At 38.4% G+C, this 260,666-nt stretch overlaps 5 protein-coding genes and 3 non-coding genes across 16 annotated transcripts in view; 5 read left to right on the forward strand and 3 right to left on the reverse strand.

Annotated features, from left to right (window-relative positions):
* The first annotated feature begins 80,908 nt into the window (after positions 1-80,908).
* Positions 80,909-210,511, forward strand: CCDC88A (coiled-coil domain containing 88A). 7 transcript variants are annotated; one of them, XM_056122545.1, is made up of 34 exons: positions 80,909-80,997; positions 81,094-81,194; positions 114,573-114,681; positions 117,685-117,754; positions 118,860-118,918; positions 127,081-127,164; positions 129,807-129,947; positions 135,995-136,167; positions 148,914-148,995; positions 152,512-152,670; positions 154,458-154,604; positions 155,435-155,579; positions 158,876-159,060; positions 164,644-164,781; positions 166,635-167,705; positions 168,434-168,561; positions 170,955-171,093; positions 175,191-175,355; positions 178,338-178,499; positions 180,035-180,312; positions 180,490-180,633; positions 183,414-183,600; positions 187,440-187,585; positions 192,428-192,520; positions 192,619-192,833; positions 196,176-196,259; positions 197,226-197,429; positions 198,198-198,269; positions 199,935-200,015; positions 202,943-203,211; positions 203,566-204,019; positions 209,296-209,394; positions 209,913-210,459; positions 210,500-210,511. In XM_056122545.1, the coding sequence occupies exons 1-32, from the start codon at positions 80,935-80,937 to the stop codon at positions 209,358-209,360; spliced, it is 5,613 nt and encodes a 1,870-aa protein (XP_055978520.1). In that variant the 5' UTR covers positions 80,909-80,934; the 3' UTR covers positions 209,361-209,394; positions 209,913-210,459; positions 210,500-210,511. The 7 variants fall into 7 exon arrangements, with proteins under 7 accessions (XP_055978520.1, XP_055978521.1, XP_055978522.1 ...); XM_056122546.1 differs by having other exon boundaries at positions 202,946-203,211; XM_056122547.1 differs by lacking the exon at positions 199,935-200,015.
* Positions 132,519-132,654, forward strand: LOC130038348 (small nucleolar RNA SNORA2/SNORA34 family). Its single transcript, XR_008794667.1, has one exon. It is a non-coding gene; the product is annotated as a small nucleolar RNA SNORA2/SNORA34 family (small nucleolar RNA).
* On the forward strand, positions 139,245-139,377 carry LOC130038273 (small nucleolar RNA SNORA66). The gene has a single exon (XR_008794651.1). It is a non-coding gene; the product is annotated as a small nucleolar RNA SNORA66 (small nucleolar RNA).
* On the reverse strand, positions 179,622-179,683 carry LOC130038232 (U7 small nuclear RNA). Its single transcript, XR_008794620.1, has one exon. It is a non-coding gene; the product is annotated as a U7 small nuclear RNA (small nuclear RNA).
* A 4,283-nt stretch (positions 210,512-214,794) lies between the features above and the next one.
* LOC130032475 (prolyl-tRNA synthetase associated domain-containing protein 1) lies at positions 214,795-218,166 on the reverse strand. Its single transcript, XM_056124035.1, has 2 exons — positions 218,059-218,166; positions 214,795-216,328 (listed from the first exon to the last, which is right to left on the reverse strand). Exons 1-2 carry the CDS (start codon positions 218,140-218,142, stop codon positions 215,894-215,896), a joined length of 519 nt encoding a protein of 172 aa, XP_055980010.1. The 5' UTR covers positions 218,143-218,166; the 3' UTR covers positions 214,795-215,893.
* An 880-nt stretch (positions 218,167-219,046) lies between these two features.
* MTIF2 (mitochondrial translational initiation factor 2) lies at positions 219,047-239,758 on the forward strand. Of its 2 annotated transcripts, none has more exons than XM_056124008.1 (15): positions 219,047-219,134; positions 219,469-219,625; positions 221,044-221,266; positions 221,865-221,976; positions 224,365-224,536; positions 225,916-226,076; positions 227,232-227,408; positions 228,209-228,348; positions 230,615-230,739; positions 233,618-233,822; positions 234,228-234,480; positions 235,027-235,167; positions 236,778-236,942; positions 238,778-238,918; positions 239,441-239,758. In XM_056124008.1, the coding sequence occupies exons 3-15, from the start codon at positions 221,051-221,053 to the stop codon at positions 239,611-239,613; spliced, it is 2,181 nt and encodes a 726-aa protein (XP_055979983.1). In that variant the 5' UTR covers positions 219,047-219,134; positions 219,469-219,625; positions 221,044-221,050; the 3' UTR covers positions 239,614-239,758. The 2 variants fall into 2 exon arrangements, with proteins under 2 accessions (XP_055979983.1, XP_055979975.1); XM_056124000.1 differs by having other exon boundaries at positions 219,080-219,134; positions 219,456-219,625.
* A 696-nt stretch (positions 239,759-240,454) lies between these two features.
* RPS27A (ribosomal protein S27a) lies at positions 240,455-243,012 on the reverse strand. Its single transcript, XM_056124046.1, has 6 exons — positions 242,945-243,012; positions 242,770-242,834; positions 242,421-242,475; positions 241,989-242,074; positions 241,026-241,157; positions 240,455-240,692 (listed from the first exon to the last, which is right to left on the reverse strand). Exons 2-6 carry the CDS (start codon positions 242,815-242,817, stop codon positions 240,543-240,545), a joined length of 471 nt encoding a protein of 156 aa, XP_055980021.1. The 5' UTR covers positions 242,818-242,834; positions 242,945-243,012; the 3' UTR covers positions 240,455-240,542.
* A 3,589-nt stretch (positions 243,013-246,601) lies between these two features.
* CLHC1 (clathrin heavy chain linker domain containing 1) overlaps positions 246,602-260,666 on the forward strand; it is a 48,621-nt gene continuing 34,556 nt past the window's right edge. Inside the window, exons 1-3 of one of the 2 annotated variants that reach the window (XM_056124025.1) lie at positions 246,602-246,678; positions 254,523-254,765; positions 257,274-257,461. In XM_056124025.1, the coding sequence (XP_055980000.1) occupies positions 254,589-254,765; positions 257,274-257,461 (365 nt within the window). In that variant the 5' untranslated portion in view covers positions 246,602-246,678; positions 254,523-254,588. Of the gene's footprint in view, positions 246,679-254,522; positions 254,766-257,273; positions 257,462-260,666 lie in introns of those variants that run through there. The other variant, XM_056124019.1, reaches the window with a different exon arrangement.

Genomic DNA, 260,666 nt, shown 5'->3' on the forward strand with positions numbered 1-260,666 from the left:
AGGGTAGCTTACAGCTTTCCCTGGGTCCATTCTTATCCTTTACTGGAACCCTCCTTTTGGGGGTGTTAAAAAGTAAGGGCAATCGAAGTTTAAGTCAGGTAAATCTGATGGATGCCCAGGAGTAAATATTATGCAGAGTCAATTAACTTCCATGTTACAAAACATAGCATGAATTACCACCAACATGACATTGCTAAACCATGCAAATGACATACAGAAAAGAGAAAAGCAATATAGGATTGTTAGTGCTTGGTGGAATTGGGTTGCCTCAGGAGCACTGTTGTGAGAGTAACTCTAAATCTTAAGCTCCCTGCAGAAAGAGGAAGGACAACCCAACGTTATGCAACAATATGTGGTGCTGGGATGGAACTGAGGTCAGTCTCAGGCAAGGCAGGGTGCCACCTCACCAGCCTGTGCTGTCTCTCCAGCCTGACATAAGTTTTAAAGAAAATTTAAAAATGAATAATAGATCTGTAACCTGAGCAAGGATCAGACAGAATAGTTTATTGGGCTCCAGTCAGTCATGTGGATTGAAGGGCAGGGAAGCAGTTGCTGAAGGCAACTTAATCCAGGAATCTGTTTAAGGCACCACCTTAAGTCTTTCTCAGATCCAACTAAAGGTTTTACAGCTGGGTCATGACAGAGTTTTTTCCATGACCGTGCTCTTAATTTATTTTACTTCTTATGACGCTTAGCTTGACCCTTGTCCCTTGGCCTCACCTTTAAACTATGTATATAATGACATTTGGGGTGCCCCAGAGGGGTGTGGATGAGAGCTTTCCCTGCCCCAAGGGACCCAGCTCCCGGCAGCCGATCTCCACTACCCAACTGTCACCATGCTCCAGGCCGCTTTCCACACGCTCGGGTCAAGCCTCACATGAGTGAACATATTCCTAGACACATCATAAGACACTCCCTACCCATTTTCCATAATTATCACATCATATTTTATGGGGTTCAGATTTTTTTTTTCATTTCATTTCATCATCCTGTTAATCGTCGATTGCCTCGAGCAGGCCCCAGTAACGACTCTTTCATCCTAGCCCTGAGATTATATTCACGGCTCTTTAGGAGAATGAGACCCATCATTGTTACTGGTATTTGGCATATTTGGTACGCCACGGGGAGTTTGCCAGACTCTGCCCTGTGGGCAAGCTACATTCGATAGCCTGCAAGTATGTCCAAAGTAGGAATGAGATAATAAGATGTCATAAAAAAAAAGTTCTGATAAGATGTCGCGCGGCCGCAAATGCGGCCGCGCGGTTCTGGGATCTGGATTTTATAGTCTCTGAGTCTTGGCCGCTGATGGGATTACACGGCGCCAGGGGCCAGGTGGTGGGTGTGACCCCCGCCTGCTGGAATTTGGAGGATCTGGATGGAAGATGCTCGACTCCAATCCGAGTAGGCTTGGAGGTCTCGGCCCCGGAACCCGCGTGGCTTTGTCCCTCTGCCAGTACCTTCATGTGTGCGGAGAGTAGTCTCAGCATGGTGGTGGCTGGTCCTGGAGGTCTTCGGCTGCCAGCGCCCCAGTCGGGGCGGGGAGGAAAGCTCAACCCGCTCCCCTCCAAGGGGTCCCGGCGAGGGACACCCAGGCGCGGGGGCAAAAGACTGCACTGTTCTCGTCCGGAGTTCAGATAGTAGGCAACAAATCATAGGGGGAAATACATATGCCTCTCAGAGAGCCTGGCAAGCTACTCGTGGCATATTCGACATGCCAAAATAACAATAATGAATCTCATTCCCCTGACCCTGAAAGAGCCTTCAATACTGTTGGGAAAGACGAGTAAGGAGAGGCTGCTAAAATCTCAGGGCTTGGACATATGGAGACGTTATTGGCCCCCGCTCGAGTAAATCGATGAACAACGGGATGACAGTGATACAGTGATACAGTGTTTGTTTTTTGGTTTGTGTGTGTGTGGTTTTCTTTTTTGGGGGGGTCACACCTGATGATGCTCAGAGGTTTCTCCTGGCTCTGCACTCAGGAGTTACTCCTGACAGTGCTCAGGGGACCATATGGATGCTGGGAATCGAGCCCGGGTGGCTGCATGCAAGGCAAACGCCCTACCTGCTGTGCTATCGCTCCAGCCCATGCTATTGTTTTGTATATCTGGTGTTGCAGCAAAATGTGTGATCTTGTCTCCAGACCCACTGTGGCAAGGTGTGTACAACTATCACAACTAAACTATTAGCACCTCACTAGGGGTATAACCCCTGATGATGAGTAGGTGTGTGAAACACCATAGTGACCCAAACGAGCATTACAACAAGAAAGAATATCTTTGAGCACTGTAGTTAAAGGAGTGTGACTCCTAGTGAATACCTGTGCAAGCATTGCAACTTGAAGTGCAACCTTTGGTAAGCACCACAATCTAGTATGTGTGTAATGTCTGGTCACTGAACAAAGAAGAAAAGGATAAGAAGGCAAGGGAAAAATGTAAAAGTGAGAATAAATATCAAGAATTTAAAAAGAGATCCGGAGGAGTTTAAATATGTATTTTGAATTATTTTAGATGAGGGCTAGACAGATTAAGGGATTAAGGTGATGTCTGGCATGTGGCTGACCCTGGTCTGATCCCCAGCTCCACATATGGTCCTCTGAGCTCTACCTAAGAGTGATCCCTGAGCACAAAACCAGGAGTAACCCTGAGTACTGCTAGGTGTGTCCCCCAAATTATATTTGATAGAATTAAACTAGTTTTTATAGCTATTAGTAGCAAAAGGGTTTTAAGATATGTCCTGGAGGAAAAGGGTGTCTGTCTCTTCTGCTATTCTGCCCCCCCGCCCCCCGGGCAGCACAGTGGCTGCTGCCTCAGAGCTTATTGGACAACCAGGTATGAGCCTGTGGTGATGGGGCAAATGCAGCCTCATGGGATGGGGGGCGGAACCAGCATGCCCTTCTTGCCCTGCTGAGACCATGAGTTGCCCTCCATGAGCGGCTCTCTGGCATGGTTTTGGACCCAGAAGTACACAAACCAATCTCGGAACTATTCAGCTTTTGGCAGAAATTCCTTCAGACTTAATTAGTAAAATATCAGAAATCCAAAATCAAGAGGCTGGTACCACGGCCGCGCAACATCGTATGGTCTTCATAACCAGCAATAGAAAACAAATTATTTCATGATGCCTTTTCAGCAGATTTGATTGTTGGGGGAAAATTTCAAATAATAATGGTGCATCTTTTGTCAAAATAATGAATGTAATCAAAGTAGAGAGAGAGAGTTAAGTGGAAATAATCAGTCTCACAGGCACGGAGAGGGTTGGCATGGGGGTATATTGGGTTCTTTGTGGTGAAAAATATGCACTGGTGAAGGGAGTGGGTGTTTGATCATTGTATGACTGAGACTTAAACCTGAAAGCTTTGTAACTGTTCTCACAGTGATTCAATAAATAAATTAATAATAATAATAATCACTGTCACTGTCCTCCCATTGTTCATCAATTTGCCCTAGCGGGCCCAGTAATGTCTCCATTGTGACAATTGTTACTGTGTTTAGCATATCAAATATGTCACGGGTAGCTTGCCAGGCTTTGCTGTGCAGGCGAGATACTCTCGGTAGCTTGTAGGGCTCTCCAAGAGGGGCTGAGGAATCAAACTCGGGTTGGCCATGTTGGCAGCTTGCAAGGCAAATGCCCTACCCGCTGTGCTATCACTCCAGCCCAATAACAATAATAATAATAATAATAATAATAATAATGATAAAAGATATGCCCTATATTAGCTATCTTAAGTTATGAAACAAAAACAACCCCCAAGTATCAGTGACTTACAGCAACCAACATTTATTGGTCCTTCAAGGTACATGTTGGTGATAATCCTGCTCTGGGCTTTTTACTCCAGGGTTTAGACTGAAGGAGTAAACTGTGCAGACACAACAGCTTATGACCAAGGTTTACAACTTGTAAACCTTTTGCTCCGATGTGGGCTGCATCACTTCTGCATTCCATAGGCCAAAACAAGCTGTATGGCAGTGATAAATGAAACAAAAAAAAAAATGAAAAAGCTTTTCATCCTCAGGGCAGCAAATAATAGGGAATAATAACCGCCCCAATGTTATCCACATAATGCTGCTAGCAAAAAGGCATTTATTCATACACACATCAATGCAAAATTCTACTTGTTATCAGATTACATCTGAGATTTACCATTATAGCATTAATATTACCATTTGTAGGGCTGGAGCGATAGCACAGCGGGTAGGGCGTTTGCCTTACACGCGGCCAATATGGCTGACCCGAGTTCGATTCCTCCGCCCCTCTCGGAGAGCCCAGCAAGCTACCAAGAGTATTCGATATGCCAGACACAGTAACAACAAAGTCTCCAATGGAGACGTTACTGGGCCCGCTCGAGCAAATCGACGATCAACGGGAGGGCCTTTACCTTACCTTACCTTATTTGTAAATGTAGCTTTATGACAAAATTCTGTTATCTTCCTTAATGTTGTCTGCTGTGAAACCAGTTGTGCTGATCTCGTTTTTATAGGTCACAGCAGGCTCTTAGCAACTAAGCTTTGTAATAACATTAAGAAAACACTATTTTTCTAGCTTAGTCTACACCCAACATCAGTGCAAGACCCCATCTCTTCCCTGAAATTCACCAGGTGCTGTATGTACTTCTGCAAAGACTTCTGTATTGCCCAGGAGCCTTATTCTTCATTTTTATCCAGTCTGGCTCCCCAGTCAGTCAATTGAGAGGAGAGTATGTTCCCTGACACCTCCAGAACCTACAGACTTCTATTTAGCACATCCTACACCTTTGGAGACTCCAGGGATTTCACTCTTTTCTAAATCACTAGAGCTAAAATAGAGCATAATCTTAAAAGGTTCCTAGTTGCCAGGGCACTAGTAGATAAAGAATAAATGATTATTCAAAATTACTCTGACAATCAAACTTTGTATTTGAATAAGCTTGTATTTCTATTTCCATCTCTCTAATACCCCTCCAGATCTCCACAATCTTCTATTCCCCTGCCCCCAGCAAGGCTCCCCAGTTTTTTAAGTTGATAATCCTCCTATGACCAATCTCACCCTGAATCTCTGAAAACTGTGATACCTGTGATACACTAAAACACCAAGCTTGTTGTGCCTGTATAATTATGCATTTTAGATCTTTATTTATTAAAAGTTCTTATTAAAAAAACACTTTGTTAGACTAATCACACTCATGTAAATAAAATAATCACAATGACTGGACCATTCTTCTATTTCTTAGCAAAGCAGTCCCTCTACTCCCGTGTGCTTGAAATATCCTATGTGTTTCTGCTATAGTTTCTTAGCAAAGCAGTCCCTCTACTCCCGTGTGCTTGAAATATCCTTTGTGTTTCTGCTATAGTTCTTTGGGTTCTTGGTTTTAGTTTTTGTTTTGATGTTTGTGCTGCACTAAGCAGTGATCAGGGATTACTCCTGGCTGTGCACTTAGGAATTATTCCTGGCAGTGCTCAGGGGACCTTATGGGATGCTGGGGATCGAACCCAGTCAGCATGTACAAGGAAATGTCCTACCACTATACTGTCACTCCACACCCCTCCCAGTTGCTAATTCTTAATTTATTGATAAATCATGCTGTGGATAACTACATTTCAGTCAATAATAGTATATAGGACAATATATATACTATCATTTATATTTTATACAATCTCAAAATTCCTATTTCCTAGTAAAGTTGAATTCTATTCCACATTTTAGAATTTTTCCGTGCCCATATGCATCATATATCACAGGAGATTTGATCAGGTTTCTTGGAAGCATCACTTTCCCTTAGGCTTAATTTATTACTTGTGGTTTTGTTCCACTAGGTCTCTAAGCATACAAATTCCATTGCCAATGTTTCTTTCACACAACCTAGCAACACAGTTCTCAGAACTACTTCTATCATCATTTCTTAATTTTTAAATTTTATTTTCATAAGGTTGTTCACTTTGATTACATTCAATATGTCAACATCAATCCCACCACCGTTACACCTTCCCACCACCATTTTTTTTTTAAATTTTCACCATCATTCTAGCCTGCCTGCCAAAGGTAAATGCTAGATAATTTATTTTCTATTGCTTATTATGAATATCATAAGAGGTTGCATGACCACAAAAGCAACCATGTGCTCCTGGAAGTCTAAAATTGTAAATTATTAGGGTCTGGAGACATCTCTGTAGGGAGCTAATCGATTTTGAGATTCATTTGTGAGTTTCTGGATCAAGGCTGTTAATGTGCTTAAGAGGCACCTGGAAGCAGTTTGTGGACATGACAACCAGGACCCCTGAATGGGCAGGATACAGGAAGTGACAGCCTGACCCACCACCACCGTGTGTCCAGGAGTCTTCAGTCCCTGGTCCCATATACATGGGTTTTTTCTTCTGGAAGCTTGTGGCCACCAGGGTTCATTTGGAGTGGGCAGAGAGAGGACACCTCCTCCATCTGAGGTGCCCTGATGAAATTGGCTCAGCATGGGGTGAAAAATCTCTGTCAAGCTTCTGTGTTCTGGGATTCACTGCTGAGTCTCTGGATCAAGGCCAGTGATGTGCTTAAATATCGACTGGAGGCAGTTCATGGGCATGACAGCCAGAACCCTGGGGACAGGTGGGGGTGTGTGTGTCTATTTCTATCATTAAGCAAAATCTTACTGTGTTAGATAAGACCCTTTCCCCTCTTGATTCAACTCTGCTTAATCTTCCTCATGTTGTTGTGCCTATACCTTTATTTTCACATTATAAATGTACCTCACAGGTACAGATTGACCTGCTGGCGGCACCATGCCCCCTGTTTTGTTTTGTTTTGTTTGGGCATTTTGGGTCACACCTAGCAATGCTCAGATGTTACTCCTGGATCATCACTCATGAATACTCCTGTCAGTGCTCTGTGGAATATATGGGATATAGGAATTGAATTTGTGTGGGTCACAGATGGGACGTCAAAATATTGCATGGACGCCCACCTACAAGATGGTCAGACTTCTTCGTCAAGACCCTGAATGATTGGTTTGAGGCTCTGCATGTTCCTAGAACGAACAGATGCCATTGGGCTACGCTAGCATGCAACAGGGATGAATGGAGACGTTACTGGCACCCGCTTGAGTAAATCTATGAATAACGGGGGATGAACTGATCAAGTGATCAAATGTTGGCATTCATATTCTTTCTAGTGATCGTAAGTTTTCTAGTGATTGTATGTTTTGTTCATAGGATGCTTCTAGATGTCGAAATTGCTAACAATATTGGACATACTATAATTACAGTGGCAGTGAGGAAAGGGGGTCGGGTAATTAAAATCTGTTAGTTCTTTATATTGTGTTATTTGTCGTGGTGAAAACTCACACTTGTGTGATGGGGCAATCAGAGGGCAGGGGGAATGGATGAACCTGGAGAATATGGGGGTGGTCTTCTCGGTTCCCAGTCTCTACCTCCCACCCTTTCTTGGTTCTTCCAGCCTTTCTTTGGCTTTTGCCATATTGATATTTTTTTCCCTCTGGACTTTGCCACCTTGAGGTTTTTCTTAGCTTTTCCTACTTTCCCTCTACCCCCTCATCTTAAAACTGTCATATGCACTACTTTTGTATTTTTTTACTACTTCTGCAACTTACAGTGCTGAAGGACTAGTGAGGGTTCAGCTGTCTTGTAGAGTGAACATGGAAGTGACTATAAAATAAAAAGACACTAAAGGCCTCTGATATTTAGAGTGCTATGCTTACACTCAGACCACAAGGATCACAAGAAGCAGCCATTTCTCTGTCACATATATTTGGTGTCCAGTAGCTCTCTCATTGCATTTTGGTGTAAATGAGGAGAAACAATATCTTAAATATTGTTGATAAGCAAATTAAGTATGAGTATTTAATTTTTCCCTTTTAATGGTGCTCTTTAAGTCATGCAAAAGTAGGATTAAGATTTTACTTGGTTATAAAATACTTGACTATTGTATGTTTAAATCCCTTTTCACTTAAGCTAAAATTTTGGTCCCAATGACAAATAATTATGTTATTACTCTTTAACCCCTAAAAATTTTATTTTCAAAAATGTAAAACTAGGACTATTGGAGATGTGCTTCTGTGGAAGGACCCGGGTTTGATCCCCAACATACAACAAAATTATTGATGAAAGAAGTTTTGATAGATTAATAATATTTAACTTGCTCCTGATACCTCTGAATGAAGACCAGTTTGGTCACAAAAATGAGGAAACTATATAAAAATTTAAAGAATAGTGCAATAAATGTCTGTAGGCCTTTTATCCAGATTCACAAATGATATTTTATAAAATTGTCACATTTGTTTTATTTTGCTTTTGTTTCTGCTGAATCATTTAAAAGCACATTGTAGACAACATGACAATTCACTATTCATTTGCTTCTCCTAGAATAGGGACATTTTGTTACAAAAACCACAATCCCATTATCAGATTGTTTAAAAAGAAATAGGCTCCAGGTGAAATCATTTTTGCCAAGCTTCTCAGAGACTTAAAACCTAACCTGATTGCAGTTTTAGTCATTCCTAAAGTAGAATTTTAAATCAATCAATTTGGAATTTCCTGGTTAGTATGGTGAAGTAATTTGAATAATAAGCCTCCCTTCCCCTAAGAGGATGGCTTTAACTGAATTTTTTTTTTAGTTAATGACCTTGTCATTCTTTTTCTGAGTATAAAAACCTTTCATTTTGTATAACTCATGATGGTGATTTTCTTCTTGCTAAATGCTTCCTGATTCTTAAATTAAAAAAATTTTTTTATGATGTGGATACATATTCAGAGGTGCTCAGATATCACTCGTGACAGGGCTCAGGAGACCTAATGTGGTGTCAGAGATTCAAACCCAAGTCAGCCTTACTTCCCCTAGAAGTAAAATCTAGTGAAATTTAGGTGCAGATTGATGGCTGGCTTGTTAAAGCTGTAGTGTCCATGCAGGACAAGAGCTCACATAGACTTTACCAGCCTCTACTTCTCTGGCATACTTCACTGTAAATAAATAATAATACTCTAGAAAGCTTGTATACTAAGAGGTTATTGCAAAACACCCACCAGTAAGTCTATGAATGATAACACTAAAAGCTCATATACAGCACCAAATAAAGGGTGTTGGGAGGATCCTCCCAGAATGGGAGATGCATGCTGAAAGTAGACTATAGACTGAACATGATTGCCACTCAATGCCTCTTTTGCAAACCACAGTACCCAAAAGGAGAGAGAGAACAAAAGGGAATGCCCTGCCACAGAGGCAGGGTGGGATAGGGGGAATGGGGGGGGCATGGGAGGGATACTGGCATTAGTGGTGATGGAAAATGGGCACTGGTGGAGGGATGGGTTCATTGTTTAATTGATCCTTGTACAATTGAAACCCAAGCACAAAAATTTGTAAGTCTACAACTGTACCTCATGGTGTTTCACTAATAAAAATTAAAAAAAAGAAAAGAAAAGCTCATATACTAAGAGGTTATTGCAAAATAATGACTTAGAGAATTACTTTTAAAAACCACATTGTAACTGATTCAAGCAAGTATTTTCAGTGAATTCTAAAATCAGTGAAAGAATGATGGTTAGAGATAGGACAGTCACCTTGGCTTACAAACCATTAATTACAAAAAGAGGATGCATTTTTGCACTGGAGAAATTTAGCCAACATAATTTAAATCAAATGATCTGTAGCATTATCAACAATGACACAAACTGGCATTTATGGGTCTTTTGATTTGACACAATGGGAAATGACCCTTCTATGATTTTCTTTTGAAGAATGTTTAACTTGAATCCAATTATCATGAAGCAATTAGATAAATCTAGGACGTGTGCCATTCTATTAAGAAATTGCCTGGATTTTTAAAAAAGCCAAGGTCGTGAATGATTAAAAACAATGATCAAAGGACAATAAAGTAGGAGACTAAACCTTGACTGAGTTCTGATTAGAACAAAAAGCTGGGACAGGAGAGATATTGAAAGGGTTAAGATACTTGCCTTGCATAGAGCAGATTCCAGTTCAATCCATGGCATCACATATGATACCCAAGCTCTTCCAGGAGTGATCCCTGAGCACAGAGCCAGTAGTAAGTCCTGAGTGCCACCAGATGTGACCCAATATCATCTTATCTCCACCAAAAATAGACAAAAACTGCTGTAAAGTTAGGTGGGGGATAACTGGGGCAATATTAATATGGGTTATAGCATAAATATAGAATTTTTATTAAACTTTTTGGGTTTGCGAAAAGACAAAGTCTAACTGACTCTACTCAAGAATTCAGGAATCGGGGCTAAAGCGTTAGCACAGCGGGTAGGATATTTGCCTTGCACGCGGCCAAGCCGGGTTCGATTCCCAGCATCCCATATGGTTCCCCGAGCACTGCCAGGAGTAATTCCTAAGTGCAGAGCCAGGAGTAACCCCTGAAAATTGCCGGGTGTGACCCAAAAAACAAACAAACAAAAAAAAGAATTCAGGAATCAAGAACCTGAGTGAGAATGATACGGTGTTGTCTAAAGTCAGTCCTTGCAGTGGTGCACTGGATTTCATCCCTCCGCATACTCAAGACCTTCTGTATCTCTCCTGAATCAGCAATGTTTTCTCCCTCCTGAAACATTCCCATTAGTACAAGACATACTGCAATATCTCTTCTCTAGGGGGGCCGGGGGTGGAAATCAAACATGAACTCCTAATTCCCTGCTTGTCAGTTCTATACCTAAAACTTTCCTACAGAATTCTCTCTACTTACTGTTTCCATTTCATCTCCTATTTTAATCAGGTTTTTATCTCCATCATTCCATGAAACTATTTTAGTAAAGGTCTCCAGTGACATCCATGTATATCATATCCAAATATCAACATTCTGTCCTCAGCTTATATATTACTCTTTTTGAAGCACTTGACACTGGCCATTTCTATCTTAAAACACTCTATTATAATCTCTATTTCAATGTCACTTTAATCAGAGAGGAATTTTCTGTTAAATTAAATTAAAATTGAATTAGTTTCTTTTAATTCTCACTAACTGTCCTCTTCTACCATATTGGTCGCAGCTCAACATATTTTATATTTCTGTTTATTGACTATCTCTTAGTTCAATCCAAATTTGAACAAAACAACTGTAAAATGCTATCTTTTGAGTCAATTGGGGGCATTTGAGTATAGACCTGCTACTAAATGTTTTAAAGAATCATGCTATTTTTTAGTCTTGGTATTTATGCAAGGGGAGTGAAGGAAGTTCATCTCAATTAAAAATGAAAAATTAAGCTATGTTAAATAGACAAGTGTAATTGTCTGATTCAGGTTGTTAGGCATTCGAATGAATCAATGTTTATGGCCAAGTTTGTGTTGACAAGGACACCAGCACCACCGATGCCTCTTTTGTTGCATGTTCCGAGGAACACTTCTCCAGTGTCGAAAACAGCATGATGTGATTGATGCCTTCTCATCTCATTCAGACCAGTGATGTCGTACTTGATCTTTTGTGCTTGCACCATCAAATCCTTGATGAATGCATCCGATGCCAGCACACATGCATTGAAAGTAATTTTTGTCCTTCGTTTTGGCATCCTAGTTTGGCCCTGAGATTTTATCAGCCTCTCCTTCCTTATCTTTCTTAACGTTGCCGTATCGGTGGCTCTTTCAGGGTCAGGGGAATGAGACCCATTGTATTTACTGGTTTTGGCATATCGAATACACCACGGATAGTTTGCCAGGCTCTGCCATGCGGGCGGGACACTCTGGGTAGCTTGCCAGGCTCTACGAGAGAGATAGAGGCTTTTAGGGTGGCCTCTAATTGTCCTTGCAGGTGTTCCCATGGTTCAAACCATATTTGAACCCCATCAAATATGGTCTGGTAATCTTGCATTAAGCATTTTATGAAGTGTCGTGAGGCTGCTTTGCGGCCCCGTGGTTCAGAAAGCATCTTGGAGCATGCTGGCGGCTGGGTAGTGGAGGTAGTGGAGGTAGTAGAGGTCTGCCGGGCTGCTGGGAGCAGACAGAGGATCTCTGTTCTTGGATCCGTTGAGCCTGGAGACCAAGGTCACAGAGTTCTGCTTCCCTGATTCTGTGGTGCTTCACTCATGAGTGAGTCTCAGCCCAAGTGTCTGGAAAGAATCCTGGAGCATGGTAGTGGCTGGCTCACTGCCAGCAGTTTCTATCTTTGTTGTCTACCACCAACATCCAATTATGATGAAGGAGAAATTGAGAAGTTCTACATGGAGCTGGAGAAGTTCTATCAAGAAGACTACACCTTCTACAAGATCACTGTCGGTGATTTTAATGCCAAGTTAGGACCGAGAAGATCAGCTGAAGAACTCCACATTGGGACCCATGGCCTAGAATGGAACGAACAGGGTGAGAGACTGTCTGAGTTCATCATGTCGACCAAGACCATCCGTGGTAACTCACAATTCCAGAAGGCTGAATCTAAACGTTGGACATGAGAGTCTCCTGGAGGACGGTTCCACAAAGAAGGTGACCACATCATATTCGATCGATGGTCTTGCCTGACCGATGTCGCTATTGTCCTAAAATTCCAAATGGGATCTGACCACCATCTCCTTCATTCAAAATTCTATTTCACAGAGTGGGGATAAGGGGCTGCAAAGTTTAAGAAGAGAACTCCCAGAATGACCACCAACTGGGAGCTCTTTGGCACTATTGTGGCAACATGGGAAAATGCCATCATTGACAACATTGACGAAGAATATGATTGACTGGTTCAGCACCTCCATGATTGTGCGAGGAACACTGAGAGAGCGATAGCCACAAAAAGACACCTGTCTTTGAAAACTCTTGAGCTCATTCGCCAATGTGGCTTGGTGCAAGCCTCAGGCAACTGCAAGCAAACGTCCAAGCTTGCAAAGCAGTGCAGAGAAGTGATAAAGGAAGACCTCAAAGAGAGAAGAGCAGCAGTGCTGGCAGATGCAGCAGAAGCTGGGAAAAGCATTCGCAATGCCGGCCTGTCCTTTGCCAACTACAAGACCAAGATGACTGCCCTCCAATGTCCTGATGGATCTATCACATCTTCCAGAAGGGCAATGGAGAAGATTATCCATGACTTCTAGTAGAATCTCCTCAATAGCTATGTCTACCTGCCCATGTACCAAATTTCTCAGGATGGATATGTCGTTCCCAATGTTCTCCCTTCCGAAATCCAACATGCCATTTCATCAATAAAGAAGTGAATGACCTGGCACCTGAGTTGCACAGGAGAAAGAGAGCGGCTTAGAACGCCTTCAAGAGCATCGAAGAAATAGCTAAGAGGACGAAGAACCTCCGACTCTGGGCACATCTCTTCGATTCCACTGTTCTTCCTGCATTAACATACGCCTCAGAGACCTGGACCCTATGAAAACAGGATGAGAATGCTATTTGTGTCTCCCAAAGAGGAATCAAAAGAGCTATTCTTGGAGTATCACACTCCACTCAAATGAGAGAAAGAATCCAGAGTTCCAACCTCCGTCGACAATCAAGAATCAGGGATGCTGTCTCGTTTGCCAAGATGTCGAAAATCAGATGGGCTGAACACTTAATGAGATTTGGAGACAACACTGGACTAGAGCCATTACTGACTGGATTCCACGGGATGTCAAAAGATCGCGTGGCTGCCCATCTATTAGATGGTCAGACTTCTTCATCAAGACCCTGAACGATCGGTTTGAGGCTCTTCGTGTTCCTAGAATGAGCAGACACCATTGGGTTGAACATGTTAAGTTCAAAATGTGTGTAGATGTCCAAGCAGAGATGCTCAGTAAGCTTTTGATGAAACTACATGAAGTTTAGGGATGTGAACAAGGCTGAAGACACACTTTAGAGTCATCAGAGTAGATGATATTTAAAGCTATGAGACTGGATGGAAACATTTAAGGAATGATAATAAGATTTTTTTTTGCTTTTTTTTGGGGGGGGTCACACCCGGATATTGCACAGGGGTTGCTCCTGGCTCTGCACGCAGGAATTACTCCTGACGGTGCTCAGAGACCATATGGGATGCTGGGAATCAAACCTGGGTCGGCCACGTGCAAGGCAAACGCCCTACCCACTGTGCTATCACTTCAGCCACCATAAAATATTTTTTTTATTTTTAAAAGAGGTGTAAGTCCTAAAAGTTCAAAATTCCAAAGCCAGAGATGAGGAGAAATCCTCAGAGCAGTGTAAAATGACTGGCCAGTTAGGTAAAAGAATGTGTCAGTCTGAGAGCCAAGTAAAAATGTGCCCACCCCCGCCAGATCCTAAAAATGGTAGTTTATTGCAACTATTCAACAGTGAACATAACACAATAATCAATTTCAGTACATTAAAAAATATGCATGGGGCCAAAGAGTTTGTGCAAGGGCAAAGGTGCTTATCTTGCATGAGTATTGAAGAATCCCTGGCACCATCTCATTCCCCAGTACTGCTGAGAATTGGTCTGAGCACAGTGTCAGAAACAGGCCCTGAGCACTAATAGGTATGGCCCAACCTCCCTTCAAAATTTTTTTTTCAACTTCAAAAAATTTTAATGGGTATTGGTGGAATACATGCTCTTTGTATAAAGCCCTGATTTAATCTCTAACATCTCAAACCCCTCAAAAAATTGTGTGTGTATATATATATGTATATATGTATGTATATATATATACATATATATACATATATATATATATAAAGCAACTGAAAATTGTTGACAAAAAATGCTAGCTCCTTTATAGTGAAGCAATATTCTTTTAGGGCCAGAGAGATAGTACAGCAGATAAGGCACTTGCTTTGCACACAGCATACCCAGGTTTGATACCCAATACCCCAAGCCTGTCAGGAGTGAGTGATCCCTGAGCACAGAGCCAGGAATAAATCCTGAACACCCCTACTGTGGCCCCAAAACCAATATATATGTGTCTATAATATTTATATATATAATATTCCTTTAGAAATTTTCTGAATTAAATATCCATTATTATGCAATATGAGTTGAATGATATCTGTGTCACAAATAATATCAGGCCCTAATTCTGTTTTGCATTATTGTAGCAAAAATGATTGGCTCCAGCAAGTGCTAGCTTCTTCAGGCTAGCACTCATATCTTCTTGCTCCTGGGAATATCAAGTGCTATTGGCTCAGAGCCACATCCTCTACTTGGGAATTTCTTGGCTGCAAGGAACTGCCTTCTTAAAGTAATACTCTTTATAAGGAGGTGGCTTGTATCAAATCATCAATTGAAGCTTTAATACTAAGTATGGCCCCTTTGTCTCAATTTGGGACAGTTCTAAAGGGTCCTCCTGGCCCAGAACTTCCCACTGGATCTCTGAGACCTCTCTTGTCTTTCTCACTTCTTCAGGGATATTTTCAATAAACTGCATGTAACTCTCCAGCATATATGAGGAATATACATGTGAAGAAGCCGTCCTTAAACACTGTTCTGTGAGAGGTGACACTATGCCCTAATGTTACTGTGCCATTTACTCTGTGTGTGTATATGATTGTAAACATATTATATCTATCTTTCCTGAAAAGTAAAGTCATTTGTTCTATAGAATTTTCTATAAATTGCATTTGACTGATGTATGCCTGTGTGCATTCTTATTGTTATACTTTCTGTAAACTGGCAGTACTAGAGACATAATTAGATTCACCTCTACCCATTTTAACCTGATTTTCTGAAACCATTCTTCATTTTTGAAAAGTTTAATTTTTGTTTTTGTTTTTGAAGCACTGTGATTTACAATACTGTCAATGATATGTTCCAACATCTCCCTACCCTTGATACCTTGATAAGCTCAATTCTGCAAACAAGTTTTCTGAGTTTTTTTTCAAGTCATTCTCTTTTTCTGCCTTGTGAAGTTAAAATATTGATTATCTGATGCTAAAATATTGATTATCAGTATCAGTGTATTGTCTCTTCACTCTCCCAAATACATATAAGGTTGAAAATACATGATTACAGAATGTATTTACCTAGATTTACAGCTTCAAACACTAAATAACCTTTCTTCCAAAGCAGACTCTCATTATTTCATTCTCATCTAGAAAGGGAAGTAAAGACACCGTTCCTGGATTATTTGCATGTAAAATTCCATGTTGTTACTAATTTTAAAAGCTATTCTGGCTTTCTTCTGTCAAATGGTTTGATTGTGAATCACATTCTTTCACCGACAGCTGGTGTATTCTAAGTCAATTAATCAACATGCATTTATCAAGCACCTGCTGTGTGATCAACGTCATTCTTGGAAAATTCATGCTGATTAAATTCTCTGTAAAACAATTAGGAAGCTGTATCTTGTTTCTGCTTCTTTCTCCCCCCAATCATACAAATATATTCAAAAATGAAATAGATGCTCTTTTTGTATCAATTTACTGTTTTGGATCATCTATTCCCTGCACCATTCTGTTAAGAGTTGATAACACCCTGGACAATTACAATTTTCCTAAGGTAGTCAAGGCAGTTATGCATAGATAGATATATCTATCAGAAGAGGACATAATAATATTATGCATAATTATATTCTCTTATGTATCATCTTAAAGAAATTTGTTAAGATTTTTGTTCATTTATTTTAGTAATGACACTACAAGTAACAGAAACCAGTTTGAATGGGCTCAAAGTAAAATAGATAGCTCATTGGAAATACATTACTCTTTCTCATGGAATCCAAAGAACTGAACCACCAACTAGGATTCTGGAAGGGAAGAAGGCAAGGAAGCTCTGGGGAACCTGACAACAGCTGCTCATAAACCTTTCCTTTGGAATTCTGCCATTAACTTGCTCAGAGCCAAATATCTCTGGTCTCTGTTTATCTCAGTAGAAAATTCGAATTCCTGGAAGGGAGAATCTGATTGGCTCAGCTTTTCACTGTTGCTCTGAATAAGTATAGCCCGGAAAGGGGGTTTCAAGCACTGTATCTCCATTGTCCAAGACAGAGACCACCAGCCACATGTCCCTATGAAGTATTTGGAATATGACTAGCACAATGAAAGAATGAAATGTTTAATTTGTACTACCTGTATTTTATTTTGTATTTCCCTCCCACTGCTCTGCTGTTGTTGTCATGATGATGAGGTGCACACATGGTTGGTTGCAATGCTCAAACTCTCAGCTGAGGTGCTTCTCAGAGGGCATATTCTTTAGCTGAATGATCTCTGTAATGGGAGGATCACACTACTAGCTGTGGTACTCACCAGTGGCCCCAATATTTAGTGCTGGTACTCACACAACTATTGTGCTGGGGATCACAGACAGTCTAGATGCTGGGTATAAACAGCAGATATGCTCTAGGGTGCTCTCGGACGTACGCTGGCACAACAGGGGTAAAATCCCTTACCACATTAATGCAAGGTCAATATTTCAGCCACTGAGCCCAGTCTTCAGATATAAAGTTTGATACCGATGCAATGTGAAATATTTTTCTAGGGGCCCAGGGAATTTGGCTCAGTGCTTTACATTACCTGAATTTGCAAGCATAAAGTTGTGAGTTCAATCTTTAGTGCTACCTAGACTTCAAATACAGTCGTGGCTGCTCAACTACTTGATGGCTTGGTGTTTGGCCAGGGGGGTTACTGCTGTGGTCCAGAGATGCTCAGGAAGCTGCCAAAGTCCCACCTGGAGGTAATGACATGGGAGAGGAGATATGCAGTGCTAGAGGCCAAATTTCAGGGCAACCACAAGCTGGGTGTATGCTTTGCCATTTTCAATTTCCACCCCCCACCCCATCCACTACACCAGCCCCAAGTTCAAAGAGCTGAATGTTTGTGACCCTGTTTTTTCCTGTGGATCTTTTCCTAGTGGTTTTATCAAAAATCATCGACTATTGGTATCTGAAAGATGGTTCAATGTATTAAAGCATTGATCTGGCAAGCTCAGGACTTCAAGTTCAGATCCTGGTGCTAACAGCCCTGCTATTGGAAGTACCTAATGAGAAAGGATCAAGAAGATTGCTTAGTGGTTTAGGAAGAGCCTAGCACAAAGGTCCTTCATTAGGGAACAAAAATGACCAGATTATTTCCTCACTCTGTCTTAGAAAGAAAAAAATTAAATAAATTATTTAAAAATTAATGAGGGGCTAAGGCTGTGGTTCAAGTGGTGAAGCATATGACTTGTATGTGTGAAGCCCTGGTTTCTATCACCAGCACTACCAACACTATAACAGAAAATAAAATTAAAAGTTCTTTCAAAAAGATAAATACAGAGCTATTTATCTCCTAAATTATTTTGGATCCTGAAAATTTTCTATGCCTTCACATGATTAAAATGTTTGTACAATTGAATTAATTGTAGAGCAAAGTTATTTGCTCAGGAAAACTATTTTATCCATGATAGAAGTCTATAATGGGTAAGAATATTTTCAAAATGTATTTAAATGCAAAGCTTTTAAAAACTAACAGAAACACTGAAACACACACCCACACAAACACAAAGTGTGTGTTTAAAGACTATCAAGCATAAGACATAAATGCAGATATCAAAGTTTCTAAAACTTGCTATGCATATGTATAAATTATCTATAATAAGAAGTATATATATAATAACTTCTAATTATACATAGTTGCCATTTTTATACTTTTAACTATATGTTATTTATCTGTGACTATTTCAGTTTGCAAGGACTGCTTTCATAAAGCATCACAGTCTGAATCACTTCAGCAGAAATTAACTTTTCTCAATTTTAGTGGTTTAAAGTTTAAAGTCAAGGTGTCAGCAGATTTGGTTTCATCTGAAGGCTTACCACTTGACTTGTTGGAAGCTGTCTTTTGAGATATTCCCGCTTTACAGGCCCATCACTGGTGTCTCTATGCCCATCGCTCTTTTTATGAGGACACTAATCTGCAATGATGACCTCATTTTAACCCAATTGCCTCTTTGAAGGTCCCATCTCCAAGCAGACACATTCTGAGGGCTTCAATAAAGGAGTGGGTGGATAAGCACATAATCCACCCCAGAATACTGTCACTTACCTCTGAAGACTAAAAGTTAAATAAGATTATGCCTAAAAGAAGTGACAGTGTGATAAGTGCTGTCATAGATGTATGTAAAATTGGTCTTTTATCATGGGAGAACAGAGGCAAGAGTGCAGAGCTTCCTTCCTAGTGAGCCTGGAAGCAACAAGGCTTGATAGAGAAGGTTACATTTGAAGTAGTAATAGAGACAATTAGATAATGTATGCTTTGTGCCAGTACCCATGGCTTGTGTGCCTAATGTATAAAGACAACAGTTAACTATTTAATATATAAGCAAGTGATTAGGAACTAATACATTAGATAAATATTCAGTTTTTCTCCTTTTTTAAACAAATACGTTATTTTACCCACTGTTCTTAAAAACAAATTGCTTTATAACTGCATACTGTCTAAATTTTTCTTCTTTAGAGGCACATTTGTCAGAGTTCAAGGGCTATCCCTGATGACTGCTCAGAGGTCAGAGTGTTGCTTAGGGGACCACACAGAGCTGTGGATTGAACCCAGTCCTGCATGCTAACCATGCACACTAACCCTTTGAATCATCTCTCTTATTTTCTTTTTTTGTTTATAGGTGAATGCTTGACAAGATATTTTGTTGTTTACTATGGGCTTTGGGTTGGACTGATAGCACAACGGTAGGGCGTTTGCCTTATGCGCAGCCAACCTGGCCGAGTCAGGTTCGATTCCTCTGCCCCTCTCGGAGAGCCCGGCAAGCTACCGAAAGTATCTCGCCTGCACGGCAAAGCCTGGCAAGCTACTCATGACTATTCGATATACCAAACACAGTAACAAGAAGTCTCAAAATGGAGATGTTACTGGGCCTGCTCAAGCAAATCGATGAACAACAGGAAGACAGTTTGTTTTGTTGTTTGACTATGGGCTTTGGGGGGGGGGGGGCACACCTGTGGTATTTAGGAGCTGTGGGCTTAATGTTTGGGGGACCAAAAAGTGCTGGGGATCATAACCTTTGAGTGAACTCTCTAGTTCTCTTGTAAATTTTCTTTTTGTATTTACTTCTTCGGGTTTAAAAAAATTAGCTAGATTTTGAATTTTCCTGGCACAGATTAAAAGAGAAATCCTCCTTTTCATAGGAATTTTACATGTAATCTTGTGATTTATGATAGCATCTGGGGATAATTTTTAATTGTGTCAAGAACAGAGATGGTATGAATATATATTTAGCAAAGATGCACATTTCTCCTGTATAAGTCCTTTAGATGACTTCAGAGTAGAAATATTGTTATTTATTTTATTATACTTATAATATTTTTCTCTTAAGATGATCTTTCTGTTTTGTTTTATTTTGTTTTGTTTTGAGGCCACACCTGGCTATGCTCAGGGATCACTCCTGTGGTATTCCGGGAACCATATGTGATGCCAGGGATTGAACTCAGGTTGGTTGCTATATGCAAAACTAGCTCCTGATTGCTGTACTATATCTCCGGCCCATTTTCTTGAGATGAAAGCTGTGTCAGTTTTTTAAAAATCACATTAAATAGCCTCTTTAGAGAAAATATTTTAAAATTTAAAATTGAAAAGTAACCTATATTTTTCTTCAAATTACTCCAGATATTATTTCTAAACTTTTTTTTTCCTAGAGAGAAATTACAGGTTTTGTTGGCAAGTGTCCTTTTCCCTGGAGAATCTGGTTTAACAAGTATCCATTTCTGTGGTCTTTTGTGGTTTTTGTGGTTTAAACTGTGATGATTGGATTCGTCCTATAATGAATTGATAGGTTAGATTCCTATTACCTTTATAGCATGTCAACAGAACAAAATCCTCTCTACTAATTAAGTACTGTTTTCTACTATATGGTAGAATCTGAATTTTCTTATGCTAACCTTAATTTTTATTACAGTAAAAACTATGTCCTATAAGAACAGTATACATACATGAAGCTCTGTATGTATAGCTTCTATATATACAGCATTGTAAATGCGTTCAGCTATGGAACTATACATAGCTAAAATGTGCCAACGAAATAGCTGCTCTTCCCTGAGACACTTATAATCACAGAACGAGTGGCATCTTGAAAATTTGTGATGCTTTCACTAATGAATAGTTTATCTTAAATATTAAAATGTTATATTCTTCATAACTGCTCTAATTTAACTGGAAACAATTTGAAAAACTATTTATTTTAACATTTAGCAGATTAATTGCAACATGCTATTCTGGATTGGATCCTAGAATTGAAAAAAAAGAACTTTAATGGGAAACTAGTGAAACAATGTCACTTTCCTAATTTTGACAAATGTACCTTAGTAGGTAAAATGTTAACTTTAGGGAATATTGAATTAAAGAATATGCAGGAGCTCTTTTATTTGTTGTTTTGTTTTTCTTTGTTTTTAGGCCACAACAAGCAGTACTCAGGGCTTACTCCTAGCTTTGTGCTCAGAGATCATTCCTGGCAGGGCTTGGGGACTATATTGGGTGTCAAGGATTAAACAGGGTCAGCTGCATGCAAGGCAAGTGCTAATATTTGCTGTACTGTCTTCCGAGCTCAAAAAATCTTTGTACTATCTTATAAATTTTCTATAAATCTTAAAATTACTTCAAAACAAAAAAGTTATGTTTTTCAAATAAAAAATTTGGCAAGATGTTAAATTTATAGTTTTCTATATATTGCCATGGTAAAGGAGGTCAGTACAAGTATAAAGGTAGTATTAGATTAGGAATTATATGGAGGGGACTAGACAACTGAAATGCAAACCCAAGCAAGGGGAAAAACTAAAAGAAAAATCTGTGTGAAAAAGTATAGATATTAAAAAAAACTATTTTTTTTTCTGCCAAGTGGTCCTCAGGGGTCAATATTCTGGCCAGTGGTTTGATGCCAGAGCCTGAGAATGTGGTGCTGCTGGTCCCTGCATTGCTGCAGACCACTGGAGCCACCGTGGTGGTCCTCACAGGCCTCCAGGATCACACCCACCACCAAGGCCATCTCCCTGTTATGTGGTGGGGATCAAACCCCAGTCACTGTATATCTAGCCCTATAATATATGTAATATTATGTCTAACCACTACGAAATCTCTGGCCCCTAGCATGAAACTTTTGACCAGAGTTCAAGTTCTCTAGACTGGGAACATAGGTATCTACTAATACCACGAATACCTAAAGCAATTTTTGGGAAAAAGACGTGGGGAGGCATTACACTCCTCAACGTCAAACACGACTACAAAGCCATAATAATTAAAGTAGCATGGTACTGGAACAAAGGCAGGTCTGCAGACCAATGGAAAAGGGTGGAATATCCTTACACACAACCCCAAATGTATAAACATCTAATCTTTGATAAGAGAGCAAGAAATGTGAAGTGGAGTAAGGAAAGCCTCTTCAACAAATGGTGCTGGCATAACTGGACAACCACATGCAAAAAAATGGGCTTAGACCTCAACCTAACACCATGCACAAAACAAGATCAAAATGGATTAAAGATTTCAACATCAGACCAAAATCCATAAGGTACATTGAAGACAAGGTCGGCAAAACCCTCCACAATATTGAGGCGAATGGTATCTTCCAAGATGACAATCCACTGACCAACCAAGTGGAAACAGAGATAAACAAATGGAACTATCTTAAATTAAGAAGCTTCTGCACCTCAAAAGATACAGTGACCAGAACATAAAGACAATCTACAGAATGGGAAAGGATAGGCACCCAATACCCATCTGATAAGGGGTTGATATCAAGGATATACAAAGCACTGGTTGAACTCCACAAGAAGAAAACATCCAACCCCATCAAAAATGGGGTGATGAAATGAACAGAAACTTTCTCAAAGAAGAAATCTGAATGGCTAAAAGGCACATGAGAAAATGCTCTACATCACTAATCATTAGGGAGTTGCAGATCAAAACAACAATGAGATATCATCTCACACCACAGAGATTGGTCACATCCAAAAGAGCAAAAGCAACCAGTGTTGGTGCAGATGTGGCAAGAAAGGCACTCTCCTTCACTGCTGGTGGGAATGCCAACTGGCTCAGCCCTTTTGGAACACAGTATGAACGATTCTCAAAAAATTAGAAATTGAGCTCCCATTTGACTCAGCTATCCCACTCCTGGGAATATATCCCATTGAGGCAAAAAAGTATAGTCGAAATGACATCTGCACTAGTGTGTTCATTGCTGCACTGTTCACAATAGCCAAAATCTGGAAAAAACCTGAGTACCCGAACAGATGACTGGTTAAAGAAACTTTGGTACATCTACACAATGGAGTATTATGCAGCTGTTAGAAAAGATGAAGTCATGAAATTTACATACAAGTGACACTTCATGGAAAGTATCATGCTAAGTGAAATGAGTCAGAAAGAGAGGACACATAGAAAGATTGCATTCATCTGGGGAATATAAAGTAACAAAATAGGAGACTAGCATCCAAAAATAGTCTATATAAGTACCAAGAGGTTCACTCCATGGCTTGGAGGCCAGCCGCACATGCTAGGGGAAAAGGCAGTTCAGATAGAGAAGAGAACACCAAGTGAAGGGTGGTGGGAGGATCCGCCCAGGATGGGAGATGTGTGCTGAAAGTAGACTATAGGCCGAACATGATTGCCACTCAATGCCTCTTTTGCAAACCTCAGTACCCAAAAGGAGAGAGAGAACAAAAGGGAATGCCCTGCCACAGAGGCCAGTGGGATGGGGGGAGGAGATGGGGGGGGGGGGGATGGATATCGGATCATTGGTAATGGAGAATGGGCACTGGTGGAGGGATAGGTTCTTAATCACTTTACAACTGAAACCGAAGCACAAAAACTTGTAAGTTTACAACTGTACCTCATGGTGTTTCACTAATAAAAATTTAAAAAAGAAATAAAAAGGAAAAGTGTGAGTGTGCAGTAAGATTTCTAGTATTTTGTGCCTATTCTATGAAACTTCTAACTATAAAATTGGCAAAAATCCAGCTGAGATCAGAAGGGAACTGTATTGCTAGGGAAAAAAAAGCAATTTAGCAATAAATCTGTGGTTGTTCAAAGCCTAAGGCAATATCCAGATTCAGTAATCAGGTCACGAGGTCAGAAGCTAAAGTTATACCTTTGTGCAACATATTAATAGGGAGATTTAGTTTTCACATGTGCAGACCTAGCAGCTAGATTGGCTCATCAGACAATCAACTTTACCGCTAGGATAATAAAATATTTAGATGAAATTTGCATTGCATGATCAGAGGAAGTCCTATTTCAACATGACCAAGAGAAAAACATGGCCCAATATATTTAGCTTTTGAAACAACATGGTTGCTGGACAAGATTTTGGATTATCCTGTTGAGAATGAACTGTACGCAAAGGTGGTTGATTAAGTCCAGCATGAGACATATTTGGAATTGTGTGATAAGAAATACAAGAGTATGGATGATCATAGTGAACTGTGAGAGCATATGTACTGCCCAACATCTTTATGAATTTGAAAGATAACTACCATGTTATCTCTTCTAGTTCTAGATCCTCTCTTCTTGAATAGATATGTACATATGTTACAAGCCCACCAGATCTTACTGCTGTAGTCACCAGACACTGAATGAATCTGGAATTGGGAGTTCAACCCAAGCAGGGACTAAAAGAATTCTCTGAAGTTGTTAAGAGATGATGCAGACAAATGACTGTTTCCACTGAGATTTCTAAACCAAATGCAAGACTAGAGCTATGGGCAACTCGCATCTTTGGCAGTCTAGGAAATGGAGGCAAATAAGGTCATTACATAGAAGAAGCTGAGCTAAGATGTCAGGGAGAGTGGGAAAAAGAGAGACCTGGACATATCATTTCTACCCCAAATGATATGTCAAGGTCTTTGGTCATACCCCAAATGAAGTCAAATCCTTTCAGGAACTTCTCTTTCTCTCCTTAATCATACTTCTTTGGGGATTAAATTAATTTGTGTTTCTGTCCATTTTAACTAAAAACCCTTTACATATTTTTCTAAAATAAAATAATACATGCTTGCCATAAAGAAATTTGTAAAATATAGGTAACTTTTATTTTATTATTATTATTATCATTATTATTGCTTTTTGGGTCACACCCAGCAATGCTCAGGGGTTACTCCTGGCTCTGCACTCAGGAAGTACTCCTGGTGGTGCTCAGGGGACCATATGGGATGCTGGGATTTGAACCCAGGTCGGCCGCATGCAAGGCAAATGCCCTAACCACTGTGCTATTGCTCCACCCCCCTAGGTAACTTTTAAAAGGAAAAATGTGATTAATGGGTGGAGAGCAGGAGCAAGCACTGAGAATTGTGGCAACTCCCCTAAAAAATGTTGAAAGTTCTGAAAAAATAATACTGGGGACCTGATAAAAAGAAAAAGTCCACTCTCAGGGTGTTCACTATATAGGTATATAATCCTATTTTTAGCAGTTCTACAGGTGAGGTTGACATAAAGACAATTTCATTTCATTTCCTCCCCAGACCTCTAGCATAATCTCCAAGTTTGCTTAAAATACTATTTCTTGGGCTCAATTTCACACCTATCAGGTCATAAATCCTTAAAGGTAGGGCCCAGGAGGGCTGGAGCAATAGCACAGCGGGTAGGTGTTTGCCTTGCACTCGGCCAACCCAGGTTCAATTCCCAGCATCCCATATAGTTCCCAGAGCACCACCAGGGGTAATTCCTGAGTGCAGAGCCAGGAGTAACCCCTGTGCAACGCTGGGTGTGACCCAAAAAGAAAAAAAAGTTAGGGCCCAGAAATGTGTGTTTTGCCAGCTTATTAACCAAATACAATGAAGAATCATTGTTCTAATTATTAATGTGAGATGCAGAGTTGAGAACATTTAAGCTCTACCATGGAAAGTTAAGGGACATGGTATCTGAAGCTTTCCCCAGTCAACGACACAAATAGACCTACCAGTCAGGGAGACCAGCATGTGGAAAGACTGAGCAAAAATAGAGAACATGGTAAATGACAGCACAACTTAAGTGATCTATAGTATTGGTTTCATCAGGGAAATAAGATAAAGAAGAAAAGTTGAAAAAAGTGCCTCATAAAAAAGAATAGATATTTGTCATTATTTAGTGACCTAGTTATTATATCCCTTTCTTAACTATATCCCACTGTTCACTGGGGGAATTTATATTTTCCCCACTTTCTCATTAATCAAATGGCAAACCTAAGTGCTCTTCTGGTACAGAAACTAACGAGGCCTTTGTAGTCCCTCTGTCCCAATATTTCTTTCACCTCTCTGGTGTAGTCAACAGGTGAACAGTTAGACCAATTGCACTCTCTGCCCTAGAACCATTCTTTCCCCAAGATTTGATAATCTTTTTGTTGTGAAGAAAGCAAGATATTGTTTCTACTTCTACAAAAAAAGTAGAAGAAATAATATCAGAGATCTTCATAAACCCAGACTCATTCTCAACAATCATCAAGTTGTAACCAATCTACGTTTCACACTTGTCTATTTCCTCTAGTGCCCAGAATTGTGAAATTATTATCACTTTTTATTATAAATATGTGTCCTACTTGCTTATTTATCAAACCTATGAAGACCTAGAAGGGATTAGGATCATTTCTTAGTTCTCTGACAATATCAAGAAATAAATACTTTTACAATTAAACCAAAAGGCGAGGGCCTAGGAATATATTGCACTATCCTGATTTGAAAACAAAATAAAAATCTGAAGAAAAATTCAGTTTAAACTGTATTAATGGACTGATTATTTACCAATATAATTACTGTAACTCACTTTGTAATTTTTATGGAACCAGGGTATAGAAGCCAACAGAAAGATCTATATTACTAAGGGTGTTCTAAGAAGCTGAGCATGTCACACAGATGTCTTTTAGGCACCACACAGGTTGTAAGATAAGTTATTTTCTCCATGTTAGTATTTTTTATTTCACACAATATTGTGATTTACAAGAAGTATTTATGTCAGTCATTCATCATTCAGATCACAGAAATATATTTTTTCATACATATTTTGTCTTTGTGATGTCCTGACTCACAGCTCCCAAAAACCTTGGACTTTCCTAAGTGCTGAGAATGATAAATGTGTCCTTTGCTATGTGGTTATCTGACTTTTTGGAAAGTACCTAAGCTGGAGGTGGTTGTCAATGGAGTGAACAAACTAATTGGAGAGTTGTAACTTGTAGTACCTCCCGCTGGCATCTAAAGAATGGTAAGGGTTTGGAGGTTGCATCATTCGCTTATGACCAATTAATAAGTTAGCTATGACCATGCAATAAAGGTTCCATGCAAGTTCTTAGTGAAGGCTTCAGAAAGCTCCCAGGTTAGATAATGTAAAAAGATTGGGGGATGATGGAGCACCTGGACAGGAAGGTTTGTACCTTTCCCCCTCTTCATACCCCATATGTCTCTTGCCCCATTCTCTTTATGCCAGGGGGAGGTACTGCAAGTTTCAACTCTCTGATTACTTGGTGAACTCCACTGGCTATTGATTTGTATCACTGAGTATCTTTTAGTGGTGATTTAGTAGACAAAAGATTTGCTGGGTTATATGTGATATTCTAGAAAACTAATTAGATTTGAAGAGGGTGTGCCCATATGTTGCTGGGAAAACTTGTCAGAACCAAAACTTATCCCAGGAGTCCAAGCTCTTGACTTTGCCACAGGAAAGAATTAAAAAGAAAGTCAGAGAATTAAGGTACGGTAATCAGTTTATTAAAGCAAAAGTATAAACTGAAAAAACAAAGGGCAAACATTTTTATTAAGAGTAGCATGGTTTCTAAGTAAAACAATCAATTTTTTGTGATATTTTTAAGTTTTTTTTATTTTAATTTTTAAATTTTTTTAATTAGTGAAACACCATGAAGTACAGTTGTAGATTTACAATTTTTGTGCTTGGGTTTCGATTATACAATGATCAGATACCCATCCCTCCACCAGTGCTCATTTTCCACCACCATGGATAATATCCCCCCCACCCCCACTCCCCCATCCCCCCCCGCCTCTGTGGCAGGGCAATCCCCTGTGTTCTCTTTCTCCTTTTGGGTGTTGTGGTCTGCAAAAGAGGCATTGAGTGGCAAACATGTTCAGTCCATAGTCTACTTTCGACTTGCATCTCCCCTCCTGGGAGGATCCTCCAAACACCCTTTATTTGGTGCTCCCTTCTCTATCTGAGCTGCCCTTTCCTCTAGAATGCCCGGCTGGCCACTAAGCTATGGAGTAATCCTCCTGCTGCTGATCTCAGCTATTCTTGGGTATTAATCTCATATTTTGTTACTTTATATCCCCCAGATGAATGCAATCTTTCTATGTCTATACCTCTCTTTCTGACTCATTTCGCTTAGCATGATACTTTCCATGTTGTACCACTTGCATGTAAATTTCATGACTTCATCTTTTCTAACAGCTACATAGTACTCCATTGTGTAGATGTACCAAAGTTTCTTTAACCAGTCATCTGTTCTTGGGCATTCAGGTTTCTTCCAGTTTCTGGCTATTGTAAAGAGTGCTGCAATGAACAAACAAGTGCAGATGTCACTTCGACTATACATTTTTGCCTCTCTGGGATATATTCCCAGGAGTGGTATTGCTGGGTCAAAAGGGAGCTCAATTTCTAATTTTTTGAGAATCGTCCATACTGTTTTCCAGAAGGGCTGAACCAGTCGACATTCCCACCAACAGTGAAGGAGTGTCCCTTTCTTGCCACATCCGCTCCAGCATCGGTTGCTTTTGTTCTTTTGGATGTGGGCCAGTCTCTGAGGTGTGAGATGGTATCTCATTGTGGTTTTGATCTGCATCTCCCTGATGATTAATGATGTAGAGCATTTTCTCATGTGCTTTTTTGCCATTCGGATTTCTTCTTTGAGAAAGTTTCTGTTCATTTCATTGCCCCCCATTTTTGGATGGGGTTGGATGTTTTCTTCTTGTGGAGTTTAACCAGTATTTTGTATATCCTGGATATCAACCCCTTGTCAGATGTGTATTCGGTGAATATCCTTTCCCATTCTGTAGACTGTCTTTGTATTTTGGTCACTGTTTCTTTGGAGGTGCAGAAGCTTCTTAGTTTAAGATAGTCCCATTTATCTATCTCTGTTTTCACTTGCTCGGCCAGCGGCGTGGCATCTCTGAAGATACCATTAGCTTCGATGTCATGGAGGGTTTTGCCAACTTTGTCTTCAATGTACCTTATGGTTTCTGGTCTGATGTTGAGGTCTTAATCCATTTTTTTTTTAATTTATTTATTGAATCACTGTGGGAAAGGTTACAAAGCTTTCAGGTTTATGTCTCAGTCATGCAAATATCAAACACGTTTCCCTTTACCAATACTTATTTTTTACCATGAAGAACCCCAATAAAACCCCACCCCCACCCCTCCCCGTCCCTGTGAGGCAGATGAATTCTAGTTAACACTGTATCTGCTTTGATTGGATTCATTGTTTCAATAAAAGATTCACCACTATTATTTAGAGTTTACCCCCCCCCCCCCCAAATCAGACATGCTGAAAAAGCATTGTGAAGTGATTTGCTTTCTACAGCTGGGTTCAAGAATTAAATGTTGGTTTTGGATTTCTGCTATTTTACCTATTGACCCTGGAAGTATTTCTACTGAAAGTCAGATAGTTAAGAAATTGGTTTCTGTGTTCTGGAGTCGTGGCCGTGCTGGAGAGCCGCTCGCGGGGGGCAACCGGTGGCCTCGGTAGGGCGTGAAGGGCGGAGCGAAACACCCCCCTTCCCATGAGGTTTTAGTCGCCCCCACACTCCCGGCTCACACCTGCTGTCCACAAGGCTCCCATGTGGCCGCCATCTTTCTTTCCAGAGAGGAGAGGGCGAATGGGGCAACACCCTTTCCCCTCCGGCAGACTTGATGGCCTGGATCAATGCATAGTCCATTCACTTTTCTGCTCCAAGCTGCTGGGTTCTGCATTAAGTCCTTGTGCTTCTGGGGCCGTGGCTGTGCTGGAGAGCCGCTCGTGGGGGGCAACTGGTGACCTCGGTAGGGCGTGAAGGACGGACCGGAACGCCCCCCTTCCCATGAGGTTTTAGTCGCCCCCACACCCCCGGCTCATACCTGCTGTCCACAAGGCTCCCATGTGGCCGCCATCTTTCTTTCCAGAGGGAGGAGGGCGGAAGGGGGTCTTAATCCATTTTGATCTTACTTTTGTACATGGTGTTAGGCAGAGTTCTGAGCCCATTTTTTTGCATGTAGCCGTCCAGTGAAAAACAATCAATTTATTAAAAGTAACAGGACTTGTAGGGTGTTATGATACCCTAAGCAAAATAAGTCACAGGCAAAAAGACAAAAATCAGAATGTTCTCATTTACCATTTGAATATAGAAAACTGAAGAATATAGTTATTATTCATCAGTGACAAATATTTGCCATTTGAATACAAAGCAAATTACCAAACAAGGTGACAAAGGGTAGGAAAAAACCAGATTAGAAGAGATGGATGTAAGGACAATGGTGGAGGGTTGTGAGCACTCCAATGATGGTGATGGGACATTAAGTTTGTATATTAATACCATAAATTTTAATATTATTGTAACTTCCTAAACTATAATAAATAAAAATAATTTTTGAATAGAAAGAGTATACACTCAAAGAGTCAGAGTACAGGCATACTCAAAATTTTGATAAACAAGGTTTAGAGTATAAGAAATAGCAGTAGAAATAAGTAGCAGAATGAGCATAGACTATCTGAGAATAGGGAGGAAAGTGAGGTTGTGATTTTTCCAGAGGATCATCTATTGGTTACTTGCCCCCACCCCCATCTCAAATTCATCTGGTGCGAACCAAGCTTAGATCTCTCTGTTTTCATCTTTTAGCAGTCAGCATCTATAACTCATTAGCTTCACTGGCAGAAATATACCAGGCTTTGTAAGGGATTTTGCAAGAAAATTCTGACCAAAGTTGGGAACTAATGCAAAATGAATACAGGGAGGAGATTGATGTTGACAGGTTAAAGGACAGGGTATGACAGTTACCTGACTTTGTGTAAGCATTTGCTGTTTGCTTAAGGAAATACAGGATGTTACAGTTGTCACATTTTGTGAATCTGCACAAACCGAGGTTTTTAAACGAAAGTCAAAGTCTTTTTGTTTACTTCCTTATCGAGATCAATGGTACATACATCACATTTTCATTTGCTAATTTCCTGTCTCAACAGGAACCTATAGCTTATAGCCCAGTTGATCAGAAATTTAGATAATAATCTGGGTTTGTGACAGTCCCCTGATGTCTGAGAAGAGGCTGTATGTGGGAGCTTCCACTCAGTGGTGAGTTGGTCAGGAGCCCAGGTGAGACTTGGCGACTGTTATCTGAAATAGAGGCTCTCTTGGAACACTGAGCCTTTAGCCTGTAGAATTTGATGCTGTCTAACAGATGAAAAATCGAGTTCAATTCTTGGACATTCTGTTGACAATCTGAGAATTTCTTGCAGGTATAGGAAAGTTTGTAGGATGCCACCAGCACACAGACTTTTGCAATAAAACAGAAAAGGGTGCACATTTATTACTGCCACTTTGCACAATTCCAGGATGCCACTCAGAAGGAACACAATATGGCAGTCCTGGCAACTCCTGTAAGTGCCTGAAAAGGAGGGTTCAGTGATGGTCAAGGTAAAGTGTAGCTAGGTCTGTCACCTGTTATCAAAGACCAGAAGCAAAACTTCTTGGTCACCAGTCCTTACAAAACCTGTTCTCAAAACATGAAACGTACTTCAAGGACTAAATCAAGAATCCAAATATTTGATTATTCTGCCCTTTGCTTTGTTAATGTCCCATTACCTTTGTTGTAACTCTATGATCTATAACTTGGAAGAAGTGTGGTCAACTGGGTGATGAGACCCTATGAGCCCCAAAGATATTTCAAGGGGTCAGAGATGAAAATTATGTAAAAGTGATCCACAACATGAGACTAGGGTATCGCAGAGAAAAGTGAGAAGTGACCAAGAAAATGAACTGGTATAAGGTTAAGAAATACTGGGATATAGAAACATAAATTACCCATCCTAAACCCTAAACTTTATTCTAAATTCTACTTTCTCCTGTACTTTTTCTATTAATACAAAAGTTTTTGTTTAATTGATTGTTTTGGGGACCACACATAGTGGTTCTCGTGGTTTTACTCCTGATTCCCGTACTCACGAATAACTTCTAGCAATGCACAGGAGAACTGGGATCAGTCCTCATTCAAGACAAGTGCATTAACTCCTTTCTCTGGCCCTCATCTCTCTCTCTCTCTCTCTCTCTCTCTCTCTCTCTCTCTTTCTTTCTTTCTTTCTCCCCCACCCTCTCTCTCTCCTTCCCTTTTCTATCCCCTCTCTCTCTTTCTTTAACTAGGGGCCACACGTGACAGTGCTCAGGGTTCACTTCTGCACTCAGGTATCACTCCTGGAGGTGATTGGGGGACCATCATGGGTGCTGGGCATAGAACCTGGGTTGGCTGCATACATGGGCAAATACCCTACCTGCTATTATTTCTGCTATTATTGCTTGGGCCCTTCTTATATAATCTAACTGTTCAAGTAGCTTACAATCATTTTAGTCTTTTAAATAAAGGTTTTTTAACCTTCAGAAATTATTATCACAAACATTTGGGGAGTATAGGTTTAGATAGTGATTCCTCTTGGGAATAAAAGATTTGTTAGTGCCTTTCAACTATTAACTAATTACCACTTCTGCCTTTCTTCCTGAAAGACTCCTAATCAGGCCTTAAAATGTCAAAATAACGAAATAGATAAATAAAATGTTGAATCACTATTTTGGGGGTGTGTATTGAGTATACAAATATACACATCAAACCATTGTTTTTCTTTTTATGTAGGAATACTGCTATTTATTCAGCCACTGATTAGCTGATTGAATTGTGCATGAATTCCACCTTACTTTGATTTTTCATTTTTTATAATTTTATTTATTGAATCACAGTGAAAGCAGTTACAAAGCTAAGTCTCGGTCATACAACGAAACACCCATACCTTCACCAGTGCCCATTCTCCACCACCAAAAACCCCAGTATATCCCCATCCCACACCCTCCCCCTACCTGTGGGGTAGGTGATTTCCACATTACTCTCTCTCTACTTTGATCACATTTAATATTTCAACACCAGACCCACCAATATTATTTGAGATTTTACCCCAACACTCAGATCTGCTGAAAAGGCAACAGTAGACAATTTGTGTTCTATTGCTGGTTATGAATAACATATGATGTTGCGTGGCTGCAGTAGGGCCATGTGATTTTGAAATTCCGAAATTTTAACACTTAAATCTGGAGGGATTTCTGCCAAAAGCCACTGGGTTTCGAGATTTGCTCCTGAGTCTCTGGGATCATGGCCATTGAGCCGCTTGATCAGGAGCCAGAGAGGCCGTTCATGGGCGATGACTTGGGATCTCACTGGGACGGGGTGACCAGGACTGGTTCCACCCCCATCCTGTGAGGCCCAACAAGTTTTGTCACTGCAGGCCCAAGTCTGACTGTCCAATGGCTTCTGGAGGATGATGGCCACCGAGTCACCAGGGGAAGCAGGCGGAGGGACAACACCCTTTCCCTCCTAGGGTGGCCCGGCGACAGTAACGTACTGTGGGATCCAGACGCATTTCTGCCAAAAGCCCCTGGGATTCGAGATTTGTTTCTGAGTCTCTGGGATCAAGGCCGTTAAGCAGCTTGATCACGAGCCAGAGAGGCCGTTCGTGGGCGATGACTTGGGGTCTCGTTGGGGTGGGGAGGACAGGCCCAGCTCTACCCCCATCCCGTGAGGCCCAACAAGTTTTGTCACTGCGGGTCCAAGTCTGACTGTCCAATGGCCTCTGGAGGATGACGGCCACTGAGCCGCCAAGGGGGAGCAGGCGGAGTGACAACAGCCTTTCCTCCCTTGGGTGGCCTGGCGACAGTAATGTACTGTGAGGTCCGGACGCATTTCTGCCAAAAGCCACTGAGTTTTGAGATTTGGTTCTGAGTCTCTAGGATTATGGCCGTTAAACAGCTTGATCAGGAGCCAGAGAGGCCGTTCATGGGCAATGACTTGGGGTCTCGTTGGGGTGGGGAGGACAGGCCCTGCTCCACCCCCATCCCGTGAGGCCCTGCATGTCTCGTCACTGCGGGCCCAAACCTGACTGTCCAGTGGCCTCTGGAGGATGGTGGCCACTGGGCTGCCAGGGGGAACAGGACAAGGCACGAGACCTATTCCCACCTGGTTTGGCCCAGCACCAGTAACCTACTGCAGGAACCGGATGCATTTCTGCCAAAAGCTGCTGGGTTTCAAGATTTGTTTCTGAGGCTTTGGGATCATGACCTTTAAGCAATTCAATTAGGAACCAGAGAGGCCATATCTCCAATTATATAGCTGAGCCGGAGGTGGTTTGTGGGTGTGTTTCCCACATACCTAACTTTTGGCCATTTACTTTCTTGATAAACTTTGCCCCAAGTTTTTGGGGTCTTGCCAAAGGCACAGAAGCAATTTGGGGGTATCTGAAAGTCTGAAGGCGCCATCAGGCTGCTGATGTACTCGCCTCACAGGTACAGATTGACCTGCTGGCGGCACCATACCCCCAAAACCATTGTATTTTTACACAAATTCCAGGCAAGATATATGACACCTTAATAATATTTAAATCTAATTTTATTCCCCACAATTCTTTTTACTTTGAGGATCAAAGAAATATATAAAAAAGAAAATAGTCTGAAAAACCAATCATGAATAACATTGTAATTTTATTTTTCATCATTTCATTTCATCATCCTGTTAATCGTCGATTGCCTCGAGCAGGCCCCAGTAACGTCTCTTTCATCCTAGCCCTGAGATTATATTCAGGGCTCTTTAGGAGAATGAGACCCATCATTGTTACTGGTATTTGGCATATTTGGTAGGCCACGGGGAGTTTGCCAGACTCTGCCCTGTGGGCAGGCTACATTCGACAGCCTGCAAGTTTGTCCAAAGTAGGAATGAGATAATAAGATGTCATAAAAAAAAATGTTTTGTTAAGAAGTCGCGGTTCCGGGATCTGGATTTTATAGTCTCTGAGTCTTGGCCGCTGATGGGATTACACGGCGCCAGGGGGCCAGGTGGTGGGTGTGACCCCCGCCTACTGGAATTTGGAGGATCTGGGTGGAAGATGCTCGACTCCAATTCGAGTAGGCTTGGAGGTCTCGGCCCCGGAACCCGCGTGGCTTTGTCCCTCTGCCAGTACCTTCAGGTGTGCGGAGAGTGGTCTCAGCATGGTGGTGGCTGGTCCTGGAGGTCTCCGGCTGCCGTAGCCCTGGCCGGCGCGGGGAGGAAAGCTCAACCCGCTCCCCTCCAAGGGACTCCGGGAAGGAACACCGAGGCGCGGGGGCAGAGACTGCATTGCTCTCCCGGACGAGAGCAATGTAATTTTATAGTGATGAAAAAAATTTAAAAGTAGTTGTCAGGACTGAGAAATGAATAAAATATAACTTGTCTTGCTGTTAGTTAAGGGGCAGAAATCCTGCCTAAGGTAAGTTAAGCAAAAAGAAGAGTTTAGTGGTTCATGGTCCTGGGAAGAACAGGAAAGGATTTGACTTTAGTCCACTTTGAGCCCAGGGACTCAAAGGATATTGAAAGCACTTCTCGTTGTCATTCTCCTTCCTCCATTTTTTGTTGTTGTTGTTTCCTTCATCAGAGGTCCATTTCCAATATTTTTGCCCTCAGTATCCTCTATTTCTATCAAGATTTTCCAGAATTGTTTTTCAAGAAATGGGCTCCAGAAGTCAGGGTCAGGATCCAGGGAAGAAGAAGCAGAGAACGGAAGAAAGGGGCAGAGTCAGAATCCAGAGCAAGAAGGGCTCCAGAGAGAGAGAAGCAGAAGTGCTTCAGAGAGAAAAGCAGAAAGGCTCCAGAGAGAGACATTGGAAGAGACCAGAGGAGAGACTACAGAGACAGAGTCAGGAATAGAGAGACAGACAGAATAGAGTACAGTGGCACACACAGGAGGAGCCATCTCGATCCAGTCCATACACAGCAGCTCGAGAGCACTGAACGCAGGCAGCAAGAGAGAGCCATCTGGAGAGCCTGCCAACACACATCATCATCTTCCCATCCCTCCACTCATGTAAGATTTTTTTCTTTACAGAAGAGAACACAAGGAAATGGAAATATATCCTGACTCTGCACCTCCCTCCAGAACTCACGGATGCTCATCCCAGACGGGAGTATAAAAGGAGGCCCCCAGAACCATGCCACCGGACACCACGTCAGGAAGTGGGGCGGGTGAGAGCCCTCCCCACCCCAAGGGACCCAGCCCTGGCAGCCGACCTCCACTACCCAACCAGTTCCACGCTTCAGGGTGCTTTCTAGACTGCAGGGCTGCTCTGCTGCCCCGCAACACATTATAAGATACTTCCTACCCATTTTCCACAATTACTATACCATATTTGATGGGGTTCAGATAGTAGGTAACAAATCATAGAGAGAAATATACAAATATATGCCTCTCAGAGAGCCCAGCAAGTTACCAAGAATATCCTGCCCGCATGGGCAGAGCCTGGCAAGCTCCCCGTGGCGTATTCTATAGCCAAATACAGTAATGACAACAGTTCTCATTCCCCTGACCCTGAAAGAGCCTCCAAGAATTGGGAAAAGACGATTAAGAAGAGGCTGCTAAAAATCTCAGGGCTGGGAGGAATAGAGACGTTATTGGCGCCCGCTCGAGTAAATCGACGATCAAAGAGATGACAGTGATACAGTGATGAACATTCTTCTTGTTTCCTTTCCACCTAACTCCACGATCCCAGAGCTAAGTGGCAATAGGGAAAGACTTGGATTATCTCAATTTTTGTCACCTGTTCTGAATAAAAATCCCAGGATAATCCCTCCTGCAAGAAGTAGGTGTATTCTATGTGTCACTTGCCCTGTGCTTTGTAGGTGTTGACAATAGAGGAGTGGAATCAGATGTCCACAGCTACAATAGCCATAGCCTCTCCCATCCTTCCTGTTTTCCTTTCCCTGCTTTTCCTCCTAAGCTTGCTTTCTGATCACACCCAATGGTGTTGGCTGGGGGTGGATATTCTGTGCTGGTAATCAAGCTAGTGCTTCCTGAATGCAAAGCATGCATTCTAGCTATCTCTCCTACCACTCTCATCCTGAGTTTTTCTTTTATGTTTGGTTTGTGTTAAATTTGGTGTTAGGAAAAACAAGAAAAATTAAAGATGCCCACGTCTTACGATTGTTGCCACATAATGTTTGATTCACTTCCTATTTTTCAGTAGAGAGGCCATGCAGAACAGCTGGTGCAAGAGCTTTCTAGAATTCCTCTCCCCAAGTAATACCATTGAAATGAAAATCCACAGATTTTTATAAGCAGATGTGTGCTGACGTTGATTTTTAAAGGGTGCCAATATGTGATAGTTGAGAATATCACATACAAAATAAATTTACTTAATCATGAAAATTACTTGAATTTGGGGTTAGAAAAATGTCTGTATATACATTAATCACTGCTTACATGTAAGGAGTTCCCAGATTTTCCAGATGAATGATGCTCTTGATAAATATATCCCTGTCTTGTGGACAGTAAAATGATTCAACAAATGCCATATGTGGTGTTTAGCTATCAAGGAGACCTACGGCCTAATTGGAACATATCCTATTTGCTGTGCCTACTGGGGAGTAGAATGAACAGATTGTTAGTAATAGCTCACCCCACCTAGTGTCTGTCAGACATAAAGTGCCAGGTCAGGTACTGATCACATGCAATGTAGACACCATCTTTTCACACTTCTCTTAGTTTCTAAGAGGCTTCTAAGAGGAACTAAAGGAACAAGCTATAGGAACACTCTTCAGGCAATAACAGATTGTGGCAAATTATTAACTAATCATTACATTATGATGACCTATGTAATTGTATTAGCTTAAAATGCACAAGTAATATCAGTTGTTATTTAAAAATTATTTTTAATTGAATCACAGTGAGATGCACAGTTACAAAATTGTTCATGACTGGATTTCAGTCATATCATGTTCCAACACCACTCCCTTCACAAGTTTACATTTCCCACCAATGTCTCCAATTTCCTCCTGCCCTACCCTCTGCCTCTATGGCAGGCACTTTCTCTCTCTGTCTCTGTCTCTCTTTCTGTCCTTTCTATCTTTTGGGGCATTATGGTTTTCAGCTGTCATTTAATTACTGTCTGGCTTGAAATTCTATTATTGAATCTATTCTGAAGACAGACATTTTAGCAAGAAACATTGCTATTAATATGTGAAAGATAGTGACCTCAGGTAGCAAGATAAGACAGACTGAAAGTGGAATGGCAAACCATCAATTAGACCTTCTACTATTTATTATCTAGCTAGTTGCTGAAAAACAACATCAACAACAAAAAGCCTACCTCTGTGTACACAAATGACATAGTACTTTTATATTTAAAATGTGACCTGTGGAATTGAGGCAGCAGCAGTCATCTGATTCCTTGTTTAAACAGTTGTTTGGCCAAACCCTCAATCTACTAGATCAAAATTTCTGGGAGCTGAAACAGCAATCTGTTTAACAAGCCTCCATGTGCTTCTAGATGTGGGTTGCAACTAAATTTACTTAGTTACCTTTAGTATTACAATGACCTTGAAACTCACACAGTGTCTGGGTTGAAACAACATGGTTTTCCTTATCATTTTTTTCTTTGTTTTTTAAAAAAAATCATCAACAGAAACTTCTCAGGTTACTTTTAAAATTGTATACTTTCTCCTTAAGCAATATTAGATAAAAGTCACAGTGTTATCTCTACATGAATACAATTAAGATGTTTCTTCTCTATAACATTCTTTAAAGTTCTTTAAGATTTCATAATTTTTTTAGAATTTACATTGTTTAATATTCTTTAAAAATTCTTCTTCTACCCTCCTTTTTATTACCTCCTCTTTCTCCTTCTTCTCTTCATACTTCTTACTCTTTTCTTTCTTCTCTTCTTCCTCCCCCTTCTTTTCCTTCTTCATTACCTCCTCCTCTTCTTCCTCCTCCTCTTCCTCTTTTTCTGTGGTGCAGAGGATCAAATCCAAGTCTCCATGCATGCAAGACATGTACTTTACCACTGAGTTATATTGTGACCTAAATTTTATCTTTATTTTATTTTTAATTTTTTTTTTTTTTAGGTTTTGGGAGCATACCTGGTGATGCTCAGGGCCTTATCCTTATTCTGTGCTCAGAAATCATCCTGGAAATTACCCAGGGGACCTAATTCAGTGCCAGGGACTTGAACCAGGATCATGACCACTACATGCTTTATCTCCTGTATTATTTCTCTAGTCCTCCATTTTTCTTTTTAACTAGTATTTTTTTGTCCTTTGTTTTTGAGAGAACGATACCTGGCTGTGCTGAGGGTTTACTCCTGACACTGCAGTCAGGGATCACTCAAGGATTTAAGTTCTTTTTTACAAGACTAGAAGACTAAAATTTTCTTAGATCACTTAGTAAGACAAAATCCTTTGGCAAATGTGCTAGATGGGCTAGAACGATAGCACAGCGGTAGGGCGTTTGCCTTGCACGCAGCCAATATGGCTGACCAGAGTTCGATTCCTCCGCCCCTCTCGGAGAGCCCGGCAAGCTACCGAGAGTATCTCGCCCGCACGGCAGAGCCTGGCAAGCTACCCATGACATATTTGATATGCCAAACAAAGTAACAACAAAGTCTCCAATGGAGACGTTACTGGGCCCGCTCGAGCAAATCGATGAACAACGGGAGGACAGTGAACATTGAACTTGTATCCATACAATAAGGACATTGCTCTGAATAAACTATGCAAAGGACTTAAGGAGAAGAGAAAAACAATATTTACAAGTCAATAGAGCACAAAGAAAGAAGTTACATATAAACACAGAGGAATGGGAGCACTGTGATGGGAGCAACTCAATAAACCTTAAGTTACCTGAAGCTATGCAGGAAGAACAAACCAACGTAATCCTATACTTTGTATTAATTTTGACAGTTTTGTTATATTCCTCTGGAACTACAGGTTATGACTTACATGCATGTCAAAATTGCTATGCAGAAACATCAACATGGCTGATGAACACCTGGCTTCGGGATTAAAGCAGGATTAAAGTTCTGAGTTTTAGTTGACATGGATTGTCATGAAGCAGAAAGTATCTATGTGACCAGACTACTATATGCTTAGATCCACTTCCTTAGGTAAAGACAGTCTGTACATGTCCTTGGCAGATAGAAAACACAACTTTTTTTTTTTTTGCTTTTTGGGTCACACCCGGCGATATACAGGGGTTATTTCTGGCTCATGCACTCAGGAATTACTCCTGGTGGTGCTCAGGGGACCTTATGGGATGCTGGGAATCAAACCGGGTAGGCTGCGTGCAAGGCAAACGCCCTACTCGCTGTGCTATCACCTAGCCCCAGAAAACACATCTTCGTTGCCCTTAATGGGGACAAAACTGAATGCCTGCCCCAACCTCTGATGTCTCTGCATTTTTATCAATGCATACCTTTTCCCTAATAATTTCGCTCTTTATCTTCTCTTGTAATAAACTTTAACCATGAATATAATGTGACAGTTTTTCTTACTATAGACTCTTACAAAGCCTGTTATAGATTTTTGGTGCTATTATACTATTAGTATTATTAGTCCCTAAAATGAACCATGAAATGTAGTGGAATCATAGGACTCTCCTAAAATATCTGATGTGACAAGATAAAAAAATTAATGTTAATCTCGGGTGATAGTGACATTAAATAGTTAGATTTTTTTTGAGAAAATCTAATTTCTTTGTGTGTGTGTGTGGTAAAGAGAATCAAACCAAGGGCCTCAAACATGCAAGGCAAGTGTTCTTTACTTTGAACTATATCCCAGTCACTCAGTTTATTTTTTGTGTGAAATATTGTTTTTATTGAATTAAATTTACTTAGAATGATGAAAGGGAAGGGGAGTGGGGGAAAGGAGAAGGAAGTGTGTACTCAAGAGAGCCCAATTTGGAATGTATCCTGGGAATGCAAAAAAGCACAGTAGAAATGATATCTGCACTTGTATGCTTATTGCAGAATCAATAGGCAGAATCTGGAAAAATAACGAGTGGCTGAGAAGAGACAACTGGTTAAAGAAAACATGGTACATCTACACAATGGAATACTATGCAGCTGTTAGAAAGATGAAGTTATGAAATTTGCTTATAAGTGAATGGTCATGGAAAGTATCATGCTAAATGAAATGAATCAGAAAGAGAGGGACAGATATAGAATGACTGCACCCATTTTTGGAACACAAAATGACATAATATGAGACTAACACCCAAGGGCAGTAGAGACAAGGGCCAGAAGGATTGCTCCATGGTTTGGAGCCTATCCATTGTGCCGGGGGAGAAGGCAGTTGGGATGGAGAAGGGACCACTAAATAAATGATGGTTGGAGGGATCACTTGGAATGGGAGATGTGTACTGAAAGTAGACATCTGTGCCTTCCTCCCTACTTAAACTCTGCATTTGTCTTTACTCTGAGACCAACCAGTATTTGTATTGCAAACCATGGTACCCAAAAGTAGAGAGAGAGTAAGAAGGAGGGTGCCTGGCACAGAGGCAGGGTGTGGGATGGGGTAGAGGTGGTGGGCAGAATACTGGGATAATTGGTGGTGAAAAATGTATACTTATGGAGGGATGGGTATTTAATCATTGCATGACTGAAACTCAATCATGATAGCTTTGTAACTATCTCATGGTGATTCAATTAAAAAATTAAAATAATTTAAAAAAACAGAGCCCAATTTTTTGATTGCTGGATACATATATACATATATAAAGTTTATGTTGAAATTCACTGAATTATTCTTCAAATATTCCTTTTTTAATTTTTCGGAATATAAATTTATGGAAAAATTAGTGGTATTGATAAAATATGGTGTGATTAATAAAGTAAAGTAAAGTAAAGTAAAGGCCCTCTCGTTGATCATCGATTTGCTCGAGTGGGCCCAGTAACATCTCCATTGGAGACTTTGTTGTTACTGTGTCTGGCATATCGAATACGTCATGGGGAGCTTGCCAGGCTCTGCCGTGCAGGCGAGATACTCTCAGTAGCTTGCCGGGCTCTCCAAGAGGGGCAGAGGAATCGAACTCGGGTCGGCCATGTTGGCTGCGTGCAAGGCAAACACCCTACCGCTGTGCTATCGCTCCAGCCCTGTGTGATTAATAAATGTCATCAATTAAAGATCATTTATATGTGTATGAACATATAAATGTGTAATCATAGAACTATATATTGTCTTGGAAAATAAGAGTTTAACTTTTCAAATTTTCAGATACACCTATATTTTCTCATTTGTCAGTATATTTTCTATTATTAATATTGTTATCTTTTAATCACAAACTCTTGCTTTGAACAGATGGGGGCCTTAGAGGCATGGGAAAGCTTTGAGTTCTTAGGTTGGAAGTAAGCGTGAAACGGTGGTATAGGGAGCCAAGAAGATAATTACCAGGTCAGTTTCCTATGGAGTTAACAGGTTAGTAATGCCAAGACCAGTAGTCTAAGGTCAGGATGCCAAATTCAGACAGGACAATACGAAGAAGAAGCTCTAATTCAAAGCTGGTTGGTCTCAGAGTAAAGACAAATGCAGAGTTTAAGTAGGGAGGAAGGCACAGAAGCCAAGAATAAACTCTGAAGAAAAAAACCTCACACTGATGACAATTTCTTTACTGCTTCCTGACATAGCTGAAAGAGAAGAAATGTCCCTAAAGTGTCTGATACAGTTGTTGAGTGGACACTTGCAAGCTAGTAGCATCTCATCTGAGATTGGATACTCACTTTATGCTTTCTTCTAGTTTTATTATTTGAAAAATTGGGGGGGGGGGACATATGCAGCAATGCTCAGGGGTTACTCCTGGCTCTGGGCTCAGGGATCATTCTTGGCAGTTCTTGGGGGACCATAGGGGATAAAAGAAATCAAACCTGGGTTAGTCACGCGCAACTAGTGCCTTACTCATTGTACTGTCTTTCCAACCTCTATTACATGAAAATATGCAGGTTATTTCGTGGGGGGAGAACATCCATCAGTGCTTAGGGGTATAGTACTGGCTTAGTGATGGTCTTGTATCCAGGGAGTAATAGCTCCTGAGTACCACTGAGTGTAAGCTCTCTCCCCCAACATAAAAAGAGCATGAATTCTGCAATAAGAATGTATGAGTCCATATCTTGGCTATTATACAATAAATGACAATATTATTTAACCTCTTACTATTTTACTTTCTTCTATAAAATACAGGAAGAAATATTATCTAGCATAAGGGTGCCATTAAATAAGTCTGTAAAGCTCTTAGCACTGTCCTCCCGTTGTTCATCGATTTGCTTGAGAGGGCACCAGTAACCTCTCCATTGTGAGACTTGTTACTGTTTTTGGCATATCAAATACCTCATGGTTAGCTTGCCAGGCTTTGCTGTGTGGGAGTGATACTCTCGTAGCTTGCGGGGCTCTCCGAGAAGGGTGGAGGAATCGAACCAGGGTCGCCCGGGTAAGCTGCATGCAAGGCAAGTGCCCTACTCGCTGTGCTATTGCTCCAGCCCGAAGCTCTTAGCACAGTTCTGACAAAGAATAGATATTCACTATCTTCTTTTTTTTTTATTAGTATTCTCAGCATCGGGGAAAAATCTCAAAGAAAGAAAGCAGGAAGGCGATAATTTCTTCTTTGGTGTTAGGTTGGAATCAAATCTATCAGGAACAAGGTGATTGAATAGACTTCCACTGTTCCTCTAGAACAGAACACCAGTTCTAATGATCACCTACAGATGAAGGTTGCTCTATGGGAGTTCAGGAATCAGGCAGAGAAACTCCTGCACAACGCTGGAGAAAAAGGTGAGAATGGATGTAATGAATAGGGAAGAATGGCTTCGTTTTACTTGCATAGGATCCGTGTTCTGATGGGCATCATGGTTATGCTAACAATACTCAACTGTATGCGAGGGAAAGAGCTCAAAAAGCTGGAGCACAGGCTTTGCAGTTAGAGCTCCAAGTTCAATCCACTGGGAACAAACACTGAACAAAGTGCCAGGAGGAAGTAGTCCCAAACACTGCCAGGTTCTGCTCCAAAACAAAAATAAGAATAATAACATTGTATCATTTGCCTGAAAACTTCTGAGTGGTCTTAAGCATTCTTACGCATCCCTGACAGAGATGTGCCTTTGAGGAAATGCATATGCTGACTTCATTACAGCAATAATTTTATGATGCATTACATATGACAATTTATTGATTCTACCTCCATAAAATTGAGAAAACAAGTATTTATGTAAATTAATGTTTTTTTTTTGATTTCTCATTTTCAATTACTCCTTTTATCCCCCTTCCCTTCATTGCTGTTTCAATAACCAGGGGTGACCCATATACCTGGCCATGCACTCCCATGTTTTTACCTGTGGTGCTGTCACACATCAGGTCCTGGTGCTCACCATGGTATGGACTCCTTTTAAGTAATGATACTTGTACATCACGCATGTGTTTGCCAGAGGTCACAGTTTCTGGCACTCACACATCTCTTTAATTGTGGTGTTCTCCTGCAATCACATCCCTTTTTGTGGTGCTTGCACACAGCTAGCTGCAGTGACCCTGAAAATCTCTAGTGGCCTCAGGGAAAGCAGACAACAGAACCTGCAAGCCTCAGAGATGGCCAGATTATGTGCTCATAGCATTTGGGACACTGGGGGATTTGAACTTGTGACCATATGATTACAAATCCCAGCACTATTCCTCTGGGCCTGAATTAGTGGATTTAGATAAAGATAGAAATAGAGGTATGTATCTGTGTATATGTGTGTGTGTTTGTGTGTATTAATATGTGCTGGGATTAAAATATATTAGGAATATATTTATTATATATTATATAACCTATATAATAAATAGGTTAGGAAATATATTGACATATTTCCTAACCCTGCTGAAAGGTCCTATAAACAATGACATCCTACTAGCAACAAATATGCCCATTACTTATATTTTGTTTTGTAAATATTAGTTTTCAGAGAAATAGCTTAAAGAGCTAGAGGGCAACCTTCCATATGACCTGCCCATGAGTTTGGCACCACATGAAACACCCCTTTTCCACCCCAAATGATGCAGGGGATAGCTTTGGTGGCCTGCAGCACTGCTAGACCCAAACTATCTCCCTGGAAAATACTTTTTAGTAATGACAAAAAGAAAAAGGACCAATGTAGTGAAAAACAGTGAAAATGATAATTATCCTAGGTTAATGAGACTAAGGAGACTAATACAGCATGTGCTCTTCAATTGTTGTATCCTAGTCTAGGAAAAGGAGGACATTAGTGAGACAGCTGACAAAGCTTTAATATGGTTTATAGATTAGTATTATGTATTTTGTATTATTTTCTGAATTTTGACCATTTTGCTGTGATAATGTAAGATTTAGCGATTTGTGAAGCTGAATTAAAGGTATGCAGGCATTTTTGTATAATTTTTGCATTTTTTAATTTTTTCTTTTTTTGCTTTTTGGGTCCTACCTGGCAATGCTCAGGGGTTACTTCTGGATCTGCACTCAGGAATTATTTCTGGCACTGCTTGGGGGACCATATGGGATGCCAAGGATGGAACCCAGGTCAGCTAGGTGCAAAGCAAGTGCCCTACCTGCTGAACTATGGCGCTGGCCCCAATTTTTGCAATTTTTTAAGCCTGGAAATATTTCGTAATAAAACATGCTAAAATAAAAGGTATTATTTCTGTTCACTAAAGTCTTTCCAGACTTAAAAATATGTATAGTAGTAATTACTACAAATGTAATTATATTATATATCTCTATGTCAGCTTTCATTTCATTCTGCAGAAATAGGATTGTATTTTATGCGATTTTTTTGGTTTCCACTCAGCATTTGTATTCAGTTATTTTTTATGTGTTGGCTCATTTCTCAGTAACTTTCCTCCTAGATCTAGATTAATTTTCTCCTCTTAAAGATGGGCCCCCAGACAAACTTATCTTTGCTATATGGCTTCATTCATTGGTCACAGATAATCAGTTCTTGGGTAGAGGTCTGACCCAAACTGGGTCCATCAGATAATTTCTACCAGGAATTTGAAACTGGGGTCATAATATTCTTTTTTAGATGGAGTTACTGTCTTGAGTGAAGGAAATTTTAAAACTTCAAAGCTGGAGTCCACTGTAACATGATATGCGGACTGAGCTGCAGACAGTTGGGAGTCCTTAAGATATTGAATCCTTGTAATACATTCTCCTTTTAGGCTCGACCCAGCTGCAAGAGGCAGAAACCACACCAGTAACTGCTATAGAAACCATTTGCTATAAAGAATTATTAGCTGTATATTGCAAATTGAAAAGGCAAAAGGAAGTAACTAAGGTATCACAAAGATGGCAATGGCAGGAAGCTTATATCATTACTGAGGCTGGATGGAATAAAGGGGCAGGATTTGGATTATGAAACATTAAAAGTTTGAAGGAAAACTCAGGAAGAAAGGCTTCGGGAACCCCCAGCAACACTAAACACACTTTGTTTTTGTTTTGTTTTGTCTTTTTAAATTTTTATTAGTGAAACACCATGAGGTACAGTTGTAGACTTACAAATTTTTGACTAAGCACACTTTGAAAGGTGGATTTGATTAATGATCATTGAAATACTAGTTCGTGTCATTTTCTGTAATTTGCAAATTAAGCTCTAATAAAGCAAATTTCATGGAATTCCTTGTTTGGAGTCACACCTGGTGGTGCTCAGGGATTACTCCCAGCTCTGTGCACAGGGATCACACCTTGTGGAACTTGGGGGGAGTCATACATGGTACCAGGGATAGAACCCAGGTCAGGTGGATGCAAATGCCCTGCCACAGAGGTAGGATGAGGTGGGGGGGGGATGGGGGTGGGAGGGATACTGGGATCCTTGGTGGTGGGAAATGGGCACTGGTGGAGGGATGGGTATTTGATCATTGTATAATTGAAACCCAAGCACAAAAATTTGTAAGTCTACCACTGTACCTCATGATGTCTCACTAATAAAAATTTTTAAAAAAACGCTACCCTCTCTACCATCTCTCATACTAGTTTTATGAAATTTTTGTATGAGAATATGTGTACTGCAAGATGAGCAAGTTGTTGCATAGTGCTTGAACATGCATGCAGGTACTGCGTATAATAGTATGTCTCTGTGTTTAAATCCTCAGGTTGCTTTGTTCTTGACCATTTATGTATAATGTTGCTGTGAACTTCCTTTTACATTCTTCACTGCACATTTCTTTTTGTACATTTCTTAATAAATCCCTACAACTTGTGAGTCAAGAAGAAGCATGTTAAGAAACAAAACTTTGGTTTTGTTTGTTTTTTATTGAATCACCATGAGCTACACTTAAAAAGCTTTTGTTTGAGTTTCAGTCATACAATGATCGAACACCCATCCCTCCACCAGTGTACATTTTCCACCACCAATGTCCCCAGTATCCCTAAGGCCCCCTACTCTCCTGGCCCCCGGCCTCTATAGTAGACATTTTTCTCTTACTCTCTCTTTCTCTATTTATGGACATTCTGGTTTGCAATACAGATAATGAGAGATCATGAAGAAACAAAACTTTTATTTGAAAAATCTCTAGCTTCAAAAAAAGTCATAAATAATACAAAAGAAAGTTTTTTTAAAGTTTATCAATTTTTTAAAACTCTCAACATTTGATTTTCTCTGAATCGTCTAAGAGTAATTTGCAGGTAATCAAAAATATACATTTCAGATTTTAATTTTGGGGCAAAGTTCAGAAAAAACTGTGCTGTTTTGACAGGAGAAATAGTACAGGCTAAAAGCTCACAGTATAAAAGCTCCTGCCTGGCTTGATCCCTGGCATCATATGTTCTCCCAGAGCACTGCTATGTGTAACCGCTAAGTACAGAGTGTGGAGTAATCCCTGAATACTGCCAGGTATGGCCCAAACCCCCAATTCCCATAAAAAGAGAAAAGAGAAAAAAATAAGAAAAATTTTAAAAGGAAAAAATGTACGTTTTTTTGCTTAATAAAGGTTTATTGATGAAATAAATTATTACTGATAGATTTTATTTTATTTTTTAATTCAGTTATTTATATTAAAAAGATTATTTTTGACACTTAAAAATGTACTTTTAAAAACCATTATTAGTAGCACGTAAAGTTTATTTCCCTGTGCCCTGTTCTTTTTTTTCTGGCCAATTATACAGTCCTCAGAGCGAAAGTGGATTTTCCTGTGCTGATGGATTCTTGAGAATTGTATGAAAGATTTGTATACAAAACTCAGAAGATAGATTTATTTATTTATTTATTTATTTTTGTGAGAGAGTAAAGGACAACTTTAATGTACATACATATTACCTTGATATCTTGTTCAAATGAAGACTCTGCTTCAGTAGTTCTTGGACAGAGCCTGATCATTTGAATTTCTACCAAGATCTTAGATAATACCAATGCTTCATATCTGATCCATATTATGTTTAACAAGAAGCGAGAACACACTGAATTATACCCCGGTAATATTTCACAATTAATTCATCAAAGCTGTTTCAAATTCATCATGCATCATATTATCATCCCCACAACCGTGTGAAGTAGGTATCATTGTCCCCATGTCACACCTGAAGAAAATCAACGAGGTGACCCATTTGTACAAAATCAGAAATCATCTTGAGCCAGCCCCCAAATAAAACTCAGAAGATTTAAAGTCAGTTTATTGTACAGAAAAAAGGTAGATGGTTCAGGGTCCTCCCCAGATGTCTAGGCACCTCTTTCACCTGTGAACTTATGTGGTGCCAGTGATCGAACCCAGGTTGGCCAAGTGCAAGGCAAGATCCCTTCCTACTGTACTACCGCTCCAGCTCTGGGTCATGAGTTTATTAATACTAATTTCTGAGTTTGAAATGTTCCACAAGCGAAAATATGGCTCTCGACACGCAGGAGTCACCGGGCTGACTGAGTGGACAGCCGTGGCAGCTTTTGTCGCTCGGCTCGCTGCCGTGGATGAGGGAAGAGTCCTCAGAGGGAGGATGAGTGTGCGGAGGCTCAAGAAAGACATGCAACCAGCTTGCACGGCCAATCTTATATATAAGTATATAAAAGGGGCAAGAAACAAACATCTTAGGGGGATTTTCAGAACATACTTGCACAAAGTAAAAGCAAAGTAAAACAGGATGTTAATTCCTTTTGGCTGTGGCCCTGTTTTCTCAGTCATCCCCTGGCGTTGTTTTACTGAGTTCACGTTTATTGGAGGGCAAGAGGATCGTTGCTGGAAAGCCAAAAGGGTTGCTTTGGGGGGAGGGGCTACCTCCAGTGTCCAGTTCCATTCGGGTCAAGTCTTGGGGGCTAGATCCTCACCTCTAGCTGCCCCCAACTATGCTTCACAATGTGAAAAAGAAGACATTTTCTTGGGGCCCAGGGACTCTGTCAGTGGTAAAAGTGCCTGCCTTGCATGCTTGAGGCCGTGAGTTCGACCCTCAGTGCCACACACATGCTCTGAGTGCAGTCCCCAAAGAGCCACCATAGTGCCATGCAGGGCTGTGCAATGTCCAGCACGCAACAAGGCAGTGTGAGGACACTGTCGCTACAGTGTGCAACCCCCAGCGAGCACAGATAAGGACAGAGTACAAGAGCACCACGAGCAGATGTCATCCACCAGGGAGCACCACAACCAAGCATGAGTAACCTCTGATCACAGCAACGATCCCAGCAGCAAGGGCAAAGGAAGGCGAGGAAACCAAAAGTTAAATAAACTTAGAACCTAAGCAAAACTGTAAATTAAAATTAAAAAAGGAAATTTCCATAAAAGGGTTCATTCAAAGTATAGGTTAAACTGGAATTACTATATAAAGTATGGCTCTCAGTATTCATAATATACTTACTTATTTGCTTAATCCCAGAATAGACAAAAGTAGCTGTACCATTGCTAACTCTTTTTCTTATGAAAAGCAACATTGTTAATTAGAATACAATATTTGCTGTTCTTTTTCTTGTTAGCCTTAGAACTGAAGTCCATAAACCTTTTTACTTAAAGGCCAGATAACAAATATTTCCACTACCACCACCGCCCCCATTTTTTTTTCTCCCCTCCATTCTGCTGGATCACACGTTTTAGTTTGTTGCTTGCACACCTGCTTGCCAGGGATCTGACTCATTGAGCTAATGTGCTTGTGAATCTTTCTTTCTTTCTTTCTTTCTTTCTTTCTTTCTTTCTTTCTTTCTTTCTTCCTTCCTTCCTTCCTTCCTTCCTTCCTTTCTTTCTTTCTTTCTTTCTTTCTTTCTTTCTTTCTTTCTTTCTTGGTATTGAATCACCGAGAGATAGTTACAGACTTACAAACTTTCATCATTGTATTTAAGTCATAGATGATCAAGCACCCATCCCTCCACCAGTACCCATTCTTCACCACCAATGTTCCCAGTATCCCTCCCACCACCCCCACCCTTTCTTACCCCCTGCCTCTGTGGCAGGCACATTCCCTCTTACTCTCTCTCTCTCTCCTTTTTGCTGTCATGGTTTGCAATAAAGGTACTAAGAGGCCATCATGTTTGGTCCATAGTTTACTTTCAGCATACATCTCCCATCCTGAGCGATCCCTCCAACTATCATTTACTTAGTGGTCCCTTCTCTTCTTCTTCATGCTAGCTGCCTTTTCTCCCAGCATGTGAGGCCAGTTTCCAAGCTGTGATGCAATCCTCCTGGCCCTTATCTCTACTGTCCTTAGGTGTTAGTCTCCTATTATGTTACTTCATATTCCACAAATGAGTGCAGTCATTCTATGTCTGTCCCTCTCTTTCTGACTCATTTCACTTAGCATGATACTTTCTATGTCCACCCACTTATATGCAAATTTCATGATTTCATCTCTTCTAACAGCTACATAGTACTCCATGGTGTAGATGTACCAAAGTTTCTTTAACCAGTCATCTGTTCTCCAACACTTGGGATTTTTTTCCAGTTTCTGGCTATTGTAAAAAGTGCTGCAATGAACATAAAAGTGCAGATATCATTTTTACTGTACTTTTTTGCATCTCCGGGATATATTTCCAGAAGTAGTATTGCTGGGTTACATGGGAGCTCACTGTTCTCCCGATGTTCATTTATTTGCTCGAGCAGACCCAGTAGCGTCTCCGTTGTGAGACTCATTGTTACTGTGTTTGGCATATCGAATACGTCACGGGTAGCTTGCAAGGCTTTGCTGTGTGGGTGGAAATACTCTCGGCAGCTTGCCAGGCTCTCCAAGAGGGGCAGAGGAATCGAACCTGAGTCACCCAGGTTGGTCACATCAGTCGTGTGCAAGGCAAACACCCTACCTGCTGTGCTATCGCTCCAGCCCTCACAGACAAGACAAACATGGGAGTTCAATTTCTAATTTTCAGAGGAATGTCCATATTGCTTTCCAAAAAGGCTAGACCAGACGGCGTTCCCACCAACAATGAATGAGAGTCCCTTTCTCCCCACATCCATGCCAGCACTGATAGCTCTTGTTCTTTTTGATTTTGTGCCAGTCTCTGTGGTGTAAGATGATATCTCATTGTTGTTTTGATTTGCATCTCCCTGATAATTAGCCATGTAGAGCTTTTTTCCATGTGCCTTTTAGCCCTTTGAATTTCTTTTTTGAGGAACTTTCTGTTCATTTACTCTCTCCATTTTTTTGATGAGATTGGAGGATTTTTTTTATAAAGTTCTACCAGTTTCCTATATAACTTTGATATTAACCCCTTGTCAGATGGGAATTGGGTAAATAATTTTTCCCATTCCCGTGGACTCTTTCTGTATTTTGGTCACTGTTTCTTTTGAGGTGCAGAAGCATCTTAGTTTAATGTAATCCCACTTGTTTATATTTGTTTCCACTTGCTGAGTCAGTGGTGCTTCATCCTTGAAGATGCATATAGCTTTAATATCATGGAAGGTTCTGCCTACATTTCCCTCCATGTACCCAGTGGGTTCAGGTAGGATATTGAGGTCTTTAGTCCACTGGTATCTGACTTTTGCGCTTGGTGTAAGACAGGGGTCTGAGTTCATTTTTTGCATATAGTTGTCCAGTTTTCTCAGAACCACTTGTTGAAGAAACTTTCCTTGTTCCACTTCACATTTCTTGCTCCTTTATCAAAGATTAAGTGATCATATACTTGAGAGGCTGAGTCAGAATATCCAACTCTGTTCCATTGGTCTGCGGATCTCTTTCTTTTCCAATACCATGCTGTTTTAATTACTACTGCTTTGTAGTACAGTTTGAAGTTGGGGAAGGTGATGCCACCCATCTTCTTTTTCCCAAGAATTGCTTTACTATTCATGGGGGTTTATTACTCCATCTGAATTTCAGGAGTGTTTTGTCCATTTCTTTGAAAAATGTCATGGGTATATTTACAGGAACTGCATTGAATTAAGTATAATGCTTTAGGGAGTATTGTCATTTTGACAATGTTAATCTTCCTGCTGTATGAGCAAGGGATGTGTCTCCATTTTTAATACTCCCTTTATTTCTTGAAGTATTGTTTTGTATTTTTTTTGTATAAGTCCTTCACCTCTTTAATTCGGCTGATTTCGAGGTACTTGATTTTCTGAGGTACTATTGTGAATGGGATTGTTTTTTTAAATATTGCTTTCTTCTCTTTCATTATTGTATATAGAAAAAGACAATTGCAGGCCAATATCCCTGATGAATGCAGATGCAAAAATCCTCAACAAAATACTAGCAAATAGAATCCAGTGATTCATCAAAAAGATCACACACCATGACCAAGTAGGATTCATCCTGGGCATGCAAGGATGGTTTAACATTTGCAAGTCAACCAGCATAATACACCATATCAATGAAAGGAAAGATTAAAACATGTGATCATATCAATAGATCCATAGAAGGCTTTTGACGAGATCCAGCACCCATTTCTGATAAAAACTCTTAGCAAAATGGGCATTGAAGGAACTTTCCTCAATATAGTCAAAGTCATCTACAACAAGCCCATAGCAAGCATTATTCTCAATGGGGAAAAACGAAAAGACTTCCTTCCCTCTAAGATCTGGAACAAGACAAGGTTGCCCACTCTTATTACTTCTATTCAATATAGTACTGGTATTACTTGCCATAGTAGTTAGGCAAGAAAAAGATATCAAGGGCATCCACATAGAAAAGAAAGAAATCAATTTCACTATTTGCAGATGACATGATACTATACTTAGAGAACCCTAAAGCCTCTACCAAGAAGCTCCTAGAAACAATAGGTTTGTATAGTAATGTGACAGGTTAAAAAATCAATACCCAAAAGTCCATGGCTTTCTTGTTTGTGTTCCTTGCTGGGAGTTACTGTGGTGCTGAGGTAACAGATCCTGGCCGCAGTGTTTGCACATCTTTAGATGTGGTGCTGTCAATGTGGTAGCACACATCTGAGTGTTCCAGAGACAGCACATAGTTGAGATGCCAGAGGGGCCAGTGGGTGACATGAGGGTTTGTACTCTGGCCTCATGTTTGTAAGACTAGCACTTTAGGCCGTGAGTCAGCTCTTGGCCCTCAGATAGAAAATATTTTTTACCTTTGGGTGTCACATGGTCTCAGATGTAGCCACCTAACGCTGCCCCTGTAGAGAAAAAATGTGTCTAAAAATGACCATAAACAATATATATTGAGGAGCTAGAGTGATAGTACAATGGGAAGGGTACTTGCCTTGCATGCAACAGACCTGGGTTCAACCCCGCACCCAAAATGGTCCCTGAGCCCCTCCAAGGAGTGATCCCTGACTGTAGAACCAGGAGTAAACCCTGGGCACTGCCAATGAACCCCACGCATACAAAAAAGCAATATACAATGAATAAACTGGATTGTGTCCAATAAAACATAACCAAAAATAGGAGACAGGCAAAAATTGGCCCATAATCCTTCTTTGTCAAACAATGCCTTGGAATAAACCAAATAACTGTTTTGCAGTTACCTCAGTTGTCTTTCCTAACTGGTTTAGTGTTGGGAATGTTATTCATCTGTAAAATTGTTGTTGTTGTTCTTAGTGTTTGTGTCCCTTCTGTTGTGCTTCTGACATCCTGGTTGAATTATTTATTTCTGAGTACGTGAAACATTAACACGATCCTGAAACCCATAACTATTCTAAAAAATTTGCTCACCAAGGTGCCTGTATTGTCTTAGCTCTTTTCACCATTTCCAGTCCTTCATTCTTTCCACCTATCTCCCCCACACACTTTCACCCCATGTGTGCCTATCTCATCCATAAATAGTTTAGTCTTCCTTTCCTCTCTTTATCTCTTCATCTCTTGCTCCTCCTCATTTCCCCACAAATTATCAAATACAGATACATTTTATCATTTTCTCATGAATATATTTTTTATGCTTTGGGCTGGAGGGGTAGGGCTGGAGCGATAGCACAGCAAGTAGGGCGTTTGCCTTGCACATGGCTGACCCAGGTTCGATTCCTCCATCCCTTTTGGAGAGCCCGGCAAGCTGCCCAAGCCCGCATGGCAGAGCCTGGCAAGCTCCCCGTGGCATATTCGACATGCAAAAAACAGTAAAAACAAGTCTCACAATGGAGGCGTTACTGGTGCCCTCTCAAGCAAGTCAATGAACAACGGGAGGACAGTGCTACAGTGCTTTTTTTTTTTAACACTTAAAAGCACTTGCTGATGTCCGTTCATAATTATTTATCTAGACCTTCATTTGTTTTTATAGTTTCATACTATATATTGCATTGCAGTACAATAGGTTATTCAATTATTATAGCAGGAGTTACTTTTTAACTATTTTGTGTGTATTTTAAAGTTTGATAGAAATATACAAATTTGCACATAAAATTATATCTACATATAAATATAAGCGAAGAAAATTTACAACGTGAACACACAAAGGTCACCATTACCCCAGTCAAGTAACAGAACAAAACCGGTACCTCAAAAGCCCCTGCCCTTCCTGCTACTGTTCACTGCCCCACCCAATGGGGCACGATTCACCTCTTTTGGGTCTTTTTTTTTTTGGTTGGTTGATTGGTTTTGGTTTTTAGGCCACACTGGCTGTGCTCAGGGATGACTCCTGGCTCTGTGCTCAGGGATCATTTCAAGCTGGCTTAGGATATCTTATGGGATGCTGGGGAATCAAACCTGAGTCAAGTTTGTTCAAGGCAAGCATTTTACCTGCTGTATTATCTCTTTGCTCTCTTTTTGTTTTTAATGTCAATTGAATTGAATTATACAATATGCACTCATTGGTATGTGGCTTCTTTCACTCAACAATATATTAAGAAGTCATCTTTTTTTTGTTAAGCCATTCTTTTTGGCTACATATGTAGTATTATATTTATATGCTATATTTATATTCATTGTTGATGGATATTTGAGTAGTTTCTAGTTTGGGACAATTAAATATAGTGCTGCCTTGAACTTTCCAGCGCGTCTTTGGTACACACAGACATACTTTTCTATTGAATATTTACTGAGGAGTGAAATCACTGTGTCACAGGATCTGCACATTTGGTTTTAGTGCATTCTGCCAAATCGTTTTCCAAAGTATCAGTTTACACTCCCACCAGCAATATGAGAGCTATTTGTTCCACATCCTCCAACACTGGTAATTTCATTATAGTCTTTTAGGTGGGTGTACGGTTGTATAGCACTGTGATTTTAATTTGCATTCCCTGATGACAAGTGAAGTAGAATACCTTTTCATGCATCGATTATTTGAAATGCTCTCTTGTGACTATACATTCAAATTCTTTCCCCTTTTTCCTATCAAATAGTCTTTGTTTTTCTGCTTTTTTTTGAAAAACTAAAAAAATTCTTAATACAAGTTATTTCTTGATTATTCAGGTAAGGTTCTTCAGAACTTACTGAGAAAATTCTCCTTTGAGAATGTAACACAGAAGTGTGAGAAGTATAAAAAGAGAAAGAAGCCAAGCAAAGCTGGAACTTTGGCAGTCTTGCTGAGAATAGTTTAAGATGGTCACTTAGGGGAACTCTGGGATGTTAGTTATACCTCAGAATGTAGCTCAAATTGACATAAGAAAACTTAAGAGTCCAGGCATATAATTCTGATATATGCCACAACAAGCTTAAACTTTTACTGACACTGTAAGTGAATAGTCAGACATTAATAAACAAGTATGCATCCATTAATATGAATTGTCTGGGATGGTCAACTTCACAGAGACAGAAAGTAGAATAGTACTTATCCAGGGATAATAGGGAGGAGAGAATAGAGAGTGAGTTCAAAATGAGTAGAGAGTTTTGGTTTGTGGTAATGAAAAAGTTCTGAAGATGGATAGTGTTGATGGTTGCACAATATTGTGGAATGTACTTAATGCCATTGAGCCTACATTTGAAAATGTAAAATAATAACTTCTGTGCACTTTATATTTTAACACACACAACAGTGAAAGGTGTTTCACCATAATCAAGTGCTATTTTCCCCAGGAATGCAAGCATGGTTTAACACCAGTAAGTCAATATATGTGACTTACCACACTTATTTAAGGACAAATTAATAATAGTATGATCATCACAGACATGTCAGTAATTTTTTTCCCACAAAACTCCACATAGTTTTGTGATAAAAAAATAAATCTTTGGGGGCTGGAGTGATAGCTCAGCGGGGTAGGGCGTTTGCCTTGCACGTGGCTGACCTGGATTCAATTCTCAGCATCCCCCGAACACTGCCAGGAGTAATTCCTGAGTGCAGAGTCAGGAGTAACCCCTGAGCATCACTGGGTGTGACCCCCCCAAAAAAAATCTCATCTCAGAGATTGGATTGGGTAGGGTGTTTGCCTTCATGTGGCAGACCCAGGTTTTATCCCAGCTACCCCACCTGACCTCCCCCCCAACCACAGCACTACCCAAATCCAGCCAGGAATAATCTTTGAGCACAGAGTCAAGAATAGACCCACCCCAAAAATGAAAAATAAAGACTCAATTCACTTTAAAAAAATAAATGCATAAATCTCAACAAAAGCCTAGAGATAGCTCAGTAATAGAGCTCCTGCCTTATAAGCAAGAGGTCATTAGTTTGATCACTACATTGTTCTCCATGCAACATAATGATCCTGTGGAACCATTTTTGGGATCCCTGATGTTATAACAAAGCAAGTGATGTCCAAAACTTCTCAAGCAGGTATATGAGAGCTTGACAACTAAAGTATGCAGTCCTTGGTGAGTGACACAGCATATTCTACTTCATATCCTCACAACAATAAGAAAAAGAGGAGGAGGAGGAGAAGGAGGAGGAGGAGGAGGAGGAGGAGGAGGAGGAGGAGGAGGAGGAGGAGGAGGGAAAAGAAACTCTTTTCTTAAAAAATACGAAAATAATACACCAAATTGTATATAAGATAAAAACACCCCAACCTAATAATAGGTGATAAAGGACAGAACCACACCTAACAGCAGTTTATAGTGAAAGATTGAAGGTTTATTTTCTAAGATTAAGAACAGCAAGAGTATTTTCTCTCTTCACTCTTATTCAGCATAAAAGTCATAGCCTGATCAATTAGGCAAGAAAAAGGAAATAAAAGATACTGAAATAAAAAAGGAAGACATAGGTGATGTGATATTATTTAGAGAAACCTTAAAAACCAAAAACCTCTTAGAACTACTAACCAAAACCAATAAAGCTGCAGAATAGAAAAACATGAAAAAGTCATTTAGATTTTAATATATTACCAATAATGAACTGAAACTAATTAAGAAAAGTATCCCATTTTCAGTAGCTCCCAAAACAATGAAATTATTTAAAAATAAATCTAATCAATGAATGTAAAGATCTGTACTATAAAAACTAGATGACATTGATGAAAAAAATTTAAAAAATGGAAAAAAATATTGTGTTCACTAATAAAAATTTTTAAAAAGTTAACCTATGTCAAATAGAAAGAATTCATGAAACGTCCTGATATAGAAAATATCATTTACAATAAGTTTCATATGTCAAAAGACCCTACAACAAAAGTATGTGTTGACAACAGATCTGTGGAAATTTTTAGTCAGATGAAGGTTTGTTTTTGACTTTTCTCCCAAGTGAGAAAAACAATAGGCACCTTTCTCCAATTGTTCTTTCAAATTTGAAAATAAATATTGTGAAACTAAAAAAAAATATTATGTTCATGACTAACAGAATTAATATTGCTCAAATTTTCCTCCTTCTCAAAGAGTTATATAAATTTAGTCTTGAGAAATTCTACTGCAATTTTTCATTATTCTATTTATTCTATTTTTAATATAATACAATTTTTATTGTTGTGTACTAAGTATTTAAGACAGATCTGAATCAGCTATATTTATAATCAGAGTTTTTTGTTCAACACATTTTTATGTTATTTGTGTGAGGTAGAACTACAGACTTAACACTTTTTTTTAATTAGTGAAACACAAGGAGATACAGTTATAGACTTACAAATTTTTGTGCTTGAGTTTCAGCTAAACAATGATCAAGTACCCATCCCTCCACCAGCGCCCATCCTCCACCACCAAGGGTACCAGAATCCCTCCCACCCCCCCCCCCCATCCCCCCCATCCCACCCTGCCTCTGTGGCAGGGCATTCCCTTTTGTTCTCTCTCTCTCTCTCTCTCTCTCTCCTTTTGGGTCCTATGGTTTGCAAGAGAGGCATTGAGTGGTAATCATGTTTGGTCTATAGTCTACTTTCAGCATGCTTCTCCCACCCTGGGAGGATCCTCACAACACCCTTTATTTGGTGCTCTCTTCTCTATCTGAGCTTCCTTTTCCCCTAGCACGTGTGGCTGGCCTCCAAGTCATGGAGCAAAATTCCTGGTACTAATCTCAGCCACTCCTGGGTGTTAGTCTCCCATTTTGTTGCTTTATGTTCCCCAGATAAATGCATTCTTTCTGTGTCTATCCCGCTCTTTCTGACTCATTTCGCTTAACATGATACTTTCCATATAGTACCACTTGTATGTGAATTTCATGACTTCATCCTTTCTAACAGCTACATAGTACTCCATTGTGTAAATGTACCAAAGTTTCTTTAACCAGTCATCTGTTCTCAGGCACTCAGGTTTTTTCCAGATTCTGGCTATTGTAAAGAGTGCTGCAATGCACAAACAATTGCAGATGTCACTTCGACTATACTTTTTTGCCTCTCTGGGATATATTCCCAGGAGCTGTTATTGCTGGGTCAAATGGGAGCTCAAATTCTAATTTTTTGAGAATCGTCCATACTGTTTTCCAAAAGGGTTGGACCAGTCGGCATTCCCACCAGCAGTGAAGGAGGGTCCCTTTCTCGCCACATCCACGCCAGCATCAGTTGCTTTTGTTCTTTTGGATGTGGGCCAGTCTCTGTGGTGTGAAATGATATCTCATTGTTGTTTTGATCTGCATCTCCCTGATGTTTAGTGATGTAGAGCATTTTCTCATGTGCCTTTTAGCCATTCGAATTTCTTCTTTTCGAAAATTTCTATTCATTTCTTTGCACTATTTTTTGATGGGGTTGGGTTACACACTTTCTTGATTACATTTCAATCATACAATGGTCAAATACCCATCCCTCCACCAGTGCCCATTCTCTACCATTATTCCCAGTATTCCTCCTGGGACTCTCCTCATCCCCCTACACCTCCCGCCTCTGTGGCAGGTACATTCCCTTTTATTCTCTCTCTCTCTCTCTCTCTCTCTCTCTCTCTCTCTCTCTCTCCTTTTGGGTGTTATGGTTTGCAATTCAGGTAATATGTGGCCATCGTGTTCTGTCTATAGTCTACTTTCAGCACACATCTCACATCCTGAGCGAGGCCTCCAAGCATCCTTTGCTTGGAGGTCCCTTCTCTATCTCAGCTGCCTTTTCCTTTTTATTATTTTTAAAAAATTTTTAAAGATTTAAAAAAATTTTAATGAAACACCGTGAGATAGAATTACACATACATTACACATATATTTCTAACATAATATTGATAAGTGTGTTATATGTCAAACAGAACAAACTATTTCAGGGAAATTGGAATATTATGGAAACATAAAATGTGAAATAATTCTCTAGAAAATAATTTTCTCCCTTTCTTTCAAAGAAAGTAACATGAACAAGTTGTTGGATTGGTGGTAGTGTTCATAACTGCCTATCAACAAAGTTCTATAAAGTCAGAATTAAACTGAGAACACATTAAAGCAGCACAAATTGAATCGATACAAGGCCAAAGGAGCTCCTTGTCCAGAATTTTTTCGCGAAGTCCTTTACAATCTATCATCCCACTGAAGTGCTGCTAGAATTTCATTTTTGAAGAAAGAAATTTATGCCTAGGAAATATTGTTCAACAGGCTTCAGTGCATGTTTTCCATTCAGGAGCCCTGGATTTTCTTTTCTTTTTTTTTTAAGTAAAACAGATTTTATTTGGAGATTTTGAAGGGAAGGAGGATCAGAAAGTGAGAGAGAGTGGAGAGTAACATGGCTTAAGAGAGAATCCAGGGGCTGGAGTAATAGCACAGCGGTTAGGGCGTTTGCCTTGCACGCGGCCAACCTGAGTTCGATTCCCAGCATCCCATATGTTCCCCTGAGCGCTGCCAGGAGTAATTTCTGAGTGCAGAGCCAGGAATAACCCCTGTGCATTGCCGGGTGTGACCCAAAAAGCAAAAATAAAAAGAGAGAGAGAGAGAGAGAGAGAGAACTCAGGCTTCTCTAAGGGCAGAGAGAGCCCCTATACACATCCCAGCATTAGACATGAAAGCATGAAAGTACACATCTCAAGAGGGGAGATGCGGGTGACATATGTGCTCAGGCACCACATGCACTTGGCCATGTGGGAGCAAGCAACACATGGGCTCAGGCAACACTTGTCTCCAGGAGACCAGGATTTGACCCAGCATTGTATGATGTCCTGACACCACTGGGAGCAACCCTGAGCACTGGAGCTTGGAATAACTCCTGAACAACACTGGGTGCGGCCTAACAACAGAAAAGAAAGAAAATCTGATATCATTTCTTCAATTTTTTAAACATCTTCAATTGAACCCTTTGCCTATAGGATAATGGCAAAATCTGTAGTATTTTGGTTTTCTCACAATCTGACTACAGCTTTCATATCTCATCATTTTCAAATGTTGGAAGCCTATGTTTTTGTTTTTATCTTGTTTTGATTTTCTTTGGTTTTTAGGCCACACTCAGCAGCGCAGCACTCAGGGTTTACCTCTGGCTCTGCACTTAGGGATCACTCCTGGAAGTCTTGGGGAACCATACTGGGTGCTGGGGATCAAATACAGGTCTGCCATGTGTAAGGCAAGTGCCCTACCGCTGCTGTAATATTTCTCCAGACCCTGGAAAATTTTAGCTACATAAAACTTTAAGGCTCTTCAGACACACCATGCTCTTCTGTGCTTTGATGCATTGCTTTTGTTTTCTTCAACTTAAAAATTTCCTGGACTTCCCCTCCCTTGTGACCATCTATTTGTCAGTCAAGACTTCATTGAAAAGTTATCTCTCTGCAAAACCTTTCTTGACTTTCTAAAACTGGCCTGGGTTCTCTCTCAAATAGTACATATATTCATTGTACTGTTTTAGAATAATCACTTTGTACTTCCTGGCTAGTCATGTGTCCTAAGGAAATATCTTACTCATTTCTGCATCCTCAGTGTCTAACATATAATACATATTCAAGATACATATTCTCAGGCTGTACAAAATGAAAGGAACTAAAGAGGAAATTCTCATATTGGAGAAAACACTTTGAAATTGTGTTATAATATGAAATTCTGAATTCATATTGTAGTTAAGGCATCTGGATACTACTTTTATAATCTAATATTTTATTTTATTTTATTTATTATTAAATAACTCTGAGATACACAATTACAAACTTGTTTATGATTGAGTTTCAGCCATACAATGTTCCAACACCATCTCTTCACCAGAGTATATTTTCCACCACTAATGTCCCCATGTTCTCTCCTGCCACCCATCACCCTTTGCCAGTTGCCTCTGTAGTAGGTACTTTCTTCTCTCTCTCTTTCTCTCTCTCTCCCTCCCTTTCTGGCATTTTGGTTTGCAGCTCTCTCTCTTTCTCTCTCTCTCTCTCTCTCTCTCTCTCTCTCTCTCTCTCTCTCTCTCTCTCTCTCTCTCTCCTTCCTGGCATTTTGGTTTGCAGCACAAGTGCTAGAAGGTTATCATGTTTATTTCTTTATCTCGGTTCTACTTTTAACACTCAGTTCTTGTCCAGAGTGATCATTTCCAGCTATCACTGTTATAGTGGACTTTTCTATGGATTTTCTCCTAACACCTCTTCCCGACTCCACCACTTGTAGCAAGCTTCCAACCGTGTTCTTGGTTACTATGCTATGGTTCTTATATCCCACAAATGAGTGCGATCATTCTATGTCTGTCCCTCTTGCTCTGACTCTTTTTCACTTGGCGTGATACTTTCCATGTCCATCTATTTATAAGCGAATTTCAGATAGTACTTCTTACAAGTTCAGCAAGCCTAAACTTTGTTACTTAAAAATTACAGCAAAACAAAACAAAAACAAAACAAAGCTTAAATTTGTTCAATAAAAGTTTGGGTTTTTTTTAATATACAGAAATTGGTGAGATTTTATTTCTTCAATGTTTTTCAGTGGCTAATATTTTATTTGTTTGCATGATTGTTGTTTGGTAGGGTTTGTGACGATAGGATCCTTTAGTATTGATGTACAGGGATATTACAGTTTGTGGAAAATCCTGGTAGCACCACTTCACTTGATTTCCAGGCTATATGGAATAGAATTTTCCTACTTTCTCGGAGATAAGGGATAAGCTACAGTTCTGTGTGACTTCAGGATACTTAAAAATAATACCAGTCTCATTTACTTCATTATGCTGAGATTAGCATTCAAGGGTACAAGGAGGGAGAGAGAAGTATTCCTTTCATGATTCTATCTCAAACCTGAGAACTACAATGTGTTCAAAAACACATGATATGTATATATGCATATATAGATGCATATATATATATATATCAGTAAGTAGACACAGATGATGTTTTGTTTCCTAAAGGTGATCATTGCTATACCATCTGCCTGGTTCTGCAGTTGCTTTAAAAAAAAGGCAAAAAGAAAATAAATTAGTTTGGCAGGATTTGCTTTTCACAAAATCATCTTGATTTTTGACAATCCTATGTATTTCAATAGGCTCTTGAAAAATGAGTAAGAGAAAAAGTGCTTTCACGTTGAGCTACAGGAAAAATATAACAATTGTTCTTATGACTTTTACTTTAAAAAATCCAAGTATGAGTTAGGAAACAAAAGAAAACAAAAGAGATAGAGACTGCTGGGCAACTAAATATGCATTGCTAAAACTAAAAAATTGCTAGTCTTTATAATATAATTGGTACTTTCTGTCATGTTTTAAACAGAAAAAGGAAGGGGTTGTGATTTTAAACATTCTGAGTTCAAGCTAAGCCCACTCTAAGGATTGGAAACCTGCTGTTTTATTTTAATTTGAACTTTTAAAGTTACACTCTCTCCCCACTTTGCTGCTATAGCTGTTGTGATAACTGGGATCTCATACACACTTTTTTTGTGATGCTCACACACTCAGCCATGGTGCTTCTCAAGCACCACTCTCTTAGTGGTTTGCTCATGCACATTCTGACTCTAGTACCTGCTGATGGTTATACACCTGATTGGGTGTTTACATGTGCTCGCTGGAGGTGCATAAATGGGGAATAGTGCTCGAGTGCTATTAATTGTAGTGCTTCGCCAGCAGTCACTTTTGTTATGGCGTTCACACACACTTGATTGTGTTATATCAGAAATCACGTGCTTTCCTGTGGTGACAGGGATTCCAGACAGAACTGACAGGACCACACTTGGCCCATGTGATCCCATGTAAGGGATCAAAGTTGTAGCCTTATGCTTGCAAGGTAGATTCTTGCCACCAAGCCAGTTTCGTTCCCTGAAACCTGTCAATTTAGATGTATGCTAATAAATATCAATAGAAGGTATGTTTGGGTTTGTAAGAGATATCAATTGCACATAAACTGTTTTCCTCTACTTTAAATTCAGAGCCTTCTCATGCAGGAGAGGTTCTCTGCTGCTGAAACATCTCCAGACCTGGGGCCGAAGCGATAGTACAGTGGGTAAGGCAATTACCTTGCACGCTCCTGATCCATCATCCCATGTGGTCCCCCGAGCACTGCCAGGAGTGATTTCTGAGTGCAGTGCAGGTTACTGAGTGAGTAACCCCTGAGCATTTCTGGATGTGACCCAAAAAGCAAAATTCATCTGGGGAACATAAAGTAACAAAATAGGAGACTAACACTCAAGAATAGCCGAGATAAGTACCAGGAGGTTCACTCCATGGCTTGAAGGCCAGCTGTACATGCTAGGGGAAAAAGCAGCTCAGATAGAGAAGGGGGCACCAAATAAAGGGTGTTGGGAGGATCCTCTCAGGATGGGAGATGCATGCTGAAGCAGGCTATAGACTGAACATGATTTCCACTCAATGTCTCTTTTGCAAACCACAGCACCCAAAAGGAGAGAGAGAACAAAAGGGAATTCCCTGACATAGAGGCAGGGTAGGATGGGGAGAAAGGGGGGTGGGAGGGATACTGGGATCAGTGGTGGTGGAAAATGGGCACTGGTGGAGGGATGAGTACTCGAACATTATATAATTGAAACCCAAGCACAAAAATTTGTAAGTCTACAACTGTACCTCATGGTGTTTTACTAATAAAAATTTTTTAAAAATCACAAAAAAAGAAAATAATAATAAAGTCAGAGTCTTCACATGGTTAATGCTTGCAAAGTATAGTTAATCTAGTTAGTATTAAACTGATAAGAAATTTAATGCTTATCATTTTTGGGCTGGAGAGATAGCACAGTGGGTAGGACATTTGCTTGCACGTGGTCCACCCAGGTTCGATTCCTCCATCCCTCTTGGAGAGCCCGACAAGCTACTGAGAGTATGCCGCCCGCACGGCAGAGCTTGGCAAGCTCCCCGTGGCGTATTCAATATGCCAAAAACAGTAACAACAAGTCTCACAATGGAGACGTTAATTACTGGTGCCTGTTCGAGCAAATCAATGAACAACAGGACAGTGCTACAGTGCTACAGCTAGTATTACTTTTTTAATATTATTTGAGTCAGTATCATGACTGTCTACTATGATGATTTTGAAATTATTTTGGGAGAGTTTAAGTGAATTTTGCCAAAGATATTGAAGGAGATTAACTCTGATTTTTTTAAAAGAAAAATCGATTTTGTTTTTTATGCAAATAAAATTAGGATATAGATGGGTATGTGGTTGACTCAGGAATATCAAGGATTTAAAGTCTTAACATCTACCCTGCAAATACAAAAATAATTTAAGGGCCAGAGAAATAGTACAGCAGGTAAGTTTGCATGCCTTTTATGTGGTCAACCTAAGTTTGGTCTCCAACACCTCATATGATCATCCAAGCACCACCAGCAGTGATCCCTGAGCACAGAACAAAGAGTAAGCAAATAGAATGCGGCCCCAAAATAAATAAAAACACGTGAAATATTAATTTTAAAGGATATGTGAACATGTATGCTTTTTACACACTTAGTGTAATAGCCACAGTCAGGTCACAGTTCTCCCGTTGTTCATCGATTTGCTCGAGCGGGCCCAGTAATGTCTCCATTGTGAGACTTGTTGTTACTGTGTTTGGCATATCAAATACATAAGGGTAGCTTGCCAGGCTTTGCTGTGCGGGCAAGATATTCTTGGTAGCTTGCCGGGCTCTCCGAGAGGGGCGGAGGAATCGAACTCGGGTCGGCCATATTGACTGTGTGCAAGGCAAACAAACGCCCTACCGCTGTGCTATCGCTCCAGGCCCAAGATGTGGAAAAAAACAAATGCCAAATATCCAGCTATAGATAAATGAACCAAGAAGTTATGCATATATACATAATGGAATTCTATGCAATTCTAAGAAAGGACAACATCATGTAATTTGCTGCTACATGGATGGAACTATAGGGTAGTATGGTGAGTAAAATGAGTCAAAAGAAAGGGATAGATGTAGGATGATTTCTCTCACATCTGGGATTCAAAGATAACCAGTAAAGAAGCAACACGGGACCAACAGCAGCAGAATTGGACGGTTGGTCCACAGAATGGAGTTTGGGGCAGAGGTGAGCAGTTAGAATCGAGAAGCCTTTGGGACCTTTGTCACATGTAGATTCAGTATCCAGGCTGAGTTTACTGGAACCTCCTTGAGAGGGGGCAGGGCAATTCCTCAACCTACTGGAAGTCCCAGCACTCCACCCACACCTGACTTGGCATACAAATGGCCCAGCTGCAAGATAATTTCAGAGAGCTGCCCATATGCTGAATCATCCCAGTTCCACAGCTCCTGGAGAGCAGGGCTGCATATGGTAGCACAACAGCTCCTAACTGAACTGACAGCCCAGTAGAAACAGCAAATTAGATAAGAAAGTTGCATGGAAACTCAATAAACTCACTGAGCATAAAAAATAACACAGCTCAAATAGCACTTAAGAGCTCAGCAAATTCTCAAAGAATGACTTTAGTAACACCATTTTGAGATATATATTATAACAATGTAAAGTTATTTTGTCCCTGCTAAGGGGGACCTCTTTGGGATAGGTGGGAAAATGGGGGCATTGGTGGAGTGAAGGTCACACTCCTGATGGGATTAGTGTTGGATGGAATACTGAGTGCCTGAAGCAACTATATTGTAAACAACTTTGTACATCTAAATTTATTTTTAAAAAAACTTTGAAGTTTCAAACAAACAAAAGACTAACCTGCATGAGTCCACTTACGAGCAGATTATCTTGTCTTCACAGATTTTGTATTTGTAATTTGTGGATGTAATATCTACCACCCAACTATCATATTATCAGGGAGTGACCATCTGAAATATGAGAAAGCCAAGTGCTAAAACCAATTGCCTGAGAGCAAAGGATGATGCATTTACATTTGAAGGGAGTGACAAGTTATATTGGATTGCTGACTGCATGGGGTTTTTACCCCCTAACCTCCAGTTATTCCAGGGTTAACTGTAAATTCTAAATACAAATTGAATAAATGGGTATTGGTAAAAGTTGTTTTGTGTAGAGTATCCAGCTTTTCTTGTGATTAGAGTCACTATTATTATACTTATGAGTTTCCTATATTTCATCACAGAATTTCACCAAACGTTTAGAGCAATTTGATATTTTGGAGTATTGTTGTTGCTGCTGCTTAGACTGCCTGACTCTGTTGTCAGGGGTAGCTCCCAGTGGTATCCAGGGGACCATGCAGTGCTGGGCATAGAACCATAGAACTGAGCCTTCTGCAAGCAAAGCATGTTTTCATCCTGTCAAATTCTCTCTTTGGTCTAAAATTCTGTTAATTTGAGGAATGTTGTCATCTTTTATAGCTTTCAAATGATCCTAAGTGGTACACACATTTTTACATATAATTCTGAGTTATATAGAATTGGGATTTTAGTTCTACTCTCTCTATCTATTTTCTTGGAGCTGAACTCTGTAGATTACATCACCTAGGTTTCTTGTTCTCTGCTCTCTGGTTATAGCAGTGGGGAGAACTGACTGCCATTAATGAAAAGGACAAAGTGATTGGGATCTACTTTTCCAGTTTTTTCTTCTGCTTAACTATAACTGTGTCATATTCTTTTCAAGATAACTATATCACTGTAGTACTGTCCTCCCGATGTTCATCAATTTGCTGGAGCGGGCACGAGTAACGCCTCCATTGTGAGACTTGTTGTTACTGTTTTGGGCATATTGAATATGCCACGGGGAGCTTGCCATGCTCTGCTGGGCGGGCGGGATACTCTCAGTAGCTTGCTGGGCTCTCCGAGAGTGGCGGAGGAATCGAACCCCAGTCGCCCGCTTGCAAGGCAAATGCCCTACCCATTGTGCTACGCTTTAGTAATTCCTTTTCCAAGACTATGGATCTTTAGGGTTTTAAAACTTTCTTTTTCTCTTGCTTTTTCAGACCTAGGGACGCACGTGCTCTGTTATTGCTTCTTTGGGGTGCTTTACCACAGTGCTACCTCTCTTAGTGAGACCTTCAGAATTTTCTTCAGTTAAACATTTTGAGTGGCCCCTGTTTCTTGTTGGGATTCAAGATTTTTTTTTTAAATCTAGAGAGCGAGTTTGCAATGGTAACTTGATAATAAAATGAAAACAATTTAAACTCTACATGATAGTCTAGAATAATGGTCTTTAGTTCCACACAACTTGGGAAGGAACTCATCTGTTTTCTAGGACATAATCATACAGTAGAGTTCTACATTAGTTTCCTCATTACTTTAGATATTTACAAAGTTAATTACTTCAGAAAAAAATAACTAGATTTCTGTTCTCTTTTCTATTCTGTTTTTGTCCTTACAACTAGTGTAAATGTTAGTTTAGAGATCAACAGTTATGTCCTGGGGACTGAATATGACCTGTTTTCTCTTTTTGTAAATAGTTTTACAATAACACAGTTACATCCTTTTTTGTGTAGTTTTGTTTCCGAGGCACACCTGCCAGTACTCAGTCTTACTCTTGGCTCTTTCCCCCCATGGATTAGTCCTGGTTAGCTCTGGGGGCCATATGGGTTGCCATAGATCAAAACCAGGTCAGCTGCATGCAAGCCAAGCATCTTACCCACTATAATATCTTTCTAGGCCCTATTTTTTGTTTTTACATTTAGCCTAACACTGGCTTATGTTGCAATGGAAGAGCTAAATGTTTGCAACAGAAAGCACAAGGTCCATGAGTCTATAATATGACCTTTTCTTTGAAAAGGTTTGCTGACCTCTGAATTAATTGACTGAATGATGTATTTGCCAATTTACTCTTTCTGTCCCATCCAACTATCACTGACATAGTGTTTCCTTTCTAGTATCCCTCACCACCCCTACCCCCACCTGTGGCAAACTTCCAACAGTGGATCAGTCCACTCTGCCCTTGTTTCAACCCCCCTTGGGTATTAGTCTCATACTAAGTGTTTTTTATATGCCATAAATGAGTGTCCTTGTTCTATGTCTATGACTCTCCTTCTGACTTATTTCATTCTGATTTATACTCTTCATATATATCCATTTATAAGCAAATTTCATGACTGCATTTATTCTGGTTTGGCCTCATTTTAATGCAATCTTTTCTGTGTGTTATGTGTTCAATGTGCTCTCATACGTGTGGCAGTTCAATGATTACTGATTAACGAAAGTTAGGATGCATGACAAGTTGAGAATGCTTAAATTCAGTTTTACTCTAAATCCAAAAATTTTATTTCTATTTGTCTATAAGAATTATTCACGGTCACAGTCCTCCCATTGTTCATCGATTTGCTCGAGCGGGCCCAGTAACGTCCCCATCATGAGATTTGTTGTTACTGTGTTTGGCATATCAAATATGTCACGGATAGCTTGCCAGGCTCTGCCGTGCAGGCGAGATACTCTCAGTAGCTTGCTGGGCTCTCCGAGAGGGGCGGAGGAATCGAACTCGAGTTGGCCACGTTGGCTGCTTGTAAGGCAAACGCTCTACTGCTGTGCTATCGCTCCAGCACTTGTATAAATATTTATATCCCACAAATGAATGCAGTCATTCTATGCCTGTCCCTCTCCTTCTAACTCATTAAATTCAACATGATACTCTACATGTCAATCCATTTATAAGCAAATTTCATGACTTTGCTTTTTTAACAGCTATATAGTATTCCACTGTGTAGATGTACCATAGTTTCTTTAACCAGTCATCTGTTCTGGGCACTCAGGTTGTTGCCAGATTCTAGTTATGGTGAATAGTGCTGCAATGAACTTCAAAGTGCAGATGATGTTTCTGCTGTGTATTTTTGCATCCCCAGGGTACAGTCCCAGGAGTGGTACTGCTGGGTCAAAGGGGAGCTCAATTTCTAGTTTTTTGAGGAATGTCCATATTGTTTTTCAAAAAGGCTGGACAAGTCAGCATTCCCACCAACTACGAATGAAAGTCCCTTTCTCCCTACATCAGCACCAGCACTGGTTCCTCTTGATCTTTTGGATGTGTGCCAGACTCAGTGGTGTAAGATGATATCTCATTGTTTTTTTTGGTTTGCATATCCCTGATGATTAGTGATGCAGAGCATTTTTTCATGTGCCTTTTGACCATTTGAATTTCTTTTTTGAGGAAGTTTCTGTTCAACTCCTCTCCTCATGTTTTGGTGAGGTTGGAGGGTTTTCCTTGTAGAGTTCTATTAGTGTCCTATATAACTTTGATATTAACTCCTTGTCAGATGGGTATTGAGGTGCAGAAACTTCTTAGTTTAATGTAGTCCCATTTATTTATCTTTGCTTTCACTTGCTTGGTCAGTGGTGTTTCATCCTTGAAGATGCCTTAAGCTTCAATGTCATGAAGGGTTTTGCCTACATGTTCTTTCATAGACCTTTTGGATTCAGGTCTGATATTGAGGTCTTTTTAATTTTTTTTTTCACCATGAGCTACAGTTACAAAACTATCATGTTTGAGTTTCAGTCATACAATGATTGAATGCCCATCCCGTTTTCCACCATCAATGTCCCCAGTATCCTGCCCCCACCCATGTCACACCCCTCCCCCTGCCTCCAACCCCACCTCTGATCAACTGGCCATAGGGCTAGGAGCTTATCTAAGAACTCCATTCTCTCCCATTAATCTAGATGTCCATCTCATGCACTGTAGTACATTGTTTTCATTATTGTAGTTTTGAGGAAGTGTGATTTCTCCAACCTTGTTCTTTTACGGACTGGAGGGATAGTACAGTGGGTAAGGCATTTGCTTTGCATGTGGCCAACCTGGGTTCGATTTCTCTGAGCCTCTCGGAGAGCCCAGCAAGCTACCAAGAGTATCCTGCCCGCATGGCAAAGCCTGACAAGCTCCCTGTGAAGTATTGTATATGCCAAAACCAGTAACAACAAATCTCACAATTTGTTGTGAGACGTTACTGGTGCCCACTCAAGCAAATCCATGAACAACAGGAAGACCATGCTACAGTGCAGTGCTACCATGCTGTTTTAATCACTACCACTTTGTAGTAATTATGTTTATAAAATAAGACAATTTTAAAAGTAAAATAAGATAAAATTAAAATAAAATAAGAATAAAAGGAAAATAAATAAATGGAAATAAATAATAAAATAAAATAAAGGCAAAATAAAATAAAAGGTAAATAAGATAAATAAGATAAAATTTTAAAAGTATAAACATAATTTTTTCATTTAATTGAATATTTTATATTCCTTGATGAAGCCAAAGAATGATCTTTTTTTTTTTTAATTTATTGAATCGCTGTGGGAAAAGTTACAAAGCTTTCAGGTTTAGGTCTCGGTCATGCAAATATCAATCACATTTCCTTTTACCAATACTTATTTTTCAACACGAAGAACCCCAATAAAACCCCCACCCCCCAACCCCCTCCCCCAATGTCTCTGGGGTAGATGAATTCTAGTTAACATTCTGTCTACTTTGACTAGCTTCATTGTTTTAATAAAAGTTGCACCATTATTATTTAGACTTTACCCCCCCCCACCCAAATCAGCCATGCTGAAAAAGCATTGTGAAATGATTTGCTTTCTACAGCTGGGTTCAAGAATTAAATGATGTTGTGTGGCCGCAATAGCGGCCACGCGGTTTTGGATTTCTGCTATTTTATTTATTAACCCTGCAAGTATTTCTACTGAGAGTCAAATAATTAAGAGATTGGTCTCTGTGCTTCTGGGGCCGTGGCCGTGTCGGAGAGCTGCTTGTGGGGGGCAACTGACCTCGGTAGGGCATGAAGGACGGGCTGGAACGCCCCCCATCCCATGAGATATCCATCGCACCCCCACCCCCGGCTCAGACCTGCTCTCCACCAGGCTCCCGTGCGGCCACCATCTTTCTTTCCAGAGAGGAGAGGGCGAATGGGGCAACACCCTTTCCCCTCCGGGCAGGCAAGATGGCGCGGATTAATGCACAGTCCTTTCGCTTTTCTCCTCCAAGCTGCTGGTTTTCTGTGTTAAGTCCTTGTGCTTCTGGGGCCGTGGCCGTGCCGGAGAGCCGCTCGTGGGGGGCAACTGGTGACCTCGGTAGGGCGTGAAGGACGGGCCGGAATGCCCCCCGTCCCATGAGGTATCCATCGCACCCCCACCCCCAGCTCAGACCTGCTCTCCACCAGGCTTCCATGCGGCCGCCATCTTTCTTTCCAGAGTGGCAAGAATGATCTTTGATTATAAAATTTATGGAAAAATTGAATCTGAGAAATTTTCATTAAAATGTATAGGTTTATAGTAGAAGGAAGGGCAAAGGGAGGAAAGGTAGGACTGAAAGTTGGTAAAGTGTTATGTATAAAACCCTATCAGCAATACTACAGTAAGCCACAATGCAAAAACTTAACATATTTTTAATAAGTGTCCCTTCTGGAGTGATAGTACAGTGGGTAAGGTTTGTCCTTTACATGAAGTTGACCCACGTTTGATCCCCAGCACCCAATATGGTTCCTGATGCATCACCAGGAATAATTTTTAGATACAGAGCCAGGAGCAACCCCTCTGCATTGTTATGTGCGACCCCACCCCCCCCAAAAGATGCTATTAAAAAAAGTGCCCCTTGTAGATGGAGACTGGTGGGTGGGAGGCAATGGGAAAGGGAGGGGAAATTGGTGGAGGAAAGTGAGCACTAATGAAGGCATTGGGGCTGAAACAATGTACGCCTGAAGCCCATTCATGAGTAACTTTTTAATTTCATGTATACTAACTTAAAAGTTTTTTAAAAAAATGTTAAATAAAAAAATAAAATGTATAGGCTTGGGGGCCACGGATGGTGGTACCTAAGGGCTGCTCACTATGGTCGGCCACATGCAAGGTAAATGTCTTGACCTATGCATTGTTTCTTCTCTCCCTTAAGATTGTGTTTTAAGAAAATATCCAAATTGTCAATATTCATTGGATATTAGTAAAGACATTGACATTTATTTAAATTTTTTACGAGTTTTAACTTTTTAATTGAACATCAAATATAGAGTCTGATATTAATATAAGCATTTTATGTATCTTCCTACCGCAATTCAACAGAAGGAAATTTTATGTGCGGAGGATATTTTATGTGGAAACTTATTTAAAGGGAGTTCTGGGGAGCAAATGCAACTTATATCCTAAAAATGGTATTTTAATACCCAAGAAAATCAAATTTATGCTTATTGCATTACAAGGTTTAAGTTTTTGTGTCGTGATATATAATTTATCAAATATTTCTGTGGTCTACACTGAGAGGATAGTGCATGCTACATGAAATTTTTGCCCATATTTATTTTATATCATCTACTTTGACATAGGGTGAATTGTCTTAACTGCATATAACTACTGTCTGTCTTTAGGATATCTGTTTCCTGTAAGGGTTAGGAATAGACTTACATTCACAATAAAAGATTATATGCATTTTCACATACTAAAATTTCCTTTATAATATATGTCTTTCTATAAAAGTTTTTATTTTATACTCTATCAGATTTCCTTTTGCTTAGTATCTTATGTCAACACAATTCTAAGTAGGAATGTGTCACCATATGCTATACATATTTAAAAACATAAAAGAGGAATCATATAATTATAAGAAATCCATCACATGATTGGGTATTCATACTCTCGAAATATCTGGTAAAGAACTCCCAATTTCCATGGTTTATTTCATGAGAGACCACAGGAAATTAGTCCTAGAGGAGGATTATTGCCTTACCAAAGTTAAAACTAGGAAACTATCAGCAAAACATTTTATCAAAGGACACTTTTGGCATATCACTAATTCCTGATCTTTATCAGTGACGTCCTCCAGCAAAAGCTTAAACAATTATGACACCTTTTTTTGAGATTTTTATTAGAATAATAACCAAAAAAATGGGAGGCTGGAGCAATAGTATATTGGATAAGGCACTTTCCTTACATGTGGTAGACCTGGGTTCAATCTCCAACACCTCATGTAGTTGTTAAAGCCCCATAGGAGTTGAGCACAGAGTCAGGAGTAAGAGTCTTGAGCACAAAGCCAGGAGTAATTCTTAAGAACTGCCAGGTGTGGCCCAAAAACACAAAAATGTTTGAAAAAGATAGCTACTCTATATCTAAGAAGTAGAACATTACTTGATGTTTAGGTATGCCTTCAAGCTTTTCCTTGGGGAATAATTATAGAGACTTGGGAGAAGCATGTCTTGAAAGCCTTTTATTTTATGATCTCAATGTCCTTTTAGCTCTTTAAATTCACTGACAAGCAGCAATTTCAAGCTCCTCCTCCTAGAGGTTGTTAATTAAAATAGTTGTTCTTAGACTTTGCTCTGCTGAGTTCTTGTCAATTGTTAAACTGGCCACCAAGGTCAAAGAAAGACTCTTCAATATATTGGCTGTGTCCATAAAAACAAGATGCTTTCCTGCCTTTCCTGAATGCAAGAGCTATAAATTCTCTAGGAGTTGCCCATCTACCCAGGAGACTAACATGTCAGCATGCTAGTTCAGAGCACATGCCATTTAGAGTAAGTTAAAAAAAAAATAAAGGAAATTAGGTCTAGGTGCAAAAGAAGGAGTGGCCAACTTAACCGACATAAGAGTAAGGCTTAATAGAGAGGTGACAGACTCCTGAAGTGGGTGTTGACCTAGCTAAAAAGCTAGAAAGGGCATTTCTAATGGGAATGGATGGTATACTGTGAATTTGAATTGTTTAACTTTGAAAAATATAAAATCCAGCTCCCGGAATCGCGCGGCCGCGCGACATCTTATCAGGACATCTTCTATGACATCTTATCATCTCATTCCTACTTTGGACAAACTTGCAGGCTATCGAATGTAGCCTGCCCACAGGGCAGAGTCTGGCAAACTCCCCGTGGCATACCAAATATGCCAAATACCAGTAACAATGATGGGTTTCATTCTCCTAAATAGCCTTGAATATAATCTCAGGGTTAGGATGAAAGAGACGTTACTGGGGCCTGCTCGAGGCAATCGACGAATAACAGGATGATGAAATGAAATGAAAATGAAAACTTTGAAACATAGCAGGAGACATATGAGAGGAGCAATTAAGTATTGGGAAGAAAATTCTCTATGCTGTCATTTCTCTCCAACTTTTTCCTCTTGCATGGTTGAAGTACAGGACAGAAGACATAGATCTCTAGCAGGGAATAAGCCAGCATGTCATTTTTCAGTCAAGGAAATTAATACTCAAAAAACTTAAGCAACCTTACTAAATTGGTTCTTCCTCCTCCCCTCCCTCTTTCTCTTTGTCTCTCTTGCCTCCACTAGGAGGTGGTGGTATTGTCGTCCTCGTGATTGTTGTCGCCATGTCGTCATCCTCCTCCTCATCTTTCTCCTCCTCCTTTGTTTTGGGAATCACACCGGGCAGTGCTTAGAGGCTCTTCCCTTGCTCATTGGTTGGGGGAGACTCTCCCAGTGGTATTCAGGGGATCATGTGGTTCTAGGGATCAAACCCAATTTTCCTGCAAGCAAAACACGCTTTCTAGGCAATTCAACTGCCTCTCTGCCTGCCATTGTACTGTTGTACTGTATTTTTCTTAAAACTATGTTGTATAATTAAAATAAATGCCTTATATGTCTCTGACCCCCACTATTCTATATTTTCCTTAAACTAAGTTGGATAAAGAAAACACATGACTTCTATGTTTATATGTAGGTTTAAAGTTGTTCTTTAGATGAGAATTTAGAAAGCTTTATGAAAAGTCTGAGAGATTGAATTTTTTAAAGCTGAAATGCTTTTATTTTCCAATAAATATGACAACATATACAAGCTTTTTTTACTCAAATGCAAACATATATAAAACTTGTCAGTGTGCTACAGAATAAATTTTGTTTTTTCATTGATTTATCACTCCTCTATATGTTGTATTCTCACTATTTGCCAACAAGATCCTTTACTCATTTCTCCCACCTCTTTTCCCCTTCCCTCTGGCAGCCACCACAATTTTCACAGTTTTGTTGTTCAACACCAATACATTTGCTTTATGTTTTCATATTCTTTATTCATTTAAGTGAAACCATCCAGTAATTGTCTTTCACTTTGCATAATAAACTCAAAATTAATTTTGCCTAAAGGGTATAATTTCATAATTTTTATGGCAGAGTAGCATTCCATGTAATACTACAGTATTTTTTATTCAGTCATCTGTTGATGTTTATTTAAGTTGATCCCATGTTTGGGCTATTGGGGAAATTATGCTGTTATGAAGATAGGGTTACAAATATCTTTTGATTTAAGAGTTTTCTTTCATATCATTCAGGTAAATAGGAGTAAAAATATGGAATATACTTTTTTTAAAGGAAGAAGTTGGATTTCTTGGTAACATTTATTTTTATATATTCATGAGACAGGGGCTTAAGAGACAGCACAGAGGTAAGGTAAGGCATTTTCTTTGTATGTGGAACTATATATGTCCCCTGAGTACTGAGTACTGCCACAAGGAATTTTTGGGCACAGTTGGGTGTGTTCCTCCCAGTAAATAAATATTCATAAACAATGATGCCATTCCTTTAAAAAAAGACTTGGAAAATAATTGATAATCTGGTCATTTTAGATGTGCAATTCAATGGTTTTTAATTTATTCCAGAATCATGCAGCTATCACTATGATTTATTTAATTTATTATTTGTTTTGTTTTGTTTGATGGTGCTCAGTACTTCCTCCAGATCACTATCACGCAAGAACCCTACTACCTGTATTATCTCTCCAGCCTGATTTTATATATTTTATATTTTGGGGGGCATAGCCGGCAGTGCTCAGGGCTTACTCCTGGCCTGTGCTCAGAGATCACTCCTGACAGTGCTCATAGTACCATATGGGGTACTAGACTTTGAACCCGGCTTGCTGTGTGTATGGCAAATGCCCTATCCATTGTACTATCTCTGCAGTCCAATTTTATTTATCGTCCTTTAAAATTTTTGAATTATAGTTGTTAGTCTGTTTATAATGCTGTTTATATTTTTGATCTTTGTGTACATAATTACTTCACTTCACTATCACCAAAGTGCCTTAGACTCCATCCATGCTTCTGTATCACATCCTGTCACCTATTCTTCCCCTAATCTGGAGTTCTCAGCTTGTATTCCAGTACTAAGAATATTCACTGTCAATTTGAAAATATTTTTATTCTCTCAAAAAGAAACGCTATATCCTAAATTCATGAACCCTATTTCATCTCAACCACCCTAGAACTAGGCAAATACTCACCTAGTTTGCTCATAGATTTGTTTCTTTTGGACCCATAATATAAATTCAATCACTAACACCTTATCCTTGTGTCTAGTCTCCTTAGCATAATGTTTTCAAAGACATATTGTACCAGGTTTTAGTGCTTCATTCTTTTATATTGCCAAATAGTATTCTGCTGTATGTATTATCACATTTTATTTATTAATTTTTCCAATGAATAAACATTTGATTTGCTTCCATTTCCCCTTTCATAAACAATGGGGCCATTCCACTACTAAGTTTGTTATTTTTATTATGCTAGCTTGTGGTTGTGATTAGTTTTTCAGATCTGTGCTTATTTCTATCATCAAAGGCCTTCTTCATATTCTTCATATTACAAAAGTCTCATACATATGCTGCTTTTAGTAAATAGTTTGTGTTACAAGTGTGTCATTTGAAGAGGGAGCCTAATAGATTATTTATCTATTGAGAAGATCTCATATATAATGGAGTCAATTTCTCCAGTGATTCTTTAATGGGATAATGGTCCATTCTTCCATTTTATTTTTGATTAGAAGAGGATCGGACAAATAACTATACTCAGATCAGTGTAACTTCCCCAAACTCCTGCTAGAATGACCGTTTTGAGAAGAGATTAACTCAGGACAAGTAAATGACTACAAATGCAAAATATAAGAACCTTGATAATATCTTGAGAAATTTCTTCATAGAGAAGGAATCTTGAGATATCTCTTCATAGGAGGACAGTAGGAAACTTTTGGATTTAATCTTATAGGACATTACAATTCAAAGACCATCAAATTGTTTATAAAGTACTATCCCTCTTTTGCCAGACAGAGAGGTTTCCTGATTGTACTCTTGAGATATTATAAAGCATTTCTAAGGCTGCTATTAAACTAGGGAATTGTGAATTGGTAGGTTTTCAAATAAGTTCCTCCAGACTTTAGTCTGGTCTAAAGCTTCCTGTTTTTACAATTAACTCCTCATGTTTCTTTGTTGAGTGTGTGTGTGTGTGTGTGTGTGTGTGTGTGTGTGTGTGCGCATGTAAAAGACAGACCAGGAAGCATCTGGGGCCATCTGGCTCTAGAGGGGAATCCAGATTTTTAGCTAGTAAATGCAAACGGCGAATTAATGCACAACTCCTGTGCTAACCTAATCTTCAGTCACCATTGTACAAAATGTCCTTAGTTAATACTTTTCAGTTTTGTGTCTGTGAGTGGAACAGGTTGGTCTGCTTTAAGATTAACTTCAGTATTGTTTATTAAGCTTCTGAGGGTTTACAGAGAAAAGTGGACATGTTAGGCATTGGGGTGCTCCCCTGAAAGCAGTGTTCCTTTTTTGTTGCCTGTTCTCATATACGTTTCTAAATAAAGAACTGTGATTAAGAAAGAGTCATCTAAAACAGAAGGAAAAGATTGCTAGCAATCCGATTGACCCAAGGCTGGTGTAGTCAATGTAATGCCAGGCAGTCAATGTAATGTCTATTCTGTATAACACCTAGCAAAGTGTGACAAGAATGGTATCCTAATTTTAATTAAGGTGACTTTAAAGGAGCATATTTCAGTTTTCTGAAGCAAGATACTTTCACTGTAACCAAAGAAAATAAAGAGAAGCTACATTTCAAGTTTTCCCCTACATTCTTCATCTTGGGGGAATAATGATGAAAATAACGATAGCATTTAGAGAGCACTTACTAAAGGTTACCATTAAATTTTACTATACCTGTCATACATAGATATAGTGAAGCATAGAGAAGGTAGGATCCACACTTACCTCAGCTCATATAGCTGGCAAATATGTGAGCCTGGTATTTAAATCAGGCAGGAAGACCTCTGTGCCTAGCCTTTCAACTACCTAATTTAGAAGTTGTGCTGTTTCCTTTTTTTTGATTCATTTTTAGGCCACAGCCAGTGGTGCTTAGGGCATACTCCAGTCTCTGTGCTCATGGATAATTTTTGTAGTACTTGAGGAATCCATATGTGGTGGCTGGAATTGAACCTAGGTTGGTTGCCTGTGGAAAGCAAGCACCTTACGCACTCCACTATCTCCTGGGCCCCGTGTTCTTTCTTAATTCTATGTTATAACTAAAACATTTTTACAGCTACTTTAAAATATTTTAAAGTAAGTACTAAAAGCAGTATTATGTAAACGTTAACAGCATAGACTGCAAAACTGTAATAGTACCTTTTCTTTTAAAAACTTAATGCCTGGGGCCTAAACGATAGTATAGCATGTAGGGTGTTTGCCTTGCATGCGGACAACCCGCTTTAGATCCCTGGCATCCCATATGATCTCCCGAGCACTACCAGGAATAATTCCTGGGTGCAGAGCCAAGATTAACCCTTGAACATTGCGGGGTGTAACCCCAAAGGGACCCCACAAATTTAATGACCATTTTGTCCCCAGAGGAAAGTATTTTCCTTCAAAATGGGAAGTAATATTTGCTGGAGATCTGTTAAAATTATTTTGATGGTTCCAGTCGTGCACGGCATAGAGATTTATGACAAATAAGTAATCTGTCACCCAACTTGGAGGACTTCCAAATGTTTCCTCTTAGTAGCTGTTGATTTGGTTTGGATTTTATTTTTTCAATCGCTAAACAGTCAAACAAAAATGTCTGAATCACATTTGCTCCAGTCGGGGAATACCAACATGTTGAAAGACTGTTTTGCTTATTTAACATCCTACTACATTCACTTGCAACTTCGAAAAGCATTCATTTAGTGAACTGGTTTCCAAAAAGAAGAAAATAAGAAGAAGGCAAAAAAAAAAAAAAGAGCAAGTTTGCGGTTCAAGTCCCTCTTGGCCATTTGCTGCAGTGAGTTTTCATATTCCGTTTTGCTGGCGAAAGCACGCTTAACAGATTAAACCAAACTGTCCGGAAAAAAAAAAAGCGGTCTGCATCCCTCATGTTCAAGAGAGAAGGATCCCATTCCTTTTCCTTCACACATCAAAGAAGGCACTCGGGGAGGAAATAAACCATAATTAGGCATGAGCAAGCGAGCAGGCAGACCCCCTTCTCCGACTTTGCCATCCCCGCCCCCCAACCCTGGCAAGCGTCCTAGGCGCGAGCAAGGCGCCGGCCACCGCAGCAGCTGCAGCGAGAGCGCGTCCGCGCCCGCCGCCAGGATCTGGGCGGCGGCGGGGCCGCCCGGAGGCGCGCTTGCTCGGGAGCGCGCTCATGCAGCGGTTTTCTTCTACTATCCAGAGGCAGCGGGCGCGGGAGGGGCGGGGAGTAGGCGGAAGGATACGGGCGCGGAGGGACCCTCACGCTCCCTTTGACTGCGGGTTCGTGGCGTTGGTGAGGCAGCTCGGAGCGGGGTGTGATGCGGCACTGCGGTTCTTAGTCCGTTACTCCCGCTTCTCCAGAGAGGGCGGAGGAGGCGGCTGGAGCGCGGCGGTGATTTTGTGTCAGGGCTTCCCTGAGGCGCACCGAAAAGGCTGGCGGGGCTCAGGAAGAGGGGGCGTTAGGGACACCCATGCAGGCCCCCAGCCCCCGGGAGGGGAAGGGGGCTGGAGGCGAAGCCTGAGGGCTGTGGAGGATGGTGTCTGCCCAGCGGGAAGGGGCGAGCCCTGCGTGCGGCTGGTGAGGGGCTTTTGCGGGCAAGGAGAGGCTCCGCGGGGTGGAAGCGGCTCCATGCCCACTGGTGGGTGGAACGTGTTGAGCGGAATGCAGAGGTCGACTGTGGCGGCCGCTTGGAATCCTCGTCGTGGTTTCTAGCGGGCTGTTTCATTTAGCCCACGTTGGGGTTAATTCATTGAGGGCTAGTTTCGCCGGTCTGGCTCCTCCAGGAACTGGGCAACCTTGACGGGCTTTTTGTCTGGCTGCTCCGGCCCCCTTTTTTTCTTCCTCCTCCTCCAGATGCCTTTTTTCTGCCCCTCCTCGCCCGGTACAGACATTTCCAGTGCAAGCTGCCGCTCGTGGCGACTGTCGAAGCCACTTCTCCGGATTTGGGCTCGTTTGTTTTCTGGGGCGTTTTTTGAGGTGGGAGACTTCTCCTCCCCTCCACGATGGGATTTTCTTCTCGCCCCGAAATGGACTTTCATTGATTTCTGCTTACTTCAACGTTTAGTGACCAATTCCTTAGGCATATTTTTGTGGTAGTTCCTTTTTTTTTTTTAACCTCCCCTCATTTTTTTTTTTTTAAAATACATTATCTGTAAAATGGAGAACGAGATTTTTACCCCCCTTCTGGAGCAGTTCATGACCAGCCCCCTGGTCACTTGGGTAAGTGGGTGTCCTTTATTGTATATTTTGCGGCATTATCTGTGGCTGCGGAGATGGAGGTGGGCGTTCGTGGCTTTAATGATCTTTCTCTTCTAGGTGAAAACGTTTGGACCTCTGGCCGCGGGAAATGGGACCAACCTGGATGAGTATGTGGCTCTGGTCGATGGTGTCTTCTTGAACCAGGTCATGCTTCAAATGTAAGTGTTCTTTTCCGAGGCAACTTGTTTTCTCTGGAAAAAAAATTGCCTACTGGGAACTTTGTTTTTAGCTTCTAATTTGTTTCTTTGGCCAGGAAAAAAGAAAAAAATCAAGTAGGTTAAGTATTGGACCTGAAAAAGAGGTCTTACATCTTAACATGCCCAGCCCATTTATCATACAGCCCAGTAATTATACCTGTTAAAATTGTGAAATTTGTCATTTTCCATTCTGCAGGCCATGTATTGTCATCGTCTTCAGTGCTGAAATCCCAACCACATTATGTTCTCTTTGATAGATTTTGTTTAAAAAAAAAAAAACCAAAAAAAACCCGAGACTACTTTTTCTGCTGGGAAGGGGACAGCCTTTGCTGTAAAGTTTAGGTGCATTTATAATAGATGTTCTATATTAACCTTCTTGTCTGAAAATAAATGGTTCACATTTTGAGCCCTTGAAGTAATAACCTCTCACAGGAATTTCAAACAATTCTGATTGGTGAAGGCTGTTACAGTAACAAGTAGTGAAATCTGATTAGATGATTTCTGTGATGAATTACTAGACCACTTAGTATTTGGGGAGATCATTTAAAAGAATTCTTAGAGTTAGTGTTGAAATATAAATAAGTAACTGAAATCTTGATGACCACTAAACGATTTAGTAGGCAAATTTTAATTTTTTATGATATTGGAGTTATTAAATAGAAAAATGTTTTTAGATGGGAATTGAATATTGAAATAATTGGTAGATCTGTCAGTAAAAAATTTCATTACAGGCATTATTGTATGCATAGATTTTAAATACTTCATTGTAGGTTATAAACTATTAAAGTTGTGCTCAAAATAATATGTGGTTAGCTTTATTTCTCTTGCATAAAATATGATTACAAGAATATTTTGAAACTTATTCAAGACATTCTTTAACATGTGGGAATTTTGTGTATTAATAACATTATTAGAGAATAAGTTTATATTCTGCTTCTAATTTAATCCAATAAATTATTGGATTTTGGTTTAGTTTATATTTAGGAGGATAGAAGTCAACTTCATTATAAGGCTTTCAGCAATAGCATTTCTAGTCTATGTTTCAATGATAATCGTGTACAGTTTTTGTGTATTTTTTAATCTATTGAAATATATATTACTATATAGTTCACAAAAGTTTTATTTGTATATGTTCCCAAATGTAATCGAAATGTATTTTTTCCCTTAAGAGTGGAAAGTGGAATATAGACATTTCCAGAGATAATAAATATATTTTAACTACTCTTCCATGAAATTATTTTTTATCTTTGAAAGATCCCACTATTTCCTAAGCCAAATGGTAGAATAATTGACTTCTATTTTAGGGAACACACATAACAGAAAGGATTAACTATTACAGCAGATACTCAGAACTTGTTCCCTTAACTTGATTTAGACAGAATAAATGATGAATCTTAGGGGCCAGAGCGATAGCACAGCGGGTAGGGCATTTGCCTTGCACGCGGCCGACCCTGGTTCTATCCCCGGCATTCCATATGGTCCCCCAAGCATTGCCAGGAGTAATTCCTGAGTGCAGAGCAAGGAGTGACCCCTGAGCATCGCTGGGTGTGACCCCAAAAAAGAAAAAAAAAAAAGATGAATCTTAAATGAGTGATTAACTAAAAGAGGAAAGTGCATTATTTTAGCTTTCCACTTTATGATTTTTATTTGAATGATTCTTTTTCCAAAAAATAATTTAGATATTTTTGTGTCCTGAATAATTAACTGAGATACTAGGAACAGACACTTTAGGTTATTTCTAACTTTGTGTATAGTTTTATACTTTACAATCTGTATATGTATATTTTGAAAGAAATTGTGTTACAAAATAGTGGTTGCCAGGTTGTTTTTTGGGAAGAACTACATTCCATTCCAGACCTCAGATCTGCTTCTGTTTTCAGTTCCACCTCTTAGTTTCTTAAAATATTTTTTTTTAGTGTCCTAATTCTTTTCTAAATGACCTATATAAATGAAAGGAACAGAAAAGCTAATTTTAAAAGTACACATTAGATTTTTAAAAAATAATTTGCTAAAATTAGATCAGCACAAATTTGTAATGAATTATTTACCTCATAGGGCAAGTACATTAATTTTAAAGCTGTAATTTGCTGATTTTGGAATCATTCAGTTAAGCCTGTTACCCAAATTAATGTTTGATGTAGTACATTGTATTGTCAGTTGAAGTTGAACCCAGTAACGTAACCTAAAATGTCAGTCTTAGTCTAAACAATTTCCAGATTTTATACAACTTGTGAAAAATCCTCTTTGTGGATGAAATAAATTTTTTTATTTGTTCTGAGCCACGCCCTCTGATACTCAGGGGTTACTCCTGGCCCTGTGCTCAGGAATTATTCCTGTCTTTCTCTAGGACTATATGGGGTGCCCTAGATTGAACCCAGTTTGGATATATGCATGGCCCTCTCCACTGTACTCCTATCCAGCTTCTGTAGATTAAATGTTTCTATATTCTTCATGTTTCTCTTCATTGGAGTTTGTTGAGTGAATTTTTGGATCTGTGGGTTTGTAATTTTTTTAAGGAAATTTGGAAAATTTTGGCCATTATTTCTTACATCTTTACTACCCCTTTTAGAAATCTGATTCCATGTAGCAGCTTTAGATTGCTTGATAGTTGGATTATCTTGGTTTAATTTCTTTCATTTTTTTTCCTTCACTGTTCATTTTAGATTATTATTTTGCTGTGTTTCCAAATTCATCAATCTTGCGTAATGTTTAATCTGCTGTTAATCCCTTTCCATGCAAGGCTAGTGCCTTAACTACTGTGTTTTCTCTGGCCCCGAGGTTTGCACTTATTTAGTTGTGATGCTTGTACATGTGCTTGCCAGAAGATGCGTTCTTTAGTTGAAGTTCATATTCTGGTTGCTCACTCATGTTCTTCTCAGGGGTGGGATTTCTGCTTATGGTGCTTGCACATCCTTTTGGATTCAGTTTGCACTCCATGATAGTACTTAGACATAACCTGACTACAGTATGAATAAAAACAATTTATGGTGGCACAGATCACAGACACCAAGACCTGTCAGGCAGCAGGACTGTCAAGATCCTCGTACATGTATTTTAGTGACACTGGGGTTTTGAACTTGTGACCACATGCTTACAAGTCAGACTTTCTAAGCCGCTGGACTATTCCTACAGGCCATCAATTAAGTATTTTTGATCTTTGCTCTAAGATACAGTTAGGCTCATTAGAAATAGTATAATATTTTCAGATTTTGCTGTTGTGTTAATCACATTAGTGGGGCACAAAACTCTTCTGAGTACTCATGCAGGTGACAATAGGAACTGTTTTTGTATCTGTATAATTTGGGTGGTTGGTGCCTCTAATTCTTTTTTGGTGATTCTCTATTCTTGGGTAGTTTCCTCACACATGTATGTTGGTAAGTATCAAACTGCAGATTTCTGAATGTTTCTATGCAGCTCTTTCCTCTTTAGGTGCCTTAAATATATGTATATATATACACACACACATATGTATATATATGTATGTATATTTATAAAATAATTTCTGTCACCAGACTAAGTTCTGTTTCTTAAACTCAGGGAGACTAGAGTGTTCTGCCTGGGTTCCCCATTCTTGTGCTACTGTGGCCTTGAAACTCTTTCAAGGAGATAAACTTAGGCAATTGTTGGACTGTTCAATCAGAGATCTCTTGTTTTGTTGCCTAATGTTCAATATCTTAAAAAACAATGTATATTTTCTCTTCTTACTTTTTTTTTTAGTTTTTTCAGTGAGGAGGATAAAGTTAATTCCAGTTATTCCTTCTTAATCAAAAGGAGAGTTATACTTACAATATTCAGTACATTTTTTTTTACCCTGCCAGTCTTGTATTGCTGCCTTCAGATGTAGTTTCAAAAAAAATTTTTTTAAAGGAGCATTACAGAACCAAAAGTGGATCTAAAATATTTAATAATAATGTTAGTTTGGTGACTCTGGTTTTGTCATTTGGATTTAGAATGTGAGAGTAAAGAGTTAATTTCTTCATGTTAGTATTTACCAAGTGAGCCTTAAAAATATTTCAGAGGCTGTTTCTGGCAGTGGGATTCACTGTATTCATTGATGAATCCTGTATTTCATTGAGTTACTCCTGGAATCAAAGAATCTCTGTAAGAGCTTGTGACATGGCATCAGTCTTCTTTAACTAATGGGAAGGGGAAGCTATTCAGAGATTTGGAATGATGGGCCAACTCTTCTGCATGCTGTAGGGCATTTTCCTACTTCAACCAAATGAATAACTTTTTTTCCCCCTCAGTGCTAATTATCTGATAGAAGGCTTGATGATAGTGAAGTAGAATTATTTTCTTTTTGAGATGTGCTGTTCTGTAACCAATTCTGAATATTGTTTGTTATGAGTTTTTAAGAGATTTGTGACACTGTAATTAATTTACAGTTTTCTGTTTCAAAAATGTGCTGTTGAGCTGGAGTGATAGCACAGCAGGTAGGGTGTTTGCCTTGCATGCGGCTGACCCGGGTTCGATTCCCAGCATCCCATATGGTTCCCCGAGCACCACCAGGACTAATTCCTGAGTGCATGAGCCAGGAGTAACTCCTGTACATTGCTGGGTGTGACCCAAAGAGGAAAAAAAATGTGCTGTTTATGTTACCTAAGCAGTTAGAATAGGATATATTAGAGTTGATAATATTGTCTTAGAACAATGTTTGGAATAGCTTCCTATGATTGAATCTCACTAGAGAGTCTTAGAGTTCTATATTTGAAATACTTGGTTAGTATGATATACTCACTATGACTTTTCTTATTTTAGAATGTTGAGTTTAAAGGAACTTTAAATATTTTTTACTATGAAAATAATTTGGAAAGGCTTCCAAATGCTCTGCTGGCTTAGCAATACCTGGCCAAGCAGGCCTAATAGTTTGATACTAGGGCCTGGTAATGTCATGTTGTTCAGGCTCACCAGTGCTAGGAGCCACTAGGACCCACCCCATTGGCTCCCAGGGGCCTTCAAGAGCAATATCTGGCATTGCTTTCGGAGCCATTGTACTCAGCATCAAGCTAAATTCAAGGCATGGACTCCTGGGTCCCTGAGCTATATTCCTGGCCCCTGAAAATAATTATTTTGGTGATGTCAAGAATTGAACCCAGGGCATTACATAGAATTACACATGTAAGGCAAGTGTTCTTCTGTTAAGCTACATCCCTACATCCTTGGGAGAAATACTTTGTTTTTGTTTAGGGGTCACACCTGATGGTTCTCAGGGGTCAGTCTTAATGATACTCTGAGGACCAGATGTAGTTCTGGGGATCCAACTGGGGTCAACAGCATGCAGGTAAGTACCAAATACCGTGCACTACCTTTCCAGACTAAAAAAAACTTTTAAAATTTATTATTCTTATTTTAGCCACACCTCATGGTGCTCATGACTTACTCCTGACTCTGCCCAGTGATCACTTCTGGCTGGCTTAGGGCACCATATGTAATGCTGGGAATTTAACCCAGGTTGACTACTTGCAAGGAAAGCACCTTCTCTGTGCTGTTGCTTCAGCCCTGGTAACTCGCTATTTTTATTGACAGTAAGTCAAGTTCATTATGCATTAATTTTTTTTAAGGAAGCACTAGAATATTTTTGGTAACTCGCTTTTAATTAAAATCCTAAATCATTGTTATCCACATGCTGCTTTATTATTTTCTAAGAGTCAACTTCAGGATCAGCTTCATCAAATGTACTTTAAAAAGCCTTTTATCTGGTAAGAGGAAGTTGACTGAGAAATCTTCCTTTGTTCCATCTGTTTTAAGATTTAAAAGTAGATTGTGCTAACTCTGAAACTATAATAGCCGTAAAATAGCTCATAGGTCAGAGATAAAGTACAGATGTTAAGGTACTTGCCGTGTATGGCAGACCTGGTCCCTGAAACTGTATGGTCCCTTGATTACAGAGGGTGTGACTCAAACTACTCTCCAAAAATTAAATAAAAAAAGATTTATAATATATAGGTTGTCTTACTAAGTGTGGCTTACCCAGTGGTTCTTAAACATCTCTTTTCAGAAAAAAAATTTACTCAGAAATAATCTCTGTGGAAATCTTTTCTTTTCTTTTTGGGTCACACCTGGTGATGCACAGGGGTTCCTCCTGGCTCATGCATTGAGGAATTACTCCTGGCGGTGCTCAGGGGACCATATGGGATGCTGGGAATCAAACCCAGGTTGGCTGTGTGCAAGGCAAAGGGCCTACCCGCTGTCCTGTTGCTCCAGCCCCAAAAATCTACCTTTTTTTTTTTTAACAAACAAATGGGGTGGGGTTCCTCCCACTCCAGTTGCACTTAAATTATTACTGCCCCCTCCCATATTCCCAGTGCATCCCCTTCTCCAACCTTGTGATATTTATCACTTTGGGAAAAAGTGGCTTAGTTTTGAATACATAGCTATGGGACTTGGACTGTACAGGGTGAGGCTTAGGAGAATATCTTATGTTGTGAATTGAATCAGTGGTGCAATGGATTACCAGTATCAGTTGTGTGCATTGCATGCTCCTTAACTCACTTCCTGTATCAATACCCTCCTCCCATTTTCCTCCCACCCACCAGTCTTCTTTTTTTTCTTTTTTTAAAATTTTTTTATTTTAATTTTTTTTTTTTTTTGCTTTTTGGGTCACACCTGGCGATGCACAGGGGTTACTCCTGGCTCTGCACTCAGGAGTTTCTCCTGGCTGTGCTCAGGGGACCATATGGGATGCTGGGAATCAAACCTAGGTAGGCCGCGTGCAAGGCAAATGCCCTTCCTGCTGTGCTATCTCTCCAGCCCCCCCACCAGTCTACTTCTAAGAGAGGCACTTCATATATATGTTTTTGCGCCCAGTTGAACTCTTCTCTCCACCGTAGACATTCCCCCCTGTCCTATCTCTGAGCCCCTCAAGTGGCATGTTTCCTACTAACTAGCAGTTCTCATGTTCTTTGGGTATTCATATTACTTTTGGGTATTCGTTATTCCACTTTTATGTTTCTTTATACCCTGCACATGAGAGAGATCATTCTGTGTTGAACTATCTCCGTATGTCATGCTTCTTTTTAAAAATATTTTTTACCTCTTTTAGATTTGGGGGACACAGTCTGACCATGCTCAGAGGCTATCCCTGGCTCTGTGCTCAGGATTGACCTTTGATGGGCCTAGGGACCATTATGGTGTATGGGATTTAAACTGAATAGGGTGGGTAGGATGTAAGTCAAATATGCTAACCCATGTACTATTTCTGGCCCCTCACACCTCTTTTTTAAAATATTTCAATAATTTTCTTCTGTTCTGAGTAAACATTTTTCTTAAATATCTTAAGTATCTAAACTGCTTTGAGAGCTCTTTGCTTGCAAAGTCTCATTTCAGCTTTGCATGATACTATTACTCAATACATAACCTAAGATCAAGCAAACTCTTAGTTCCAAAGAGAAGCTGTAGTCTCATGTATCTGTTCCTTTTTACACAATCCTTTTCTAGAATGTTCTTCCACTTCCTCACGATTGTTGTCTTTGACTATGCTCCTTTAGCATTTTCTAGCAGAGTACTCGACTTCTGGTGGTTCTGGATAAACTTCTGTTGAGTGAATAAAGAATGGAGATGCTGTGTGGTAAAGTAGAATGAATCTGTTTTAGAGTCAGACTGACTTGGGTTCAGTTCTCAATGTGCTATTTATTAGTAGTATGTGACCTTAAACAACTTATTAGCATTCAGATCTCAGTTCCTACATCTGTAATGTGAAAGATATTTCCTTCCTGCAGTAGACCTAATCTCCACTGAAATTAGGCTGAAACATATCTAGTTTCTGTTTTATTGAGCATTGTATCCCAAGTGGTAGTTGCTATCATTACTGTTATCCTTTCTTGTACCGTACCTTCCTATTTATGTTTCTTCAAACAAGTCATGACTGTTTACAAATTAGTTTCCTATGTTCTCTTTTGGTGTTACCTTGATATAGATTTATAATTTGGTGGCTGGGGGCGGGCAGCAAAAGAATGCTGTTTCTTCTTTTGGTCTCTCTTCATTTCATTATTTTAATTACTTTCATGGATTTTTTTTCCCTGTCTATGTTGTTTTCCTTTAGATGAGGTAGCTAGAATAAGTAACTCAAGGTTTTCTGTGATTTTATGTTCTATTGACTAAGTCAATGGTAGAGAAAAGCAGACACTTTGGTGGAGGGTGTGGTGTTTGGAACATTTTTAAAAATGTTTAAAAATGTTTAAAACATGTTTAAAACCCTACGTACCATTGACAGTATTATAAATCATGGTGCATAAAATAAAAAAAAAAATAAATATGTACATAGATACACCATGCCTTTATTTGGGTTTCTTATGATGTTTCTAATGTCAATATATTGAGATTTTTCTGCACAGGTTTATATTGAACTGATGTGTTTTAGAACAGTCCATGGTGACTGTCTGCCTCTCAGAATGTTGATAGGTTAAACCATCAAAAGCAATGAGAACTTAAAATAGGTAAACTAGCTACCTATGAGAATATTTTTGAAATTTCAAGAGAAATTTCTTTCTATGTTATGTATTGATTATGGGAAACAAGTCCTCCGAGGATAGATTAAAAAGGAAGACTAATTTAACTATGGATACCAGTTGACCTTTTAGAATTTATGAAATGGCGTGGTATCACTTGAGTCATAATTTTTAATATCTGAAATAAATTTTAGATAGTATTTAATTGATGCTTATAAAACATTCAGTTTAGTAGTAAACTAACTGATTTTATTTAATTTGGGGGCTTGGAGGTCACACTTACTAATGCTTAGGGTCTACTCATGGCTCTGTACTCAGGGAGTTCAGGGAACCATATGTAGTGTTGGAGATCAACCCCGGTTGACTGCATGCAAGGGGAGTGCCTTACCCACTGTACTGTTGCTCCAGCCCAAAATAGCTGATTTTTATTAGCGATAGCACAGTGGGTAGGGTGTTCGCCTTGCACGCAGCCAACATGGCCGACCTGAGTTCAATTCCTCCACCCCTCTCGGAGAGCCCGGCAAGCTACCGAGAGTATTCAATATGCCAGACACAGTAACAACAAGGTCTCCAATGGAGACGTTACTGGGCCCGCTCGAGCAAATCGACGATCAATGGGAGGGATGTAGTTTAGTATAAAAAATATGGACTTAAGTTTAATGCATTATTGCATCAGTAAAGCTAGAAAATTACCTTAATTTCTCTTTTATATTTTTTCTATACTCTTAGATCTGTTTTGCTAGTTCAATAATAAATGCATTAGATGGATGAAAATTACCAACTTTATTCTAAGTGAGAAGTAGCATGCCCCTAACATTTATGAGATTGAAGGCAAGTTTTCATTTGCCAAAATTGACCATACATTTAAACCAGATTAGCAAATTGTTACATGTGTTCTAGTTTTACTTTATTAAATGATTCATTATAATGTCTTGAAAGAAAAAAAATTCAAATTTAGAATTTGCAAAATTTAGAATTCATAGTCTCACACTTTGCTATCAGAATATGGTAGAGTCTGTTTTATAGTTGGTAGAGTCTTTTTTATAGATGGTAGAGTCTCTCTATGCCATTTTATACCATCTCTCTATACCATTTTATAGATGGTAGAGTCTCTCTCCCATCCCTGACTTACTCTAGCACACAGATCAGTCCCATATGCATGTCTGGGGGTACTCTCCATGCATATCTGAGGTCCAGGTTCTTGTAATTCCATCTCCAAACAGCTGTTCTGGTATAAGGTTGTATACCTCAGTAGTTCATCCTCAGGAGAGAACTGCGGAAGAGGCCTGCATAGGCCCTGAAATTGGGTTGTAGGCATTTGAGTAAGAGATCCAAAGTTCTAGATAATTGGAGTGTTTGCTGAGCAGTGTCTATATGGGCTTATTATTCCCCGTTTCCGTGAAGTTCTTGCCTAGTAGGGAGAAACACAGCCTGAGTAGGATCCAAAATTTGAGATACAGACCCCTTCACTAGGTTCTAAATATTATACTTGGAGAGAAGGGAGACAAAGAGGTTTGTTCAAAGATCAATTCATTCAGTAACTAGTTTTCAGTGCTTACTATATGACAAACTATCTTTTGGTGCTGTGATGTGATCCTGAATAAGTTACAGTCTTCGTCCATTAGTAAAAGAGACAAGAATATAAACAGATTACAAATGTACATTATGTACTTGCACATAGTGGAATTATGTGTTTTAAATTGATAGAATATTGGTGGGCTAGAACGATAGCACAGTGGGTAGGATGTTTGCCTTGCACACTGCCAACCCGGGTTCGATTCCTCTGCCCCTCTCTGAGAGCCCAAGAGTATCCTTCCTGCACGGCAGAGCCTGGCAAGCTCCCTGTGGCGTACTTGATATGCCAAAAACAGTAACAACAAGTCTCACAATGGAGACATTACTGGTGCTTATTTGAGCAAATTGATGAACACTGGGAGGACAGTGCTACAGTGCAGTGCTAGGATATTGGTATTTTAGTCTAGGGAAGCAACTTGAGGGAAAAATGGGATCTGGAGGAAGGTCTAGAACAAAGATAGATATGGGACTTGGCTTTTACATTTGTAATAAGTATATAGCTGTCAGAAAAAATATGCAGAAGAAGGTCAATGACAGCACCTAGAAAGTGCAACATTGAAAGGCTGGAGATTTACAGAAAGTGAACAATTTTAATAAAAGAGAATATGAAGAAATGGAAGATCATACCCTGCTCATGGATTGGGAGGATTAATATCATTAAGATGGCAGTACTACCCAAAGCATTGTCCAGAGTCAGTGTAGTTTCTAGAAGAATACCCATGTTCCTCCATTTATTTTTTTAAAGCACCGTGGTTTACAAAGTTGTTCATAGTTGAGTATTAGACATACATTATTGCCACACTGATCCCACCGCCAGTGTCAGCTTCCCTCTGCCAATGTTTCCAAGATCCTTTCCATATCCATCCTGCCATCTTTTGACAGGTACCTTTCTAAATTCGGTTGTTAAAGTTTGGGCCTCCTAACTTCATTATTGTTGACTTTGTAGTTTGAATATTTGGCCCCATCATTCCTTAACACCACCTATGTACCTTAATCCCCTGGGCCCTGTTGTTTCTCATCTGTCTCTTCTCCCTTTCCCTTCCACTATTTTTCTTCTTCTCCCTATACTTTGGGGCCAAGGTTGATCTAGGCATCCCCCCCTTTAGAACATTGCATTTCCTCATCCAGTTGTTTTAAATATCACATACAAATTATGTCTTCCTGTGTTTATCCTTCTTCTTCTGACCTTTTTTAATACAATGTCTTCTGGTTCCATCCATGTTGCAGCAAATTGCATGATTTCATCATTCTTTCCAGCTATATAGTATTACATTGTGAATATATACCACATCTTAATGATCAACTAATCTGTCATTGAACATCTAGATTTATTCCAAATTTGAACTATTGTACTGAATGCTGCAGTGAACAATGGTATGCAAAAGTTCTTTTGAATGAATTTTTTTCTGTCCTGGGGATACTCAAAAGTGGAATTGCTGGGTCATATAGAAACTCAATTCTGAATTTGCTGAGTACCCTCAAATTCTGTTTTCTACAGGGATTGGACCAGACACCATTCCCACCAGCAGTGGATGAGGGTTCCTTTTTCACCATATCCTTGCCAACAGAGTTTGTTCCCAGTATTTTTGATATGTGCCAGTCTCACTGGTGTAAGATGTTCTCTTGTTATTGTCTTGATTTGAATTTAATACTAAGTTATAATCCTTATTATTAGGATTATAAGCTCCCGGAACTGCGCGGCCGCATTTGCGGCCGCGCGACATCTTATCAGAACATCTTTTTATGATATCTCATTATCTCATTCCTACTCTGGACAAACTTGCAGGCTATCGAATATAGCCTGCCCACAGGGCAGAGTCTGGCAAACTCCCCGTGGCGCGCCAAATATGCCAAATACCAGTAACAATGATGGGTCTCATTCTCCTAAAAAGCCTTGAATATAATCTCAGGGCTAGGATGAAAGAGACGTTACTGGGGCCTGCTCGAGGCAATCGACGATTAACAGGATGATGAATGGATGAATGAAAATCCCTAATAAGGGATGCTGAACATTTTTTCAAAATTGTCTTTATTCCATATCATGCTCTCATCCCCTTTGTCAAAAATTGGCTGTTCATATGTATGGGGGTTATCCTTGGATAGGGATTGCATTGATTCTATACAATAGTGTAGGTAAGATAGTCATTTTGCAATATTGATTCTTTCAATCCATGAGCATGGAGTGTTGTCCCATTTCCTAAGGTTTTCAATTTCTTTCCTAAGTGTTTTTAAAGTTTTTGTGGTATAAGTCTCTCACCTCTTTTGTTTTATTAGTTAACCTCTAACCCAGGTGTGTGCAGTATAGACCTGGACCTGCACCCTCCCCAACCTGAAAGAAATTACCTCATACATATCTTATACTGGGGGTAGGAGGGGGCATTTCTATTTCACAGACTCCACACTGACTTAAATCTCTGTTAATGCAAGCAAGTAACTAGCTGACAACTCTGAATAGGGTTATACTCAAAACAAAGTTGCATAATAAGTAAAATAACCTGAACTGTGGATGTAATACTGGTAGCAATCCGATAATAACAACCTAAGAGATTTGTTGTCAAATAACTGAGCATATAAAACCCACCATTAATGCCAAAAAAAGTCAAAGAACAATGGGTAAAATAAGGAAGTCAACTGCAGTCACAGATAGGGATAGAAACTCAAGCAAGACTCCAAGCCCACCAAAACAGTTGAGCCTGATCGTTGAGGACCTAAAATCAACACTCTTTGCAGCAGAGAATAAACAAGCCTTTGACGTGAAATTTATCAACAACTGGATAAGAAATTCATCCAATTCAAAGAAGAACGTTTTCAGAAGATGAGAAATTCCATACTAATGTAAATGGAGAGGCTAAAGAGCACACTAGCAAGCTGTAGAAACAGAATCTCATGGGCGGAAACTTGAAGACAAAATATAGGCCTGCGCTGATAAGTCAAAAAAGAAAAGAGAAACAGAAGGATGGAAGAAAATGCAAGGTACTTAATGAATAAATACAGGAAGAATAATCTCCAAATTATAGAAATACCAGAAAGTGGGGAAAAAAGTGAAGGCAAAGAAAGAGTGGTGGGAAAGATAATAACTGAGAACTTCCTCACTCTCTGCAGGCAGGCAGGCATCTGTGCAGATTCAAGAGGCCGGAAGAGTACCAAGAAAAATAGACCTAAACCAAAGAACACTAAGACACATAGTAATCAAACTGACTAAAACCAGAGAGAGAGAGAGAGAGAGAGAGAGAGAGAGAGAGAGAGATAAACTTATTAAAGCAGCAAGAGAGAATACCTTAAATATAAAAGAAATAACATGAATCACAACAAATCTTTCATATGAAATGGTACAGGGGAGAAAAGAGTGTAATAACATTTTCAAATTACTGAACGAAAGAAACTTTCAGCAAAGTCTCAGTTCAATGGGAGGAAGGGATAGAACCATTCTCAGAGAAACAAGAACAGGCAAAATTTGTGATAACTAAACCAACACTGAAGGAACTACTGAAAGGCCATGTACATAAGTCGAATAACCAATTGCAGCAACCAAAACCCTACACAGTAAAATGATAATACAACCCTTTATTTTAGTAGTATCCCTGAATGTCAATGGACTAAATTCTTCTATCAAAAGGCACAGAATGGTAAGTTGGATCAGGAAACAAAATCTACCCATTGCTGTTTACAGGAAAATATCTAAAAACAAGATAGGCTCAGAATAAAAGTATGGAGAATAATTATAGAATCCAATGGAAAACAACAATAAAGAAAAGCTGAGATAGCTATACTGATATCAGACCAAATTGCATTTTATCTAAATAAAGTAATTAGATCCAGAGATGGATACTACTTATTGATCAAGGGAACACTAGATCAAGAAATACTAGTTCTAATCAACATATATGCATCAAATGTCAGGTCAGCAAAGTTTATAAGACTTTTACTCATAAACCTAGAGAAACAGCAACAAAATAGTAATGGAAGAGTTCAATACCTCACTGTCACCACTGGATAGATCCACTAGAAAGGATACCAGTAAAAATGCAAGAGCCCTAAAAGAGGAACTAGAGGAGCAGGGACTAATGGATTTATACAGGGTCTTCCATCCTCAAAAAGCTGAATACACATTCTTCTCTAGAGCACACAGGACATTATCCAGGATAGATCACATTATAGGACATTGCATAAATTAACAAACATAGGAATCATACCAAGCATCCTGTCAGACCACAATGACACAAAGATAGAAATTGACCATAAAAAGAAGATGGGGTGAATATCTTAACCTCTGACATTTGAACATCTTAACATCTCTTAATACCTGGAGACTGAACAGCATATTGCCCCATAATAGCAGGATCAAAGAGGAAATCAAGGAAGAAATATAAAGATTCCTTGAGACTAATGATTATGAAGAAACAAGACACCAAATTCAATGGGATATAACAAAAACAGTTCTTAGGGGGAAACTCATAGTCATACAGGCCTACATAAAGAAAGAGAAAAAAATAAGGAAGAAGAAGATAAAAATGAACAACCTAAGTGCACACCCTAAGTATCTGGAGAACTGATAACAAATGAATCCAAAGACTAGTAGAAGAAAAGAAATAACAGAAACCAGAGCAGAATTCAACAATATAGAAAACAATAAAGCAGTACAAAGAATCAGTGAGACCAGGAGCTTGTTCTTTGAAACACTGAAAAAGATAGACAAACCATTGGCTAGACTCAAGAGGGGAGAAAAGAGTGTTCAAATCAAGCAGATTAGAAACAAAAGGGGAGAAATTACAATGGAGCCCCCAGAAATCCAAAACACCATGAGAATGTTTATGAACGCTCTAATCTGTGAAGCTGGAGAAACTAGAAGAAATGTACATATTTCCAGAAGCATGTAATCTCCCAAACTGGAATGAGGAGGAAGTAGAAAGCCTAAACAGGTTAATCACAAGCATGGAAATTGAAACAGTAATTCAGTTTCCCCTTGTCACTTTTCAAAGAAATAGATCAAACATTTCTTGAAATTGCATTTGGAACAATACTACTGCCTCCATTCCTCCGCCCCCAAATATCGAAAGCAATCCTTGGGAAAAATAAGATAGGAGACATTACTTTCCTCAACTTCAAGTGGTACTACAAAGTAATAGTAATTAAAGTTGCATGGCATTGAAATACAGACAAGCCCTCAGATCAGTGAAATAGAGTTGAATATCCTGAGATAGACCTTCAGCTATGTAAGTTAATCTTCAGTAAGGAGCGACAACTATGAAGTAGAGCAAGGAAAGCTTCAACAAGTGGTTGAAGCTACCCAGGAAAACTGGGTAGCTATATGCAAAATCCCCAAACAATAAAAAATCCTACATCTCTCTTTAATGCCATGCACAGAAGTCTAATCAAAATGGATGAAAGATCTTGATATCAGCCCTGAAACCATAAGGTACATAGAGGGAAACGTAGGCAGAACTCTCCATGACATTGAAGCTAAAGACATCTTCAAGGATAAAACACTACTAACCAAGCAAATGGAAGCAAAGATTAAACTAAGAAGCTTCTACACCTCAAAGGAAACAATGACAAGGATACAAAGACAATTCACGGAATAGAAAAAAATTATTAACCCACCTCCCATCTGATAAGGGGTTAGTATCAAAGATATTTAAGATACTAGTAGAAATTTACCAAAAAAAAAATACAACCCCATCAAAAAATGGGGAGAAGAGATGAGCAGAAACTTCCTCAAAGAAGAAATACTAATGGCCAAAAGGCACATGAAAAAAGGCTCTACATCACTAATCATCAGGGAGATGCAAATCAAGATGACAGTAAGATATCTTATGCCACAGAGACTGGCACACATCAACAAGAACCAGAGCAACTAGTGCTGGTGTGGATGTGGGGATAAAGGAACTTTTACTCATTGCTGGTAGGAATGATGATTGATTTAGCTTTCTCTGGAAAACAATATGGATGTTCCACAAAAAATTAGAAATTGAATTTCCATATGACCCAGCAATAACATTCCTGGGAATATGGGTCCAAAAACACAATATAGAAAAGCCATCTGCATTCCTGTGTTAATTACAGCACTATTCACAATAGCCAGAATTTGGAAATAACCCAATGCCCAAAAACAGATGACTGGATAATGAAACTGTGGTACGTCTACACAATAGAATACTATGCAGCTGTTAGGAAAAATGAATTCATGAAATTTGCTTATACATGGATGGAGAGTATCATGTTGAGTGAAATGAGTCACAGGGAAAGGGACAGACATGAATGATTTCACTCATTTGGAGGATATAAAAAACATAATATGAGAATAATATCCAAAGACAGTAGAAATGAGAGCCAGGAGGACTTTTACATGGCAGGAAGCTTAACAGAATTTGAGAGGGAGTGCATTTAGGATAGAAAAGGGACCACTATGGCAATGATTATAGGAAATGATCACTCTGGACATGAAAGGAGGTAAAGGGATATGAATACATGATAACCTTTCAGTAACAGGATGGAGGTAGCGGGAGAGGTGGGGAGAGAGAGAGAGAGAGAGAGAGAGAGAGAGAGAGAGAGAGAGAGAGAGAGAGAGAGAGAGCAGAGGAGAGAAGAGGAGAGTCGGAGCAGGTTGAGTCTGCCATAGAGGCAGGCTGGATGGGTGAGGTGGGAGGGGGGAGCTGGGAACATTGGTGACAGGAAATGATGTACACTGGTGAAGAGATGGGTGTTGGAACACTGTATGATTGAAACTCCCCAATTTTTTTCACTTGGCTGTGGGAGGAACTTACAAAGGATAAAATAGTAATACAAGTATTGTCATGTGGGGTTGATGGCTTATTGAAATTTGGAAGCCACACATTTGATACCTAGATTTACTGAGGCTTTGTACCAAAATATTGCTAGTCATTGTGTATCTTACTCCTGTTTCACTTAAAAATTTGCCTTGGTGAAGCAGTAAAAGTGTCTTAACATTCTGTAGAGCAACTTGCTACAGAAATAGTTTTGAATGTCCAGTGTATGATAGCGATCATGCCTTAGCCATAGCAAAAGATTTATTCTATAAGCCAAAGAGACCAATATATTTTAATGTAAATTATGAAGAAACATTCGTTGATGAGATTTCAGATTCCACACTGCAACCAATCTTGAAGAAAGTCACATTTGTACTGAATTTCTTTATTGTGGGGGAGGCCACAACTGGTGGTGCTCAGGCTTACTCCTGGCTCAGGGATTACTCATGATGGTACTAGGGGGCACTGTTCAGGGTGCTGGGGATTGAACGCAGGTCAGCTGCACACAAGGTAAGCACCCTATCTCTGTACTATCTCTTGGGCCCCTAACCATACTGGTAGTATAAGCCCGGCAAGCTACTGAGAGTATCTCGCCCACGTGGCAAAGCCTGGCAAGCTACCTGTGATGTATTCCATATGCCAAACATAGTAACAACAAGTCTCACAATGGAGATCTTACTGGGTCTGCTTGAGCAAATTGATGAACAACGGGAGTACAGTGCTACTAAAGAAGAATATCAACTATCCAGAAATGCACTTCCTTTTTTTGTTGTTGTTGTTGTTGCATGTGAAGTCAATTTGAGCAAAATAATATAATTCATTGAATGCAGAACACATATAAGAAATCATAGGGAGAGGAATACAGAATGATCACACTCATATGTGGGATATAAAATAATCTTGTAGTAGAATGTCAAATGCCCAATGGCAGTAGAAACAAAGAGCAGGAGAACTGGTCTTTAGTAGGAAGCTTCGCACTAGGGCAGGACAGAGGGTGAGAAGTTCGAAAAGAGAACACTAAGACAGTGTGGGAGGGGGAAAGTGTCTGCCTTAGAGGCAGGCTGGCAGGGGGTGGGGTGTTGTAGGAGGGAAACTGGGGACATTGGTGAAGGGTAATGGGTACTGGTGAAGGGATTGATGTTGGAACAATATATACATCTGAAATTCAATCGTAGGTAAACAAAATTCTGTCCACTCTCCCCTCCTGCCAATAAATAACTCCAACCGGGGTAGGGAGGAGGGAAACACTGTATATTTGGAGCATCCCTAGGCTGCTGAGTGATGAAATGATTCATCTTTTTTTTTCTATTGTGGACACAGATCTTTAATTAGTTCTACATATTTTCTCTTATGGGAGAATGCTTTAAAATCATTGGTTATTGACTTCCAGGCATAGAAAAGTAATTTTGGAAAAGATATAATTATTTGATAACCATGGTCTAAATCTATGTATTCTTTTTAAGCTTGGAATTGAAGAAGAAATATATAATTAAATCATAGAATGATTAGCATAAATTATCTGTATGACGATACTTACTCTAATCATCTTTTTTTATACATAGTTCAGTAACTAGATTCGCTTCTTTTTTAATTACTGAAACACCATAAGGTACAGTTGTAGACTTACAAATTTTAGTGCTTGAGTTTCAGTTATACAATGATTGAGTACCCATCCCTTCACCAGTGCCCATTCTCCACTACCAGCGATCCCAGTATCCCTCCCCCCCCGCCCCCGTCCCCTCCCTCCATCCCGTCCGCCTCTGTTGCAGGGCTCTCCCTTTTGTTCTTTCTCTCCTTTTGGGTGTTGTAGTTTGCAAAAGAGATATTGAATGGCATTCATGTTCAGCGTATAGTCTACTTTGAGCATGCATCTCCCATTCTGGTCGGATCCTCCCAACATCCTTTACTTGGTGTTCCCTTCTTTATCTGAGTTGCCTTTTCCCCCTAGCATGTGCGGCTGGCCTCCAAGCCATGAAGTGAACCTCGTGGTACTTATCTCACTATTCTTGGGTGTTTATCTCCTATTTTGTTACTTTGTATTCCCCAATTGAATGCAGTCTTTCTATGTCTGTCCTTCTCTTTCTGACTCATTTCACTTAGCATGATACTTTCCATGTAGTACCACTTGTATGTAAATGTCATGACTTCATCTTTTCTAACAACTGCATAGTATTCCATTGTGTAGATGTATCAAAGTTTCTTTCACCAGTCATCTGTTCTTGGGCACTCAGGTTTTTTTCCAGATTTTGGTTATTGTGAACAGTGTAGAAATGAACATACAAGTGCAGATGTCATTTTGAGGTTACCTTTTTTGCCTCTCTGGGATATATTCCCCGGAGTGGTATTGCTGGGTCAAATGGGAGCTCAATTTCTAATTTTTTGAGAATAATCCATACTGTTTTCCAAAATGGCTGAACCAGTTGGCATTCCCACCAGCAGTGAAGGAGGGTCCCTTTCTCCCCACATCTGTGCCAACACTGTTTGCTTTTGTTCTTTTGGTTGTGGGCCAGTCTCTGTGGTGTGAGATGATATCTCATTGTTGTTTTGATCTGCATCTCCCTGATGATTAATGATGTAGAGCATTTTCTCATGTGCCTTTTAGCCATTTGGATTTCTTTCAGAAAGTTTCTGTTCATTTCATCACCCCATTTTTTGATAGGATAGATGTTTTCTTCTTGTGGAGTTCAGCCAGTGCTTTGTATATCCTTGATATCAACCCCTTATCAGATGGGTATTGGGTGAATATCCTTTCCCATTCTGTAGGTTGTCTTTGTATTGAACTGCATGTTTTGAGCTTCTGAGCACTTCTGGGGTATCCCTGGTAACTCTCAACACTACGTTAGAGACACCCCTCTCAAAATATGTAAAGATACTTTTTTCTTTTCCTTTCTTTTTTTTGACCATCATAAAGCTATTCATGATTGGATGGGTTTCAGTCATACAGTCTTCCAACACCCATCTCTTCACCAGTGTACATTTCCCTCCTACCACCTCCTAGCAACGACTCCGCCCCCCCTCGTCTGCCTTTATGGCAGGCATTTTTCTTCTCTCTCTCTCTCTCTCTCTCTCTCTCTCTCTCTCTCTCTCTCTCTCTCTCTCTCTCTCTCTCCCTCCTCTCTCCCCCCCTTTCTCCATTTATGCATTATGGTTTGCAATACAGATACTAAGAGGTTATCTTTTTGTTCAGCACATTCAGTATTTTTGTCGGGAAGGTATAGTTGGAGTAGTTTTTTTTCACTGGGTGTGGACATGACAGCTGGGGCATTTGGAAGTACGAGGAGGTGGGGGGTAGCCCATCCCAACCCCAAGAAAGCCTAGAGACTTCAGTCACAAAACTCTCATACCCAAATTTTCAGCAGATTCATCTCTCAGTGAGGTCTGTCCTGTCCTGAGACTGTGGAGTCTGACTAGGGAATGACAGTGATTTTGGTCACTTCAGACTTACATGGGTCTGAGATTAACTGTGGCTTTTGATCTCTTTCAAAAAACAAAATAGAAAAAAAAACCTTATTATTTTCTTTTATAATACTCAAAGCTGGAATGATTATTCAAGTTATAAGATTAATCATGAGTATCCAAGTTATAATATTGATTAATGGTAAAGATAGTTGCTTTATAAAAAATTTTTAAAAGCAATCATTCTGTTGTATGCACATTGGAAGTTTGTTACATAAAACCTTAATTATTTCAAATGTTTCACTATCAAATTTTCTATAATTCTATCATTCCAGAGAAGATGTTCTATAGTTATATAAAACACCTAAGATATTTTTAAATTGGGTATTGGAACAATGTATTTACAAAAACCCTATCACTAACAGTATTGCAAATTACAGTGCTGAAAGTTAAAAATTAAAAGGAAGTTTTAAAAATATTCTTTCATATTACTGTGCCATGAGCAAAATTTAGAGCATATTTAGATCTAGTGTTAAGCACCAACATTGAACAGATGTTCTAAAAGGATATAGAATAGATTTGCAGTTTGGGGAGGAGAGCAAGGCCATTAAAACTCTCAGATTTCTGTTTCTCATAGATTAGTTAATGAATAAGTAAAGAGATAATCTTTGTCTGTATAAGGACCAAATCTTAAGAGTAATTAGTGTTGCAGAATTGCTAACTTTTCTTCATCCTTTACCCTAATTAAAAAAATTGTAGTAAGATCTGGAGACACAGCTTAGTAGACTCTTGGGTTCTGCACATTGCTCTATATGGTGATAGATAATACTTTTGCCTGTTTGCTGAAATTAATGTAGTTTATAACTAGGTCATTTTAACTGAAATTGCTTGAGGCCCTGCTTTTTACTGCCCTGCTGCATTTAACTTCTGGCTATATAGATTTGGGCCATATTACTAGGTTATTTGCTTCTAAACAGTTTTTATATCATAAAAAATCGGCCAATTTTATGTTATGTTCTCTAAGATATAGCTATGTATGATTAAAAAGGTACTTACATCCCAGTTGTAGCATTCAGCAGTTCATTTCTTATTTTAGAAACAGGCTCCCCTTACTCCTTTTTTTCTTCCCTTTGTGCAAGAGATCAAAAACAGCCTCATGCATGCTCTGTATTCTGCCGTTTCTTGGGGCCAAACCCAGAGGTTCCCAGGGCTTTCTCTTCGGTTGTCTGCTGTGGGATCACTCTGGCAGTGCTCAGGGGATCATATGGGCTGTTGGCAATTGGACCTGGGTTAGCCACTTGTAGGCAAGTTCCCACAGTACTTTCTCTCCAGGCCCTGTATTCTACTGTGGAGTTAATATCACAAGCCAAAGATAAGTTGATTATTAAAACACAAGTACTTTCAAAAAGAACTTAATGAAAACTTCATAATGACTATTCTACATTAACTTTTAGAATTCTATAAATTAAAAACGATATTTTTCTTTATTTAAGCACCATGATTTATAAACTAGTTCATAATACAGTTGTTCCAGTCATTCAATATTCCAACACCAATCCCATCACTAGTGTGACCTTTCTTCCACCATTTTCTCAACACCTCCCCTCCCCCCATTCTGTTCCCTTAGCAGCCACAAAACAAATTATTTTATATTGCTTGTTACGACCAAATGGCTAATAGCATTATCAAAAAATATTTCAGTAAGAGAAAATTTGTGAAAATTTTTGTATCTCACCATGGGGACTTTAAGTCCTTGTCTGAGAGTTTACTAAGCTGTTTATTGCTAATTAAGTATTTTGTGTTACTGCTTATTGAGCGTAGTTGGCTTTTATGTTACTTTTCCATCTAATTTGATGTACTCTGACTGGGATGTCAGTATTGTAGAATTTGGAGGTGTTGTATGGCAACAAATATGGGCTGTGCATTCCAGAAATTCTAGGATATATACCAGGGCCATTTATATGGCAGGCAGTTGTAGGATGTGGGTGTGTCTGTCATGGCTTCTGGAAATAACAGGTGTGTGCGTGGAGGGGGACACTGGGTAAGTAGGCTGCCTGCTCCCACTCTGAGAAGACTCCAGAATTCTCAGCTTGGAAACTGGTATACCTCGAATTTTCAGCAGTTTGATATCTCTGCAGAGACTAGTCATAATGCAGTGGAGTCGGGCTGTTGGCATGGCAGCCTCTGTGGGGTGTGGGTGGAGCTGCTGGGGTTTGGGCAGTGTGGAGATTTGTCCCACCCCTCTCCTGAGGGCACTCCAGAGTATCCAGCTGGGATGCTGATGTACCTGTGGTTATTTTTTTTCTGCTTGGCTTGCATCTCTTCTGAGATTTAATCATGAATAAAGCTGAGCCAATGGATAAGTTTATATGTGACTCAGAAAACTCCAGAGTTCTCAGCTTGAAAACTAGTGTACCTGGAATTTTCAGCAATTTGATGTCTCTACAGATATTAATCATGAGGCAGTGAAGTTGGGCCATTGGCATGACATTCTATAAATATTAAACATAAAATTAAAAAATTAAAATTTTTTTGCTTTTTGGCAACACCCAGTGATATTCAGGGGTCACTCCTAGCTCTGCGCTCAGAAATTACTCCTGGCAATAGCCAGAATCTGGAAAAAACCTGAGTGCCTGAGAACAGATGACTGGTTAAAGAAACTTTGGTACATTTACACAATGGAGTACTATATAGCGGTTAGAAAAGATGAAGTCATGAAATTTACATACAAGTGGTACTACATGGAAAGTATCATGTTAAGCAAAATGAGTCAGAAAGAGAGGGATAGACATAGAAAGATTGCATTCATCTGGGGAACATAAAGTAACAAAATAAGAGACTAACACCCAGGAGTGGCTGAGATTAATACCAGGAATTTTGCTCCATGGCTTGGAGGCCAACCACCCATGCTAGGGGAAAAGGCAGCTCAGATAGAGAAGGGAGCACCAAATAAAGGGTGTTGGGAGGATCCTCCCAGGATGGGAGATGCATGCTGAAAGTAGAGGTATAGACTGAACATGACTCCCACTCAATTCCTCTTTTGCAAACCACAGCACCCAAAAGGAGAGATAGAACAAAGGGGAATGCCCTGCCACAGAGGAAGGGTGGGATGGGGGGTATGGGGGGTGGGAGGGATACTAGGATCCATGGTGGTGGGAAATGGGCACTGGTGAAGGGATGGGTATTTGACCATTGTATAATTGTGAAAACCAAGCAAAAAATTTGTAAGTCTACAACTGTACCTGATGGTGTCTCACTAATAAAAATTAAAAAGAAAATTACTCCTGGCAATGCTCAGGGGACCAGATGGGATGACAGGGATCGAACCTGGGTTTGCTGCATGCAAGTCAAATGCCCTACCCCCTGTACTATCATTCCAGCCCCTAGGAAGTTTTTAGATTACTGTTTATCCTTCCTGAATTCTCTTTCATAATATACTCATCTTATTTAAATTATCTTTTGATGTGAAAATTTCAAAAATATAAGAAATAGCACTGTAGCACTGTAGTACTGTCCTCCTGTTGTTCATTGATTTTGCTCAAGTGGGCCCAGTAACGTCTCCATTGTGAGATTTGTTGTTACTGTGTTTGGCACATCGAATATGTCATGGGTAGCTTTCCAGACTTTGCCATGTGGGCGAGATATTCTCGGTAGCTTGCCAGGCTCTCCGAGAGGGGCGGAGGAATGGAACTCGGCTTGGCCAGGCCGGCCGCATGCAAGGCAAATGCCCTACCTCTGCTCTATCCCTCACATAGAGTTTATATTCTGTTTCAAGTGTTTCAGGAATTGAATGAAGGGCCTCATACTGCAAGCCTGTGCTCAACCAGTAAGTCTTTCAAACTACTGTGATGTCTGTTGTATAAAGAAATAAGACTTTAAAATACACAGGAATGGTATTTTATTACTTTATTTTTTGTACTGTATTCTTTGCATGAAATGCATGAGAATCAAAAAATTGTGGGTCACATCAGCTGTGCTTAGGGAACCATGTGGTATTGGGAACTGAATCCAGACAAAGCATGTACTCCAGCCCACTGAACTAGCACTTTTTCAGACTTGGATAAGAAATTTTGCAAGACATTTTGAAGGATTGAATTAAATTACATCATCTATATAATAGATAAAATTATATTTTCCTTTGTAATATAGGAAGTAAAAATGCAGAAATTTTAAGATGTGAGATTTCATGAAATAAAATATTTCTCATGTATTTTTCTTTTTGAAAGATGTTTTAGATAGTTTAAAAGAATAATACAAAAATTTAATAGTAAAAAGCAGAAATCCCTTTTCTTACTCTGAAATCTTAGTTCTTTTCTCAAGAGTTGACCTTTTAAACTTGTTTTGAAAGCAGTTTTTTTCAGTTCCTTAACCCAATAAATAGTGATAATGTTCCTATCATACTGTTTCTTGATTTCCCCCTTGATATTATCTGTTGACTTCTGATGATAGGTGCAGTTTTTGCTTTTTCAAAGATTTACCTCTGTGTCTTCTTACCCTACCTTTCTCTTTATTTAAATGTAATTAAATCAGTATTTGCATGATTATAACTTTCCTGCAAAATCAGATAATGTATCATAATTACATTTTTTCCTTAAATTTTTCTGATGTCTCTAATTTTCTTAATTTGCATACTTCTTTAGTAAACTTAATAAATAATTAACTTATTTATGGAAATGGATATTTGGGTTTTTTTTTTTTTGCATTTTCTTGATGGTAGTCCCTTTCATAGATTATATCCCGGGGTGGAAGAGCCTGATTTTTATGACCTAACATATGTTGGTATGAACATAAGTCAAATCAGACATGCATCAAATGGGAGAGCCAAGCCTGTTAATGGAAAATTTATTGCTCTCTAGGTCCATGCCTATATATGGCATTTAGCAGTTATATTGATCATCAATACAGAAATATTATAGATGGATATGAATAGATACCCTGCTTCTTTAGACTCACTAATGTATTTCTTAGGTTTAAATGTTATCAGTGTATAACTAGGAGGAGATGATAGTGAGAGTTATGTATGGGAATTCAAATTAAAAAATTGAAATAGCTGAGAATACTTCATGATGTTTCACTAATAAAAATTTAAAAAAAAACCCAAAAAATTGAAATAGAAGTTTAGAAGAAAGACAGAAAAGTTAGAAGAAAGAATGATTTCAGGGGTAGGGAACTTGCCTTGCACTCAGCCAACCCAGGATTGATCTCTAGATCAGTCAAAAACTGTCACTGTCGCTCTCACTGTCCCTTCCTGTTCATCAATTTGTTCGAGCGGGCCCAGTAACGTCTCCATTGTGAGACTTGTTGTTACTGTGTTTGGCATATCCAATACGTCACGGAGAGCTGTGTGGGCAAAGATACTCTCGGTAGCTTGCTGGGCTCTCTGAGAGGGGTGGAGGAATCGAACCTTGCTCAGCCAGGCCGACTGCATGCAAGGCAAACGCCCTACCGTTCTGCTATCGCTCTAGCCCCAGTCAAAAACAAAAAACCCAAAAGGAATGGTCACAAGTGAAATTTATGTAACATATTTTATTGTGTTTTGTTTCTAGGGTTATTTATATTCTCCCAGTACAAGTATACTTCTTTTCACAATGCTACCATTATCAGTATTTAATAAGTTTATTGTATAAAACTAAGATTTTCCCCGTATATTTTCTCATTTATTATTGTTTTAATTTATGTTTATTAAAACACTATTGTTTCCAATATTATTCATAATACATTCGTCTCAACATCAATCCCACAACCATTGTGACTTTCTCTTCACCAGTGTCCCCAGTTTCCCTTTCTGGCCCCCACCCTGCCTTCTTAGCAGGTATATAACAAATTTATTTCATATTGCTTGCTCCAAGAAAACTTAAGAGGAATGGAAAATAGAGTTATCAGAAAATCAATAAAAGTAAATTTGTGATGACTGATTGCTGTATACTTTTATATACATATATAATTTATATACAAAATTACATATAATTTATTTGGCTATGTAAATAAATTGTTTAATTGTTCCTATTTTTATTTACATAGATAAGTATTCAACTCTGGTATCTAAAATTTATTTTGTACTTGTGTCTCATTATGGTAATAGTTTTTTTTTTAAGCATTTTGTTTTTAGTCATCATCTTTTTTTTTTTTCTTTTGGGTCACACCTGGCATTGCATAGGGGTTACTCCTGGCTCATGCACTCAGGAATTACTCCTTGCGGTGCTCAGGGAACCATATGGGATGCTGGGAACTGAACCTGGGTTGGCCGCATGCAAGGCAGACGCCCTACCCTCTGTGCTATTGCTCTGGCCCCTATGGTAATAGTTTTTGTCATCTCTGTCATCAATAAAATTATAACCATGACTTCCTGATCGTGCTCCGTTTATTTTATCTATGCTCTGACTGGTAATTTGACTTTTCCAATATTAACTCAAAGTAATTATTTCAGATTCATGGTTTTACTTTCAAGATCCACTTTTTTTAAAGTGTTAAATTATTTTCCTTACACTAAGCAGAAATCAGTCACAAGTCAAACTAAGCCTGTCTTTCTTCTGTTTTCTCGTTATACAGATCTCAAATTATAATTTACTCATTTATCCAACTGATCTTTTGAGACTTAGACTCTTATCACTATTATATTTTTGCAGGTGACCACGTGAATTGCTACCTTGGTGAATATTATAAGCCTAGAAAACACCTGTTTTTAAAAATAATTGTGCTTTGTCAGGGGTAGTTTATTATTTTTGCTTAGACAAATTTTTATTAGGATATCTAGCCCTTTCTAGGAATACAAAATGAATGGGCTTGCAAAATAGTAATCGGCTGTATAGAATACTTGCCTTTCATGTGACCCACGAGGGTTTGATCCCCGACATACCAGATAGCTCCCCGAATACCTCCAGGAGTAATCCCCCGAGTGCAGAGTCAAGAGTAAACCCTGAATACCACCAGGTGTGGTCCAAAAACAAACAGAAAAAATGAATTGGTGACTGGAGAAGCGGAAAAGTAGCACACAGTGATAAACACCTAGGTCTACTAGGTGTCAGACCCTAGATTTGATCCCTAACCCTATATCTGCTACCTAAACCTCCCAGCATTCATGGTTGTAGTCCCTGTGACCCCCCAAGTACCAAATTATCAAGCCACACACCACAATCTGAGCATTGTCAGGTGTAGTTCCTGTAAAAACTTTGTATAAAATAATATTTCGTTTCTGCTTTCTAGGAGCATGCAGTGTAGAAAGCAAGAGGCATAAAAGCATTTAAATACTAGAAGACCTATGCTAGAGTTATGTACAAAATAAATGAATAGTTATATCTTGGTTAAAAGGTAATAGTTTTAGATCATGAGGTATCTGGTATTAGAAAATATAATAATATAATTCATTGCATTAATGTTAACATAGGAATCAGTGTAGCAGTATTTATGATAAAAGCATTGAAAGCACTGCTATTAAAATTGAGAACAAAATTAAAATGTCTCCATTGTATTTTAATACAGTAACTAAAGAAAGATTAATGAGATGTACACTTGGAAAGGAGGCAATAAACTGTGACTTGACAAAATAATTTTTTACTTAGAAAACCCAAGAAAATAAAGTGAATTAACCAAAGCTTGAAAGGTGGTTAGTCAGAACTTGAAAGGTGTTTGGAAGGTGGTTAGTAAGAACTGTTTTTTCTTTATAATACATTAGCAATGTCCAAGTGAACAGTGTAATAGGAAACAAGTCTGTTATACAAAAGAAAAAAAACTCAAGTAAGAAAAAAATGACTAATTTTTTAGATTAAATTTTTTTTACTCATTTTTTATTGTAGAGGTAACATGTTTACAGTAGTATTAATGTTTATGATTTTCTCATAAAAAATAACCACTTCCACTATCACTAAAAGTTCCAAAGACCCTTTGCCACTGTTACTGTTACTTCTGCTTATTAACAATTTATTATTTCTTGATAGTACAAATAATATTTTATACATGCTGCATCATGCCCACCACTTGAGTGCCAAAATCCCTCTGTCATTATCACCCCAAGACCTCTGACTCCTTTACCTCATTAGCGTTCTCAGATTACAGTTCTATTTGACTGTATCTTGGGGTTTGTATTCCTTGGGGAATGTCTAATCCCCAGTATAGGACCTAAAGACCTTAGGAGTGCAGTGAAAAGATTTTTTTTTTTAAAAAAGGAAAATAAATGGAGGGATTAAAGAGCAAGAGTTTTCTATTGAATTTCTATTCTTTATTAAATAGATGTCTTATGGGTAAGTGCCTACATTAAATTCTGTTATTGTGGCATAGTACTAGTCCCTGCCTTATAATATTCTGGACTCAGCCCCTACAAAGGGAATCCTGATTTATTTTCTTACATTTCACTTGATAGTGCCTTGGTCTAATCGTGCCTCTTATTCTTATGAAGAACTATCTCAGACCTAATTGTGTTCTGGCTTCAATTTATCCTTCTATTCTTAGGCCATCTTTATTTTGTTTTCCCATCTTTTACTTGCATTCCCCATTTTAAAAAAATCCATTTTTCTGGGGCGATGAGATAGTATAGCATGAAAGGTGCTTGCCTTACACATGGCCCATCCTGGGTTTAATCCCCCAGAACCCCATATGGTCCCTTGAGCCCCACTAAGAGTGTTCCTTGAGTAACAGAGCCAGGTGTAAGCCCTGAGCACCAACAGATGTAACCCTGAAACAAAATATAATCAATTCGTCCCCCCCTTCCCTTTGCTGTTGCGATGATGATACATATATTCCTACTGGTTGTGGTGCTCATGCACATTCTAGTTATAGTGCTCAGTAACAGTTTCTGTGGTGTTCACAAAGGTGCTTGCCAGGAGTCATACTTCTGGCTGTGTTGCCACACTTCTTAACTTGCAGGGTACATACATTCCTGGTCAGTGGTGCCCGAGAGAATGCCTTTTAGCACTGGATGTCCTAGATGGCAGAGTTGTAGGGACTGTGTTTGGCATATCTGGCGCAACTTGTGGACTCATACTTGCAAGGCAGCCACTTATATCACTAAGGCCATTCTCTAGGGACACCCCCTGCATTAAAATATTTTAATATTTTTAGTTGTTTTTGAGATCCAGCTGACATAAAATCTATCATATTTAAATTGAGTTTAGTAGTGATTTATACAAGCATGTACATTGTGAAAAATTCCCATTATCTAGTTATTAACATTTCCATTACCTCTTACATTTAATTTTGTGTATGTTCAAAAGCATTTAAGTCATACTCTTAGATATTTTCAATTTTATGAGATAGCATTATCAATAGTATTTACTGTGTTTTATGTTAGGTGTTCAGACTTTATTTCTCTTACATAAGAAACTTTGTACTCTTTCACCAACCTCTCCTCTTATCCCCACATCTCAGTCTGTAACAACTATTTTTCTGGTCTTGTTTCTGTAAGTTTGACATTTTTTTTTAGTTAAAGATTTCCCATATAAGTTAGAACATACAGTATTTGTATCTGACTTATTTCACTTACCGTAATTCCTTATGTGTCCATCCATGTTAATGCAAATGCTCGATTTATTTGCATGACCACATAACATTTCATTATATAACTATATCTCATATTACTTATCCATTCACCTTTTGATGTAATTTAGAATGTCACGTGGTTTTTGTGACTAATGCTGCAAACAATACAGGGATGCAAGTATATCTTTGAGACCCTGCTTTTAATCTTATTTAATTTTTTATTTTTGGGCCACAATCAGGTTGCTCAGAGCTTACTTCCTGCTCTGTGTTCAAGGATCACTCGTGATGGTGGTTGGGGTATTGTATATATGTAGTATTGTATATATGTATATTGTTTATATGTATATATGTAGTATTGGGGTCGGCTGTTGTTGCTATACTAGCTCTCCGGCTTGAGTCTGTATATACTTCCTGTGGCTATATTCCCAGAATTTAAATTGCAGGATCATAAGGTTTATTTATTATTTATCTTTGTTTAATGCATATCACCCCTAGTGGTGCTCTGGAGACTCTGGAACCACTGTGGTGAAGCTTAGCCTGTCAGTGGAGGAAGGGATACCATGCATTGGCTGGGATTGAACTCAGGGCCTCACACAGCCTAAGCATATATGTTCTACCATTTTGTGCCATATCCTTGGACCTACTTATTTATAATTTCTCATTATATTTTATGTTTATTTTATAATTTCTCACTGTTATTTATAATTTCTCAAGTTTTTCATAGTGTTGCACCAGTTTATGTTTCTGCCAACAGTGTACAAGGACTTTCTTTTCTTAAGATGGTAGTCATTGGTAGGTGCTGGCACTATCTTGTGATTTTCAGTTCCTTTTCTTTGATAATTAGTGATATGTTGATCTTTTCATCTGCATTAGTGGGCCATTTATATGGTTTCCTTGAAAAAATGTCTATTCCATTTCTCTGCCCATTTGTAAATCTTACTGCTCTTTCCTTTTTCTTTTTTTTGCTTTTCTTTGCTTTTGGTATGTTATATCACTGTCACTGCCCTCCTGTTGTTCATCGATTTGTTCAAGCGGGCCCAGTAACATCTCCATCCTGAGAATTGTTGTTACTGTGTTTGTCATGTCGAATACATCAGGGGTAGTTTGCCAGGCTTTGCTGTGCGGGTGAGATACTCTTGGTAGCTTGCTGAGCTCTCCAAGAGGGGCAGAGGAGAAATCGAATGCGGACCGCCCTGGCTGGCTGCGTGCAAGGCAAATGCTCTACCTGCTGTGCTATCATTCCTATAAGCTCTTTAGATATTTCTTTTTTGCTTTGAGATTTGGGACCCCACATGTCTCTCCTTAGGACTTATTCCTGCCTTTGTGCTCAAGGATCACTCCTGGCTGTGCTAAGGGGACCATATGTGGAAACATGTGATGCTGGGGATAGCACCAATGTGTGCAATGCAAATGCCTTACCCATCATACTCTCTCTGGCTCCTTCAACTCTAGTTATTGTAGAAATTAATTCCTTATCAGATAAATGATTGGCAGATATTTTCTCCTGTTCAGTAAATTGACTTTTCATGGATTCCTTTACTGAGTCACAGTTGTAACGTTTGCTCTTGTTGCCTTAGATGCTATTGAATTTTTAATTCTTGGCCATGGGTTAACTGTTTTTCTTCAGTTTCTACACTCTCAAAATCATTCAAGCCTTTGCTTTTGTTGACTACAAAGTTTTATATTAACGTGTGTGACCACTTACTCTATTTCCTAGAATGTTGTTCAAATACTGTTTCCATTATAAATGAAGAGATTAGCATCTTTTGATGATCACCTTCCCTCTCTTTTTTATTTGAAAAGAGTTTATTTTGGATTTGTTTTATTTTGTTTGTTGGATCTCTCTGGCAGCGCTATCGAGGCCATAGATGTCAGGGATCAAACCCAGGTCCTTGACTGGAATGTACTTCAGCCCTATAAACTATCTCCCCAGCCCCAGAAAATTTATTTTGGGAATCAGGGGTGTGGAGCATGTACCTTGCATGTGTGAAGTAGTGGGTTTGATATTGAGGGAGATATGTTCCCTCCCCGAGCCAGCACGGCTGAGTTTTCCCCCAAGTAAGGCTCCTGAGCATATCACCCAAGTGTGATCCCCCATCAAGAATTAATTTGGGGTGATGGAATATTTGAAGAAAATAAGGGATTATTTATCTCAGGAACATGAACAGGCAAGATAATAATGAAGGGTAACATCCACTTTAGGTTTCAGGTTTATTTTTCCATTGCCTTAGAAATATCAGATATATTTGCATTTCTGTTAATTAAAAGCACAGAATGCATGTCAAGTTATTGGTCCTTTTAGATAATCTGTTAATATTGATGAAAGTATATTTTGAAATAGAATGTATACAATAGGAGCACACTAAATTATATGAGAGAGTAAATTCAACAAACAAAAACAGTAACACAAAATACTCAACTAGCAACAAAAGGCTTAGTAAATTCTCAGATAAGGAATTAGCATCCTGATAATTAGATATAACAATTTTCATATAAAATTGACTTTTTTAAAAAAAGGAAAAATTTTGAATTTTTAATACTTACTGATCTTACTGATTTTAACATTGTAACTTTGTAACATTGTAATCAGATTCAACTCAAGAATTTGAGTTGTATCAATAGTTTAATATCTACATTAAAGTTAATTTTAAAAAATACTAAGAAAGTAGAAATATAACATTTGTGTGTGCTTTGCTATAAGAAACAAATGCAATTTGCTTGACAATAGCAGTAAAGAAATATGATACTTGGGGTACAGTGCTGCTAGGTGATCAACCTGTACCCACGGGGTGAGTGCATCAACAGCCTGATAGTGCCTTCTGGCTTCCTGATACCCCAGAATTGCTTCTCTACCTCTGGAAACAACTTGGGACCAAGTTTCCCAAGAAATTAAATGGCCAAGTTAGGTATGTGGGAGCCTTGCCCACAGAACACCTCCAGCTCACTGTACAAGCTCATTTATCGACCTTGCTTCAGAGACCCATAAATAAATCTCAAAAGAGATCAAAACCCACAGTTAATTTCGAACCAGCACAAGGCTGAACAGACTGGGATAAATCAGAGGAGGGCAGGTCAGCCTGGTGTCCACCCAAGCAGAGCCCCCACAATCCAAAATTGCTGCCATGTACCCAGCTGGACTCCACTGTCTCAAGACAGACCTTACCGAGATATTAACCTGTTGAAAATTCAGATATGTGGGTTTTGTGACTGAAATCTCCAGGCTTTCTCAGAGTCAGGATGGGCTATCTCCCTACACCCCTCTGTACTTCCAGAAACCTCAGTAGTCACATCCACATCCCAAAGCTGCCACCCAGTTAAAAATTCTGCTCCAGCCTTACTTTCCTGATGATAATACTTGAACTCTTAATACCTGTATTGCAAACCATAATGTACAATAGGAGAGAGAGAAAGAAGAGTGTCTGCCATAGAGATAGGACAGGAGCTGGGGGTGGTGTTGGGGGATGGTGGGAGGAAAATGGAGGACATTGGTGGTGGGAAATTGTACACTGGTGGAAGGATAGGTGTCAGATCATTGTATTACTGAAACCTAATCATGAACAGCTTTGTAACGGTGTATCTCATGGTATTCAATAAAATTAAAGAATAAATAAAATTGGATATATGTTTAGTTATCTATATGTTGATGGTTCCATACTTAAAAAAACTTTTTTAATTTCTTGCAGTAATCCTAAATCGGAGAGTCAGAGAGTAAATAAAAAAGTCAACAATGATGCCTCACTCAGAATTCATAATCTATCCATTTTGGTGAGACAGATAAAATTTTATTATCAGGTAAGTGCTCTCATATTCATTCAGTATTTTAACAACTTCTTATGTAACCAAAATTTATATTACATATTATCAGTCATCTAGCAATATCAAATGCCTATTATATATCATACACCAGTCTGTTTGCTGGATATAGTAATTTAGTTAATATGTGATATCAAAGATACAAGTAAGTATATTATATTTATCTAATCTTACAAATACTATGGCTACATGTTTTTAACACTGTTTCCTAGTTTCCTGAGAACCTGCATAATTCAGTCTTCAATCATGCCTTTGAAAATGTACGTTGTCCTCCTAAATCTTTTATTTGGAAGCATATTTCTGAGTTTAAATGAGGACACTTAAACCTGTCAGTATACCTTTATGAAGCACTAAAGCTGTATCAACACAAATTTTGTTGTGGTGTTTGTTTTATTTTATTCTGGACAACTCCCCCTACACTTCTCCGGGATTCAGGGACCACTGCCATGTGATACTTTACCAGAAGACTGCACCTATGCTTAGGACCAGTGATGTTGGGGACTTCAGGGCATTCATGGAACCATATGTTGCTTGGAATTGGAGATCAAACTCAGGCCTCACACATAAACAGAGATGGATATGTCTCTGTTCCAGCAACTTTTGAGCTATTTCCCTAGTTTCTATTGTATATTTTTCTTCTTATTGGTTAAAAGTTTTTTAGTCTTCTCTTTTTTTAGAGGCCATTTCAATATTCTTCTTTTCAAACTTAATGTAGTAAAGTCAAAACTTGTCACTATTTACTCTTCTGTGGACTTGTACTTAGAGTACTATCAGATAATAGTATGTAATAGATCTAATACTAGTTATTTAATAGATCTTAGAGTGCTTTGATTTCACTCATTCTTTCTCTTGACATTTAAGCTGTTCTTATTTTATATTTTAGTTCTGTGTTTTTAACTTCAAAAATGGGATTTTTAACTGTTAAAGTATTTTTTATTTAGATAATGTTTTCTTCCTCACTCCCCTTTGTTTTCTTTTGTATATGAGTTCCACCTTTGATATAATTTTTCTTGAGTGCTTAAAGGGGTGGAGCGATAGCACAGCGGTAGGGCGTTTGCTTTGGGCGCAGCCGCCTGGCTGAGCCGGGTTCAATTCCTCCGCCCCTCTTGGAGAGCCCGGCAAGCTACTGAGAGTATCTCGCCTGCATGGCAAAGCCTGGCAAGCTCCCCATGATGTATTCAATATGCCAAACACAGTAACAAGTCTCACGATGGAGACATTAGTGGGCCTGCTCGAGCAAAACGATGAACGAGAGGACCGTGACCATGAGTGCTTAAAGAATGGAACACATTATTACCATGTTTATATAGAGATAATATCTTGTTAATAAAGTTTCTCGATGTTTATTTGTCTCAAAATGCCTTAAATTTATTCTCATTCTTGAAAAATAGTTTTTCTGGGTATACAAGTTCTAGGTTAAATTTTACCCCTTAGTAGTCCAAAAAAAAAGATTTTGCTCTGTCATTGAATATTTTGTTATAGAAAAGGCATCTATCTGTCTTTTTTGTTTTTAAAGATATAAACTAATGGCAATCTTAATAATTTTGCCAGAAGGTAAGGGGACTTAAAATTAGAATAAAGTAAAATTTTTTCTTTCCAATTTGCTGTTACTTTGATTCTATATTGAGATAATGCTTTTAATGTGAAACATGGATTTATTAAGTACCCAAACTCTATTATTTCTTAATATAAGTGATTGTAGCAATTTTTGCCACTTATTCTAATAATCTTACGTAGCATGATACATATATTCAATATGTACTGTAAACATATAATTATTTCTGATGGTAGATATCTTAAAGCAAAAACGTGCTGAAGACAAGTTTTCTTTATTTATTCTAATACATACCTATAAATATGTATTAGAATAATATGTAAATAAATATGTATTTATTCTAATACATATCTATAAAAATGCATAGACAAAAGATTTATTTTATTTTTTGTCTTTTTGGGTCACGACTAGCGTCCACAAGTTAATCTTGGTTCTGCGCTCAGAAATAACTCCTGGCTGTGCTCAGGGGACTATATGGGATGCCAGGGATCATAAACCTGGGTTGGCTGCATGCAAGGCAAACACCCTGCCCACTGTACTATCGCTCTGACCCCTTCTTTTGTTTTTTTAGATTAATTTTAATTTAATAATTTTCATAAGGCTCATACTAGGCATTAGCTCTGGGGAAGAGCTTTAGTGGAATTATGCAACTTTATTTTTGTTTTTGGCTCATACCTAGTAGTACTCAGGTTCTGTGTACTTCTTCTGGTTCTGTGCTTGAGGTTGCTCATGGCAGTACTTAAGGTATATGAAATGCCAGTGATTGAACGCAAGCCTCCTGCTTGCACTCAGTCCATTTATTACCTCTCAGGTTCAGAATTACACATCTCTAAGAGCAATACAGATGATTTGTTTCATGGTTATTTTCTTTCTTATCATTGTATTATATACGGAATGATTTGGAAAGTTTAATGCTTAGAGAAACATGTTTCTAAATATTTAGTTTAATATCTGAATATGTAGTGACAACCAAGTTGTAGAGAAGCCAATTATTTCTGTAATACCTGAAAGATTCAGTAATAACACATGACACCCTGTGGTCTTATCTCATATCCTTTGTAGCATGTCATTGTTAGTAATTGATAATGATATAATTTTTAATAAAATAATTTCTCTGTTAATTTTAATATCAATTAGGATTTTTAAGCTGTCCCAAAGAGAAATCATAAAACAAAGCATATGCATGCTTGATCTTTCATTGAGGATTATCAATTGATTAATAATATTTGACTAGTTTATGATTAACAATTTATTCATAGTTGAGTTTTGGCATTCTATTTTCCAGCACCAGTTCCACCACCAGTGTTGTCTTTGCAGTGTTTTTTTGCAGTGTACTTAATAAAAGTGCACAGATCATAAGTTATAGCTTGTTGAATAATTACTGTATAAGCATTATCCCTATAACGGTCACTGGTATCTTTTTATAGGAGACTTTGCAGCAGTTGATCATGATGTCATTGCCGAATGTCTTAATTATTGGCAAAAATCCCTTTTCTGGTATGTATGAAAATGAATATAGTCTCATCTTCGTGTGAATGTGCTTGCTTACTAGGATCATGTGTGTCTATAATTGTCATTTAAGTTACTTCTTGGCTCTACATAGCAGAAAGCCATTTAAATTATGCAGATAGATAAATCAGCGATCCATTTTAGAAAAAATATACTAATAATATAAGCAACAAATTATAGAGAAAAATATATAAGTATATGCCTCTCGGAGAGTTCATCAAACTACTGAGAGTATCCCACCCACACGGGCAGAGCCTGGGAAGCTCCCCGTGGCGGATTTGATATGCCAAATACAGTAATGACAACAGATCTCATTCCCCTGACCCTGAAAGAGCCTCCTATCATTAGGAAAAGACTAAGACTAGTAAGAAGAGGCTGCTAAAATCTCAGGGCTGGGAAGTATAGAGACATTACTGGCGCCCACTCAAGTAATTTTATGATCAACAGGATGACAGTGATACAGTGATACTAATAATCTTAAAGGAAGCCAAGCCTGTAAGGAACCATTCTGACTGAATTTGACATGTTTTTATAATAGTGGGCGTTTGCCTTGCACACGGCCGACCAGGCCAACCAGAGTTCGATTCCTCTGCCCCTCTCAGAGAGCCCTGCAAGCTACCAAGAGTATCTCGCCTGCACGGGAAAGCCTGGCAGGCTACCCGTGACATATTCGATATGCCAAACACAGTCACAAGTCTCACAATGTTACTGGGCCCGCTCAAGCAAATCAATGAACAACAGGAGGCCCGTGACCGTGACCATTTATAATAGTAGCTCTTAACTTGGTAGTCTAGGTTAGCATAATTCATAAATTTATAGTAAGATGTTAAATAAAGACGTGAAGACTGTTTTACTTATATTTCTGCCCTTCAAAATTGAGGTCCTCATCTATTTGTTCTGTTACATTGTACATATGAAAGCCTTCTTTTTTATATCCTGCACTGTAGTTAGAATAGTGGTTATAATTAAAACTTAAATCTGTGGATCATATTGTTGTGGGGAATAATCTCCATAAGTGATTTTATCAGTAAGAGAGTTTTATCAATAAGGCAATTGCACTGGAGTAAATGTAGTAATTGTTTTATTTTTGCAGAACAAGGCACAGAAGAAGTTAAAAAGTTGCTTTTACTTTTACTGGGTTGTGCAGTTCAGGTAAGTTGAAATACTCTCTGTGTTTTCATTTTGATGTCTTTTAAATTTTTTTGAGTGTAGTTAATGAAAGACTTAAAGGTAGATTACTGGTTTTCAGCCTGTATTTAAAAAATGTAAATAATTATATATCCTCCTAAGGAGATTTTGAAAAAATATACTGAGAATTCTCGCCATGGCCTGCAGGTTTTCAATTACTATTCACGATAACCTTAAAAGCCTGTCAAAGGAGCCATGGAGATAGGTAGGGGGACTGGAGTACATACATTGTATACAGAGGGCCCAGATTTGATCCCACATTTCCCCCAGGCGCTGCTAGGAGTGACCCCTAAATAAGAGCAGAACAGCCCTTGAATACTGCTATATGGGGCCTCAAAACCGGACCAAATCAAACCAATAAAATTCAAGGCGTTTTTGATTTATATACACATAGGTGTGTGTTATTCAAAGTAAAGGGATTTAACAATAAAAGCAATGCAAAAATCATGAAAATTTTTTTTAAGTTTTGAATCCTTTCATCAATTACTGTATTATAATAGTTCTGATATCTTGAATGCTACTTTTGTTAGTTGTGGTACCTTAAATAGGTCTTCTTGTAATACCTTTTTGAGATAAAGTGATATGTGCATAAGCAAACTGATATTTTGATTGTTATTCAAATTAAGACACTTCTGTCAGGAAGATTCTGTTAACATTGATAATGGAACTGCATGTTTAAATTGGAATTGTTCCAAGGTGGTGACTCAAGATTTTGGTTCTGTTACTAATTGAATAACAGACAGGCTTCAAAACCTAACATACTTATTTATCTTCCCTTTGTTATTATTGGGTGTAGTGGTTATAATTTGCAAGCAAATCAATAATATGACCACTAGGAATTGTTCATATACATATAAATTATTACATGTTCAAAAGAGTGTTGGCTTTTAGGGGCTGGAGAGATAATACTGTGGTTAAAGCACTTGCCTTGCACAAGGCCAACCTGAGTTCAATCCCTGGTACCACAGATGGTCCACCGAGTCCCACCAGGAATTATCCCTGAGCTCAGAGCCAGGAGAAAGCCCTAAGAACCACTGTGTGTGGCCCAAGAGCCCGCCCCCCCAAAAGAAAAACAAAGAGAAACAAAAGAATGCTGGCATTTAGAGTTGACTACTTGATTCTAAAGTGTGTGTTATTAAAATTTCTGGCTGTGTAATATAGACAATTATATTTTTATAATTAAGTACTGCCATACTAAAAAATCTGTTTGACACAGAAGTTTTACTTATCAGGATTATTGCAAACGAATTATCAGAAAGGCACACAAAGATTTATTCACAAGGAGCTCTGCGTTTGATCCTAGACCCCATCCCTGAGCACCACCAAGATTGCCCTCCACTGTAGCACTGTACAGCGATAGCACAGCGGGTAGGGCATTTGCCTTGTAAGTGGCCAACATGGCTGACCTGAGTTCGATTCCTCCGCCCCTCTCAGCCCAGCAAGCTACCAAGTGTATCTTGTCCGCACAGCAAAGCCTGGCAAGCTACCTGTGACTTAGTGATATGCCAAACACAGTAATAATTGTTACAATGTAGACGTCACTGGGCCCGCTCGAGCAAATCGATGAACAATGGGAGGACAGTGACAGTGATAATTAAGTACTAAGTTAAGTTACGTTTTAGTCATTTGCTATTCTGATTTCATAATCAAATCTGAGTTAGAGATGCATTTCTTAATTATTTGCAGCCTTTGTGTCCTGTATTTGTTTTTTTAAAATATCATCTGTTGATGAATGTTCTGTAAACTTAAGTATTTTTAAGCATAAGCATTTTTAAGCATAAATATTTTTAAGCATCAAATTTAAGCATAAATTTGATTGTTACTTTTAGTTATTATTTGGTTGTTGCTGATTGTTAAAAATTTATCATGGTGATGTGATAAAACTAAAAGCTTTTAAAATGAACAGTTAGCTTAAGGAAAGCCTCAAAATTGTATTAAAAAATTTGTTGGGGCTAGAGAGATAATAGAGCCAGTAGGGCACTTGCTTTGCATATAGCATACCCAGGTTTTCACATACCATTTTCTGAGCACTGCAAGGAGTGAGTCCTAATCTTAGTACCAGGAATGAATCTTGAGCACCTTTGGGTGTGGCCTAAAAAGCAAAAATAAACAAAAACAAAACATTTTTAGTGCCATCAATAATAACAAGATGGATTTTTATATCTAAGCTGCTTTCTCCTACCTTTCTGTTTATAACTCACATGATCCAGATGCTAGAAATGTAAAGAATGGCATGTAATAATATTTCTTTTTTCTGGCAAGCTGAAGTTTTTGATATTCACAGTTAGTGTTTCTTAAACAAATTTGCCAGATTTCTTAGTTTTCGGGGCCAGAGTGGCAGTACAGCAAGTAGGGTGTTTGCCTAGCACGCAACCAACCTGGCTTCAACCCTTGGCATCCCATATGGTCTCCTAAGCATTGGCAGGAGTAATTCCTGAGTGCAGAGCCAGGACTTATCCCTGAGTACTACCAGGTATGACACCACTGAAAATAGTTTTTATAGTCACTTAGTTTTTATAGTCACTAGTTTTTATAGTCACTTAGTTTTATAGTTTTTATATTCATAACTTAAAACATCTTTACATCTTTACCAAATAAAATAATGTGTAATTTGCATATTTTTCTTAAGCTTGTTAATGAAGTTATCCCCAGCAGTCACTACTTGTTTTTCTACCTTCCAGAATTTTATTTTGTTAAAACACCATGAATTGCAAATTTTCATAGCTGGAGCGATAGCACAGCAGGTAGGGCGTTCGCCTTACACGCGGCCAACATGGCCGACCCGAGTTCGATTCCTCCGCCCCTCTCGGAGAGCCCGGCAAGCTACCGAGAGTATTCGATATGCCAGACACAGTAACAACAAAGTCTCCAATGGAGACGTTACTGGGCCCGCTCGAGCAAATCGACGATTAACGGGAGGGGGGATTTTTAACATACAATGTTCCATCACCAGTCTCAACTTCCTTCCACCAGTGTTTTCAGATTCCCTCTCTTAACCCTCCACCCCAGCCCCAGTCTGTCATCTTGACAAGCATCTTTTCAATCTGGTTATTACAGTTTGGGTCTCAGGATTATCACTGTTGTTGGCTTTATTGTTTGCATATTTACCTCTGTCATTCCTTGACACTACCCAAATATCTGAAAGAGTCACTCCTTAGTAATGACAAATACTATCATGATCACTACCATCCTGTTGTTCATCGATTGCCTCGAGCAGGCCCCAGTAACGTTTCCTTCATCCTAGCACTGAGATTTTTTAAAAAAGTGCCATATTCAAGGCTCTTTCAGGGTTAGGAGAATGAGACCCATCATTGTTACTGGTATTTGACATATTGGGTACACCACGGGGAGTTTGCCAGACTCTGCCATGTGGGCAGGTTACATTTGGTATCCTGCCAGGTTGTCCAAAGTAGGAATGAGATAATAAGATGTCGCGCGGCCGCATTTGCGGCCGTGCACTTCCAGGACCTGGGTTTTATAGTCTCTGGGTCTTGGCCATTGATGGGATTACACGGCATCAGGGGGTCAGTTGGTGGGTGTGACCCCTGCCTACTGGAAGATGGAGGATCTGGGTGGAGGATGCTCAGCCTCGATCCGAGCAGGCTTGGAGATCTCAGCCCCGCGACCCGCATGCCTTTGTTCCTCTGCCAGTACCTTCATGCGTGTGGAGAGTTGTCTCAGCATGGTGGTGGCTGGTTCTGGAGGTCTTCTGCTGCTGGAGCCCTGGTCAGGGCGGGGAGCGAAACTCAACCCACTCCCCTTCAAGGGGCCCCAGCGATGACAGCCAGGCGCAGGGGAAGGAGACTGTTTAACAAATACTATATTCCTTCTTATTGATGCACAGAATTAAGTATTGCATATAGCAAAAAAGTCATTGTCACTGTCACTGTCCTCCCATTGTTCATCGATTTGCTCAAGCAGGCCCAGTAACGTCTCCATTTGAGACTTGTTGTTACTGTGTTTGGCATATCAAATACGTCACTGGTAGCTTGCCAGGCTTTGCCGTGTTGGCGAGATATTCTCGATAGCTTGCCAGGCTCTCGGAGAGGGGCGGAGGAATTGAACCTGGGTAGGCCAGGTCGGCCATGTCCAAGGCAAACGCCTTACTTGCTGTGCTAAACCTATTCACTTAAAGAGCCTATGTTCTAAAATAGTTTACATTAATGTCAGCATTGTGTCAAGTTTTATAGGAATCTTTGAGTTTACTAATTTTTTCAGTAATGTATTAGAAGGTTATTATTACCTGTACTTGAAATTTATACCTGAGAAAGGTTTATAGTTAGATATTATTTCTCAAAAGAAGTCTCTTTTTGAAGAGAAAGGATGACATACTTTGGGGGTCTGGGTTTGACCCACTCATACTGGTGCTCAGGGCTACTTCTGTTCTTGGTTGCCCTTGGGGTCAGCTGCATGTAAGATGTGCTAGGAGTTTTTGCTGGTGGCACACAGAGGACCATATATGGTGTTGAAGATTCAAATCAGAGTCAGCAGGATGCAAGGTAATGCCTTACCTTTGTACTATTTCTTTGGTTCCCTTTGGTGAAATTCTTAAGTGGACGTCTTTCAAAACTGGTCAAATTAGCCACTATTCAACTATATTTGTGTCAGAATAAATTATAATTAGGACTTTCTATTCCTTGGGTATACAATAATAGAAGCCAATAAATAACTGTAAGAAACTGTTAAAGATTTGGACTGGCATATTTCCATTATTGACTGACTAAACCATTTCAGTTCCTTCAGAATTAGGGCTGGAGCGATAGCACAGCGGGTAGGGCGTTCGCCTTACACGCAGCCAACATGGCCGATCCGAGTTCGATTCCTCAACCCCTCTCGGAGAGCCCGGCAAGCTACTGAGAGTATTTGATATGCCAGACACAGTAACAATAAAAGTCTCCAATGGAGACGTTACTGGGCCCGCTCGAGCAAATCGACGATCAACGGGAGGGCCTTTACCTTTACCTTTACCAGAATTAAAAAAACAAATCAGGGGATATACCAGTCTCTTGAACTACTTCTGCGCATTAGATAGATACATGACTCTTCACTTTCTCCACCTCAGAGGACTCTGAGAATACCCAAGTGAATCTTATCCTACACAAAAGGATTTTATTTTTGGAAAAAGTTTTAATTACCATGTAAAATTCATTTTGTTTCAGAAAAACTTAGGTTTTATGTCAGTACTAGTATTTGTTATCCATAAATACTACTTTCTTATTTTGGACTTTGACCAGGTTGTTTAGTTGCTAAAAGTAAATGCATGTCAAATGCAGTTGAAATTAAAATTCTCACTTTCATGTGTGCTCTCAGAAGCAATTCTGACACCATATGATTCAGAAAGCCAGTGGGTTATTGGTGGAGTGGGGTCAAGCAAGCTTCTTCAGCATTGTTTGAGGGACTGCAAGACCACACCTGACCTTGAACTTTGGGATCTTGTCTGTGGGAGGCAATAACTCCACTATTTCAGGTCTTCTCTCTGGTCCAGAAAACCAGTTTTGAATATGGTCAGCCAGAGTATTGCACTATTGAGCTTTATCCTCAGCCAAACCAGACTATTTTAATATTCTAAGTATTCTATAGCTGTGTTATTTACACAGTAGCTAGTAGTCATATGTGCTCTTTAAATTAGAATTAATTTAAAATTGATTTTAGAAATGCCAGTTCAGTTTCTCAGAAACACTAGTTATGTTTCAAGTATTCAGCAGCTTCACACGTAGGTAGAGATTACTGTATCAGATAATATTGATAAAAATATTTCTGGTTATTTATCTTCAAAGTTTGATTTTCTCTCATTCTCATTCATCTGGATCATTTTTTTTCTTTGCTTCAAGATCCTATGAAATTTATATTCTTTAAAAAAGCTTAACCTATTTATAAAATAGTTTCAGATTTCTTAAGCTTATAATTTGTAGTAAAGGAGAGTTTTAGTAATAGTTATAACCCTGCCATTTTTAACATATAGGTGGACATTTTTGAAAGAATTTTATTTAAAAATTGGGGTTACATTTTTTTTGTGGTGTCTTTTGTTTCCTTTTGGTATTAGATGCCTGGTTAAAGAAATTTTGGTACATCTACACAATGGAGTACTATGTAGCTGTTAGAAAAAAATGAAGTCCTGAAATTTACATACAAGTGGTACTAAATGGAAAATATCATGCTAAGTGAAATGAGCCAGAAAGAGAGGGATAGACATAGAAAGATTGCATTCACTTGGGTAACATAAAATAACAAAATAAGAGACTAACACCCAAGAACAGCTGTGATAAATACCAGGAAGTTCACTCCATAGCTTCGAGGCCAGCCGCACACTCTAGAGGTAAAGGTAGCTCAGATGGAGATGGAAGCACCAAATAAAGGGTTTGGGAAGATCCGCCCAGGACTGGAGCTGCATGCTGAAAGTAGACTCTAGACCGAACATGATTGCCACCCAATGCCTCTTCTGCAAACCAGAGCACCCAAAAGGAGAGAACAAAAGGGAGTGCCCTGCCACAGAGGCAGGGTGGCATGGGGGATGGGGGAGTGGGAGGGATACTGGGATTGGTGGAGAATGGGCACTGGTGCTAGGATGGGTACTCGATCATTGTATAACTGAAACCCAAGCACAAAAACTTGTAAGTCTACAACTGTATCTCATGCTGTTTCACTAATATAAATAAATAGCTAAATAAATAAAAATTGGGGTTACCATATCTAAACATTTTACAATTTTATGCAAGTCTCACTATTTGTTGTGAGATGTTACTTGGTCCACTTGTGCAAATCGATGAACAACAGGAGGATAGTGTTATACTTACAGTGTTACAAATAATTAAAAAATCATTCTTAATTGTTCTCACTAGGCCTGTCAAATATTGTTTTCTAGACAAAAATTTCTTGTATTTGAACTCACCAATTTTCATCTCATTTTCCCTTAACTGACTTTTTAGTCTCAGCTGGAAATTGCACACTTCTGGTTATTATAATAAAAATAATATGGTAATGATTTCTACACTATTGGTAATGTGTTTAAGTTATATAACAATAGAGTCATAATTTGATATAAAATATATAATATGTAAACTAGAACCTTGTTAAGCTTCTTAGTAAGCAATAAGTCCATTTTTTTAAAATTGTACTCCCTTCACAGTATATTAATTGGCTCAGGAGATGCAACTAAACTACTCAAGCTAATGCTGTCTTAGTTTTTATGTATTTATTTTGTAGCTGCAGGAATACAGTTATACTAACAATTGGATTGTAATATGAGATGAAGACTGGAAGCAGAGACTTAGATACATGTTAAGCTGTTATCAATACTAATTAGAAAAAGATTAGGTTTGCATGTTAGTAGTGTTAGTTTACATTTTCATGGTCTAGAGATGTGACTCAGTAGTAAGGTACTTGCCTTGCATGTGTAGATCCTGAGTTTGATCCTTCACACCACACACACACACGCAAAGTTACACAGTGAAGAATTACTGCTGCATTTATTTCATGTGATACTTGTATATTCATCCTTAAATTTTGTTCTTGTTTGTTATTTTAAAAATAAATAAAATATTTATTACATTATAAATGTTGAACTGGGCCACAAAAGTAGTTTTCTTTAGTTTTAAGATTGATAAACTGAAGATGTGAGAATGAATTGTAAGCTTGAAGTAAGATTTGCTTAAATTTTTTTTCCCAAGAAGAAAGACTGTCTTGTTTGATGGTAGCCAAAGACTGACTGAGCATTTTGGCTGTATTCCGAATTCTGCCACTGACTCACTGTGTTTTTTGGCAAGTAATTTAGCCTCCCTGAAACAAGTTCTTGATTCTTTACTTCTGTTTGTAAAGTTAGCATAATAATATTGTACTGACCTCAGATTGCTTGTGTAATGGCTTCCCACTTTAGAACTTTCCAGTATAAAAATAGTATGGATTTTCAGTGCCTTGCTCTTAAAAAAAATTTCTAAATTATTATTATTTTATTTTATTAGGTAAGTATATCAGGGAGACCATTTACATGCAAAACACAACAAACCCTTCTTTGTACTGTTAAAATGTGGCCAAGCGTTTTGAGCCTGATGAATTTTTAGTTATTTGCAACATACTAAGAACTACACATTGTAAAGTATAAGCAATCATTTTATTCATTTATTTTTTAGTGTCAGAAAAAAGAAGAATTTATTGAAAGAATTCAAGGTTTAGATTTTGATACAAAAGCAGCTGTTGCCGCACATATTCAAGAGGTAATTAAACTTGTTTATAATTTTATGTATTTTTATGAAGTTTATTTACATATTTTCTAAAATTCTCAAAGTACAGGCCAACATGAACTTTGCTTTTAATCATGTTTTCTCCTTTTTTTTTCCTTCATCTGTTCCATGAATTACCTTTTATTAGAACATTACTAACTGCAATGTACTGTCGCCTTTATCCTTAGGGACATAGTCAGAAAGTATTATTTGGGGAATGAAATGTGTGTCTTTGTTAGACAGCCCAGAATGAATAGTACAGTAAATGGAAGCAGCAGAAAGTGGATAACAGCCTGTAATTCAAAGCAGAAATGGGGTAATATGATAGACCTTAGTATTATGTCACTCCAGTTTTTCTTTAGAATTACTGGACAAAGCATAATATTTAATGAAGATATTACTTCAGTTATAAGCACATTAGTGATTTTCAGCATCCATATAAAAAACTTAAATCTAGAACACATGCACAGTGTCAAATAAGTAAGGTTAATGTTATTTGTCAAGAGTGATTCTTAAATCTGCTATTTTTATTATTTTTATATTGGCCTTTTAATCTCGTGAACTAAATGAGACTTTTTAGAAATAGAGCATATTAAATTTTATATGTTTATTAGAAAGAACTAAGGAAAGGAAAAGGAGAAAAATCTTAAATACTATTTGAAGTGTTATCTATTTAAAATGATTTTGTTTCGTGTATCTTATTCATGTTAACATTCCTAAAGCTCAGCTTTTTTGTCATATTTTTATGAATTGCATATTATTATGCTATGAGATAGAATTTGGCATATTCTTAAATACATAGACACATGTATATGTGTATGTGTATAAATATATTGTTTTTGACATTTAAAAATTACTATTTTTACTATACTAAGGTATTAGTGTTTAAAACTTGCAGTGCTGAGGCAGAACAGTGAGTAGAGTGTTTGCTTTGCCCACAGCTGACCTGGGTTTGATCCCCTTCCCCCAATCCCATATGGTCCCCCAAGCACTGCCTGAAGTAATACCTGAATGCAGAGCTAGGAGTAACTCCTGAGGATTACTATACGTGACCCCAAAACACCTAAATAAAACTTGCAGTGCTGCTACACCATGTCTACTACCACATAGGTGCCAAGGTCCCTCCCACCCCACATATGTGCACTCATGTCACAGTTCTTGGTGTTATCTTGGGATCGTTTTCAAAAGGAATTGTCTAATATCTTGCTTTGTTTCTTTATATTCTGCATGTGAGTGAGGAATTTGTTATAGATCTTTTTCTTTCTGACTTAGTACACTTAATATAACTTCCTCCAATTCTATCAGAGTTACATCAGATCACAAGATTTCATCTTTTCTGGGCCGGAGTGATAGTACAGTGGGTAGGGTGTTTGCCTTGCACATGGCCAACCCAGGTTTGATCCCCGGCATCCTATATGGTTGTCCAAGCACCACTAGGAATAATTCATGAATGCAAAGCCAGCAGTAACCCCTGAGCATTGCTGGGTGTGACCCAAAAAGAAAAAAAATTCATCATTTCTTATAGCTGAGTAGTATTCCATTACATAATCAAATATATACACCATAATTTCTTGATCCACTTATCTATTGTTGTGCACTCAGGACTTACTCCTGGCTCTATGTTCAGGGATCACTCCTGGTGGTACTCAGGGGACCATGTGTAGTGCTGGGGATCAAATTCTGGTCAGTAAGGCAAGTGCCCTACCTGCTGTGCTATTTCTCTGACCCTTTTCATGAGTGTGGAGAGAGCTATATGTAACTTTTTGGTGTAAATATATATATATATATAATACAGATATATGTGCATATGTATATACATTATATTTATAGAGAGATAGAGGGGGAGAGAGAGAGAGAGAGAGAGAGAGAGAAAGTTGAGATAAAATGTTGAGTACCCCCAGGAATAATTCCTGAGTGTAGAGCCAGGAGGAAACCCTGAGCATCACTGGGTGTGGCCCAAAATCCTAAATAAATAAATTAAGCAAAAATTCAGGATCACAGTGAGAAAGAAAAAGATTTTAATTCTTTTTAGTTTTTAAAATACTAATCTATGTATTGGAGTCTTTTTCTCCTAAGCTATTGTGACAATTATCTTCAGACTATAAAGATCTAGACACTCAGGTCTGAAAATGAAATAACACACATCTTATAGGATTAAAAAGTGTTTACCTTTGGATTCAAATTAATACATTTATTTATTTATTTGAGGGTTTTAGACCACACACACCTCGGAGTGCTCAGGTTGTTAGGCTTATTCCTGGTTTTGTGCTCAGGAGTTTTTCTAGGTGGAGATCAGGGGACCATATGGGGTGCTAGGGATTGAACCCAGGTCAGTATGTGTAAGGCAAATGCCCTGTGAGCTATATGATGGCTCCAGCCCCATTACTTTTATTCTTATTTAAATAAAAGTTAAATTGATATTTCAGGAAGTTGTTAGACGTTCTGATATTACTGTCCTTTATGAATATCTTGAAGTAAATTCTTTTAGGTTATTGAGAAATATATATACAATTAAAGCTACATTTATTTAAATAATTATAAATAAGTGACACACATAATAGTTCAGCTTGTATGTCAAAAATAAAGTTGATTTTTTATTAGTCTTTTTTTTGTTCATTTTGGTTGCTTTTCTAAAGGTAACTCATAATCAGGAAAATGTATTTGATCTACAATGGATGGAAGTAACTGATATGTCTCAAGAGGATATTGAACCACTTTTGAAAAATATGGCATTGCATCTAAAAAGACTTATAGATGAAAGAGATGAACATTCAGAGGTTTGTATAATTCTTTTACTATATTAAGAAAATATTGCTGTACTGTATGACTGAAATACAATCATGAACAGCTTTGTAAGGGTCTATTTCACAGTGATTCAATTAAAAAGTTAAAAAAAAAGAAATATTGCTGTCTACAACAAGAGAATAGTAGCTTAAGAGATTTTACAGTCACTTGGTTTCTTAGAAACAGTATAATAAAATACTTTCTGAAAAAAAAGTTCTTTAAAAAGCCTCAAGTTTTTAGTAAGCACAAGCAATTAGATTTTCTTTTCTCTTCCTTTTGTATTATTATTTTGATCTTGTATGCTTTTTAAGTCATCCTGATAGTTCTGGCACGGTGTAAAGTGTGAAACTGAAAATGTTGTTGATGTAAGTGGAAAATTACTGCCTTTGAGCTTAGGAATTTAAGATTAATTTCTTAGTTTTAATGCCACATTTTGAAGTTGGAAAAATAAATGTTAATAAAAAGTGAATAACAGGTGTTCTGAATAAAATGTCCCACAAACGTTCTCAAATTTTTGTAGCCAGTATAATGAGGTGTGATTTTAAAAAAGAACGAAAATTACTAAACGTTCTTTTAAGAGAGTGCTTTGCTTTTTTTAAGAAAAGAGTGTAATTGCCCCAGATTTTTTTGCTTGCATTCTGAAAGCAGCTTATGATTTGTAGGTAAGTCTAGACATTGGTGCATGTGGTGGTGAGTAATATTTTCTTGATTTTAGAACAAAGTACTTTGCCATTTGGGAGAATGTATAGCTTTGATCAGTTGTTCCACATGTATGGGAGCAACAGTTATAAGCTTATGAATAGGAAATTTGATTACTATTGGGACTAATGAAAGATTATGTAGTAGAAATTCCTGGAGTTTTTTTTCCCTCCCCCATACAGGGCTTTCATGATTCTGTGGCATGTATTTATTTCTTCTGGGAATTTTTTTTTCCTACAAGCAGTAAAAGTGAAGATGATAATGAAAAAGTAAATTTAGTATAATAAGGTTTTTTAAAAGTTAAAGATAGTGAGACCAAGGGAAAGAAAACTAGATTGAAAAATACCCCTGTTACGCTAGTGAGTATCTAAAAACATCTTGAGAAATTTAGATCACTTAATTTCCAGAGTTTTAAGCCATATGCTGTATCATTTCTATACATTCATGTCATTTTGTGATTTAACCTATTTTCTAGAATATTCTTCAGTTTGTATTTCAAGGTAGTAAAGATATTTTAATGAGATGTCCAGTGTTTATGGAGTTCTAAATGTTTTTAATTTGGTTTTATGTAAACTGATAGACCTGTATTATTATTTAATTTAACTTACATGAAGTGATTACTATGACGTGAAGGAGTGTGTTAGTTTGGAGAAATGTGAGAAAAAAAAATCTGTCAAAATTAAAAGAAATATGAAACTATATGGAGTGATTATTTAAAAACCTTTAAAAATCCATTACCTGACTTCATTATACACCGATAGCTGTATCAATTTTTTTAATAAAGTCACATTGTTTTTGCTCAGGTATTCAGGAAATACGTTACTGTTTGGTTAAAGCTTTATTTTACTTTTTCATTTGGTTTTTGGGCCATGTGCAGGCTTTCTTCTGGCTTTGCACTCAAGGAATTACTCTTGGTGGTGCTTCGGGAACCCTGCGGAATGTGGGGGATCAAACCATATGCAGGGCTTTGCTATCTCTCTTTTCCCAGGGTTTCAATTTAATTCTGTGTGGAAAATATTTTTCACTTGAGTGGCAGCATTTAGCTCATTATTAGAACTCATGTTTAACATGTATGATGTGCTGGGTCGAATTCCTACCCACATGCCTCTCCCAATTAGGTTTTTTTTTTTTTTGCTTTTTGGGTCATACCTGGTGATGCACAGGGGTTACTCCTACCTCTGCACTCAGTAGTTACTCCTGGCGGTGCTCAGGGGACTATATGGGATGCTGGGAATCAAACCCGGGTAGGCCACGTGCAAGGCAAACGCCCTACCCACTGTGCTATCTCTCCAGTCCCCAGATTTTTCAATTTGGGTCACCAATAAACAATTTATAAAGATAATTATAAAACATTTACATTAATACCTATGAAGTATAGTATATATATTTTTTTATTCTTTAATATGGAAACAATTCTTTTTTATTTTGCTATTTTAATTTTTTTATCGAATCACTGTGAGATACAGTTACAAAGATTTCATTATTGAGTTTCAGTCATAAAATGATCAAAACCTATCCCTGTACCAGTGTACATTTTCCACCACCAATGTCCCCAGTATCCTTCCTGTCCCCCCCCCCCACCCCACCCCTGCCTCTATGGCAGACAGTTTCCTTCTTACTCTCTACTTTTGTGGGCATTATGGTTTGCAATACAGATACGGAGAGGCCAGCATGTAGAAACAGTTATTTATTTAGATCTTCCTTTTAAAATTTTTCTGTTTTGATGGCTCTTTTATCACAATTACTTTTTCTTCAATCTAGAAAGTATAATTCGGTCACTCTGTAATTGCCCTTTTTTAATGCTTTATTAATACCGTGGAACAAGTAATCTCTCTAATCCTTTCCTTTAAAATAAAAAAAAAAAAATGGTCCTGAATCAAGGCTAGCAGTTTGCTAAAGCTGTTGACTTCAAACAGAAGCCAAATAAATGTCTTTCTACGGTCTTTTGACCATTTCACACTTTTGGAAATATAATGGTTAATTCATTAGAGACATTTGAAAAGCAATTTTTATAAAAATATATAATTGATATTTCTTTATTGTCACAGTTTATGACAGCTTTGTGTGACTTTTTTACATTAATTATCTTACCAAGTATGCAATCTAATCCAATTTTTTTGTTTTGATTTTTGGGCCACACCAGGCAATGCTCAGGGCTTACTCCTGACTCTGCACTTTGAACTTATTTCTGGAGGTGCTCAGGGAAGCTGGGGATCAAACCTGGGTCACTCACGTTCAAGGTGTGCAAAGACCCTAGCCACTGTAGTATCACTCCAGCCCCTATAATTCTAATTTTTAATTGAGAACACTTGAATTTAGAGAGGTTAACTAATTCATTGCTTTTGTTTTTTTCTGATAGTGTTTATTTTGTCTAGAATGCATGATTGTGTGGAACATATGTCTCATTTATTATTTTTTAGTGAAGTTAAATAGTTTTATTTAAAGAAATTTAGAGAAATGTGGGGGGGGGTGAAGAGAGAGATGGATCGGGAGAGGTGGTGGGGGGAGAGAGAGAGATTGAGAGAGAGATGTTCGAGAGATGACAGATTCCTCCGAAAGGGGTAGAAGCCCAAATTTTAAAATTATTTTCTTTTTTAATTCTCTAAGTTAGATGATTAGACCACTTGTTTGATTTTCCCTTCACATTGATGTGTCTTCAACATACATTAATAAATACCCGTTGTTAGTAAGGTCTTGTGCTGTAGAGTGCTTAAGAGCAACAGCTGCTGACAAACTTTCAAAAAATATTTGAAGATTATTATAATCTAACACTAGGGAAGTTTTTTCAATAAAATAATAACTTGAGAAAAATAACTATATTTAAATACTATAGGATTTAAGCAAAAAAGATGTTGCTGAAATTACTAGTGGAATATCTGTAATCAAAACGTTCAAAGAGGGCTCGGAGAGATAATACAGCCGCCTTGCATGCGGCTGACCTGGGTTTGATCCCCAGCATGCCATATAGTCCCCTGAACATTGGCAGGATAATTCCTGAGCAGAGAGCATTTCTAGGTATGCGCCCTTTCATCCCTCTTTCCCCCCCCTCAGAAGGAAAAAGGTTCAAATAAAGTTTATGAGATTAGGAGCCAGAGTGATAGTACAGTGGTTATAGCATTTGCCTTGCATGTGACTGACCCGGATTTGGTCCCTGGTACTCCATCAGCCCAGCCAGAAGTGGTCCCTGATAGTGGTGATGGAATTGGTGTTGAAAATTGTATGCTTGGAATTTGATCATCAGTGACTTTGTAAATCATGGTTCTATGAATAACTGTAAATCACCGTGCCTCAATTTAAAAATAAATAAAAAGAAAGTTTATGAGATTAAAGTTGCACTCTAAGAACATTTCTTTCATTTTTTAATTTTATTTTTATAAAGTTGTTCACAATAATTCATTACATTTAATATTCAAACACCAATCCCACCACCATGCACCTTCCCACTGTCATAAAAGGCAAGTGTGTGAAGATTGTTGATTTCATCCTGAAGTATTTAAGCCCTTGTGTAAGAAACTACAAGCATTTATAACATTTTTTTCATATAGACATTTGGAGGCCTTTCTACCAGCATTAAAGAAAAACAAATGTTTATATAATCTCTAATGGAAAATACCATAAATACCTGTGAATACTTAATTCTTAACACAAGGTTTCTTTCTTTTTTCTTTTTCTTTTTTATTATTAAAATTTTGGGGTATATATATGTAGATATAAAGATAATAGTTATTTTGTAATCCTTTGTTATCTGGAAACTCTTGGGGTCTTATTGTATTTCACTACCTACTCAAATGTAGTATGTGTCTTCAGTACTTTAATTCACTCTTAAATGTTTCTGAGCAGCTCATTCTGTAGTCACTACTATGCAGGATAATGTTAGATACAAAAGAGATAAGGAAAAATTTACTTGGTTTATTGATAAAAGCTACTTTATAACTGAAAAATTATAAGGTAGCATGTAATTAAATTATAATTTGTTTTTATATGAGACATGTATTAAATACTGTTGTTAGAGTCAAATGTTAAGAGGCAAGTTTGAATATAATTAAAACAACAAGAAAATTTGCAAATAAAAATTGGATCTAGTATAGGTTGAGTGTGGTTTGAGAGATTAGTAACATTTAGTATCAAATGAATATATATAATCCCCTGTCATTCAACCTGTGATTTGTAAACTAGTGCCTATCCACAGATTTCCTGGCCATCTGCCATGCTAGCTAAAAAATATAATTTTATAGCATTTGGTTTAATAAGTAAAATACTATCTTCATTGGTTTTATTTCATTATCAGCAAATCCCCAAAATTTTTCTCCCATTTCCCCTATTGGCAGGTGTATAAAAGATTGAAGGATATAAACAACTATTCAAAATGTACTGTTAAAAGAGAAATAGGTTGGTAGCAATAGGTCAATGATTCTTTTTCTAAGTTGAAATGTGCCTAGTGTGACTAAGAACTATATTTCCTCCATTCCCTTTCCTTAATTGTTTTGATGTGTGTGTTGGGTAGAAAGGATCGGTGTATACACTTATGACACCAGATCAGACAGTGGAGCTGTTGATTACACTCTGTCTGTATTTGGGGTGGTGCTGAAACTTGAAATCCTGGTCTCAGGCATGCAAATATGTGCTCTACCACTGAGCCATGTTCATGCACTCCTAAGAGACTTCAGTTTCATTTTTTTAAATTGGTAATTAAATATTTATTTGTAGTATCGTCTGACATTCAAAACATAATTATAAAAGTATCATTCTTGACTTGTTTTCTTTTGCCAACTTTTAATAATGCTTTTCCAACAGTTGTTCTCTATAAATGTTCTCAGGTCATAGGTTGATATATTAAAAAGCTAGGAATGGTACCAGTGAGGATAGTAAAGAAGGCAAGGCTCTTACCTTGCATGCAGCTGACTCATGTTCAATTCCCAGTTCACATATTGTCACCTGAATACCACCAGAAGTCACTCCTGAGTACAGAGCCAGGTGTAGCCCCTGACCACTTTGTGGGGTACCCACATAAAACCGGATCCAGGAAGAATTTTGAGATGAATATTGTCTTGATCAAGTTATATCTGCTAAATAGTTCCTTTATTAGCTAATAAGTGAAAATTTAATAACATCTAATTGTGTCAAATTTCCCCCCTTCCTGGTGTGGGGATCAGACTCTAGGCCTCACAAGCATAAGACGTGGTCTACCACTGAGTTGAATCCCAGCTAAAGTGATTACTGGCCACTGAATTCTTTTCACCATTTTAGTATGGTACTTAGATTCAGAGAAAAGTATTGATGTGTTTGGTTCCTCTATGATACAGATTACTAAAAGTGACTGTTTATTTCTGTATTTTTATAGACTATCATAGAACTCTCTGAAGAGCGGGATGGTCTTCATTTTCTACCCCATGGTTCTTCATCTGCACAATCACCATGTGGTTCTCCAGGCATGAAGCGAACAGAAAGTCGACAGCATCTGTCAGTAGAATTGGCAGATGCTAAGGCCAAGATAAGAAGGCTTAGGCAGGAATTGTAAGTTTTCAAGGCTTGTTAAATTTATATGGTCAAAAAAGTGACTTGAATAGTGATTTTTAGGGTTTGAAATAGTTTGAAATATAACTTGGTAGTTTCCAGTTGCTAGTATGTGTCAAAATTCTCACAAGTACTTGTCACAATGGAGATAAATAAATATTCTGGCATCAGGTTTTCCTGCTGTCAAATTGTACAAAATTAAAGGATTTCCCTTTATTTTGGAATTATATCCTTTCTATCTTTTTGCTATTAAAATGTCCCTTCTTTAAAAATAATGCTCTTGGCAAATTTGCTTCTCCTTAATGTTTTTATATTCCTTGAAGTTTGAAGTACTAGGAACCACTGATAGAAATAACTAAGTTAGCTTTTTAAAAATTCATTTTATAAAAGTGAATTATTTTAATATGGTGTTAAAAATTTTTTTGGTATATATCTTATGCATTAACTAAAGAAATGACTGGGTGATGTACTTACAAATAGTAAATATTAAAACTGAAAGATAATTAAAGCATATTTCATTTTCAAGTCACATTATAGAAAAGTTGCAATTAATATCATATATGTATTCCCTAGTGAATCATATGTAAAGATATGACCAATCTCTATTAGACTTTTTTTTTTCACTTTATAAAAGAACAAGGAATTTTTGTGTTTTGTACTTTTTTCCTTTATTTTTCATTTGTTTTGTTTTCTTGGAACTCAGGCTTCAGGGTATAGATTTTAAATTTAACGCCACAATGTGGCAATCAAGTTTATTTACTGATTGTTTAAAATGGTTTATGTATGCAAGGTAGATAAACTATACAGTCTATAGGAAAATTTGAAAACAAAAAATACAGCTTTCCTTGTGAATGTTCGTGTTATTATGTATCTATTGAAGTGAATACGCCCAGGATATTCTATAAACAGCTGCACCAAGAAAATTAGGGAAGAGATTGCTGTTATTACTTTGATTGACAGTTAATGGATAGCCTAAACAGTGAAGACTAGTTTGTTCCATATAATTTAGCACAATCTTTTTCAGTCTTTAGATAAAGCGTGCAATTAGAATTGCAGTGACGGCTGTGAATTCATTTGACATTTTGCACTATATTAGAATTTGATTTTTAAATAAGATTTGCTTAGCTGTAGAGTGCATTAAAATTCCAGACAACTTAGAAAGATTGATAAAATTTGGTCTCACTGATTTGAAAATGTAAACGAATATTTTAATGAGTAAATATGCTAAAGAGAGCAAGTATTTTCAGTAACTAGCATTTCTTGAAGTTATCACCAGATATTTTTTGTTGTCTTTTGAAAATGTTGTTCATACTTTCTTCTACTAACATTTGTTGTCTGGACTGATATTTATAAAAATGAGTAAGTGTAAAAATCACCAGCAGTAGGGTGCACGCGGTCACCCTGGTTGGATTCCCAGCATCCCATATGGTCCCCAAACATATGAAGTTTCTCTTGGGAAAATAGAATGTCTTGAAATTATAGTATGATGGTTGCACAATTCTATGAATGTACTAAAAATCACTGAATTGTACACCTTATTTGTCATTCACCTGTCTTTAGTATTTTTGAAAAATTATTATAGCTAGGGCAAAGTGTTTAAAACGATATTAAAATTTATGGTCTTGGTGTACACATTTACAAGCTTAGTGAATTGTATTCTTTAAAGGATAAGTTTTTTCAATTTACCATTGAGCCAGATGTGTGACTTAATGGTAGAGTGCCTGGCTCACATGCGGTAAGAACTCAAGTTCAATTCCCAGCTTGCTGAGTGTGTCTCCAGTGGTACTGTGCCCAAAAAGCGTTTGATCTGTTGAGCAACAAAACCCCATGTATATGCAAGTACTGCAACCAAAGTACATGACACCTAGGAAGCACCACAAACAAGCATATGACCCCCTTTCTCACAATGACAACAAAAAAGGAACAATAAGGGGAAAACATATTTTTAGATAAAACGATGAATGTTCTGATGTATGAAGTATATATCAAAGGTATTATTTTTAAGTAGCTGTCACTTATTAACATATGCACCAAATATATTAAAATATGCAAAGCAATTATTAACGATCTAAGAGTGATATTGACAGAAATACAATTATAAGATTTTAGCACCTCATTAACAGCCATGCATAAGGAGAAAGCTCCCAAAACAAGGATGCTTAAAGGTCAAAAGAATTATTAAAGAATCTCTGATAGTGTCAACTAGGATATATAAATAAAATTTATAAGAAGTTATTACCTTCACCACATTACAAATTATATATACATATGTATACATATTTTTAAATTGTTTTTATAGTGGGGAGGGTTTGGGCCACCCCAGCAGTGCTGAGGATCCCTGGCTGTATGCCCAGAGATCACTCCTGGCAGGACTCAGGTTGCTGTATGTGGTGCTGGGGACTGAACCCAGGTAAGCTGTGTGAAAGTCTTAAACTTCACTATTGCTTCATCCCTACTATATTTTTATTCTGTATATGGAGCGATAGCACAGCGATAGGGCGTTCGCCTTACAAGCGGCCAACATGGCCGACCAGAGTTCGATTCCTCCGCCCCTCTCGGAGAGCCCGGCAAGCTACCGTATTCGATATGCCAAACACAGTAACAACAAAGTCTCCAATGGAGACGTTACTGGGCCCGCTCGAGCAAATCGACGATCAACGGGAGGGCCTTACCTTACCTTATTATATATAAAAAGTAATTATACTTTTATGTATTACTCATAAACATTTTTGCTATTAACTAATTTGCATATTTTCATTACTCTTTACTTATTCATTATCTTCCACTAGGTACAAAACAGCCTGAACTATTTTTATTCACCAATATTTTATTGGTTTTTTGGGCCACACCCAGCAGTGCTTGGGTTACTCCTGGCTCTACACTCTTGATGGGTCTCGGGATCAGATGGGATGCCTGGATCAAACCTGGGGCAGCTGCATGCAAAGCAGACACACTACCTGCTGTACTATTGCTCTGACCTTTTAGGTCACACTGTTTGATGGCACTGTTTAACATGCCTCCAGCAATAAATGTGGGCTTTATATTTTACCTGTAGTTATTATAGCACTTTAAAAAAATTATAGACATCCTCACTAATTCTGTATGATGTTGCAGATGAGAGGGGAATCAGGTTTGTTAAAGCAGCTACAGTGATAGAAATGAACTAACTTTAGATCCTACTGAGGTTGCCTATTCTACTGCAGAGTAAAAACAAATAATGAGATCATGATGCGTGTCACAAGATGTTTATTGCAGTTTCTTTCCTTGCTCCCTAATTCCCTTCTTTTTCTCTTTCTATCTTTTTTTTTGGCTTAAGTTTTATATTGGTAAATTTTTTTTGAAATTTTAAATTGTTCAACAGAAAAAGAAATAAATAAAACTTGTAATCCTACTGGGTGTGAAGTGAAAGCTCAGTGTGTTTTTAACTTATGATTTGTGAGAATTGATAATGTTGAACATTTTTCATGTGTTCATTAGTCATTTGTATATTTTCTCTGGAAAAATTGTTATTCACATTCTTTGTACTTTTTAAACTGACTTATGTGATTAACTTAATTTTTGATTGAATTATAATTGACATAAAAGGCGTGTATAAGTTTGCATTCATATTATACATAGTTACAAAACCATTTTTGTTGTCATGAGAACTTGTTTTTTGGTAGGAGTACTGCTATTTATTCAGCCACTGATTAGCTAATTGAATTGGGCATGAACTCCGCCTTAATTTTTTTAAAATTTTATTTATTTATTTTTTCTTTTTATATTTATTTATTGAATCACTGTGAGAAAAGTTACTAAGTTTTCAGGTTTAAGTCTCGGTCATAGAATGATCAAACACCTTTCCCTTCACCAGTACTCATTTTTCACCACCAAGAACCCCAGTATACCCCCCTCCCACCCGTCCAAATGCCTGTGAGGCAGATGATTTCTACTTAACTCTTCTCTACAGTGATTGCATTCACTATTTCAACAAAAGATGCACCATTATTGTTTAGAATTTTCCCCCAAACAATCAGAATTGCTGAAAAGGCATTGTGAAATATTTTGTTTTCTATAGCTGGTTATGAGAATCATATAATGTCACGCAGCCATGATTTTGGATTTCTGCAAAGAGCCAGATAATTATGAGAATGGTTTCTGTGTGTCTGGTGTTATGCCCATGCTGGAGAGCCACTCGTGGGGGGTAACTCGTGACCTTGGTAGGGTGTGAAGGACGTGCCGGTACAACCCCCCCCTTCCCATGAGACTGCAGTTGCCCCATCACTGCCGGCTCGTACCTGGCTTTCCTGTAAGCTCTGAGGTGGCGTCCACCTTGCTGCCAGGGAGGGAAAAGGCGGAAGGGAGCAACACCCTTTCCCTCCCAGGGAGGCATGGCGCCAGAGTTTAATACATGGTCCATTCACTTTTCTTCTGCAAGCTGTTGGGCTCTGGACTAAGTCCTTTTGCCTCTGGAGTCATGGACGTGCCAGAGAGCCGCCTGTGGGGGGCAACTCATGACCTCGGTAGGGCGTGAAGGATGAGCCAGTACCGTCCCCCTTCCCATGAGACTGCAGTTGCCCCTTCACCGCCGGTTCATACCTGGCTTTCTAATAAGCTCTGAGGTGGTGGCCACCTTGCTGCCAGGGGGAAAAAGGTGGAAGGGAGCAATACCCTTTCCCTCCTGGTGAGGCATGGCGCCGTAGTTTAACGCACGGTCCATTCACTTTTCTGCCACAAGCTGCCAGGTTCTGGATTAAGTCCTTTTGCCTCTGGAGCCATGGCCATGCCAGAGAGCCGCTTGTCGGGGGTAACTCGTGACCTCAGTAGGGCATGAAGGACGAGCTGGTACTGCCCTCCTTTCCATGAGACTGCAGTTGCCCCGTCACTGCTGGCTCATACCTGGCTTTCCAATAAGCTCTGAGGTGGCGGCCACCTTGCTGCTGGGGGCGGGGGTGGGAGGCAGGGGACAGAAGGGACCAACACCCTTTCCCTCCTGGGGAGGTATGGCGCCATAGTTTAACACATGGTCCATTCACTTTTCTTCTACAAGCTGCTGGGCTCTGGACTAAGTCCTTTTGCCTCTGGAGCCATGGCCGTGCCAGAGAGCCGCTTGTGGGGGGCAACTCATAACCTTGGTAGGGCATGAAGGACGAGCTGGTACTGCTCTCCTTCCCATGAGACTGCAGTTGCCCTGTCACCGCCGACTCATACCTGGCTTTCCAATAAGTTCTGAAGTGGCGGCCACCTTGCTGCTAGGAGGTTGGGGGGAGGCGGAAGTCATGAGAACTTTTAAGATCTACTTTGTTAGTAACTTTTAGATAGTTGAAGCAGAAATTTTTCATTTTTGGACAGGTGAAGAATCTTTGGCCTTTTTTTTTAATTCAGTGTAGTATTTTTTAATACTCATCACCATATTGTGCATTATATTCCAGTGAACTTTTTGTTTGTTTTGTTTTGGGGCCACATGTGGCTTGATCAGGGCTTACTCCTGGTTCTGCACTCGGATAACACTTGGTAGGATCTGGCTACTATGTGTAGTGCCAAGATTGAACCCAGTCGGTCATATACAAGGTCACATACCTTATCCACTGTACTCTCTCTCCGGCTCCCAATAAACTTAGAAGACAATTTCTCTTTCCTTATCATTTGTTGTTATCATTCCTCTTATGATGATGGGAGTTATTGCACACACTTCATTGTGATGCTCCCAGGTCTCAATTATTTGTGGTGCTCAATACAGGTAGCATACTTGGTTGAAACACCAGTGATTCCAAAGAACAGAGCTTCCAGGATAGTTCTCTATTGTGTATTTACGTAGGATAATGTTGGGATTGAATTCATGGCTTCATACTGCAAGATAGTCACTCTGCCGTTGGGTTATTCTCGGACCTAATCCCAATAACTTTTTTCTTATGAAAGCAGTGATTTCAAGGATCTGTCGTACTCAGTTGTGTACTCTGAACTGAGGAAAGAAGTTCAATAGGATGAAGAGGGGCACAGCATGAAATAAGGTTAAACAGTGGGGACCTGTTGAGGTGTTTTTGCTTATGAGAGTTAGAATATTTTATTCATGTGTTAATATGACCAACTTGTGACTCATGGCTTAGTGTGCAAATCATTTTGTTTATGATGCGGGGTGTTGAAACCTGGGCCTTACACGTGTTGATTCTTCCAAATCGTGAACATAGAGTATGTTTCCATTTTCTTGGGTCTTCTTTTATCTCTTGTAGGAGTGATTGGTAATTTTCACCAAGTGGGTCTTTTTACCTTTGTTAAATTGATTCCTTAAATGAGGTTTTTGACATGATTTTAAATGAGATGTATTTTTTCTTTTCTCTTCTACATTGTTGCTTATTTATAAGAATACAACAAATTTCTGTGCATTGATTTTGGAGCGAGCTATGTTACTGTGTAGGTTTGTTGTTTCTAGAGATTTTTTGGGGCGTCTTTAGAGCTTAATAGATAAAAGTCTGCAAATAGTAATAGATTGACTTATTTGCCAATTTGAATTCCTTTTTTGGGGAGGTGGGACTTGAGACTACACTCAGTGATGCTCAAGAATTACTCCTGGAGGTGCTCAGGTGACCATGTGGAATGCTGGGGATTAAATTTGGGTCTGCTTTGTGCAAGGCAAACACCTCTACCTGCTGTACTATCTCTCCAGTCCACCAATTTGAATTCCTTCCTTTGATTTCTTGTTTTCGCTTGGCGGTTGTGATGAGGATTCTCTTAACTAGGTTGAATAATAGGGAGGAAAGTGAACAGCCTTGTTTCTTTCCTGTTATAGAAAAAAATGCTTTCAGTTTCTACCCATTAAGGATGATGTTGGCCTTGGGTTTGTTGTATATTGCCTTTATAATATTGAAGGTTCATTATTAAAGATAATTTATCATAAATTGTCAAATATTTTCTCTGCATCTGTGGGGTTGTTTTTGTCCTTCCTTTTATTAATATGGTGGATCACATTAATTCTTTTACATATTTCAAAACAATTGCATTCCTGGGATGAATGCCTCTTCATCATAATGTATGAAGCATTTAATATGTGTATTCTATTTGCTAGAATTTTGTTTAAGATCTTTATATTCATGTTCATAAGGGATATTGATCTGAAATTTTCTATTTTAGTAATGTCTGTCAGTTTTTTATTTCAAGGGAATTTTGATCCCATAGAAACTTTCTAGGAGGATTCCTGTTTTTTCTATGTGTTGGAAGAGCTTGAAAAGTCTAGGTAGTAGGTCCTCTTTGATGATTTGGAAAAAAGTTCACACATGAAACTACCGGGTCTGGAATTTTTGTTCTTAGGGAAAATATTTTAAAACATTTAAAAGTCCTTGATAGAAATAGGTCTATTTAAATTTTGTATTTCCCCCTGTCTCATTTTTGGAAGTATAACTAGAAATTTCTTAGTTTCTTTTAGATTCTCCAATTTAGTGATGTAAAGTTGTTCATAGTAATCTCCCATGCTCTTTTGTAATACTGAGGTATCTTTTTGTAATTTCTCCCTTTCATTTCTGATCTAATTTATCAGGATTTTCTCCTCTCTCTTTCATGTGACTAGACAAAACAACTCTTTGGGGGGTTATTTTACATCTTATTAATAAAAATTAATCTTTCTGTTGGCCTTATTTTTTCAAAAATGTTTTCTTGATTCTGATGATATTTTTGTATTTTTTTTATTTCTGTATTTTCAGTTTCTGCTCAGATTTTATTTCCTTCCTTCTACTTTGGGTGTCCCTTATGAAGTTCTGGTTTCTTGAGATGTGAGGTTAAGTGGTTAAATTTCTACTTATGCTTATTCTTGTTTCTTAATAATGCCTGTAGTGCTATTATCTCCCTTAGTACAGTTTTTTTTTGTAAATTCTAAGTTTTGGTAGCTGATGTCTTTATTCTCATTTGTATGTGATCTCTTTTTTATTTTATTTATTTTTTCGCCAAAGAGAGAAATGATTTATTATTTTCTCAGAGATAATTGGATTCTACTAGAATTAAGACGTTTATTTGAGAGCTGGGATTATGTTGCTGGCCCACTCCAGATTTTTGTGATCTCTTTATTTTTTAAAAAAAATCCTCTTTGATCCAGCAGTGGCTCAATAGTGCGTTGTTCAACTTCTAGGTATTTGAGTTTTCCTCAGCAATTTTTGGGAAGTAGGGGCCTTCCAAGCAGTGCTCAGGAGACTTGGAGTTCCAAGATGAATTTTTTTGCCAAATGGGCTAGAAGTTCAGTGTGAGGGCCTGAGGCTGCTGTGCTGAAAGGGTCTTGTGGCGATGGTGATACCTTGCCACTTGGAAGTGCTTGGGGATCCCCACGGCTCAGGGAACTATGTAGTGTTAAGAATATAATCTGGGTTAGGTGCATGCTTGCATGGTACACATGCAGCCTTGCTGCTGTTCTATCTCCTGGTCCTTATCCTAGCTTTCTGTTTGTGGTTTATTTACAACTTAAAAGCATTATGATGTGAGAGGATCCTGTCCTCCCGTTGTTCATCAATTTTGCTCGAGCGGGCCCAGTAACGTCTCCATTGGAGACTTTGTTGTTACTGTGTTTGGCATATCGAATACATCACGGGTAGCTTGCCAGGCTCTGCCGTGCGGGTGAGATACTCTCGGTAGCTTGCCAGGTTCTCCGAGAGGGGCGGAGTAATCAAAGTCGGGTCGGCCATGTTGGCTGCATGCAAGGCAAACGCCCTACTGTTGTGCTATCGCTCCAGTCCATGTGAGAGGATAATTTATCTCATTTCCTTTTCTTGACTTTATGAGGATCTTTTGTGTCCAAGATATGGTCTGTCCTAGAGAACACAGGAAAAGAATGCATACTTGACTTTTTTAGGATATTTGTAAATTCTCTCTCATCTATTTATTTCTTTAAATCAGTTTTTCCCTTCTTGATTCTCTGGTTCATATATCCAATAGTGACAGTATGCCATTAAAATCTTCTATTACAACTATATTGCCATTGATATTTTTCTTCACACCTTTTAGTAGTAGTTCTACATATACTACTGATCATTTATTGCATGTGTGATACTGGATATGTTTTATTGATAAGTCGACTCTAATCATTGTATAGTGTCTATCTCTGTCTTTTATTATCTTTTTTTTAGATTAAAGCTTTTTTTCTCATACAATTGTGGCTGGTTCTGCCTTTTTTAGCCCTCTATTTACCTGTCTGATTATTTTCTAGCTTTTTACTTTAAGTCACTGGGACAGTTCAGTGAGTCTCTGATGAGCAGTAAGAGGTTGGGTTCGGTTTTCTGATCCATCTAACCACTCTGTCTTTTGATTGGTGAGTTCAGGCCATTAAAGTTAAATGAAATTACTGGAATAATGGGATTTAATGTTATCTTTTTGTGGAAATTCTGAACTTTTGAGTAGTTAGTCTTTGTTTTGTTGTTATTTTTATAGTAGACCACTTAGTACATCTTGTAACACTAGCATAATGACCAAGAGTTTCTTTAATTACAGCTTGTCTGTAAGTTTTGTATTGCACCATTGAATTTGAATAATAATTTTAGCTGGATGCAGTATCTTTATTTGGCTACCTATTGCATTCAGAGTGCTGGCTATATCATATAATTCCCTTTTAACTTTTTTTAGTTTCTTTTGAAATATCTGTGATTTTTTTTTCTTTTTGGGTCACACCCTGGCGATGCTCAGTGGTTACTCCTGGCTCATGCACTCAGGAATTGCTCCTGGCGGTGCTCGGGGGACCATATGGGATGCTGGGAATTAAACCTGTGTCGGCCATGTTGGCTGCGTGCAAGGCAAACGCCTTACTCGCTGTGCTATTGCTCCAGCCCCCATATCTGTGATTTTTATCGGGTATCCCTTATAAGTAATTTTGGAATTTGCTCCTGTTGCTCTTAGAATATGTCTTTGGCTCTTGCCAGCTTAATTATATTTCTTGGTATTTTTGTTTGAATTCATTTTGAATGAAACTACTTGAGATTCCTGAATCTCATACGTGGTTGATCTTCATCTTGAAGAGGTTTTCAGCTAGAATTTTTCTTGCCAGAACTTTTTCCCCAGTCTTTCCTTTCCTTCTGAGGTCCATATTATTTTTCTTCAGGCTATCCCATGGACTTGACATTTTCTTAAATTTTTTATTATTCTTTCTTTTAAAACTTTATTTTTATTTACTAAAATAAAATTTGTTGTTCTTGAATCACTGTGAATTACAAAGTTACAAACCTATTTGTGATTGAGTTTCAGGCATACAGTGTTCCAGCACCAATCTCTTCAACAGAATCCACTACTCTTCTTGCTGATCTGAAGACAAGATCAGCAAGAAGAGTATGCCTTCTTGCCTCCAGTGCAATGCCTCCAGTTTCCCTTCTGCATTCCAGCACTGCCTCTATGGCAGACACATTTAGATTATCCTAGTGATCCCTTCCTTAATTATTCACTATCACAATCGCTGTCCAAATGGAAAACTTCCTACTGAAGGCCAGTTCTTCTGTTCTTAATTTCTATTTCTTTAGCCATTTGATATTCCCCTAGGAAGTTTCTCTATATCCTACATATGAGAGCCATCACTCTGAGTTTGTTCCTCTCCCTCTGACTGATTTCAAAACTCAACATGATACTCTCCAGATACACATTGTAGCAGCAAATTGCTTGACTTCCATCTTTTCTTAAGGCCAACTAGTATTCCACTGTGTATATGTACCATAGCTTATCTGGTCATCTGTTCTTAGACATTTAGGTTGTTTCCAGATTTTGGCTGTTATGAATAGGAACACAGGAGTTTCTCCTGCAGTGAACACAGGAATGTCTCTTACTGTTTTGGGATGCTTTCATACATCTTATGTTTTTGTACACTGATTTTTTCCTCTGCTTTTGTCATTCTGCTGCTTCTTTCTTCTTTTGTGATTTTTAGTTCTTCTTCAGAGAATGAAAATGTTGTCTTCAGATCAGCAATTAGTTTTTTTAAGAATTTTAAAAAATTTTAACTTATTTATTTTTATAAAGTTGTTGTTCATGATTTATTACAATTTGATATTCCAAGACCAATCTCACTACCAGTGCACCTTCCTACCACCCTTCAAACCTGCTCTTATAGCAGGCCCTGCATAATTTATTTTATATTGCTTGTTATAATTCACTAAAAATGATTAAAAAATATTTTCTTAGAAGATGGTATGTGAATATTTTTGGAGCCAGTGAGCCATTAAGCCCTTGTAGAAGAGATTTACTAGCATGATATTAACTGTTAAGCCTTCCGTGTTTATATTTTCTTAATCCAAGATTGATCCCATCCAATGTGTTGTGCTAGTCCTTGTTCATCAGTGGTGTAGAGTTTAAGATGTCCTGTGGCTGCAAATGCAGTTGCATACTCAAAATTTTTGAATGAGCTAATCCAGTTGGAGTTAAATTTTTAACTGGATAGTGACTTTGGGTACCCTGAATGACAGCATGGTGAGGGGTCTGAAAGCTTCTCTGCAAATTATTGATCTTTTTTGAGATTTATTTATGAGTCTCTGGATCATGGTCCTTTAATGAGCTTATTTGGTGCCAGAGGCAGTTCATGCACATGACTGCCAGTCTTTAAGAAGAGCAGAGAGATGGGGGGAGATACCCCTTTCCTAACTCCATGAGACCCTGGAGATTTCAGTCACAAAACCTGCATGCATATCAACAATTTCTGATTGATTTTTTTCTTATATTTATCTTTCTTTATTAAAACTCTTCTCTATTTATCTTTATTGAAACTCTTCTCTGTTATTTTCATAACTTATATATAAAACAAGGTTTTGTGTTTATAAAACATTGTTCACTTTGATGAACAATGAAATTCACTTAAAAATGGTTCCTCCATAAAGGTATTATTTCTTTATTGACAGTTATGTTTTAGAGAAATATAAATGGTATAAGGCAATATGAACAAAAATTTTTATAATGAAAATTTTAAAATTTTATTAAAGAATAGAGGGTGAACACATAATCCTTATAGTAGATACTACTTTGAGGAGCTTGTTCTCACTCTTAAGGTGAAGTAAAAATTGGGAATTAGAAGTAAAGCAGTGTAAAGAGAAAAATATATCCAAAAAAATCGAAGATGTTTGCAGGTTCCAAAAAAACAGTAAATAATTTTAATTATTTGTAAATGTTAAAATAGCTTGGAGGACTATATCTCAAACCCAGACATTATTTTGTGTCAAGTCATTTGCTGCTTGTTTGTCTTTGATAGCGCGCGTGCAGGGCTGGAGCGATAGCACAGCGGTAGGGCGTTTGCCTTGTGCACAGGCCAGCCCGGTCGAGCCGGGTTCGATTCCTCCACCCCTCTCGGACAGCCCAGCAAGCTACCGAGAGTATCTTGCCCGCACGGCAAAGCCTGGCAAGCTACCCGTGACATATTCAATATGCTAAACACAGTAACAGCAAGTCTCAAAATGGAGACGTTACTGGGCCCGCTCGAGCAAATCTATGACCAACGGGAGGACAGTGTTTGTTTTTGTCTTTGATAAACAAGAGGAAAGGGAGAGGGAAAGAGTGGGATTACAGGTAGAAGGTGAAAAGAGAGAAACTTAATTAGCATCTCAGTCATTGTACTTAAACTTTGAGGAAGTATGGGCAGGGTGGTTAGTTGATCACATAAATATGTAAAGTCTTAATAGTCATTTCTTTGTCTTTTTCTTCTTTGTTGAGGTTATGAGTAATATGCTCAACTAGGTATTTAATAATATTTGTATTATTATTATTGCGGAGGCCATAGTTTTCAAAAGTAGTGTCTTACTCCTTAACGTTTTTTTTTTTTTACATTTAAGGGAAGAAAAAACTGAACAGTTATTGGACTGTAAACAAGAACTTGAGCAAATGGAAATAGAACTGAAAAGGCTGCAACAAGAGGTTTGTACCCAGAACAGTTATTATTATGAATAAAGACAATTGGAAACTGAATTATATCCATCGAATTATAACCTGTGGACAAATAATTGAGCTACTGAGGCTTAAAAAAGATACAACGACTTTTTTAGAATTTTTTTCTTGAAAAATGCTGAAGCCAAAACTAGAAATCAAGGTCTTTAGACATTTCTTTTAGATCAGTGCTATGCAAGTTTTGCTGATTCAAAGCAACCTTTTAGGACTGGGGTAGTTTTCAACATTTTTAAAATAAGGTTTAAAATAAGGTTTATGTGGATTTGGAAACTGAAACAACTTTACTGTAAACTGTGGTGCTGCATATGATTCTTCTTGGGTGTTTACTCTCTGGTGGTGCTTTATGTTCATAATACTTTTTAAATTTTCACCTTTTTTGTATTAAAAATGAGAAAACCTTCCACCCAGGATTGAATGTATGGCTTCACAGATGCGCAGATGCATGGCAATCACTCTGTGGCTGAGCTACTACCTAGCTCTGCTTTCTAAAATTGGGTTTTATTTTAATAGATCTTCATGTTTTTTTCACCTTATATATAAATGATTCAGGAATTTACTTCTTATAATCACTATTTTGTTTTTATTTGGAGATGCACATGAGGTCTTCGTTTACTCTTAAATAGTAGGGATTGGTTTGAGGGTGGACAATTGTTTTTTCCTTTACTCCCCCTAACCTGCCTTTAATGGTCCATTTATAGGACCCTACACTGAACTTTCCTTGATGAATCTTACTGAAGGTTACAATTCTTTTTTTAATTTTTATTAGTGAAACACCATGAGGTACAGTTGTAGATTTACAATTTTTTGTGCTTGGGTTTCGATTATACAGTGATCAGATACCCATCCCTCCACCAGTGCCCATTTTCCACCACCATGGATAATATCCCTCCCCCCCCATCCCCCCCATCCCACCCTGCCTCTGTGGCAGGGCAATCCCTTTTGTTCTCTCTCTCTTTTTGGGTGCTGTGGTCTGCAAAAGAGGCATTGAGTGGCAAACATGTTCAGTCCATAGTCTACTTTCAACATGCATCTCCCCTCCTGGGAGGATCCTCCAAACACCCTCCGTTTGGTGCTCCTTTCTCTAGCTGAACTGTCCTTTCCCCTAGAATACCCGGCTGGCCTCTAAGCTATGGAGTAATCCTCCTGGTGCTGATCTCAGCTATTCTTGGGTATTAATCTCATATTTTGTTATTTTATATCCCCCAGATGAATGCAATCTTTCTATGTCTATTCCTCTCTTTCTGACTCATTTCGCTTAGCATGATACTTTCCATGTTGTATCACTTGTATGTAAATTTCATGACTTCATCTTTTCTAAGAGCTACATAGTACTCCATTGTGTAGATGTACCAAAGTTTCTTTAAGAAGGTTACAATTTTTATTTCTAGATACATTGTGGATGCTGCTCACTTCTTGGTGGGAGAGTTCTAAAATAGTTGTTTTCAATCTTTTGTTCTCAAAATTCTGCCACTCTTAAAATTAATTGACAGAGAATATAAAAGTTAAGACTCCCGCATTGAACCCTTTGACCCTGATACCACATTGACCCCTGACCATTGTAGGGTATAGCCCTGTATATCCCTAGTTATTGCCAGAGTAGACCAGGTAACCTCTGATGCCAGATATTCCAAAAAGCAGTGAATCCTCAGATCCTGGCATTGATCTACTAATTAAGTTGATCAAGGATCAAGGGCTAAGCAGTGGTACAGCAGGTAGGGCACTTGCCTTGCATGTGACCAACCCAGTTTCAATCCCTGGTACCCTAGATCATCCCCTGAATACCTCCAGAAGTGGTCCCTGAGCCAGAGCCAGGAATAATCCCTGAGCACCACTGGGTGTGGCCCCCAAAACAACAACAGAAATCCCAGGAATTTGATATTATCACATAATGTAATAGAAACAGTATTTCTCTACCCAGAAATCAGTGTATTATTTGCTATCATATTTTTTTATTATTTTTTTTTGCTATCATATATTTTAAAGTTAAAGTTTCGGCTTCAAATTATAATTTACTGGAGGTGAGACGCCACAACTGTCATCCCAGGTAGACCTAGTGTCTGAACCAAGACCTCTGGAACCTTCTTGGGATGGGTGCAGGCCCCATCCCGAGAGTTCCCACCCTGCCAGAAAGCCAGGGTCCCATTCACACCTGACTTCCTCCAGCATACAAAAAGGTCCAGCTCCATGAAAAATCTCAGAGAGATGTCAAGCTGCTAATCACCCCAGTTTCACAGTTCCTGGATTGAGCAGCCTCATGCATGGCTGCTCAACATCTCCAGAGTTCACCCATACTGACAGCCCATTGTAGGAGCACAACAAATTAGATGGGAAAGTTGTGTAGAGATTCACTATTTAGTGAGTGAAAACAGTAACTGAGAAAGCTCAGTTAGCACCTATCGGCACAGTAAATCCTCAAACAATGGCTTTAGCAACACTATTGTGAGATATATGTTGTAATAAGCAATATAAAGTAAATTATTTTGTGCCTGCTAAGGGGGCAGTCTAGGAGGTGCTGGTGGCATTGGTGAGGAGAAGGTCACACTGGTGATTGAATTGGTGTTGGAACATTGAGTACCTGAAACAACTGTATTAGAAACAACTTTATAAATCACGGTATTTTTTTTCTTTTTGGGTCATACCTGGCGATACATAGGGGTTACTCCTGGCTCTGCACTCAGGAATTTCTCCTGGCTGTGCTCGGGGGACCCTATGGGATGCTGGAAATCAAACCCAGGTCGGCCTTGTGCAAGGCAAATGCCCTACCCACTATACTATCACGCCAGCCCCTATAAATCACAGTATTTACATAAAGTTTCAAGCATTAAATATGTAATTCATTGTGCGTGATATAGTTAAAAAAGCTGAGTGCATACGTTGCATATAGGAAAGATGGGTTTGATCAACTCTGCATATGGTCCCCCAAGCACTGCCAAGAGCAATTCTCCAGCACTGCTGGGTGTGATCCAAAACATATTAAGAGAAGGAAAACTTATTTTAAAATATCCTAAATATTTTTGCATTCCCGATAGAGAACATTTTATAAAAATTTAGTATATAAACATAATTTTTATGTTTGTGTGTATATATGTATAGGTATAATTTTTTTAAAATTCCTTGGCGTTGGGGAGGTAGTACAGCAGCCATGGTGCTTGCGTTGCATGCAGCCAATAATCTGGATTCTGTCCACAATACCCTTGTGGTTCCCTGAACACCACCAGGAGTGATCCCTTAATGCAAAGCCAGGAGTAAGCCCTGAGTGTAGCCAATGTTGCCCAGAAACCTAAATAAATAATATTTTTCATTCCTGGTTTTAAAAAGACTTTATATCTTACCATTTGAAAAGTAATTGAAGTATAATTTACATACCATAAAAGTCACAGTTCATCTAATATACAGTTCATTGATTTTTTTAGTAAACTTACCAAGTTGTACAATCAAGGCATTTGAAAATGTAAAATACATTAATATTCATTTATTTATATTTAGAACATGAATTTGCTTTCGGATGCCAGATCTGCAAGAATGTACCGAGATGAATTAGATGCACTTCGAGAGAAGGCCGTCAGAGTTGATAAGCTTGAAAGTGAAGTCAGCAGATATAAAGAGAGACTGCATGATATTGAATTTTATAAGGCAAGAGTTGAGGTATGTTGTGTAATTTAAAATAATTTAAAGTATAATTTTTTAAAATATTAGCTTTTTTCAAATTTCAGAATGAACTTACTAGAATTATTGATTACAAGTAACCTTCAGATATTTTATGATTTAAAAGATATTTTTGAGAATTATTAATTTTATTGAACTCTGAAGAGTTTTATAATGGACTTCCTTATTTTGTCTTATTAGATAGGGCAGATTTTCAAAATCACTAAATCATTCCATTGTATGTATGTATACAAAAAAATTTTGGGCTTGGAGATAGCTTAAAGGGCTGAAGAACATGACTGGTATGCATAGGTTTCCAACAAAGATTTGTGAATTAGATCTTCAGAGTATTGGAAGGGCCTGAGGTATCATCTCAGAGGTGGAGTGCATACTCTGCATTCTGGAGGCCCAGCATTCAGTCCTGTTGGTCCATGCTCACCCAAGCACTACCAGGAATGCCATGTGAGCTCTGTTGGGGGTGGCCTGAAAATACACAAATTTCCTTAAATAGATAGGAATTTTAAGATTTTCTCAAAATATAAAATAATTACAGGCCTCATTCACCTGACCCTGAAAGAGCCTCCAGTCGTTGGGAAAAGACGAATAAGAAGAGGCTCCTAAAATCTCAGATCTGGGAGGAATAGAGACGTTACTGGACCTGCTCGAGTAATTCGATGATCAATGGGATGACAGTGATGATGATAAAATAATTATTGGAGACTGAGGGTGTAACTCAAATGACTGGAGTGTATCTCTTACACAAGAGATCAGTCCGCAGTACCTCTTGGTTCCCCCAAGCACTGCAGGAAGTGACAAAGCTAGGAGTATGCTTTGTCAAAGTCCACTTTGCTGTGGACCCCCAAAAGATCCACATAAACAGATTATTGATAGGTCTTTGGTTTTTGATTTGTCTTTGTTTAAATCATGGTATTTATGTTTTAAAAGTCTTTCACTTTTAAGTTAGAGTGTAAATAGAAATACTTAAATCTATTTTAGTAAATAAATTCTGCCTCGATTCTATGGAGATTTTGTCTTAAATAGCTGGAGGGCTACTACTTTGTTCACTTCTTTGTTGCTAAAGGATTGAAATATACCCCTCTTTTGGTGCCAGAGCCATAGTACAGTAAGCAGGGTGCTTGCCTTGAATGCAGCTGACCAAAGTTTGGTCCCTGGTATTATATATGGTCTCCAAGCACTGACAGGTGTAATTTCTCAGTGCAGAGCCAGTAGTAACCTCTGAGCATCACCAGGTATGACCCAAAAACCAAGAAAAAAATTAAATAAATACACTCTCCATAATTTCATGTGAAATTTTTGTGCTGAGTATTTTGTTTTCATAATTGCTTTAATTGTGGGGTATAAAAGGAAGCCAAAAAGATATCAGCTGGGGCTGGAATGATAGCACAGCGGGAAGGGCATTTGCCTTGCACACAGCCAACCTGGGTTTGATCCCTGGCATCCCAGATGGTCCCCAAAGCACTGCCAGGAGTAATTCCTGAGTGCAGAGCCAGGAGCAACCCCCAGAGCATCACTAGGTCTGACCCAAAAGCAAAAAAAAAAAAAGAAAAAAGACATCAGTTATTTCTTCATTCTTTCATAGCCCCCATTCACAGTACAGACCAGCATCAGCTATATCTATTACTCATTAAGTTTATTCTTACAATAATTGTTAATAAGTATAGCATAATGCCTTACTTCACAGTAGAGAATTTTATGCTTGGAAAAATTAAGGTATTAACATGTTTGTAACAAATAAGGCCTAAATAAAGCCTATTTGAAATCTATAGGAATTAAAAGAAGACAATCAAGTTTTATTAGAAACAAAAACCATGCTGGAAGATCAGTTAGATGGAACTCGAGCCCGTTCTGATAAATTGCACGAATTAGAAAAAGAGAATTTACAACTAAAGGCTAAACTGCATGATATGGAGATGGTAAGTCTCATAAGGTACATGTGACCTCTAAGGAAAATTTCTAAGATTTTAAAAATTTCTTTATAATGACAAAACTATCTTGAAGCTTTAATAAAGCAATAACTAAATTACACATTTCCAATTTTATATAATTATTAGTACTGTAAAAATTTCTGCTTTCACCACAAAGGAGTATTATTAATAGTTATTAATCTTGTTACTAATTTTGTTGTGTCAATGGTGTTAATAATGCAATTATTGTGTTTTCTATCTTCGGAAAAAAACTAATTCTAAAATTTAGCATTTGGTCAGAAATATCAGTATACTGACTGAAGAATTTTCAAGATCCTTAGAGATCATTTTAAAAGGATATCCCTGATTTGTACTCTTGGCAATGGATATGGCTTAAAGTGATGAAGCACTTTATAGCTTACGCTAGAAACCAAGTTTAATCCCCTACCCCTACCTAGCCCCCAAAGAAATCCCACTGGGTATAGCCCTGATGGCCTCTTAGCACCACAGGCTTGACCCTGGTGGCCTCCATTGCTGCCCCATCTACTAAGCATTTAAGTACTCGGTACTAGTTGGGTATCACCTGGAATAACCCCCATCTTCCTGAACATCAATGGATATGGCTTCTATTTTTAAAGAATATTAAAAAATATGTCAGATACTTGATCAGTATAATGATTATTAGTAATTACCGATTCTTGTTTTCAAAAATTTCAGCTAGAATTTATCCTCAAATTATTCAATTTTTGATAAATACAATACAATAGAATAAAATATTTTTGTGAATTTTACTGTACCTTACCTTTATATTATATCCCTGTTGCCTGCCACCAAAAAAGGAACGTGATATGGATAGGAAAAAGATTGAAGAATTAATGGAAGAAAACATGACTTTGGAAATGGCACAGAAGCAAAGTATGGATGAATCATTACATCTTGGCTGGGAGCTGGAACAGATATCCAGAACTAGTGAACTTTCTGAAGGTATTCCCAGTTTTATTTAAATGAATAAATCACACTGCATTTATGCTTAAATGTCTGGATATTTTAGTGCAGCTCTTTGTTTTTCTCAGCTAGAGATATCTCAGCTGTCTTTCTAGAGACAGTATTATAGATTGGTGTATTATTTTTCACATTCCAGTGTTTTATCTTCGCATATATTACAACTGATTTTTTGAGTCTAATACTCTCAGCACTGTGCTTGGTGACAATTCCTTATATTACTTCAGGAACCTTGGTTCCGGGGATCAAAGCAGGGGCTTCTGAGTACAGCCGACCAAAGTTTGATCTCTGGCATTCTTTGTGGTCCCCCAAGCACTAATAGGAGTAATTTCTGAGTGCAGTGTGAACTATTGCATTTTGAATGATCTCCTGTAACCCTGTATTAACAGCTTTGCTCTATTCGGACACTTTTTTTATTACTATCTCAAAAGCTGGAATACCATTTTACTGATGAGTTTACAAAAGTATAGCTAATACTAGTGCAGTAATAAAGTTCTTTTGGCTGGTCAGCATGTTCTTTTACTTTAAACAGTAAATAAAAATGTTGGAAGATGTACATTTGCTGATACTAATATTGTGTTGCAATTAAATTCAGGCATGTTACACTTACTTAAACTGATTTAATAATTTCCCAGTTACCCAGTATCACACTATTCCACCTCAGTTATTTAAGTACCTTTTGTGCATAAAATAGTATATCAGACTCTGAGGATATAGTGGTGATGTGGACATAAATTCTGGAAGCATGTACGATCTGGTATTTACAGAATGATTCTACTGATGGCCTATCATATTTATCATTAGGCTCTTCTTGATTTTATATTTGAGAACCTAACTAAATTCTGTGAACCCATGTAGATTTGCTTCATTTAGTAAGTCATGATATTCAGCTAGTGAGTATTCTGAGATGTATTGATTACTTATATATGTGTAAATTTTTGTATTGTATATCCCGGGGTAGTTGTCAGAAATTGAACAGAGGTCCTCCACATGTAAGGCAAACACAACCATTGAACGACATCCTTGACACTATTTTTTGTTTCTTAAAGTAGTTAAAATTATACTCTGAAGAATTTCCTCAACTGTTGAGTCTCTTTAATAATTGTTATATTATTAGCGCCTTTTAGAAGAAGTTAAGCATCTTTTATAATTGTTAAAAAGGTTGAATTTATTAATACATCTAAAACTCATATAACAGTATCTGTAAATTGCAAGCATTTAGGTGTAAATTGTTATTTATGTTGCTCTTACTATTTTTTATTGCATTGTACTTGCTTTGCTTAGATGTTAGATGGGGGCATAAATTAGACTACTCTCTTAAGCATGTGTGATTTTGGTTTTATTTTGGTTTAGTTTTGCTTAGGGGGCATAGTGGAAGAGCATTTGCTTTGCACATCTAAGGCCCTGGGTTTGATCCCAAAAACTATAAAAAAAAAAATCTGGGGAATATTTTATTGTATCTAACCTGCATTATATGCCTGTGGGATATATGTTTGGTTTGTTGTCTGTTTTAAATTTAATTCTTCTCCTCCTTTTCCCCCACCCCCTCCCCATTCTCCTTCCCTTCAGTGTTGCCCAGAGATTACACATTTACCTGGCTGTGGTGATTGCATATTTGTAGCTTGGGTGCTCACTGTAGGTTGCACATCATGTTGTGGGGCTCACGGAGATTTGCTCTCCTGTACATGTACCACATGTACTCATTGAGAGTCAAACTTGTATTTAAGGTATACACGTTATTATTGTCATGCTCTCCCCAGGGATCACTGTGGTTGTCCTTGTCCATGTGTGTTTGCCAGTACTTCCTGGCCATGGTGTTTGTACATTAAATTAATTGCAGTACTTAACAGGGGTCACAATTTCTGTGGTACTTACAGACATGTGGCTGTAGTCACAGCCAGCAGAGGTATCAGCTCAAACAGCAGAGCTGCCAGGATTATACTTGGCATATCTGGGACTCCACAAAGATTTAAACTTGTGGCTCAGATGCTTGCAAGGCAAGTGATATAACTCACTGCATTATTTCTCTGGGTCCTGCATTTCTTTTTATAATTGAGAATTTCAACTATTTACAAAAGTGGACCTGGAACTGCTCTCAAGTATCTGTAACTTTTTCCTGTCTTGAAATAATATTTTATTTATTAATTTTTAATTTTTACATCCTTAAAATATTAAATAAAATAGTATTATTTTTAAATAATGCTATTTGATTACTGGAGCACATCATTCTCTGAACTGGAAACCATCTTTTTCTTTCATAAGATTGTCATGTTAAGACTTTTGTCTTCTCTGGAGAAGCCTGTGATCTCTCTTCAATGCATATCTCTCTGTCTTCCCTCCCTCTTTAAATTTCTTTCAGTAAAAGCTATTCTGCTTTAATAAAAATTTTTTAAAAATTCATAGTGAAGTGTACCTAGAATTATCTTGCCAAAAAAGAGTACATAGATAGTGTTCTTTTTTATTTTTTTAAATGATGTTCCCTCAGTAGCTTTTTCAAAAATGGGTGATACTGCCCTCTAGGGGACACTTGAATGGCTTGAGTGCAGTTGGAGAGTAGGGAGTGTTTTCTATTTGTTTAAATAAGATGGATTCCCACAGGGTACTAAACAGTTTTTTTTTTCTTGAAAAGGAGGCAGTGTTTGGGAACCTCTAATATTGATAAAAATATTTTTAAATAGCCTATACATATTCTTTTTCCTTTCTTGGACCCAGTTAGAATTCTGCCCGTCCCCCAACCCCCTTAAACTATCTTCCTTTAATTTTTGAAGCTGAGATACAATATTTTACATAAATAACCTATGAATCAGAGAGGTTAAAGTGCTTTGGGTATTGTCAAGTATATAATTTATCATGGAACTGAACTCCAATCTTAAGTCTAAGTTTTGTCCTCTTTTGCTAAGATGCATATATATATTTATTAATAATTTAATATTTCCCTATCTATCATGATTTTGGGGAGGGGTTGATTGTTGTAGGTCATACCCAGCAGTGATTGGGACTTAAGACCACTGTTAGTAATGCTCAGATGCTATCAGGTCTACTCCTTTTGGTGTTCAGAGCCTTCTATAGTACCAGAGATAGAACTCAGGGCCTACTGCATATGAAGCATGTACTATACAACTTTTAGCCATGTCCCAGCCCTCTGTCATTATTTATTGTATTTTTTAGGAAGCTTTGTGAATTTTTACTACATTAAGTACCAAAAAATGTAGTGTATACTTGGTATTTTAAATTGTAAAGTAAACATGATTTTATTAATGACGTTGTAACTGTTATAGCACCACAGAAATCTTTGGGCCATGAGGTAAATGAGCTGACATCAAGTAGATTATTGAAGTTAGAGATGGAAAACCAGAGTTTGACTAAAACTGTAGAAGAGCTTCGGAGTACTATGGATTCTACAGGAGGCAATACTTCCAAAATCCTGAAAATTGAAAAAGAAAATCAAAGACTAAATAAAAAGGTAAACAAAATTGTTCAATGTAAGATTTTTAAATATAGGTAAAGTGTTAAATAGTATGGGTGTAAATCATTTCTAGTCTGTAATGTACCCTTAATATTTAACTGATTTGGATACTTTTCACTATTTATAAATAAAAAATAAATGAATTTCTGTACTTTAACAATTCAGAAAGTCTTCGACCTTGTGCTGTCTCCCTACAACTACCAGATAATTTTGATGTAAATCCTATACATTGCATCATTTTACCATATATATCTTAGTATATCTGTCTGAAAATAAGAAACAGAGCTAGACATAATACAGTGAACACACAGCCAACCCGGGTTCCATCTCTAACAACACATATATTACCCTGATCACTGTCAGAAGTGACCCCTGAATGCAAAGCCAGGAGTATGCCCTGATCACAGTGGGTATTTCCCCCCAAAAAACAGAAACAACAACAACAACAAAAGAAACAATTTAAAGCAGTGGTAAATTTGTAACACGTAAAAATCAATAATTTGGGCCAGGATTCTAATTTCTCCAGTTCTTATGATTTTTAATATCTTATTTGAATCTGAATCCAAATATATTAATACATTTGTTCAACTTATATATCCCTAAATAGTTTTTACTCTATAGGTTTACTCTTGTCCTAACAATGTTTATCTATTGGACAATTTCCACACTCTTTTTTACCCAGTAGTGCTTAGGGTCCAGAGCCACTGTAGGTAGTATTTTGGGGGATGGGGGAGCCATCTGTTACTAAGGATTGAACCCATGGCTTCACACATGCAAGACTTGTGCTCTGCCACTTTGAGTCATATTCCAAATCATTTTGCTTATTGTGTTCTTTTATGTTTAGAACATATTCTTGCATTCTTTTGCCTCCTGTATTTTCTGTTTTATGTGTAGGTTTAATCAGGTTCAAGTAGTTTTTAGCAAGATTTTAGAATATATTTTAATATTGAGGCACATATCTGGTTGTCTCTTTGTGGTGGTGTTTTCACTGAAGATAATCTGCTTGAATCTCTTAGTGATCGCAAATCCTGGTAGATTTACTAATATCCTTTATTAATTAATAGGTGGAGTAATTCTGTAAATAATCTAGATAAAACTTTTCTAAAAAAGTATTAGGGAGACCAGAGAGTTTGGTGGGTAAGGAGCTTGCCTTGCATGCAGTAGATCCAGTTTTGATCACTATTTATGGTCCTCCAAGCACTGTCAGGAGTGATCCTGAGTGCAAAGCCAGAAGTAACCCCTGAGCACAGTCAGTGGGCTACAAAAGTGTGGCTACAAAACTAGACAAAAGAAACCGTAGAAAGTATTGAGGCCTGGGCCAAAGACAGGAGGTTAAGGCACTTGCCTTGTATGCAGCAGTGATAACTGCCACCTGGTTCAAATTCCCAGTACCATGTATGGTCCCTGAGCATTGTTAGGGGTCACTCTTGAGCACTTCCAGGTTATTGCCCTCCATCTCCCCATACCCAAAGTATTAAGGTTGGAGTGAAGATCTAGTTTGTGGTAGAACACTAGCCTTGCATGTTTGAGGCCCTAGCTTTGATCCCTGACATTAAAAAATATACATAAAATCAGTAGTGTTGGGACCACAGAGATAATCCAAAGGGGTGGAGTTGGCCTGCACATTCTTCAAGGCTTCAAGTTTAGTCTCCTCCTTTGCATGGCCACCCAAGCATGGTGTAGCACTGATTGACCCCAAGCTCTGCTGGGGAGACTCTTTCCCCCAAAAAATCTATTTGCCTGCTCAATGCATTCAAAGGATTATATACACATGATGGGAAAGTGGGATTTATTCCAGAATGCAGGAATAGTGCAACATGAGCAACCAATGTAAAATACCATGTCAACAAAAGGAAAGATAATATCCATAAGATTACGTCAGAAGATTCAGAAAGCTTTTGGCAAGAGTGAGCATCCACTGATGATAAATAACAACTTCAATAAAATGGAGATAGGAATATATTTTAAAATGGCAAAGATCATATCTGGCAAACCCAAAGCTAACATATGGTGGAAAATGGTAAGCTTTCCCTCTGACACAAAACAAGGTTTTGTACCCTCTACACAATAATTCAACATTGTCACTGTCACTGTCACTATTCTCCCATTGTTCATTGATTTGCTTAAGCGGGCGTAACATTTCCATCGTGAGACTTGTTACTGTGTTTGGCATATCGAATACGTCACAGATAGTTTGCCAGGCTCTGCGTGCAGGCGAGATACTCTTGGTAGCTTGCCGGGCTCTCTGAGAGGGGCGGAGAAATCTAACTCGGGTCGGCAGTGTTGCCCGCATGCAAGGCGATTTTTTTTATAAAAAGTTTTTAATTTTTTATTTATTTTTAAAAAAATTTTTTTGCAGATGACATGATATTGTGCATAGAATACTAGAGATTCCACTAAAATCATTATAAATAATAATCAAAGCAATAAAGTAGCATGCTAGAAAATCAATATACAAGACGCTTGTTGCATACTAAATGGTGGACAATTAAAAGCCTTTCCTCTAATATCAGGCACAAGATAAGGATGCCACTTTCATCACTATTATTCTATATAATATTGAAGTCCTATCACGACAATTAAGCAATTAAAAGATACTGAGGGGTAGGGCTAGAGAAATAATACAGTGGATGTCACTTCTATTCCTAGGCTCCTCAGTCTCCTGAGCACAGCTAGGAGTCACCCTTGAGTACCATTGATATCCCCCCCCCCACACACACACACACAAAAAGAAAAAAATACTGAAAAGATTATAAATTAAGACTAGCACTATTTTCAGATGACATTGTACTATACATAGAAAAACCCTAACATCTTCACTAGAAGGTGTTAGGGTTTAGAAACGATAAAGCTATACAGTATACAAAATTCTATTTTTACATGTAAACAGTAACATACAAGAGAAAGAAAAAAATTAATATTTAAATTGTGTAAAAAAAATCAAATACCTAAGAAGGTGGTGAAATAAATATATATTAATACTGGAATACACCATTAAAAGAAATAAATGGCACATGGAAAAATACTCCATGTTCAAGGATTGAGAGAATTAACATTGTTAATATGACCATATTATTCATAACATTATATAAATCCAGTGCAGCCGCCATCAAAATGCATTGGCATTCTTCAAGGGCAAAAAACAAATTCCACTAAAATTTTAAAAATCCTTGAATAGCCAGAGCCATTCTGGTAGATGGATATTTGTACTTAGATAATAGGTGTATTGTAAAGTTTTGAAAAGGTATGAAGTTGTATGCCTGCAATACAGTCTTGTAAACTAATGTTAACTCAATAAAAATCTTGTGTATTAGGGGTCAGAGAGATAGTACAGTGATCAGGACTTCTGCCTTACAAGTAGTCAACCCAGGTTCAATCCTCCGCATCCCACATTGTTCCCCCTGAGCACTATTAGGAGTGATCCCTGAGCACAGAGCAAGGAGCAATCCCTGAACACCATTGGGTATGGCCTGAATAAAAACAAAACTTGAAGAAAAATTTTCTTTTAAAATTCGACTTTCAGGGCCAAAGAGATATAAACAGTGGGTAGGGTGTTTGCATTGCATGTGACCTACCTGGGTTCCATCCCCAGCATCCCATATGGTCCCTCGAACAACGCCAGGAGTAATTCCTGAGTGCAGAGCCAGGAGTAACATGAAAAATGCTGGGTGTGACCACCCTTCAAAAAATAAAATAAATAAAATAAAATTAGACTTTTTCAAAGCCTATGCTTGATACTTGAGAAAGTATATACTAGAAGAAAATTGTTTAACTTGTATCTTTCATTGACATAAAGATTAAAAAAAAAAGTAAAGCTATTAAAATTCTTAGCACTTCACTATTGGTAGTCCTTTCTAAAAATAAACTCTTAGTTTTGGTGTTTTTTTGTTTGTTTGTTTTTTGGGTTTTTTTGGGCCACACACAGCAGTACTCAGGGTTTATAACTGTCTCAGTGCTCAGTGATTATTGCTGGTGGGGCATGGGAGACTATATGTGGTGCCAGGGATCAAACCCACATCAGATGCATGCAAGGAAAGCAACTTATGGACTGTACTGTCTCTCTGGTCTTGATACAAGCATTCATAGAGTACTTAAACTTGAAGTTAAATATATATATTTTTAAATCTTTAAGAAATATCTTAATGTCTTAGAAATGTATTACTGTATTATACAAAATCTGATTATTGTATAAAGTAAACAATTTCCTGTTGACTGGGAAAATTAGTAATTTGGAACATTTTGAATTTGCTATTTTATACTTCATTATCCCTACTCATCTCTTTGGGCTGGAGTGATAGTATAGCAGTAGGGCGTTTGCCTCGCACATGCGGCCAGCCCGACCCACCCAGATTTGATTCCTCTGCCCCTCTCAGAGAGCCCAGCAAGCTCCCGAGAGTATCTCGCCCGCACGGCAGAGCCTGGCTAGCTCCCCGTGATGTATTCGATATGCCAAACACAGTAACAACAAGTCTCACAATGGAGACATTATTGGTTCCCTCGAGCAAATCAATGAACAGGACAGTGCTACAGTGCAGTGCAGTTATCTCTTTAAAATGTTATCTCTTTAGTTAATACTGTCCAGATGTTTTCTTAGTGTGAATTTTTAAATGTGTAAAAGGGATTCTGGTCAAAGGACAAGAACATGTTTGATATTTTTGATATTAAATTAAGTGATAGAAGAAATGCATCTGCCATAGAGACAGGCAGGGATGGGGGGGTAGGGGATGCTGGGAGGGAACCTGGGGACACTGGTGCTGGGAAATGTACACTGGTGGAGAGATGTGTGTTGGAATACTGTATGACTGAAAATCAGACATGAACGGCTTTGTAAGGGTTTATCTCACAGTGATTCAATTAAAAAGTTAAAAAATATAAATAAATTTAAAACTAGTAGTTAATATTTGCTACATGGGTAGAGGCTTCTGAGCCAACAGTGTTCAAAGGTCTCTCCTGATGGTGTTTGGGTGTGGGGAAGCATGTGGTGGCTGGAAATCTAACTTTGGGTTCCTGCTTATGAAACGTGCACTTTAGCCCCGTTACCTGTTTCTCCAGCCAACTTGCCACAAGTTTTACTCAGTCCTTTTCCCTCTCATTTTTTTCACTTCCTCTTTTTTTATTTTAAACCAACTTGTTTCCCGTTTCCTCACTAAACTTTATCGCCGTTTTTTATCTTTCTTTATGTTTTTCCTCTATTCTTCTTCCTTGTTTATTTAAATTCTTGATTATAATTAAAATTTTACTTTACGAATACTCTCAAGCCAAGATATCTCTTAAAAGAAAATTTGTACTATCTTCACAGAACATAATTATCATAGATTTTGTTGAATTTGTGTTTGTGCTTAGAAGTAGAAATTTGCCACAAAAAGATGCGGAGAGGCCAAGAAAGATAATTAAGTTTGTGTGTTTTATACAGCTTTTAAATTAGCATAAATTATTACTTGAACTTCAGTACTGTTTTCTAGAATTTCACCATTTAGGTATTATAACTTTAATCCTTTGATTTAATATCTTTATTTTGACATATTTCCACTATTATAAAATATTTGGTGATATATTGTTTTGTGATTTAATTTTATCTAGGTTGAAATTCTTGAAAATGAAATTATTCAAGAAAAGCAAAGTCTTCAGAATTGTCAGAACTTAAGCAAGGATCTAATGAAGGAGAAAGCTCAGCTTGAAAAAACAATCGAAACTCTTAGAGAAAATTCAGAGAGACAGGTTCATTAATTTTTTTACTATGAAATGCAATGTATTTTATAAAATATCATTACTGATTTTTTAATTTATGCAAAAAAGTTTATATGACACTAAAGGAGAAATATTTTAGAAGTATTTAGATTTTTATCATTTTTAGAGCAACCGCAGCATGTGGTATTGGTGGGGAGGGGCTTATTGTGCTGGAGATTGAACCCAGAAGCTTGTATATGGTCTTCCACCTGAGCTACATCTAGAACTTTTAGATTTTAAAGTCACTGCTTTTCTTTTTTTTTTCTTTTTTTCTATTTTTTTTCTTTTTGGGTCACAACTGGTGATGCACAGGGATTACTCCTGGCTTTGCACTCAGGAATTACTCCTGGCAGTGCTTGGGGGACCATGTAGGATGCTGGGAATCGAACCTGTGTTGGCCACATGCAAGGCAAACGCTCTGCTCACTGTACTGTAGCCCCAGCCCCTAAAGTCACTGTTTTTAATCTCATTTTCTGCCCATGTGTTTTTGGAAAAGATGAGGTAAAACTAAATTATTTTTTAATTTAATTTTATAATTTTATTTATTTTATTTTTTACTTTTTGGATCATACGCAGTAATGCTCAGGGGTTCCTCCTGGTTCGGCACTGAAGAATTACTCTTGGCAGTGCCAAAGGAACCATATGGAGTGCTGGGGATTGAACCTGGGTTGGCCACGTGCAAGACAAAGGTCCTATGCACTGTCCTGTGCTCCAGCCCTGAAACTAAGAATTTTTTTAATTGCTAATATATACAATAATTATCTAGTATAATTGCTAGTAAAAATAATTGTGGTGCCTACATTTTCAAGTATCTTTAAAAATGGACTACAGTTTCTAAAGCTACTATGGAGAGTTAAGAAGAGATACAACAATCCTGGCCCAATTTAAATGACTGAATTTTGGTGTATATACTGTTAGATTTGTTTTTAAGTGTTTATTGATCGTTCATTTTATACTTAAAGAATCCGAGGACTGGATAGATTTATGTGCTATTTTAAAATTTCTTGTTTTTTCAGATGTAAAATTACTAGCTTATGTGTATTTTTCATTCTTAAGCAACCTATAAAAAGCAGATTTCTATGGAGTTAACAGAACAAAAGTTCTGGAGCTAAGATTGAATCTTAGTCCTTTCACAAGGTTCTAGGGAGATTGTTTTAAACACATTAAATTTTGAGTAACACTGTGTTAGGTTGTATACCAGGGAATTTTGTTATTTGATTTTTCCAAATTCTTTCTGAGAAGAAATACACATCCATATATGTTCACAAAAATAAAGCAGATATTTAGTAAAAACCTGTGTGTGTGTATATATATATATATATGCATTGCAAAATTTAATAAATGAAAGGAGCAGCTTATATCCTCAAGAAGATATGTATGTGTACTTTATCTATTTTCATATAGATATGTTAGAAATATCTAACATACAGAATCTGAAAATTTTTATTAAGTACATATCAGTTAATTATTACTTTATATTATGAACTCCTTTAAGACATGAACTTTGTTACCTGATTCGATATCTACAAAGTGATCTTACTGTGGATGAATGGATGTTGGAATACTCCGTGATTGAAAGCCAATCATGAGCAGTTTTTTAAGGGTCTATCTCACATTGATTCAATAAAAAAGTTTTTTCTTTTTTTAAAAAAGTAAGGTACACTCTGAGTTCTTTTGCTTTTTTAGCATTGCTGGGGTTGAACCCAGGCCGTCACACATGTAAGACATTTACTCTACACTTAGCTAAATTCTAAGTTCCTATTAGTTTTAGAAAAATAAATCCTATAATTATATATTTAGTTTTCTTGACTAAATAAAAATTTTAATTTTATTCTTTATATTAGATTAAAATATTGGAACAGGAAAATGAGCATCTGAATCAAACTGTGTCTTCTTTGAGGCAGCGCTCCCAGATAAGTGCTGAAGCAAGGGTGAAGGACATTGAAAAAGAAAATAAAATTCTCCACGAATCTATCAAAGAAACAAGCAGCAAGCTAAGCAAAATTGAATTTGAAAAAAGACAAATTAGAAAAGAATTAGAACATTATAAAGAGAAAGGAGAACGAGCAGAAGAACTTGAAAATGAATTGCATCATCTTGAAAAGGAAAATGAATTGTTACAGAAAAAGATAACCAATTTAAAAATTACTTGTGAAAAAGTTGAGTCCTTAGAACAAGAAAATTCAGAGCTAGAAAGAGAAAATAGGAAATTGAAAAAAACTTTGGATGGTTTTAAAAACCTTACTTTTCAGCTAGAATCTCTCGAAAAAGAGAATTCCCAGCTAGATGAGGAAAACTTAGAACTGCGAAGGAATGTGGAATCTTTGAAATGTGCAAGCATGAAAATGGCTCAGCTACAACTAGAAAACAAAGAGTTGGAAAGTGAAAAAGAGCAACTGAAAAAGGGTTTAGAACTCATGAAAGCATCTTTCAAGAAAACAGAACGTTTAGAAGTTAGTTACCAGGGTTTAGATACAGAGAACCAAAGATTACAGAAAGCGCTAGAAAATAGCAATAAAAAAATTCAACAATTAGAGAGTGAGCTACAAGACTTAGAGATGGAAAATCAAACATTGCAGAAAAATTTAGAAGAGTTAAAAATATCTAGCAAAAGATTAGAACAGCTGGAGAAAGAGAATAAATCATTAGAGCAAGAGACTTCTCAACTGGAAAAAGATAAAAAGCAACTGGAGAAGGAAAACAAGAGACTCCGACAACAAGCAGAAATAAAAGATACCACATTAGAAGAAAATAATGTGAAAATTGGAAATTTGGAAAAAGAAAACAAAACCTTAATCAAGGAGATTTGTATTTATAAAGAATCCTGCATCCGTCTGAAAGAGTTGGAGAAAGAAAATAAGGAGCTTGTAAAGAGAGCAACTATTGATGTAAAAACTTTGGTCACATTACGTGAGGTAAATTTACAGTTACAACCTATACGACTTAACTAGAACTCTTGAGAAAAATTAGAAATTTATAGGTGTAGGTGAACGATCAGTCCTCCGAAACATGGTTATGAGGTCAGAAAGTAGCATGTTTAGTTCATTTTTTGCTAGCACTGAACAATACATGATGTATTTTGATAAGTTTTATTTAAAAACACCTTAGCATTCTGGAAAAAGCTACTTTAGAAGTCTGCATTTTACCTGAAGAGTCTTTGAAAGGAGTGCTATTATTAGCCTCTCATTTTTTATTTTTCTGTTCTAGTCTTACAGACATAAACAACAGCTTCCTTTTTCCTGACCCCTTGTTCTTCAGATCAGTATTTTAAAGTGTCTTTCACTGGGAAAGGGCACATGAAGTAAAAGGATATTATGTATGGCATTTATTTATAGAAATGTGCACAGAATTTTAGAATAATGTCAACAGTTATTTCTCCCCCCATGGTTTTCAAAGTTTTTGACTCAGAAATTTTTATTTTTAAGACTAATATAAACAAGATATATTAGCAAAAAGTAAACACTTCTGTATAGTTTTTTTTAAGTTGAATTGTTTAACTTATTAAGGAAAAGTTCAAAAATAGTGTTTTTGTCTTTCCTGGTTTGAATTATTTCTGTTTTTAGAAGATGGTTGTTAGAATCTTGATGAGTTTTATAAATGTTTATGTTTATGTTTACTTACATGAGTTTGGGATTTCTTTAAGGACTTGGTGAATGAAAAATTGAAGACACAACAAATGAATAATGATCTAGAAAAATTAACTCATGAACTTGAAAAGATAGGATTAGATAAAGAACGACTCTTACAAGACGAGCAAAATACTGATGACAGGTGACTATTAAGTTATTTGACAAAAGTTGAAATTATTTTTATTTGAATAGTGTGCCTTTATGAGTTGTTAATTCTTTTATTTTTTATACCAAAGATGTGAGACCATAAGGCTAAAGAAATTGGATAGGGCAGAGTATTAAGTAAGGAAGATAGCAAGTCAAGTAAGAAAAATGTGTGGATTTACAGAACAATGAAGCAAGGTGTGAAGTTAGGAGCCTAAGTTAGGATGTCTTTGTAAGTGTAGAATGAGTCATAGAGTGGTGAAGAAATTAGAAGCCAGTTCTGGGTTGGGGGTTATCTGTAGGAGGAGAATATCTCCCCAGTGTCGAAAAGCCTGCTTCCTGCCAGCTGCTGGGCTTAAGTCCTTGCTTCTCAGCTCAGTCCCCTCTCTACTTGCTGAAGCACAGTGGGAAACAAGAAAATATACGAAGAATTGGCAGGGTGGACAATAATGTGTAAAACTAAGTTTCAGAGTAAATACACTTATACACACTTTAAAAGCTTATACACACTTTTGTTTTGGAAATGATCTGTTTAAAGAATAGTCATTCTTCCATTGTAATTACATTATCGAAAAGTTAATAAGACTTTTAAATAATCTATTCTTTAGCATATAATAAGCCATAATGATTCCAGTTAGAACAGGAATATTGTTAAGAATTTTGTTTCATGTAGGCTAGATTTTTACTCAGTGAAATACATAATGTTTTATCACATACTATTACTGTTAAAAAAAAGTTTCTATACTGAATATATATATTTAAAAAGTAATGCTGAAAAGGAAAAAGTAATGATAATTCTACGGCTTTTTATAATTTTGCATATTCTTAAAATAGTAAATTGAATTTTAGGAACCTTTTAAAGATACTGTCAAAAGTAATTTTGAGGTATTTATTCTACTAATAAATTCAAGCAAACCATACTGAATTAATTACCTAGATATTTTATGAAAATTTTTTAATTAGCTGGTTAAGTGCTAAATTATTTAACTAACTTTTAATAGATACTGTATATGTATCACTTCTTTATTTAACCAGATTTATTACTTATCAAGTGTAAGACATGAAAAAGAGGAGGAGGGGTGAGGATTTCATCTGCTCACTGCTCCAGAGTACATGTTTTGCATGCCAACTGGGCACTGTTTGGAAGCCCCCGCCCCGCAAAAAAAAGTCACTGTCACTGTCACTGTCCTCCCATTGTTCATTGATTTGCTCGAGCGGGCCCAGTAACGTCTCCATTGTGAGACTTGTTGTTACTGTATTTGGCATATAGAATATGTCACGGGTAGCTTGCCAGGCTTTGCTGTGTGGGCGAGATACTCTCGGTAGCTTGCCGGGTTCTCTGAGAGGAGCAGAGGAATCGAACTCAGGACGGCCACATGCAAGGCAAACGCCCTACTGCCGTGCTATCGCTCACAAAAAAAGTAGAGGGGAAAAATATAGTAAATCATGTAGTTGCCAGGCTGGAGGGATAGCACAGCGGGTAGGACGTTTGCCTTACACGCTGTCGACTGGACTGACTTGGGTTCGATTCCTCCACCCCTCTCAGAAAGCCTGGCAGGCTACCCGTGATGTATTCAATATGCCAAACACAGTAACAACAAGTCTCATGATGGAGACGTTACTGGGCCCGCTTGAGCAAATCGATGAACAACAGGAGGACAGTGACCATGAATTTGGAGGCACAGAGATCAGTTAGGAAACTACTGTAATGGTGTGGGCAAGATAAATAAAGGGTATTTTTTAAACTAAAACTTTTAGAAAATAAATTGAGAACAGTTAAATCTAGCCATTAGGAAAAGAAGGGTCTCAAGCCACTAAACTAACTTGTTCCTGGGCTACTCCTCCTCCTCCTATCTGCTCACTCTTCATCTTTGTCCAGCCTATTCTTCGTCTTCCTTTGCATCTCACTGCTGCTAATGCTGTTACTGGTTCTTCTTCTCTCTATTGCTGCTATTGCTGATGTTTATCTTCTCCCCTCCCCCACTTCCTCCTCCTTTCTGTTGATTCTGATTTTTATTCTCAAAAAATGAGAAATATCTAGTCTGGAACTTATTTGTATTATATATTATAACTGTTTTCACTTTATATATACAACTGCTTAATAGTGTAACAAATCCAGCCACTTCCTCTCTTCATAGTTTAATGAATTTTTGAGACAGTTCTCTTTATGAAGCATCAATTTTTGCTTTTGACAATAAAGGTTTTAATTTGGGACCCAGTTTGATCGATGGTTTTATGTTGTTTAGTGAATGGGGATAGTTTAAAAGCTTAGTATTTTAAATTTGAGCAGAAAAATTTGTCTCTTAAGAAGTAAGTATTACATATATGACATTCTCTTAAAAATAATTTTCTTATGTTCAGAAATCAATTATAATTTTACTTAAATAATAGATACAAACTTTTGGAATCAAAATTAGAATCCACTCTAAAGAAATCCCTTGAAATAAAAGAAGAAAAAATTGCTGCCTTAGAAGCTCGATTAGAAGAATCCACAAATTATAACCAACAATTACGCCAGGAACTTAAAACGGTAAGTATGATAATCAAATATTTTCTCCCATTCCATAGGTCATCTTTTTGTTTTACTAAAGATGTTCTTTGCTTTGCAGGAGTTTTTTTAGTTTGATGTAAACCCAACCAACTGATTTTCTTAATTTGTTGTTTGCAGTTCCTTCTATCAAACTCAGGTCTCATGCATGCAAGTCATGCATTTAACTATCAAAACTCATTTCTGCTCCAATTGTTTGTTTTTAATTCCCTTACTGTTGGTGCTGAATTCTTAAAAACATCACTGAAGTCTTGCTATGAATATTTATGATATCTGGTCCATATCTAACTTTCAATCCATTTAACTAAATTTTTGTAGATACTGTAACATAGTTTCAGTCTTTCGCAAGTTGACGCCAAGGTTTCTTTTTTTTATTAACTAAGTTTTGTTCAAATGTTTTAAATTGAATTACTGTGAGGTACAGTTACAAAATTGTCCATGATTGGGTTTCATTATACAATTTTCCAACACCCGTCCCTTCACCAGTATACTGAGTTTTCTTATACTAATTGTTGAGTAGTTTTCTTTCCCTCCTTTATGTATTTGATCCTTTGTCATGTATGTGCCCAGGTATGTTTGGATTTATTTATGCACTCTCAGCTTTAGTGCACTGATTGATATTTCTACTTTTATTTCAAATACCAGATTTTTTTTTACTATAACTTTGTAATCTGGGAACATGGAACCTCTCATGTTTAATTATGTTATTAAAACGTCGGTAGGAATTGTATCAAATATGTACATTGTTTGGGTAGTACATTTTTTGGCGGGGAGATTCCTCCAAAGCAACGCTTGGAGACATGGAATAACTCCAGGCTACCTTCTGCCTAACATAAGAGATGGTTCAATGCTCAGACCCAGTGGAAGGGGCTGCTCTGACTGGTGATGCAGGGGGACCCAGGGGGCCATATGGTACCAGAGTTCATGTACTAGGTACGAAACTCAGGTACATACACTAGGAATACAGTGCAAACTGCTGAGCTATCTCTATGGCCCTTGGTTGTCTCAGTGATGTTAATTGTTACAGTTAACAATAATTAATTAAAGATGTGGACTATCTTTTTATCTATATGTGTGTTATGTTTTATTTCTCTCAATGTCTTAACAGTTTTTATTGTACAGATGCTAAATTTTACTTCTTGCTAAATTTATTCTTAGGTACTTAGGGTTTTTTTGAAGCCATTGTAAATGGCATAGTTTTCTTGATTTTTACCTACTACCTCAATATTTGTATAAAATAATGTAACATATTTCTGTATATTAGTTTTATAGTCTACCTTTTTACTATATATAGTCAATTGCATCTATTTTTGGTGGGGATTTTAGGATTTTCTATGTATATTATAAATATCTATAAGTAGGATAGTTTATTTTCTAGTTTTAATTCCATTCATTTATATTTCTTGCTTGATCTGTTTAGGATTTCCAGTACTGTGCTAAGTAATAGTGACGATTGTAGGCAACATTTTCTTATGCCTAATCTCAGAGGATAAACTTTCAGTTGTTATTGAATATACTCTAATTTTGCGGGTTGTCATAATGAACCTTATTATGTTTAAAAGTGTTTCCTCAGTCTCAGTTTTATAAAGCACTTTTAATCACAAATACATGTTCAATCTTTTCAAATGCTGTCTTTTCATCTAATGATGCAATTGTGGTTTATAAAATTCTTTTTGTTGGATTTGTTTGTTGCTTTATTTGCTTGTATTAAACCACTCTTCGATTTCTGGAATAAGACACATAATTTTGTGCTAGGTTATGTTATATATGATTCATTTATTGTATCATTGAATTCCATTTAATAAGAATTTGGGGCTGGAGAGATAATGCAGTGGGTGTGGTGTTTGCCTTGCACGTGGCCAACCCGGGTTCAATCCCCAGCATCTCATATGGTTCCCCATGTATGGCCGGGAGAAATTCCTGAGTGCAGAGCCAGGAGTAAACCCCTGAACATCACTGGGTGTAAATCAAAAAGCAAAAAAAAGAATTTATTGAGAAATTTTATATCTGTATTTGTCACAGCTATATTGGGTCTTAAGTTTAATTTTTTGACATGTGTCCTTTGCATGGGCTGGAGCGATAGCAGGGTGTTTGCCTTGCATGCAGCTGACCTGGGTGACCCGGGTTCGATTCCTCTGCCCTTCTCAGAGAGCCCTGCAAGTACCAAGAGTATCTCTTCGCATGGTGAAGCCTGGCAAACTACCTGTGACATATTTGATATGCCAAACACAGTAACAAGAAGTCTCACAATGGAGACGTTTCTGGGCCCGCTCGAGCAAATCAATGAACAATGGGAGGACAGTGACAGTGACAGTCCTTTGCATGCTTTTGGTATCAGGGTAATTTTGACTTCATAGGATGTATTTGAAAATACATACCCTTTTGTTTAGTTTTTCTTAAAAACTTAAAAGTAGGTATTAGGTCATTTAAAAAGTTTTGTTGATTCTGGGCCCCATACTGAGGCTTTATCACTAGGAGGTCCCAGATGGGGCAGGTGCAGTCTCCCTGCCTTCTCCAGATGGAATCCCAGTGACCATGAGCTTCTACAAGCATGGCTCTGGTATGTGGGCACCAGGACTATTCTTCCGAACCGCATGGCCATGTAAGGAAAGCCTGATATGCAAAGTGAGGAATGGAAAGTAAATGATCTAGCTTCTGTCCCAAGCAGGCAGGCTGGAATGGTGGTGGGAAAATTCAAGCAAAATATAATGCCCAACAGAAATGCATCTGGACTGTGCATTAAACTATGGTTCCATGCCACCCCGGGAGAAAAAGGGTGTTTGTCCCTTCCGCCTTTCACCCCTGGCAGCAGTAGCATGGTTGCCACCATCTTTCAGAGCCTAACGGACAGCCAGGTATGAGCCTGCAATGACTAGGCATGCAGGACCTCATGGGATGGGGGGGGGGGGGGTGGATCTGGTCCTTCTTCCCGCCCTGATGATGCCCCTAGTTGCCGCCCATGAATGCCTCCTCCGACTCCTGAACAGCCATGATCCCAGAGGTACACAAACCAATCTTGGATACCAACAGCTTTTGGCAGAAATGCATCTGAACTGTGCATTAAACTACAGCACCGTGCCACCCCGGGAGGGGAAGGGTGTTTGTTCCCACTGCCTTTTTCCCCTGGCGGCCTCGGCATGGTGGCCACCATCTTTCAGAGCTTAATGGACAGCCGGGTATGAGACTGCAGTGATGAGGCACACGGGACCTCATAGGATGGGAGGGTGAAACCGGCCCTGCTCCCTGCCCTGACAGGGCCCTGAGTTGCCGCCCACGAATGTCTCCTCCAGCTCCTGAATGACCATGATCCCAGAGGCACACAAACCAATCTCAGAACCCAGGGGCTTTTGGCAGTAATCCCTCCAGACTTATTACTAAAATATCAGAAATCCAAAATTGCGTGGCCACGATAGTGGCTGCACTGACATCATATGCACTTCATAATCAGCAATAGAAAACAAATTATCTAATGATGTCTTTTTGGCAGGTCTGATTGTTGGGGAAAATTCCAAATAATAATGGTGGATCTTTTGTCATAATATTGAACGTGATCAACGTAGAGAAAGAGAGTAAAGTGGAAATCTGCCACACAGGCAAGGGAAGGGGTGGGAGGGAGGTATACTGGGGTTCTTGGTGGTGGAAAATGTGCTCTGGTGAAGGAATGGATGTTTGGTCATTGTATGATTGACCGAGACTTAAACTAAAAGGCTTTGTGGCTGATCTTATGGTGATTCAATAAATTAAAAAAAAGTTTTGTTGAACTCAGTAGTGAAACTATCTGGTACTGAGCTAATTTGGGGGGAACTGTTTTACTGCTGTATTAATTTCCTTGCTTGGTGATTGTTCTTTAAGGTTTTTCATTTCCTCCTAGTTCAGTCTTGGAATCTAAGTGCAAATCTAAGAATTTGTCCATTTCTTCTAAATTTATGAACAGCGGGAGAACAGTGCTACAGTGCAACAGATATTCATTGTATATTTGAACCTTTTGATTTACATAATATATGTTGTAACCTTATCTTTTATTTTCATTATATACATTAGAATTTTCTCCCAGTAAAATATTTTAAATAAAATTTTAGGTGAAAAAGAATTATGAAGCTCTGAAACAGAGACAAGATGAGGAAAGAACAGTGCAGAGCTCTCCTCCAACATCTGGTGAAGATAACAAATGGGAGCGAGAAAGTCAGGAAACAACTAGAGAACTTTTGAAAGTTAAAGACAGATTAATTGAAGTAGAAAGAAATGTAAGTATTTAAAAAAAAATTTTAATCAGCATCCCGAATTAGCAGTGGTTTCTTGAGGGAAATTTGGGAGTGCCCTGCCAAGTCTCTGATCCCCATCCCAGACTTCACCCTCATTCCACATACCACAATAAATATTGCTTTTTTTTGGGTGGGTGGTGTTGGGAGTCATAACCAGCTCTGTTCAGGGCTTGTGCTTAGGGGGCACACAAAATACTATATGCAGTGCCAGTGATCGAACCCAAGTAAGCCTCATGCAACTCAAGTGCTTTCCCTACTGTACTGTACTATCTCTCTGGCCTCTAGAGTATCTTGTGACTAGTCTTTCCTTTTCCTTTCCTGGTACTATCTAATCTTTTCTCAATTTAGTGTTCATTATATTTTTTATCACTTTGTCTTAAAATGGACTGGAGCGATAGCACAGTGGTAGGACATTTGCCTTGCGTGCAGCCGGCCCTGCCGAGCTGGTTTCAATTCTTCCGCCCCTCTCCAAGAGCCTGGCAAGCTACCCATGATGTATTCAATATGCCAAACACAGTAACAACAAGTATCACGATGGAGACGTTACTGGGCCCGCTTGAACAAATCAATGAACAATGGGAGGACCATGACCGTGTCTTAAAATTACATTTTAAGACATTATCCAGAGCATGTCACTTACCTTTATAAAAATCTTCAGTTGCTTCTTATTTCAATTGTAATAAAAGAAATCGTTTACTAGCAAATATTAATGACACCATTATCTGTTAAACATAATATCCTTAATATCCCATAATATCCTTCCTGATGACACTGTCTTTCTAGGATCTCTGACCTTATATAATATTTTGCCATTCAACCATCCAATGTATATTAATTTGGGGATAGTATCTGTTAATGTCTGGAAAATACTAAACACCAGCAAATAATGAGTAAATTAAAGTCACAGTGGCTTTTTTCTATTTCCCTTGTTACCTGAACAAATCACTGACTTTCTTCAGCATTCAGGTTTGCTATCTCGAGTCTGTTGCATTAAGCTGTCTGTAATCTAAGCCTTCATCATCACAGTCTTGCTTTATTCAATTTCTTCATAATATTTTTAAATTTTTACTAAATAAAATACTGAAAAATAAAACAACTTAAAATCAGGAAGTGCTTGTCTCATTCATTGTGCCTTTATAAAGAGAACTTGTCTGATAGATAGCAGACACTTGATAATATGGCCGAGTGAATTTAATAACTATTTCCCAGTAGGACCAGAGAGTACAGCTGGCAGGGCACTTGACTTGCATGCAGCCAACCCAGGTTCTAATCCTTGGCACTGCATATAGTTTTCTGAGCCCCATCAGGAGTAAGCCCTGAGTATTGCCAGGTGTAGCTCAAGCTCCCCACCCCATATTTCTTATAGTAAAAAGAAATAGAAGGAATTCAGCAAACACGTATCTAAAGATGGATGAGCTTAAGGCACTTTCTTGTTCAAAAGTAAAATGAGTGTTTAGTATTTTTTTTATACATGTAATAGGGGCCACAACGAGATGTGCTGGAACTCTGTTCTTATTCCTATCAGAAAACTGATTCATCTGTGTATATTTGTAATATTTATCTTTTTGATTTTACTATACAGTTTCGTATGTACATTTAAAAATTATTTTAGACACTATTTTAGGTGATAAACATCTCTCATTTTGTTTAATATATAATCTATATTGTAGATATTATCATACTTAAGTAAACTAAATATCAGGTGACATTTAGGTTATTTTCAGATTTGGACATAATGGAAATCCATAAATAAGCTAACAGGTGGTAAATTTCTGATATGGAATTTCTAGATCATAGTATAATAAACAGTTTTGTGTATATTTTATTTTAATTGATATGTTTAGGTTTACAAAATCATACCAATTTTTAGTCATATTGAATAGATCGTGGTAGATTAGATAATCTATTTTTTTGCAGATCATCACTAGGTTTTGCCAACAATTAAATTTTAATTAAAATTATAGAGGAAAATTGTTTAATTTTCATGTTTAAAGTTATTAGGAGACTGTAAGGACAATCTATCTGTGACATCTGTCACCTTCATGATAGCCAGGATTAATTGAGCTGATATTTCTACTAGGATGGTGTTCCTTCCTTTTTCACTACTTCACTGTCCATTGTCCTCCCATTGTTCATCAATTTTGCTCGAGCGGGCCCAATAAGATCTCCATTTTGAGACTTGTTGTTACTGTGTTTGGTATATTGAATATGTCATGGGTAGCTTGCCAGGCTTTGATGTGTGGGCGAGATAATCTCAGTAGCTTGCCGGGCTCTCCAAGGGGGGGCGGAGGAATCGAACCCGGCTCCGCCGGGCTGGCTGCGTGCAAGGCAAATGCCCTACTGCTGTGCTATCACTTACTACTTCAGGTATTTTTTTCCACAAGCTGACTTGCTTGATCAGTTGGTCTTTGCCTTTGAGCAGTGAAAAAGATGCTCTCTATTGACTAGACATCATCCTATTTCTTTTGAGTACTTTGGTCACTTGAAGCAAAATTGAAAACCATATAGCTGATCAGCTCATTCTAGTTTCTAGTATTAGTAATTATATTTGAAATAGAATATTTAAAATTTTAGACATTATAGAGTAGTTATGATATATATGTACACAATATATAGTACGTATTTCTGTGTTATTATTTTTTGTTAGAATAATACTGGTTTGTAATTTGGGACATAGAGAAATGTTTTGGGTTTTTTCTGTATTAAAATTGTTGAAATTGGCCAAGGGTGTGAATGAGTGATAGAGTATATTGTCTCTCATGTCTAGGGCCACAGGATTCAATTCCCAGTACTTAATTTCCTGAAAAAGAAAATTCTTTTTCCTGTATAATAGCAATAAATATAATGTAATATGATAGGAATGAATACTTAGCATCAAATATTAATGACACCATTATCTGTTAAACAGAAATGTTTGTTGTTGTTTTCAATTTCAATACATGTGGGTTTTTTGTTGTTATTAAGAATGCTACACTGCAAGCAGAAAAGCAGGCATTGAAAACTCAACTGAAGCAACTGGAAACACAGAACAATAATTTGCAGGCACAGATTCTTGCACTGCAGAGGCAAACAGTATCGTTACAGGAACAGAATACTACTCTTCAGACACAGAATGCGAAGCTTCAGGTTGTAATATTTTGTGGATATGTTACAAAATCTTGAGTTATGCTACAAACAGAATGACTGGAGTGAAGTGTTTCTTAATGAGTGAATTTAATAATTAATTAAAAATAATCGTACTATTTCTGTTTGATGTTATCGAACTTGTAGATTGCATTTTTATCTTTACAGCTATTTTTAATTTTTCTTAGTACATGATTTTTAAAAATTTAATAGACATCATCAGTTACAATTGTATTGAAGTCATTATTATATAGTTGCAGAATATTACACCAGTTCTTCCACCATTGTTTCAAAATCCCTCCACCATTTTTCCATGATCCCTTCTCTCACCATACCACCCAGCATGATCAGTACTTAGCAGCATTTTATGGTAACATAACCTCTAAAGTATACATAAAATAAAGATAATCTTGTTTATTTTATTCTCCTTATTTCAGTAGTTTAATCTTTATTATTCTCAGTGCTCTGAATCAATAATAAAATAATGTAGAAAATAATGTAGAAGATCATGACTTTAATACTGTTGTAACCTATGGTTGCAGCATACTATTTCTGATCTCATTTGTACGTTTTTAAAGAATAACATAGCATGGAAATTTTGTCTTCAGACTTTTTGGTCAGGGAAAGTTACGATTTTCTAAAACCTCTAAAACCTTTTGTTTCTAAGAACAAAATAACATTTTCTCACTGAATCAATGGTAAAGGACTATTGTTAATGTTGCGGTGGTGTGGTGCAGTAATGCCATATTAAACCATTAATGTTAAATACTGTTGAATATTATGGTGCCTGAGGAAGAAATAGATAAAAATTAACTTTTTTTCAGAATTCTTATACAAATGACAAATAATTCAATTATGTTTGAGAATATTTCCATTTGAATTTTTTTTTTACTTTTTTTTTCCCTTTATTTTATTTTTTTTTTTTACAGTTGTAGATTTACAATTTTTTGTGCTTTGGTTTCAATTATACAATGATCAGATACCCATCCCTCCACCAGTGCCCATTTTCCACCACCATGGATAATATCCCTCCCACCCCCATCCCTCCATCCCCCCATCCCCCCTGTCTCTGTGGCAGGGAAATCCCCTGTGTTCTCTCTCTCCTTTCCATTTGAATTTTTTTAATAGGACTTTCCTGTAGCAACCGGAAAACCTGCTAGACAAATTCTAAAAGAATTGTAACACGCCAACTGAATTTTCAGAAATAGTTTTTCGGTTTTGAAACTTATAGAAATAATTATTTTAAATTATGTACTTTTTCATGAATATAATGCAAATAAATTGTTGCTAACTACCTTTATTTAAAATAATTCAACCCAAAATATATGCATATATATCTTAAAACATATATATCAGATGTGTTAAAACACCTTCCAATAATCAAAATGGAATACTAACCTTTTTTTGGCACTCTATAATCAGTTTTTTAAATATATTTTAAACAGAGACTGTTTCGTAAACATATTTTTTTATTTTTAAAAAAGGGAACAAATCAGCTCTTTTTTCTTAAGGCTGATAACAGTTTTCACTCTTTATAGGTTGAAAATTCCACCCTGAACTCTCAAAGTACCTCACTTATGAACCAGAATGCACAACTGCTAATCCAGCAGTCAGCCTTAGAAAATGAAAATGAATCTGTAATCAAAGAAAGAGAAGACCTGAAATCACTCTATGATTCTTTGGTCAAAGATCATGAAAAACTGGAACTTCTTCATGAACGGCAGGCTTCAGAATATGAATCTCTTATTGCCAAACATGGAACACTAAAATCTGCACACAAAAATCTTGAGGTGGAACATAAAGACCTTGAAGATCGGTAATTCATTATAGTTCTTGTGTTGTTAATTTGAAACCAGTTTTCTTTGGGTAAAGAATAAATTTTATGTGTTACAGCTAAAAAAACTATTAATGTTTTTCTTATTTTCTTCATTTTTAAATACATTTTTTCCTAAGGAAGTATTTGACCAAATACCATAACCTCTTTTTTTTCCAGGTATAATCAGTTATTAAAACAGAAAGGACAGTTGGATGATTTGGAAAAAACATTGAAAGTAGAACAGGAGAAGATGTTGCTTGAAAACAAAAACCATGAGACTATAGCTGCAGAGTACAAGAAACTTTGTGGTGAAAATGATAGGTAACATTTATTTTAGCTTTGTATTGCATCCAGTATATATTTCCCATTTGCAATACCATTTATGAGAATTTTTAAAGACCCAGAGCAATAAGTAGATTCTCCCAAAGTAATATGATAATTATAAAATGATTAGGCAGAACCTATGTCTCCTGTTTTTTCTCATTGTTTTTCAGTTAATTTATTCAGCTACTTATTTTGGTTTTGATAAGGGCCACTCCCAGAGGTGCTAGGTGTCATCAGTGCCTAACCTGATAGTACTCAGGGACCACTAGGGACCACCAATACTATACCCCATAGTGCTAGGGAAGCCACCTGATGATGCCAAGATCAAATCAGGACCATATACTTACTCGTCACTTCCTCTGCTTCTTGATTGATGTCCTTACTAAGTCAAGCTACTGTATGTAACAATGTTTATGATACTTGAAGACATTGAAATATTTTATTGAGACAGAATGTAATGAGATCCAAATTTTTATCTCTCTCTCGCTCTCTCTCTCCCCCCCTCCTGGAATTAGTGTCCCCCCAATTCTTGTCTTTTGAAGTTTATATAAGTGATCAATGTTATAGTCTTCTACTTGTATTGTTTATCTGGGGCCCATATCTGACCCTCAGGAGCTATTCCCAGCTTAGTGCTTAGGGGACAGTTGAGTACAGATGATTGAATCCAGAGCTCCTGCATGCAGATTATGAATTCCAGCCCATTACACCATCTCCAGCCCCTATTTATGCTTCAGTTTTTTTAGTTAATTAATTTTACCTATTTCCTTGATGACTGGGAATCACACAACATTGTTGGTTGTAGTGCTCACACACAGTGTTTGTCCCTGGTCACATATCATGTCATGATACTTGAGTACACAACAACAGAGCTTACTGGAGTCTCACTCTGTCATTCTGCTCACACATGTTTTCCAGAGTCAGATACTTTAGTTTTGGTCCTACATACACTGTTGTAGCCACAACTCCCTTGGATTGCTGGGGATCCCAAATGGTAGAGTTACCACACATAAATAGCAGTGCTTCCACCATCATTTGTGCTGGTGGTTTGGAGAACTTAATTACAGGCCTTATTCTTACAAGGCAGGTACTTTAGTCACTGGTCCATCTTCTATTTAAATTTTTTTATTTTAACGGCTTTAGGTACTAGTGGTCTCATGTTGCCATTTAAAAGACCAAAAAGTAATAATTATGAATTGCATAAATATGAATGATATACCACAGCTACAGGAGTCTCAAAAGCTAAAATTTTTGGTTTAAGCGTGTACATCTTACTTATTTAGCAAAAGATTGGCATATTATCATATCTTGTACTACCTTGATTATTTTCTTGAATGTGATTTTTGAATTTTCATGTAAAATTTTAAAATATTTTCTTTATAAACTATGCTTGATTCATTACTTTTTCTCAATCTTTCAGCTGTTAAGTATTTTCATACCAAATTTTTCATTTTATTTTATTTTTGGTTTTTGGACCACACCTTAGTAGGGCTTATTCTTGGCTCTGTGCTCAGGGGCTTATGGAATCATGTGGGGCACTGGGGATGGCAGCATGCAAGATAAGCACCCTGCCCACTGTATTGTCTCTCTAGCTCCACACCAACACTTTTAATACCTATGAGGGTATTATTAGTATCTTTATGTCTTCACATATTTAAGTGCCTAAAGATTTGTTTCCACAGAAAAGCACAACAGAAAGGTATTTTAATTTTTTAAAAATGTTTTTACAGAATGAAATTGATTCTTACCATTTGGGGGGTGGAGGATTGGACTGCACTTGGTTGGTAGTACTCAGGGGTAACTCCAGGCAGTGCTCAGGAGATTTTACATCGTGCTGAGGATCGAACCTTGGTAGGCTGCATGCAAGGGAAACACCTTTGATTCATATAATTTTAGAAACTGGCAAAATTATTTTTATGGAGCTCAGGAATAGCTAAGTGGTAAAGTGCCTGCCTTATAGGTATGTAGCAACAAGTTAAATTCCTGGTACTTCCTCACATGCTTAATGTGATCCTATTAGCACAATTATTTTGGATTTCTGGTGCCGCAGCAGTGTGCTGTTTAACCAGGCATACATGAGCACTGCAACTAAGTTTTCTGGCATCTCAAGCACTATGCAGCTCCAGGTGTTCACTTCAGCTAAAATGTGTGCAAGTACCACAACTAAGTGTGTCATGTCTGGTCATTGCAATAACAGCAAGAAGGAAAAGGGGAAATCAAATTTTTTTTAATTTCCAAAGAATCATATCATCTAACAAGTCTGAATGTGATATATACCATTTTCTTTTTTAAAATTTTATTTTCAAAGAGTTATTCACAGTAATTGATTACATCACCATTATACCTTCTCACCACCATTATTTCGAGTTTTCCCACCACCACCTAAGCCTACTTCAAAGGCAGATGCTAAATAATTTGTTTTGTATTGCTTGTTATGAATAATTGACTTAAGATTATCCAAAAATGTTTTCTTAGAGGAAAGTGTGTGAATCTTTTGTATCTCATCTTGGAGCCAGTAATCCTCGATATGAGGGGTCATTAACATACTATTAGAGTTTGAGTCTCGTGTGCTAACATATATATTTTTTTAATTTTTTTCTGTCAAGACCGGTTGTCTTCTACTTTATACCCCATCAAATGTGCTGTGCTACTCTTGGTATAAGGTATATCAGTAGCATAATTGTATGAGATGTCACATGGCCGCAAATGCCATTTTCAAATTGTATAAATTTTAATGAGAACCATTCTACTCTAATTTTGTATTATTATTTTAATTGCAGGTTGAATCATATATATAATCAGCTTCTAAAAGACTCTGAAGTTTTACAAGCAGATCATAAAAACTTAAAAAGTCTTTTAAATAATTCCAAACTGGAACAAACAAGATTAGAAGCTGAATTTTCTAAGTTAAAGGAACAATACCAGCAGTTGGATATCACATCAACCAAATTGAATAACCAGTGTGAGGTGAGCTTCAACAATTGTAGTCATTATTTTCTTTATAAGTCAAGTTGTGCCTGAAAATTAAAATTAAAGAGCTACAATGTAATGGACAGTAGCAGTATATGTACAGTAAATTTAAGAGAACTGGTCATCAATATTTGAAATTCACAAATAAGAAAAATTTCAATATATATTACTGTTAGCTTAATCTACCAGATACTTTGAATATTGTAAAAGTATGCTATTAGTCACTGAAAAAAGATTTTCTGAGCACCTGGAATCTACTATGAACCAAAAGGAGAAAAATCTTTTTTTGTGCAACTTGTGTTCTGGTGAAATAAGTAAATATAAGAGAATTAAACAGTTCTTCAATATTCTGTTATATGGGATGTATAGCAAATTAACCAAAACTCAGTAGTACGAACAACTGTTAATAACACTCACGGTTCTGTGGATAACGTTTTAGGTAATACAGTAGGGCCAGTTTCTCTGTTCTACTTGTATCTGGGCCATCAGGCAGAAGATTCACCAAATGCTGAATCTTACTGTTAGCTGGAGACATCATTCTCTTGTCCATTTGGTTTTAGCCCTTTTATTGATTTGGGCTTTCCTGCATCATAGATCCAGACAGAAAATGTCTCTGCCTTTATGACCACATGTTCGAAGTCCTGAAGCAACATTTCTTCTGCATTCTTTTCATTTGGGCTGTCAGAATCCCTTCAAACATTAAGTGAAGGGATGTGATCGATTGATCGATTAATAAACTTGATCGATTAATGAAAACTGGCATGATTCTGAAAGAGCCCATAGGACAAAAACATTGTTATAACTATTTTGAAAAGCAGTCTGTAGTATATAGTATACAGATAGTGGTATTTCTTAACTGGGGGCCATGTGGCCCCTGTGTGCCCAGAATATTCCAGTGGGACCACAGGGTAAGAATCACATATGTAGGAGAACATGGAATATTCTAGGGGAAACAGAGTTGGGAGAGGGCCATGGCCAGACAAAGACTGAGAAACTCTACTACAAAAGATTGCAAATCATGTGCAAGTGAAAATGGAATAGGCTAAAGGTTGATGAGAACTTCCAGGAAAAAATGAGAATGTACATTAAAGCACAGCGGTAAGGCGTTTGCCTTGCATGCAGCCAACATGGCCGACTCGAGTTTGATTGCTCCGCCCCTCTCAGAGAGCCCGGCAAGCTACCGAGAGTATCTGGCCCTCACGGCAGAGCCTGGCAAGCTACCCGTGACGTACTCGATATGCCAAACACAGTAACAAGTCTCATGATGGAGACGTTACTGGGCCCGCTCGAGCAAATCGATGAACAACGGGAGGACCGTGACCGTGACTGTGACATTAAAGTTTTAATTACTCATCATCGAACAAGTATTTAAAAGACTTTAGTGTATTAGTAAGTAAAAAATTGGAGAAAGAACATTCTAAGTAACCAATGCAATAACCTTAAGTCCATGGGAATCCTGATTTGTTTAAGATCAATATGACAGAGATATTTAAGTAGTGAAACAACCAGCTGTTGTGAGTTTTGCTAAGATACCACATTAAGGTTCCTTCCTCACTGATTTTTGGAAAGCTTTTCTAATTATTTTTTCTTTTGATTTTGTTGTTTTGGGTCACCCGAGTGTTGCTGTAGGCCACTGTGGACACTTGTAGGAGTCCCTGATGTGCTGTGGATTAAACCTGGAATCATGTGCATGCCGGAATGATCACTAGTGGGTTTTTTGTTTGAATTTAAACTATTTTTATGACCCTGAAAGGTTTTACTTGAGACACTGGAAAGGACCGTAGCTTCCTTCCTACTTTGTACTGATTTATTATTATTCCAACTTGAATTAATCCAACTTGAATTAATCCCCATGGTTAGTCCTGAGACATCATTTGGAGGAAGTGGAAAAAACTTTCTCGTAATTTATCATTGTGGGAAGGGATGGTGATAATGATGTGAGAGCATGACTGTTTCTGATATACAGCTAATGAAATTTTTATTAATCTAAGTGCTGGTTTCACATCTATTTATTTTGCGATAATTCATTGAGCTATTTATGTCCGTAAAATTTTTAATCCTTTCAATACGTAGTATCAGTTGTGTGATGACATAATACAACAACCATTGAACCTCAGTAGTAATCTTATAAATATTCATTTTTGCTCATGAAGTTTATGATTAGCAGAATTATGTATGTTGATTCATGTATTGATGTGCAAGTCAAGATAGTTTAATCAGTAGGGCTTGTTCTTGATCTGTCGTTGACTGCCATGCTGATGTTCCCTTGTTCTAGGGTATCCCTAGCTGGCAAAACTTCTAGAAGTTTTAGTATATAGCGTCTTACAGTATCTTATCCTTCTGGATTCGAGAAACTGAATTGAGGCCTTTTGCGTGGAACTGTTATGCCATGCCATGAATTTCACCTTTCCTTTGATGAAAGATATTCCAAATTCAAAAAGAGCACAAATAATTTCTATTTCTGTTTTTGATGGAAGGGACATGCCCAGTGGTGCTGAGGGCTTACTCCTGGCTCTGCACTCAGGAATTTTTTATGTCCTTGAGATTCTCAGGGGATATGGGATGCCAGGAATTAAACCCGGGTCAGGCACTTCAATACAAGTGCCTGTACTCACTGTACTCTCTTTCCAGGTTGGTTCCACATCTTATTGAGAAGAGTAAGTCACTTTGGAGCCAGGGAGATAGATAGATAGCTGAGAAGACTGAAGAACATGCTTTGCATGCACAGGAGCCTCATATTTGGTCCCTGGAACTGTATAGTACCCAACCACCATGACTAGAAGACCTAATAATTGCTGGGTATGACCCAGACCCCTGCCCTGAAAAAAAGTCACATTGCAAGACAATGTATAGTGTAGTAGGGAAGGTATCTTTTTACAGTCTTGTAATCAATCTATCACATATCACATACATTATATTTACTTTAACAACATATAGAATACTGATTATTGTTAGGTCTATTTTGTATTTAAGGATTCTCATAGTATTGTGTTATTCTGTGTCTGATGCCTTTTGGCAAATTTGAAAGTGTTTTTTCAATTTTTAAAATCTCTGGACTCAAGACCTGAAATATTTTAAATGCTAGGATCCAGTAATATGTATGTAAACAGTAATTTTGAATCACTGTTTTGGGTTTTCTGGCTTCTGCTTGAACTTCTTGCCTAACTCAGCATACTTCCAGTTTTCTACTGGCGTCGGAGAAAAAGTAGAGTAACACTGCTGGCAGCCCAACTGTTAGTAAAAACCTCTAGTAACAGCAACCCCTGACATGATAATTTGATTCCTTTAATCAATCCACAATATCTATACAGACCTTAAAGTTCCCTGAAAATATTGACTGGAAAAAGAAAGAAGTATATTAAAATACCTCCGTGTGTTCCAGAACCTTATCACTAGATACTTTATTACTTAATTCTCACAACAATCTTGGGGACTGGGAGCTATTATGTTCATCTTGTAGTTGAGGTAATTGAAGTTCAGAGAACTAACTTGTCACACATTCCAGAGTTATTTAAACAGAAGACCAGATATTTGAATGTAGTTTTTCGAGTAGAATATAAACATATTGAAAAAGAACTGTTTGGAAAAATAAATTATTAAATGTTAAATTGAGTGTTTTTGAGAATTAAGAATATGTTTATGTATCATTCATTAATATCCAGAACTTTAGCTATTGTTACTAAAATAATTATTTATGTTCAGACCAAAGTAAATAACATCTACTTGTTTAAACAGCAGGATATTTCATTCTTTGCACAGTACTTTATATTTTTCAAATGTGTTGGGCAATTTATTTGAAGGTAAATGTTATTGTTTTTAAAATTATGTTTAAATAGTTGCTAAGCCAGCTAAAAGGAAATTTAGAAGAAGAAAATCGACATCTGCTAGATCAAATTCAGACATTAATGCTACAGAACAGAACACTATTGGAGCAGAATATGGAAAGCAAGGACCTTTTTCATGTTGAACAAAGACAATACATGTAGGTACCAAATAATTTTGCACCCTGAAATATTACTCATAATTTTATTCTTTTCATTCTGTATATGAGAAAACTCAATATTAACTTTTACTAATTTCTGACATTATTATAGGTTGGAGCAATAGCACAGCGGGTAGGGCTGGCCGACCCAAGTTCGATTTCTTCGCCCCTCTCGGAGAGCCTGGCAAGCTACCGAGAGTATCTTGCCCGCACGGCAAAGCCTGGCAAGCTACCCGTGACGTATTTGATATGCCAAACACAGTAAAAACAAGTCTCACAATGGAGATGTTACTGGATCCGCTCAAGCAAATCGATGAACAGCGGAAGGACAGTGACAATAATTATTTAAACCATTGTTTCTTTTAAATACAGAGGTTCTGGTTTACTATGCTAATAACCTAAAATACTAGCATAAGGGTACATGGGTACTGCTCTTATGGATCTAGGAATATAAAACTAATTGTTTGAATAGATACATGTGAAATTGGCCATAGAAATATAGCAAATATAGGGGCAAGAAGCCCTTATTTGGGAAGAGGCAAAACAGATTTTTTAAAATTATTGCCTGAGCTTAAATACAGAGGTTCAAAAGGAGTTAACCCAAGGCAATATACTTCTCAAAGAAAGCACCAAATGAAAAATATGAAAGTAAAATATAAAAGGTAAAGAGAAAGAGGAGCAGCAGTGAAATGGCTAAACATGCCAGAACCATTTCTCAGAGGTGTTTCTTTTGTTTTGTTTTGTTTTTGCTCTTTGGGTCACACCTGGTGATGCAAAAGGGTTACTCCTGGCTATGTACTCAGGAATTACCCCTGGCGGTGCTCAGGGGACCATATGGGATGCTGGGAATTGAACCTGGGTCGGCCTCGTGCGAGGCAAACGCCCTACCTGCTGTGCTATTGCTCCAGCCCCCTCAGAGATGTTTCTGTGCCATAGAAAGCAGCCTTTAAAAATTTAAGCAGGGGCAGGAGCAATAGCACAGCAGGTAGAGCATTTGCCTTGCACGTGGCTGACCTGGGTTTGATCCCCAGCATCCCATGTTCCCCCAAGCACCACCAGGAGTAATTCACGAGTACAGAGCCAGGAGTAAGCCCTGTGCATAGCCGGGAGTGACCCAAAAAGCAAAAAAGAAAACCAAACAAACAAAACAACAACAAAAAATTGAGCAGTGGAATAATATGATTGGTTTGGCAGTAATTATAAAACCTGCTGATGACAGTTTATTTTTTTCCTTAAATTTTTATTTAGTGAAACACCATGAGGTACAGTTGTAGACTTACAAATTTTTGTGCTTGGGTTTCAGTTATACAATGATCGAATACCCATCCCTCCACCAGTGCCCATTCTCCACCACCACTGATCCCAGTATCCCTCCCACTCCCCCATCTCCCCATCCCACCCTACCTCTGTGGCAGGGCATTCCCTTTTGTTATCTCTCTCCTTTTGAGTGCTGTGGTTTGCAAAAGAGACATTAAGGGCAATCATGTTCGATCTATAGTCTACTCTCATCACGTATCTCCCATCCTGAGAGGAACCTTCCAACACCCTTTATTTGGTGCTCCCTTCTCTTTCTGAGATGCCTTTTCCCCTAGCATGTGCAACTGGCCTCAAGGCCATGGAGTAATCCTCCTGGTACTTATCTCAGCTATTCTTGGGTGTTAGTCTCCTATTTTGTTACTTTATGTTCCCCAGATGAGTGCAATCTTTCTATATCTTTCCCTCTCTTTCTGATTCATTTTGCTTAGCATGATACTTGCCATGTAGTATCACTTGTATATGAACTTCATGACTTCATCTTTTCTAACAGCTGCATAGTACTCCATTGTGTAGATGTAACAAAGTTTCTTTAACCAGTCATCTGTTCTCGGGCACTCAGGTTTTTTTCCAGATTCTGGCTATTGTAAAGAATGCTGCAATGAACAAACAAGTACAGATGTCACTTCGACTATACTTTTTTGCCTCTCTGGGATATATTCCCAGGAGTGGTATTGCTGGGTCAAATGGGAGCTCAATTTCTAATTTTTTGAGGATCGTCCATACTGTTTTCCAAAAGGGCTGAAACAGTCAGCATTCCCACAGCAGTGAAGGAGGGTCCCTTTCTCGCCACATCCGCGCCAACACTGGTTGCTTTTGGTCTTTTGGATGTGGGCCAGTCTCTGTGGGGTGAAATGATATCTCATTGTTATTTTGATCTGCATCTTCCTGATGATTAATGATGTAGAGCATTTTCTCATGTGCCTTTTAGCCATTTGGATTTCTTCTTTGAAAAAGTTTCTGTTCATTTTGTGATGACAGTTTAGAGCAGAGGTTTGAGGTTCAGAGATTTTAAGATAAGTAGTAAATACTAAAACAGTTGTAATCTACTTAAAAATTATTCATAAGCTTTGCTAGTTGAGATCAGATACTAAGTTAACTGAGTATGTGTCTCTGTTGAAACGGCAAAATCTCACTAAAGCAGCAATTTATACAACATGCTGATTCACCTGTACCCAAATTTTCTTTTCCCCCTGTCTGCTAAATGAGAAACATAGTATAATTTAATAGAAATAGCACCAACATTGAAATCAGTAGCTCCTAATTCATCTAACCACTAGGTAATCACATACAAGTTACTTCATTTGTTTGGTCATAGGTTTCTTTTTCTCTAAAAATAGAGATTATTCGATAACTCCTATTTTCTGAATTATTCAAAGGAGTAAATGAAATAATGCCTGTGCCTTCCAAAGACATGATGGTATGTGATCATATTTGGAACCAGGATGCACCACACATTTTCTGAAGCATCAGTTTTATTTTTTAAATTTGGAATAGGGAATCTTTTTTGTTTTATTTTGTTTGTTTTTGTTTGTTTGTTTTTGCTTTTTGGGTCATACCCAGAGTTTCTCAGGGGTTACCCTTGGTTCTGCACTCAAGAATTACTCCTAGCATTGCTTGGGGGACCATATGGGGTGCCGGAGATTTAACCCAGGTTGGCCGTGTGCAAGGCAAATGCCCTACCCACTGTACTTTTGCTCCAGCTCCATCGGATAGGGAATCCTTTTATATCAATAAACAGATATATCATGGAGCAAAAACATGAGTTTGCATGAACTTTTCATTTTAAGGTAAGTGCAAAACTTCAAAAGGATTTCATATTTATATCTGGCCACTTTGGATTACACCTTCGATCCTATTGGGTATGTATACTTATACTCTCTTCCATTAAAGATATTTTAGCTTAAGAAGCTAAAATATCAAAAGCTTCCAACATTTAAGTTTTCTGTCAGATAGCGAAGGGCTCCTCCAGAAGTTTGCCTTATTATTCTGATCCACGGGAACGAATTCATTTCTGAGGTTTCTGTGATTTTAGTTGGATTTCAAACACTAGTATCTATTCTCACTTTTTATTTTAACATATCAATCCTTAAACATGTCTTGCATTTCTGGCTGAATGTCTGCTTCTGTCACATTTAGGTGTAAGCGAATAGATAGTACTAAAAATTTAGAGGTTCTTGATTTTTTATAAGTATAAGGATAAAAGCCTTGTTTGTTATAGGCTGTTTTCTGTTTGTTTTTTTGTTTCTTCTCTAGGTGAATTAGTGTCAACCTTTGTTCTTTAACATCTTCTTTCATAAAATCACACATCAGTTCCATTATCTTAATTCAACCTTCCCTCTGAACTAGAAGTGGCTGAATAAATAGCAGTACTTCTGATTTTTAAAAACAAATGGAAAGAAAGCTGTCTAACATTTTAGTGATTAGCTTAAAAATTTATCAGAATCAGCCATTGTTCAAATATGATTTGAGGAAATTTGAGATATAAGAATAGAGATATAATCTATGTTGATAGATTTTTTTGTTTGCTTGCATGTTTGATTTTGGGCCACATCTGTGCCAGAGCTTATTCTAGCTCTGTGGTCAGGGGTCACACCTGGTGGGGGGAATCATATGAAATGCTGGGATTTGAACTGAAGTCACCCATATCAAGCACCTTAACCTCTAGTGTATCTCTTTAGTCCTGATAGAATGTTAACTAATAACTATAAGAAAATTTGGAGAATTCTTTTATCCTGAAGTTATAAAATGCAAAAAAAAAATTCTAATAGATTTCTTCAGTTATTATAGAATTGAAACTTTTTTACTATATTCTTTTTTAAAAACAAGTTGTAAATTTAAAGAAAAAAAGAAATACTGGGGAGATGACTCAGAGGACTGCTGTTTGGTTCCCAGCACCAGTTGGTACTTTGAACACTGTGAGAACTGGCCCTCAAAATTGTGGTGCTATAGAAATAATATGGAGGTTAAGGCTCTTGCTTTGCATGAGGCCAATTCAGGTTTTAATACCAGCACCATATGCGTTCCTGCAAACATCATTAGGAGACACTTGAGTATAGCGCCAAGCATATCTCCTGAGTACTACTGGGGGTGGCCCCACCCAGAAAAGGAAAAGGGAAAAAAAGGAGAAACATAGAAAACATCCCGTTTTTATTACCTAAGTAAATTCTTAATTTGTAAGTCGTGGTATCTGTTTTATTTATTTATTTATTTATTTATTGCTTTTTGGGTCACACCTGGCGATGTTTTATTTATTTATTTATTGCTTTTTGGGTCACACCTGGCGATGCACAGGGGTTACTCCTGGCTTATGCACTCAGGAATCACTCCTGGCAGTGTTCACGGGATCATATGGAATGCAGGGAATTGAACCTGGGTCGGCTGTGTGCAAGGCAAATGCCCTACCCTGTGCTATTGCTCCAGCCCCAGTATCTGTTTTATTTTGAGATGTTTGATTAGATCATAGTCACATCCTTTACTGTCATTCATAACTTCTCATGTCCTAAAATGTGATGTTTATTTTTATAGTGATAAGTTAAATGAATTAAGACGACAAAAGGAAAAACTCGAAGAAAAAATTATGGATCAATACAAATTTTATGACCCATCTCCTCCTCGAAGGTATTTTTAACTAAATTTTATTCATCTTTGCTTTGTTACATTAAAACTTCCAATGTATTGGATTTTTAGACTGATGAGAATTTTTAAATTTCTATTAGGAGAGGCAACTGGATTACTCTGAAAATGAGAAAATTGATAAAATCTAAGAAAGATATTAATCGAGAACGTCAAAAATCTCTAACATTAACTCCTACCCGCTCAGACTCCGGTGAAGGATTTCTTCAGCTACCTCATCAAGATAGTCAGGATAGTTCTTCAGTAGGTTCAAACTCTTTAGAAGACGGCCAAAATTTGGGAACCAAGAAAAGCAGCAGTGAGTGCTTAAATATCTTTAAATATTTGTGTTGTCTACTACTGATTCAGAATCTTTCCTAAAGGTTTTCTTTTTTTTTAATATTACTTCAACAGGACCTTGGATAGAGCTCAGCAGTTGAGCACTTGCCTTGCATATGTGAGACCCTATGGATTTAGTCCCTGGCGCCACCACAAAAAAAAAAAAAAAGAAAAGAAAAATACCTTCAACAGTCGTTTCCTTCAATAGTCATTTGGGGTGATAGACTGTTGAATGCATTTCTCTTAAACGTCATAGTACATTATATAATTCATGCATAACCAAATGATTGCTATATTGAATATTTAGAGATGTACCATATGCAGCGATATCGTTATTTTATTAGGAGCATTAAATAGTAAGGAAGGGACATTTAAAAACGAACCAGAAATACCTCTGCTTATATAGAACTAACCTTTTATACCTTTGTGTCAGGATAATAAACCAGGGCAACTAAGAAATATTTATAGGTGGTTGTTTATAATTATTTGAGATTAAGTAGAATAATAAAGCATGTGTAATGAGATCTTACTCCTTTTGTGTATGTGTGGTACCTGGGATTGAATTGAGGTCTCATGTCTTCATGTCTGCAAGGCAAATGTGCCACTTCTGGGCCACGCTCCTAACCCATTACTTATGTAATTGTATGGTGTCAAATTTAAGGAAAATTACATGAATTGAATCAAAAAGGAAGTAGTTATGAATTTGAATATTTTTGTTTATATTTAGAAATAATTGAACGTTTCAAAAAGTATTAGAGATTTTTCTGTAAAGACCAAATACATGGGTAGGTATAAGAGTAATTCCTGAGTGTAGAGCCAGGAGTAAACCCTGAGCACAAATGGGTGTGGATAAAAAAAAAATACATAAATTAAGAATTTTTTAAAAAATCCCAGGTAAGGGGCTGAAAAATTGGTTTTGCAGTCAGATTTGGTCTTGGTTTTCTTCAGAATCTGCTTGGGAGGCAAAAAAAAAGTTATTTCAGATATGAAAGCATACACAAGAGAAGCACAATAGCCTCTGAGGCCATCTTGTTTGTTATTTTATTCTCACTGATGAAATATCTAGAATTAGAATAAGTAATAATTTTCTGCAATTTTATTTACAGTTTTTGAATTAAAAAAAAAAAACCTACAATGACCAGACAGTACAAGGTTTAAAGTACTTGGTTTACGCATGTTTGATCCTGATTCTATTGCCAACACTGAATATGGGTCCCTGAGCACTGCTAGGAATAATCCCTGAGCACAGAGCCAGGAGTAAAGCCTAAACTACTGGGTTTGGGCCAGAATCCGGTAAATAAATAAAACAAACACAAAGCTCAACAATGCTAATTTTTTTTTAGAATTTCTTAATAAAGTTTTCTGGTGTAAGAGAACAAAACCATCGTATGTTCACAAATTGATGACAGCTCACATTTCATCACTGGCAAATTCAAAATAACTTTTGTCCTGACCATTTCGGATGAGTGTCAGTAAAGCAGTCCATTGGAAAACAGTTGAAAATGGAAAATAAACAAGGCACCATGTGCATGCTGCAACCACTCAGCTTTGTTTTAGCTTAAATGTCCATTTTTGCATTGTTTTTAGTTCATTTCTTTTAAATCATTGAGAACAGCTGTGTTTACCAAGCTAGAAAAGAAACAGGTCAAGTTAAAAGCTTGAATAAATTATGACTACTCATAATAACAGTCAGGTAAATTGGGTAAGCTGACATTCCATCACCTGTTCACTTGTCAGTTTGTCAAAGGAGCTTTGAAGGGTACATGCTATGCATCAAGGAGCCCCAATAATCTCTCAAAAGCTACAAGCACTGCTGGAGGTGGCACAAAGACAAAAAGAAAAAGAGTGTTGCTTTCTTTTTTAAAAAGATGATGGCAAATCCTGAAAAAGAGAATAATTATTAAGTCTGAAAACAATAATGCTTTTAAGCCTTTATGTAGGTTATTTCCCTGATGCTAAATTGCAGTCTCTAAAATGATATAATATTTTTATATTCAAATCATACTAAAATGTAATTTAAGAATATAAGTGACTCTAGTGAGCATTTTCATTTTTGTGGTGATGATTCCTTTTAATTATAACCATAATTTTCATACACAACTTTTGTACAGCTTCTTGATCCCTTTGAAATTTTGTGAACCCCTTTTGTACAACCCCCCAAAAAACTCTTCAAAATATCTAAAAACATTATAGATACACATATTTTTCTGTCAGTTCTGCTTGCTTTAGGGTGCCTCCTAATCTTTTATCTTTATTTAGAGTTTAGTGCATGCCACTGTCAAAATACTTTTTTCTTTCCCTCAACTAATCTTTTGCAATATGAAATTAATATAAACACTTGAGGGGTTGGGGGAAAAAGTGCAAGTGCTAGTGTGCATGCGTTACCTGCTGGATTTGAGACCCCACTTTGAGTCCACCTAATGGTCCCTGGAGCCCTGCCTGGAGCAGACACTGAGCACCTCAAGGTGTGACTCCCCAAAACCCAAAACAAATAATAAATGCTTTGGGAAGACTTTACCCAAAAGAATATATATTTACCTAGTACTGTTATATAATATACCAGAATTCAGTTTAAACCAAAAATAATTTCCTGTTTTCCTTATTAAAAGTCTAAGAAAATAATGAGGAGCCTAGAGTAGTACAGTGGTTAGGGCACATGCCTAGCAATCACCCAACTCTTGTTCAATTCCTGGTGCTGCATGGCCTCCAGGAATCACCAGATATAGCTTTTTATTCCCTTGAGCATTGCTGTGTGTGCCCTGGAGGCTCATGGCAAGCACCGCTGCAGTGGCTCTGGTGGTTCCTGACAGCCTCAGAAACCGAGGCCCTCTAGTTTCTATTCGTGTATATTACTAAAATACAGTAGAAGAATATGCAATTTCATAAATTTTATTTTTCTAAAACAGAGTCTTTTGAATTAAAAAGTTAAAGCAAGGATTAAAACCCTGTACATTTTTATCATATATAATCTGTAACCCACTGATAACTTTAATTGAGGTACACCTTTACAAAATTGTAAAACTGTTCTTCCTGTAATTCTGATCAGAAGTTTCTGTGTTTATAGACAGTCCATGCTTTTGAAGTATATGTTCCTCATCATTGTTTTCAGCACTTCTCCAAGTATTTTTAAAGTATTGTAGTACATAATTCATATTTCATTATCATTCAGCAGCATGAGAATTTAGCTTTAGTATAGCATACATAGCTAAAACTCAGACATTCATTTCTGTCCTTAATTTCAACATTTAACTCCCATCTGTTCTTCTCCCTTTTTTCTTTCATTTTTCTGTTTCTGTTTTTTTCTCATGCTCTGACATTAAAGTGGTTGCACTGAAAAGACTGCCCTTTTTGAGGAACAGACCGAAGGATAAAGACAAAATGAAGGCCTGCTATCGTCGTTCCATGTGTAAGACCTTATGACAGTTCAGCTTCTTTCAGATGACTACACTGGCTTCCATTACTAATTTTTCCACTAACCTTTCTCTGGACTGTGTCAATTTTCTTAATTTTGCAAATTACAGTTTTTTCTCTAAAACAAGGAACTAGAAGAAATTTCCTTTTCAAAACTAGCACTGAATTTGCATATGTGTATGTTTACTAATACATATATACATATGTTTATTCATACTTATACTTGTAAATTTCCAGTGCTTTCTAAAAGTTGACAGAAAAAAAATCAACAAACTTTATGTTACTGAGATTTTTTTCCCAAAGAACTTACTTAAGGAAAATACATTTAGCATTAGGAATTTATTTCCTTAAATGAACTAAATTAAATACATAAATAAATAAAATGGCCTGTAACCTTTGAAAATGTTTGTCATTATTTAAATAATAGTCCTCTGATTTTTCTTATTTGAAAGTTGAATGGGTAATTATATAATATATTAAATCACTTTGGATATCATCTCTTTCAGGTTTTTATTGAATGGTATACTTGAATCATAAAATGAATAATTTCTTCAGTAACCTGCTCTGACCAAGGACTCTGTTACCATTTTCAATAATGATCCTGTATAAGAACTGCTCTCCATCTTACCTTTTTATTCATTCCATTTTTGTCATCACAAAAACCACTTATGAAGTCTCCTATTTATATTGCACTAAAGCATGGCAGTTATACAGAGTAAAACTCTCTTTTTCCTATCTTTAAGAGGGTGGAGATGGGATAATTTACTGAAATTTATCAGCCTTTGGCCTACTCATTTCATTCAACCAAACGCATGTCATGATTCTAACGACCTTGAATTTGTAGTTTTTGGTGTTCACTTGCATTCATCCATACACAAAGACCAAATCATTTGTAATACAAAATCGAAGTAAGAGTAATACATTAACCATACTGATTCATTTGCTTTCATTTGCATCCCAGCCATGAATGACCTGATGCAGTCCATGGTCCTAGCAGGAGGACAGTGGACAGGTAGTACTGAGAATTTGGAGGTTCCTGATGATATTTCAACTGGTAAAAGGAGGAAAGAATTGGGAGCTATGGCCTTCTCTACTACAGCCATCAACTTTTCAACTGTCAACTCTTCTACAGGCTTCAGATCCAAGCAGTTGGTTAATAATAAAGGTATAGGCCGTCTGCTATTTGCACTGTGGTGTAACTGTTGGCAAAAAAAATTTTTATTATATTTCCAGGCAGCAACAGCTTTTTAAAAATCGTAAAAATGGGGTTGGAGCAATAGCACAGTGGGTAGGGCATTTGCCTTGCACATGGCCAAGCTGGGTTCAATTCCCTGCATCCCATATGGTCCCCTGAGCACCGCCAGGGGTAATTCCTGAGTGCAGAGCCAGGAGTAACCCCTGTGCATCATCAGGAGTGACCCAAGAAGAAGCAAAAATAAATAAATAAAAATAAAAATCTTAAAAATAATCTGTATTTTAGGAAATGTTCACATTGTTTACAAATTAAAGACATCTTCCAGAAAAAAAAGACACCATACAGATAACTAAGTTCATTCCTAATAAACAACCATTGAGCTAACAATAACAAAAAGTAAATGATTTCAAGAGTAAAAAAACAAATGGATGTTAAAGCTTATTTTAAAAACATCTAAAACACTACAACTTCAGAGAGAATTATTTAGAGCAACTAAGGCTTTTTGTAGGGTCACAAGGGGAAATTGTTTCATTGCTTCTGATATTTTCGGTAAGCTAGTTAACTTAAATCACAGTTATTCTGTTCCTCCTAGTTCCAGTTTCTGGTTCATTCTGTGAAATATGTTGAATCAAGATGTATTATACATGATTGAGAAAGAATTTCCATGTTCTGAATAAGTAAAATTTTATAGTTACTTTGTTAAAAGTGTCTTTATATTCATTTTAATATTTTATGTAGATACTACATCTTTTGAAGATATAAGTCCACAAGGTATTAGTGATGATTCTAGTACGGGATCAAGAGTTCACGGTAAGATATAAAGTCTATTTAGATAAAACATAGTATATAAAGAATGGAAATGCTAAGACTTGCATTGAACTAATTAACATGGCATTGTCAGCAAGCATGTATTTTCTAGCCTGCGTTTCATATCTACCTCTGTCATCTCTTCAAACCTAATATTCCCTTTTGCCCCTTTCAGAGTTGTTGTGTCATCTACTTAAGTCAAGGTTGTTTATAAAGTATGCATAAACTATGGTTCTAGGTAATTTTGTTGACACTTTGGTGTAAGGTTAAAATTAGGAGATAATTCTTCCGTTGGTTTAAAAAATCTTTGTGAGACTGGGAAGATAGTTTGAAAGGCTGGAGCAGAAGTTTTGCTTGCAGGAAGCCCAGATTTGGCCCTGCCACTACATATTCTCCTGCACATAGCCAAGAACAAACTCTATGCCCCCACCCAGCCCTGCTTCAGGGGCTCCAGGACAAGACCCTGAGCACTGCAAGGTGTGGCTCCCGAACAAAACAAACAAAAGTACTTTGAAAAAAGATGTAATCTAAAAAACCGTGTATTTTTAAATTTCTGTCTGGAAAATTGTGTCTAACTAAACTAAGTTAATAATACTAAAATGGATAACGTCATAAAGAGATTTCACACATAAGCTGGATTTTGTTTTATTTATTGGTGTAGCAATATACGGTTTTGGTTTTGGTTTTGGTTTTTGGCTAGAGCCAGAAATGCTCAGGGGTTACTCTTGGCTCTGCACCCAGGAATCACTCAATCACTCCTGGTGGTGTTCAGACGACCATTTAGGATGCTAGGGATTGAAGCCTAGTTGGCATTGTGCAACGTAAGTACCTTACCCACTATACTATTGCTCTAGTATAGCAAGATAGTTTTCACTGAAACTTACTCGAGAGGAAAAAAAGAGAAAAGTAGGTGATTGAAGGCCGGAGTGCTAGTATTGTGGATTGGGTGCTTGCTTGCACGTGGCCAACCCAGGTTCTATCTCTGACATTTCATATGGTCCCCTTAGCCCTGCCAGGAGTGATCCCTGAGTGCAGAGCAAGAAGTAAGCGCTGAACTTCACCAGGTGTCCCCAAAAAACAAAATGAGAGAGAGAGAGAGAGAGAAAGAGGGAGAGAGAGAATACAGGTGTCTCTTGATTGTAAATAAGCAAGCAAAGAAACATATAGACAAGACAAAAAACATGTTCAACGCTTGAACCGCAAGCCTGTAAGCAGCATTTTTAAAAGTAGCATAGTTATGTTAACTCTGGAATTGTTTCCCTTGCTATGGAAAGGACTACAGTGACATTAACTATGCAGATGTTCATGGCTTCTCTGCAGTATAGAGGGTTCCTTGTCTGAGCTGCTGAGTCTTAATCTCTACCATTTTGTGTTTGTATGTGTGTGTTAATATCATTCTATTCAACTGAGAGTCCTTATATCCACCTGGAAATCATCTCATGAAATAGCCCTTGACTTTTTATTTAATTTTAACTGGTGCTTCAGAATGTCTTGTGTCTGTGGAATTATTTGGAAGTTCCTTTGCTTTCCTTAGAGTCAGCCCTGTGGGAATGCTTGATCTGTGAAAGCATGCATAATTTCTTCTCCAAAGCATTCTGTGGTCAGAATGTAAAGTTCAGTGTCATCAGCTGGAAATTTTATCATGCTGTCTCCTGATTTTTCATTTAGCTTCAAGACCAGCCAGCCTTGATAGTGGCAGAACATCCACTAGCAATAGCAATAATAATGCTTCACTCCATGAAGTCAAAGGTATGCTGTAGGTAAATTTATTAATATGCTCCATTTCCTGTATTTAAAACTAGGAAACTAAGGAAGTTTCTGTAGTAAGGTATATAATCCAAATAATTTATATTTGTGACATATTTCCTGGTAACATTTTATACTTTTTACATTGTAACACAAATGTATTCAGTGTATTCAAATGTAAAAATGGGAACAGTTATTTGGTTTTCATTTTTTTATCTCATAAAATTTCTTATTGTCACCTTCATATTTTATAAATTTTCACAGGTCTTTATTTATATGTTTGTCTTTGTTATGAAAATGGTTGTCCTTAATTTGCTCGTGATACTTGTACGACAAACTCATTTTACAGGGAAGATAGCTCAAAGACTGGAGCGCATGCTGTGTATGCAGGAACCCTGTGAACATGGTCTCCTGTGCAACACCAAGAGTGGCCCCAGGCACAACTGGGTGTGCCTCCTACCACACCAAAAAAAAAAAAAATTAGGGGAATTTTAAAAATTTATTGGTTTTTTTGAAGCATACCTGTAGTGCACAAGGTTTATTTACTCCTGGCTCTGCAGTCAGGCATCAATTTTGGAGGGCCGACCATATGGGATGCTGGGAATTGAACCCAGGCCTGCCTTGTATAAGGCTAGTGCCCTACCCACTATACTATTGTTTCGCCCCCCCAGAAAACTTTATTAATATGAGAAGGCAACAGTGTGATAGATATATAAAATCTATACAAATAATTTGGGTGGGGGGGTGGCAGGGGTGATGAGTGCCTTCTTGGGGGAAACCATGTGAAACTTGAGTTTTCTGCATGCTTTGCAAGTGCTCGATACATTGAGCCATCTCTCCAGCTCAAGAAATTTTTAAAAATACTTTATTAGGTAGATAAATAGAGTTGGGCCACATCCAGTGGTACTGGGGCTAACTCCAGCTCTGCATTCAGGAATTATTCCTGGTTGTGCTGGGATACTCTATGTGCCAGGAACTGAACTCAGGTTGGGAGCATACAAGGCAAATGCTGATTTTCCAAATGCATTCCAAGTATTGTTTTTATGTAAATGTCTGTAAGCCTCCTTGATACCTACTTTCCCTTAAAGGTATACTGTCTACTCAGATTCTGGTATTTCTTTAATAACTATAAAAAGTTCATTACAGTAGTTATTCTCTATAGTTTCTTACAATTATGTCTATAACTACTTTTTGTATTATAAAGATGTATAATTATCTAGTCATAAATGCCATTTGTTGATGTTATCTGAAAAAATATTATTTCAAAGACAAATTATTTTTATAATCATGTTCTTATATCTAACAGAAAAAATATACCCTGAAAGTGTTATTTTTTCTGATTTGGAAGTTTAAGAAAATTTTCTCAAAGTGTTTCTTAAGCTAAGTCAAACTTTCTTTTTATGACTATTCTTTTTTTTTTTAATTTGAGAGCCACATCTGGCAGTGCTAAAGGGCTATTCCTTGCTCTGTCCTCAGGAGTGACCTCTGATGGTGCTGGTACAGTGCTCGGGATTAAACTTGGGTCAGCTACATGCTGATTGTACTTCTAATATGATCTCTCCAGGCCTAAAAAGCTGCATTTTCTGTCTCAGTATTGGGCTTAGGTTTAGTATGCTATTAACCAAAATGATTCAGTGCTTTCAAGGAATAGCATAGACATTAAAGAGTATTTTTTCCAAAGTTGTAATTTGTTTTCAGTTCAGTTACTCAACCTCAAGGGAGCCTTCTAAATTTTTATTTAGCCACCATATGCAGTATGGGAAGCAGGAACAACCAGATGATTCAGAAATGAAATAAAAACTACTATACTGTATAAGTGACGTCTTATTTTTACAGGAAATTTCTAAATAATTACATTATGACCTCATTTGACTTTCCTATTTGGCTGTTCTTTAAATTATTTTTTCCTTTAAGTTTATTCCACCTAGTTTTGGTAAAGACTAAATAATTGATAAGCAAAGAATTGAAAGTGTTAGTGTTAGCATTAGCATAATTTTTTGTTTTAAACTGAAATTTTGGGCTGGAGCGATAGCACAGCGGGTAGGGTGTTTGCCTTGCACACAGCTGACCCAGGTTCTATTCTTCTGTCCCTCTTGGAGAGCCCCTCAAGCTACTGAGAGTATCCCGCCTGCACGGCAGAGCCTCACAAGCTACCCGTCATGTATTTTATATGCCAAAAACAGTAACATCAAGTTTCACAATGGAGATGTTAGTTGTGCCCGCTGGAGCAAATCCATGAACAATGGGAGGACAGTGCTACAGTGCTAAACTGAAATTTTAAAACTCTTATATTTTATTTTAAGTTGTGAATTGTTTAGGACTTGGAGAGATAGTTCAGTGTTCTAGAATGCAATGCTTTGCATACAGTAGTCCTGAGTTGATTCCTAGAACTGCATGGTCCCTGAACACTGCAAGGAGTGACCGTGCGTACAGAGGCAAGAGTAGCATGTATTATTCACTTATTAATATACTCATAAAATGTCTTGAGATCCTGCTTTTAATACATTCTCTGGTTATATTGGTGAATGCAAGTGTTTGCCCTTATGGGTCTGGAACTTAAATTTGTAAGTTTCACCAAAAAATAAAAAAAGCAGTAACACTTAGCATGACTGGTATTTCTAACTTAATCTTGAAATTCTGTTTGGGGGATGAGATAAATGTAGTAGATAAGGCACTTGCCTTCTACATGGCCAACCCTGGTTTGATCTTTGGCATCCAACATGATCCCCCAAAACTGCCAGTAGTGATCCCTACATATAGAGCCAGGAGTAAGCTCTGTGGACAGCTGGTTGTGGCACAGAAAAACAAGAAACAAAGGAAAAGAAAAATATCTGTGTGGCAAGTTAAGACCCAGTTAATAAATATCATCACTTATTTAGTTGTCACTCATTTCTATTACTGACTTCTTAATATATCATTTACTCCAAAAGCAGGTGCTGTTAATATTCAAAGCAGACCACAAAGCCACAGCAGTGGAGAATTTAGTCTGCTTCATGATTATGAGGCTTGGTCCAGCAGTGGTAGCAGTCCAATTCAGTACTTGAAAAGACAAACCAGATCAAGCCCAGTGCTTCAGCACAAAATGCCTGAAACATTAGAGAGTCGAACATATCACAAGATAAAAACTGGGTCCCCTGGAAGTGAAGTTGTAACTCTCCAACAGTTTTTGGAAGAAAGCAGCAAGCTTACCTCAATACAGGTTAGTTTTCTTTAAAGTGAAATTAATTTAGGTGGACAAAATAAAGTTATATGCTTGAATTTTAGAGCTTTGATTTTTAGCTAAGGGGTACGTAAAGATACTTAAAGACAATTTTGTATTAATTGTCTAATGCAAGTGATTTTCAATATTAATATTTGTGAACCAACATCAATCTGCACACTGATTGTTGAAAACCTCTGATCCGAACTGATTCAGGTATATCAGTAGTACAACATTTGGGCACCTCTGGGCTGTCATTCATTCACAGATCAGCAGTTGAAACCATTGGTCTAAAGTATAAAGTAAAATCATGGTTGTATTTCACTATGTTGCTTTTGTTTTTTATTTTAACAGATAAAATCCTCAAGTCAAGAGAATCTTTTAGATGAAGTAATGAAAAGTTTATCTGTCTCCTCTGACTTTTTGGGAAAAAATAAGCCAGTTAGCTGTGGCCTGGCTAGGTCAGTAAGTGGAAAAGCCCCAGGAGACTTCTGTGATAGACGGACAACTAAACCTGAACAATTTGTGAGACATGATCCTCGAAAGACTGAGGATACTTCCTTCAGTAGTTCTCCAGGGAAACCTACTCAAGGAAAGAGAAAATTAGTAAAAGAAACTTCTTTGTCAAGACAATCAAAAGATAGTAATCCTTATGCCACTTTACCTCGTGCAAGCAGTGTGATCTCTACTGCTGAAGGAACTACCCGGAGGACAAGCATCCATGATTTTTTGACCAAGGACAGTAGATTACCTGTATCAGTTGATTCGCCACCAGCTACTGTTGATAGCAACATCACTGCAGCATCTAGTGAGTACTGTTTGCATCAGTGGTCCTTTCATACACCCCATAGTCCCACACATACTGTAGTTTCACATACACAAAATGATTTAACTATCTCTACACCTCTATACACCCAGACTGGAATCTCAAGAACAGAAAGGTCACATTTTCTAAAACAGACTTTTGCTCCTATTAATACAGCTAATGATACATCTAGAATATTAGCTAAAGATTGCTTAGAGTCATTTACAGTGGCTCATCCATCTCAGACATTTTTATCCCTGAATACAGAATTAGTTAGTAATATTAGTGGGTTACCTCCTAGACCAGTCATTAAGTTAACTGATCAAGCTTCTGCTTCTTTGGATAAAGCTGCACAAAAAGATAATGAACAATTTTCTGATAATCAGAGCCCTAGCAATAGTAAACCACAGTCTTTTGTAGATAGCAGTAATATTGCCATTTCTGCATGCCTCTATCCTAATGACACGGAAGCAGAGTTGTTAGTTTCTGAGGATAATCAGACTGTTTGGTATGAATATGGTTGTGTATGATTAGAATTGCACAATAGGGGCCGGAGCGATAGTACAGTGGGTAGGGTATTTTCCTTGCAGGCGGCCAACCCAGGTTCGATCCTTGGCATCCCACATGGTCCTCCAAGCACTGCCAGGAGTGATTCTTGAGTGCAGAGCCAGAAGTAACCCCTTACCATCACCGGGTGTGATTCAAAAAGCCAAAAAATAAAATAAAATAGCATAATAATAGGGCTCTTGTCATTTGATAGATGTATACTTCTGTAATCTGATTTGAAGAGCTGTTAAAAAGTATAATTTGACTGGGCTTATTTTTGTTTTGAAATTGTGGCTACTGTTCAACTGTACTTGATGGCATGTATATAAATGTGAATGTGTAAGCACATCAAAGCCTGCATGAAATAATGATTGCATTGTGCATTTTCTTGCATGACTTTGAAAACTTTTAAATATTTGTTCTTCTTTTATTTCTTGTCACTTGATAAGAGATGTTTCTTTGACATGTAGAAGCATGTTAAAATAGTTGCATGTTATTATTACCAAGAAAATATTTCCATGTCATATTTACTTTGTTGCTTTTCAAAAGGATGCTCATTTTCTTGTTTCCCTTTTGCTTTCCTTCCTTCTCTTCTTACCTCTTCTCACTTTTTCCCCAGAACATGCGCTTCATGTTGTGCATGTACAGTTTTGGTAAGAAAATATGTAAAAGATGTCATTTCCTTTTGCCATTTAATTATGCCTTTTGTTTTATTTTTAAAGAAATAATTAAAGTTAACACCATGCAGCAAGTTTTAGCTATTGCCCATATTTATAAGTTTTTCAGATTTCAAACACTGTCAGTGCTCACAAATTTAGTGTAATTCTTTTTTTCAAAATAAGAACAAGAAGTTTAAATGTAACTTATATAGGTGAACGAGAGCATTTGTTATTTATTTCTTTCCTGAGCTTCATCTTAAAAATGCAAGAGTTCAAATAGCTTCAAGATGTCTTTTTACATGGAATCAGTTAACATAGTAATCTTCCCAGTTCTTATAGAAAAAATACAAAGAAAAATAAACCAAGTCATACTTATTTTGTTGGAAATCTGCATTTTTGACTTATATTCAAAGGGGGAGTTAGCTAATAAAGTAGTAAAGGTGGTTCCTTCTGTTATTCTGTAACTTATTTATTGGTAAATTAGACCTAGTCTGTCTTTCAAGCAGAATTTTCTAAAGTGAGTGCATTGTGCTAAGGTAAAATGTGAAGTTAATATTTGCAGTAATTCAACAAGTTTGTTTTTAGTAGGACAAATTGTAGAATTAAGAGTACACATAAATCTCCAGGGATCTGAGTCACCTGCTGAGCCTGCCTTGCATTTGATCCTCTCTTTGTCTGTCTCTCTGTCTCTCTCTCTCTGTCTCTCTCTCTCTCTCTCTCTCTCTCTCTCTCTCTCTCTCTCTCTCTCTCTCTCTCTCTTTCTCTCTCCCATGCCCCCAAATGCACAGAAGGAGTGGGCCAGGATGTAACTTAGCAATAGAGCCACATTCCTTACATTTATGTTGCCCTGGGGCCACAATAAATAAATAAAAGGAAATAAAAAGGAAAAGGAGATAGAGAAAATATGACTAATTCTGAGTCATACCAAAAACTTAAAATGATCTTTTCATGGTTTGGCGGGGGTGTAGTGGGGCAACTCCTAGCTCTGTGCTCAGACACTTCTTAGTGGTACTTGGGAACTATCTGTGGTATGAGGGGTTCAAACCAGGGTTGGTGGGGTGAAAGGCATCCTGAACTGTCTCTCTGGACCATTCCAGGGGTCCTATTTTTCTCTTTTAGGCAATTGTAAAAAGGGCCTCTCGTTTAAGGCAAGAATTACCACTGAGCTACATCCCTGACCTTTATAATACTAATTTTTATTTTCTGTTTTGAGGCTGTACTAATGGTGCCCTGGTCATTCTCAGTGGTACTCAGGAGAACTTATATGGAGCTGGGAATTGAACCTGGGCCTCCTGTACGCAAAGCATGTGTCTACCATTGAGCTATCTGGATTCTACTTTTATGTTGTTTTATTGTTTTTTGTTCTCGGGCCGCACACTGCTCCTCAAGAGATTACTACTGGGATGGTACTCAAGGGATGGAGCAAGGGATAGAACCAAGGGCACATTGTGACCTTTGAATCATGTGCCCAGTCCTCCCATATAGCACTTTTAAGCAGAATCAGCTGCACTTACTTCTGGAGGAGTATCTCTTAACTCTTTTTCTGTAATGTTTATGTCATTTTTCTTCCTCCTAAAACTGAGCTACTCATCTAGAAATGTTTTAAAATGTAACTTCATAGACGGAGAAAATTATTATGGTTTATATGTTGTTAAATTTTTGTTATTATTATTAGTTGGACCAAAGGAAAATATAGAGAACTTTTACTTAGTGAAAGTTTTACCTTTGTAAATTAAGCCAGCTTCCAGTACGTACCATTTTGTACTTACCAGGAACAGGGACACTTCTGTTTGTATCTTTGACCATAGGTTTTATTACAATAAAAAGTTATCCTAGTGGAGATAACCAAATGAACATAATCAGACATTTTATTTTCTTAGGACCACCTAAAATATTTTCTATGTGAAGATATTAATCCTCTTTATTCTCAGCTGCTTCACAGTCATTCCTAGCATTTAAACATTTTTTGGTGTTGCCTTTTTAAAAAAATAACCTAGTAATAAAATTTAATAGGAAATATAAGTGATATTAGGGTCAAAAATGAATCAAATATAATATTCATTGTTAGTTCTTTTCAACATTGAGTTAAGAATTACTTTAAAATATTTCAACTTTTTAGGGGCAGGGAGGGTGCTTGTCTTGCACACGATCAACCTTCATTTGATTTCTGGCACCCTGTGTGCTCCCCCAACACCATCATCAGGAGTGATTCCTGAGTGCAGAGCCAGGAGTAAACTCAAAGCACCGACAGGTGTTACAAAACAAAAACAAAAGAATCCAACTTTTTAAGATATTAATCTGATAAACTTTACATTTATTTATTCAGTATATGCTGAGAATCATTTATCATTATATTAAACACATGATTATGAAAAAATTGACTTTATAGGGCTGGAGGGATAGTATAGGAGTTAAAGTGCTTGCCTTGCATATAACCTATCTTGGTACCACATATGGTCACCCTGAGTACTGCTAAGTTCACTAATAAGTTCTAGTGCCTGCCCCAACCAAAAAAAAGGAGAAAAGAGAAAAAGAAAAGAAAATTAGACTTACATGAAATAATTTTGGTGCGGAGGGTGTGTTTGGACCATACATAGTGATACTCAGAACACCAAGTAGAGCTGAGAACTAAAGCAGAGACTCCTGCATGCAAAATATGTGCTTCAACACTTTGAGTCAGAACCCTGGCCCAGGAAAACAATGTTTCCCAAATAATTCAAATTACTTTGGTTATAAATATTCCATATTTTCAAAAAGAACATACTATGCACGTAAGACATAATGTAAGTGTAGATGTCATGAGTGTTGTCTGAGAATAAAGACTAGATACCACCCAGAGGGTACTAGAGCAGTAGTACAAGGGCTAGGGCTCTTGCCTTGCATGTGGCTGACCTGGGTTCAATTCCTTGTAACCCCATTATGGTTCCCTGAGCACAACCAAAAGTGATCCCCAAAACAAAACAAAAAATAAAAATTTCATCCAGAAACTATGACCATCTCTGGGGTCACAAAAATTCCCTTAAAACATTGATTTATTACCTGTTTGTTAACCAGAAGATTTATCTGTGGGGAGAAATGGAGAATGAAATTCTCCAGATACCCTCAAATTTAAAAAAAGAATAATAATAAGACTTTTCAAGAGAAAAGTTGAAGCAGCGCCTAGTTGAGTAGCTACATGTGTCTTCCTCTGTCATTACCTTTGATACTCTCTGGCTTCACAAAGGATTGTTTGGTATACTATTTGAAGGCTCAGTTCCCTTATAAATGATAAAATATTAAATGCTCTCCTATAGGTTTCTATTTTTCCTGCCACTTGTAAATTTATATTGCTAGTAACTTAGTTCCCCTTAACCAGAAAAAAAGCAGTATAATATGCCTCAGACTTTCTAAGTAAATGATACAAATACTCCATTGTTGTTACTTCTCAGTTACATGGAACATTAGTTTTTATTTTAAAATTTTATGTGATCATTTCATATAATAAGTAAACCTGAATGATTCTAGGAAGAACTATTCAGGAAGAACTGAATACATTAGTCATAACTTTTATTTATTTTTGAGTGTGGAGTTCACACCCTGCGATGCTTAGGGCTTAGTCCTGGCTCTGTGCTTAGAGATCACTCCTGGAAGGGTTTGGGGAACTGTATGGGGTGCTGGGGACAAAACCCAGATTGGCTTCATGTAAGGCAAATGCCTGCCCACTATACTATCTCTCCAGCCCCAGTAATAGCTTTTAAAACATCAAGTTCAATAGCCAGAGAGAGATCTCAATGGATTGGGCACTGGTTTTGTATGCAAGAGGCTCAGGATTGATCCCTGGGACTTGCATTGCATGGTTCCCTGAGCACCAAAATCCCCAAGTACTGCGCTAGGAATCAGTAGATAAAGTCCCCAAACCCAAAACAACTGAAAACAACAAACACCAGTTTTTTAAGTAATTAGCTATTGGATAAATAAATTTCTCTGTTAGCTTCCTTCCTTCTTTACTCAGTGAGAGTGCTATGGTTTCTGATCTTCATGAAGTGTATTTTTTTAACCTTTGATTAAATAACATGAAATGCTTTTCTCCTGCAGATATGGACAAAGTACAAGAAAGCAGAAATTCAAAAAGCAGGTCTAGGGAGCAACAAAGCTCCTAATTCTTTTACCCACTACATGACATGTGGGCAAGTGGTGAGTTTCTTGCTTAAAATGTAAATGAGATTAGTCTCATTTATACAGACTAACTGCATTATATTTAAGAAGTGCTCATTGCATTAACAGATGTAAATATTGCTTGCTTAATTCATGACTTTCTGTATTCCTTACTAGTAAAACAAGATTAGTTAAATGGCAGTTACTTAAATGGCAATCGCCATTTAAGTTTTATTTGTCAGTGCAAGAAACCTTTAAAAAATTATTTATCCCCTCAATGTAAATATGATTTAAAAGTTCCTTTTTCAGTTTGAAGTCCTTATGTTTTTGCGGTAGGAGTGCATCTTCTCTACTGTTGTCTCATTAATTGAGAATAAATGCCTTTTCTAAGATGATATACTTAAAGGAAATTTGCTTGTTGACTGTCACTCTATCATTTCTATAGCAGTGTTTAGTGCATGCTGTTCCTAAAGTGGCTGCTCTATATTTTACATCTCTCTTATCTTCAAGTATTTCTTATTTTTTCTTTCTTCTTTCTACCTTCCAACTATATACAGAGAGAAAAGTGTCCTTCAGTTTCTCAGTATGAAGCCTTTATTTCTGAAGTAACAAGACACTCAACTATAGGAAACATTTAAAAAATATCTTTAAGGAGACTTTAAACAATCCTTCGTGACTAGAGCAGGCAAGAAATACAAATCTTCCTTCCTTGAATCAAGGAGCACTACTGGAGTCAACTGCCAAAATTGTTAGGTTTTAGGACTTATTATACATTGTACTGTTAAAATCTGATGAATAAAGGATATTCTCTCACTAAGGACCAAGTATTGGAAGGTTTCAAGAAAGACTCCAAGAACAATCTACTTCTTTGATCATTTGTTTATGAATATTTCCATGTTTGCTTAATGCTTCTGCTAAGTAGTAGCCAAAATCTAGCCATTTATATTTAGTTGTGTAAATCTAATTAAATGCTGTAGTATGTTGTGGAATGTACTATATATTAAGATACAGAGTACGTTGTTTTGGCATGTCAGAGCCTTATTTGGCTAGCCGACTGCATGTGTGTGTGGGTGTGGGTATGGGTATGGGTATGTGTGTGTGTGTGTGTGTGTATGTGTGTGTGTGTGTGTGTTTGTGTTTTAAGCCATTTACTTTTGTGTGCTACAAAAGAAATTCGGTTATAAATCTCAAGAACATAATGAGACTACAAAAATTACAGTTAATATTAATCTTTCTGTATTCCCCATGAACACTTACACATTCATTTCGTTCATTGATCCAAGGTGGTAAGAGTGTTTTTCTGAAATTTTTTAGTAAGGTAGTTTCAAGAAAATAATATTCCCAAGAAAAAACTGTTGTATTTTAATTCATTCCCTTTCTTTAGCATTCAGTTATGTATGTGTGTGTGTTTTTAACTTGAGAGCTGACTGTTGCTTAAGAAGTTTTCTTAGGGCAAAATTAATGTAAATAACTTACTTTTTTTCCAGAAACTCATTTATTAAGGTTATTGTTTATTAATAAGAATTTTTCTGCTTTCTTTATAATATTACATATTAAAGTTGGTAGCTGTTATTGGTACTTTTGAAATATTTGTATGAATTTGTTACCTTAAACATTTGAGGGAAGCACAAAAAAAGTAAATTCAGTTAACCCAGGGAAACATCAATTTTTTGTAGCTCCAGTTTTATAACACAGTTTTATTTTCTTATGCATTCAAAAACGCATTGGTACTTATTAATGCAAATTTTTTATTTAACATAAATATCAGAATATTCTTAATGGTCTTAAATGAAAAATATAATGACTTTTTGTTTAACAGTATACTTCTTAGGCTTTCATTACCAGCTCGAAATATCTTTTGGAATAATTTCATATCCTATTCTGTGTGGTTTATGAACTGTGTTTTATTACTAACCCAGTAGCATGAGAAATACGTGTCTTCCTTCCCTAGTTCTTCCCTACTTTATTTAGTAGGCCAGTAGCATGTTATATTCATAATCTACTTCAGAAAGTCCAAATTAAGAAGAAAGACAGCATGTGTAGTTGACCAGAAATTGAAATGGAAGTTAGAGAACTTGGTTTTATTTAACTTAATTCTGTCATTAATTTAGATTTTGCCACCAAATAATGCTGTAAAGTATGTCACTTATAAACTCTTGAATGAAAGGTGCTATGTAAGTGTAAATACAAAAGATTCTTACAAAAATACAAATATTGCACAACAGACATATTTAAAACCTATTCTCTAGATTTTGAAACATTATCTCTCCAACATGACTCCCTAGATCCAAGTATCAATTTGATAACGGACGTCAGGGCTATCTAGAGACACTTGTGTGTAAAAAAAATGTAAATTCATTTTTAGGTGGATGAAATAAGAGTAAATACAGATATATGTTTAGCTAAATACTTTAAGTGGGTAATTTAGATTTATATTAACTAGCATCTAATTTGCACAACTAGGACACATCCCAGGACAGTGACTGAAAGTTGAAATTTAATTATTAAGATTTGTCCTAATGAGGTGAATGCTGTCACAGATTAACCTCTCCAGAACAGTAATCCTACAACAGAGAACATTCCACACAAGTGGTACACTATTGCTTAGAATAAAAAATGGTTAAGGGCCATCTATAAAGTACTGAATCTAAGCAGCCTGGCCCTGAGAAAATGCAGTTAGAGGAACCAAGGGAACACTTGAAAACACTGCAAAAGTACGAATTTCCCCATTATATTCATCACTGTTTTTGTACCGTTTCAAGGACTAGGTAATAACCATAGAAGTATTTTATTTCCCCCAAAAAATAACATGCCAACTTAGTAGAAAGTCACTTTTTTCCCTTAAACTTCCACCAAATAAAATTGTGGCCAACTGTAAACTAACTGACCATTTTCCTATTTAGACCAGAAATGCTTGTAGTTCTCTTAATTCCATTCTAAATTAAGACCTCAATCCCCAATGAAAGCTGAAGAATTCAGGAGACAAGAGACTCAGTACAGTGGGTACAGCACTTGCCTTGCAAGCAGCCAACCCAGGTTCAATCTCCAGCACCATGTATGGTCTCCTGAGCACAGCTGAATCTGGCTCCAAAACAGAGCTGAAGAATTTAATATAAAGGGAATCATTTTCACCCAGAGCTCCCATCATATAGCACTTCCAATTGGCCATGTGGGTATGTTTGGCCCAAATTTTTGAACTGGTGGTTACCAAAGAGTTCACAAATCAGGTTTGTATGTAGCACCTTTCATGCAAGGCATGGTAAGAGCCTATTAAAAAGCACTGTGCATATTACAGAATAACAGCCACCTCACAGATTATAGCCTGCTCTATCTTATCGGTTTGTTAAGAAGTGGAAAAGATGTACCAAATCTGGAATTAAAATTAGGAGTAATAACGTATGCTAAATGACTTTGTATTTTAAGTTTTTATGATAAAAATGAATTTCTTTTCTGATACATTTAGTCCTGAGATTTTTGTTTTGTTTTGTTTTAAGCCTTGAATGAATAATACAAAAGGAGGGAGCCCAGTTTATAAAGTAAACCGTGATGTACATGTTGAGACATTTCAACAGCAATGAAAATGCCTTATGGATAAAGTTGCACTTACAACACCCTTTAACAAAACCTGATTTTAGATTTTTTTTTAAATCAAGGGTTCTCTTTTTCTAAGTTTATAATTTTATTTATAATTGTTATTAAATACCAAGTCAAATAATATAAAAAGCTGTAACATTTCCTTTACAAATACTAAGAGATTTACAATGCTATTAAGGGATTTGGATTTTAATGGCAAAATGTTACTACTGACAATATCTAAAACAGTCACAGTTCAATTCATAACAAAAGACACCATAGCTTGATTTTGTAATTTTAAACCAAACAATTTTTAGCTTTTAACTTTATTTCTTAAAGTTTTTAATTGGTCTAACATTCACTTATCAAACTGTTATAAAAAGAAATAAAACAGGTGGTTTTTGTAACAAGTGGTTAATAATCATTTTAAAAATAATACAATCTTAGCCAAATGCTATACTTTGATTTTCCTGTCTCCCAGAAAACTTATTTTCACATATGGCTTAGATCCTTGTTTAAATAATTCTCTCCAGCTAAGTCATTTAGGGATAAATATTGAGGATATGCCAGAGAGAGCGCAAAAGAGAGAGAGCGCAAAGGAGAGAGAGAGAGAGAGAGAGAGAGAGAGAGAGAGAGAGAGAGAGGAAATTTGCCTGTGTGTTGTCAATCACAAAATAACTTGAAGTGCAATCTAATAGTTATACAAACAAATCTCTCACTTTATTTAACATATTTTAGGAGGCAAAATGTTAAGAGAAAGTAGTCGACCTTGAATTCTTGTGTAGAATGTTATTTTTAGGTCTGTTTTCAAGCATAAGGTATGGAAGGGCAATTTGTCCAGATAAGGTCCTCCATGTCTTTGATTGTAATAATTTCATATATAGGGTAACCTGAATTTCCTCTTAAAAATATGAGAGATGATGAAAGCTAACATGGCACCTAAGAAATATTTATGAAGAACATTTCTTACTGTTATTTATTTTTTTTAAAGAGTGATCCAGCAGTGTTTGGGACTTAATCCTGACTCTGCTCAGGGATCATTCCTGGTGAGGTTCAGGAGATCATATGCTGTGCTAATCTGATTAAACCCGGGTTGGCCTCATGCAAGGCAAATCCCTACTCACTTTACCCTCTCCAGGTACTAACTAAATTGACCTATCTTAAATCTAGTCTATATATATATTTTTTTTTTAAGAGAATTTTCCCATGGCAGTGCCAGGAATTAAGGCCCATGCCTTGCATATACCCAGGTTTGATCTCTTGCTCCCCAAACATCTCTTGAGTGTAGCCTTTGGAGGTCTCCAGTAGTGGCCAGGGTTAAGCCCTGGCACCACAGGGCCTGACCAGTGCCAAATCCTCAGGCCCTAGCATTGAACCACTACCCAGTTGGGCCCATTTGACCAAAGAGTCACCAGGAGGGGATCCTATGCCTCCTGAGCGCTGTTGGGGAGAACCCCCAAAATTCAACCAGGAGTAGACATCTGATTTATAGACATTTTAAAGTTTTATTTTGCCTTTTAGCAACAGATTAGTGTCTGTACCAGGGGGAAATTTCAATGATCAAACTTAAGAAAATATAGTAATCATAAAAACATTCCATTTGATTCCTTGTGCTAAAGGAAAACATAATAATTCTCATGACAATGTTTTTGTAGTTAAGTTTTTGTCAGACCCTCAACTGAAGGGTTTTATTTTGAGGGAAAATGTCAGTGTTCCTCTATTATTGACCCATTTTCTTATAAGGCAACTGACAATAGATTAGTGTAGATTCTTTTAGTATTTCAGAAATCATAGTTCAAAGGAGACAAAATTTAAATTAGAACAAAGAGAAATTTATTCAAGTACGTTCACATTTCTAATCTTTGAACAATTCCTAAACAAATCCTTAATAACTTGTTAGTTTTAAAATTAATTTTAGGCTCAATATTTAGCTTAGTTTGGGTGTGTGAGGTCCTGGTTTCAATCCCCATTATCACTAAAATAAGTTAATTGTATTAGAATAATGATAAAACATTTTCCATTTGAGTGTTTTTGTATATTAAAACTTTATAGATATACTTCATGGAAAGTTAATTTCCACTAGGGGGAAAAATGGTTTAAAAACACCGGATAATAGTGTTTGCCTTTGGTTCCTGATCACCTGTATTTCATTTTAGGCACCTTAGTTTACAAACTAATTGGTGGGTTTTCATATATGAAATACATAATGCTCTTTGCTGCAAATTTCTTGCTCCCCATTCCACATTCTCTAAAGATCGCCATTATCAATAATTTATTTCTATATTCCTTTTGATTTCTGTGCCTATACTAACAAGGATACTTTTATATATGCTATTTTTTACAACTTGTTTTCATCTATAATGACCATCCTAAAGATGATAGTTAACACGTTAGTCAATTTGTCTTTAGTCTCAGTGTTAATTTATTCTTAATTACTTAAGGTTTTCCTATAATGAATAATGTCTTGAGGACTTAGAGGATGAAATGTCTGTCTGAACTGACTAAAATTACCTACTATCTTCTTTTTAAAAAATATCCTTGGGGTGGGAATGTGGGTCAGTTGGAGAGCATGTACCTAGCATTTTAAATGAGTGGGTTCTACCCCCAGAATCAAAAAATGTAAAAACTTTTGAATTTAGATCAAATATTTCTCCTAAGATGATTTTGATAGTCATCAATCCTAGGTGCTAAGTATTCTTAATTCTTTTAAATGCTATTTGTAAATTATAAACAGGAAGAACAACATTCAGAAATAAATTTATTCTAAGCATTTGCCAAGTTAGCTGTTTGTTTATTGCGGGGTTGTGGGGGGCTCCCAAGCAGTACTCAGGAGGTCTGGGGCCTCTCCTCAAGGTGTTGGGTCGGGAGGCCTCCAGGGCTGAATGGGGATGGTGGTAACCAGCATGTGGTACCAGAGATCAAACTCAGGTTTGGTCAATGACTGAGTCATTTCCCTTGCCCCAAATTAGGTATTTTTATCAAAATTTATTATTATTGGATCGTGTCCTGTATTCTTCACGAAAGTGAGAAAGTCTTCAGGGCTCAATCCCATGGTCGCATCGTTAGTCATTGGATGAAAGTAGACCTTTTCATGTCCACCTTCCAAAAAAGCAGAATCCAGAACAAATTTCACATCTCCGTGGTCACAAAAGAGTGCCAACGGTGTGGCACAGCCTTGTCGAACTTGAAGTTTTTCAAGCATGGCTGATTCATCAGCAAATCGTAGATTTCCACTTCCAACACCTAACTGTTTGGCAAGATCATTTAAATTAATTTGTCTATCATGAAGAACTGTCACCAGCCAGTAGCCTTTTTTCTTTTTGTCTTTAAGAAATAAGTTCTTGCTGTGTGCTCCTTTCAAATGCTGGATGTGAGGCATCATTTCTTCAACTGTAAAGACCTGTAAACATGACAATAAGGTTAAGAATAAATACATGTGTACATACACACACACTTCACATTAAAGGACCATTGTTTTGATTGCTGAAAAGAGGTAAGATTTGGGGATACTCAGTGCCTTCATCACTGTTAAACCCATCCCCAGCACATTAACAAACAATAAGCCCCATCTCAGTTACTCCTTGAGACATCAAGCAGGCTCTGTATACCAGTATTGTATTTCTATGTTTCAGTAAAAAGGATTTTAAACACATGACGTTCATGGTAGTTCAGACTGGGTTTTCAGCATATGTGACAGCCTCCACGCTACAAATAAGTAACCACAGGGAGGGCAACTCATAATGTTAAGAAAGCAGGCGACATAATGGAATACTATGCAGCTGTTGGGAGAGATGGTAAAGGTAAAGGCCCTCCCGTTGATCATCGATTTGCTCGAGTGGGCCCAGTAACGTCTCCATTGGAGACTTTGTTATTACTGTGTTTGGCATATCGAATGCGTCACAGGGAGCTTGCCAGGCTCTGCCGTGTGGGCGAGATACTCTCGGTAGCTTGCCGGGCTCTCCAAGAGGGGCAGAGGAATCGAACTCGGGTCGGCCATGTTGGCTGCGTGCAAGGCAAACATCCTACCGCTGTGCTATCGCTCCAGCCAAGTCATGAAATTTGCTCATAAGTGTATAGACATGGAGAGTATCATGCTTAAGTGAAATGAGTCAGAAAGAGAGGGACAAATACAGAAGGACTGCACTCATTTGTGGGGTATAAAATAACATAACATGAGACCAACACCCTAGGACCGTAGATATAAGGGCCAGGAAGATTGCTCCATAGTTGGAAGCCTGCCTCATGAGTGGAGGGGAGAAAGCAGCTGGAATAGAGAAGGGATCACTAAGAAAATGAGGGTTGGAGGAATCAGTTGTGATGGGAGATGTGTGCTGAAAGTAAGTAAAGACCAAACATGATAACCTCTCAGTATCTATATTGCAAATCATAATGCCCAAAAGTAGAGAGAGAGTTTGGGGAATATTATCCGCCATGGAGGCAGTGGGAGGGTGGGAAAGGAGGGGATACTGGTGGTGGGACGGTGCACTGGTGGAGGGATTGGTGTCTGCTCATTGTGTGATTGTAACTCAAACATGAAAGCTTGTAACTATATCTCAAGGTGATTCAATAAAATTTTAAAAAATAAAAAGAAAGCAGAGGAATGTGACCCTATGGGAGGGAGGTCAAAGAATGAAAGGATTCTGATATTAAATATGTCAAGGTGAGAAAGATCGATTCCTAATATTCCTTTGAAAATCATCATCCACACATATCGTCCCCACATATGTGTCTTTGTAGCACTCTTACTCCACACATTAGTTCCAGTTAATATTGCAATGCAATCTTCTCATCACTAAATCACGTAAAAATGTATAACTACTATGCTTGATGTCCTGCTGTAGATGTTTGATGCCTGATAAATTTAGCCACTTCATGGACGATTTACTTCTTGAAAATTGTAGATGCAAAAAACCTCAGTGTTGGCTAAGTTCTCATTAATGTGATCAAGTCACTACAGGAGGGAAACATACGTTTCCCACTATACAACTGAGAATTTTTATCCTTTCCTAATCTAACCTGCGAAATGCCCCGAGAAAAGGCGTTCTGGGGCAGAGCGCCCCAAACCTCACACGCTGGACACTGCAGCAGAGCCCACCGATTCGACCCGGGTGTTGGGGCAGGGCACCTCACCTCAGGGTGTTCCACGACCTCGGTGTGGATGGCCAGGGCGCCGAGGCGCTGCTCTAGCTCGGCCCGCAGCGCAGAGCTCGCCATGCCGAGACGTGGCCGCAGCAAAGCCAAGGGGCGGAACTGCGCGTGGCCCCGCCACCGCCGCCCACGGAAGTGCCCAGAGCGCGGTGCCGGAAGCCTAGGGAATCCCACGCCCCCTTGGAGAGGACCGCTCTCGTTCTCAACGTTTTAAACCTTTTACAACGTCTGGCTGGGGGAGCCGTAGTACAGCGGCTCGGGCGTATTCCGTGCACTCGGGTTCGGTCTTCGGCATCCCTTTTAAGGTCCCCCGAGACCCGCCAGCAGTGACCCCTGAGCACTCCTGAGCGTTGCCTCAAAACAAAAAATGTTTTAGCAGTTACTATAGAGGGGTCATCCGTGGGGTGCAAACGGAAGACTTTAAGACCTTCTGAAAACAGTAAACTATGAATTTGCACACGCGAAACTGACGGAGGAAATTAGAAAGGAGGGATCCCAGAGGATACAATTTAACATAGACGTTGAAGAGCACAATTGAAAAAATTAAGCTTATTCTTGTTTTCCTTTAAAGACCCCAATTCTTGGGTCTTCGATATATATTGGAGATGGGGCGGAGGGGACAAACACCCGGTTGTACTCAGATCTTTATTCCTGACTGCTCTGGGAAGGAACCCAGGTAGGCTGTGAGGGGAGGCAAGCGCTCTACCGCTCTACTATTGCTCCGATAAAGTTCCTATTTTACACTTTCCATATTTTATTCCTTGGAAGAAAATCACTAAACCCACTCACTCTGTAGAGGGAAATTAAGTTCCTTCCCCTAAGGGAAGGTTATATACAAATACATATTCCCCAAGGGCACCCACTTCAAACACTCAGTCCGAGCAGCTAGAAGCTATTCTGAATTCCAATTCCCAAATTCCGGGAAGAACCGCTTCCGGCGGCACCGGAAGTTCGATGGGGGGCGTTTGAGGGACGGACTCACCTAGGGGCGTTTCTCCCGGGCCGGAAGATGAGCTCCGCCGGGTTCCAGAATCCTGAGCTCCCTCAGTAGCAGCTAAGTGAGTGGGGTCCCTTAGCCGGGTCGTGCCGGGTGGCATCCTTAGTTCGGCCCAAAGTGTCAGTAGCACAAGTCATCCACAGGACTCATTCGGAAGCTTTTCCTCGACACACTCACTCGGCGCGCGACCCCGCCGTGCCTCTTGCCCACCCCCAGCGCCCGCCGTTCGCTCTCCCCGCGATGCAGCGGTGCCCCCCGGGTGTGGCCCTTCCCAGTGTCCGAAGCTTACATCCCTCGTTTTTCTACGACGGTTTCTACCATTACGATAAATCCCAAAGTTTCTAAATCAGACATTTCCACCAACATAATTAGGTATGTCTAGCCTCCTTTTTCAGATTCTACAAGATTATTCTGCGGCGAACGAACTTCGAATTGAGAGAAAACCCGAGCTGTCTAGTCCCGTCATTGACTGTCTATAGGAGTTGGAAGAGGTTTTATTGACCTCGCTGGACTCGTTTCCTTTTCTCTAAAATGAGGGGCTTGGAATAACAAGTAAGCTTCCTGACAGTTTTGACGTTTGGGTTATTGTCCCCCACTGTGTATTTCTAACGTCTTTTTCATTACATAGATGTGCTTTGGGCTGTTTCTACTTTGTTAATCCTTCCTGTGCCAATCTGGTTTTTGACTCATTAAAGATTTCGTTTTTTTCTTTTGGTTTGGGGGTCACCCCTGGCGGTGCTTAGGGTGGACTGTGGTTCTGGGGATGAAAACCAGGTAGGCCTCGTGTAAGACAGCCACCCAATGCGTGGTACTATCTCTCTGGCCCCAAATATTCTTTTTTGCAAGGAGTTTGCTTCGTGCTTTCTGAAAAACTCTTCACGTCTTGATCCCAAGAAACATATCTAAATAAAAAGTTAAATGTGCTAGTCTTGAAGTGCCTAAGGTGCCTGAAAATTCTTACATGTGGGATATTTTGAAAAAACTGAACCCTAAAGAAGGGACTATGACTTGTTAATCTATGAAACACAAGCATCAAGCACAATGTCTAGAATATGGTGCTCTGAAAATATTTACTGAGAAAAAACATGAAAAATATTTTAGTTGAATCTTCCTTTAAAAATTGGAATGCTGGGACTGGAGAGATAGCACAGCGGGTAGGGTGTTTGCCTTGCACGCGGCCGACCCGGGTTCGATTCCCAGCATCCCATATGGTCCCCTCAGCATCGCCAGGAGTAACTCCTGAGTGCAGAGCCAGGAGGAACCCCTGTGTATCGCCGGGGTTAAAAGCAAAATATAAATAAAAATAAAATTAAATAAAAACTGGAATGCAGAGAAAACTAGAAGAGCATAGAATAAAAGAACTATACTGAATTCTGAATGAAGAATAATATTCAAAATGCATTATTAGCAGATATGTATTGATTAACTTCTACTGCAAAGCATTTGGGATAGGTATGTGGGAAGAGGGAAAGCTGTTGAAGATTATAAAACAATCCGAGTAAAAGGAATGTATGCAAAAGTTGAAAATTAGATGACAAACTTTAGGAGTCAGAATGACAAAAACTTGGGAGGTAAGAGATGGGATTATAAAGCTGTAAAAGATTGGAAAAGCTAGAAGAAAGCTGAAATGAGTCCTTATATATAGGATATTTTGAAGTTATAAATAGGGAACTACTAGAAAGTGTTAGCAACGAACTGATGAGGACAATTGCATTTTAGATACATCGCAGTAGTTATTATTTGGTTAATTGTGTTTCAAGAGTGGAAAAAAACATAAGTGTTATTTCTCTCAGTATAAATGTTAATAATGGTTTTAGTATCTAGAAAAAATATGGAATCAATTTCTCTTTCAAGAAGATCAGTTTATTCATTGTAACTATCAAAGCACTTTGATTGTAGGAGGTATCCAATAAATATCTGCTAACTTGGTTTCAATATTACTCAAAATATTATTTAATTTTTTTTTCTAGGAGGAACATGAATCAGAAGCTATTGAAGTTGGAAAACTTGCTACGGTTTCAAACTGTTTGTAGGCAGCTACATGTCCTGAGTGGAAGAACATTGGTTCAGCAGAGACATGTGTTTTCATCTGCTTACCCAATGTGGACGGCTCAGCTGTATGCCTCCCCCTGGCAAACACACACACTCATAAGGGCTGCTCTATCTCAATATAGAAGCCTAGTAACAAAGAAGGTAGAATTGGCTCTATATCAGTTACTCTATTTACTCTGTGTCATGAGTAGATACTTATTTTGAGTATTTTTTTCATTTACAGGATATTTCTTTTGTTTCCCTTACATTGATTTTTGGGCCACACCTCATTAGTGTTCAGGAGGTTGTTCCCACAGTAGTACTTGGGGATTGCTCCTAATGGTGACGAGGGACCAAACTCAGGGCTCAGAATATACTTGTTCTCCAAATCTTTGAACTCTCTGTCTTCTGTCCCAGAATCTTTATCAAAAACAGTGAATTAAGGATGCAAATTTTCGTGTTTTAGTATAAGGCTTAATTACTTACAAGAATACTAGTAGGAGAGTGATAGAACTGTGGATTGAGGATTTGCCTTGAACCAGGCTGTCCTCAGTCTGACCATCTCATATGGTCCCATGAGCCTTGCTGGAACTGATCCCTGAATGCAGAGCCATGAGTAAGCCCTGAGCACCACTGGGTGTAAACCAGAAACCAAAAACAAAACCAAGAATATTAGTTGGTAGTAATAGAAACCATGCTTGTGATACATGCTCTAGAATAAAAGATGTTTAGTTTTATCTTTCTTTTGAATTTTTAATAGGAAGAAAGATCACGGAAACCTCACTTATCTTCAACAAAATCTAAAAAGGAGGTAGAGGTATGGATTGGAATGACTGTTGAAGAGCTGGCCAAGGCAATGGAAAAAGACATAGGTAAGTCACATAATTTATTAAGGAAAAATTTGAGAACAAGGACATTTCTTTTGTAATGCGTATAAGATGTTTAAAGATGAAAATTAGATACTTTTTTTTTAATCTGGCTGGGGGTGATTTAGCTAGGTGATAGAATACTTCCTTGCATATATAAGGCTCTGAATTCAATTACAGGCTCTATGAAAAATACAGACATTAAAAAATAATGAAAAATTAAAAATTGTTATATGACCAGAAAAATTCCTCAAAGGGATGAGTATATTCTTTGCATACAGGAGGCCCCACTTGGTCCCCTGAATACCACCTGAAGCAGCCTCTGAGCACAGATTTAGGATTAGCCCTTGAACATTGTCACGTATGGCCCAAACTCTCTATTGCACCACAGAAAAGATGCTGTATCGTTGCAGTGTTTTTCACATTAGGTCACAAAGCTTAGTATCTTGACTTTTTATTAAATATAGTTTTCACATATTTTGCTTTTAATCAAAGGAAGTAATTTTTCCAGACTAATCTTTCTTTTACAGTCATTTTGTAGACTAAGAATACGTTTAAAGAGTATTTTTATAAAAATTAGTTTTTCATTTAATTTTCCTTCTGTTTCCTGTTTCTGTTATAGTTTTTTTTTGTTGCCATGACAGGGATTATACATCTCTGGTTGCAGTGCCAGCTGTGGGTTGCATACCCTGGTGGTGGCATTTGTAAGCCCATTTTGGCTGCAGCACTTGCCAGTGGTTACACACTTGTGCTCTTCAAACACCTTTAGGTGTACACCCATACACCCTAGTTACTATATTGCACGCACTTGGTTATGATTCACCAGAAATTACACACTTTATCTGGCACTGGGAATTATAAAAACAGCATAGCTAGGATCACACTTGACATTCTAAATGGTGCCAGGATCTAAGTCATGAGCTTATGCCTGCACAACCATCCCTGGTGATGATCAGGCAGGTGCTCCCATCACTGCCAGTTTTGTTCTTCAGTTCCATTGTCTTTGGCCACTTGTTATTCTCCTCATTTTTTTCAATCCTACATATGAGAGAGTTCAGTGTATATCTGCCCTGTTCCTTCTGACTTATTTCACTCAGTGTGATAGCAACACATTGCATAATTTTATCCTTCCTTGGAGTTGGAGAGATAGCACAGCGGGTAGGGTTCAATTCTCAGCATCTTATATGATTCCTCAAATACCACAAAGAGTGGTCTCTGAGCATAGAGACAGGAGTAAGCCCTGGTTGTCCCCCAAAATCCTCCCCACCAATTTTTAAAAAATAAAATAAAAATTTGCCCTTAAGCTGCAAGAAGATTTTAGTCTACCTTATAGAGTACAGTAGATTTTAATATGCTTATAAATTACATGTGTTAGGGAAGCGTTGTTCAGGCATTTGTTATAGTGCTGTTGGCTTTGAGTTCAGTGTTAGTGAATCAACATATATTATGAATCAACATATTATGTAAATCAGCTATAATATAAGATTAAAACATCTTTTGTTTTGTTTTATTGGTTCACACCCAGTGATGCTCAGAGCTTATTTCTGACTCTGTGCTCAAGAATCACTCCTGTTGAGGCTTGGGGGACCATATATAGGGTGCAAGGGATCGAGCCTGAGTCTGCTATCTGCAAGGCAAGTGCTTTACCCACTGTACTATCGCGCTAGTCCCTAAATTCAAAAAGATGTTTTTAAAAAAGAGACATATGAATAAAAGGTATATTAATGTACTGATAAAATGTTCTTTCAGAAGTGGAAGGAACCTAACACTATTTTCCCTCAAAATTATTTAATATGTTAATTCAGTATTCCAGCTGAATTTGAAAACATAACTTTGACGGCACAATGAGAATTAACACTCATTTGTATATGCATGACATATGTAATTATAAGTTTTCAAATGATAAACTACTCAATACTGATATATACAACTTGCAGTTTAATGTTTTGTTCATGGTTCTCACTTTTTCTCAGGATGGTGATACCACCATGGCAGGGAGGGTGCTGAAGTGATGAGGGAGCCTTAGAAGCTTTGGATGCAGTTATGGTGGGTAGGGGTGGTACTTTTATTTGTTTGCTTAAAGAAGGTAGATTTCCGGGGGCACTGAGTAATTTTTTTTTTCTGGAATGGAGGTTATAGGCCAATTAAGTTCAGGTGTTTCAGAAAATACCTAAATATTCAAAATTTATAATGTGCAAAAATGTCAGTTGATATGATGTATTTTATTTTAGAGATAAATTTCTGTTCTGCTTAATTTGTTAACATTAGAGAAACAGGTCACTTTTACTTACTCCTAGCATTGTATAAACTATTTATACTTCTGTTAATGAAGCTTTCTTAAACATTTAGTTTGTGATCCTTGTGATCCTTAAAGGTTGTGTTTTTTTTTATCAGATTACATATATGAAGCTTTAATGAACACTGCTATTGACATAGATTTACTAGAAGCAGATTCACGTTTAGATGAAATATGGATCAAAGAAGTGATCAAGAAGGCAGGAATGAAGTTAATTTGGAGCAAATTAAAACAAGACAGAGTCAGAGAAAATAAAGATGCTGTAAAAAGGTAAAATCTAATCATGTATTAGGAGGTGGGAGATCACCCTTTTCCCCTTTCCTTTATTTTTCTTATTGACTGGGGGGCGGGGGGGCGGGCAGGGGGCCACACTCATGCTTGGCTATAGCTCCCACAACAGTTGGTTTTGATGTTCACTGGGTGTTACACCAAAGTTGAAGTGTTTGTACAAATGCTCACAAGTGTCACAGGTCCTCTGTGCTTTGTAGGGTCATAGTGCTTGCAACTTGGCTATAGCACACTAGAGATTGTACCTTCTGTTGCGGTGCAGTGATCCCAAATAGCAGAATTTGAATGACAGTGCTTAGCCTGTGTGGTTGGCACCAGGAATGGAACTTGTGATTTTATGCTTGCAAGGCAGGATGTTTTTCTGGCTATTTAGTCATTGCTAGGCTACTTACTCACACTTATTTTTAAGTATCATCGATTTGCTCGAGTGGGCCCAGTAACGTCTCCATTGGAGACTTTGTTGTTACTGTGTCTGGCATATCGAATACTCTCGGTAGCTTGCCGGGCTCTCCGAGAGAGGCGGAGGAAATCGAACTCGGGTCGGCCATGTTGGCCGCGTGCAAGGCAAACGCCCTACCCGCTGTGCTATCGCTCCAGTATGGACCGTTTCTGGTGATGCTGGGTCTACTGGTTCAGTGTGCAGTTTGGTACTGTGGTGCTTAGCCTAGTAGTACTGGTCCTGCCAGAGCCACCCCAGCTTGTGTTTCAGAGATCATTTAGTGCCAGAAATGAATTCAGGACCGTGCCTGGGCTAGTTATATGCATTACCACTTTGAACCATATCTCAGCCCTCACGCTTTTAATTTTGTTAATTTTTTTTTGGGGGGGGGCATACTCATGGGTGCACAGGAACTACTCCTTGCAGTGCTTGGGGGACCCTGTAGTGCTGGGGATTGAATCCAGGCTTTCTGCATGCAATGCATGTGCTGCAGTCTATAGATCTTTCTCTCTGGCCCTTTTCTCATACTTTTAATAAGGATTCCTTGCCTTCAAAAAGTTTTGTGCAACTAAAGTGACAAGTGAGCATAGGTTAAACTTTTCCTCCCAGCACTTAGACATATAAAATATGTTCAGCAACTTTAAGAGTCACTTTTCTTAGTTTTTCTGAATGTTTGTTAATCCTAAAATTTTATATTTGATTCAGTACTCCTTATGAAGATTATCAACATTAATGAGCAATCATTATATGATTTGGCATAATTCAGTCTGTGCATCGAAGAGGAAAATGTAATCAAAGCTGGGTTTTATTGTTAGTGGTAGCTAACAAAGACAACTGTAAATCAATTCATTATGTATAAGTTTATATGAATATCAGTGTTCCTGACATTTAAAAAATGAAATTTCTCTGCTCTTCATTGCAGGCCCCAGGCTGATCCATCTTTATTAACCACAAGGTCCCCAGTTGTCACTATAATGGGCCATGTTGATCATGGGAAAACAACGTTACTTGACAAACTGAGAAAAACTCAGGTGGCAGAAATGGAAGCTGGTGGTATCACTCAGCACATTGGTGCCTTCCTAGGTATGAATAGACATGACCTTACAGTATGCTTTAGAACGTCATATAATACTTTCTTAAAGCAAGTGTCTTAATAAGAAATATTCAAAGTAAAGGTGAAGGCAGATGCATCAAGCCCTTGACTTTGATGCATTGTGGAACAGATGGCTAAGAACGGTCATTTTATATATTCTATGGTAGCACTGGTAGCACTGTCCTTCCATTGTTCATCGATTTGCTCCAGCGGGCACCAGCAACGTCTCCATTTTGAGACTTGTTACTGTTTTTGGCATATCGAATACGCCACAGGGAGCTTGCCAGGTACATGTATTGATGTATATTTCTTTTCAAATATATATTTATGACAGTATATGGATGTACACTACATTATGGACGTAGTAACCAAGAAGTGTGAAAATTTGGGGGCTGGAGTGATAGCACAGCGGGTAGGGCGTTTGCCTTGTACACAGCCAACATGGCCGACCCGAGTTCGATTTCTCCCCCCCCTCAGTGAACCCTGCAAGCTACCAAGAGTATCTCACCCACACGGCAAAGCCTGACAAGCTACCCGTGATGTATTCGATAGGCCGAACACAGTAACAAAAAGACTGACGTTGGAGACGTTACTGGGCCTGCTTGAGCAAATCCATGAACAACAGGAGGACAGTGACAGTGAAGTTATTATATGAAAAACCTAAAGAGCTTACTAAATCATAGTAGTCACTTTTCAAGGTGAAATGATGATCTGTATTATTCTAATTAAGATTAATTGAATTCTAATTAAGATTAATTTGATGTTGAGGGTTGAGCACATGTTCTCAAAAATGCAGAACATTTATTCTGCCACTGAACCACATTCCTGACCTGTATTTAAATAATGTATTGGGGCTGGAGAGGTAGTACAGTAGGTAAAGCACTTGCTTCTCATGCAGCTCTCTTGGGTTTGATCTCTGGCACTATATATGGTCCTTGAATACCAGCAGGACTGATCCTAGAGCAGAGTGAGTGCCCAGGAGCAATTTTGCCAGAAGTAAGCCCTGAGCACTGCCAGGTGCAGATCTAAAGACAAAAATGACAAAATTAAACATTTTAAAATTGTATTTGATGATATATACATATTCCTTCATATTAAGGAAGTACATGTTTGAGTTCTTCATGTTCTTGTGCTTTTCTTTTCAGTCTCTCTGCCTTCTGGGGAAAAGATAACCTTTCTCGATACTCCAGGACATGCTGCTTTCTCAGCAATGAGAGCCAGAGGAGCTCAGGTCACAGATATTGTCATATTGGTTGTAGCTGCAGATGATGGAGTGATGAAACAAACTATAGAATCTATTCAGCATGCCAAAGATGCTCAAGGTACTGTGTGGCTGACCTATATGTATCAGAAAGGAAGTTTTGTTTTTTTTTTTTTAAGTTTCTACTACACAGTTACTGGGGTACTACACAGTAACTGGGGTAGTTACATGTAGGTCATTTAATCTTTATGACACCCCCAGGATTGTTACACTTGTTTTATAGATAGTCCTCAAAGATAGTTGGTTTCCCCATACACATTATTACTAAGAAGGAGTCAACCTTGGGATTTGTGAACACAAATAACAGTTCATAAATTTAGTACTTTCCTTGTGGTATTGGGCATTATGTCAGCATTTAGCACAGTGGGGCTAGAGAGATGGTACAGGAGGTATTTGCCTGTCTTACATGATTCCAATCCCATTTTGAATCCCTGGCACCATGTAATGGTTCCCCATAGCTCAGCCAAGGGTCACTTCTGAGTACAGAGCCAGGAATACCCAGAGTACTGCTGAGTGTCTCCCTCAAAATTCAACCCCCCACAACCATCCCAGAAGAGAATTTAATAGTCTTAAATGACATTTTTTTAAAATTTTTGATTCACTTTTGAGTTTTGAACCACTACTGGATAGCTCTGGGGCTACACCTGTCTCAATCCTTGAGGTGCACGCTTTAAGTGCCCCAGCACTTCTGGTTCCCTGAGTACCCTGCCAGAAGTAGCCACATTAATCAGCTATGGCCCCAAACAAACAGCAAAAAATAGGTAAGTGCTTCCATTGAGTAAAGAGATAGGTTGGTTTCTTTTATTGTGAATGCATGGTGTTGAAGGCAATTATCAGTTTCATGCTTCTTGTCTCTTCTAGTTCCTATTGTCCTTGCCATAAACAAATGTGACAAACCTGAGGCTGATCCTGAGAAAGTGAAAAAAGAACTGCTAGCTTATGATGTGGTTTGTGAGGATTACGGTGGTGAAGTTCAGGCAGTTCATGTCTCTGCACTTACGGTAAATCTGGGCCCCTCAGAGATGAATGTTCGGGGGTAGGGGTGGGGAAGTGCTCTACAGAATTGCACATAACGCTTTATGTCTCAACGTTCTCATTTATTATTTCTATGATCTTGTTTTCTGATTATTAACCAGAGCACTGTAATTCTAGTCTCAGATTAGAAATTTGACTCAAAAATAGTCATCAAACAAGGATTACATAGTTTATCAGGGAGAAATCAGTTCTAAACCTAGTAACTTCTCTTATGTGAAACTTAGAATGAGAGAATAAATGCTGAATGATTTAGAAGGTGTCATAGTAAGCCATAGAGCTTATTATTTAGCAGAATGGAATGCAGTTGGTAGTAAAATTTGCTTCTGTGCCTTTTATTGCAAAGAATTATAGAATAGGAATTAGGGCATTTAAGAGAGATATAGGGGCCAGAGCGAGAGTACAGGAGGTGGGGTGTTTGATTTGCACGTGGCCAAGCCAGGGTTGATGTATAGTCTGCCATATAGATCCAGCACCCCATATGGTCCACAGATCTGCCAGAAATGATTCTGAGTATAGAGCCAGGAGTAATTCCTGAGCACTGCTAGGTGTGGCCCCAAAACAAAGAACAATCAAAAAAAGAGGTTTAAACAAAAATTTTACTATACAAAGATGAAAGCTGTGTATTCAATTGCTATTGACTTAATGTTTCAGTGAATTAAATTGCAGTAAGTTTTATTTATGATGAATTACATATTATTAATTACCATTTATTCTTTTTTATTTGAAAAGTACCATTAAAGTTTAGTAACTGTTTATAAGAGCTTATCTCATTTCTCTTATATAGCTTGCCAATAAGTAACTATTTTCTTTTTTTCCAATTTTATATTTCATGGTGTGCTTGTATGCTGATCATTTCAACAAATTGTTTATTCAGTGAAGGAATGGGAATGTATTTGGCCACTTACCATCAATTAAGTTTCATTTTATCTTACTTTCCTTAATGCTTACCTCAACAAATGCTTAGAAATCATGCCTCTGTTAATAGTCAAGCTGTGCCTCTTTTTTAAAAAACTCATATAATGCCACATTATGTTACTACCTCTGAAAGCCAACGGGCACGATTAAAACATTTGAAGGTGTGTCCACCTTTTCTTAGTTTTATACTTTATAATAGCAGTGAATAGTTTTTGCACTAAGATGGAGAATGAAAAAATAAAAATAAAAAAAAGCTTTGTTTTTCAGTTGTAATTCCAGTTCCATTGCCAGTTAATGATCTTCAGTCTTGGAGCCCTAGAAAGCAGAGTAAATAGATGATTGGTGGAGTGTGTGGGGGGGGGGGGGGGCGGGGGGGCAGGTAATGTAAGAATAAAGTAATCTAACTCTATCATACTATGGTTGAGGAAATGTTATTTTGGGAGATGAGGTGTTTGTTGGGGTAGCACCGGATGGTAGTTACAGAGTGTGGCTTAGAGCCTGGACGTTGTTAGTGCTTCATCTCCCTTCATCTCCTCCTTTATTAAGTGTAAGTTAGGTATTGCTCCATTTACTTATTTTATAAGATTCTTGAATGGACCAAAGAAATAATAGATATGAAGACTTGTTCGATTGTTTAAAACTTCAGAAGTAAAGTATCACTGTCAGGAACGTGAATGGAACGAAACTAGACAGGAAAGAGAATAAATGAAGTATTATAAAAGGATTATTAAATGGGTCACTAATGGCCATCCTTTATTTTTTCTACTCAATATTAATTGAATTTTTATGATAACATCAGTACAATATTAGTAAATAGAAAGAAGTACAGAGTAAAGAGACTATAGCTATTAGACTGGGGAAGGGAAGGGAGGTGGGAAAGAAGGAAAGGTTAGAGGAAAGAGGAGTGGCCGTCCTTTAAAAAAAAAAAAAGGACATTATCCCTTATAAGATCTGACCCTAGCATTTTTCACTCTGGAGAAGCTCATGTTCAGTTTCCTCTCTATCTCTCCCATCACTTCTTTCTAAGTAAGTTTTATTCAGTAAAAGCTATCTTGATCCAACATATACAAAATCTGTCCCAGATCAGGTTTTCTCTCTTATCTCTCCCACCCTTATCCCTCAACCCATTTTTTTCTGTGACGGATTGAACTCAGGACCTTATACATGTGTGGCATGCATTTACCACTCACATCCCTACTCCTGTGCCTCCCCTTCTGATGCTTAAAGGAAAAAAATGATGTCACTTAGGTTCTGACTCCTGTATGTATATTTACTGATGATAATAATGTATATATTAACAACTTTTTGTTATTACAGGGTGATAACCTAATGGCTTTGGCAGAGGCGACAATTGCTCTTGCAGAGATGTTAGAATTGAAAGCAGATCCTACTGGTCCAGTGGAAGGAACAGTAATAGAATCTTTCACAGACAAAGGAAGAGGGTATGACTGTTAAAATGCTTGGTTTATAATTACTTTGCTCCAGGCTTTTTGTGACTTGATTATATAAGAGCATTGATTTAATTACATGGTACCTTGTGAACAGTATCAGTGCTCAGGGGAGCATATATGGTGCTGGGGATTTAGTATGGGTGCTGCTACATGTAAGGCAAGTGCTTTACCTCCATATTCTCTCTCGGCCCTTGAAAAGCATTTTATTGCACTAACTCAGCACACAAAAATGTACTTAACAATAGATTGTATATACTGTAAATATGTACTTATGTAATGGATAGTAACTTACTGCATCTTTTAGAATACTCTAAATTGGAATGAAATAACAGTCATTGCATTTGGAGATTTGTAAATTCTTTTTTTGTTTGTTTTTGTTTGCAGGGCAGCATACTGGGCAGTGCTTGGTTACTTCCTCAGTGCTTAGGGGTCCTTGGAGCTGGAAATTAAACCAGAGACCAAGGCTCGCAAAGCATATGCACTGTTCCCTGGAATGATTTTCCTGGCCCCTCTAAATTCTTTATGTCCATATATAATAATATATGAGAGGGTCTTGGAGATGGGGATCTTTTTATTTCCTATTTTATTGGAAAAACAAGGTCTTTTCACTGCTTAATAAATTAGTAATAGAAAAGAAATAAGGGGGCTAGATAGATAATATAGCAGGTAGGACACTTTCCTTGCATGTTGCCGGCCCAGGTTTGATTCCCAGCACCATGTATTGCCCCCCTAGACCCACAAGGAATGATCCGTAGGAGCAGAGTCAAGAATAAACCCTGAGCACTACCAGGGTGACCCCAAAACCAAAAATAAAAAAGGAAAAGAAAAGCAATTAGGATTCAACCAGATACTTAGCTGTCTATAACATCCACTACTATAGCCTTAAAAGAACTTTTTTGATTTGTAGTAAAAAAATACATTGATTTTTACCATGTTAGTTTTAGGTACATGGTCCAGAAATTATGGTAGTAAATATGTTACCATTTCTGTGCAGAAGATTTCTGGAGCTTTTCTTTTGTTTTGGTTGGGGACCATACTTGGCAGGGGCTACTCCCAACTGGGTTGGTTGATGGTTGCTCCCAGTGGTAATTAGGGTACCATTCATGGTCAGGGCTTCTGGGCTCCTGCATATGAAGTACTCAGACCTATCCACAAACTTATTAATCTTCCAGAACTGAAATTCTGTTCACATAAAATGCCATTTTCCCTCTACTTCCTCTCCTCCAGACCTTGACAGCTATATCATTTTAATTTTGTTTCTGTGCTGGAGCGATAGCACAGCGGTAGGGCATTTTCCTTGTGCGTAGCAGGCCCGGCGGAGCCGAGTTTGATTTCTCCGCCCCTCTCTGAGAGTATCTCGCTCGCTGGCAAAGCCTGGCAAGCTACCTGTGACGTATTCAATATGCCAAACACAGTAACAACAAGTCTCAAAATGGGCCCGCTCAAGCAAGTCGATGAACAATGGGAGGACAGTGTTTGTTTGTTTTGTTTCTGTGCTGTTTAGACATATGTTTGGGAGAGGGGGTGTTTGGGTGATACTGGGTGATGCTCAAGGTTTACTCCTGGTTCTGCTCTCAGGGATCACTTCTGGCAGTGCTTGGGGGACCATATGGGATGCTGGGGATCAAACTTGGGTTGGCTGCATGCAAAGCTGCACTGTACTATTTTTCCAACATATATATATATATACATATATATATATATATATATATATATATATGAGATCATTCAGCATTTGTCCTTTTTAATTTTTTTTTCTGTTGGGTTTTTGGGGCCATAACAATTGTGCTCAATGCTTACTCTTGGTTCTGTGTTTGTAGGTTTTCCACAGTAGTGCTAGGTGATCCTGTGGTGCTTGGAATCGAACCAGAGTTGGCTGCTTGCCAGGCAACCTTGTTTTATCCCTATGCTATCTCTTTGTCCCCTTTAAAAATGTTTTCACAGGGGCTAGTTGGACTGGTTAATGGTTGGAATCAACCAAAGGTGTGCGGGGGCAGAGGGTAGGTAAGATAGAAAAGACAACAGTAGAACAATAACTGCTAGAAATGATCACATTGAATAAGAACTGAGTGTTAAAAGCAGATGAAGGGATATTCCTCATAACCTTTCATTATCTGTTTTTCAAACCACAATGCCCAAAAGGAAGAGAGAGAGCGAGAGAGAGAGGGAATGCTGCCATAGAGACGGGGTGGGGGGGGTGATGGAAGGAAACTAAGGAAGTGGTGCTGGGAAATTTACACTAGTGGAGGGTTGGGTGTTGGAACACTGTATGACTGAAACCTAATCATGACCAGCTTTGTAAGGGTATATCTCACAGTGATTCAATTAAAAAAATGTTTTTTAAATAAATTTTTTTTTATAGAGGCCATATGATCTGGGGGGAGGATGTCCTGTGTGATACTGGTGATGAACTCAGGACTTTGCACATGCTAGACATTTGGGGACCGGTGTGGTGCTGAGGACTGAACAGGATTGGCTATAGCCAAGGCAGCTAACTTAACCCCTGTCCTTTCTCACCAGCTCCATCTTCTTGAGGTTTATTCATGCTGTAGCTTGTGCCAGGATTCCTTTCCCTTTAAAGTTTATATAATATTTTATTATATATGCTATACTTTGTTTATTCACTTGTGATTTATGGTCATTTGGATTGCTTCCACCTTTTGCTATTGTAAAGAAATGTTTTAATTGTATGAGAAGCTTCTGAAGTGGTGAAATTAACCCTATGTATATATGTAAACCCCATAAATATATCTTTGTTATACTTCAGAAAGCAGTGGTTTATTTAAAAAAAAATGGTATTCTATTCTTTTATAAAATGTGCATTGCCTTCTGTTATCTTCTTAATTGTAAAATTTTATTTTCATTTTAGACCTGTTACTTCAGCTATAATTCAGAGAGGAACTTTGAAAAAAGGTTCAGTTCTGGTTGCTGGAAAGAGTTGGGCAAAAGTCCGATTAATGTTTGATGAAAATGGAAAAGCAATCAGTGAGGCAGGCCCCAGCATGCCAGTGGGAATCGTTGGGTGGAAAGACCTTCCTTCTGCAGGAGACGAAATTCTTGAAGTAGAATCTGAGGTATATCATTCATATTTAATTCTATATATTAGATATGATGCAATGATTTATAATATCTGTTGTTTTCCCAAATAAGAATATTAATAAGTAATTCTAGACAATAAGGTGCTATGAGGCCAGTAGTGCCATTTTAGAATTTGGCCATGGAATTTTATACATTGCAGAAAAAAAATTTTGATAATTTCAGATACAAAATCCCAAAGTTAAAATTTTGTAAATTTCTTGAAACTCAAGATTTAGTAGTTTTATACAGGAATAAAATTCATAGTAGAAGAAAAAAGAATAAAGTTTTTATTTATTTATTTTTTTAATTTTTATTAGTGAGACATCATGCGGTACAGTTGTAGACTTACAAAGGAATAAAGTTTTTAAATGAGCAAATATTGCTCCCTTTTCCCTATATAGCCAAGGGCACGTGAAGTTATTGACTGGAGAAAGTATGAGCAAGAACAGGAGAAAAATAAAGAGGATCTGAAAATATTAGAAGAAAAACGAAAAGAACACCAAGAAGCACATCGGAAAGCCCGCGAGAAATATGGCTCTTTGCACTGGAAGGAGAGGTCATTTATAAAGTACCAAGAAAAAAAAGAGCAAAAAGTGTTAAAGCCAAAAGAGAAAGTGGAAAAAGAATCAAATGTGCTTCCTATAATCATTAAAGGTGACTTTTTCTCTTGTGGGTTGTCCGACATCTCAAGCAGTGCTCAGCGGCCACTCCCAGTGATACTCAACTTTCAATGGTTTCATTGCTGTGGTCCAAGGAAGTGATGCTCCATGGGCCCTGCTGTGACATGGATGCCTTGATCATGCTAGTGATGGGGGTATTCAGGGCCACCACCAGCTGTGTTTGGTGGCCTCCAGGGCTGCATCTGGCCATGTTTGGGGAACATTTTGGTGCGAGAAATGGAACCCGGGTCATGTGCATACTAGGCATGTTCCCTTACCACTGTGCTATCTCCTGCTTCCTAAATAGATTATTATTGTGCTGGAGCAATAAATCAGTGGGCTGAAGCACCTGAGGTTTGGTCCCTGGCACTGCATAGTCTCCTGGACACTACTAGGAGTGACCCCCAAATATTGAGCTGGGATTAACTCCCCAAACACCACCAGGTGTGAGCCAGAAAAACAAAAAATTAAATAATTATCTCTTTTTGTGTCTGTTAATGATTATTAATAACCAGTAACTGTAAATTTTTGCTGCATCTAGGTGATGTTGATGGTTCTGTTGAGGCCATTTTGGATATTATGGATACTTATGATGCTTCACATGAATGCGAACTAGAATTGGTACATTTTGGTTTGGGTGATATCAGTGAAAATGATGTCAACCTTGCTGAAACGTTTCATGGTAAGTTTCATTTCTATTTAACTGTGTTTCCTAGAACACACCAGTCTTTTGTTGCTTGCTACATACACCTGACATTTACCTATCTGCCTAACCCTTTCATTTAAAAAAAAAAAAATTGGTGGAAGAGATAGTGTAGCAGGCAGGGCACTTGCCTTGCATGTGGTAGACCAGGTTTGATTCCTGGCACTGCTTGTGATCTGCTGAGCCCCACTAGGAGTGATCCCTGAGCCTAAAGCCAGGTGTCAGCCATGAACACAACAGGCAGTGTGGCCCCAAAACAATCAAACAAACGAACCTACTTTAAACTGTTTACTCCCTTATTGTTCTGGTGACTGGTAGGTGCACACACTTGGTTTTCACAAACTTGATCTGTGCTGCTTGCCAGGACTTGTACATCCCTGACTGCAGTTCTGTGCTGCTTTTGGTTGTGATGCTCTGAAGAGTGTACCCACTTTATGTGGCACCAGAGCTCACCATCCAGCAGTAGTGCCAGGGTCACAATCAGCTTTGGGGCAGTACTGGGGAATGAACTGTCAGCCTCATAGCTGCAAGGTTCTACCTCAGAGCCATTCCCCGATTCTCAGTCCCCACAGTGCCTTTCTACTGCAGTTAAGGCCCAGATAGCAAAGGAGGCTGCATATGTACAATATTGCAGTCATTGTTCCATTTGTCATCGTTGTAGGCATGCTTGACACGAGTCTCACTAGTGTTTCTTTTTCATAATAATATCCATTTACCACCCTTTCTTCCAGTTCCTCACTCAGTGCAAGGTTGGGTCTCTCTTATCTTTCATTTAAAATGTTCCTAAAATTATAATCAGCCTATTCAGTACTTATCTTATGCTTTTGGCTACGTACTTTTATTCATTGGTAATTTTACAAACCAATCTGACATGGTTAGAATTAAATGTTTCCACTACTGAGAAGTACTTTTGGTAATGCTGATTCTAAGTGTTTTATAGGCACTGACTGATCTAGCACAGCGCTTGCTGTGTGCTACATGGTAGGTAATAGAGAGGTGCTACTAGATGGTACTTATAGCTAACTGTGTAAGTGCTAGTTAGAAGTATAATGATTTCCTAAAAAGACTCTCCCAATTTTTGTTCTTAAGTTTTTTGCATTTTTTTTTTTCACTTAGAGCAAGAGTGGTTTTTGCTTCCCACTCCCACCCCCACCCCAAGGTATTTGCAGCTTTCTTGTTTCTCTGGCTAAAAATCAAAGCTTTGTGCAGTATTTGCCTTGCATATTAAGTAAACATTTCTTGAATGAGTGTTATTTGAAAATTACAAAGAAATCTCTTTTTTATATAAGCAATAATAGACTTTATACGATTATTTAATTGTGAATCTCCTAGTTTTGATGGAAAAGATTGATAGTTTTCTTTGTTGGGGGTGGTTTGGGGCCACACCTGGGCCTTCACATTGCTGGAGACCTAACCTAGGCTGCTCGCATGCAAAGCATGCCCATGGCTGTTTGAGCTGTCTCTCCAGCCAGTGATAGAATTTCCCATAATTTACATAATAGAAAATAAAAACTATGAGTTTCTACTTGAGAGCTAAACTGTTTAATGGAATATTTGTGCTAGTTTATTGAATTATTTCTGCTTGCCAGGTGTTATATATGGCTTCAATGTGAATGCAGGCAATGTTATACAACAATCAGCTGCAAGAAAAGGAATAAAAATTAAACTTCACAAAATAATTTACCGGCTCATTGAAGATTTGCAAGAGGAACTGAGTAGCAGATTGCCCTGCTTCGTGGAAGAGCACCCAATAGGTGAGTATTCACAATGTTACTTTAACATATTGATAACACTTGTATGCAAAGTTTGGTAAATATATATTCCACTTGTTCAAATTGTTTTTCTGATAATATAGCTCTATGATTTTTCCAGAAAAAAACAATGTTCTAAGAATTCATTATAACTCTTTATATATATAAAAGCTTAAGAACCATCCTCAGGAGCAGGAAAGAAAGTAGTGGGTTGAGCGCTTGCCTTGCATGTGGCTGCCCTGGGTTCAATCCTCAGCATCCCATGTTCCCTAAGCACAGCCAGGAGTCACCTCTGAGCATCTCTGGGTGTAGCCCCCCAAACAGACAGAAAAAGAACTGTCCTCAGATTTCCTACTGTGAATGTGAAAGGTCACGTTTCAGAGTTAAGGCCTTATCAAAACATTGTATGACTGAAACCCAATCATGAACAACTTTGTAATGCTGTATCTCACACAGTGATTCAATTTAAAAAATAGTAAAATTTAAATTTACATGTGCGTGTGTGTATATATGTTTGTATAAAATTTACTGGGTTAAGGAGAAAAAAATAAAGTCTCATCAAAAGCTAGAGGCTACTTCATGAGTATGGTTGAGGTGTCAGAGACCTAAATTGGCTTAATTTGGAGCATGTGCTTATGTCACACTAAGGAGGTGTATCATAATGTTCTTAGGACTAGGGAGATAGTTAAAATTGTTGAGCACAATTGTTGAGCTTTGCTGGTGTGTACTAGGCCAAGTTCCCACAGGACCCCCAAATACTGTGCAGTGTCATCCTGGAGGCCAGAGTACTGTGCTGCTGGGCCTGAGCTCGGAACTCAGTTGTGCACTGCTGGCCCACGTAGAAGTATTTCCTTGATCATATTCCTTGGTCAAAGTGAAGGCAAAATTTGTTATTATAAACTGAGTAATTTTATATTCTTTGTTCCCAAATACTTTTGAAAAAAAGAACTGCCCCCCCCCCACCCGTGTGTAGTCTTCTACCATTTCAATATTGGAATTTAACTTTTAATCAGTTAAAAAAAAAAAAGACCCAGATTTAGTATTCTTGTTTTTGGAGCCATATCCAGTGGTACTCAGAGATCACTCTTAGTGAATTTCAGCGAACCATGTGGAGTGTGGGGGATGCCCTACTTGCTGACCCCAGAGAGTATTTTTTTGTTTGGGGGCCATACCTGGTTGTGCTCTGGGCTTATTCCTAGCTCTGCACTCAGGAATTTCTCCTGGTGGGCTCCGATGATGCTGGAGGTACTGGAGATGCAACCCAGGTCAGCCAAATGCAAAGCAAATGCCCTATCTGCTGTACTTTTGCTCTGGCCCCACAATTAGTATTCTTAACTAGAAATTTAACCAGCGATGAGATTAAAAATCAACATATCATCTACTCTAGGAAATACTTTAAGAGACAGCTAAAAGTAGAATTGAGATAAGAATTGTATTCTTGTACTTCTTAAAGTGAATTTTCATTTTGCTCATATTCTTTTGGCAAGCATGTGTTTTTTATCAGTGAAAATGTTCTTTTCCAAGATTACCGAAGGGTGTTATTTTTTTCTTGATACCGGCTAGGAAAATAGTAGTCAAAGGGAAGCTAGCACTGACAATTTAATTTTGGTTTGGGGGCCATACCTGGCTGTGCTCAGGGTCACCCCTCCTGGCAGTGCTCAAGGAACTACGAGGTGTCAGGGATAAAACCTGGGTAGGTTACAAAGTAAATGCCCTACCCACTATACACTCTCAAGCCCCAAAGCTGAGAGTATATTTGATTCTCGCCATGCATAATGCCAGAAATTAGGTATCTTTGAACCCATTTTCTCTATATTCAACGTTCTCTCTTCTTAAAGGTGAGGCTTCCATATTAGCTACCTTCTCTATAACGGAAGGGAAGAAGAAAGTGCCTGTGGCTGGCTGCAGAGTCCAAAAGGGGCAGTTAGAAAAACAAAAAAAATTTAAATTAACCCGTAATGGACATGTTATCTGGAAGGGTAAGCAATACTAGTTTTTCAAGTCTAGTCCCCAAAACTTGATTTTGTATTAACTTTCTTGGCCCGTTTCTCATTATTTTCCTAGTTCAGGCCCTCCCTTGCTAACTGTATGACTATTTCCCCCAACTGATTTCCTAAAGATTTACTTCCTTTACTACCATCCTACCTTTCCAGCAGTTTTCCTACACTAAATCTGAAGTATTTGCCTACTCCCTGCTTATCATTTAACTTAAATTTTGACTGACAATCTCTATCTGCTTAATCCATAAAAAAAGTTTAGCACAATAGTGGCCACTGATGTAGTTAGTTGCTTGCCTCACCAAATGCCCAAACTTTCCACCAATGACCTATTTCCCCCTTCCATTATTCCAAGCTGCTCCTTCCTTCTTGGAACTCAGTTCTGCTTTCAGTACTAGTCTATCCTCTGAAAATGTTAAACAGATCATCTTCACTACAAATCATTTTTATCATGTAGCATTCAGTATGTACCAATTTAACTTACAGCTTTTTTCTACTTTTAAGGTTCTTTAACCTCACTGAAACACCATAAAGATGATGTTTCTGTCATCAAAACTGGGATGGACTGCGGTCTCAGTCTGGATGAAGAACATATAGAATTTAAAATAGGAGATGAAATTATTTGTTATGAAGAAAAGGAAGTTCCAGCCAAGACTTCTTGGGACCCTGGATTTTAAAGTATCTTACTTTCAAAGCATCTAGTTTGCTTTATTCAACATCTTTGGTGAATATTAACTGCCAAATGTTAACATACATTCTGTAAAAATACTGGAACAAGAACCTTGTTTTCAAATAAATGCTGAAAGCAAACTGTTCAATGTTTATATATATATTCAGTGAATATAAAGCTTAATAAACTTCGGGGGCTGGAGTGATAGCACAGCGGGTAGGGCGTTTGCCCTTGCACACGACCGACCCAGGTTCGATTCCCAGCATCCCATATGGTCCCGCGGGCACCGCCAGGAGTCATTCCTGAGTGCAGAGCCAGGAGTAACCCCTGAGCATCGCCGGGTGTGACCCAAAAAGCAAAAAAAAAAAAAAAAAAAGCTTAATAAACTTCGAATATAAAGCTTAATAAACTTCAAACACCTATTATATAGGTGGAGTGTTGAGCAACACTTCTCTGAACCACACTGACAAGACATATTGAACTTTGAAACCATTTTCCTAATGAATTTCTAACACCCTGGATGGTCTCAGACTAAGTTCAAAAAAATCTGTGCTAGTCTTTTAAGGAACCATCATTAATTCCAGTTCACAGGAGTGTTACTCTTGTGACAGACCCAAAAAAAAAGTCATTTTAGTATGGGGGTGGGTACTCTATCCCCATTGGAGTCACTTGACAATGCCTAAATATGTGTGACTGCAAGTTCATTGTAGTCAGGTAGGCTGTTCATCACCCATGATACACATGATAACCCCAACTGCTGCATTACTTCGTGAATAGTGCAGAAAAATATAAACGATTTGGCTTTGTTCTAGAGAACTGACAGTACTCGAAGGAAACAATGTGGCCAATTTTATGCTTTAAAACCACTCTTTAATCAATGAACCAAAACTTAACAGTGTTAAGAGTTCATGCCCTTTATTAACCCATACAGGTAAATTATTTGTCTTCTGGTTTGTTGAAACAGTATGTCAGACAACATTTGCCACAATAATGTCTGTCAAAGTGGCTGGCCATAAAAACTCCAGCACCACATTCATCTGAAGGGCATTCCCGGCGAAGGCGGCTGATTTTGCCATTCTCATCCACCTAAAAAAGCATAGACCCGTTGTTAAGAATAACTTACAACAGTCTTAACTTACAGCTTAGGACAAGTCATAAAACCTGTACTATAAAGCTCACAACCATGTGTAAACATGACTATCTAAATATGCCATACATAAATGCTAAAGCACCCCAAACCTAGATATTGTAAGTTTATTTTTCCAGGTGCTCAAGACCAAATCCAGGCCTAACACGTGCATTTTTACCACTGGGTCTCAATATTTTTAAAGTCTAAAACCAACTGAAGTTACTATGAGTAATGTTTCCAAATACACTATGTATTGCTGACAGTCTAACAATCAGTGAATATTAGCCCACCTTGTAGTATTTCAGGACAGCCAGCTTAACCTTCTTTCTCTTATGCTTGTTCTTCTTGGGAGTGGTGTAAGACTTCTTCTTCCTTTTCTTTGCACCACCCCGAAGTCTCAAAACGAGATGAAGAGTGGACTCCTATTAATGGAAAAGAATAAAGCCTTTTAGTGAAACAATTATATTAATATATATTTCCATTAACAATGGGCTAGCTAGAACCAGAACCTTTAAGTTGCAGGCAGCAATAAATTAAGCAGATGATGGGATTTTCTTTCCTATTTGCTGACAAAGTATATCTATAAGCTACAGAGATTGAAGAAAATGTTAAATCCCATGAGATACAAAATTTTAAATCCCAGAATGGGACAGAAAATAGTACCTCCTTTCTTTTGTGTATTGGTCAAAATTTTCTAGGATTGGGGCTGGAGTGAGCACAGCGGGTAGGGCGTTTGCCTGCACACGGCCCAAACCGGGTTCGATTCCCAGCATCCCATATGGTCCCAAGCACGGCCAGGAGTAATTCCTGAGTGCATGAACCAGGAATAACCCCTATGCATCGCTGGGTGTGACCTAAAAAGCAAAAGAAACCCCAAAATTTTCTAGGACTGAGATTTAACTTTAAAGTGCTGTTCCATGAAATGAATAAATACAGAATGAGCTTATACGCCCATATACTGACAGATCAAGGGAATAGACAGCATTAATCAGTATTAGCCTCAAGCAGTGGATTACAGACCTGGGAGTAACAGGAAGAGGGGGGACATCAGGGACACAGGTACAGAGTCTGGAGCACATTGGTTATGGCTAAGGGAGGTAAGGGCCTGCATCAAACCATTAATGAGAGGGAAGGAAGGTGCAGATGACACGCAGTAGTTCTGCACATTATGACAAAGTATTTAAATCATTGCTGCAACTCGACTGTCTAAAACCCATTTAAAAAAAAGTGGATGCTTTTCCCTCCAAACAAACCTTTTGGATGTTGTAATCAGACAAAGTACGTCCATCTTCAAGTTGTTTACCAGCAAAGATCAATCTTTGTTGATCGGGAGGAATTCCTTTAAAAAAAAAAAAAAACCTTAAGATATGGCAGAACAAGCAATACCCACTTTGGACTTAGAAATCTTAATGTCATATGGTGCCAATAGCAGCTCATGCGCTTACAACCAAGGATAATACATGCAAGTACTAGTACTTCATTTAGCGTAACAGCAGTACATTTTGTCGAAGCCTCATTTCACGGCTTTGTGGAAATGCACGGCGGCCTGGCTCCAGGCGCTCTGGCCACCTTACACACTCCAGCGGCATTTCACCGGGTCAATCTGGTTTCCTCCCGTGCACCGGGAGACCCCGGCTTGCGCCTACAAGCACGCGGGCGCCTCTCGGCGCTTAGAAAAATCTTACCTTCCTTATCCTGGATCTTGGCCTTGACATTTTCTATCGTATCCGAGGGTTCGACCTGAGAGTTTAGAAGAAACCGGAAGCAAAAGTCACGGATCTCCGTGACGAGCACGCGCGCGCGGCCACGCGGCGCCCGGGCCTCCTAACCCCGCGCCGGCTACCTGGGGAGCCCACCAAAACCTGCACGCCCTGCCTCCCGACATCGGAGAGCCGCGCGAGGCGCCGCCCGGCGGACCATCCCCTACCGCGGGGCCCGCTCCCGAAGCCTGAGTCGGGAACATTCGGGAGCAGAAGGCGGCGTGCGCCCCGCGCCCCAGCTCCGGCCCTCGGCCAGACCCGGGCCGGCCCGTACCTCGAGAGTGATAGTCTTCCCCGTAAGGGTTTTCACGAAAATCTGCATCGTGGCGGTGGGCCCACCTGCGGAGGGCGGAAAGGAAGAGAAGGGTTAGCTCTCGGGCCACAAAAAAGGCCGCCGGGAGGCCGCCAAGAGGCCTCCGGTCGCCGGACGGTCTAGAGCACGCACTCACCACGGATGGCGGATCGGAAAGGAAGCGCGGCGCGCCGGCCCGGCCTTTCCCGGCGCGCCCGTCTAAGGCCCCGCCCTTAGGCGGCCACAGTAATGCCTGACTGCTGCCGCGGCGGCTGTCTAGCCACATGCCTGACCGGGCGTGACTCTCATTCCCCCCCCACGTGGGGGAATCGAGTTAGCATCTCTTAAGAATCCTCTCGAAATCGTAGATTTTCATTAACTTCAAACTGTTTAAAAGGCTTTTCCCGTCCAGCCGACGTTGCTAAGGAGGGTCTTGACAAGGGCATTCAGCGGAGGCTGAGGTGGGCGAGAAGAGAGGGGATGAAGTGCATTCTGGGTGTTGTAGTTTTCCACGGCTCCCTTGGTGCTAGGACTACTGCTCCCAGGATGCAGTTCCACACCCCAGAGTTCCTTAGTTACTGTCACCCAGCACTCTAGTGTTTGGAGTAAGGGATCAAGGTGAGGAGGGCTGGGTAGGGTAAAGCTGAGTTTGGGGAAGGAGAGAACGGGTCGGAAATGCCCAGGACTAAAGGGGGCTAGGGGATGGCGGGTTGGAAAGATGATAAGCGATACAAGATGGGAATACGGGGAAGGGGAAGGAAAGACGGCAAAAGTGTCATCTATTCCCTTAGAGAGGTGGTGAGGGTTGATGTATCAGTGATCACCCATAAATAAAGGCATTTCCACGGCCAATACCAGGTAAAGGTAAAGGTAAAGGCCCTCCCGTTGATCGTCGATTTGCTCGAGCGGGCCCAGTAACGTCTCCATTGGAGACTTTGTTGTTACTGTGTTTGGCATATTGAATACTCTCAGTAGCTTGCCAGGCTCTCCGAGAGGGGCGGAGGAATCGAACTCGGGTCGGCCATGTTGGCCGCTTGTAAGGCGAACACCAGACAAACAGAAATCTTCAAAATCCCGGGCTCTTTCCTGGCCCACCCTAGAGCACCAATCCCCATACATCCCCCACCCCAACCCCCTAATTCTCCTTCCTTAAGGAGCATTTAGGGCCCCGTATGTCCCTTCTTAATGTAAAAGCGTTTAATATGTTGTAAACCTGCGTGATCAGCTGCTGTACCCGGCTCTGGGCTCACAAGTGACTCCTGGTGGTGCTGGGTTTCAGGATGTGGCTTTAAACCGGGGTCAGCAGCTTGCAAGGCAAGTGCCTTAGCCTCTGTATTATCGTCACTGACGCAGAACTTTCTAATTAAAAATTGAAGTCCTGCAGTAAAGAACTCTGGAGAATGCTGATTTACTTCTAGAAAAAGCAAGTTTGTTTTGTTTTGTTTTTGTTTGTTTGGGGGCTTGAGTGGGCCCAGTAATGTCTCCATTGTGAGACTCGTTGTTACTGTGTTTGGCATATTGAATACATCACGGGCGCTTGCCAGGCTTTGCCCTGCAGGCGAGATACTCTCAGTAGCTTGCCAGGCTCTCTGAGAGGGGCAGAAGAATCGAACCCCGGGTCGGCCAGGCCGGCCGCGTGCAAGGCAAATGCCCTACCACTGTGCTATCGCTCCAGTCCACCACAAAGAGAAAATGAAAAAATTAAAAAGTCAACTGTCACTGTCACTGACCTCCCGTTGTTCATCAATTGGCTTGAGCTTATTTGGGGGAGTGGGGGGGAATACCCGCTGTTGCTCAGGAGTTACTCCTGACTCTGCTCTCAGGAACCACTTCTGACAGAGTTCAGGGGACTTTATAGAATGCTGAGGATTGAACCCAGATTGAACACGTGCAAGGCAAGCACCTTACTGGCTGTACTATCTCTCTGGCCCCTAGAAATTCCAAACTTGGACATTGGGAGTGGAGGAAGTCATGTCTAGGAGGAAGGTTTAGGATGCCTGTCTGTAAGGTGGTCTAATTAGAAGTGAGTCATGCCCTTTACCTGGCCTTTGCCCACTGTGATAACCTCTGAACCTTCTGAAGTCTGCTGCTACTATCTTCTATTCATGCTCTCTGAATTCTCATCCTCAGATTCGTGTTCCCCAGGAAGTGTCGTCTATATCCTTACACGCAGCCATATTCAAGGTGCAAGTCGCATATCCGCTGCTTAACTGTTCTAATTGCAAGACCCTAATGACTAATATTATGAAATAATTCTTCCCATCTCTACTGGAGGTGGGAATTCTCCGTCTTTTCAACCATTTATGGTAAAAAACTTGTGGGTCAACTTGAGGATGGAGGGATGTGTGTACTAGCTTTGCAACTATAAAATAATGACTTCAATTCTATTGTTAACATTAACATTACCTCAGCTTTTTTTTTCTTTTTTTTTTTTTTTTTGCTTTTTGGGTCACACCTGGCGATGCACAGGGATTAATTCCAGCTCATGCACTCAGGAATTACTCCTGGCGGTGCTCAGGGGACCATAGGGGATGCTGGGAATCGAACCTGGGTTGACTGTGTGCAAGGCAAACACCCTACCTGCTGTGCTATCTCTCCAGCTCCCATTACCTCAGTTTTAAAAACACAAAACTTTATCATCACATTTCTCTGTTCTCACACACAACTCTCCCCTTAGAAGATCTTTTGTGTTTCTTTTTTGTTTTTGTTGTTTTGTTTTGGGGCCACACCCTAAGGTGCTCAGGGATTACTCCTGACTCTGCTGAAGGATCACTTTAGGCAGGGCTAGTGGGATCACATGAGGAGAGAGAGATTGAACTAGAGGCGGCAGCATGCAAGGCAAATGCTTGCCCACTGTACTGTCTCTCTGCCCTAGGACTTGCTCTTCTTCTTGCTACTTCTAAGAACCTACTTGACTTTTCTCAGGTTTCTGAAAATTTACCTTGTGAGCAAGACAATTCCTTTTTCTGACAATAGCTTTTGTACAATAGCACCCTCCTACCTTCCTTTATTCTCTACCATCTGTAGTTGTCTGCTTTCCCATATAGTTATGCCCATATGGGCTATTTGCCTCTATTCGCATATAATCCCTGTGAGGTTAGGAACTTGTTTTTTTGTTTTTTTATATATACCTAGCAGTGCTTAGGGATCACTCCCCATGGTACTCAGGTGTCTAATATCTAGAATAATGCCACAGTAGAGTGCCTCCCTCCCAATATTTATTGACTAAATAAAGTGATAAATGCAAATGATAGTATTTTGGTTTTCGAGCTTGTGAAACTCATCATGAAAGGGAAGGGAGAATATAGACAAAGTCTATAATAAAATGTGACAGAAAGGAAAAGCAGCAATAGCACTTGAGCAAGGCAAGGAGCACTTGAGCAAGGCAAGAAGCACCTTACCTTCTGTATTATCTCTCCAAACCTACTTTTACTGAAAGCATTACCCTAGATCTTGTTTCTTTGGATGTTTTCTCTGATGTTTCTTTTCATTTCCAGACACTAGCGAGATACCACTCTGGAATTTTGTCACCCATTTTCCTCACACTACCTCTCTGCTTTCTGGCAATAGCTCATTTATTATATCCAGTAGGCTTGGCTGGGGACCCTTATAACTTTCTGTATCTCTAAATGTACATTATAAATTAAGTAATAGAAAGTAAACAATTGGTTTATTTAACTTGTGGCTTTTTTGCTAGATATCCCAGGGAAGTCATTTCAGCAGTCTTCTGTATTGAGAATACCGAAAACAAATGTCTCTATTTTTTTTGTTGTTGTTGTTTTGTTTTGGTTTTGTGCCTTGTGGTACTCAGAATTTACTCCTGGCTCTGCTCACAGTGATAATTCCTGGCAGGCTTGAAAAATCATATGGGATGCTGTGGATGGAACCTGGGTAGACCGCAGGCAAGACAAGCATTCTACCTGCTATACTATTGCTCCAGCCCCGACAGATGTCCTCTGATAGATAAGATTTATTGTCCAGTGAGTATTGATTAGTAAACTATCACTGTCACTGTCACTGTCCTCCCGTTGTTCATCGATTTGCTCGAGCGGGCCCAGTAACTTTGTGAGACTTGTTACTGTGTTTGGGCATATCGAATACGTCATGGGTAGCTTGCCAGGCTTTGCCGTGCGGGCGAGTTACTCTTGCTATCTTGCTGGGCTCTCTGAGAAGGGTAGAGGAATCGAACTCGGGTCAGCCATGTTGGCTGTGTGCAAGCCAAATGCCCTACCCGCTGTGCAAATTACTACTGTTAGGATATGATGCACTGGAATCCATATGAGTCAAAAAGGGTAAATGCAAATGATAGTATTTTGGTTTTCGAGCTTGTGAAACTCATCATGAAAGGGAAGGGAGAATATAGACAAAGTCTATAATAAAATGTGACAGAAAGGAAAAGCAGCAATAGCACTTGAGCAAGTTTTTAGCAGTAGCACAGCAGTAGGGCGTTTGCCAACATGGCTGACCCGAGTTCGATTCCTCCGCCCCTCTCGGAGAGCCCGGCAAGCTACCAAGAGTATCTCGCCCACACAGCAAAGCCTGTGACGTATTCGATATGCCAAACACAGTAACAAGTATCAGAATGGAGACGTTACTGGGCCCGCTCAAGTAAATCGATGAACAACAGGAGGACAGTGACAGTGACAGTTAATTTTTCCAGTTTTTTTTTGGGGGGGGCATTTTTTAAATTGAGATTGGTCACTTGTAGGCAAGAAGCACCTTACCTTCTGTGTTATCTCTCCAAACCTACTTTTACTGAATGAATGTGATTTACAACAGTTACCACATTATTGCAGGAATGTGACGTACTATCAATTCTACTGCCTCTTCAATGGCAACCTTCCACCTCTGCTCCAAGGTTCCTTCTTCCTCCCTGCCCCCTGTAATTTTTCAGGGTGTCTTTCCATTGGAGATTGTCTATTCCCTTGCTTTGTTTCTTTTTACACAATACATGATCAGGATTATCTGATACTTATCTTTATCCTTCTGACTCACCTCACTTCGCTGATACCCTCCAATAAATTGTAGTGAACTGCAAGATTTCGTCTTTTCTCATAATGCATATATGACACAATGTCATTATCCATTCATCTACTGTTGAGCACTTGGGTGATTTCCAATCTTGGCCACTGTGAATAATGCTGTGATGATTGTAGGTGTTCATGTATTCTTTTTTTTTTTCTTTTTTAATGTAGGAGTACTGCTATTTTTTCAGCCATTGATTAAGCTGATTGAGCTGGCATGAACTCCACATTACTTTTTTTTTAATTTTTTAAATTGGATATCCATGAGACAGACCATTACAAAGCTGTTCATAATTGGGTTTCAGCCATACAGTGATCCAGCACCCATCCCTCCACAAGTGCACAGTTCCCACAACCATGTCCCCATTTCCCCACCCCCCTGCCCCAAACCCCCACTTCCACCCCACACCCCCAGCCTCCCTCTATGGGAGGCACTTTTATTATTGCTCCCTCTCCTTTTTCTTTTATGCATTATGTTTTGCAATATAGGTGCTAAGAGGTCATGGTGTTTGTTTGGGGCATTCGGTATTTTTATCAGGATGGTAAGGCTGGAGTAACTTTTCAATTGGGTGGCAGCTTTGGGGTATGGATGCGATTGCTGAGGCTTCCCGAAGTACAGGGAAGTGGGGGGAGGTAGCCCATCCCAACCCCGAGAAAGCCTGGAGATTTCAATTACAAAACCCGCATACCAAAATTTTCAGCAGATTATATCTTGGTGAGATCCATCCTGAGGCAGTAGAGTCAGCCTGGGAATATGGCAGTGATTTTTGGATTGTGGAAGCAAGTGGCTGCTGGGGACTTTGCCCGGGCAGGCACATGCCAACCCGTCCCCCTCTGATTTACCCCAGTCTGTTCAGCCATGCATGGGTTCGAGCTTAACTGCAACTTTTGATCTCTTTCAAGATTTATTTATGGGTCTCTGAAGCAAGGCTGGTAGTAGAGCTTACAGGGTGACACTGGAGTCGGTTTGTGAGGATGACTGCAGTGCTTCATGTTATTGGGAAGTGGGGGAGGTAGCCCATCCAAACTTCAATAAATCCTGGAGATTTCAGTCACAAAACCCACATAACAGAATTTTCAACAGATTATATCTTGGTGAGGTCTGTCCTGAGATGATAGAGTTAGGCCAGAGGTATGGCAGTGATTTTGGATTGTGGAAGCAAGCAGCTGTCAGGGGCTTTTTATCAGTATTCCACCTTAACACACACACACGCTCAAATTTACCCCGGTCTGTTAAGCCATGCATGGGTCTGAGCTTATCAGTGCATGTATTCTTATGAAATAATGTTTTAGTGTTTTGGGTTCTGGTGTTTTAGTGTTCTTTTCTAGATACTTGGGGTGATTGCTGAGTAGATGGTTGCTGTCTTTTTAATTTTAAAAATTATTTCAAGTACTGTGGTTTACAATACTGTTGACGCTAAGGTTTCATATACGACACAGTACCCTCACTGTACCATCCCCAGAGTGTCCACTCCCCTCTAGTATCTTCCCAGTGTCTCCTCCGAACCCCCTCCCCTGATCTCTCCTGTGGTGAGCTTCCTACAGAAGACCAATTCCCAGTTTCTTTTGCCTTTGAGTACTTTTTATACCCCTACTATGTTTCTTTATATTCCATACATGAGAGAGATAATTCAGTGTCCCTTTCTTTTCTCTTATTTTTTTTTATTTTTTATTTATTTATTTATTTTATTTATTTTGCTATTTGGGTCACTCCTGGTGATGCACAGGAGTTACTCCCTGGCTCTACACTCAGGAATTACTCCTGGCGGTGCTTGGAGAACCATATAGGATGCTGGGAATTGAACCAGGTTGGCCACATGCAAGGCAAACACCCCTACCCACTGTGCTATCGCTCCAGCCCGTCTCCTATTTGAGAATTCCTCCCACCAGTTTCCATAAAGGCTGAAGCAGACAATGTTCCCATCAACACTGAGAGCCCTTTCCACCACATCTCCCACCAATGGTCATTTCAGCTGTTTGTTATACACCATTCTCACTAGAGAGACAGTTCGTGGAAATTGACCAAGTTTAAATGAATCCAAAGCTATATGATTTCGAGTAAGTGTGTGTGTTAAGGTGGAATACTGATGCAGGATTGGGGGGATATTTATAATAGACCCTATGACTTTGCCTAAAAGGCTGGTCAGAGAGAAAATAGTCAGTGACTTCTACTGGACATTCATAGGAATATGAATAAAGTGGCTTGGATTTTTTTTTCTTTTTTGGGTCACACCCAGCAATGCTCAGGGATTACTCCTGGCTTTACACTCAGGAATCACTACTGGCGGTGCTCGGGCTGGAGGGACCAGATGGGATGCCGGAGATTGAACCTCAATCAATCAGCCGTGTGCAAGGCAAATGCCCTACCCGCTATACTATCAGTCCGGCCCCGTAGCTTGGATTTTTGTCCAGAGAAGTGGTACAGGGCTTAAAGTGCTTGCCTTAAATGTGGCAATCCCAGGCACCACATATGCTTGTTGTTCCTTGCGCACTGCCAGGAGTGGAGTGATCCTTGAGCGCAGAGCCGGGAGTAAGCTCTGAACACAGCTGGGTGTGTTTCCACCCCCCCCACCCCCAAAGAAGTTGCTTGTATTTTATTTTAATGAACTGGTATTATGATATGAGAACTCATTTTATAATATGTTGACTTTTTATCTTTTAGTAAACTACATTATTGATATTCTGTCTCCTTAGTTGATTATGAACCAAGCAGCCAGGGGCTTGATCTTATTTATTGCTGAATCTCTAGCTATAAATCTCTTGCTGAATCTCAAGGCTTGGCATTTAAATACTATGCATTAAATAATAAGAGAATGAATAAATAAAGAAATGGATTTTTTGAGCCTGGGAATGTAACTTAGTGGCAAAGTGTATACTCAGCATATGTAAAATTCTGGTTTTGATCCCTGGCACCACAAAACAAGAGAATTGGTTTCTTCTCTGGGAAGACTCTTGATCCTTTTAGGTATTGTTATCTTGTTGGAGCTATTTTAGGTTTTTTTAAAAAACTGATTTTTCATGGGGCCGGGAAGTTAGCCCCAGTGCAGAAGGAGCCCAGATCTATCCCTTCACTGCATGCCCCCTGGCATCAGCAGGTATAGCCCTTGAGACCCCCAAGCACTGCCAAGGGTGGCCCTACTGGACATTACAAGGCCAAGCAGTACTGCAACCCTGGGCTGCCTTCAAACTTAGCACTGAACCATCGGCTTGGTGGATCTTGTTGTCTGGTACTACAAGGAAAGTATCAGGACTGGCTCCACAGCTCCCTGAGTACTGCTTGGGATGCAAGTAAAGAAATAATTGGGCGGGAGAGAGCACTTTGGGTAGGGTGTTTGCCTTGCACACAGCCAACCCATGTTCGATCCCCAGCCTCCCATATGGTCCCCTGAGCACTTCCAGGAGTAATTTCTGAGTGCAGAGCCAGGAATAATCCCTGACCATTGCCAGATGTGACCCAAAAAGCCAATAAAATAAAATAAAACAAATATTAAAAAAATAAGAATTTGGCTTTCCAAGGGCCAGAAGGACTGGTCCACAGTTGGAAGCATTTAATACTGCAGTTGGTGGGGGGAGGGCAGTTAGAATAGAAAAGGGACCACTATGACAATGATAATTGGAAATGATCACTCTGCATAAGAACTGAGTTCTGAAAAACATGATAACCTTTCAGTACCTGGATTGGAAACCATAATACATGAAGGGGGGAGAGTGAAAGGAGGGAGGGTGTGAGAGAGAGAGAGAGAGACATAGACAGATAGACAGACAGACAGACAGAGAAACAGAGAAATAATGAGAAGACTGGGGTTCTTCAATCCCTACAGAGGCAGACTGGGTTTTGGGGAGTGGTGGGAGGAAAACCGGGGACATTGTTGGTGGAAAATGTACACTGGTGAAGGGACGGATGTTGGAACATTGTATGACTAAACATAATCATGAACAATTTTATAACTGTATTTCGTGGTTATTATATGAAAGAAAAAAAAGGAAGAATTGGTTTTTCATTAGCTTTTTTAAACATTTACTTGTTTTATTGAATCATCATGAGATACAGTTAAAAAGTTGTTCATTATTGAGTTTGTCATACAATGTTCTAACAACCATCCCTTCACAAGTGTGTATTTCCCACCACCAATGTCTCCAGTTTCTCTCCTATCCCATCCCCTATATTCCTAGCCTGCGTCTATGGCAGATATTTCTCTCTCTCTCTTTCTCTCTCTCTCTCTCTCTCTCTCTCTCTCTCACTCTCTCTTTTCTCTCTTTCCCACTCTCTTTTTCTCTCTTTCCCCATCCCCTATTTTCTTTTAGACACTGTGGTTTGCAGCACTGTTACTGAAAGGGTAACAAATATTTTACTTTCTTTCAGTACCCAGCTGTTGTTCACTGTCATTGTCCTACTGCACTCCCCCCTCCCACTTATGATAAGCTTCTTACCAGGGACCAGTCCTTCTGGCCCTTGTTTCTGTTGTAACAACTGTAGCACTGTCCTCCCCGTTGTTCATTGATTTGCTCGAGCTAGCACGAGTAACGTCTCACAACAGATTGTGAGATTTGTTGTTACTCTTTCTGGAATATCAAATACTCCATGGGTAGCTTGCCAGGCTCTGCTGTGCAGGTGGGATACTCTCAGTACTTGCCGGGCTCTCCAAGAGGGATGGAGGAATCGAACCCCGGTTGGCCGCGTGCAAGGCTAACGTCCTACCCGCTGTGCTATCGCTCCAGCCCATTGTAACAATAGGATTTTAATTGTTGATTGTCTCAAATGTTTTGAGGAAATCTGTCATATATCAATTAGAGATATACTTCTAGTGAATTAGTATTATAATTATTATAGGGAACTCAAATTCTTCAGGTGTTTAAATATTATATATCACTTATGGCTCCCTATCAAATTTTTATATTATGATACTGTTATGATTTTCATAGATCCCTTGACCAGTTCTGTGGTACCCCCCTTCCTCACTTACCAAATATACTATCTATTTAAGTTTGAGATGACACAGATCTTTGGATGCTCTTAAAAGAGTACAGAATATTGAGTCACGTTGCACAGCCTCAGAGCGTCTGTTATGGGAAAAGTAATCTTGGGATTTCTGGATTTTTTTCTCAGTAAGCATATTGCCTTCATGCCACTAAGAAAGCATAAATGCTTTCTGCCAAGTCCTCCAGTTTGCATTAGCTTCTTAAGCATAAATAAAAGTTCTTAAAATTTTGAAATTGTTTTAGTGTTCGTAGGGCTTATAGTATGCATTTAAAATCACACATTATTGCAGATTTCATTTAATTATATTTCCCAAACATGATAGGCTGATTTAGAAACTCATCACAGCATTAGTTATAAAAGTGAAAATGTCCAATAGATGGAATGATAAATAAGTTATGGTATATCATATCATGAAATACTTTTGTAAGCATTAGAAGTCAAGCTTTTGAAAATCATATAACAACATGGGAAAGTATTCAGTGAAAAATACTAGGATATATAACTGAATATTGAACGTCATCTAAATTTTATAAAAATCATCAGAGAATAAAGTAATAGTCACTTTCTTTGGGTATTAGGAATCTAAGTGGGTTTTTAAATTAATTTTTTGTTTTGTATTTTATACATTTATGCTCTGAATATGTACTTTGTAGGTAGCAGAGGGTGGCAGGACTCGGGGAGTTAAAGTGTTTTGCCTTGTCAGACATTTAAAAATAAGTCATGTAATCTGTTTGATATTAATATAAATAGGTCTTAGCATCCAACATAGATCCTCCCCTGTAGATATTTGATTCTTTTTTAAAAGAATAGTGGACTGAGGCTGCGTTAAAATTGTACTTACAGGGTACTTTCTGTTATCTTTCCAGCATTGATAAATAGAAGTCCTGTCCTCTTATCAGATAGTATGTTCACCTTAGAGATGTGTATTACAGTATTTGGTCAGGAGTTATTTATAACTGTTTGTTTGTGTTATATGTCTGTAATGACCAGGATGGCACACTGGCAGAGAAATATTTCACCCTGTTTGTATCAGCGTGAGACTTCTAACCCAGTTTTCCCAAAATCAAGCAGCATAATGCTTCAGTCTTCTGCTAGAAACTTATGCTTAGGTCTGGGGAGAGAACTCAAAGGACTGAGTGTGAACATGCTTTGCATGCAGGAGGCCTGGCTTGGATCCAGCAAACATTATCTCCAAAATATTGCTAGGCGCAACCCTGAGTGCTGAGGGCAGGTGTAGCCCTGAGCATCACCAAGAGAAGCTCCCATTGTTCATCGATTTGTTCGAGCGGGCACCAGTAATGACTCCATTGTGAGACTTGTTACTGTTTCTGCCAGATTGAATACGTCAGAGGGAGCTTGCCAGGCTCTGCCATGCAGACGGGATACTCTTGGTAGCTTGACGGGCTCTCCAAGAGGGGCGGAGAAATCAAACCCGAGTCGGCTGCATGCAAGGCAGATGTCCTACCCACTGTGCGATCGCAAAAAAAAAAAAAAAAGTAAAAGGCCACCACCACCTACCCCACCAGAGAAGAAGAAAAGATATCTAGTTATACATGAAAAGAATTGTTGATAGTTAGAGTCTTTTATTGACTGATATTTAGTATTCCTATTCTAGATGAATAGCATAGAAGAGTAGAATAGCATATTCTTTTGATTGACGGTTTGAAGTACTTTCTAATGCTTTAGATTAATTGGTAGTTCCACCCCCCTCCCTTTTTTTTTTCTTTCAGGATATTTGGCTTTGTTGCAAAATCAAGTCAAAACAAACTTTCTGGTAAAAAGTGTGCAGATTTGACATGGCAGTTCAAGGAATAAATAAGCATGCTGTACTCCCTCCCATCGTGAGTAGAAGTGACAAGGAATTTCTGGAAAGCATACAAAGATACATACTTACAGAAACTGAAAGAGTGGGATGTACTGAGGAAGGACCTGCTGATGAATATTACATCATATACTGTAATGTTTTTGATAAGGTATCATAATGCTCTTTAGGCAATAGTTGCCATGTTGGTTCAAGTATTTCCTTCTTTGTAACTAATATTTCAGTCTTAGTAACACTACTGCTTGTCTGGCCATGTTTTATTTGTCTACGGGTAAGCTTATCTAATTTATCTTAACAGGACTAGATGGGACTTATGGGAGTTCTATGTTTCTATTGCTAGATTGAGTATTTTGGTTGTTTCTATATAGGAGCAGGCTATGGGGTATGTTTTAGAATTGGCATACCAGCTTTGATTTCTTGGGGGAGCCACACACAACAGTACTCAGGGTTTACTCCTGGCTCTGTGTCAGGAATCACTGTGATGGGGCTTGGGAGACCAAATGGGGTACCAGGGATTAGACCAGGTCAGTTGCATACAAGGCAAGCACCTAATCCACTATACCACCTCTCCAGCCCCTACATTAGCTTCATTTTTCATGTTGTTATAATCAGTGATGTGGGTCTCGGAGTTCTAGTCATTGGAAATGTACAAGGTGAAAGTTCAAAGTTGGGATTTTGAAGGACCAGAGAAATAGTATAGAAATTTCCTGAATGCCATCAACTCACTTTCCATTTCCAGCTCTCCATGTACACCAATCATGCATGGCTAGGACTGATCTCTGAATAATGAAATGGAAGTAGCACCTGAGCACCACTAGGTGTCACCCCCAAATGAATTAACTAACATAAAGGAAAATAGTGTTATGAATCGGTTTTATAGATGCCACAAATAATGCTCATGTTCTGCTAGGGATTCTTCCTCCCTCCCTCCCTCCCTCCCTCCCTCCCTCCCTCTCCCTTCCTTCCTTTTTTCCTTCCTTCCTGTGGTACCCAGAGAAAGAGATGTCTTTCATAATTAACTCGATGTCTCAACATTTTGAGGCATTTGCCCTACCACTGAGCTACATCCCTTGCCTCAAAAGTTTTCTAGAATAAAGAATTTTCTGCTTTTTGTCAATATAGTTGAAACACAGCTGTTTGGGAGGGAGTGTTGGTAAATTTAATTCTTAGAAAAGTCTTGACATTAAGTTTAAAAAATGTCATCTATACATCTTTTCTTCCTACACCTATGATTTCTATCCATATATTTGTAAATGATAAATGTATACCTTTTTTGGTTTTTGTTTGGGAGTCACATCTGGTAGTTCTCAGGGACAAATTCCCAAAGGAGCTCATTGCTGGATGGGGGAGAGGGGGCGAGGGTGGGAGGGAGCATGGCTCCCTGTGAGTTTGGGGAACTGTGCTGTGTGCTAGGGATCAGACTGGAGCTTCTCAGCCATGAGCTATTTCTCCAGTCCAAGAGTCATTCTTTTTTTTTTCTTTTTGGGTCACACCCGGCAATGCACAGGGGTCACTCCTGGCTCTGCACTCAGGAATTATCCCTGGCGGTGCTCAGGGGACCATATGGGATGCAGGGAATCTAACCTGGGTCAGCCACATGCAAGGCAAATGCCCTACCCGCTGTGCTATCACTCCCCAAGAGTCATTCTTTAGCACTGAGGGAAAACCATTTAATACTTAAACTTTCTTCCTGATTTTTCGCTTGCAGATAACTCTTCCTTAACAGTTAATGTTACTCCAGCACATTTGATTATTTTTAAACCATTAAAGGAGTGCCTTCCTTTGGGGAAGATTAGCTGTGTACAAGAAAAAAGTTATAAAGAATGAATTTATGTAGAAGGAGGTGAAATATGGACAACTTTTTATATTTCCTGTAACATTTACTAGCAGTAGTTGAGGGCTCATGCAAGTCCAGGGCCTTAACCTCTGTACTCTCTGGCCCTCTCTCTTGGCTTTTGTCTTAAAAATGTTTCTTATTTATTTGTGCATGGGTAGCACACATACAAAATTAAGTAAAAAAGAAAGGGAGGGGAGGAGGAAAAAAGAAAACATTGGGAAGAAAAGAATGCATCCCAGACCTGTTCATCCCAGATTGCTTGCCCTTCTCTTCAGGCAACCACTGTTTCTATTTTCTTTCATTATCCTTCCAGAGATACTCTGTATTTAAACAACAGAGGAAACAGGAATATATAATGATTGAGGACTTTTCTAGAAGTAGGAATAGAAATGCAGTTTGAAAATTGAGAGCATTGATCAGCTGAAGGAACAAATAGGTTCAAAAACAGGCTGAAGGAGGTCTAAGATGTTAAGGATCGAATGAAGTCAGAGACTAGATTTGGAGATATCAAGGGATGGTATGTGACTATTAAAAGATTCATAATTGGGATATTTATAACTGGTTTTAAGTGACATCATAAAATGTTTATTCCAATTATTATTTTTTCCAAGTATCTAAGTATCATTTTAAAGCTTACAGTACTGTTGATGATTCACAAGGAGCATATAATCACTAAAGATTATCTTTAATTCTCCTTCTAAAGTTTTAGGCTTATAATTGTTAAACATGTTTCATTTAAAATTAATTTATAATATCATTTTCAGGATTTTCTTATTCCTCTTGAAAAAAATTAGTACAATAGGCAGAAAAATTGTATTTCAGGTAATAGATTATGTCACTACATACAAATCCATTCTTACTTTAATCAAAAAAGAATATGATGCATTTATTGAAAAAATGAAGAAAGATCAAAGAACTACATTTTCTCTTCATGGAAAACTTAAAGTTTGGGCAGCAGAACCCACAACATATGCATATCATAGGAAAAGAATAATTCAACTCCAAGAAAAGTAAGTATATTAATAAGTATTCCAAAAGATAATAATTGTTACTTGGTTATTTTCACTAGCCTGGGTAACTATAATCACTGGATCTTCTCAAATTTAAAATTTTAATTTAGTTTTTCATTTTTTGTGGGTTTTTTGCCACACGCATTGGTACTTGTGCACTGCTCCTGGCTCTGTGCTTAGGGGTTGCTCCCAGTGGTAGTTAGAGAATCATGTGGTGTCAGGGATCAAACTGGGGTTAGTTGGATGCAAGGCAAGCCCCTTAATTTCTGAACTTTCTCTTGGTCCCTCAGTATAATTTGTTAATTGTTTGATTGGCTTTTTGGGTCACACTTGGCGATGCTCAAGGGTTACTCCTGGCCCTGCACTCAGGAATTACTCCTGGCAGTGCTCAGGGGCCATATGGGTTGCTGAACTCAGGTCAGGCACATGCAAGGCAAATGTCCTTCCCACTGTACTATCGCTCTGGCTCTCAATTTTATTTGAAAGTCATGTTTTTATGTTATCCCCTACCAATTTGAAATTATGATAGTTTTACTTGTTTCATGTTACTTAATTATATTTGAGAATTTTGTAGTACTTTGAAGGATAATTGGATGCACCTTATAGTATTAAAATAAAGGGTGTAAATAATTGCTTCAGATAATTTCTTGCATGCATGATTTGACAGTATAATGTCATAATTATCTGACTTAGAGCACTTAATCCTCTATGATGCACAAAGGTAAATAATTTATGGGGTGAAGAAAAAATGCTCACTTGTCCAGCAGTCTCACATTTTCTGTATTCCCTCTCTTAAGTGATGGTTAAATTAGTTGTATAGAAATTTCAGATCAGGGATGGAAGAGATAGTGCAGCGGGTAGGGTGCCCAACCCAGGCACATCCCAGGCACTTCATCTGAGCCCACTGTAAAGGGTTTCTGATTGCAGAGCCAGGTTTAGCTCCAAAATAATAAGAACAAAAAGAAATTTCAGATCAATTTGGAAAATTATGCAGATGTTTAACCTCCATTTCTGATAAGACAGCTAGATTTTAAGAAAGCTATATTTTACTTGGGGGGGGGAGGAGAGCTTGGATCACTCCACAGGTGCTCAAGGATCACGCCTGGTGCTGCTTGGAGGACTTTATGTGGGCTGGGGATTGAACCTAGGTCTCTTTTATGTTGTAGCGTATATTAAAACTTCATTCCTTTTTATGACTGAATATCTCAGTTTATGTTTATGCATATTTTACGTATTTGATTACTGGTATCTGTGAATCACTTGATCACTTGACTTCCTGTTAATCGTCGATTTGCTCGAGCGGGTGCCAGTAATGTCTCCATTTGTCCTTGTCACGTGCTATTGTAGCCCAATGGCGTCTGTTCGTTCTAGGAACACGAAGAGCCTCAAATCGATCGTTCATAATCTTGACAAAGAAGTCTGACTATCTGGTAGGTGGGCGGCCACGTGGTCTTTTGACGTCCGTGGAATCCAGTCGGTAACGGCTCTAGTCCCTCTAGTCCAGCGGTCATCTCTAAATCTCATTACATGTCGAGCCCATCTGATTTTTGACTCCTTGGCAAACAAGACAGCGTCCCTGATTCTTGATCGTCGACAGAGGTCGGAACTCCGGATTTTTTCTCTCATTTGAGTGAAACGTGATATTCCAAGCATAGCTCTTTCTATTCTTCTTTGGGAGACCTGAATAGCGTTCTCATCCTGTTTGTGTATGGCGCAGGTCTCTGAGGCGTATTTAATGCAGGAAGAACAGTGGAATCAAAGAGATGTGCCCGGAGCCAGAGTTTCTCCGTGCTTTTAGCTATTTCTTCGACGCTCTTGAAGGTGTTCCAAGCCACTCTCTTCCTCCTGTACACCTCAGTTGCCAGGTCATTCATCATGTTGACTTCTCGACCTAGGTACACATAACTGTTGCATTCGGAGATATTGTTCTGTTGAGAGCAAATGGAGCATCAGGAACAAGGCTGTTTTTCATAAACATTGTCTTCGTAAGATTCAGCTATAGTCTGACCTTTCCACACTCACGGTCAAAGTTGGCCAGCATTTGTGCCGCTAGGCTAATGTTTGGTGTTATTAGAACAATGTCATCCGCAAAGCGGAGGTGGTATAGTTGCCGACCATCTATCTTCAGTCCCATTCCTTCCCATTCCAGTCGTCGCATGATGTTCTCAAGGGTGGCACTGAAGAGTTTCGATGAAATGGTATCACCCTGCCTAACCCCTCTCTTGACATCGATGATTACTTCTTTGTAGAATGGTGAGATCCTGGTAGTGATTCCGTAATACAACTCACGGAGGATCCTGATGTATTGAGTTTGAATGCCCTGATTGGCTAGGGCTTCAATGACCGCTTCCGTCTCAACAGAATCAAAGGCCTTCTTTAAATCAATGAACATTAGACAGAGTGGCATCTTGAACTCCCAAGAAACCTCAATGATCATGTGGATATGGTCGATGGTGCTGAATCCTTTGTGGAAACCGGCTTGCTCGCATGGTTGTCCTTCATCTAGTGTTCTGCCAATCCTATTCAGGATGACTTGAGTGAACAGCTTGTAGATGACAGACAATAGACAGATTGGGCGATAGTTGCCAATGTTGTGGATGTCTCCCTTCTTGTACAGTAGTACAGTCCTGCTGGTTTTCCATTGGGACGAAACCTTGCATTCAGACAGATATCGTGTGATATGCAGAGCCAGCTATTGATGAGTATTGACGGCAGATTCTTCAGGTGTTCAGGTCTGACCTTGTCTGGCTCGGATGCTGTTCTTTCCTTTACAGATGAAATGGCGTGTCGGATTTCGAAAGAGAAAACATTGGGAACGACATATCCATCCTGTGGAATTTCGTATGTGGGCAAGTGGACATGGCTATCAAAGAGATCTGAATAGAAGTCCTGGATAATCTTCTCCATTGCCCTTCTGGAAGATGTGATAGATCCATCAGGACGTCGGAGGGCAGTCATCTTGGTCTTGTAGTTGGCGAAGGACAGGCAGGTGTTACGAATACTTTTCCCGGCTTCTGCCGCATATACCAGCACTTCTGCTCATCTCTCTTTGAGGTCTTCCTTGATCGCATCTCTGCACTGCTTTGCGAGCTCGGATGTTCGGCTGCGGTTGCCTGAGGCATGCGCCAAACCACGTTGGTGAATAAGCTCAAGAGTTTTCAAAGACAGGAGTTTCTTTGTGGCTATCTCTCTTGGCATTCCTTGC

The sequence above is a fragment of the Sorex fumeus genome, unplaced genomic scaffold, assembly GCF_029834395.1.
Source record: "Sorex fumeus unplaced genomic scaffold, SorFum_2.1 ptg000006l, whole genome shotgun sequence".
NCBI classification, from domain to species: domain Eukaryota; kingdom Metazoa; phylum Chordata; class Mammalia; order Eulipotyphla; family Soricidae; genus Sorex; species Sorex fumeus.

Excerpts from the sequence above, each read along its gene's own strand:
- LOC130032475 (XM_056124035.1), bottom strand. The coding sequence starts at position 218,142 with ATGGCGAGCTCTGCGCTGCGGGCCGAGCTAGAGCAGCGCCTCGGCGCC. Across the intron at positions 216,329-218,058 it reads AGGTCGTGGAACACCCTGAG|GTCTTTACAGTTGAAGAAAT; the intron begins GTGAGGTGCCCT and ends TCATGTTTACAG.
- MTIF2 (XM_056124008.1), top strand. The coding sequence starts at position 221,051 with ATGAATCAGAAGCTATTGAAGTTGGAAAACTTGCTACGGTTTCAAACT. Across the intron at positions 221,977-224,364 it reads GGCAATGGAAAAAGACATAG|ATTACATATATGAAGCTTTA; the intron begins GTAAGTCACATA and ends TTTTTTTATCAG. Across the intron at positions 234,481-235,026 it reads GCTTCCTATAATCATTAAAG|GTGATGTTGATGGTTCTGTT; the intron begins GTGACTTTTTCT and ends TGCTGCATCTAG.
- RPS27A (XM_056124046.1), bottom strand. The coding sequence starts at position 242,817 with ATGCAGATTTTCGTGAAAACCCTTACGGGGAAGACTATCACTCTCGAG. Across the intron at positions 242,476-242,769 it reads GGAAGACTATCACTCTCGAG|GTCGAACCCTCGGATACGAT; the intron begins GTACGGGCCGGC and ends CTAAACTCTCAG. Across the intron at positions 241,158-241,988 it reads CTGATTACAACATCCAAAAG|GAGTCCACTCTTCATCTCGT; the intron begins GTTTGTTTGGAG and ends TTCCATTAATAG.
- CCDC88A (XM_056122544.1), top strand. The coding sequence starts at position 80,935 with ATGGAGAACGAGATTTTTACCCCCCTTCTGGAGCAGTTCATGACCAGC. Across the intron at positions 180,313-180,489 it reads CATAAAGACCTTGAAGATCG|GTATAATCAGTTATTAAAAC; the intron begins GTAATTCATTAT and ends TTTTTTTTCCAG. Across the intron at positions 192,521-192,618 it reads GACCCATCTCCTCCTCGAAG|GAGAGGCAACTGGATTACTC; the intron begins GTATTTTTAACT and ends AATTTCTATTAG.